At 49.3% G+C, this 283,045-nt stretch overlaps 7 protein-coding genes and 1 long non-coding RNA gene across 27 annotated transcripts in view; 3 read left to right on the forward strand and 5 right to left on the reverse strand.

Moving 5' to 3' along the window:
• The window catches only part of Endou (endonuclease, poly(U) specific), a 14,745-nt gene extending 3,625 nt beyond the window's left edge, over positions 1-11,120 (reverse strand). The window contains exons 1-6 of one of the 2 annotated variants that reach the window (XM_035440846.1): positions 10,678-11,120; positions 10,358-10,480; positions 6,678-6,740; positions 6,068-6,176; positions 5,439-5,610; positions 4,848-5,047 (exon numbers count right to left, since the gene is read on the reverse strand). In XM_035440846.1, coding sequence (XP_035296737.1) covers positions 4,848-5,047; positions 5,439-5,610; positions 6,068-6,176; positions 6,678-6,740; positions 10,358-10,450 — 637 coding nt within the window. In that variant the 5' untranslated portion in view covers positions 10,451-10,480; positions 10,678-11,120. Of the gene's footprint in view, positions 1-4,847; positions 5,048-5,438; positions 5,611-6,067; positions 6,177-6,677; positions 6,741-10,357 lie in introns of both variants that reach the window. The other variant, XM_027396411.2, reaches the window with a different exon arrangement.
• Positions 11,121-25,212: 14,092 nt separating this feature from the next.
• Positions 25,213-56,636, reverse strand: Rapgef3 (Rap guanine nucleotide exchange factor 3). 4 transcript variants are annotated; one of them, XM_027396414.2, is made up of 30 exons: positions 56,504-56,636; positions 51,783-52,075; positions 49,307-49,476; positions 48,668-48,880; positions 44,267-44,320; positions 44,083-44,189; positions 43,777-43,898; positions 43,432-43,600; positions 42,772-42,856; positions 41,761-41,821; positions 41,593-41,669; positions 41,271-41,417; positions 40,851-40,963; positions 40,485-40,573; positions 40,146-40,224; positions 39,784-39,943; positions 39,614-39,696; positions 39,024-39,063; positions 36,651-36,732; positions 36,181-36,327; positions 33,427-33,524; positions 32,922-33,047; positions 32,656-32,837; positions 32,345-32,435; positions 32,183-32,233; positions 31,263-31,350; positions 30,857-30,921; positions 29,632-29,686; positions 29,451-29,522; positions 25,213-28,119 (listed from the first exon to the last, which is right to left on the reverse strand). In XM_027396414.2, exons 3-30 carry the CDS (start codon positions 49,310-49,312, stop codon positions 28,001-28,003), a joined length of 2,781 nt encoding a protein of 926 aa, XP_027252215.1. In that variant the 5' UTR covers positions 49,313-49,476; positions 51,783-52,075; positions 56,504-56,636; the 3' UTR covers positions 25,213-28,000. The 4 variants fall into 4 exon arrangements, with proteins under 4 accessions (XP_027252215.1, XP_035296740.1, XP_035296738.1 ...); XM_035440849.1 differs by having other exon boundaries at positions 51,783-51,942; positions 56,504-56,631; XM_035440847.1 differs by having other exon boundaries at positions 51,783-51,971; positions 56,504-56,608.
• LOC113831142 lies at positions 49,688-53,147 on the forward strand. The gene is made up of 2 exons (XR_003481423.2): positions 49,688-50,459; positions 50,719-53,147. It is a non-coding gene; the product is annotated as an uncharacterized LOC113831142 (long non-coding RNA).
• Positions 56,637-65,425: 8,789 nt separating the features above from the next.
• On the forward strand, positions 65,426-75,266 carry Slc48a1 (solute carrier family 48 member 1). Its single transcript, XM_027396424.2, has 3 exons — positions 65,426-65,672; positions 72,423-72,590; positions 73,185-75,266. Exons 1-3 carry the CDS (start codon positions 65,537-65,539, stop codon positions 73,319-73,321), a joined length of 441 nt encoding a protein of 146 aa, XP_027252225.1. The 5' UTR covers positions 65,426-65,536; the 3' UTR covers positions 73,322-75,266.
• A 66-nt stretch (positions 75,267-75,332) lies between these two features.
• On the reverse strand, positions 75,333-110,196 carry Hdac7 (histone deacetylase 7). 10 transcript variants are annotated; one of them, XM_027396418.2, is made up of 29 exons: positions 110,026-110,185; positions 105,635-105,691; positions 104,836-104,930; positions 104,461-104,573; positions 102,512-102,689; positions 91,615-91,805; positions 91,429-91,519; positions 91,011-91,122; positions 90,387-90,502; positions 89,926-90,051; positions 89,449-89,540; positions 89,149-89,259; positions 88,838-89,018; positions 88,455-88,660; positions 88,065-88,259; positions 86,905-87,106; positions 84,819-84,952; positions 84,559-84,679; positions 84,249-84,298; positions 82,912-83,019; positions 82,125-82,180; positions 81,921-82,008; positions 81,056-81,175; positions 80,772-80,869; positions 79,655-79,773; positions 78,928-79,061; positions 78,612-78,696; positions 76,592-76,727; positions 75,333-76,403 (listed from the first exon to the last, which is right to left on the reverse strand). In XM_027396418.2, exons 6-29 carry the CDS (start codon positions 91,756-91,758, stop codon positions 76,358-76,360), a joined length of 2,871 nt encoding a protein of 956 aa, XP_027252219.1. In that variant the 5' UTR covers positions 91,759-91,805; positions 102,512-102,689; positions 104,461-104,573; positions 104,836-104,930; positions 105,635-105,691; positions 110,026-110,185; the 3' UTR covers positions 75,333-76,357. The 10 variants fall into 10 exon arrangements, with proteins under 10 accessions (XP_027252219.1, XP_027252221.1, XP_027252222.1 ...); XM_027396420.2 differs by lacking the exons at positions 104,461-104,573; positions 104,836-104,930; XM_027396421.2 differs by lacking the exons at positions 104,461-104,573; positions 104,836-104,930; positions 105,635-105,691.
• A 22,554-nt stretch (positions 110,197-132,750) lies between these two features.
• Positions 132,751-186,340, reverse strand: Vdr (vitamin D receptor). The gene is made up of 10 exons (XM_027396425.2): positions 186,260-186,340; positions 167,246-167,322; positions 164,378-164,525; positions 155,133-155,263; positions 147,939-148,123; positions 147,620-147,728; positions 145,163-145,334; positions 137,648-137,799; positions 137,336-137,452; positions 132,751-135,867 (listed from the first exon to the last, which is right to left on the reverse strand). The coding sequence occupies exons 3-10, from the start codon at positions 164,521-164,523 to the stop codon at positions 135,608-135,610; spliced, it is 1,272 nt and encodes a 423-aa protein (XP_027252226.1). The 5' UTR covers positions 164,524-164,525; positions 167,246-167,322; positions 186,260-186,340; the 3' UTR covers positions 132,751-135,607.
• A 46,485-nt stretch (positions 186,341-232,825) lies between these two features.
• Tmem106c (transmembrane protein 106C) lies at positions 232,826-239,171 on the forward strand. 6 transcript variants are annotated; one of them, XM_027396427.2, is made up of 8 exons: positions 232,826-232,951; positions 233,488-233,681; positions 235,416-235,479; positions 236,054-236,213; positions 236,305-236,445; positions 236,859-236,882; positions 237,379-237,432; positions 238,428-239,171. In XM_027396427.2, exons 2-8 carry the CDS (start codon positions 233,498-233,500, stop codon positions 238,569-238,571), a joined length of 771 nt encoding a protein of 256 aa, XP_027252228.1. In that variant the 5' UTR covers positions 232,826-232,951; positions 233,488-233,497; the 3' UTR covers positions 238,572-239,171. The 6 variants fall into 6 exon arrangements, with proteins under 6 accessions (XP_027252228.1, XP_027252227.1, XP_035296744.1 ...); XM_027396426.2 differs by having other exon boundaries at positions 232,834-232,975; XM_027396428.2 differs by having other exon boundaries at positions 232,853-232,959.
• Positions 239,172-244,032: 4,861 nt separating this feature from the next.
• On the reverse strand, positions 244,033-271,964 carry Col2a1 (collagen type II alpha 1 chain). 2 transcript variants are annotated; one of them, XM_027396431.2, is made up of 54 exons: positions 271,880-271,964; positions 268,024-268,227; positions 266,709-266,725; positions 266,314-266,346; positions 266,191-266,223; positions 266,037-266,090; positions 265,807-265,908; positions 264,795-264,872; positions 264,169-264,213; positions 264,013-264,066; positions 263,596-263,649; positions 262,850-262,903; positions 262,507-262,560; positions 262,338-262,391; positions 262,000-262,044; positions 261,352-261,405; positions 259,120-259,164; positions 258,675-258,728; positions 257,248-257,346; positions 256,928-256,972; positions 256,743-256,841; positions 256,555-256,608; positions 256,085-256,192; positions 255,678-255,731; positions 255,497-255,595; positions 255,285-255,338; positions 254,755-254,853; positions 254,317-254,370; positions 253,861-253,914; positions 253,527-253,580; positions 253,247-253,300; positions 252,964-253,008; positions 252,709-252,807; positions 252,364-252,471; positions 252,030-252,083; positions 251,726-251,779; positions 251,327-251,380; positions 250,954-251,007; positions 250,592-250,699; positions 250,200-250,253; positions 249,755-249,808; positions 248,918-249,079; positions 248,644-248,751; positions 248,324-248,431; positions 248,058-248,111; positions 247,825-247,932; positions 247,584-247,637; positions 247,373-247,480; positions 247,075-247,128; positions 246,575-246,682; positions 245,967-246,255; positions 245,429-245,616; positions 244,876-245,118; positions 244,033-244,430 (listed from the first exon to the last, which is right to left on the reverse strand). In XM_027396431.2, the coding sequence occupies exons 1-54, from the start codon at positions 271,962-271,964 to the stop codon at positions 244,284-244,286; spliced, it is 4,461 nt and encodes a 1,486-aa protein (XP_027252232.1). In that variant the 3' UTR covers positions 244,033-244,283. The 2 variants fall into 2 exon arrangements, with proteins under 2 accessions (XP_027252232.1, XP_035296745.1); XM_035440854.1 differs by lacking the exon at positions 268,024-268,227.
• Positions 271,965-283,045: the final 11,081 nt, after the last annotated feature.

Raw genomic sequence — 283,045 nt, forward strand, 5'->3', positions numbered from 1 at the left:
GAGTCTGTCTCTAAAGCTTGCATTTCAGGGAAAGACATGAATAATAAATCAATAAATAATATCTTGGATAAGTACAAAGATTACCACATAAAAACTAGAGGAGGAGGTGGGAGTCAGGAGCACTGCATGTTTTGGGGTTTGAGGCATTGTCGTTTTTAGGCAAGGTCTCACGAAGTAGACCTAGCTGTTCCGGAATTTGATATATAGACCAGACTAGCCTTGAACTCAGAGCTCTGCCTACTTCTGCCTCCCAAGTGCTGGGAATATAGGTGTGTGCCACCACAACTGGCAGAAGTACTTTGCCTTGAATGTGCTTCTCAAAAGCCCGTTGGAAACCTGTTACTTCCTATAATGAAATTAAGGTGTAGGACTTTCACAGGCAATTAGGGAGCTGGGAGTGGTGACACACACCTTTAATCCCAGCACTCAGGAGGCAGAGGCAGGAGGATCTCTGTGAGTTTGAGAGTAGCCATATAGTAGTCTATATAGTGAGTTCCAGTATAGCCAGAGCTATATAAAAAGATCCTGTCTCCAGAAAAAAAAAAAAAGAAGTGATTGAGCTATGAGGTTCTGTCCAATGAGTGAATTAATGCTATTCTGTGGGGTCCTCCCTGAGTGGATTATTTCCTTTAAAGTTTAAAGTTTAAAAAATGAGTTTAGAGCTGGGTGTGATAGTAAAAACCTGGAATCACTTGGAAGTTGCAGGTCACCCTCAGTATAAAATGAGTTCATGGGTTATTCTAAAAATAAACAACAACAAAAATAAATTCAGCTCTCTTTTACCTTTCTCACTCAGTCAATCTCTTCATTCCTGCATGAGATGTCACAGCATGAAGGCCCTCATAAGATGCTGCCCACAGTTTCTAGAACTATGAACCAATATATTTCTATTCATTATAAATTCCCTGGGCTGATATTCTGTTATATCAACATAATATACCCTAAGACATGGGACTAGCAAAGAGGGTCAGAAAGGTCTCCGTGAGAAGGTGGCACCAGACAGGAGTGCTAACACACACCTGTAATCCTAGTACTTAGGAAGTAGAGGCTGAAGGATCATGAGTTCAAGGTCCCAAGGCAAAAACTTGGGTGGGGGGCAGTGACCAGACACCTGAAGGATGAGGACTTCTCTACACAAGAATCTGAAGAGACATTTCCAAAGCACAGTGGTCAGGAGGGAGAAAGTCTGAGAAGGAGGCAACACTGAGAGCCTTCAAGCCATCACAATGAGGTCAGAAGACCGAGGCTCTGTGAGCCTAGATGTGTTTTAGTACTGTCTCAGATGCTTGTGTGGTAACATTCAATCTTCACACAGCTAATGTTACTAATCAACCTGAACTCAAAGATGAGAAAACCGAGTCAGACAAAAGTTACAAAACTCATGCAAGAGGACACACACTGTTAACCACTGCACTTGGGTCTATGCAGCATAGCTCTAAAGATGGATCTGTTACCGCTTGATGGTCTCTTTGTGGTAGACAATGGCCTAGTTTGTTTGTTTGTTATCAACTTCACGCAAGCTATATAGTTAGTTAAGAAGAGGGATTTCAACTGAGAAAATACCTCTGTCAGATTGGCATGCAGGCAAACCTGTGGGACATTTTCTATTTATGTGTTTGTTTTCTGAGACAGGGTTTCTCTGTGAAGCCTTGGCTGTATTGGACCTCACTTTATAGACCAGGTTGGCCTCAAACCCACAGAGATCTGCCTGCCTCTGCCTCCAGAGTGCTGGGATTAAAGCCGTGTGCCACCACCTGGCTGCATTTTCTTAATTGTTGATTGGTGTGGAAAGGTCCAGCCCACTGTGGACAGTGCCACCTCTGGGCAGGTGGCCTGGGGTGTATTTAAAAAGCATTCAGAGCAAGCCAGTAAGCAGTGGTCCTCCATGGCTTTTTTTTAAAAAGCCAAACCCTGCCTTCAGGTTTCTGCCCTGATGTCATTCACTAATGAGTTGTTACTTGAAGTATAATATGAAATAAACCCTTTCCTACCCAAGTTGTTTTTGGTTTTGCTATTCTGTCATGGCAATAGAAACCTAACTAAGACAATGGACATGAAGAGGTTTGGGGGGCGCAGGACAATTATGTGACATGAACTTTGTTTAAAGGGTCACCCTGGTTGTGTGTGTGAAAAGGTTAATGGTGGTCATAAAGACAAAAACAGAGAGAACAGTTTTGAAGCTAATGGTTTATCTATGGTAAGTTTCTGGGAGCTTTCATTAGTAACAACAGAGAAGAAGAGGAAGAAGCAAACAGATCTGGAATATGTTTTGAAAGTGGAAGCGATGGACATTACTGATGGGGAAATGGGGGTGGGAGCAGTGGTGTAAAGAGAAAAATCAAATCTACCTCCTGGGTTGGTTCTGCAAGCTCATGGGAAACTAACTGCCCAGCATACAGAAGCTAAGCTATGTCTAATCTGCACACACACACACATACACACACATAGGCCCACATATACACACACACACAGAGACACTCAAAAACACACATACACAGAGACACACAAAGACACATATACACACATAGATACATACACACATACACATACATACATACATACAGACAGACAGACACACATAAACACAAATACACACAGACACACAAAGACACATATACACACATAGATACATACACATATACACATACATACATACATACATACATACATAGACACACATACAGACAGACAGACACACATAAACACAAATATACACAGACACAGACACACAAGGAGCACACACACACAGAGAAACACACAAAGACACACACACACACACACACACACACACACACACACACACACACACCCCTAACTCCTTAGCTTTTTGCATGAGAACTGGACAAATTGTGGTGATGATTAGGAGATGAGACAACATAGAGAGGTGCAGGTCTGGAAATAGGAGGAACAGTGAGTTCTTTTTACACTGTGTTATGTAAATAACAGATAGCAGAGTGGAGCTGTTGAAAAGGCCACTGGGCCCCAAGGGAAAGGTCAGAGCTGAAGTTTTAAATCAGGGACTTCCAGAATTGTGCGGAGGATCCAAAACAGATACCAGGAATATTCTCTCCTTTCAAGGACTTAAAACAGTGTTGGAAAACAAGTCCAAGTGGACATGAACAGAAGGGTTTCACAGACCAAATAGTTACCCTTATTAGTACTTGCTTGGCTGTCCCCTTTTGATGCTTTGCAAGCATCGATCTTCAAAGACCTTAAGTCACAGAGAAGACCAGGAGAGGTCACAGCAGCACAGCTCAGCTGCTTAGCCTGCCTTGTGTTTCTAAAACCAGATCCCTGCAGCCATGTCATTTATACTGGATAGCAGTTTAGCTACCTCGTGTTCTGGAGTCTAGGAAACCAAACATGAAGTGCTGGCATGTGAGAAGGTCAAAGCAAGCATACTAAGGAGAGCCAGGTTCTCTAACAGAATACTCTTGAGGATCCATGAATCCAAGTTGGCGTCACCTCCCAAAGTTCTCACCTCTAGATATCATTAACACAGGGCTTTAGGGATTACCTTTTTAATGTGTGAAATCTGGGAGATGCCCTTAAACTATAACCTCGGAATCACACCAGTGGTAACAGAATCAGGGGTCAAACCAAGTCTGTCTGGCTGAGCTATTTTGGGCTATATTCTGATGTCTCAAACTCTGAAGAGATTCAGCATGAGCCACTGGGGACTTTATAAATGGAGCAGGCTAGTGGGATCTGGGGTGAAGGAGGGGATGAGTGCTGGGAACCCTGCTCTGGGTACTGGATGGCTGCCGCTGGCTCCTTGCTCACTTAGGTCTTCTAGCCTAGCTAGACCTCTAGCTCTCTTGCTGAAAAAAAACTAATGGTTTAGTCCAGTGGTTCTCATCCTGTGGGTGGCACCTCCTCTGACAAACCTCTATCTCCAAAAATATTTACATTATGGTTCATAATAGTAGCAAAATTACCATAATTCTATGGTTGGGGGGGGTCACCACCACATGAGAAACTATATTAAAGGGTCGCAGCATCAGGAAGGCTGAGAACTACTGGCACGCCTGTGTCTTGTGTGTTTACTACAGAGCAGACACCAGAGGGCATCACAGGATTGCATGACTCTCAGACACTCCCTCCTCTTAACAACAGAGTTAGTAACTCTGTTGTCTAAGGTTGCAGGCCGAAAGTAGCAGGTCTGCCTGGGTGCAGGCCCCCGGGACAGAATGGGAGACCTATACAGATCTGCCCCTGAAACCGAGTCCAGCTTGCCAGAGTTCAGGAAAGGAATCTGGAGGACACTAACAAACAGAACCCAGAGCCAAGAAGTCCTGAAGCCAAAACCTTTTTTGGTCTGATTTGCATGTATCTGTGTCTGGAGTTGGTCCAGCCAGACCACTTCCTAACAGAATGATGCTCCACAAGCCCGTACTGATTCTCTGCTGTCATCTGTGCTGAGTAGGAGGCGTAGAGAACTCCACTTACCCAAATGTACGGCTTCTGACATGACTCCTGGGATCCCTGAGGGGGCTAAAAAGTGCCCAAAGTGGGAATAGAGATGGGGTGTGGGGCTCATTCCCTTCAGAAGGTAGTAAACTCATAAGATAACTGACAGCCAAAAGATGGATGATCTAAGCAAGCAAGCCAGCCAGAAGGTCATTCAGTTCCTGCTAGGGTCTCCAACCTCTGTAGCTTCCTTCTAGCCTCGTCTTTGACCCCTTCTGACTGTTACTGGACTTCATACAGTGTCCCTGCTCCTACCTGCTCTCACACCCACCACCATCACCATCTCCACTGCCACCACCAGAGACCTCAGCAGTGTCTGGCTCTCCTGGAGACACACCTCTTCACACAGCTTTGTGCATTCAGGAAGGCTCACTCACTTTGATGATGGAGAAAGCCATAGAGCTCCTTCATGACAGCTGTCTTCATGACCTCCCTGAGGAAGACAGCCTGCTCCTCCAGCTGTTGGGCACTGAAGTGCTCCCCATGGCCTGTGGCCCGCTGGTAATTATTGAGTAGGTTGATAAAAGCTGCATAGGTAGGCTTGGAGAACAGCTGCTCGTTGACATAAGTGAAGAGCCTGCAGCAAGTGGATGGAGACCCATTAGGAGGCCTGAACATGCAGTAGAAACTCTCCCAGAACCTTCCAGACAGGCCAGGGGCGGCACATAGAGATGGGCTCAGGGTTCAGGAGCAAAGGCAACTTGTGGTGCTTTTGAAAGCCAACTCTGGGGTCTGTCTGCTTCTACCTCCCCTCTTGAAGAACAGCATTATCCTTAGCTTAGGCAGCACAGAAACCTCCTGGCTCTACACATATCGACCCTCAAGGTGATTTCTTTGTTTCTGGGCATTAATTTTGTTCCCCTCTCTCTTGAGCTTGCTTGACTTGAGGAGCAAGATCTGAGGCATCAAAGATGTGAGGATAGTTGAGAAGATAGGATGAAGGGCTGGAAGGAATGAGGGGCACTCACGGCTCTGGGCAGCGATCCACTTGGTTTCCTGTCTCTGATGGGGAGACGCGGTTTTGACTGTTGAGGACAATGTCTTCCTTGCGGGCTTTGTTGTTATCTACCTTGTAGATCATCTCAGAAATACTCTGAAGTTCCTCATTGGTTATGGCATCGCTGCTGTGGGAGAAACCCTCTACGAGGAATTGAGAGAAGGATGGTCTGAGAGCTAGAAGGTGGCAGTGTGCCAACTATCTGAAGATCAATAGCATCTCCCTCTGGGCCCCTTCTGGAAGCTTGCTCCAGTGAGGGGGACCACCACCTGACTCTGTAGTTGGAGGGCAGGACAGAAAAAGACCCTTAAGGTCAGGATGTGTCATTGCCATGGTATGCACAGAAAGCCCACTTCACCCTTTTTCACTAAGAAAGGTCCTAAACTGAGGCAGGCATCAGAAACCCCTGGAAGGTTTAATCAGAGCGGCGACCCCAGTCCAGAGTTTCTGAGCAGTAGGTCTGGGGCACAGCATAGGGCCGATTGCCTCTGCTAAGGATTCTCAGACGCTCCTGATGTTCCTGGTCCAAGGACCACATGGGGAGAACTCTAGAGAGTTACCATGTGTCTGGGGCTATGCTGATGGAGGGAGCAGACTGACCATGATCACCACACAGGCTGTCAAAATCTTCACAGCAGTCCCCAAACTTTCTGCATCGTTCATTGCAGTGGCAAGGGTGGTGCTTGTCGTAGGCTTCCCGGCAGCGGCCCTGGCAGGAGTTTGGTGCAGAGTACAGGTCTAAGAGGACAGAGAAAAGGGTGTGTGTGTGTGTGTGTGTGTGTGTGTGTGTGTGTGTGTGTGTGTGTCCATGTCCCTGGCAACCTCTAGAGGGTGTGCTAGGAGCCTAAGGACCAAACCCTTCTACCCACACCCATAGCTGGGCTCCTTGCTAAAGGTCTCTTGAGATCAGAGCAAACTTAATCCCTTGCGTACTCTACAGTCAGGAAGCCCTCTGTTTTCTGATGTAGGACTCTGCTCTCTGGCCTGTTTTTATAATTTTCCCACTCTAAAAATACAACCTCTTCCACTTTCCTCCTCAGGCCTCAGAAGTTTTCCTGGCCACCCTCCCCCCTGGCTGCTTGGATCACACCAGTGTTTCCCCCTGGGCAGATCCAGCCTCATTCTTCTGGCTTATGCCCAGGTTCTTGCCTCTGTGGTGGCACCCTCTCCCCTTGTCACCCCTGGTGTCCTATGTGGGGTTCAGGCTTACGGTTGACTGGAATCTCTTCCTCTGGACTGTGGAATGCCTTTGGCTCTGGGGGCCCTTCTTCAGCTGTAAGGTAGGAATATAAAGTCACCAACCATCCAAGGATTCCCCCCCCCCCCCGGCTTTGGCTGAGGTTCTGGGTTCCCAGCCTCGAGGCAAGCATGATAATGGAAAGGGTTTATGGACAAACCCCTGACACTGAAGGGCTGGAAATGGGAGGTATTTCCAGGGTCAGATTACTGAAAATTTAGGAAAAACAAAACTATTTCCCCCAGGTGACAAATGTCCTCCCACCTTGGCATTTGGTGCCCACTGTGCTCAGAACAACTAAAAAGAAAAGTCGGTAAAAAGTGGAAGAAGAGGCGGGCGAGCCCCTTCAGCACTGAAAACCAATCTGAGTTACCACATGAGAACAGTGCATTTTAGCATTCTCCAAATGACGAGGCTCTCAGTTCAGAACATCCTGTTCCTATTAAGAGAGTTGGGGGTGGAGGGGGGCACCTCTCCCTGGGGGTGGGCTGGGCAGGTGTTAAGTATTGTTGGAGCACTGTTAAAATCTGTTCGCAATCACTGTTAATGGTAGGGATACGTTCTTCTAGTTCTTACTGTAAATAAGCACTTCTTCGGGTGTTTTTCCTGTAAGCCAGAGGGGGGGATGGGCAGTTTGACTCCCTAACTGGCAGCTAGTGGACTCTCTTGCTGCCTTAGATGCTCAGGTTAAAGGACTGTGCCTGAAGCAGCTAGGCATTCTAGCCCGGCACCAGCTCCAGTGCGTGGAAGAAACTACTTGATGATGGCAGCTGCTTACTCCAGATCCTGAAGCCACGGTCCCAGGCGTGAACATTTCAGAGTTTCCACCACACTTTGTGCCATCACAAGCGTCTGTGAACTCTAGCTGACTCCACCACAATTTCCATCCAAGCCAGAGGCCCAGCATTTCCCCTGCTGGCCTAACCTAGCTTAATTATGGGTCACAGCCTCATAGGGGGTCATGAAGAATTTGCCAACAGTAAGATGTTTCTGAACTGTCCATAGTTGAAAATTAAACCTCAAAATTGAACATGTAATGAATCTGAGGTGTTTCTGGCAGGATTCAGTCATGTGTCATGTGACCTCCCTGCATCTTTGGTTCTGAACATACAACAGGCATTGCACTTGTCATCAAACCACCAAAGGCCAACAATCACTGCTGGAACTGGTCTGCTCTGGTTCAGGATGGCAGTATGTTATGAACTGCAGTGTCCTTTGTTTTAATGTTGTGTGAGACAGGCCCTCAGGTAGCCCAAGATGGCTCTGAACTCACTATGTAGCTGAGGATGGCCTTGAACTCCTAGGCCTCCTGTTTCTACTTCCCAAATGCTAGGGGTTACAGCATGCACCACCATACAGGGCTATCACAGTAAATGTTTGATATGTATACCTGTTTTATATAACTGTGCCCAACATCACACAAAAGTCTCTTAGGCATAAAGGAATCCCAAGCAGAGGAAGGGATGATTGTAAGGCCCTCAAAGGGATGCTGCCATGGCTAGAGTAAATGCCAAGCATTAGCTGCATGGGAGGTTTGCTGTGACTGGAACCAACACCTCTTTTGCTCTAGCTATAACATCAAGCTTCATGAGCTTCAGGGAGACACCCACCCGTCCTGGTGTTGTGACATTAAACCCAATAAAATGTCTCTCCTGAGCATTTTCTTCTCCAAGGAGAGTGGGTTGAGCTGAACCCAAATTAAAAGCCAGCAGCAGCACAACTGGGCTGGAAAAGGAAGCAAGCTGCATCAGTAACAGCAGGAAGACAGGCAAACTGCAGAATCGGTGGGCAGAAGGGACCAATGGGAAATACACCACCCTTGAGACAGGCATTAACTCCTGGAGGGAAGGAAGGGCAGGGCCCATGGTGGATCATGACACACGTGACCACTCCCTCGATTGGACAATTTACATGATTACCTTTCCTGTTGGGTCAAAGAACCATACCTAAGGTCTGTGCACCTCTCACTGGCTAGCCCTGCCATGTGCTCAGAGCCACCGGTCTCAATAAAAATGATCAAAGTTCCAAGCTAGTCCCTGCCCTAAGTCTCGTAAAAGGCCACCAATAGGGCAACAAAGCAACATGGTAGTATCCTTGATCCTCAGAACCCCTCCTACTTTCTAGAGTCTTTCTCACTTTTTAATTTAATAAGTCCACATTAATTCAATTTAACTTAGTAAGTCCACATTTTAATTTAATTTAATAAGTCCACATTAATTTACAATGCTGGCTCAGTATCAGCCTTTCCTTATTCTTCTTAGATGCAAAACAATTAACTAAACAAGGAGTCTATTAAAAAATGATTTTTCAAGGTCTGGAGAGATGGCTCAACAGTTAAGAGCCGTTGCACTTCCAGGGGAAGTTGGGTTCCCAGCATAAGCATCAGGTGGCTTGCAACTGCCATAACTCCAGTTCCAAAGGAGCTAACACTGTCTTCTGGCCTCCTTAACTACACACACACACACACACACACACACACACACACACATGCATACACACAAATAAATAAATATAAATATTTTAAAAATGATTTGTCATGAAGTATTCACTTAGCTGGACCTGGGCATCAGAGTCTGCAATCCAAGCTACTTGGCAGGCTAAAGTAGGAGGATCACAAATTCAAGACCAACTTGCACTCTGTAGTGAGTTCAAAGCTGACCTTGGAAACTTAGTTACATCCTGTCTCAAAATGAACTGTAGAAAATGAACTGAGAATACAGCTCATATATGAGTACCTGCCTCATATATCTGTGACCTGTGGTGCAATCCCTAGTACAGCAGGGGAAATGCATTTAAATCTGTGCTTGTAGAGAAGCAAATGGTCATCTGGGGAAGGGCATGCCTTGTTTCTTTTCTTTTTTTTCTTTGCTTGTTTTGTTTTGTTTTACTGTTATTTTGAGACAGGTTCTTACTATGAAGCCCTGACTGTTCTGGAACTCACTCTGTAGACCAGGCTAGCCTCCAACTAACAGAAATCAGCCTGTCTTTGCCTCCAGAGTGCTGGGATTAAAGGAGTGTGCCACCACATCCTGTATAGGAAGGACAGTTTAAAGCAGTGTCTGCTCAGTTCACTCCCTGGAGAGGCATGGTCTGTGCTATGACAGTCAGTGAGGCCAAACAGTCTCCCCATGTCATTCTGATTGTGAGGATTGCCTGCCATTTGTGTGTGTACTTTGAGAGTGACTCATAGTGAACAATAATATCATATATACTAAAGTGTTTTGAAGATGTATTTGTTTATTATATATACAGTGTTCTGCCTGCATGTATGTCTGATCTCATTATAGATGGTTGTGAGCCACCATGTGGTTGCTGGGAATTGAACTCAAGACCTCTGGAAGAGCAGCCAGTGCTCCTAACCTCTGAGCCATCTCTCTAGTCCTCTTCAAGATATTGCTAATTGTGATTGTTCCCTGAGATCTTCCAGATCAGTAGCATCTGCCCTACTTTATTTTAGGAACTTCCTAGAAAACCCAAGACTAGTGATGACTAAATCCCTGACCCTTGTCTCTGCCTTCCACACTTTCTTCCTGAGTTCCTGGAACCCTCTCCTCAGTGTCCAGCCTTACTCTGGACTTCTGAACATCAGTCCAGACTTGCACACAGCCTGACCTGCTGTGAGTCCCAACCCTTCATCCCACATGGCATCTCACCAGTGCACAGATGTCCATAGTCATCACAGCAGTCGTCATGCTGGGGACACTGACGATCACACTGGCAGACTGCACCACGGTTAAATTTCTCATTACAGCGAGATGCACACGACTCCCGGTTTCCTACGGACAGTCAAGATCACCAGCTCAGTGCTTCAGGAATCCGATGCTTTTCCTAAATTGCCCCTGCAGGTGGTCTCAGGGAGGGACAGCGAAGGCCATTGCTGCCTACAGGACATACATGCTTACAGCCTCCTAGCTCAGTATGGGCCTTTCCTGCTCTTAGCCTGCCTGGCATGACCTAGGCTCAGGACACCAACCTGGGGCTCAGGCTCAGGTGACTGTTGGAGGGACCAGTGACAGAAACAAGCAAAGAAGCAGTATGTGAGAAGTAAGAAGACCGTCACAAACTCCACAGGGATAGCCTGACTTCTGTCCACAGCCACTTCCCAGCCACAGGAGATGGAGCCAGAGCCTCCAGACTGCCAAAAGAAACCTTCATTTGGGGGTGAAAATTTCTCAGATTTTTAACTTCCAACAGGCTGGAGAAAGAGGTCAGTGGCCAGGACAAGGTTCGTTGGACTGTCCTGTAAATGAAGGAGAGCCACTGAGGCAGCAGGGTGCCTCCTGCTGCTCCTCTAAGCTGCCCCTCGCTCTACTCCCACCCCCTTTCTGTTCTTTGTTCTCCTTCCTTCACCCTGTCTTCCGAATCCTATTTCCCCATGTCACATCTTTGCTCCTTCCAGCCTTTGGAATGCATTCTGTGCTTGGGTGGGGAATAAGGCCGATGTGGGTGAGAACTGGGCTTTGGGACAGGATTCTGTTATGCAACCACAGACCACATCCCTTGCTCCAGACAAACCGTTTACAGAAGCAAGCTTTTGGTCACAAGGGGATATGACCAGAGCTTTTGTTTTGTTTTGTTCTGGTTTGGTTTCATTTCGTTTTCCAAGTCAGGGTTTCTCTGTGTAGCCCTGGCTGTCCTGAAACCCACTCTGTAGACCAGGATGACCTCAAACTCAGAGATCTGCCTGCCTCTGCCTCCTGAGTACTGGAATTAAAGGAGTGAGCCACTATGCCTGAAATGACCAGAATTTTTGTAAAGAACAATACAAGTAAGCACACTGCTACTCTAAAAGAGAAACCAGGCCCAAACAGCAAAGGGAGTGCAGGGCAGAAGGTGGGGAGAGGGGTCTTCCTATTCTTGACTTAGGGGAGTTTTCATGGTGGCTCCTGAGGCCTGGGTGTTAAGAACAATGGGTTTAGGGGTCAAGCTGAGGTCTGCACAGAAGTCAGGGTCAGACTCAGAAGCCAGCCAGGCACGTTTGTAATGCCAAGATTTGTGAGACAGGAGCAGGAAGATTGGGTTTTCAAGGCTAGCCTTGGTAACAAAGCAAGTTCAAAGTCAGTCTGGGCTATATCAAATTTGTCTCAAAAGAAGCAAAAACAAAACAGCCAGAAGAAGCCAGGCAGTGGTGACACATGCCTTTATTCCCAACACTCAGGAGGAAGAGGCAGGCAGATAGATAGATCTCTGAGTTCGAGGTCAGCCTGGTCTACAGAATGAATTCCTGGACAGCCAGGGCTATATGGAGAAACCCTGTCTCGAAAAAACAATGAACCAACCAAACAAACAAACAAACAACAACAACAAAACCACCACAAGAGTCAAAACTGCCATGAACATCTGCATTGGGCCAATGAAATATAAACCTAATTTAGACCAGGGCTGGCATTGGCCTTGAATTTAGAGCTATGGTGAGGATCTTGCACTAAATCCATGGATAAAGTAACAATTTTGTATTGCTATTGGGTAAGCAATGGAGTAAGATTAAACTTGATTTAGGGTCAAGCATGTACCAGCTCTAGAAAAGGAGATGTAAACTGAGTTTTGTCTCAGGTTAGACTTGGGGTTGGGATTATGTCGTGCCTAATGAGGGGTACACAGCAGAGTGAAACTGGACTCTGGTACCCAGCTGCCTGAATTGGAATCCTGGCTATGATGTTTCCCAGCTGTGTGATCTTAGACAAGTTATTTCACTTTCTGTGCCTCTGTTCCCTTATCTGTAAAAATAGGAAAAAATAGAGTCTATCTCATAGAATATGCATATGAAGTAAATGAGTTAACCTTGGCAAAGCACATCTTGTGGTGTGTGACACAGAACAGAGGCATTTCAGTCTTTGTTATATAAATAAACAGTGGCCACATTCCATGTCCATACTGTCCAAACTAGCTTCAGCAATCATCCCTGGTTAGGGAACCTGCCCACAAACTACACTGCCTGACTCCCTCCCCAAGTTCAGCTGGGCCATGCTGTGAGCTGGGTTGTTAGCAGGTGTGCGTGTTGGGATGGTTTACCAGCTGATGTCACTGTTATTATGAGTCTATTTGCATTAGAGAGGTGTCAGGTCAAGGTTACTCCAGGTCCTGAGGCCATTGCATATTGTGTGCAGGGTCTCCAACACATCCAAGAAGACAGGGCTTTAGTCCAGGCGATTGTCCTAAAGGACACCAAGTCCAAGACCACTTCTTCATCCAAGCACACAGGGAACCCTTCATGAATCTTAAGTCATCTCTCTTGGCACCTAAATGCTAAGGTCTTAAGAAAAAGCATTCAGGGCAGGAGGAAGGCTGGGTCAGCTGCTTGCCCCACCAGCCTGGCAGAACACTCAGAGTCCAGAGGGAGAGAATGCAAGCAAGTGGGGGACTGCTCTTAATGGGACACCGAGGCAAAGTCCAAGGATGAAATTCCCTCTGTTCTAGGGCTGGCAGGGTTTGAGAAGGACAGAGGAGTGAATAGCTGGCTGTGGAGTTCAGTAGAGCACTCTCACGGGCCCATGCTGTGTGGATTTGTCATCTCTGCCTCAGAGCTTTGTCCCCAGTAAGAACCCCATGCCAACAGGTCGCACATTCCTCTGTGAGTTTGTTTTGCTTCAAGGTAACTTTGGGACATGGGGGTGGCAGGCGCAGGTGGGAATTTTCCCTAGAGAACCTCACTGTGCTATCCTGGGGACACTGGATGACTCTTCATTCTGACTCCAGATCCCCACCCAGTACCTCCCTTTGGCACAAAGTCTTTGTGTAAGCCTCGCTCACCAGTTAGGGCCCGTATCACTACTTCAGCAACCTCTGCCTATCTCTCCTTTCCCTCTGCTTTTCTTCATTTTGCCTTTCCTCTCAGTCTCAGATTTTCCTAACACTCCTCATTCGGACCTCTGATTCCTTCCCCTGTGAAAAGCTAGGTTTCTCTGCATCTTCTCAGAATTTAGCATGCTACAATCTTCACACTCTTTCCCCACTGGTCATCAAGAAAGGTTGGCACCAGACCTGGATGGACACAGGATCCCTATACGTCAGCCCTCAGGCCCTTTGTCAACAGAAGCATCCTCACACATTTGACTCTCAGGGAAACCCAGTCATTATTTCCATGGAAACCTAGTGAACCAAAACCTTCATCTCCAAGACCAGCTTCCTGCCTCTGTTCACTTGAAACAGTCAAGGTCTTGGAAGGCACCTGGCTTATAGACCGTGGCCTATGCCTGGCCATGACTCCTGTATGGCTCATACTTGGGTTTCAAGTCTGAAGGTGCTGGACGCTAGGATATAACTAAAAGGAGTGTTTTTAACAAAACCTCAATTGTTCAATTTTACCAATAAAGACTCAGGAACCAGATGCTGGGGTGAAAACCTGCTAGCTCAGAGAGGTAGAGAAAGTACCCAGTGGACCTTCCTCCTCCATTGGTATCCCAGAAGCCTCCCTTTTCTCCTATACTGTCTCAAACAAGACTCCTCACACTGAACTGGTTCCAGAGTCTTTACTGGTAAAATAGAATGAGGTTTGGTTAAAAACAACACAGGAGCAGAGACTAGCTCCTGCCTTCTGGTATATCTCCACTCTACCCTTACTTCCTATCAGTCTACAGCAGAGGCTAACCAATGCTTTAACCCTTAGTAACCCAGGTCTGCCTATACCTCTGAAACCACTACAGCCATGCCCTCGGGGACCTCCTCAGAGGACCAGATGTCTCCTGTGCAATCAACTCCTGGGGCTGGCATATCCAAGTCCTGTGATCATCCTTCTACACTAGTTAGTCCCACATGCCCTCCTTCATCTCTCCAGTGAGCAGACCTGAGGTAAAGTCCCATGCCTACCCACCCTTCCCTCTTCTCCTCTTCCTCTCCAGACGCAGGCAGAGGGGAGTCTTCAAAGAAGTGTATGCAGTGTGGAGAGTCATGGGAATCTTTTTCCCTCCATGGCTTTTCTGCTTAGGAATCATACTTAGGGTCTCCCCGTACACACCCTGATGGGGAATGACACCAAAAGTCAGCCCCTCCTAGAAATATCCATGCTAAAACTTTGACAAGTTCCAATGGGCTGAGCTGGGTCCTCTTTCTCTAACTAACTTATCTGATCCTTTCAACAGTCCCAGGCAGGAACACCCTGGGAGGGTGGAACTACAGGAACTCTGACTCTCCTGGGGCAGAGGAGGATGCTGCCCACACCCCTCAGCTCAGCCCCCTCCCTTGGCCCTCCTCCCTACCACCCACTAATCACTAATTAACACAGCAGAAGCAGCTCTTTGCACACAGTTACCCAACAGGAAAGTATTCCTTTCCTTTTCCAGCATCCACGTCCTTTCCCGTACTACCTGCGAGTGTGGGACACATCCCTTCTCTCTATTATTTAGCTCCTCTAACCTGGGACAAAATCCATCCCTCTTACAATTTGTGTCGTCCCAAATGGGATAGGGTTCACCTCTAAGTCAGGGACTTTGGTTTCCTCCCAAGCCCACCCACCTCCAAATACCCACCTATCGCCAAGCAGCAGAGGAGAGAGTGACCAAGGGCAACTCAGTGACCTCCTTCCCATTTACACCATGCAGTGGCCCCGGGAAAATAAAACCTTGGCCAAGTGTGGAGTCTGGTTATTCTAGTGATGGTAGAGCTGACCCTGCAAGGCTTCAGCTCTGCAATTCCTCCACATCACCAGCCAACTTCAGACACAGATCCTGAAGTCTCAACCAAGGACAGGTCAAAGAGGTCCACTGGATTAGGACAGTGTTTTTAACCTTTGTCAAGCACCCCAGTTCTCTGTTCTTTAAGCAACCCCTCCTCCCGTCATGCCTCCCAGAGAATGACTTACCAGCCCATGCCAGGCCACAGAGTACGGCCACTATCAGGGAGACACAGGCCTTCATGATGTCAGTTGCAGCAGACTGGCCGCTGGACTTCCTACTACAATCAAGGTGAATGACACAGTACTCAGGTGAGCCTTATTCCCCAAGCAGATCCTTTTAAAGACATCAAGACTTGTGGATCTGGTGTGTCTAGATCCTTCCAGGAAGGAAAGGGGGAGGGAATGGATCACAGATGGATGGGAGGTGAAGAGGAGGCGGGCCCCACAGCTGTTTGAAGCCAGAGAAAAGGTGACTCAGCAGGCAGGTCATGCCAGATGTTTAAAACAGGTAATGCTGGCTATTTGTAGCTAGAAAATAGGCCACATGAGCAGACGCAGCAAGATGGGCCTAGTTTGGCAGGTTCTTTATTCAAGTTCTAGAAAAGGATGTGCTGCTCATCTTCGGATGACCTACAGCCACCTACCTCCAGTCACAGACCTGGCCTGCCAGGGACTGCAAGTTTAGATTCAGATTCGTTGGGATTCGGGGAACTACTGTGGTCATATAGTTCCTCTTCACATTCAGTGTAGAAACCCCTTCCATTATCCCAGTTCTTGTTGGACTTACACATGAATGCCTTCACTGCTGGGGAGGTCAGGGTGCCTCCTCTCTGGGCAGTTCATCTCCTCTCACAGATCTCATTCCGAACCCTTAGGACTCCACAACGTAAGATGTGCTGGTATAGATAAAAGTTGATAAAGGGCATGGCGGTGGGAGAGGTATCAAGTCACTAAGCAAGCTATCACCAACTCGTTCATGGAGAGATGACTAGTCAAAGAACTTAGCTTCTATGCTGGCTAGTTTTTATGTCAACTTGGCACAAGCTGGGGACATCTGGGAAGAAGGAATCTTAATTAAGAAAATGCCACCCTAGGATCAGCCTGTAGGCAAGTCTGTAGGGCATTTTCTTGGTTGATGATTGCTGTGGGAGGGTCCCGCCCACTGTGGGCAGTGCCGTGCTTGGGCAAGTGGTCCTGGGTTGTATAAGAAAGCGGCCTGAAAAAGTCACGGAGAGCAAGCCAGTGATCAGTGTTCCTCCATGGTGTCTGCTTCCGTTTCTGCCTTCAGTTTCCTGCCTCGAGTTTCTGTCCTGACTTCCCTCAAGGATGAATTGTAACCTGAGGATTTTCAGGGGAAATAAACCCCCTCCTCTTCAAGTTGCTTTTGGTTATGGTGTTTTATCATAGCAACAAACCTTAACTAAGACAGATGCCCATATGATCATATACAAGCACACAGAAAAAAGCAGAACGCTTCTCCAACAGGTTTCTCTGTCTGCTGGCCCATCTAGACAGGAATCCTGCTGCTCCTCATCCTTGGTTCCCCTACAGCTAGGTGCTAACATAGGCTTCCACCTTGACAAGTTCTTTCCAGGGAGCCACCATGGAAACTCCAGAACACTGGGACTCAAGTGGGGAAGGAATGTGGGAAGATGAAGGGTGAGGGGGAGAGAATGCCAACAGAGATGCTGCAGTGGAAGACAGAAGAGTGTGGCCTTTGTGGCGGTGTGCATGAGGGGGAAGAGGCTGAGTCTGCTAGGGCCAGTGCCAGGGGCCAGTCAACTGTCAGAGATGTGGGAAGTGTGTTCTGTCAGGTGATTATATATATATATATATATATATATATATATATATATATATATATTGTGCATTGGAGTTTTGCCATGAGTGTTGGGTCCCCTGGAACTGGAGTTACAAAGAGTTGTGAGCTACCATGTGGGTGTTGGGAATTGAACCCAGGTCCTTACCTGCTGAGCCATCTCTCCAGCCACATGTCAGGCAGTATTTATTGAACTGCCATTTTATGCTAAGTGCTATATTGTAACTGCGTTTAGGCCATAAAAAATTCTGTCTCATCCATCCATCCATCCACCCACCTATCCATCCATCCATCCATCCATCCATCCATCTCTGTCTCTCTCTGACTCTGTCTCTCTCTCTGTGTATTCATGTGTATGTTTTCATGTATGAGTACAGGCACATGCGTGCCACAGTACATGTGTGGAGGTCAGAGGACAACCTTGGGAGTTGGTTCTCATCTAAGACAAGATCTCTATGGTTTCCCACTGTGTTCACCAGGATGACCAGCCTATAAGCTTCCAGGGGTTTCCTGTCTGCACCACCTCCCATTATCCCCAGAGGAATTCTGGAACTGCAAATTCAGGCACTACTGTGTTTGGCCTTTACATGCATTCTGGGGCTCCTAAGGTTCTCATGTTTCACAGCAAGCCATCACCCCAATCCATGGGCTCGGGCCTTCCTGAAACTATAGACTTCTGCAGGTATAGATAGAGGACACTTGACCCCAGAAGTAGTTCACTCATCATTGGGCTCATTGAGCTGCCATGGGGAGCCACGACCAGGCAAGACCAGAGGTTTGAGAAGACTGTCCCCAGGAATATAAAAGGGGATATATGCCCCCAGACAGCCTACTCTACCATGTAGGACCTGAGAAACCAAGACCAAACAATGTCAACAGGAAGCAGAGCCTGGAAGAACTTGCATCGGACCAGCTCCAGGAGGTCTGAGTTACATTTCTAAGGGCACCCCAGATTCAGCTTCAAAAGGGACCCGAATACCTAAAGATGCTAGCTGTCTAGGCTGCAGCCAGAGAGTGCTCTGACCCAAGAAGGAAGGCCCAACACAGTCATCCACATCTGATCTCACTATGGCTCTCAACTGCACACATGTGGTTTCTTTCCTACTGCAGTTTGAATGTTACACAGCACACTCGGCTTTCCACTTTCTCCTTTGAAGTTTGGGGGCAGCCGGACTTTGGGCACCACACTTACTGCCTGGGTACACTCATCTCAGAGTCCTGGGCTGTGCATATGGTTCAGCCATCCACACCCACACTGACCTCTGCCTAAAACGGCCTCTGCTCACTGGCTGTCCATCTACCACTCATCCTCCAGTCTCCAGGAACCCTCCTGCCATAGACTCTGTTCCAGATATCATCTCATGCCTTTCACACATCACAATCACCTCTTCCAGGTATCAGTTAACCTCTGCACTACCACTTAACCTTTTACCTATCCAGCTGTTTGTGTAGCTCATCTCTGAAATTCCTTGAGCTGGGGATCCCGTTTCCTTGGCACAGCCATCAATTGTCAATATGTGTCCAGGAATTAACATATGAATACATGAGGGAACTGGAAAGCTTTCCACCTTGTTCCTTGTCACTAAGGACTCGAGGGAAGGCCTTAGCAAGTAGAAGCAGCAGATAGACAGCATGTACTGTGCCATGAAGACTAAAGAGTTTGAGCTGAAACGAACTGGGTAGAAGGGATCCATGCTGAAGTTGTATTTTTATTAAAAAAAAAAAAAAACTGGTTTTAGCCATTGTGTGTACATTGGTGTCTTTGTGTGTGTGTGTGTGTGTGTGTGTGTGTGTAAAACAAAAGGTTCTTTGTCCTGACCCATGACCCTTGAGCCCCAAATGAACATATGGATGCTGTATTAGCTATAAAATTGTTGGTCAGTGACTAGGGCTTCCTATTGGCTAGCTATGTCTTAATTATTAACCCATTTCTGTTAATCTAAGTATTTCCACATGGACTTATCTTACCGAAGAAGGGTCCAGACCTCTAACTCCTTTGGTAGCTCACATGGTGACTCCTCTCTGCCTACCTTTCCCAGAATTCTCCTTGTCTCCTAGTCCCGCCTATCTTCCTGCATCATTGGCTGAACAGTGTTTTATTCATTAACCAATAAGAGAGACATATAGAGAGAAGGACAACTCCCATCATGTGTGTTTTTGACATAGGGTCTCCTGTAGCCCAGGCTGACCTTGAACTCACTACGACCTTGAATTTCTGACCTTCCATCTCTCAAGTGCTGGGATATATATGACAGGTGAGAGCCTCCTGGCATATACATTTGTGGCCATTGGAAATTGTGGATGAAACCTAAACTATGAAGCCACCACACCCAATGGCTGGGTTGTGGTCCTTGGAGGCCACATGGTTTGGAGGTTTGTTTCTGGTGTACTGATGGAGATGTCAGCCTTTGAGAGGTAGAGCATATGGGAGGTCACTGGGACCCAGGATGATGATGTCAGCTGTCAGCAGAAGGGATGAAGGGAGTTCCCAGAGGACCCCCATGGTTAGGTCTCCCTAGGTGGCTATGATGCATGAAGCAAGCCTGGCCTCTCCTCCTTGTCTAGAGCAGGGCTGGTTCTTACAGGCACTTCCATGGGATCCCATGCACTACTGTTCTGGTTCCTATGCACCGCTGGGTCTTCACCAAAAACTGAAATCATGAAACCACTCCATTCTTCACTGCTGGCCTCCAGCCTCTTTAGACATAGCATGCTTAAAATCCCAGCACTCTTTGAGGCTGAGGCAAGAAAATATAAGTATCAAGATAAATGTTTGAGTGGAATGGTGGCAGCACACGCCTTTAATCCCAGCACTCAGGAGGCAGAGAAAGACAGATCTCTGTGAGTTCAAGGCAAGCCTGGTCTACAGAGAGAGTTCCAGGATAGGCTCCAAAGCTACAGAGAAATCTTGTCGCAAAAAAAAAAGATAAATGTTTGATAAAGGATTCATAGGGAAACCTGGTCTCAAAACAACCAAAAAACCACAACAAAAATTTACACTTCTTTTCTTCATAAACTTAACCCATTGTTTGCTAGAGCAACATCAAACTAAAACACACCATTAGTGTATTAGTATTAGTTTTAGCACTACAAGTTGAAGGAGCAGCCAACATAGACAGAACCCAGGACTCTAGCAGCTTCTAAATTCATGACACAACTTCATACTTTTTTGGGTTCCAGAGTAATGACTTGCCCACTTGAAACACTTGCAGAATGGCAGGCAATTGTACCAATGTTTGTTTTCTATGCCTTAACAGTGATGATGGAGTAAAATTACAATTGCAGGTCCTCCACCCTTTGGAAAGCGTCTAGGCTCAGCACACACACAAAGATGTGGATGAGCCTGGCAGACAGAGATAAGGAGCCTCCAGGAGCCAGTAAGGCTGTGAGCAAAGGTGAGACAAAGAGAGAAAGAGACGTGCCCTAGGCTGAGCAGGAGCCAGGTGCTGGCAGGGGGCACCTTACCAGCTTCTTGCCCCAGGTGTGTTGGCACAGTAGAACTGTTCTGGCTTCTTAAAGACAGTGACGGTACACTGGACTAGCAGGTGTGGTTCCTGATCCACACATGAAGATCTACTCTGTCAAAACTAGCATGGTTATTATGCTAGGGAGTCAGGCCATGAGGAATTTCCTTTCTCGTGTATTCATTTGTCCACTCATGCACCTAGCAGATGGTAAGAATGAAGTGTCACTGTGCCAGACACGTCCACATAGCAGATGCAAGGTGAGCTAGTTGGCATCTGACGGATGGCAGACACTGGGATAACTGTATCTGAAGTTCTGATTTGGGCCATCAGGACACAGTAAGAGGACACTGATCCTGCAGCTAGGTCACCTCTGCAATGCCAGCTCTGCCACCTGAGCAACTTTCCTGATCTTCCAGGCCTCAGTTTCCCTTACAGGTACAAAATAAAGGAAGCAAGATCCTGGCAAGGCTGCCATAAGGACAGAGTGAGTTCATACTTGAACCTGTAGAGCAGTGCCTAGTATGTAACAAAACTAGAAAAGTAATACTTAAAGAATAAAGGAGGGCCCGGGGATGTAACTCAGTAGGCACACGAATCCTAAAGCCCATCCTAAGCACTTCATAAACTGAGCATGAGGGGAATCCCCATGAGTCCATCACTCTGGAGAAAGTGGCAGGAGGATCGAAGTTCTAAGTTTTAAAGGAGTGAGAGGGCAACAAGACTGGGTGATTATGATAAAAAATACATTGTATGCATATGAATGAAAATACCATAATGAAACCAATTATTGTGTATAGCTAGTGCATGTTAAGAAACTTGTCAAAAGCCAGGCGTTGGCGCACACCTTTAATCCCAGCACTCGGGAGGCAGGGTTAGGCAGATCTCTGAGAGTTCAAGACCAGCCTGGTCTACAAAAACTAGTTCCAGGACAGCCTCCAAAGCCACAGAGAAACCCTGTGTGGAGTGGGGAGAAAGAAAAGAAACATGTTTAAAACAAAAAGAAAAGAGTGTTTGCTGCTCTTGCAAAGGACCTGGGCTTGGTTCCTGGTACCCACATGGTAGCTCACACCTGCCTGTGACTCACCCCAGTTCCAGGGGATCTGATGCCCTCTTCCGACCTCCATGAGCTCCTCTGGGCACATAAACTCACACAAGTACACATATATACAAATAATAAACACACAAACAAATCAGTGCTTAAAAGATAATTGAAATCAAGCTCAAGGTCGGGCTAGAATACATGAGACCTAGTCTCTAGAGAGAGGGGGTAGATTTAAAATAGAAACATAAGCTGGGCAGTGGTGGCCCATACCTTTAGTCCCAGCACTTGGGAAGCAGAAGCAGGCAGATCTCTATGAGTTCAAGGTCAGCCTGGTCTACAAAGTGAGTTCCAGGATAGCTAGGGCTGCACATAGAAACCCTATCTCAAAAAAAGAAAAAAATAAATAGAGACATCAAGTGTGATATACATTGAAAAAAATAAATGTGAATTTTAAATGTAAAACTGAAGACTCTCCATTTTGGTGTTGGGGTCCAATGACCCTTCAGTGAGTCGCACTGCCTAACTCATTTGGCTAGAGCCTTACTTCTTCTGACTTCTGAGGTGCAGCCTGCAACCTTTGCTTGCTCCCTGGAAGGTTAATGTCCCTAACACTGCTGTAGCTATCTGCAGCTGCTTGGTGTGAAGATGCAGAAGAAAAGGCACGCGAGGAGCCTTTCCATTCACAGGACCTCTGTGCGGGACTCTGGGTGCATCTCAGGTCTTCCTGGCAGTACGGCGAGACTGGCTCTTCCTTGCCTCCGATTCCCACCCTGTGATTCCCCAGAGCCGCTGCAGCCCTCCATCTCTCCAAGCAACACCCTGGGCTTTGCCCTGAGGACTCCTCTACTGCTATTGTCTAGGAGCAATTCTGTTTGTCCCCAAGTGACCACTAGAAATATTCATTAGAATGTTCCTACAATATACATTACATGATAAGGCTTTCTCTAGACTACCTGGATTACAGAGTAGAAAAGCAAGCAGTCACCCACCCACCCACTCACACAGGCAGACTTGGGGACCCACCCACAGATTCAGGCTTTAGGGAAGGGCAATACCTAAGAGGTAGCAAAGGTTGAAGGCTCTTTAAAAACGTATCTTGCAGAAGATGAATAACACTTTGCTTATCAGCTGCATCACTTTTAGGTTACCAGAGCATGTAAGAATGTGAGGGTGATTGTGGGTTTAACGAGAAATCTGGCACTAGGGAAATCTTCAGAGATCCACAAGGATGACCTCAACTAAGAATCTAAGCAATAGTGGAGAGGCTACCTGAAATGCCCTTCCCATATAATGGGATTGATGACTACCTCAAATGCTATTCTAGAGCCTCTACCTAGCAGCTGATGGGAGCAGAAGCAGAGATTCACAGCTAAGCACTAAGCTGAACTCCTGGAATCCAGTTGTAGAGAGGGAGGAGTGATGAGCAAAAGGATCAAGACCATGCTGGGGAAACTCACAGAAACAGCTGACCTCAGCAAGTGGGAGCTCACGGACCCCAGTCTGACAGCTGGGGAACCAGCATAGGACTGAACCAGGCCCCCTGAACATGGGTGTGAGTTTGGGGGTTGGGCAGTCTATGGGGCCTCTGGCAGTGGAACCAATATTTATCTCTAGTGCACAAATGGGTTTGGGGAGCCCATTTCCCATGGAGGGATACTCTCTCAGCCTAGATACATGGGGGAAGGCCTAGACCTGGCCCCAAATGATGTGACAGACGTTGATGATCCCCCATTGGAGGCCTCACCTTCCCTGAGGCCTGGATGGGGGTGAATGGGGGAATGGTGCGGGGAGTGGGAGGGCAGGGGGGAGAGAGAAATGGGATTGGTATGTAAAATAAGATTGTATTTATTCATTTATTTTGGTTTTTTCTAGACAGGCTTTCTCTGTATTGTTTTGGAGCCTGTCCTGGAGCTCGCTCTGTAGACCAGGCTGGCCTCAAACTCACAGAGATCTGCCTGCCTCTGCCTCCCCAGTGCTAGGATTAAAGGCGTGTGCCAACGACACCCGGCTTAAGATTGTTTTTAATTTAAGTAAAAAGTAATTTAAAAGAAAATAAACTGACTTGATCATATTTTTAAAAAAAAATATGAGGCTGGAGAGATGGCTCAGAGGTTAAGAGCACTGGCTGCTCTTCCAGAGGTCCTGAGTTCAATTCCCAGCAACTATATGGTGGTTCACAACCATCTATAATGAGATCGGGTGCCCTCTTCTGGCCTGCAGGTGTACATGCAGACAGAACACCATGTACATAATAAATACAATAAGTCTTGGCTTTAAGAAAAAAAAGAAGAACATGAGGCCGAGCTCTGAGTTCTGAGTGTAAGGTACAGGACCCTTTGTGGGAGCAAAAACTTGGCAGGACTCCCACTTGATGTGCTCATATGCCTTATCTGGGATTATGCACCTTTCTGTACAAGGATACTGTTTTTCACTTGCCAAAGTGCTCTGTATTATGTGGTTGCCATCCTGAGACCCCTTCAACCCATTTCTAACCACTGATCTGAGGACCAACTAGCCAGCCTCCATCTGCACAGCAGCCAGAATCCATAGCTCCCAACACACCCGGCTAAAGTTTTCTTCCCACTTCCAGGGGTCCCAAAGCTCTGCCCTCTGTGTTCCATCCACCCCTTCTGCCCTATCAAGGCTCCAGCTCCTGCAAGGAAGTTCCCTCAAGCCTGGGAAAGAAAATGCCGCTAGAGAAGCTGGGCCTGTGTGGCTTCCCACCATAGTCCTATTTGTCACCAGTATAGGAGGGACACAACCACCTGTCCTGGGCTGCAAGCCCTCCACCCCTCAGGTGCAGCCAAGCCAGGCTAGGGAGGGACTTCAGCTCACGGGGAGGGCCTAGGATCTGAAAGAGGGATCCCTGAATCAATGGTGGGAAAGTAGACAGGCCTGGGTGAGCAGGTCCATGGTCCCAGCAAACACATGAGAAGACCAATTCTTTGTCTATGGGATAGAGCTTTGAAATACATATGTGCTTTCTGGTCTGTGGACATGTGGAAGGGGAAAATTATAAACAGCAAGATCACAGTTGGCTCCAGCCACAAGCGGCAGCGTTCTGTGGGCTGATGGAGGGAGAAGCCCTATGAGTATGCATTTTGATGTGAGAGCAGTTCTGGGCCTCACTCAATTATTCTGGTGGGTGGGGAGAGGTGGATGGGGCAGCCCAGGCTTTTATCACCCTCTAAATTCCTCTTCTGATGTGTTTGGTGGCTTGATCCACGAAGGTAAGGGCAGCTGATCTCACTTGCAGAACGCTCACTCCATGTTTGAAAATCAGATCCCAGCCACAGAGACAGGGACTCTATACCTGGGCTATTCCTACAGAAGAAATGGGATTCAGGGAGGTGACACTGGACACACCAGGGACATGACTGGTACTTATGGAGTTACTTTGCACTGTCACCCTGTCATTAAGCCGTTAGGTGACCTTAGGCAAATCTCTCCATGCCTCAGTTCCTCTGACTATGAAACAAGGTAAAAAAAATAACCTGTAGTTCCTATTCTGTCACCAGGATAAAAATAAGATCGTAGATGTGAAAGTGTGATGAAGAGAGGCCAGAGGCTCTATTCAAATCTCAGACTATTATTATCCTGACAAAATCTCATGAATAACAGCAACATCAGAATGTCTAATTTTTGCTACTTGGGAAGCAGAGTGCAATCCGGTTCAGGGTTGTTGGAGACATAGAGCCAAGAAGACTGTGAAAGCAGGCCTGCTTCCACCCAGCTGAACTCTGAGCTGGTCACGGGTTTGTGCCGATCCTCCTATAAAGGGTGATAAAGCTTGAAGGACAGGGGAGGGTTGGCTCCAACTTCTACCCTTTCACCAGGCACTGCACTGCTAGAGAGGCATAACCTCCCCTGCTGAAGTCCTTGGCTGGCCTAACCTGTGGCTATAGCCTTTAGAGAGACCATAGGGAGATAGGGAGGGTCACAGACATATGCAATGACCATTCCGTGCTGCTTTCTCTCAACAGACAGATAGACAGACAGACAGACAGACAGACAGACAGACAGACACACACACACACACACACACACACACACACACACCCTCTGTTCTACTTCTTTAGGTAACAAGTCTTTTAAAGGCTAGATTTCAGGTCCCCTCCTCCCTTGTTCAGTCTTTCTCAACAAGCCTGTGATCTTCCCCTCCTACTTTGGCCTCAGGAGCCTCCACCACCCACATATACACACAGCCTGGGAAGCTAGAGAGCAGGAGCACCGTCCCCGCCCTCTGCCTGAACATCAGGAGACTGCCATCAGGAGCCTGGACTCTTCCTCAGCCCCTTGTCCCCTAGGCAGTGACCTCCCTCATACATCCACACCCCAGTCTGTGTCCCCTGTGTCTCCAGGGCATTGTTCTCCTGCCAGAATCTTTCCCAACAGGCTCAAAGAGGTCCAGGTAGACAGAGGTAGAGCATCTGGGAAGTTGCAGCTTGTTTAACCTGGAAGACCCACAAGGAGCCCAGAATGTTGGTCAGAAGGTAAGTGTGACCAGGGAAAGAAAGGAAAGCAGGTGAAGGACAAAGCCTGTCTCATCGCTGGGTTGGTTTCACCCTGGAGTCTGCGAAGATGGCAAAGGGCTGAGACTGACTGGCATGGCCTCGACTGAAACAGTGACAATGGGCTTAGAAGACAAGAAAGCTTCAGGGACTCCTGACTCACTGATGCTTGGGCCTGGACTCATGATTGCTCAGCTCTGGACGCTTCCCTCAGATCCTCCCTCCCTGCCCACAGGCAACAGAACTGGTTTGGTCATCCCACCAGTTGATTGCATCCTGAGAGCTGTCTCAGACTCCACTCCAGAAGATGCGGCTTGTCCTCTAGGTCATGGATACAGGACTGTGACAGTCACTCTGAAGGAGGCAAGACCTGCTGCCTTGTTTGTTACCAACAACCCTATATCATACCCACTTTACAGCTGGACAAATGAAGGCAAAGCACACACACTGGTGTGCTCAGGCTCATTAGACCCGAGGTGTAATGTCCATGTGCTGTCTCCTTGCCAACAGCTTGGATCTTTCCTGGGAGCAGCTAACACAGCATCTGTAACCTCAGGCTGAGGAGTCTGGCCGGGGAGTGGGGGTTGGGGTGGTGCACGGAGTATGTCAAGTCTGATCCAGCTGCTGCACCTGCAGGACAAGTACAGGACTGCCCTAGCTGCCTCCCGCTGCCCTGTTGCTGCAGGCACCTCCTCTAGATGCCCGAGAGTGCTGCTGCCCTGGAGTTTACTCAGGGTCATGGTGGAGGCTGTGGGGTTTCTTTCAGGTTGCCAACAAGGAGAGCAGAGAGGGTGGCATCCTGGCATGGAGTTTCCAGGCACAAAACTCTGCCCAGGCAGGTGCTGAAGAGGCAGGGAAAAGAGGTCCTTAACCAACACAGAATATGTGCTGGCGGGGTGGGATGTAAGGGTGGGGAACACTCAACTCATCCCCAAGGATAAATTCATGTTTCCTGGAAATCAGTTATGCTTCGGTTGGTTTCCTCTGCCTGCCTCTTCCCTCACCCTCTTGAGGCCTCTGCTCAGCATACACAACACCCAACGGGATCAAGGGCAGAGAGAGGAAGCAGGGCTGGGAAGGAGACAGTAGAGGACGCTAGCTGCATCTGGACTTTCATTATCTTTTTTTTGCAGAGCTGATGGTCCCCAGAGTGTCCGGGACAGCACTGTAGCCCATCTGGGCAACAGTCAGCTTTCCTGGAGGCCAGCCCGAGGTGCTGGGGCTGCTCTCTGCGCCCAGAGGGACAACCTCCTCTTCCACCGGCCATTCCCTGCCACACACCCAGGCTGTAGAACACACATATCTTTGTTAATTTATGGGAACAATGCAGCGCCACAGGGACCACCACTCTAGGCAACAGCCCTGCCTACACCCAGCTGTTTATCTCAGATATGTGGAGAGAAAAGCAGAACTCCCCATCCTTTCCCAGGCAAGGCCCCACCCTGTGCACACACATCATACAGATGTGAGCTCTCTGACCCCTATGGAAAACAAGCACAGGGCCTGGCGACCACTGAGCGGCACAGCTGCATGCACAGATGGTGCAAAAAGCCTCGTGGGAGAGCTGTCTATCGAGCCTCAGAGTTCTGCACCTCCTAGCTCCTCCTACCCACTCCAGGGCATCAATGTCCCCTCTTCCTTGGCCTTGTGGCCAGCTCAGTTCCACATCAAAGATCTCCTTAGCCGACAGTCATCACAGGGGACAGCTGCCTCTACACTGCCCACTCCAGGGCCTTGAGTCCTCTCCACGGAGAGCCCTGCCCAGCCGTGGCTGGCCTCTGAACCTCTTGGGCCCCACAGGCTCTGGATTTCTCTGAGAGAAGTGCCTGCTCTGCCCAGTCCCTCCTCATGGCTCCAGCTCCCGGGAGAGGCGGGACAGTTCCCGCTGGTTGTCGATGACCTTCAGCTGCTGGACATAGGCCCAGGTGCTAGCTGGACTCCGGGTGCTCAGGGACTGCTCAGAGCCTGGAGGAAAGGAGAGCCATCAGGGGGCACCATCACCACTTCACCAACCCCACCCTTGTCCTCTCCAGGGAGCAGCCCCATCTCTTGGGCCTCCACTCCACACCCTGCATCCTCTTAACACTAGCCCTGCCCCCCCACTAATGTCCTTGCATCTCTCCCCACCAGATTCAGGGGGACAGTGGTTGCAAAGTCTGAAGAAAAATGACCCCCAAGAGCTCACCATACTGCCCCTCCTCTAGTTCAAAAGGAACTGGAGCAGGCTGGATCTAGTGGTGTGTGTTTATAATTCTGGAGCTTCAGAAACCGAGGCAGGAGGATGAGAGTTCCAAGACCCACTTTCAAAATTAAAAATGGCCAAGCATAGTGGTGCACGCCTTTACTCCAGAGCCCAGAAGGCAGAGGCAAGGGGATCTTTATGAGTTTGAAGCCAGCCTAAGCTACATAGCAAGTTCTAGGCCAGCAAAGACTTGGCTCAAAAAAGTCAAACAAATAACCAAAGGCTGGCTCAGGATATGAACTGTTTGTCTTGTAAGCACGAAGACCTGAGGCCAAACCCTAGAACCAGCAAGCACCTATGATTCCCCTGCTGGTGAGGTAGACTCAGGCAGATCTCTGGAGCCAGTCAGCCAGGCTAGACTACTAAGTAAGTTCCAGGCTAGTGAGACAGCCTGCCTCACAAAAAGGAGAGGGTGGGTGCCTGAGGAGCACCACCCAAAGCTGTCCTCTGACCCCTACACAGGTGCATACACATATACAAATGTGTGTGCACCCATCCCTACACACGTGTACATGTGCGTACATACACAAATAAAAATAAAATCTGAAAGAAGTCTATTATAATATGTATGAAGCATGTGGATATAAGATAAGACTATTTAAATAAAATAAAAAAGCACAAAATATGGCCCAGGTTTAGAATCCCCGCCTGGGCTATGAGGTAAAACTGTCTCAAATAACAATCAATCAATCCACAAAATAGTGGCCACTGTGGGAGAGAGAGTAGACAGTAGAGAACCAAGTTATCATTTGTGTTCTACTTGGACTGAGCCAAAGGCTCAGTTTATTATCAGTGTGGATATATCTGTGACCACGGGATGGGCACTGTGCTACAAACCGTATGTCATGACTATCCCTTAACCACATACAACTCATATTAGATAGATACTTAGGCTGGAATTAGCACGAGAGCTCCTCCTCCATCACTAACTTCCTCTTTAATGTGGGCTAGCATTGGCACCTGTCTCACACAAGTGCCAATGGGCTGAACATAAGCACCCAGTTCTGTCCCTGGCTATGCCAACTCCTGCCAGTAGCCCTGTCCCATCACTTACATGTGGAAATCCTTGATGCCTGGCTGTCCTCGTGGATGTGGGATACTCGGCTTCTGAGTGGTGACAGAGGCACTGGGCAGGGTGAAAGGGGCGAGTCAGGGAGAAGGCCATGCTGAGCCTCCCTGGGAGAACTGAGGGACTCTTACCCAGGTATGTGTGTGTGGGGGGGGTCACCTCTTACCAGTGTTGTGACTCCGGCAGTGATGGAGCATTCGCACGGCTCTGGCCATCATTCGCTGTGGGTGACACAAAGACATGAGATCTGGCCTGGGAGCCCACAGCCTGGCCTGCATATGGGAAGCTGGGAATCAAGCCCCCTTTTAAACCATGTTCCTAGGGATCTATAAAAGACAGTTAAGGCTGCTTCAACCCAGCACACCCAGGTGCTCAGTAGGAGCTAGGCAGCAGTGTTGGGAATATTATTTTAAGATGTGTGTTTATGCTGGGGAACATCTAAACAAATGGTGTGAAGATGCGTGACTTTTGTTTACACTGCAATTGTTTAACTCTGCAAAGCTGATTCTTTGCCTGCCTAAAACACCTAATGGTCCTAAGAAAGAGCTGAACCGCCAATAGCAAGACAGAAGCAAGGATAGGCGGGGCTGGCAGGCAGAGAGTGTAAATAGGAGAAACAAGCAGGGAGCAAGAGAACAAGGAGGGGGGTCGGGGGCCAGCTACAGAGTAAAAAGGAAAGTAGATAGTAAGAAAGATAAAATCCCAGAGGGAAAAGTTAGATAGGTTAATTTTTTTTTTTTAAAGCTGGCTAGATATAAGCCAAGCTAAGGTCGGGCACTCATAACTAAGAATAAGCAAGCCTTTGTGTGTGAGTTATTTGGGAGCTGGGTGGTGGGCCCTCAAAAAAGCCAAAAGAGAAATAAAAGCCACAGCACAGCAGCTGGAAGACAGATTAGGGGAGGCTAAGAGATAAAGTAGGGTTAGAAAGGGTTCTTATTGAACAGTGTGATGTTTGAGGCTGTCATCCCAGTAGCTCCAATAGAAGGCAGACCTTCCAGTGCACACTGGAATAACGGAGGAATGATTTAACAAATATTCTGTTCCACTTTTTTGAAACAAGGTCTCTATCTATCTATCTATCTATCTATCTATCTATCCATCTATCTAGATATATACGGGTATATATCTAGATAGATAGATATGGATATATATATATATATATATATATATATATATATATATATTTCCAGGCTGTTCTTAAACTCAGAATCCTCCTGCCTCAGCCTCCTGTATATTGAGGTCACTTGCACACACACCTAGGTTCAGATTCTAGCTGTGACTCCCACCCCTGACCCTTCCCAGGCAACTGTCACACTGCCTCACCCCTGACCCCTCCCCATGTCATACTGTCAACCCACACTGAAGGTGAAGCTCACTTTCCTCGAACTTACCATCTTCTCAAAGTTGATGAGGTTCTCTACGAGCGTGTGGTTTCCCTCGTGGATGAAGGTCATGTCTACAAAGGGATGACTTTGCTTATAGATCCCCAAACTCCTTCCTCTCCTGCATTCCAGGAAAGGTGAGGGGCCAACCACAGGGATCACAGGGCCTGACCCACCCTCAGCCTCTAGCAGCCTCTGAGCCATCGAAACTCCTGACATCTATCTCTTGGACTTCAATCACGGCCCTCAGAGCAGCCCTACTATGTTCCTGTCCTAACTCTTCTTTCGGCTTGTCAACTTCTAATTTAGCTCCGTGCTCCCTGTATGTCAGCCCTTCAGTTGTCATCACCTGAGTGTTGAGGGGACATGAAAATGAGCCCAGGGAGGGAGGCAGAGAGGAGAACACCAGTCCTACCTTTGAGTAGCAGAGGCATAAAAGGGATGACAGGAGGGGAGAGCTTAGTGAGTGCCAATCGATAAACTCGGTGGTTCCATGAGGGGTCCTGTGAGGAGAAAAACCTGCCCTGAGGGAGTCCTGCACTGATGGCACAGACCCATCCTCTCCTGGGTCCCAGGCCATATCAGAGAAACTCCAAGCCAGCCTCCCCTACTACAGGATCTCACTGAGACAGGGTCTGTGGGGCCAAAAGGGGACAAGGACTGGCTTTCTAAGTTCCAAATACCCCCAGGGAATCTCCATGGTGATTAGTCACAGAGGCCTGAAGGTTTCTGGGAACCTCTCTCAGCCTCTGTCTCTCTGGTGGGTGTGCTCCCTGAACCCCTTGGATCCCATGAAGTGACCAGTTCTCTTGAGAACTCCCAAGGCTGAAAAGACCTTGGTGCTCTTCTCTCTAGACTCTACAAAGCCTTCCAAAGTTCCAGGAGGCTCAGCCACTGACTAATTCCTCACTTTTGTCTTACAGGTTCAGCCTGCAAGCCCTTTGAGGATCTTGGAGGGGAAAGTGACACCCTTCTGTATGACACACAGTGGGTCTCCTGCTCACAACCTCAAGGAGCAGAAGACCTCAGTCCTGTCTTTGCTGTCATGCTTGGCCATCAGCTTGAACCCCTGGGCAGAGCAGCTAGAGTCTGGCATCCCCCAACAGCCCCTCACCCACCCCACCCCACCTGCTACAGTCTCACATCTAGGGCGAATGTCCCCTACGTGAATACCAAGGGCACAGTATACCACAAGGCCCCAATCACTATGCCGCATACCCTCAGCCAGCTTCCACAACCACAGGCCAGAGGGATCCAGGCCCTAGGTGGGCACTGAAAACTGTGAAAGGCTAAGAACCGGCATCCAAAGATGGCAGAAATGGGCCAAGCACTTACCAGCAGCCTCTCCAAGGCGGAGTACAGCTTCCGTACTTTATGGGGTAGACGCTGTAAACACGAGACATGTGAGGGGCCATGGCTGGGAAGAGGGAGCCACCCTGGACATCCCCCAGGAGGGCATAGGCCTGGCCTGGGCATCAGACCCTCCTGGAGACCTACCTCCCAGGTGTGGGCCAGGCGGCTGATGGCAGAGTTGCTGAGGCCAAACATGACCGCAAAGAAGGAGTTGAGATTCTTCTGCTCCTTGAGGCTGTGAGCACAAGACCCAGATACCCTCAGAGGAAACAGCCATGAGCCCAGTGCTGCCTTTGCAGGGTGGGTGGGTTAGGAGGCAAAGGCTCTGGGGACCCAGGAACAAAGAGAAGGCATATTGGGCAACACTGGAAAGGGGTTAAGAAGGGGTAGCCACAGGGCTGGCAACACACCCCACTGTTTCCACACACACACCCCATGTCCCCACAGGCACTCACTGGGCTGCCAGCTTGATGAACTTCCGAAGCAGCTGAGCCCTGGGGCCGGGAACTGAGCACAGACAGAGCTCAGTGGCCACCCAGTACTGCAGCTCATTGAAACGGCGCATGAAGCGCTCCAGGTTTGCGGTGGTGACATCCCGCAGGTGCTGGGGGCCCAGGACATAATGGATCAGCTCCACCTGGGTGGGTGGGGCAGAGGCCAGGTCAGCAGGCTAGGCCTGGTGTCTGGTCCAGACCCCCCTCCTCGGCTCTACCTGCTGCACCTGGTGGATCCTGTTGAAGAGGTTCCAGTCGTGGTCTGTCAGCTGGCCTGCCAGGTCCTTGGCACTCACTAGCTCGAGCATGTCAGAAGAACCCAGAGTGGGCCCCAGCTGCTCAGGGTGTGGGGTCTGCAGGGGAAGAGCGCTCAGACACAGGGAGGACCTGGGACCCTGCCTGTGTTCAGAGGGACAGTGGGCAGACAGGGCACGCCAAGTGGAGGGGACTCTTGGGTCTGTGGCGGCTGGAAAATGGGCTCTCCTGAGGGGTCATTGCACTGACCACTCCCTCACACCGGAACTCCAGTTTGAGCCCCTGTGGGTCCGGAATTAGGGTAACCCCTCTTTCCCCTTGGACCCTGTACAGATGCTGAGGCCGTCCCTCCCGCTTCCCTGTGAAGACAGAGCAGCAGCCAGAGCCGAACACCTCCCTCTCTTCCCCATGGCCCTCCCCCAGAACCCACTCTGCCTCCCAGAGCTCTCCAGGCCCTGGCAACCTGCCTGTCCCTACCAGCTCATGCACTTCCTGTGGGTCAACAACAAAGAGCCGCTCGTTGAGCCCCAGGGATGTGGCCACACCACGGGCATCTGGCTGCAGGCCAACAACATCTGCGAAGGCAACAGAGGCAGAGATGAGGAAAGGTGGTTTGGAGGGAGGCCAGAGACCAGCTGGAGGCCCCTGCCTCTCTGAGAGTTTTCGTCTTCTGGCAGTGGCTGAGTAGAGATTCTAAACACACAGGTGCTCATGCCCACTCAGGCAGCACGGAGACTGGTCAATCTTGGATGAGGCCTCAACTTCCAGGACTCTCGGTTTCTTCCTTCATCAACTGAAGACCCTAGGACTCACCCCAACTATTTCCTAGGCCTTTTGTTTTGTTTTGTTTTGTTTTTTTGTTTTGTTTTTCGAAACAGGGTTTCTCTGTGTAGCTTTGGAGCCTATCCTGACACTTGCTCTGGAGACCAAGCTGGCCTCGAACTCACAGAGATCCTCCTGCCTCTGCCTCCCGAGTGCTGGGATTAAAGGCATGCGCCACCAACGCCGGGCTTCCTGGGCCACTTTTAGGAGTGTGGCTGTTGCAAGTAAAAGAAACATATAAAAAGGCCCTCTGACAATTAGGAAACACCCTGTACACCTCTTGTTGTTACATTCATCAGCTGTGAACTGGGCAAGGCTTTGTGTCTTCGAGTCTCCAGGCCCTTGGCCAGTGACTTACAAGACTACCCGTGTGTTGAGACAAGTAGCTCCTCTATTTAATTAATCCATTTTCTCACCTGTTTTGTATTTCTAGTTTGTGTTTCGCTTTATAATCACATGTAGATGATGTGATTTTTATATGTAATTTGTAAGCAAATGTACACTTAGGGGGATTTGTAATAGAGCATTGGTTACTGGCATAGGTGGTATGAAAACAACTGCCAGAACTTTGGTCAGTGGTAACTCACCAGGTAACCATCAGAGGGCAGTGCTTCCCAGAGCTGAGCACACAGGTGTGCTCTGGTTCCTGCTAGCTCCTGAAGCAGGGAGGGGGGCTTTTCCCTTGCCACAGTTCCCTGATAACCCCAGTTCCTTGACTGGGGGAGGGGGGTCTGGCCATGAGGCCCAGGCTACACTTTTCAAGGATAACAATGTTTTTTTAACATACCAAATTCTCCAAAAGCAGATCCCGATAACCTAGATGATAGTCTAGGCAGAGATGATCTAGACTCTGGGTTACATGCCTTAATATGGGTATCTGTAGTCTAACAGCAGGTTCTCATAACAGTACAGGGATAATGCTCACTGAACAGACAAGGAAATGGAGACCCAGAGAGGCCCAGAGTCTCCCAGCTAGGTAGAGCTTAAACTGGAATTCTCACATAGCTCTGGGGGTCCAGTCTATGTTGTCACCATCCCACTGATCTGTCACAGTTTCTGTAGTAATCCAAGCACCTAACACATTGCTACTACAAAATGCTTGCTGTGGGAGCAGAAGAGGAGGCTCAGCAGTTAAACACACTCATTACTCTTCCAGAGGACCTGGGTTCGATTCCTAGCACCACTTGGTGGCTCACAACTATCCATACCTCCATCTTCACAAGATACAACCCCCTCTTCTTATTTTCACAGGGATCAAACACATGTATGGTGGTGCACAGAACAGACATTTAGGCAAAACACCCATACACATAAAATAAAAATAAAATTATAAAAAAGAAACTAGTTTTTAAAATGTTTGCTATGCTGGTTGGTTTGTCAACTTGACACGAGCTAGGATCATCTTGGAATAGGGAACCTCATTTGAGACTATGCCTCTGTCAGAGTAGCCCATAGCAAGTGTATGGGGCATTTTCTTGTTGAATGATTGATCTGGGAGGCCCAGATTATTGTGGGCAGCACTACCCTGGGCTGGTGGTCTTGGGTTGTATAAGAAAGCAGGATGAGCAAGCAATGGGGAGCAAGCCAGTAAGCAGAACTCCTCCATGGCCTCTGCTTTCGTTCCTGCCTTGAGTCTCTTCGCTTCCCTTCACAATGGGCTGATAAGATGTCAGATGACATGTACATTTGCCTCCCCAAAGATCGCACTGTATCACAAAAAACAAACAAACAAACAAACAAAAAACAAAAACAAAACGCAAACTAGGAAATCTGCTGAGTGACTTAGTGACTGAGGACTACCTAAAACCAAAGGCTCGCCACGTGCTCACTAACATCATTAGCTCAGGGAATTCGCCAAATTCTCTTGAACTCCTGTTTCCATGGTTGAAAAAACCGTGCACACCTTTAATCCCAGCACTTGGGAAGCAGAGGCAGGTGGATCTCTGAGTTCAAGGACAGCCTGGTCTACAGAGTAGTTCCAGGACCTCTAGGGATGTTACACAGAGAAACCCTGTCTCAAAAAGACAAAGAAAAAGAGAAAAAAAAAAAAACAGGATAAAATTTCCTCTTGAGAGATTGTGAGTAGGAATAAACGAGTATGTAAGAGTGGCACATATCAGACACCGTTCCAAACACTTTTCTCATTTAGTTCTCACAGATCCTCTAAGAGGCGCAGCAGCATTTCATTAGCTGTGCTTTACAGGTGATGAACCCACAGCTCACACACCCTGCCCCGGGAGCCACAGCCAATGAGAGAACCAGCTGGGTCTTGAGCATTGCTCCTGAAGCAGCCAGAGGAGATATGGTAATCCTACCACAAGTGCAGGGCACCAACATGTAACAGTCTGAATTCAAGCATGTGGGTGTGAATTTCCCAGGGTGGAGTCGGGATCCAGAGACACAACTCACCGCCTGCAGAATTGACCTTTACCAGCACCTGTCCCTTGGTCCAGTGATCCTCATGGGCCAGAGCTGCCATCACCTCTCTCACAGAGGCCGTCACAGGCAGCTGTAGGGTCACCACCGAGTGATCGGGTCTGCAGATGTCGTAGGGAACTGGAGAGGAGGAAGGGCTGAGCTGGACCAGTGGGTGCCTGGTCTCCCCACCCCATGAGAAGCAGGGCCCACAGATCAGCAGCTGGAGGACTCCCATAGGCCAGAAAAGGGGGTTTAAAGAGAAGTCTACTAGGCTGGTGTTGAAACCCAATGGGGAGCCCGGGGCCTAAAGATGGGCACAGGTGGCCCATCTGCTTGGCAGCTATAGCAAAGGCCCTGAGGAACACCACGTCCTCCCCTGGCCCAGAACAACAACAGCCAGAAAGGGAGACAGAGACAACAATGTTGATGTCGGTCCAAGCCTGACTTGCTCAGTCACCCACCTTTGTCCCCAACTCGGATGGCACCAGTGCTGCTTGGGAGGGATTCCTCCTGGCTAGGGAGCCAAACAGGTGCATTTCGGGCCTGAGAGGGAAAAAGGATAGGGCTCCAGAAGCCAGAGACAACATACAGGGAAGGGACATGGAGGGCCTTTGTCACCACCAGCAGGGACCCCGAAGCATCATACTGCCAAGGGGCTCTGCTGGCTGCATGAATCTAAGTCCAGGGAGGGCAGGGAGCCAGGCTTGAGGAGACACAGAGGTCAAATGCAGGCCAGTCATCCGCTGGGGGTAGGGAGGAATGGGGGGAAGGTCAGCCACCTCCATAAAACAGGGCCAGAGCTGTTGTGGGATAAAAATGCCAGGGCCAAGTTTCTTCTTCTCTCCTTCCCTCAGCTTGCAATTGTTACAAAGTGGGCATTGTTCTGGGCACTGAAATATGCACAGTAGTCCTTGGAGGGAAAGTATTTTTAATCCTCACTTTATGGATGTGGTAAGTGAGGCTCAGAGATGTTAAGAAATATGCCAAAGGCCACACAGCAACTGCTACAGGGCTAGAAATTTGCTATGCTCCTCTCTGTGTCCTTGTTCTGCAAGAGCTGTCCTGACAGAGTGGGCTGCCAAGGCCAGATAGCCTTCCTGATGAGCTGTCTTAACCTGAACCCATCTGGCCTTTACACTCTCTCCAAATCTGGCATTTTCTCTCTGCCTCTAAAAGGAGCTTCTCCCCTGCCCCCGCCTTTCCTAGACAGCTTCCTCAGAGTCCCCATGACAAGTGCCCCCTTATCATAGATGATGCTTAAAATGCTACCACCTGCTGGGTTCACCAGGACCCTAACCTTAAACTTACATCCCCATCCCTGATGCATTGCCCCAAACTTTCTGCACCCAGGGGTCCCCTCCTCCTGCCTTCACATCTTTCGTTCTGCAATTCTGGTCTCAGGCCCCTCCCTACTCCCCAGAGCTTGTAGTTTCTTCATTTAAATGTGTCCCCAGTGCCCTCTCTCCCACCCAGGATGGCCTCTTAACTGTTAACAATAGTTCCCTACCTCCAAACTCCCCCTACCCCCCAGGTGCAGCCACTCACTTCCTCTAACCCACCTGAGCAGAGCCACACTGAGCCAGGGACAGAAGTCATGACTGTCTCCTCAACCTCTCAACGGTCCATAGCTGGGACCCTAGGAGGAGACACTCTGGTCCCTGCCAGCCCTCCTGGCCTCCTCTCCTCCTCCCTGGGGCCCTCTTTGTCCTCAGCTCAGCTCCAGCGTCACTTCTCTAAGCCCTCACAGTAAATCAGAAAGTTGGCTTTTCTCCTCTTGCTTTCTCAGGCTCCACTGACTTCACACATCAGGAGACTATTTCACAGCTCTGGGCCCGCGAGTGACTGTGAACCCACAGGCCACACCACCCATCATCTAGCATTGCATCTGACAGGGCTGGTGATCCAGCCATATGCAGTATGTAAAACAAGTAGAGGCCCCTTCATGCTCAACCTGACATCCTGATGGGATGTGACAGACAGGAACATACAACTGGAGTGAGGGGAGGAGCCTGGTCTCAGAAGAGCAGACATGAAGAATAGGAAGGAGCAGGATGAGGGGACCCCTGAGCATAAAAAGTTTGAGGCAACCAGTCAAGGTCTCTTAGCAAACAAAGGAAACAGTTCACAAGGGGAGAGTGCTTTGAAGAAACCAGAGAGGACACCTGGGATGCTCCAGTGGGAAATGGAATGCAACGTTCTTACTCTGTTCAGAACAAGAAGGATCCAGGAAGGTAAAGGGGCAACCAAGGAAAGGTCCATGCAGAAGGCTAAATGCAAAGGTCCGGAGCTGAGGTGAGGCCAGCTTTGACTATATCAGGAAGGAGCTAGTGGGAGCCTCTGGGCAGCAGGGCTGGCTGAAGTCAAGGTACTGACTTTGAGTTCTCTCCTTGTATCATTCCCCACGACCAAGCCATCCTACCTTCTCACCAGTCCTTTCTCCCAATGCTCTTCAACCAAATCTTAGCTTCAGTCATGACTTTGCAGCCCTCCCTAGCCCTAGCTGGGAGTGGGCTGGCCACCTGGACCCCTAGGACAGTCTCATCATACCATCTAAGCTCCTACAATACCACCCACCAGAAACCCTTGGGTCTCAGCGGTGAACCCAGCCACCTGTCTCGCCTCCTAGCTACAATTGCCGGCATGAATTACCACCCAAAGGAATAAAAGCCCCACCCCCAGGGAAGGGATGAAGTTGTCCCCTTAAGCTCGTATCTCTCGAAAAGGACCTCCCTGATGCACCTGTCACAGGTCAAGGACCCTCTGGGTGTGGAAGCAGGAGGAGCAGAGTGAAGAAGCTGGGCCAGGCAGAGGGAGAAATGAGGCAGGGTAGGTACCTTGGTCTGAGGAGATGCATTCCCGCAGCCATTCTCCAACCTGCAGAGAGGAGTGAGAGAGGAGGTGAGAAGGCCCCTGAGGACCCTTGTAGGCAGGATGCCTCCCAGGGTCAGTGTCCACAGCGGTCCCATCCTGCCCTCCCCAGAAGCTCAAAGGGATACCCTGAGGAATGTACACAGGGCAGGGCATGGGGCGAGATGTGCTTAAGACCTGATTGGCTTGTGATTTCTAGGGACCAGGAGGGAGGGGGAGTAAGAGGGAGAGACACAGTAGGAGGGGAAGACACAGGCTCCAGGGATCTGAATGACCTTTCGCCCTTGAACCCAGCTGCCCCCATGATGTCTGGGGGGAAATACGGTAAACTCAAAGGGGTCGATTGGTATCATAGGTCATAGTAACCGGCCAAATGGTGCATTCAACATATAGAATGAGCAGATGAATGACTGCAGCATATGTAGGAATGGGATGGGGGCTGACAAGAACACTTGACATAAGCAGGCAGCCTAGACTGAAGCCCTGGATGAACCAGTGCCAGCCGCTCAACCCGTGCTGCACAAAGAAGACAGATGGACTTCAGTCAGAGGGTCACCTGTGGTGCCGCCGCCTCTCCGGCCACTGTTCCTTCAGCAAGTTGCTAAGTCGGGCATCCCTGCTCACCAGGTCTGAGAGTTTCTGTGAAAGGGTGAGAGTTTGACCCTGGGATGGCTGAGGCTGTATCTTCATGAGCACCCCAGCCAGCCCAGCTGCACTCCCAGGTACCTGGAGGAAGCTGGTGGCCACGGGGTCTGAGTGGAGCATGGGGCCGTACAGGGCCACCCACCGGCTGACTAGCCGCAGAATCTGCTGCCTCTTGTTGCAGATGTAGGTGCTTCGTTCCTGCTCGCTGCCTCCAGCAGGCTCTGCTGGCTCCACATGGAAGGTGGGCACCAGTCAAGGGAACCACACCATGCCACTGAGGCCACCCGTCACACCTGAGCAGAGGATGGGCAGGGCCCGACTGGGCCAGGCATGTGCAGGGCACCAGGGAAGGGTTACAACAGTCACTTGGATAGGGATTCCTTCCCTCGCCTCCGCACACCATCCCATCCCCTACCCACACTACCCTAGGGCTCGAAGGATATTGATGCAGGAGGGCAGTGAAGAGCTGGGTGCTGGGCATGAAGACACTGTGGGTCAGCAGGAAGTCACTGAGGAATGTCTCTGTTGGGCAGGGGCAGGGATGGGAAGGGACTTCAGAAGCCAAGTCACCACACAGCTAGCTATATGAGCAGCTGCAACACATGTCCCCAAGTACAACACAAGCAAGGGAAGCAATGCCCAGCCCCTATGACAGTGTTTTCCACCCAGGCCAAGAGTACTTCCTGCCAACTGCCTGTATGGACCAATCTAGCCTCTGATGAGGTCAGACCGCAATGATCTCCTGATGACTCGGAGAACAAAATAGTGTCTTCTGACTCTACCTGTTGGGTCATGAGCACTGGAATCTGGTCGCATAGCTTCCAACAGGAGTTCTAGGATCTTCTCTGGGGTGCCAGACATTACTGTATACCTAGAGGAAAACCAGTCCATCTATAGTGCGTGCCCTTCCATAATTACTCCTCTCCATCATCAATAATTGATCCCATCATGCTTCCTGATTCACCAGATCTACTCCATCTTGGAGAGGGGTTACTAATACATCACCCCAGTCCCTCAGTGCCTCCTGCCCCCCAGATGGCCAAAAGATAGAAACATGGCATGGGAAAGGAGCTAAGGCAAGAGGGAGAGGAATGTAAATGGGGAGCCGTGGGGGAGCTGTGTAGGGAGAGATATGGTGGGCTTGTTACCTGTTCCTGCCTGGGGTTGGGGGACGGGAAGGGCCGGTACCCTGAGAGCTCCTCTCCAGAACCAACACCACTTTGCCGTGTTCTTCCAGCCTCATGGTTTTTGCTTCCACATCCTGGAAAAAGAGCCACACAGGTGCTCAATGCCTTAGTCTCCTCTCCAGACCTCCAAACCCTGAGCCTAAGGACCCTCAGCAGAACCTCAATGCTTCTCAAGACCCAACTTTATCAGACCTCCAAAGCTTCAGCCCCAAACCCAACCCTCTGCAACCCACCAGTCTCCGGTCTCTCACACCAAACTCAGGGTGTGCATTCCCAGCTAAATCCCAAGTCTGCCTATAAACTCTCTTGGACACCAGCGGCTCTGCCCCACACTGCATCATGTCCTCACCGCACCCCACCATCACCCCCACCCTGTGGCACCTTGATGATTCGGTTGAAGTCCTGCTTGTCCACACGCAAGAAGTGACAGTTATTTTCTCGAAGGATGATAGTGGCTGCCCGAGGTGCATCGTTCACCAGAGCCAGCTGTCCAAAGTCATCTCCCTCATGCAATGTGGTCACCAGCCCCTGAAGCCAGAACTCAGTCACAGTCTACCCCTACCATCAGCCCCTGCTAGGGGACGGACTCAGACACACATAGGATCAGCAGCCTAGGGACTGTCAAAAAGGAGTGTCCATGAGGACACGAAGCAGAGATCATTGACACTCCAGGGGATTGTGGTGGGCTGGAGGGAGAACTTACCTTGCCGTGGGTCACCACGTTGACAGATCCCTTCCAGATAATGTACCACGAGGTGCCCTTGTCCCCCTGGCTAAACACTGACAGAAGCACAGATCAGATTAGTCCTCTCCTGTCACCCACCACTGCCCCCAATGGCTCCTGACCCTGTCTGTGGCCAACCCAACTTACACACAGTCCCTGCCTTGCTGTGTGGTTCAAAGAGCAGAACAGCAGCTAATTCCCGCTTCACCTAGGAGTGGGAAAAGGAAGGTCGATAGTGTCAATCTGGGGGAAAGAGAGACAAGCTGAGAGAGAAGGTAAATCTAAAGACAGAGCACTGGAGGACAGAGCTGTGGCCAGGCTGGCTGTCCCGGCATGTAGTGAAGACAAAGAAAAGGAAGGCCAAGAGAGGTGGGAAAATATTCAGACTGAGGGCTAACGGTAAGAAATTAGGTAGAGAGGGGCTAAGAGATTGCTCAGTGGTTAAGAGCACTTGACTGTTCTTCCAGAGGATCCGGGTTCAATTCCCAGCACCCACTCACATAGCAGCTCCGAGCTGCCTGTAACACCAGCTCCAAGGGATCCAACACCCTCATACAGGCAGGCAAACCAATGTACATGAAATAAAAATCAATAAATCGTTAAAAAAGAAATTAGATAGAGAGACTGGAGAGACATCTCGGTGGTTAAGAGCACTGGCTGCTCTTCCAGAAGACCTGTGTTTAATTCCCAGCATACAGATGGCAGCTCACAACCATCTGTAACCAGTTCCAGGGGATCCAATACCCTTTTCTAGACTCCACAGGTATCAGGCATGCATGTTGTATACAGACATACATGTGAGTAAACCATACATACACTTAAGATAATAATTTTTAAACTTTAATTTAAAAAAAAAGAAAAGAAAAAGAAACCAGGCTGTGTGGAGCATGCCTGTTATCCTAGCACTCCGTGAGTTCCAGGCCAGCCTGGTCTACAAAGCAAGTTCCAGGACAGCCAGAACTGTTACACAGAGAAAGCCTATCTCAGGAGGATGGGGGGGGGGAGAAAGAGAAAAAAGAAATTAGATGGAAATCTTCAAGCCACAGACAAAAGGGAGGAAACTGCTCTCCCCACCCCTACCCCCCATCTGTCAGTAGGAATCTGAGGGCTCCTGGATGAAGAGGTCTAGCTAAATGGCAAGCCTGTGTGTGTACTGACTGAGTTGGAGAGGTGGGCCACCGCCTTGATGTGCAGCAGCTCCTCGAAGATGAGGTCCAATTCTTCGTCTGTCCGCTGACCTGGGCTGCAGGAGCAGAGGACGCCCTGAGAACTGGGAGCCAGAGCAAGAGAGGGAGCCACCCCACCTGCCTGCTGGAGCCTGGGGCCTGGAGCCAGATGGTGGCTCCACAACCATCAGTCAATCCACTGATATCAATAACAGGCTTTGCGGGTGAGCCCTGGGTACCAGGCACTGTGCTAAGCACCTTTTCACGCATTATTTCATTTGGTGCTCACACTATGACATGGGCACTATTATCTTCGCTTGACAGAAGAGGAAGCTGGCTGAAGAGGCCCAAGGTCACCCAGTGAGTAGCTGGTTGGGCTAGAAGTCGAACCCTGACTTGCCTCAGTCCAAAATCCACACCCACTGTTAGTGTGTGTGTGTGGGGGGGTTCTCTGGACCAACAACCTCAGGACTAGGAGAAACAGTCAGAGATGTGGGGGCTGAGGTCACATGGCAAGTCCAAGGCAGCATGAGAGCTGAGTTCAGGCCTCTGCTCCTGCCTAGGTCCTTTTCCCCAAATGAATCTGAGAGCCTTTGAGGTCTAACTGAAGGCCACGTGAGAGTGGGGACAGGGGACAAGGCTCTGTACTTACGGCTTCCGGAGCGCCACAGTGAGTAAGGCATCAGGCCCTCGCTGTGAGAGTAGAGCCATTGCCTCAACAAGCTCCTCTTCAACATCATGAGTTCCCGCAGGCTCTGGCTCTGGTCCAGGGAACCTATAGAATTGGGCATCTCGGTCCTGGAAGGTCCAGTCATGTTTCACTGGGGAGCCAAGGCACAGGCATGGCAGGGAAGAGAAAATTAGGCCAAGTAGTGGACTTCATACTAATACCATCACAATGCTTTAAGCCCCTCTGGAACTCCCAACACAGTCCAGTCCTCAGGTCAGCCCTCCCTACCTCCACCCAGTCCTACTGCCCAATCAGAGCTCAGCTTACCATGGCAAAGGGCACCCTCATCCAGCAGCACCTGGCAGATGCCCACAGCTTGGCTCCGTGAATGGACGCCAAGCCCCAGAGCCAAGATCCCATCCACCAGCTCCCGGCCAGAGCAGCATTGCCTGTGGGAAATGGAAGGAGGCCAGAGAATCAAAGTAGGAGTGAGAGGGATCGGTATCCAAAGTCTCCATCCAGGCCCAAGCCCAGTTCTTCCCTACAAAGCAGGGCTTGGTCCCAGTTCCTAGAAGAGATCAGGAAGGAAAGCCAACAGGGTAACTGTAAAGGACAGCCAGGACCCCCACTCACCGATACAGTCGGAGATGGTATTTTCTGTCTCGGATGAGGGTAGGGTAGGTGGCCAGGAGATGACGATGCAGGAGCTTCCCTGCCTTGAGCACACGCTCCGTGGTGGCCTGGAATGAAGGGGGCAAATTTAGGCCTGAAGCCCCCACAGCAGCCCCCTCCCAGCTCTACTTTCCTCTACTCATACCTGCTCCAGGCTCACAGTGAAGTCCAGAGACTCCTCACTGTTGGTAAGTGGTGTCTGAGGGCAGTACGGAGAGTTTGACAATCAGAGAGAGGCCTTCAAACTCACAGAGTGAGACCCTTCCCTGCCCTACTCACTGTTGCCCTTGCCTGAGTCTTGGTCTCAATGCATCCATCGAGCCCCTATGCCATAAATAAACACTTGTTGCTTACCCAGTGTGCAAGATACTGTTCCCCCATACCGCTGCCCCTCTCAGAAGTTTTGTCCCACACCAGTGTGCTGCAGGTGAGAGTCCCCAAGATCCCAACTTGGCTCACCCAAGGTCCACACATGCTCAGGCTATCAGGCAAACAGTCCCTGTGTATGGTTGGTGGGAGTGGTGCTGGACGAAGTTGGAAGGCACAATACAAGATTCATGAGAGGCCAGGGCATGAACATCTTGGGAGGCCTGAGAACACCAGCTCCCAGCTGGGACTACAGGCTTGACCCCAAGCTCAGGATTGTGCCCAACCACAGAGCCCTCTGTAGGGCTGTGTCTTACTGAAAACACAAACACTGGAACCAGGTACCATAGTAATGGTGTGATCCCCAAACAAAATCTTGATGTATGAAATCTCAAGTGCAAATCAAAGCAACCCATGAACTTTTGGAAGGCCCCCGATACAGATTGCACGTTTAACCATTGTCAGGCATATGGCTGTGCGTATATTAGCTTTCATTATTCAGTAGGGCACAGGTGGGGCTGCAACTGGAAGACTTCTTTCTATGAGATACTGCAAGGCACAGACCCATAAAGGTGGATAAGGCCTTGGCAGCCCATAAGACTGGTTTACCATAGAAACATTGGTTAGCAAGGCTCTTGGTAGCAATGTCGCTGCCACCAGGGACTCCAGGGCACCTGTACCCTGGCATTTCAGCCATGAAGGTTCCTCACAACCCTCTTTTCAGACCATCTGGAAATGAGTTTATGAACATCTCTGGGCAGGCTGCCCTGCTCTCTAAAAGCCCTCCCAAGGCACCCTTTACAGCTCACAGAGCACCTCCACCTCCCTGATAGCACCACAGCCTAGGTGTGGTAGGCAGAGCAGAGACTGTGTCTGTTCCTTGTGACTTACAGAGTAACAAGTACCCCACCTAAGGCAGCCATGCACGCACAGCCAACCATGGGTAAGCTGGAACTCCCACCCAAATGGTCTCCTTACCAGTCTCATTCCACCCACCCTACTTGCCAGCACTCAAGGTCCTGGAAAAGCATTGGGTAAGGAGCTGGCATCCAAGTCCTGTTCCCGAGAGTGGCAGATCTTAGGCAAAGGCATTTTGTCACTATCCCCAGGCAGAGGCCTAAAGGTCTGGCATGGGCGCCTAGCCCAGCGTGAGGCGGAAGTCACTAGGTGTCCCAAGGGTATCCCTGCCCGGGTCATGGGGCCCAGGCCAATGCCAGACACACAGCCCTAGAGACTTAAGGACAGGAAATGAGGAGGAGGAGGAGGAGCCAGGAAGGGAGGAAGGGCAGGAATGCTATCCAGCCAGACCTTGTGTTGGAACAAACAGTGCCCGAGTGCTAATGACTTCTTGTTATTCAAGTCAAAATGCCCGTCACCCTAGTTCCTGCCCCAGCTCCCTTTGGTGCCCACAGTCCAGACTGTAGTGTAGGCTCCATTATTATTGTTAGTGTGTGTGTGTGTGTGTGTGTGTGTGTGTGTGTGTGTGTTTGCACATGTGTGCATGTTCACGTGCACGTGCTCATAAAAGATAGACGAGGGTGTCAGATGCCCTGGAACTGGAGTTACAGTAGCTGTGAGCTGTTGGACATGGTTGCTCGGGACTGAATTCAGGGCCTCTGTGAGATTAGCAAATGCTGTCATTCTCAAAGCCATCTGTTTGGTCTCAGGTTTTTGTAGTTTTGTTTTTTAGAGGCAAGGTCGCTTGCAGCTCAGGCTGAAGTCACTAAGAAGCTGAGGATGACCTTGAACTTCTGATCATCTTGCCTTGCGTCCTCAGTGCTATGATATCAAGAACTGCCACTGCTCAGGGTTCCTGGCATGCTAAGCCAGCACTCTACCCACTAAGCTATATCCCCAGCTCACCCTTCCTGGAATTCTCCTGACCTACGAGGCCACATGACCATGCTGGTCACTTCCTGCCCTGCCCCAGGGGATGGGCACGGGAGTCTGAGAGTGGTAGCTTAAGAAAGCAGCCATAAGGCACTTCAGTTTGCTAAAGAAAGCTGAAGCCCTGAAGAGTCAAAGTCACTGCCTAGGGTCACATAGTTGCTCTGAAAGGGAAGAGTCTAAGTGCCGCCTCCAGGTGAAGCAGATGTTTGTATTATTTCACAGCCAGAAAAAGGTTACATAGCCACCCTAACAGGTGGCAAAACAGCATTCACACCAGAACCTGTCTCACTCCATGGCCCACTCAGGCCCTGTCATCTCTCCTGAGTTCAACCCCTGTACTTCCTCTGGGCAGGTCACAGTCACAAAAGCAGCAGAGGCATTCTGCCCTCAGGAACATTCTAAAGGAAGAGTAAGGGACATGCTTGTTATCACAGCCCTTCCATGCCCCTGCAATGCTCCTGTGGATAGAGACCTTGGGAACAGTCACCGAGAGGACCATTAGTGAGCAGCAGTGGGCACCTGTGTGGCCTCTGGAGCCAGAAGCCTGGGTTCTAATGCTTCTTTCTGATTGACAGCCAGGGTGTGTGATCTTAGGCTGCTTAAGCTCTCTGTGGACCAGCTTCTCTTGTCCTGGTCTCTGATAAACTATGCTTCAGAAGGTTAACCCACCTTCCCCCTGGGCTTTCTAAAGAGATGGGTATAGCCTGAACAACCCAGCCCTGTCTTCCTGGGCTCTGGGCCCAACTTCTTCACCCTATACATACACACACCCTGCTTGAACTTGCTCCCTCTAGGGAACACTTCATGAGCCAAAGGAGCCTGGAGAGAGTCAAGAGGTGTAGCCTCGAAGGGAGCCAGAGAGCTCCTAAACACAGGCACAAGAGACTGAGCCTACCTCACTCACCCCTCAAGGATGAACATGGTAGAGAGCTGGGGGACAGTGGCCTCTAGTCCTAAAAACCTCAGCACTTTAGTCATTAGCCCTCCCCCACTCTCCCCCTTACATGGCAGAGGTGGGCCTTGTTTCTGGACCTTTGACCCCATTTGTATTCCAGCAGCCTCCACTTTTATATGTTCAGACTCCCATGCAAGCTGGTCCTTCCTTTCTGTTGTCTTAGAGGAGCTAGGAGAGTGGCCAGAGACTTCCTCCACCTTTTCCCTGACTTTGGATCACAAGAGATTCCCCAGTGACCTCATTGTCCTGGTAACTGACCTTCTCCCACCTCCTACCTAGCTTCTCCAAGCTGGGAAGGGGACAGGAAATGCACAAATAATTATAGCCTGAAGGGGAAGGCCAGAGGGAAGGTTCCAGCAGCTAGATCCCAGCAGGAATTACCGCAGTGACCCAGAGCCTGAGTGGGGGTGTGGGGTAGAACCAGTCTCCCCCCCATAAGAAAGACCCAGGGAAAGAAGGACAAGTAGGGACTCAACTCCAGTGCAGAAGGTCTCCTCCTCTAGACCCACCTGGAGCTTTCTCAACACAGACCCCTTTATTAGAAATGGAAATAGTGTTCAGACAAGGTAGGAAAAGGAGACAATGGTGATTGTTTTACTCAAAGAGACTTGTTGGTGAGACATGATCCTTTCCAAGTTTGTCATCCACTCCTGCCTTCTCTCCACCCTCCACTCAGTACCCTCTGCCCTATACACACATGTGTGCGTGCACACACGTACGTGGGGGTATACACAGCATACAGACAGGACGGTCAAACCTGGTGGTTGGGAAGAGAGAAGAGTATCCCTGGGGACTGGCTCCTATCTCCCACCCCCAACCCCTGTCCTTCCCACTCCTTTCCTCCAGCAGTCTTCTCTGAAACCTCTTCAGTTCCCCATGGCCAGGTGCCAAGCTTTATCCACACAAATGCCTCACACCCCAGGAGGGAAAAAAAAAGCACCAGAATCAGCCCAGTTCATTGTTCACTAAAGGAGACCGTTGCCACGGTGATGTGTCAGGAACAGTAACCAAGCTAATTTCACCCCCACTTGACCTGGCCCCACATCTCCCACTGCCACACAGAGAGAACTCTCAACACATAAGTCAACGCCTGCCACACAGAGGGGATGGATAAATGATAAAGCCTTAATAGGGAGCAGCCCAGTACACCACGCACACCGGGCACCCTACACACAGACACAGCCTCCAGTTTTGCCATCAGCCACACATACTGCCACCAACCTGTCTGTCTACCCAAATTTACTCTGCACCTCTGAAGCAAGCTTGCTGGCCGACCAGCACAGCAGTCCGGACTCTTCCAGCCCTGGTCCAGCCTGGCAGATGGAGGGTACTCACCCAGCGAAGTCCCTGGATGCAGCTGGGCCGCCTGTGCTCGAACACCAGCTGGTAAGAGCAGCACCGGGGACGGTGCATTCTCTTCAGCACCATGTTGAGCAGCGTGCCCTCCGGAACCACGTCGGGGAGACTTTCCACCTGCGGTGCTCCCACAGCTGGACTTTCCACCACAGCTGGACCCACCTGCCAGTGGTTGTCACCTGGCCAGCCGACCTGTGAGGACAGCCATCAGCTGGAGGAGCTGAACCTCCACACAACCACCCCAGGCTTAGTGTCCTCTGGACTTGGACTGGTCAGGCGGAGGTGCGGCAAGCCTGCCAGGAGCCGGGGGAGGGACAGGAAGACCTGCCCCGGGTCCTGCTGGCTTGGCGCACCTAGGGGTCTCCCAGCTGGCTCACAAAGATGGGGCCCTTCTCAGTCCCTGATGGAATGCTGCCCCGCCTCACTGCCCATGTCCTGCAGGCATGCCCACCTCTCCCGGCTTGAGGCTGTACACACACTAGATCCCCAGAAGCAGCTTTGCCTGAAACTCTCCTCCCCACCACCCTTTCCCACCCAAACTCCCCCACGTGTCGTCTTCCTCTCCCGCCCTTTCCAGCAGCTTTCCTTGGCCCTGACCCTGGCCCCACCTTTACCCACCTTCATGTTTCTTCTCCAGCTCACACAGCGGTGCACTCTCTAGCAAGAGGCTGGAAGATCCCTGGAGCTCTCCAGGGCAGCTCCGCCCGGGAATCCTGAGGGGGGTGTCGGTGCGAGCGACACTCGGGCGGCAGCGAAGGGCCAGTTCCCAACAGGACAGGTTGTCTGGACTAGCAAGATGCAGGGCTAGGCAGAGGGGCTCGTCCTGGGTTCGTAGAGGGCTGGGGGCGTGGGGGAACCCCCACCCCTCCCCAAAGGCTAAGAACTCCGAGCCTCCGCCTCCGTCCCAGATGTAAGCGCCAGCTGGCACAGGGCGTTCAAGCGAAGCTGCAGCTGGCACTGATCCGGGCAGGAGCTGTCACACCCCCTGAGCTGCCCGCCCCTTCCCCTCCCCGGGACAGGCCGAGGGGGCGGGGAACAGGCACCGGCTTTACGGTAGAGGTGGACATAGGGGAAGGGGCAGGACCCACAGCTGATGGAGTCCCTGCCCGGGACTACATCAGTGGGTTCATGCTCCGGACAAGAAGCCCCAGCGGGTAATGCATTAGGGTATATGCCCCAGTCTCAGTCTGGTGCCGGGTAAGGGGCCGCGAAGACTGCACCCGCCGCCACGTGGCCAGGAGGAGAAATGCAAACAAGGAAACTAGGGAAGGGGGAGGGAGTGAGTCATGGCGGCCCCACCCGAGAGGGAAATCCGGGCTGGGGCTGCTTCCTGACCAGGGGCGTCCGGCCTCCCGTTTGGGTTCAGGGTCTCCAGCAACCCGGAGTTGTAACTGGGCAGTCTTCCCATGGGGAATCCCGCTGCCTGGCTTCCCACCTTTGCCCTCCCAATCGCGAGGATTGGGAAGTTAAGGCTGGAGGGCCAGGGACCGCATTCCAGATGGAGAGAGGAACGAGTGGATGCATAGATCGTTCCAGGGCTTGGATTTGTGGCAATTCCGAAGACAGGCTGGACTTTAGAGGGCCACACCTCTCAAGTGCCGCCCCCCCCCCCAGCCCCTGGCCTGCTCCCCTATGTCGGGCTAGGTAAAGGCAGAGGCCCCACACCTCCCTGTGCCTCTTTCCACCGCCACACAGATGCTGGCACTTCATCTCACTCACGCCTGCTTCTGAGTGGACAGAGACTAACCTGGGACGATTTCCGCGGCGCCCGGTAATTGCTCAGGACATTAATGAGGGTTTAGAAAAAGGTACATGTCCTGCCCCTAGCGTTCTAGGACTCTCCCCTTAGCCCTTCTCTTCTCCTTTCCCACTGCCATTAAACCATTTCCACCCAGAATTGGTTTCGTGATGCGAGAATTTTAATCGTCATTAGAAACCTTTTAATGCGTGTGTGTTTCAATAGTTTTTCTCTCCCAGGGGCATATGAGCACGAACGTTTTAACTTCTCAATTTGTGATTCTATCTTGCAGGCGTGAAATAGAAAATCCGTACATTGAACCAGCGTTCCAGCTCATCCATAGTGCTCACCCTTTGAGACACACTAAAGAAGACTTCACTGCTCCTCCTGAGCAAAGAAGGGAACCTGGGAAAAGGAGTCCCGCCCACAACTCAAGTTCCTAAACCTTGGAGAATGGCTTGGAATCTTGACCTAAAAGACAGGAAATGGATAGTCTCGGGTGTGTTTGGAGAAAAGAGTTGGGGGTGCAGTGGTGGCACTTGGAATGCCAGATCTGGCCTAGAAGGTCTTGCAAAAGTTCCCTGAAACTGGCTGTGGAGTAGGACATTCCCTGTTTCCCATTCCTGTTGCCCCACTTAGGGCAGGAGGGAAAGATGCTGAGAGATGAGGTAGGACACCTGCTTGATCAAACCATGTGCCTGGCCCTGTTTCCTGTCCAGTGGCAATCCTATCTAGGTTGTCTGACTCCACTTCACCCCCAGGATGTCCTGCATATGCTCTCTCAGACCCTATCGTCATTCTCTAGCCTGTGATGCCCGGAGAGGTACTAAGATACAAGAAGGGACAGTGTGTGTGTGTGTGTGTGTGTGTGTGTGTGTGTGTGTGTGTGTGTGTGTCAGGGCCAGGCAGGGCACGACAATTCATAATCATTTTCCATCTGACATGATTTAGAAGCACCTAAGAGACAAACCCCTGGGCACCTTTGAAGGTGTTTTCAGAGATAAGACCCACCTTGAATGAGGGCATCAAGGTCCCCACAGAACAGGGTCCCTCGGAGAACAAAAAGGCCAAGTGACCTGGGTGCCACATTCACCCTTCCTGACTGCCAGTACAGTGTGACCAGCTAATACTTCTGTCACCATGCCTCCTCTTTGATGGCCTGGACCTTCCAACTGCGACTAAAACCCTTTCTTTTGTAGCTTTTATTTGTCATGGCAGTGAGAAAAGTAGTTAACACACAGAAAGCACCTGAAGAAAGCCATTCAGATGGCAACAGTGACTGTCCCAAACTTATTGGCCCCATCTTTCCCTCATTCTTTCTGTCCTAGGAGGCTACGATGCTGTTTTTATGCTTACCTAGTCACTGATGACCCGAGCCACGAAAGGATTAGATGTCCCTTCTGAGCAGGAGTCAGATTTCCTGCCACCTGCCAGTGCAGTGAGTTCTCTTGGGATTGACAGATGGGACCTGGCCAGTGTAATTACTGCTCATTCGATGTTCCATTGAGGCTGAGGCCTGGAGGGTCAGGGGACAGGGAAGGATGTCTGAAGAAGACATCCAGGCCAGATGGGTTATCTTGGAGGTGATCATGCCGTGTCCTGTTGCAGCATCTTCCCTCCCCAACTGTCATTACATGCCTGGTAGGTGTCTTCGACAGAGAAATAATAATTGTAGTTAGACTACACTAGCCCTGTTCTTAATACTTCATATACATTCATTCAATTGTCACACCAACCCTGTGAAATGGCATTATCATTATACCATTTTTCAGATGAGGAAACAGGCTCCAAGATGTTAAATAATGTGGTCAAGTTCTTCTAATTGGAGAGTACCAGAGTACTGAGTGGTCTACCCAAAAGGTCACTGGATCAGTACAGTCCTACTTTAGAAATATTGGGAAAGCTCCTACAAAGATAAAAAGCCCACATCAGGAGCCATCTCCCCAGCCCTGGGCATTCTGGCTCTGGTGGTCAGAGAGGACCAGATAGGTGATATGAGAGGCACATCAAAATCCACTTGATACAGACTGTCCCTTCAGTGAGCTTCTGCCAGAATACAAGTCCCCTAGGGCCCTCTCTGTCTCTCAGGTTAAGGGTGGCCTTCCTGGGGACTAGGCATAGAGGTAGGATAGCTGGAGAGAGGGGACTCTGAGAACCAGGCTTTGACTCTGGACAGTGTCTCTTCCAGCTAGGCCCCTTGGCTAACTTTGCACACACTGAGCCCACAGCTTCCTGGATTTCAGCTGGAGCCTTAAAACTCCACGTGTCCAACACTCCCTTCCTGCCTCAGGGGCTCCTCCTCCTGCTTTGCCTCTCAGCTCCTGGAGTCCTGCCACTGTCTAAGCAAGAAACCTGTAAGGTGGCTCCCTTCTACAGCCAATCAGGCACCTAAGTGGCTGGTTCAACCACTGTAGCTGCTACAGTCAGGGGTGGTCTTGTAGCAGTTACTCATCTTAGTGTTAGCTCTCTTGTAAATACCACTTTCTTCTCCTTACAGCTTTGCAAGTGAGGGAACCAGAGCACAGAGAGGTGAAGTAATCTGTCCAAGCTCACACTGATGGCAAATCATAGAGCCATACTTGGGCATGTAATGACAGTCCATGTTCCTATCTATTACTTCAGCCACCTCTCCCATCCCTGATCGCTACCTCTGCCTCGCCTCTGTTCATCCTTTCAGTGTAGTCTCTCAGCATCATTAATAAAAATCTTGAATTCATTTGACATTTACTGCAGTTGCCAGGATCTGTGCTGTAAAACCGGGTAGCAAATGCCACCCCCAAACTCTGGGAACAGGCTGGTGGGGTAGCACAGTTGACAGAGTGCTTGCCCAGCATGCACAGAGCTCTGGAATCCATCCCCAGCACCAAATAAATGAGTTGTGGTACATGCCTATAATCCCAGCACTGGAGAAGGGGAGGCAAAAGAATAAGGGGTCCGAAGTTGTCATCAATTATATAGCAAATTTAAGGCTGGCCTGGACTACAAGGGACCCTGCCTCAGAGAGAGAGAGAGAGAGAGAGAGAGAGAGAGAGAGAGAGAGAGAGAGAGAGAGAACCAACCAAGGCTCAAGGCTTTGGGAGCATAAAGTCCAATGTGGTTATCTGGAGTAAATAGATGCTTAGATTAGGGATGGAGATGAAGTCAAGGGGAACCCTGGAAATCAGAAGCTGCCTGCTGTAGCCCCTCACTCTGCAGATGTGGACCATTGAGAAAAGCTGTTCTATTGGTTTATTTTTGAGGTGTGTCTTTTCCCCATGCTTCCTAATCCCCCCCTCTTGTCCTGTGCTGCTGGCGTCACTCGCAAGATTTAGCCTCATCATTTGAGGGTGGAGAAGTTGTTAATGTTTGGCCTTCAATGAGATGCAGCTTGGAGACTTGACCCTAAATAACGCACTAGAGGAGTTAAGGTCCAATGCCAACTCTCTCCCAGGGTCCCTGGACTTCTGCATCGGCCATAGCTAAGCAATCATGGGGAAAGATTGAGACAAGCACCCAGGCCCCCCTTATCTGGACTCTGCCTCCCGGGTCTGTAAAGTCCTCTAAATCTTTTCCTGGGCTCCTTCTCCCAGTAGTGGTTCCAGTTCAGTTACTCATCTCCTCTCCTGCCCATTCCTGGGGTGGGGGCAGAGGAGGCAGGGAGCTGGAATGTTGATGGGCATGAAGCCAACCCTTCCTAGGACTAACAGGTCAGAACCAGTCACTCATGAGCCACTTTGGACAGGGATGTGAACAGAAGAAATCTGGTCCCTGCATTCCCTAAGTTGGGGAAATGGGCAAGCAGGGATTATGGGCAGGTCTGGGGACTGGCAAGGAGCTTGCTGGGGCATGAGGAGGGACATGCTTCTGACGCTCAAGATCCTGGTGCATGACAGAGGAGCAAGAAAATAATCACTGAAAAGACCTGAGGTGATGACCAAAGGGTGGAGAAGCTGGTGGGAGAAGACAGGCTCATAGAAGGCACAAGGCTAAGTCTAGAGTGCCTGCAGCAGAGAATAGACCACTCACTCAGGAAACTTGTATTACATGAACATGCAGAAGATAGCCACCACTTCTTATTCCTGGCTTCTGCTCAGGGAGGAGGGGAGAAGGAGAAAGGGACACACACACACACACACACACACACACACACACACACACACAAAAAAAAAAAAAAAAAAAAAAAAAAAAAAAAAAGAGAGAGAGAGAACTTTGTATCTGACCTTGAATGGTCAGTGCTCAGAAATGGCTACTCCAGTTGTGGCCACTTTCCCTTAAGCTCAGTTTTCCCTCCTTCTAGTACCTCATGCCTTCCTCAACCAACACCATTCCTATTCTCCCCACAGCTGACCACCTGGCCACCTGCAGACTACCACCTCCTCCCAGGGTCACCCTTCCAGTGTTCCCAAACTTTCTTAACCTGTGGTTCAACTGTTCCCATCCTCACCTATACTGAGCCTTTGGACTCTGCCCAGCTCTCCTTGCTGCCTGCTTTTGGATGCTGGCAGGGTGGTAGTTGCAGAAGCCCAGGAGAGAAGTCCTATTAGATAGGCCTCGTGACATATCCAGGCCTTTGTCACAGGCCTGCCTGCTTGGTTGCTCCAGTTGTCCCCAGAGTATTAGCTAGGGTGGGGGAGGAGGCACAGGGGAGTGAGTACAACTTGGTATTCAAGCCAGGAATAGAATCTCTTTCCAGCATCAGACCTGCCCCAGTCCTGCCCCCAAATCCTGCTCAGGAAATGCTGGGGCCAGAGAGGAAGTTGCACAGTCCAAGACTTCCTGGCACCAGATCTACTGCCCGTTTCCTCCCTTCAGAGGGGCCCTGATCAGAGACCAGGGGAGGCGCAAAGATGGAAGCCACAGTAGGAAGCAAAGAGCCAAAGGGACATCTATAAATCCAACTGAGGGACCTCCATGGACGACTCTGTCTGGAATGGACAGCAGCCTCAGCTATTTAGACTTCCCACCTTAGGACTGAGGAGTGCTTCCTGTTCCCCAGCCTCCTCTTCCTCCAGGTTCTTTACCTTCAGGAGAAGGAGCAGGCCAGCCATATATGTTCCATAAAGACGCATTGTAGGAGTGGCAGAATTCTGGCCTGATCTCCTTGACTGCCCAGGCTCTTCAAGCCTTCATGGAAGTGCCCTCCCAAATGGGCCTGGGAGCCATTACAAAATGCAGCCACTGGCCAGTTGCCTTCCCTTTCAGGTGTCCTACCTGCCTCAGACTATGTACTGGCTGGTTTTATGTGTCAACTTGACACAAGTTAGAGTCATCGGAGAGGAAGGATCCTCAGCTGAGGAAATGCCTCCTTGAGATCCAGCTGTAAGGCATTTTCTCAATTAGTGATCAATGGCGGAGGGTGCAGGCCATGGTAGGTGGTGCCATTCCTGGACTGGTGGCCCTGGGTTCTAGAAGAATGAAGGCTGAGGAAACCAGGGGAAGTAAGCCAGTAAGCAGCACTCCTCCATGGCCTCTGCATCAGCTCCTGCCTCCAGAATCCTGCCCTGTTTGAGTTCCTGTCCTGACTTCCTTCGATGATGAGCAGCAATTTGGAAGTGTAAGCTGAATAAACCCTTTCCTAGAAACCCCAACTAAGACAGGCTTCCCCTGGAGCTCCATATTCCCTGCCCTGTTCCTGGCACTCACCATGTTACACACTATTTCCAGAATCCTCTGGGGAAGAAATCAGTGGTCACTGAGCAGAAAATGGATTATGGGATCCCTCTTACCCATTACACTGGGCTCTGCTTCATTCAGGCTTTGTACCTCGTGTGTGTGTGTGTGTGTGTGTGTGTGTGTGTGTGTGTGTGTGTGTGTTTGTGGGGGTGGCCTGAGGTGAGAGGTGTCAGTGGGGTTCCCTCTTTCCTTCCTCTGGTCCTTTTCACCTCTCTTGTGGCTCCCCCATGAGCCTATCTTTATGCCTTTCCACCCGGCTCATGGGCTAGCAGTACTTCTGCTGCCTCCTCCCAATGCCAGCACATCTTTTTCCCCTGCAGAAAGGGTCATCAAGCATGGCCACTTAGACCTCCCCCAGGTTGCCATACTTGGGTCCCTTCTCTGGAAGAAGCAAGAGATCAACCAATTTCTAGTCCTTTACTCACCACTGCCCTCATGACAGGAGGAGGCCTCCAGGCAATGAAGCCTTCATGTAATGAACCCATCCCAAATTCCAGTCTCAGTATGACTCTTCATCATCCCTTGTCCCAGGCTTTAGTGGCTGCTCTTCCACTTCATAGCTGCAGCCTGACTCTTCCTCCACCCCCTTCAGCCTCCTGGGACTCACCCAAGTGAATCAGCGCCATAGGCCCCAGGCTGTAGTCCTAGTCCGTGTTGAGGCAAACACGGATTTACCTGTCCTCTGCTTCCTATACATCAACACTCCCTGCTCCCAAGGAGCGGGGACGGAGAGATTCAAACAGGTCCTATGGCTGGGGCCTCACATTGCTCTTCCTGGGCTGCTGCAGTGGTAACAACATCAGCCCCTTCCTTCCTTCTAAAACCCTTTTAGATTTTGTCAAAATGACTATGGCTTCTGCCTGGCATCTTTTCACTCATTATCCTGGCCTCTGAAAGAACCTCCAGGACGGTGGTTCTCAAGCTGTGAGTCACAACCCTTTTGGGGATCAAATGACCCTTTCACAGGGGTCACCTAAAGACCCTCAGAAAACATGGATATTTACATTACAATTCATAACAGCAACAAAATTACAGTTATGAAGTAGCAACAAAAATAATTTTATTGTAGGGGGGTTACTACAACATGAGGAACTTATTAAAGGGTTGTAGCATTAGGAAGGGTGAGAACCACTGCTCTGGGCTCTCAGGCAGGCAGAGAAGGGGGGCTCACTGTGAAGAGAGACTTAAAGTAGTTCCATTCTAGCCTTAAGATCCTCGTCTACCAGTCACAAAAAGACAAACATGGTATTACTCACTCATATATGGATTTTAGACACAGAGCAAAGGATTACCAGCCTACAATCCACACCATCAGAGAAGCTAGGAAACAAGGAGGACCCTAATAGAGACATTCATGGTCCCCATGAACAAGGGGAAAGGGATAAGATCTGAGCAAATTGGGAGCGGAATGGGGGGTAAGAGAGGGGAGAGGGAGCTAGCAGAAAGAGAAGGGGAGAAGATGAGGGGAGAGTAGGACATGAGGGAGCAGGAAGGTTGAGTTGGAGGAAAAATAGAGGAGCGCAAGATAAGAGATACCACAACAGAGGGAGCCATTATAGGTTTAAAGAGAAATCTGGCACTAAGGAAATGTCCAGAGATCTACAAGGATGACACAAACTAACAATCTAAGCAATAGTGGAGAGGCTACCTTAAATGCCTTCCCCTATAATGAGATTGATGACTACCTTATATGCCATCCTAGAGCCTTCATCCAGTAGCTGATAGAAGCAGAAGCAAATACCCACAGCTAAATACTGAGCTGAACTCTGGAATCCAGTTGCAGAGAAGGAGGAATGATGAGCAAAGGGGTCAAGACCAGGCTGGTGAAACCCACAGAAACAGCTGACCTGAACAAGGGGGAGCTCATGGACCCCAGACTGATAGCTGGGAAACCAGCATAGGACTGATCCAGACCCCTTGAATGTGGGTGTCAGTGAGGAGGCCTCAGCAGTCTATGGGGTAGTAGATCAGTATTTATCCCTAGTATACAAATGAGCTTTGGGAGCCCATTTCACATAGAGAGATACTCTCTCAGCCTAGACACACAGGGAAGGGCCTAGGCCCTGCTCCAAATGATATGAGAGACTTTGAAGATCCCCATGGAAGGCCTCACCATCCCTGGGGAGCAGAAAGGGGATGGGATAGGAGGTTGGTGGGGGGCAGGGGAGGAGGGGAGGGAAAGGAAACTGGGATTGACATGTAAAACAAGCTTGTTTCTAATTTAAATTTTAAAAAAATCTGGGAAAAGAAAGATCCTGTTCTAGGGGCAGAAGGTCACCCCAGACCTGGGAAACAGCATTTTTTGGGTCAAGAAACCCCCCTGAATCTGGGTCCTTCTTGAAGCCTCAAAAGCTGGGGTTTTCACTAGCTGGGGCCCTCCTTGCAGCCAGCTACCTGCAGCTCCCCTTCTAGGTTGGTTCTTTCTGAAGTTCTCTGGCCCATAGATCTGAACTCAGGACACAGATGGACATGCAGAAGTGAAGAGAGACAGCTGAGCGGTGGTGGCACACACCTTTAATCCCAGTATTTGGGAGGCAGAGGAAGGCAGATCTCTGTGAGTTCGAGGCCAGCCTGGTCTTCAGAGGAGAGTTCCAGAACAGCCAAAACTACACAGAAAAACCCTGTCTCTAGCAAACAAACAAAAACACAAGTAGAGAGACAGAAAGCTAGGTTCCCCTCCCCTGAGTCAGGCACAGCCTTCGGCTGTCATTACCAAGTTTTGAACTCTATCCGGAATAGGGGAGGACAGGGTGATGAGGTAAGCTCTGAGCAGAAGAATCTAAGAAAATTCACAAGCTAAATTTAGGTCTCCAAGGTTTTAGTGAACCTGCATAGCTGAATACGAACGAAGGCTCAAGGCTGGGGAAGGTTGCCCCCTAGAGCCAGGATGGAATAATTCCATATGGACAGCTAAGCTTTCTTTCCCTTAATTCTTGTGGAGTTCCTCCTACCTGGGAAACAGGAGGACTAATCTTTATGGCTGGCTCTAGACCAGTGGTTCTCAAACTTCCTAATGATATGACCCTCTAATAAAGTTCTTCATGTTGTGATGACCCCCAACCATAAAACTATTTCTGTTGCTACTTCATAACTGTAATTTTGCTACTGTTATGAATCATAATGTAAATACCTGTGTTTTCTGATGATATTAAGTGAACCCCGTGCAAAGGTCATTGGAACCCCCAAAAGGGTCGTGACCCACAGGTTGAGAACCACTGCTCTAGACTCTGGGATGTATGTTTTTTTTACTTGTAAAGCAGGAAAAGTCAGCTATCAAAATGGCTTAGAGATTAAAGATACTTGCTGCCATGCCTGATGACCGAAGTTCAACCCCTGGAACCCACATGGTGAAGAGAGAACTAAGTCTGTTCTCACTATCACACACACACACATACACACATACCATTAGACTATATAGAAAGAACTTAATAGAGTGGCAAGTGTTATGGGGGTGTTCTGTTTTAGAGTGGGGGTTCGAAACAGCCTCTCTGAAGAAGGAACACTTGAGCTGAGATGTGAGTGTGTTAATCCCAAAGATGGACAGAGAAAGACTACCAACTCATGATGGCCAATTAATTAAAGCAAGACTTTTTTATTCATGTACAAGGGCTACCTCTCCCTAAGGAAGGGTTGAAGAGGTCCGCATTGGATGTATGGAAGACAAGGCTCAGGTGTAGGGGATTTGGAAGGCAAAATAGGTGGAGTTACAGGAGCCAAACATAAGCATAACAAAACAAGTTAGTCATAATGACCTCCTGGAACAAAGACATGGTTGCAAGATGAGCAAAACTAGGTAGTCATAACAACAGGTAGTCATAGGTGGACAAAACAACCTTTTGAAACAAAGGCAGAGTTGTAAGATGGTTATAAACAACTTTTTGAAGCAAAGACATGGTTGCCATTCCTGGAAAGGGTAGTACAGAACCATTTGTAGTTAAGGTTACACGTGGGGCATAGCCCAATCCTTGAGAAACAGATTTAATCATAAACAGGAATGAACATCGTTTTCCTGTGCCATAAGATAGCTTTTAAGCCTAAAATGGAGGCAGGCTGGTTTTTCGGCATGGTGAAAGACCAATCTTAGAAACATTCAAAGAGCTTTCTGGACACACAGAGCAAAGCTTCATGGCTAGGAACAACCATGATAAGAAACCTCAGTGAGCAAGTGAGGCTGGTAGCAGCTGACAAGGTGTTAATCAGTTTGTTTGTGAGCTAAGGGAAGCTATGCAAGGGTTGGAGCTGGAGTACTGTGTTGTGGTGCTGGGTAGAAACAGGATTTAAAGGAAAATGAGCAAGTTGGATGAGCCAAGAGGCTGTGGTAGGTGTCATGATGGTGGCGCTAGGATACAGACCGAGGACAGGGTAGATTCAACTATATTGCTAAGGTGTTGTATGTGGAGGGGGACGGAAAGGGGAGGGAGGCTCATGAGTAACACCTAAATTTAGGTGTAGAGCCTCAGCAAACAAGGATGTGCCCCCAGGGAACATCAGAGGCTCCTCTGTGAGAATTAAGTGGTGATGAGGAGGAGGCCCTCAGAAGACCGTTAACTCAGTTGTCTGGAAGATAGCTCAGTGGGTGTAGCCCTAGCACTGTGCAGGAAGAAAAATGTCCGGTATGTGCCTGGGGGCTGGGTAAGGAAGGAATTTCTTAGGAGGCAGGATGTCTGCAAAAGGGAGTTACTGACATTGGTGGGAAAGTTCAAAGGTGACTTTAGAGATTTTTGGGGGGAGGTGTCAAGACAAGTGTTCTTTGGATGTCTGAAGTGGAATGATGATAAAGCAACCACCAAATCTCAGCCATGTAACCCAATAAAGATGCACCACACTGGCACTGTAGGTATATATAAATATAAATATGCCTTTACCTGAGCCAGCTACAATGATTACTTTTTAAATTAAATTAAATACATATTTTATTTTATTTTATTTTATTAGACAGTGTCTCTATGTATCCTTGGCTATCTTAGAACCTGTTATGTAGGCCAGGCTGACCTGGAATCCAGAGAGACCTGCCTGTGTCTGCCTCCTGAGTTCTGGGATTAAAAAGTAGGTGATGTGCCCTGCAGAGGCTTACAGGTATTGGTGGTCTCTGCTTTAGACAAGGAGAGTGACTGTCTTATAGGGAACCAGGTTTATCTGTCCTGATTGGGATGGACATCTGCTCTCTGAATGACACAGAAAGGAAGCTGGAGTGTGTGTGTGTGTGTGTGTGTGTGTGTGTGTGTGTGTGTGTCTCACCCGTGCGCTTTGAGGCTCTGCAGGCCTTCCTTCTTTCCTAGTAAAGTTTCTCCAGAGCAGATCTATACTATTACTGTACTATACTATACTATACTATACTATACTATACTATACTTTAGGGTTATTGTTGCTAGGGTGAAACACCATGACTAAAAGTAAGAGTAAGACAGGGAGAAAAGGTTTATTTGGCTTACAATTACACATCACTGTTCATCTCTGAGGAAAAATCAGGACAGGAATTAAAAACAGTACAAGAACCTGGAGGCAGGAGATGATACGGAGGCCATGGAGGAGTCCTGCTTACTGGCTTGCTCATCATGGCTTGCTCAGCCTGCTTCCTTATAGAATCAGGACTGCCAGTCCAGGGATGGTATCATCCACAGCAGGCTGGGTCCCCTCCACCATCAATCACTAATTAAGAAATTGCCCTACAGTCAGATCTTATGGAGACATTTTCTCAACTGTGTTCTCCTCCTTTCAGACAGCTCTAGCTTTTGTCAATATAGAACTAGCCAGCACACCACTAGAAATAGCTGTGCAAGTGTTTCTCCTCTGCAAGGTTTTTGTAATCTAGACGTGACAGTCTCACTTATCTCCTCAAGCCACAGCTCATGTCATGTGACCCTTTTTTAATAGTGACAGCTGTCTCTGCCACAGCATTAGTGACTTCCTGCATTAGTGTGTTGAGCTTCTGAACATGATTGTTTACGACGGGCCTAGAAGGCCCTCTAGAAACATGAGCAACAGGAGTCCTGAGCATTTCAAGCTGCTCTGTCTAAAGATGTGATCCCTTAGCCACATGCAGCTATTTTAATTAAAATTAGACGTAAGTAAAACTCAGTTCAGTGGCAGAACTAGCTGTGTATCACCCACTCAAAGACAACATGTGACTAGGGGCCCCACTGCCCAGCATAGACTTATTTTCTTTGTGGAAGAAAGTTATTTTGGGTAGCTTTGAGTTATTAGGGGACCTGGTTTATAAACTGTGAAGCTAGACCTGTAACTCTCCCAGAGTATCCAGCCTTTTAATAGCTCCTTATTTCCCCACATTTTCATATATACATGTTTCAGTCTAGTCTTCTTCCCTTTGTATAGCCTGGGCCCAGGCCACTGTTACATAATCATCTCTCGTTATTTTCTTACACAATCCCATTCTCTATACAAGCTACTTACTACCCTCCAATTTTCACAGTACACTTGCCCTCCTCCTTTCTGTCCACTGTGAGAATGAATTAACACCTGATCATTTAGTTTAAAATGACTTAACTATCTCAAGAATCGGTTCTTTTTTTCCCTTCTTCTCTGACCAAACCAGCTCTTGCCTGGGCAGCTTTTGGTTGCTACTAATTCCACTTTCTGACTTTTACTGAGAACCCATGGTGTGCCAGGAAGTTGGCCAAGCATGAACAGCTCCTGGGAACTCTTTGAAGTGGGCATGGCGGCTGTCTGTCTCCATTTGACAGCCACAGTGATCATTGTACAGAAGTGGGAAGGACATGTCCCACTGATGTTTCTGCTTCTAGGCTTTCTCGGGCAGTCCCTCTTCACAGTACTACCAGGCCATATTTCTAGAACACAGTTACTCCAGGCCATGGGAAGGGAGGTAGGAAGATACTGAAAAGCCCTACATATTCAGTCTCAAGTTCAAAGTCCACCACTCCCCCCTCAAATCCAACAGTCCAACTATAAAAACAACAACAACAAAAAAACTGCTACCATTTTCAGAACATTCCATTGTGCATGCTTCCCCAGAGGCTGTCTCCATGCATATTGCTTGTAATCCCTAGGATATTGTCTATCCCAGCCAGTCCTGCGGCTATCTATGGCAGTGTTCTGGACCTCTAGGCTCTCTATTCCTCTGAGGGGCTCCATCCCAGCCAGCCCTGTGGCTATCTATGGCAGTGTTCTGGACCTCTAGGCTCTCTCTGTTCCTCTGAGGGGCTAGTACTTCATCTCCACCCACTACCCACAAGAGGGTTGAAATGAACTCATGTGTCAAAATCATTCCTTTTTAAAAATACACTCCGAGCTGAGCCAGGTATGGTGGATCACACTGTAATGCTAGCACTCTGGAGGACAGGCTGGAGGTTTTGACTGAAGCCAGCCTAGGCTACAAAGCAATGTCAAACCCAGCCTCGGCTATATAGTGAGACCTTGTCTCAAAATTCAAAAGGCACCTAAACCAATCAATCAAAACAAGCAAAAACACTTCAACATTCAAATTTGAGCAAGCAAGAATGACACTGGCATTAGTCTGGATATTTTTAAAGATGTCCCCCCTCCCCAGATTATTTTGAAGTTTACACCACTCACTTGACAATTGAGTGTTCCTGCTTGGGCTGCTCGTGTGTAATACATTGCTCTTTAATGCTCACCTCATTCAGATGTTTATTAAGGGGGGTTGGGATGTCTGACACTCCACTTGGTGTTGGTGCCAGTGGAACTGGCACTACTGCTGCTCATGGAGTTGATATTCTAGAAGGGTGAATCAGGCAGAACAACAGCCCTCAAGACGTCGTCCATGTCTGAGTCCCTCCTTGAGTGCCTTCCTGGAGTTTTGCTGAAGCGAGGAAGTTAAGGATCTTGAGATGGAGAGAGTAGTTTAGATTACTATGGTCCTTATGAGAGAAAGGAGGAGGAGATGGTCAGGAGTCTTGGCCTATGTGCACCGCCCCGAAGCTGGCTGGAGTAGCAGGCAAACATCTGCTCCCTGCCGCCTCCCTGGGGAGGCTGTCCTGGAGTCCCCTTGATTTTTGTCCAGTGACACTTCTATTTGGACCCTTGACCTCTGGCTTGTAATATATTTGTGCTGATTTAGACCACTAAATTTGTGGTAATTGTTGCAGTAGTGAAAGGGAATGAGTGCACGGAATTCTTCAGTTACTAACTTTGTAGGGTGTGGGGGTATGGTTGACCCTGCCAGAGGATTCTGGGTCCTGGGGTGCAGAACCCGGCTTCTGCTTTGCTTTTCCCTGCTAGTGGTACACACTTAGGAAGCTGGGCTAGTGGGAACAGTGGCATTCTGCCATAGATGCACTGTAGAGGCTGGGACGAGCTTGCAAGGGGTTAGGGGGTGGAAGGTTGTGAAGATCAAAGGGTAGGTGACAAGTGTATGGCACAACTCTTGGGGGAGGGAACTCACTGGTTAGGAATATGGGCAGAAAGAATTTTTGTTTGTTTCGTTTTTTTGAGACAGGGTTTCTCTATGTAGCCCTTGCTGCCCTAGAACTCATTCTATAGACCAGGCTGGCCTCCAACTCAGAGATCAGCCTGCCTCTCTCTCTTAAGTGCTGGGTTCAAAGGCATGTGCCACCACCACATTGTATTATTTTAGGTTTTCAGTTTTTTATTTTACTTGTTAATTTGGGGGGAGTCAGGGAATCAAACCAGCTGTCCAGGTGTTGCTTTGTTTCCCCCCAAACAGGTCTCCCTATACCATCACCTTGCCTTGGCCACTTCTCAAGTGCCAGGATTATGTGTGTGGGCCATCATACCTAGCCTATGTTTTTTCCTTGTTTGTTTTGGTTTTGTGATGGGGTTTCATGGTCTGGCTCTGGCTGCCCTCAAACTCACAGAGCTCTGCCAGCCTCTGCCTCTATCTTTGCTTTTGTCGGTTTAAAGGTAGGTGCCACTATACCTGGCTAGTTTCTATAGTTGTAATTAGAAATTTTAATCTTAAATTTGAAATGCTGATGAGTTTCCCATTCAAAATTTAATCCCAGAACTCTGGAGGTAGAGGCAGGAGGGGTCTCTATGAGTTCCAAGCCAACCTGGTGAATTCCAAGACAGCCAAGGCTACATAGAGAGACCCTATCTCAAAAAAATTCAAACATTTTAAGATTTAAAAAGAGAAACCCTGTCTCGAAAAAAAAAAAAAGTAACCATTGCAGCTGGCTCAGGGAAAGACTTATTTCCAAGGCAGCCAAGGACCCACTAGGTAGATGGGTTCTGGGGATGAACCCGGGACTCTGCCCTTCCACCAGGGGTCGTCTGCCTTTGCAAAGCCGCGGTGGCAGGGTCAAGCTGGTGTCGCGAGCGGCCTCCGGCCGGGGAGGGCGCTGTGCCGATGGCACCGGGGGCGGGCTGGGGGCGGAGCGCTGGGCGCCGGCGGCTCAGGCTCGGGCTCGGGCTGGGGCTGGGGCTAGGGCTCCAGCTCGGGCCCTGCACCTGTGACTCGGCGGCAGCAACGCTGGTCCTCCGCTGCCCCGCGCGTTGCCCCCATGGCCCCGTCCCGGCGGCAGCTCGGCCTCCGCGCCGCTTACTCTGGCATCAGCTCTGTGGCTGGCTTCTCCATCTTCTTCGTCTGGACCGTGGTCTACCGACAGCCGGGGACTGCGGCAATGGGGGGTCTCGCAGGTATCCCGAGGGGCGCGGGGAGGGCGGGAGTGGGGTGGGGAGGAGCTGTCAGCTGCTGCGCCCGGCGCCTGGGGCGGCGCTGTCCCCGGGGCGGGAGTGTTGTTTACCCCGGAGAGGCCAGTGGCAGCGCAGGCCCGGGTTCCTGGGCATTTCCCGGGCCTCTGGGACCTGATGCCTTCTGAACGTGGCGCGACCTAGGGTGCCGACTGCCGGACTCTGTGGTTTGCACAGATGTCGCGTCCCCGCACCCTGTGGATCAACCCTCCGCCCAGGAGCCACTGCAGCGTCCTCTGCGCGCCCCCTCCCCAGCCACCCTCGCTCCTGCAACATGCACCCTGCTTCTGCCGGATTCCCGCGCCTCTTATAATAAGTGGGGGTTCGCGGGGAAGCCCATCAGCCAGCCCCAGGGGTCCTCAGCGGAGACCAGGACTGTGCTGTGGGACCTAGTGTTAATAGACATTTCCTTTGCATCCGCGTCCATCTGCTGTGGTTCCTCAGTGGGAATTTGCTAATCCTCCAAGGGTAGGGGACAGGAGGCATCAGTGGTGAAGGCCCAGTGCTCAGCAGTGCTCTGTACCTGATGTGCAGTTTGGGTCAAGCCGTTTAATCTCTGTGCCATAGAGCTGGCGTGAAGGCCAAATAATATTATTTGTACTTATTAGCATAATTCGATACTTTCATGCTCCGCTCAGCAATCTACTCCCCTTATCTCACCTAACCCTTATATTACTCCTCGGAAGTAGGAATCATTCTGCCCATTTTATGGTTAGAAAAATAGAGGCTTAGGGTAAAGAATTTGTCCAGGATCACAACAGTCACACAATGGGCTCTAAGATGGCCCAGACTTGAAAGCCTGGCTGAACTGAGTTCTATCCTTAAAAGCCAGCAGGAGAGGTTGGGTTCAAGAGAGTTGTAAAATTCAGATTAGCTTACTACAGGCATTAAAATTCCTACTAAGAAAATTTACCCAATTGTACAATAGCAACATGAAACAATATGTTTGGGGACAAGTATGGGTAAGGACAACATTTTAATATACAATGATTTTATTCCATAACTAAAATCATTGGACAAAAGATCCATAAACGGAATAACTAAAACTAACTAATTCACCCGGGCACAGCGGCAGTACTTCCCTTTAATCCCAGCACTTGGGAAGCCGAGGCAAGCAGATCTCTGAACTTGAAGCCAGCCTGGTCTACATAGTGAGTTTCAGGATAGCCTGGTCTACCGAGCAAGTTCCAGGACAGCCAGTGACACATAGAAACCCTGTGTTAGAAAAACAAAGCAAAACCAAAAACCAAAAACCAACCAACCAAACTAACAACAACAAAAACCAAAACAAAGCAAAATAGACCTCTCATTGCCACTGAATGCACTGAGTGCCATCCTGCAGTGGAGAAGGAACCAAAGATGTTTGTCTTATCAGAGGGTACGCAAAGCTCCTAAACCAAAGCCATGCCAAGCAAGGCACCAGGGTCACCAAGCAGGTTCAGTGTCGTGAACTCAGGCCTGCCACCTGTGGACTCCTGACCTTCTTGGGACAGCCAGCACTGGCAACTGGTTTAGGCACAGAGCCTTTCCCCTGGACTACCCTCCTCCACACTTCCTATTGGCCCTGTTGCTTCTGGGTTTGGAAGGCACTGCCAGGGCCCAGGCTGGATGCTGAGACTTGAGAGACATTCTTTGGTTGCAGGGAAGAGGGAGGGCATTCCTGGGATCCTATGGCTAAGAGTCTGCCCTATGGAAGTAGGGGTGATCTCTACTTAGCTGTGTGAGGCATGGAAATGCCTGCTGGGCTTCAGCTCCCTTTTCTGGAAGGAGTAGGAGGAGATCCCACTTCTCTAGGTCTGCAAGACTGTGTACTGCTGTTCACTCATCCAGGCTTTATGTCTGGCTGTGGATTAAAGAGCAGGGGATGGGACTGGAGATATGGCTTAGCGGTTAAGAGAGCTGACTGCTCTTCCAGAGGACCCAAGTTCAATTTCCATCACCCACACAGCAGCTAACAACTGTCTGTAACTACAAGATCTGATATCACCATACAGACATACAAAAAACACCAATGCAAAAAAGAAAAAAAGAAAAGAAAAGAGCAGGGGAAGGTTCCAGCTCCCACTCCAGGCAGCCACTAGGGCCTCCCTCCCACCTTTTCTATCCTTGACGGCCTTGCTTGGCCTGAGGCAGGCTGGCTGTGGAGCTGCCTTGAGAGACAGGCACTTGGCAGCAATTAGCTGGAGCAGGGACTCATCTCCCAGCTAGTCTGGTCACTGGCAACTGTGGTCATGGAAGAGCCAAAACTGCTTAGTGGTAGTGACTGATGAGCGAAGAGTTGTGAGGCCAAGGTCACACTCTTTCCCTGCCCGGCATGGGTTGCAACAAGGGGTCCATGACCTGACGCCCTTCTTCCTCTTTGGGGGTGAAATGTCAGCAGGCTTCTGACTTGTAAGCACTTCACTACTGACTCGGCATTTTGCTGCCCAGAAATTGCTGAGTCACAGAGGTCCATCCCAGTGGGTTTGTACATGTTGGTCAATTGTGGCTATTGGGGATGCTGGCTTCTGGAACAGAGTATGCATGAACGTTTAGGGTGTGGACACCCTCTTATCCCAGCAGGAATCTGGGAGGAAGTGACTTTGCAAAAAGGCAGTGACCTAAAAAAGTATGGGTTCACCAGAGAGGCCTCATTGGACTCCCCACTCTGGCTCTGCACTGGGAATCCTAGCTAACATGCCTGCTCTGTGTTTAGAAAACCATGGAAAGTAGAGCACTTGCGCCCCCACATCCAAACAGCTCCATACTTTTCACAACTGAGCTTTGATAGAGAGGAACTCTGGCACCCTGAGTCTCCTGTGTCCTCTGAGCTGGGCAACAGGGCTGGTGTGTGTCCTCAGAGTCACATACCAAGTGTCTGTATTTACCCCATCGGTGCCCTTGGGTGCCTCCAAGCCCCTCGTCCAGCCTAGCATCTGGACATGGGTTCCCTAACCAGGCCTATGAACCTAGAGACTAGTCAGGCCTAGCCTTGAAGTGGCAGAGTGGATCAAGGATGAGGTCTAGCTTGGTCCGGTAGCTGGGTGGGGCTGAGGACTTGTCCATACTGCCCCAAGTTTTATATACCAGGCGTCTCAGAGCCATTGCATATCCTGGGAAAGGGTACAATTGCTCCCCTGAGTATAGGAAAGGACTAGAGAGGGACGCTTCCTTCATTACCACTTGTGGAAGGAGCATCTCTCCAAGGAGGCCAGGGTGGAAAGTGGCCTCCAGCCTGAGTGTGTTTCCCTAGCTAGCCTGAGTACTGGTGCTGGGTTCAGGGAAGTGTTTAGCTACAACCGGGAGTACCTCAAGCCACCCTCTGCCTTCCCTTCTTGTTCCCAGCATTTCTGGGCATATGTGGGAGTGAGAGTTTGGGGGAACCCCTGGGTCATGCTGGTGGTCTGAGGTGATACTTCCTAGTTCAGCGTTTTCTAACCTAGACACTGCTGAGTCATAGGAACTGCTTGCTCAGACCTTCTTTTTTCCACTTTAAGCTGGCTTCCAGATCTTCAAGTGGGAAAAGATCTCAGAGCTCAGTTATTGTACCCCGTTTCGTGAGAAAAGGAGGGAGGACAAGTCACTGGGAGAGCCTGGTCTGTCCCCAAAATGTTTGGTGACAAAGGCTTCATCTCTTGGGGCCATTTAAAAAACCGAAAGCAAGTCTTAAGGGTGGAGCTCACTGTGATAAATTGAACACTGTGCACAGGGCCCTGGGTTTAATCCTCAGTGCCTCTCACTAGAGAAGCCAAGGTGAGGAGAACTTCAGGAGGAACGGGGAGACACTCGTGGAGGTTGCTGGGATAAAATCCGGACCACAGAGGGTAGAGCAGAGATTAGTATTCTGGCTACCTCTGGCCGGCTGCAGCTTCCTGCCAAGACAAAGATGGGAGCATGTTTGTTTCCATCTACCCAGAGCCCAGGGGTAATGGGAACCCATTCCAAGAAGGAAGATTGAAAGGCCGGCTAGGGCTGAACTGGAAGAATGGGGGTGGGGGTGGGTGGGTGTCAGACTGGCAGGTGGGGAAAGCAGAGTGAGGTAGGCAGGTAGGTAGGTGGGTTGGTGGGCTCATGCCCACACAGGGAGGAGCCCAGGATACCCTGATTATCCAGATTGGCAGGACCTCAGGGCTCACCCATTTTTATGTTTGGCAGCACAACAGTGCCTGGCCCTAAGTTTCCTGGTTTGCATTATTCCTGTTTTGGTTTTGCCCTGATTGTGACAATTAAGCTGGTCACCATAGCCCCATGATAACTAGAGTCCTATGCTTGCTACCCCCACCCAATGTCTCATAACTTAAAAAGTATAAAACACTTTAGGCATGTCAAGAGGAGAAGCAAGTTAACAGATACTTGTGCTAAGAAATTACCCAGCCTAAGAAATAAAATGCTCTGGGTGGTGGTGGTGGTAGTGCACACCTTTAACTCCAGCACTCGGGAGGCAGAGGCTGGTGGATCTCTGTGAGTTCGATGCCAGCCTGTTCTATAGAGCAAGTTCTAGGACAGGCTCTAAAGCTGCAGAGAAACCTTGTCTCAAAACAAACAAACAAACAAAAAAATGTTTAATGGTTGTCAAAGGGTCCCTTTGCTTCCCTCTGTCCCTGCGACCTCCTTCCCAGCCAGATGTCTGTCCCTCCGAGAGGTCCCAGACTTGCACTATATGCAGCTGATGATTTGAAGGGACTCCCACCTCCTGGATGCTGGCAGCCTGAGCAGCCTGCCTGCGACCCATGGCTGTCCTGAGAGTTTACAGCTGGCCAGCTCTCTTCTCTCATTCTTCCCTTGCCTGGCTTCACAGCCCTGATCTAGGTCCTAGCCAACGGAATTGGTATTTGTCTCATTCTTTAATCCGTACCAGCAGGCACTGCCTGGCACTGGGGGTTGAATTGTGTTCTATTGTACTGACTGAGAGCATCCCAGGAGAAGTGTCCACCAGGTCCAGAGGGCAGACCCAGAAGGGCCTGGGATGGTAGCCTGCCCTTTGCCTTACACTGGAGGGATGGCACGAGGCCTAGCCCAAAGCAAGTAGCCACGTGGGTGCTGGGTGGCCTGCCTTGGGGGCCTCATGACAAAGCTTCCTTTTTATGCAAGACCAGTGTAGAGTTGAGAAGAGCCCTGCTGCCCAAGAATTCAGCTGCAGGCTCCGGGATCCAGAGCAACAGGCAGAGGAGAGTGTTGGAGGGGGCATGCTCCTCTACGTCTGTGGCTTTGGATAGGCATCAGGAAGTCTCATTCAGAGTGAAATACCAAATAAATTCTGTTTAGGTAGATTCTATCTATGGACACGTGCCATATTAGAAACTAAAACTGAGAAACTTTTAAGATTTTATTTATATACATCTAACCTTCTATATACTCCTTTATTTAGGTTTTTAGAGACCCCCTGTGTAGCCCTAGTTTCTCTTTGTAGCCCTGGCTGTCCTGAAACTGATTCTGTAGATAAGACTGGCCTCAAACTCAGATCTGCCTGCCTCTGCCTCCCAAGTGCTGGGGGGATATGCACTACTACTGCCCAGCTAACAGTGTCTTCAAGCTGGCTGTAGTGGTACATGTCAGTAATCCCAGCATTTGGGAGGTTAAGGCAGAAGGATCACAAATTCAATGCTAGCTTGGGTTATGTAGAACTTTGTCTTAGCCTTTTGGTGGCTTATGCCTTTAATACCAGCACTCAGGAGACAGAGGCAGGTGGATCTCAGAGTTTGAGGCCAGCCTAGTCTGCAGAGCAAGTTCCAGGACATCCAAGGCTATCCAAAAAAAAACCTATCTCAAAAAAAAAAACAAAAACAAAAACAAAGAAAAGACAAGAAGAAGAAGAAGAAGAAGAAGAAGAAGAAGAAGAAGAAGAAGAAGAAGAAGAAGAAGAAGAAGAAGAAGAAGAAGAAGACCTTTTCTCTCTCAAAAGTAGAAGAGGAGAAAATAAAGAAAAAGTTGGTGAAAGTAAAAACTACAAAGAATGTCATGGTTTTGTTTTCCACAAATCTCTTTAATGTCTGGCTATTCTTTGAAATTTTTAAATGCTTTTTAGTTTGTTGTCTTTTTGAGGGTCTTTGGGGGGCCCACCACGCAGCTGCCAAGTTAATCACACACACAGTCTTATTATTACTTATGAGTGCCTTAGCTTGACTTGTTTCTAGCCAGCTTTTCTTATCTTTAATTAACTCTTCTACCTTTTCCCTCTGGGCTTTTATCTTTCTTACTTCTGCATATCTTACCTTCCTTCTTACTTTGTGGGTGGCTGGGTAGCTGGCCCTTGAAGTCCTCCTCCCCTTGTTCTCTTGCACCCCCCCCCTCCTCAATTCTCCTTTTATTTATCTCTGCCTGCCAGCCCCATCCATCCTTTCTCCTGCCTTGCTATTGGCTGTTCAGCTCTTTAGTAGATCAGGTGTTTTAAAACAGGCACAGTAACACAACTTTACAGAGTTAAACAAGCGCAGCATAAACAAAAGTCACACACCTTAAAATAATATTCTACCACACTTGGCTTTCTGGAAGGCAGCTAAAGTCCCATGCTTCCATATTCAAGTGGTAACATCACATCCCATTGATGTCACATCATATCATAAGGGCCAGTCTTCTCAGTGCCACTGTGTGAGTAGATATGACCTAGTGGACTTAAGGGCCCTAGTATCAGGGCCACTGGTCTAGAGGCCAAGCAGGAGGGGGCTGCAACATGACAGGCAATTGTCTGGGTCCTGCTGACTGAGTCTGTCCCTGCAGGTGTCCTGGCATTGTGGGTCTTGGTGACTCATGTGATGTACATGCAGGATTACTGGAGGACCTGGCTCAAAGGGCTGCGAGGCTTCTTCTTCGTGGGTGTTCTCTTCTCAGCCGTCTCCATCTCTGCCTTCTGCACCTTCCTGGCATTGGCCATCACCCAGCACCAGAGTGAGGACCATTCAGGGAAAGGAGGCAGGGAGAGGGCTTGAGGGTAGGGAGGAACCTGGGAATATGCCCTGGGACTGTTGTCCAGGTTCTAGAAGTGTTATTCTAGGGACTGAATGGACCACTTGACTTCCCCTGCTGGGGTTCCTTACTGTTAAAGTGGGGAGGATGAAAGACCCCACCTCCTCAGGGCAGGAGGACTCCAGACTGGTGTGAAGTACCAGGGACAAGTTTGACTCCCACCCCAGAGTTGCTGGAGTCCTTTATTCTCTGCCTAGCTCCAGGAAGGCAGCACCCCCTGGTGGCTCTAGTAAGAAGTAGCCAGAGGCCCTTCCCTATCTGATGCAGGTTGGAAGCGGCCTGTGTGTGCCACAAAAGGATGACCTGATGGCCAACTGTGACCTCCTCTCACACCCCAGCTTTATGACTAACATGCAGGGGTGCTCTAAACCTGCACTACACACACCAGTCTTTCGGGAGCATTAGTTCAGAGGCCCGCAGGCTGTAGAGTGGGCAGAAAGGGGGACCTGGACTTGTGGCTGGCTGTGGTGCTATGGGTCATCTCTAAAGTTGTCATCTGGTGTCTCTTCCCTGCAGGTCTCAAAGACCCGACCAGCTACTACCTCTCCTGCGTCTGGAGCTTCATCTCTCTCAAGTGGGCCTTCCTACTCAGCCTCTACGCCCACCGCTACCGGGCTGACTTTGCTGACATCAGCATCCTCAGTGATTTCTGACCCAGGGAATGAGATCACTCCAGCCTGGGGGTCCCTCAGGACCTGTACTCAGCTTCTGAGTCAGCAAGTGAGCCTGCCCCAAACCCTGGGGACTCCAGAACCGTGGCAGAGCATAGGCAGCCGGGTCAGTTTAGTACCCCAGAAAGCCATCTGGTCCCCTTTCTGGGGGAAGACAGAACTGTTGAAGGGGCACTGCCAGCCTGCCCATTAGCCTGGCTAGAGGGCAGCTTAGCTCTTTCCAAATGGATCTATTTTCTTAGCACTCTGAGGAACCTTGTAAGTAGGACCACGATAATGAACTCAAGGTGTCAAGGGTTAGGATTGTGAGGTCTGAACGTAATGGCAGGGTGGGGGACAGGCTTCCTTGCTGCCCCAGACTTCATTGAAGCATGTGTGTGGGAGGCATCTGGAAAGTTTCATCAAGTAAGGAATCTCCACTCAGAGATCTCCAAATCCCACCCCAGCACCTCTGCTCTGTTGTCCTCAAGGGTCAGGTAGTTGACTTCATCAGTTCCTAGGGAAGTGACAATTGGCTCTTTCCTCAAGCTGCAAAACTGAACAGAATCCAGTGTCTCTCCTCCTGTCTTCCCATCCAGAGTTTGTTTCCCATGAGGGTGCTAGAGCCAGCCAACCATTCCTGTGTCACATATGCTCACATGACCACATATTACCAGAGCTGGACTCCTTGGATGAGGCTAGACCTGAGGACCACTGGAAACATACCCCTGCACCTACAAGGGTTTTGGGATAGGGGGCAAGCTGGTGGGGGCTAGAGAGCTCTACAGCTGTAGTCTTGAGTCTCCAGCCTTTCACTTCACCTGTCCCTCACTGCACAAGACCACACCCCAGCCATGAGGACCTTCTCCCTGCACCAGACCCCAACATTGACGTTCATCTTTATCTCCTGGATGGACATGGGCCCAAGGCCTTACCTAAGTAGAGAGGGAGGGCAGGGGCTGCTATATACATCCTTTTATGTTAGGTTGCCGTTTTGCACATCTACTTTTCCACCCAGGTCCTGCCCCTCGCTCTCTGCCTTACCTGTGTCACTGTCACTTTAGCAGAAATACAGCGGCCATTTTTATCAGCCTCAGGGTGTTTCTTGGCGAGGGAGGGGACTTGAGAGGGGACTATAAGAGTGGACAAGGAGGGGGGCTCTACCTATCTGAATATTTCTCTAAGGTTAGCTCTGGGCTAGCGGGCAGCCTGCCCCCTCTTGGCCTGAGGAGACCACTAACTCAGACCTTTGCTCTCCCAGCCCTGCCCTATGAGGCTAAAATCTCCACAGTCCCAGCATCCCCTGCAGATTCCATACCCACCTCCTAGGCTAGGGAAGGGATTTTTTTTTTTCTCCTACCCCAAACAGACTGCTTGGGGCTCCAAGGTATATGGTGACCAGGCTGGGTAGATTTAGAACCAGAAAGACAAAAGCTGACACCCCCTTTGCTTATGCTGGATACTTTTTTCAGGCCTCTTGCCTTGTCCACCCTTTTACTTTATGGTATATGCTTCAAACACCATGGTGCTTTAGAGCAGGTAGGAAGCAGAAACCACGTCCACGTCTAGAGCCTTTTACCAAAAGATACACAAGGCAGCGACTCTACTGACTCCCAGCTAGGACCTAAGCCCAGGTGTGTCTGCTTCATGACCTTTTTGACAAACTGAGTCTGAGAACTGGTCCCCGTATCCCACAGGGCCCAGCCTGTAGGGCTCAGCCCTGGAGCATCTCCTTTTTCGCCTGGGTTGGTAAGCATGTATTTGGGGTGGGTTCTCCCTGCATGCAGTAGCCATGGAAGGGCAAGGGACTAGAGGGTCTGAGTTTGGCCCAAACTTGCCCCCTTTCTTAGCCCATCTCAGGTGCACACCCACCCCACTGATGACATCTAACATCCAGGATGTGTACTCACAAGGACTTTAAAGCAAATAAAACATTTATTGTTCAGGGTTTTTTTTTTCCTTTTTTTTCCTTTTTTACAAAAACATGCATACATACACAAGGTATGGCAGGTCTCGGGGAAGACATGCACACACACACTCTTGCACGCGCACATGCGTACACACACACACACACACACACACACACACACACACACACACACACACACAAATACTCTTTCTTGGCCCCAGGCCTAGACCTCAAAAGCCTTGAAGACTTCTGGGATGGCCTCCCCTCCCCCATATCTGTCTACTCTCCCCTCCTATCCCCCCTCAGTCAAGCTAGTCCTATGTGGGGCAGCAGTCAGAACTGAGGTGGGGGGAACCCCAGAAACAGAAGACAGGCTCATACTGGGAGCAGTGACCAGGCATCCCTGGGATTGTGTTGTGCTTTTAAGGGGAGATGAAGGTTTGGCACCATTGGGTCAGGAAGCACAGGACTCATAGAGAACCTGTCTGCTGCACCAGGGCACTGAGATGGTCCACATAGGGTGGCCTCTGGCAGGACAGTGACCAGATGGGAGGCTTGCTGGTGACAAGTCACAGGGAGAGAGCAGCTCAGAATGGCTCTCAGAGCCCAGTGCTACCAGAAGACAACTGAGGAAGCAGGTGAGAGGAACTCTCCTGTCCTCAGGAATAGGGGACCCCTTGGCTCCTTCTACTCCCCTAGCCCTTCAGAACCTTGGAAGGGCCACCCTGGCTGAGGCCAAGTTCACATTTCTGTATGGAGCCTGGGGCGGTGTGCAAAATCTGGGGTCTTCTGAGTAAAGAATAGTGGTAGTGGTGGGCCCACCTGAACCAGTCCTCCGCTGTGCAGTCCTGAGGGATGGAGGCCACAGGCTAGGGGCCTGGACACCAGAGAGCTGGATCCATTCTGAAAGAGCCTAGCTGGGCCTTAGTGCCCAGCCTGCCTCCTCCCAGGAGCCTTCCTGGTCCCCATCCCAGACCCAGTGGCCTTGTCAAGTTCCCTGGGGTAGCTGTCAGGGTAGGTTGTGCTCTGGACCTGACTGCCTGCCCAGAGGATCTCTGCAGACACAGGAACAGGGCTGACCACAGGTGAAGAGAGCCACGTCTGGAGAGCAGGTGATCTGTTCTGAAGCCCTAGAGATTCATAGGTTCTTCCTCTTCTACCAGCTGCTCTGAGGGCCTGGAGTGGGACAAGGGCAGGATGTTGGAAAGCCAGATGGCTGTGGTCAGGGCCTTAGTGGCATTACCCTCACAGTCCTACTTCAAAGGCCTGACACTATTAATTGTATGAGAGTCTGGGGTCTTCAAGCTGGGATGATCTAAAGGGATTAGAAGGCCATGGGCCTCAGGCTGAGGGTCTTGTGTTACCTGTCTTCAGCCAGGATGCCCACGGAGAGTGATGCCAGTGCAGTCACAGCTTCTACTTCTGCGTCAGCCCCTGGCACTCTGGGCAGCCAGGAGTCTGGACAGGAAGCCAAGCGCTGCATGCAGCCCCAGTATTTCCCTAGGACAAGAAGCTGGGTCAGTTGGGAAAACACAAGCTGTTTGAGCTGTATCCTAGACTGATAACAAAGAATAGTGGACACATCATCAGCGCCCCTTCCTGCCCTCACCTCTCAGCAAAACACCTCACAGCTTACCCCTTCCCTACAGCCCTGGGTAACAGAGCAGATTCAACATGGCTATGAGGACATCTTCACAGATTATCAAGCCCCTTTCCCATCTTCCTTGGCTAAAATTCCACTCTAGAGGGCTGGCAAGGTAGATCAGCAGTTGAAAACACTGATTACTCTTCCAGAGGACCTAGGTTTGATTCTCAGCATCCATGTGGTAGCTCACAACAATCTGAAACTTGGGTTCCAGAGGTTCTGGTGCCCTCTTCTTGCCTGTAAGAGCATTGCATGCACACACATGGTGCATAGCAGTACATGCCGACAAAATACCCATACACATAAAAAATTAACCAGACACACACCTTTTAATCTTAGCACTCAGAAGGCTAAGGAAGTTGGATCACTGAGTTCAAGGGCAGCCTGGTCTACATAATGAGTTCCAGGACAGCCAGGGCTACATAGACCCTGTCTCAAAATAAAAAAAAAAAAAATAATAATAATAATAATAATAATAATAATAATAAATAAATGAATAAATAAATAAACAATGAAAGACCACTCCATAGGTGTGTGGATTCTAAGAGCACCAGGTGGATCCACTTGTCCCTACATCATGTTTATGTCAAGATTCACTCACATGCCCTGCCCCTGTGCCTTGGTTTCCTAGAGCACAGGGTCCCCCTCATGTGGCCTCCATAGTGCTCAGCCTACCCCTAGGAGGCCAGGCACAGTAATAAATTCCTGTCTGAGGTAGGAGGATCACACGCTGGAAGGTAGCCTGGGAAACATAGTGAGACCCTGTATCAAAACTAAACAACCCAAGAGCTAGGCTATAGCTCAGCAATAGAGTGAAAGCCTAGCATGCGCAAGACCCCTGGTTCAATCACTGGTACTGAAAGGGGGGGGAGGTAAGACAGTCATGGTGCAGAGCAGGGGCAAGCATCCCCACAGCTGCTCTGCACAGCCACCTCTGGTCCATGGAACACTCATCATCCTGCTGGTCTGAGACGGTGATGGACACAGACCAGCTCAGAGCAGAACCTGAGCCATGGGAGGTACCATAGGAAGCTGTATCTGTGGTTATGTGTCTGTTTCTCCAACCAAGCCCGGATATGGGGAATCTGCCTTATTCATCTTCGTATTCCAGTAGAGATTCGGGGCCTTCACAGAAAGTGCTCAACAGATAGATACCTAGTTGAAGTGGAATCTTTAGCATGTTTTCCAAATGTGGGCTCTTCTGAGACCCAAGTAGACCTTCCCCACAGCCTCTCCAGTCACTGAGGAGGTAAAACCAAGCCTTCTGTTTTGTTTTTCGAGACAGGGTTTCTCTGTAGCTTTGCAGCCTGTCTTGGAACTTGCTCTGTAGACCAGAATGGCCTCCAACTCACAGAGATCCACCTGCCTCTGCCTCCTGAGTGCTGGGATTTCAGGCATACGCCACCACCACTCAGCTTTAAACCAAGCCTTTTTTTAGCAACCAAGGCCTGAGTGTTGCTGTCAGCCTGGCTCCTGGCCCAAGACTATAGCCAGAGATGGGAGGCCAGTCCCAGTCATAAGGAAGCCACTGTTGTGTCCGTGCTAGGTCCAACTGGAGGGCTAAGAGGTTACCCACTCATGGGGATATGCCCACCATTATTCCTGGAATCCTATTTGGTACTGTCAGTGTGCTTCTGGCCTGGCTGACACTAGATCTCTGAGACCTTTGCCAGTGGGCTGGTGGACTCTGAAGGCTTTCCCAAGTTAGGACCCAGCAAGTATCCAAGGTCAAAACTCACTGTGCACCCTGATCACAGCTTCCAGAGAGCGGATGGCATTGGGGTTGGGTTTCTGTTTCCAGCCTTCTTCTGAAAGGAGATCCACCTACAAAAACATTCTATCAGGGACCCGAGGCTCAGCCTGCACAGACAGACATAAGCTGCTGGCTCTCTGAGATCAGAAGATACTGGCCCTAGACCTGACCTGAGAAGGTTTCCACTATACCATCTTGCTCCACACCACCCCTTCCCCTCTTATCTACCTGCTCTTTGTCTGGGAACTGTGAAAGCCAGGCTCATCTGCCTCATTGAAGTATAGATGGTCTGGGGAGCTTACCTTGTTGCCCAGAAGAGCAGCCACACAGGCCTCAGAGGCATCGCAGATGGCTGTGAGGTCATGGCCACCCTCTAAGGCCAATACCACTGCACCTCCTGCCAAGGTCATCAGTTGCTGTGTCATATACCCAAAACCTAGATGGTTGAGATGAGAGCAAGAGTAGCAGGCTGGAGGAGCGGCAGGACCCATTCCCTACCCATAGTTTCCCTGCTTGCTTCCTCCTTTGTAGACAATGTCTTAAAGATGAGAACCCCATGCAAAATTCATTCATATGCTTCATCCAAAGCTCTGAGAAGTTCTCTACAAGGTCCCATAGCTAGTAGGTGGCAGGGCTGAGGCTTGAACCCCAGTATCACCTCCAGCCCAAGTCTCACTGGGCCACCACCACCAAGCCCTGTGGCATTGTGGATAGCACCAACATTGTGTTCTGAGACTGCAGCTCTTCTAACTTCAGCTGATGGCCCAACCTGGAAGCCTGGCTTCTCCAACTGGGCTTCCATCTGGCAGACCTAAGTCTTCAGAGGCCTGGTCCTGAGAAGTAGCTTGTGCTGTGCTAGGCTGGGAGAACCCAGGGAATTCCAGGGCCTGCAGCCCTACTCCAGACCTTACATGTGGCCCTGGACTGTGGCCGCTGCTTCTTGTCCCTTTCATTTTGGCAATACATTCCTGTCCCCACACAGCCTGGCTCTTATTTCCCACATCTCCCCCACAGCTGGGGCCCCCTTACATTTGGCAGAAACATGGTAGCCACCCAGTGGTGCTGGGTGACCCTCGGCAGCATCAAAACCAGCAGACACCAGGACCAGGTCTGGAGCGAACTCTCGGGCAATGGGCATCACCACTATCCTGAAGTTGCAAGGAGAGGCGTCATCCACCTGGGGCCTAGCACAGCCCATGCTAGCCCCTCCTGGGGGCACCTGTCCTTAGGACACCAAGACAATCTCCTAATGAGATTAGCAGGTGCCCTGATCTCCTTCACTCTGGCTGTGGCTCTGGTACACACCAGCCTCAGAACTCAGCCATACTGAGAATTCAACAAGCAAGGAGCAGAATGATGGCAAAGATGACTATGATAGGATGAAAGAAGTGTGTGTGTGCACGCGTGGTGTGTGACTCACACAGCCAGCTGCACTTAAGCTTGCGCTGGTCACTAAGCCTCAGGGACTAAAAACACTCAGCACTTTGGCTAAAGGTGAGCACACTATGTTTAGAGTTGACCTAGACGCTTTCCACCTGAGAGTGACCAGGCAACTACACCTGAAGTCCTGGGGTGTTAAGCTCCATCCTTCATCTTCTTCCTCTTGCCACCTGTCCTTAATGTCCCTAACCCAATGCTGGTGTCCATTTAGGCATTTAAGCTCAGCACAGACACCAGGAAGTCCCACCAGTAGAATTAATTCTCATGGAGAGAACCTCCAGAAAAGGACCCACGGGTCTAATTGTAGGGTTCCATTTTCCCTAGAAACAAACAGGAACCTGGAGTGAAGGCGACAAGGGCTCCTTATAAGAGCCCAAAGAGTTTTCTAAAGTCACCCCCATCCCTCCATGTGGACAGCATTTCAGGACACCAAGTTTCTACTCTCACCGGAGATCCACAATCTCCATACAGTATTCTTTGACTAGATGCGGCAGTTTTGCCCTACCCAAAGGTCCCCAGGCTGTGCGACTCAAACTTTCTTATTCTTGTGTGTAACCTATCTTCTTATTGGAGTTGGCTTACAATGTCTAATAACCAAGTGTGAACAGATTGACAAGCCAACCAGTCGCTTCCAACCTAGGGTTGTGGCAAAGGGAAGAGAGGCAGTCTTGCTGGACTGGCCTCCTCTAGACCCCAGAGTACTTACCTGAAGGCAGCCAGGTACTCAGGATCCCCCATGGGTGGATCCAAGCCCCCAGCCCAAGCCACATTGACGTTGAAGCCTTCGCCATTGCCAGTCCCCACCTGGAAAACAAGATGTAAGGAAGACATGAGAACAGAATCCCAAGCTCATCCAACTTCTTCACTTCCCAATATGGAAGCCGAGGTTCAGAAATGATGAGCCAGTAGCTCGGGACCACACAAGACAGGGGCAGAGGGCTCAGGAGGAAAATCAATGTGCTGGGAGATGCTGACCCAGCCTGTGGTTACCTCATCCACAGCCCCACTGCCTGGGAAGAAGTTGCCATCATCATGGCGATGCAAGGAGATGTACAGCACGCTGGGGTCCTGGTAGAAAGTTTGCTGTGTGCCATTGCCATGGTGAACATCCTGCACAATACAGTGGGCCGTGGATTAGGGAAGGTCCAGAAGCAGAAAGATGGAGGTAAGGACACACTGGAAGGATTTCAGGGTCGGTAACATTCTGAGTACTGGGACGCTAGGCTGGTGGGGTCAGAAAGCTACAGTTTCTAGGATCACATGATTGCATTGCCCCCAAGCAATCTACTGTCTGGTGGTAATCCCCATCTCCACATGGAAAGACTTCCTGTCTTGAGACACCGTAGTTAGATGCATACACCATAGAGCTAACTGGCCTGGACTCCAATCTTGGCCTCTCATCTCAAGAGGTGAGTGGCAATTCAAGATGGTAATCTCTGTACATACTTTCCTCATCTGTGAGATGGGCTACCATCAGAACCAGACATGAAATTGTCAGCATCTAGATATGACTGAGGATATACTGATGCTATCGATATGACTGTTAAGGTTACTGTGTGGAGGGGAAAGGCCTCGCTTTGCCAAGAAGAAGCCAACAGAGGTTAAAGACAACACCTAAGAATTCCTAGAACTGGAGAATTCCTATCCCTTGTGGAAGCCTATGAACACCAGCAGCTTCCCACAAACCATCCTTTCTGGGCTTCCTGACAGATCTATGATGCAGGTGCTGCATTCTCCCACACTTTGATAAGGGAGAGGCTAATGCCACACTCAGACATGCAGCCACATTTCTGAGGCCAGACTCAGGGTTTTGCCAGGAGACCTGGGTCTGGTGACACTAGGAATCGGGACCTACCCAGTCAACAATGAGGATCTTGCTGGCTTTGCCTTGCTGTTGTAGCTGTCGGCAGGCAATGGCCACAGAGTTGAAGAAGCAAAAGCCCCTAGAAAAAGGAGAGGGTTCTGACAGCCCATTCCTCCACCCCTCTGCCTACAGGAAGGCTCTGAAGGTGGCCCCCACCTCATACCACACAGGCCTGCCGCCTCCCCAACACCTTACATGGCTGTAGAATGATCTGCATGGTGTCCTGGGGGCCGCACCACAGCAAAACCATTCTGAAAAGGGAAGGGCACTTATCACTCCAACAGTCACCTTTCGACCCACATTTGCCTGAGCCTGCTTCTCGTCCCAGCCTCTTTCTCCAAGGAGCAAAAGGCATGAGTTGCCAGTATATCCCACTGAAGTGTCCAGATATTCATACATACCACATTTGCCTCTCACAGCATCTCTAGACCATAAACGTTATCATCCCCAATTTATAGACGAGAAATCAAATCACAGTGAATTAAATAACCCAAGTTATGTGGCTGCAAATGGTAGTGTTGGGATTTTAAAACCAGGGCGCTTGCCAAGTGCTTGCCAAGCCCTTAGGATGGCAAGGGCACAGTGCCTGCCTTGGGCTATGAGCTCTCAAACAATGGGGCTGTGTGCTTCAGACGGATCACCCCAAGGCACCTGTCTTAGAGCAGTGAGCATAACCTCAACCTAGTATGCAGGATACCATCACTAAAAGGAACCCGTTGGCCTATGGGGCTCAAAAATGGCCATGATGCACCTACAGGCACGAAACAGGTCTTAAGTGATCTTAGGTGGTCAGGACTATCTAAGACACCAAGGCCCTAAGCAACATGACCTTAGAGGTCAAGCCTCACCTTGGTTTCAGCCCCGATTTCCCTTCCAAAACCTTGTAGCAATATCCACAAGAAACGAGAGGTCTGAACTTGGGATCTAGACATGCCACCATCACCCCGCCACCTCTGTGGTTTACCAGCCTTTAACTTCCTACCTTTAGTTCTCGGGAAGCTACTTTGAATGCAAGGTCGGTGACACTGCCTGCAGCCCAGCGGGCTGCATTGGAGGAATGCAGCTCGTTCCAGATGGTGTCAGTATCTACCTGTGGGGGCCAGGGTCAGGGACTGCATCACCCTATGCTTTCCACAGGAGGCAGGGCCCCATGAGGCAGTACCCACCCCATGGCCAGGACCCCAGGGGCAGGGAGCTGGGCAGACAAAGCTGCCTCCCCAGTGCCCCACCGCCCAAAGGCAAGGCCTCCTGTGTCCCCCAGTCCCAGCAGGACTTCTTCCCAGCACCAGCTCGTATGTGGCCAGCACTCTGCCTCCCCAGTCAGGGGAGGGGGCATGGCGTTACCTGGGCGGGATTGGGGTTTGGGCCCGGAGGGGTTTTAAGCCCCAGCTGACTCTGCTCAGGCCCTGCAGGACGGTCGGAGCTGGAGGGGCCGTCTGCACCACTGTCTTCCACTCAGAGCCCCTAGCCCAGGCTGGGAGGCCCCCCAAACCCAGTCCCTGGGCCTCAAGGCTAGGGAGGGGCCGGGGGCCATGATGGGGAGATGGGAAGGGCGAGGCGGACCGAGAGAGGCGAGGAAGGCAGAAAGAGTCGCAAGAGGCTGGAGAAAGAGAGAAAGAAAGGACAGAGAGGGAGAGGAGGGAGGGGAAAACAGAAGCAACAATAGTTGGAAAAACCAGAAAGTGGCAAGAAATGGGGAGTTGTGAACAGGGCACTGACTGTCTCCCCAACAGCTCCCCCTCCCCCCCCGGCAGCTCCCACTGCCTCCATCTCATCTCCACACACCTTGCCTGGCACCTTTAGAGGCAGGAAGGGCCATGCCAGCAGTATCAAAGAGACCTCCGACAGGTGAGGGAGAGGCGGGCAAAGCTGGAGGGCTAGAAGGCTATGTCCTGGGTAGGGGCATTCTAAACCTCTAAGTACATGGGAGGTGCCCCACGGCCCCCACACTAGGCAGTCCAAGGTCTGGAGGTCAAGTAGGGTACACCTGGAGTGCCTGAAAGAGGCCCACTCCTGGACAGGCAGAGCTGCTAACTCCTGGGACACAATCTCAAGCCCCAATGTGACCCTGCCTTGGGCCTCACTCAACATCTACCAAACACCTAACTGTGAGGCACTGGGCTGCACACTCGTGGGACACTAATGGGACTGGGATACATCTATCACAAGGAGCTTCCAGCCAGCAGAAGAGCATAACGGGGAAGGCCCTGACAGAACCACAAGTCACAGGTGGCAGAGGGGCGGGAGTGGGCCAAGAGAACCGAAGGGAAGGCTGAAAGTCCTTAGTAATGCCCACTTGAGATCTCTGGGCATACTTACCCCAACCCCACCACAGGGTAGCATCACAAACATCCGCTGTGCCAGGAGTCCTGTGGAGAGAGGCCCGGTCACAAAAGTGAGGAACGCAGAAGCCCTAAGAAGAGTGTATGGAGGGAGAAACAATACAGGGAGATATGGAGATGGGCGGGGTGGAAGTGGGGCTGACGGGACACATGGACAACACCAGGGCAGCAAACTGGCGGGGGATATCCAGGAAGCTGTGCACAAGTGAGGCAAGAGCACAGAGGTGGGTGAGATGGGTGAGCTTAGGGTGATTCGGGGCCAGACATCATATGGGTCCCTCCCCTACCTGTCAGCTTCCCATTATCCAGTTTGAGGCGGCTGAGGGGGTTGGTGCCGTAGAGGAGTACATGCCTTTCAGAGTGGACTGATTGCAGCTCCTCTAGGGAGGCCTTTCGGCCTCGGAGACACTGAGAGAGGGCCCACAGAGCTCCTGAGGTTTGCTCACCCCTGACCTTCTGCTACCACCAGACCACCCATTGTCTCATCCCTTACTGACCCCAAAGCCTCTCGTCCCTTCCCTTGCACAGCCCCACTGCCTTGCCTCACCTCACACCGGCTTCGGAGACCTCGCTCCTGCAGCCGGGACCAGATGCTCTGGATGCGGCCTGCATGCTCGGGGTGCTTGCTGTTGTCTCCACAGGAGCACTGGTGCTTCAGCATCACCGAGTCATAGACCAGCCCTGCAAGAAACAGCCATCCGTCAGGGCTGGAACTCGTAGTGGAGGGGCCTCCACCATGGCTGCAGATGGAGAGCAGCCCATGCCCAGAGAGCTAGGCATATACACATCCCTTGCTGCTACACATGTCTGTGTTCCCTTCCCAGGCCTTCTGTGAAGAGCTAGCCCTGTCTCTCTGTGCACATGCCTAAATGCCTCAGACAACCTGATGTACACACCAGTGCCAGCCTGCCTTGCTCTGCATGACCCTTGATTTCTTGGTATTCGTACTCCCTATAAGGCTCAACCTATCTCCTATGCCCTTTAGAGTTCATGTCCTAAACCCAGAGAGACTTAACACAGGGCATCTCCCTCTCAGTGTCACAAACTCACAGAGGGTTTGTGTCCCAACACAGAGAAGAAAGACAATTGGAGGGAAACCTCAAGACTGGGAGAGAGGATACCCACAATGTTACAGGCCATGTGGTTAGTCTCCCAACTGCACATGGAAAACACTCAGAAAGCTAGTTTACCTTGTAAACATTATGCAAATAACACAAAACTATTTACATAGCATCTACGTTGTACTAGGTATTAAAAGCAAAGTAGAAGTGATTTCAATGTGGAAAGATATGCGTAGGTTACATGCAAATACTATGCTGTTTTACATGAAGAACTTGAGCTTCTGTGGTTTCAGTGTCTTTATAAACTGGGCAGGGGTCCTAGAATCAACTCTCTGAGGGACTGAGGGCTTTCAGCCTAGCCCAAGGGAGGTCTCCAGAAACAGGCCCTGTATATGCACACTGCTAGTGGGAGGGCTGGGGGCTTGCACATCTCAGGGTACCAAGGACTTTCAAAATGCTCACACTCCTTGACCCAGGAATGCTACTCCTTAAGTGTGACCCTAGAGAAATAATCCCAGACAGAAGACAGGACTGAAACATAAGAAAATTAAAGGTCAGGCATCGGTGGCGCATGCCTTTAATCCCAGCACTTGGGAGGCAGAGGTGGGTGGATCTTGTGAGTTCCAGGCCAGCCAGGACTTCATAGTGAGAGTCTATCTCAAAAACTAACAAACAAAAGCAAATTAAAACTAAAGCTGGACTGTGGTGGCGCATGCCTTTGATCACACCACTCAGGAGCCAGAGGAAAGCAGACCTCTGTGAGTTCAAGGCCAGTCTGGTCTACAGAACGTATTCCAGGATAGCCAGGTCTACACAGGGAAACCCAGTCTCAAAAAACAAAACAACAAAAATGAAAAAGCGGCCAGGTGGTGGTGGTGCACGTTTTTCATCCCAGCACTGGGGAGACAGAGGCAGGCGGATCTCTGTGAGTTCGAGACCAGCCTGGTCTACAAGAGCTAGTTCCAGGACAGCCTCCAAAGCCACAGAGAAACCCTGTCTCGAAAAACCAAGAAAAAAAGAAAAGAAAAAAGAAAGAAAAAATTAAAACAAAAAAAATAGAATTAAAATTGAGCTGGGTGTGGTGATTCACACCTGTAATCCCAGTACTTGAATCCCTAGCACCATTAACAAAAATTAAAAAGGACTTAGTCAAGCAGGGTGCAAAATACAGTTGGCATGTTTGTGACATTAGACGGGTATGGAAGCTAACTAAAACCTAGAATGAAATAGAGCAGCACTTAGGACAATAAGGTACTTGGTGACTTTTTATTCTTATATTTCCCTGTATTTCTCAAAATGTTTGGAATACTTTTGAGCTCTTTTTACAAGTACAGCAATGGAAAGTGATGCTTTTGCTTTTGTTTTAAAAGGGCTGGTTATGGTAGAAAGACACTCAAACTCCTGTCCTAGCCCCCGACTGCTGGTTTTGTCGTTTAACCATAAGCTGGTCGCTGTCAACTTAGGTTTCCTGAGTTGTGATGCACTTATGTTTCATGGGCACTGCAGAGCTCACAGGTGTGGACTCGTGCCCCAGCCACTTCCTTCTGCCTCCCTGAGTTCTTCTGGTCTTACCTGTGGCAGGTGTTTCTGAGCTGGTGAGGACTTGGGTCTGACAGGTGGGCTCTGGGCTCAGCAGGGAAACAGGTGCCGCTGGGGAAGACTGAGTTCTGGACAGGGGCCGGTGTCCCACCTGGGCCAGAGGTAGCAGCGCAGAGTCGCCGGAGCTTCCCTGGGAAAGTCGCCCAGCAAGATGCTGCTGCTCCCAGAGTGGCACCTGAAAGAAACATGGCCCTGTACAGTCTCCATCCAGTTTCCCCACCCAAGGACTAGGGGCCCTCCAGATAGACCCCTTTTCCAGAAAAATTCCAGACGTGGGCTCTGGCCTTTCAACTCTCTGTGCTCCCTGAAGACCAGCCCTAATATCACAAAAACTCCTTTTGGCCCTGAGTCTATGCTGACTGAGATCACCTCTCCTACGACTGTGCTACTAACCACAAGGGGACCTGCCTGAGACACTAAATACACGTGAACTGTTTCCTACATTCATAAAGTCTTAAGCCCTCATCTTTGGAGATGGGATCTATGCAGGGGGAATCAAGTCTTCATTGAAGAGTTTGCTGTCCTTGTAAGAAACTTTTAGCAGAGGCCTACAGACCTCTTCCTTCACAGCCCCCAGAACACACATCCCCCACCCACCCAACACACACACCATGATTTCACCTTTTCAGCCTTCAGAGCTTCAAGGTGATCAGTATCTGCCTTTCAAGGCACCTGTGTGTGTATTTCCTGTGCAGTGGTCCTGGCAAATGAACACTGCCTTGACCCCGTGCTATTAATCTAAAGACCAGGGGACTACTGTTGTCCTACTTTTTTGCCCCAGCTATCTTTGGATAAAAAAGACAGCCAGTTGCAGGGAGAAGTGTGACGGGAGGGGCATGTGTGGCTCTGTGAAGAAGCAGGCAACGGAGCTGGGTCTACTTGAGAAAGCAGGCTGCTGCAGTATATGTGCACGTGAACACACTGGAGAGCTGGTGTGCGCACACGCGCGCGCACGCACACACACACACACACACACACACACACACACGCACGCACGCACACACAGTGTGTGCATGATGTATGCATCTGCACCTTGGTGTGCGTCTTAACCACCCTTCCTTTCCCCATCCTATGCCAAGCCCCAAGTCTTCTGACTGAACTTTCTGCAGAGCTCTTGGTGCTGCAGAGCATACCTGTTGGTGCTGCTGCAGAGAAACAGGGCCTCTGCCCTCGGGAGGCCCGTGGCCTGACTCCCTATGTTCCAGGCCATCATTCACCACAGCTCCCACTCCCCCACCATCTGTCTCTAGGTCCTCAGCTGAGGGTATCTGCCGCAGTCGGGGCTTCTCACTCGGCTTGGCGGGCCTCTGGGGAGGGGAGATGGCTGTCTGAGAAGTGGGATAAAGAGGAGGTTGGGAGGCAGGCAATGGGTTGGGTGAGGCCACATCCATCTTGCTAGGTCTCCAGCAGTCACTTCTCTTGTCCTCCAGTTCTTCCTTTCCTCCCCCTAAGTGTCCATCTTCCAACCCACAGGGGTTCAGTTAGACGCCCCCTTAGCATCTCCCCTACCCAGGTCCTCTCACCTTGATGAGCTGGACATGAGGTTTGAGCCGATCCTGGCGATCCTGGCGGGGCTGCAGGGGGCCCAGCAGAGGGGAGGCAGTGGCGCTGGGGGGCAGGGGCTCTGAGCGTGTCCGGTTAAGTGGCCGGTGGAGGCCTGACCCAGAGAGCCGCTCGGTGGTCAGTAAGGGCTGGGCAAAATGGAAGGGCAGGGGCCCAAGTCCAGGCACTGGAAAGAATGGGACGTATATGAGGAAGGGATCTTGGGCATCAGGAAAGAGGTGGGGGCGTGGAGTGGAGGCAGAACTTGGACAGTGAGGGATTAGAAGGTGGGTCTTTCCCAGAGCTTGGCCCCTTGGCAGCATACACAAATCCTGCCCATTCTGGGAGAAGCAGCAAGACTCACCAGTCCATAGTGGGGCATGGGAGACTGAGGGATCCAGCAGGAGAATGGGCTGCAGGCGAGACGGTAAGGTGCCCCCAGCATCTGGCTCCAGACCATGGTGCAGGAAGAGAGGAGCATGAGGGTTCCCCAGAACAGGACCCCGAGGGCCCAAATTCGAATGGGTCCTGCGGTCACCATCGGCCTGAAAGAAAGGTAAGAAGTCAGAGTTGGACAGGCTTCCCAGAGAGGAAGAGAAAGGCAAGGCAATAGGACACAGGCAGGAAAGAGGCTGGAAAAGCGTGGAGTGGGGGCAGGGTGCCCCAGCCACTCACCCTGGCAGGGGCAGGCAGCCCCAGTGTGATTGCGGGCAGCAAGGACATTGTCGGCAAAGCGAACGGGGCCAGAGAAGTCTCCTGCAGCCGCAGCCGCTGGCCCAAAAGCGCCTGCCATGGGGAGCAGGGTGACGGGTCACCAGTCCTGGAACGCTACCCCTGGTATGCCTATCCCCAGAACACCCAACAGGCCCTGCTAGGGACTGCCCAGACCCTGAAGCCTCAGGCCAGGCCAGATGCTGGAAGAAGGCCAAGACTCAGAACTGCCCCCAGGAAAGCCCAGTCCCAGCAAGGCCTTACCTCTGAGCCCAGGGCAGGGTTGGGGCCATGCTCGCTGTCATTGGGGGAGCTGCACCCCGAGGCAGGAGTGCTGCTACTACTGGGGGAGGAATCTAAGGGGAGAGGGAAAAGGAAGGCACAGTCAGGGTCAGGAGTGGTCAACCTTGGGCGGGATTCCCAGTCACAGTTCCTCCCCTTCTGGGGTGTATTTCTGCTTTCTTCCTAGAGGAACAGAAAGCTTCCAGACCGCCACTAGCCTACAGTATCTCTCTTACAGCATCTCTGAACAGTTGCTTTCACGCAGCTCCCATTTCCCCCAGCAAATGTCAACTTAGCAGACCCAATAGGGCTAGTTTTAGCCTCAGCTAGCCCTCTCACAGGCAGGAAATGTACAACACTTAGCAGTCCCACGTGGCAATGTCCATCTGAGTGGAACCTGGCCCAAAGGAACAAAACCAGGAGTAAGGAGGGCAACTCCATGGCCCTGTGGGACCCTACCTCCAAGGGGCTCTGCAGGCCTCCGCCGAAGGCTGGGTGGGGCACTCTCCTTTCTGAGCAGGGGATTCTTGCGCCGTTCCAGGGACTTCTTGGGCTTATAGCGCAGCTTCAGGTTGGGCTCAGACACTGCAGAGGAACAAATGTCACTCCATTGCTATGCCAGCTACCCTACTCTACTCTTGTTTCGTTTTGAGACAGGGTCTCACTTGTAGACCACGATGGCCTTAAACTCACAGACATCCACTTGCCTCTCCCTATTGAGTGCTGGGACTAATGGCATGCAAAACCACGCCGGGCCTCTTCTGTGCCCTCCCAGCTACCTCTATGGGTTGAAGAGAAAAAAAGGCAAAGCCAGAGGAAAGAAACCTAGTGTACCAACTGTCCCAGCCCTCCTTCAACCCCATACTCCTGACCTAAATCCCTTGGCCTACTCTAATCCCTGCAAAGCTCTGCCCGCTCACCTGTTTTACGCAGGGGAAAGTGTTCCGGGGCTTCAGTGGGCAGGCTGGGAACTGGAGGCAGGAAGCTGCTAAGCATGGAGCGGGCAGCACCCTCTGTGTCCAAGGGCTCAAGAGTTCTGTGGGGATGAGCGTCAAGGCTACTTCAGAAGCCTGGAACACCCAAAGGCCTTAAAAATCTCACTCTGCACAGAAGCCTTCCTGGGCCCAGTCACCAGGAGAACAGCCACCAACAGAGCTAGGCAGTGTGGAGCCAGCATGTCCGGAGTCATCTCCAGGTGGCAGTAGTGGGTTACCCGTGCTAACATAAATGTTCTGTTCCAGGTATAAAACCCAGGCCTTGGGAGCTCAGGGCCTCCTGGAAACTCAGTGTCTCCTGTGGTAAGAGCCTTTTCAAGAACCAGGACTTCTGTGCATGCAAAGAGCCCGAGGTGAGATGTGGGGAGAGAACTGAAGGGGAGAGGAGGGCAGCTCCTTGCTGAGGGAGACTTGGGGAACCATGTTGTGGTACAGAGTAAGAAGCAGGTGGTAGGTGTCAGGGAGGAAAGGGGACATGAGCTCACTTACTCACAGGTGAGTATGTAGGGAAGAGAGGGTACAGAAAGGACCTGAGGGATGGTGAGCTACCTGTAAGGAATACTGGGGCTGCTGGGATGGACTGTTCTCTCAAGAGCTGCCTGCTGTTTCTTCAGGATCACCTCAGCCAGCTTCTGCTTGACCACACTGCTGGCTACGGCACCTGCAGCGGCAGAGAAATGAGAAGCCTGGCAATGGGGAGACGGGGAGCCTCTTGGGTACATTCTCTGCCCACTGTCCAGGCCACACATTAGCACACCATGTCTCAGGGACTCCTCAGGCAACAACGGAGCTACGCCTGAGATCCCACCTCTCCTGTGAAGCCTCTAGACACGCCCACCCCCGCTTCTGCTCATAGGCAGAACAGAGGGCATCCCAGTAAATGGTGACCTTCCCACACACCCCTCCCAGACCCATGGTGGAGCCTGAACACCAGGCAGAGAACAGGGGAGACAAGCTTCACTCTTACTTCGCTTGCTCTTGTCTTTATTGAGAAGCTGTCGAAGTTCTTGTTCCTGCTGCGCCCCCTGCAGCTCCGGCACTGGTGGGTCCATTGAGAGCTGTGGACAGAGCCAGCAGCTCAGGGACGGCAGGGGTAAAGGACAGAGTTAAGGTCTGGGGAAGCTGGGATGTGTCTAGGGAGTTCCGTCTTTACCCTCATGGGCTCAGCTGAGCGCTGTTGCTGTTGCAGGCCGGCCAGGAAGAGATGGCGGTGCAATCGCTGGGGGTGCTGCAGGGCTAGCAGCGCAGGCTCCGGTGGGGGCTCCACTGTGGGCCGCTGGCCCACGCGCAGGTCCATGGGCTGGGGCTGAGAGCCTGCTGTGTCTGGCTGGAGGGCAGGGCAGCCTGGGGACACACAGCAGAGTCAGGAACATGGTCACAGACTACTGAACCCTCTGTAAAAACACCCTCAGGGGACCTTTTCCTCACACAAGCTGGGTCTGTGAGCTACAGGTAGGTCCTGGATTCCACTCTACCTGTGAAAGAAGTTCTACAGACTACAGACACGCTCCCTTCCAATTGTTGATGGCTAGAACTGAGTCACGGGGCTGTAAGCATGGCGTCTTCCCCCTGGAATGCTTTTCCACTGGTTTGGAGCTAAGGCTACCGGTTTTCTGAGATGGTAAGGCAGTTCTACTCTGTTTGCCTTTGACCTTCTAGGAATGAGGTCAGTCTGTCTCAGGGTGGAAGAGACCAGGCAGGTAACCAGCCCCCAGTCTTATAGGCCTCACACACCCTCAGCTGCCATTCTCTTATCGCCATGCTCTGTTCCACTCTGGTCCTTGGGATCAAGATATAGTGCCTGAAGTTCACAAGCAGCCCTGGCTGACCACCTAGGGCCTACAGAACCCTGCTTTCAGGGCAGGCTCCTCAGCTCACCAGGCCCATGAGCTTGTGGTGCAGACTCCTGCTTCCCATTCCAGCCAGCTGTGGGCCTGGTCTGGCAAGGACAGCAGGCTCAGCTGCTTCTTCTCCAGTGTCCTCTGCACCCACGCCAGGAGCACCTTGCCAAGACCGTGGGTGCAGAAGCTATTTATAGCTCACCAGCAGACCAGGGACAATGCCAGCATAGCCAGCTGGCCAGGCTGGGCTAAGCAACCCGGGATGCTGAGATGCTAAGAGGTGGGGCTGCTGCTGCAGCTGGGGAAGGGAAGGGTTGAGAGTACAAGAGAGAAGAAACTCCCCACAGGGACCTTCTTCGGGCATCCCCTTACTGAGCAGCCACACTATCCTCGGGGTCTGGCACTGACAGGGAATGGGACAATCTCCAGCAAAACACCAATGGGAGAGTCAGGAAATGAGGCCTGTGGTCTGATGCAACCATAGCAATCATAACTTTAACATCTGTGGTGCATGCATGCAACCAAACCCACTCAGCTCCCAATCCACCTGCCCTGGATGCTAGTTATTGCTATCCTTTATCCCAGACGAACCAAGAAGTCCCAGTGTGAGGGAGACTGCCTAGAGTCACCCAGCAAGGGACAGAAAGAGGACGGAGTCTAGTCCTGTTAAGGCCAATGCTCCGTTTTCTCACCAACACTCAGGAAATCACCTCCCTTGGAAGGGATTCCCTTGGAAGGAGCAAGGGAAGAAGTCACTAAAATGTTGTCACTAAGGGGTGTCATTCCAACATTGACTATGAGATGGGCATGAAGAAGAGTTGAGCCAGGCCTACTACGGCCCTCCAGTCACTTAGCAATTTGAAAGCATGGCTGTGCATCCAGATGCCACCCAAAGTAAACAAATGCCAGGATTTGGTGCCCTCACTCCTGTTCACATGGCTACCCAAGCAATCATTCTGGTTGAGTATGGGCCTCTACTGGCAATGTAGCCCTGACCCACGAGAGGTTTGTCTTCCTAAGTTCTGGTGTAGTGGCTTCCTGAGGTCATTCCCTTGATGGTGCAGGTTGCACTATACCTGAGGCCTGTGGCTTCAGCCACAGCAAACTAGGAGCAGCCACCTATAAGCTGCTACCATCTTTCACTAAGCATTACTATCGCCAGTGCAAAAGGATGCCAGGAACAGAGGACAGCCTCTGTTCAGAACTTTGGGAATGCCTGTTGGGGTGTCTTAGCATTTGGTGGGGGCTAGCCCTATGATGGGTATAGGAGTGGGAAAGTTCTCTGGGAACCCTCCATCAGGCATTTTCCCAAGAACACCCTTCATGTGAACAAAGCCACCAACTCAGGCAGTGCTTTTTATCCCATAATAAACCCAGAACCTTTTTTCCCCTGGTCTTTGGCTCACAATGTCTCCTCACCCCTACATTCTATTTTCCCAAACCTCACCTAACTGCTCAAAGCCCAGCTGAATCTAGGCCAGTGGGCAGCACCTCTTTTTCCTGGACTCCATGCTGGCCACACACAGCATTGTAAGCTGTCCAAGGAAAGGACCATGCCTGGGTTAAGCTCCAAAGGTTGACTTTGGTTTGCCATTGCTTATCATCCCAGGACTTAAGAATAGTGTAATCTGGCATAGGGTAGACACTCAATAAACCCAGAATCACGGGGAAATCTCGGTATTTCTCCACAGTGGCCTAGGATGGTAGTGGTTGACACAGGTGAGGTTCCTCAATGACTTGAAGTGATAGGATAACTCATGAGTCAGGTTTCTCTCGTTTAGCATGGGTCTCATGTTGCTACCACTGGTTTTTCTCTGTTTTTGTACATCCTATCTTCCCAAGCTTTGGGACAGCTGAACTAAGGTCCTCTGGCTCTTCAGTTGTCCATGCCATGTGGAGTCACTACATAACTCGGTAGATCCGGTGAGTCCCCATAGGGAGTCAGGGAAAGGACAGCTTCAGACTTCCATTCTAGACCTAGGCAGCAACAGGAAGTCTACTGTAATCCAGTCTTCCAGGAAGAGTGAGTGACAGCAGAGATGTTCCAGGACAGCAGGGAGCACCCAGAGAAAGCCATCTCACCACTGAGAGACATCGTGCTTCCCTGAAGGGCCCAGAAGAGGACTGAATGACTTGAAAACAAGAACACATCCCTCCTAACCTGGATCCAAAGATGCCTCTCCTGTCCTTATTCTTCTGGAGACCCAACGTTGTCCCTTGCCTAGGACCCCCATCTTCCAACTCTCTGGCCCAGCAACATCCCACCTCTTCAAACCCTCAGTCTCACTTTTCCCAGGTCATTTCCATCCCTCATCATCTCCCACCAACCAGTCTCAGGCCTGACTTTTATGGGTGCCTGGGAGGCAAGGGCAGTGGGTACCCAGACTTACCCCGGGACCCATCTGTAGAAATTAGAGATGAAGGTGTGTCTGGAGTGAGCACTGGAGGAGGGCTACTGTCCCTGGAGAGGGCAAGCTCCCTGCCACTCCAGGCTGGGAGTGGATCTCCAGCTTTTGCAGCCAGCTATTGAGTGACTCAGCTAGCTACTCCGCTGCTTGGGCAAGGTGCACAAGAAGAACTCCAGGAAGCCCCAGCTCACCCAACAATGCCCTCAGCCCTCCCTGATGTGGTCAGATACCATCTTCCCTGGGCAGCCAAAGCACATTCCCAACAGCCTGAGGGGGAAAAGCAGGCTGGGAGGTGCACAGGGCCAGAAGTGGGAGCATGTGGATGGGGAAAGCAGGCCCAGAGAAGCAAAAAGTAAATGTCTGGAACAGGAATGGTCTTCTCATTGGAAAAGGCCTGGGCTGTGGCCACAGGTCAGAAGAGATCTGATAGGAGCTGTAAAGGAGGGGAGATACAATACCCCAAGGGCCCCAGCGTAGGGCCCTCTACTCTAGCTGCCCTGTTCTATGTCTTACCAACTTCACTGTCCAAGAAGAAAGAGCCACTAAGCCTTTTTGAGATAACCTGGGCTAGGAATCTTTTCTTTGGAAATGGCTGCCTCTCCCAGGCTCCTAAGCCTGTTCAGAATCCACAAAACTACAATAGGACCTTGGGTTGGTTGGCAACAGAAAGGCCCAGGCAGACTAGGAGGGGGAAGCAGGTGTAAATTCTCACAACACTTGTCCACAGTGAACACTGAACGCCTGCCCCCGACACACACCAAGGGTCAAGGAAACTGAGGGCTTTCCACAGACAGCATTTAGAGGCTGTGCTTCTCAGACCAGACCTAATGCACAAGGCCACTTCCTGAAGGGAGATGGGTGCTGCTTTCTGGGCCTGTACTTAGCAGGCAGCTTCAGGTGGGAGGGACCCATGCCTAGTACGGACATGCTACCCCACCCATGAATCCAGTCACCTTTGGAGTCTGCCCAAGCCCATGTCGGGACGGGGCTGATCCTATCTGCTCTCCTCACTTCTTCACATGCACTCATAATGTCCCCACACCTTAGCATAGCACTAATTATGGTATCGATGGTGGCACTTATCAGCCATCATCACCTGCAGTATAACACCTTTTAAGGTGCATGAGGCCCTTTGGTACTGATCAGTCACACACAATGATCCTCTCCGGACGCCCTGCCTAAGACATGAATATTACTCAAGGTTTGTGATTCCCCAAGGAACGCCTATCCCAGAGGTTGCCTCCTCTTCCTAGGAATAATCTTCATTCTGGATGTCTTGGGACCCCCTTTCTTCTGGGGGCCCCAGTCCTGAGAGGTTTCTGTACTGACTCTTAGTGTGTTTCATGTATAACAGTTACTTTTGGTTGCCAACCTGACATACCTGGGAAGAGGGCACCTCTACTGAACAATTACCTCTGTCAGACTGGCCCATGGGCATGCCTGTGAGAGTTTTTGTTTTGTTTTGTTTTTATCGATAATTGATGGAGAAGAGCAATGCTGCCATCCCTAGGCAGGTGGCCCTGGTTTGTACAAGGAAGGTAGCTGAAAGAGGTAGAGAGAGCAAGCCGGTAAGCAACATCCTCCATGGTTTCTACTGCAGTCTCTGCCTCCACGTTCCTGCTTGAATTCCCTCCCTGACTTCCCTCAATGATGTGGAGCCAAACAAACCCTTTCCTCCTCCAAGTTGCTTTTGGTCATGGTGTTTACCACAGAAATACACTGTCAGGCCCAGCCAGAGGTCCCTGCATCCTGGGAATTAACTTGCACTCCCCCCCCCCCCCGCCTTTGCCTTCACACTTTCGAGCAGTGAGACCTTCTGTGCCTCGTGCCCCTGGTAACCACAGGTCTGGACACCGTGCGCTCTGTGGAAAGGAGAAGAATTCATAACCTTGGGCCTTGTGGTTTGTTACGATGACTGCAGGGATAGTTTGTGGTGGTGACCTATGACATAAGCTCTATTCAGAAGAGCCACATGGATGTGTGTGCATGCATGCTGGTAAAGAGGTAAAGAGGCTGAATCCAAAAGCACTTTCTAGAAAGAAGCTCTCCATTCCCTAGCTCTCTGCTAAGAGCCACAAAGTTCAAAACACCTGGGGATAGTTCTCTGCACAAAGAGGAAATGCATCTCAAGATGCTGTGATGAAGGCTGAGCTGAGAAGAGAAAGGGGATATCTTATATTACAATTCCAGCCTGAATTTGCCCCACCCCACCCCCCATGACCTCACCACCTTTCTCAAAGGGTGGCTATCATCCATTTAGGGTCAAACCACATGAAAAACAAGGAAAAAACTACCTGAGGGACCAAGAACACTGTCCAGGGCTATCCAACACGGTTCTTGGTTGGGGGGGGGGCTTCAGAGCCTGGCTACTCACCCCCATTTCCACCTTTTTTGGAAGCAACTACAATTAAGCTGAAGCAGTTCACTCGGTGTAGGAAACCTGGACTAACAAGTTTCCCCTGATGCAAAGCATCTACTGTCACTCAGAACCAAAGCATCTACTGTCACTTAGCTATTCTGCTGCTATGGGTCCATCACAACCCTGAGCAATCTCTAGACTAGACAGAACACCATGGGGTTCCACCCTGTCCCCCCACCCCGGATGAGTTGGGTTTCTAGGCCTTACATCACTGTCTCAAGCCCCAGTTTTGACCTCATCGGTCCCACAAGGTGACAAGAATCCTGAGCCCAGGTTACTCCAACTCCCTGGTCCCTGGCTATTAGCTAGAAATGAAGTTCCAGGAAGACCAAGCCTTAGATGCAAGGGGAAGCAGAGACAGTAGGCCAAGGTCCTCGGTTACAGGCTGAGTCCTATACCTCAGGTTGCAGCCTCAGAGTTCTAGCCATGACACAGGAAGAACAAAGCCTGACTCCTTGTGGGGACTGGCAGAGGAGGTAAGAGGGCCTCAAGAGAGTCCAGGAATAACCAAGAAGGCATGCCATGGTTGTCAGGCCTCTAAGACGGCCTTTGAGAGTCATGGGTATATGGCTCTTCTTCCAGGCATCTGACTGAACCTAGGAACTCTCAGGCCAATGCTGTGGTGGCAGAGGGAGGCTGAGAAGGGTGCTGAGAAGGGGTGAGAAGGGCGCTGGCTCACCAGCAGGAGCCCAGACAGACCAGTGTGAGAAGTGATTCCAAACACAGGTACTGACCCTTTCCAGAGGCCACCGAGCTGGGGGCCACCGAGCTCAGGAGACACAGCTATTGAGCTTTCCTGCTTTCCAACAGTTTCAAATAGCCCTCATCTATAATGAGGCTGAGACAGGGGAATCAATACTTTGAGGTTTGACTGGGCTACAGAGTAAGGCTCTCTCTTTCAAAAACAAGCAAGCAAGCAAAGAAACATGAACTACAGCTCAGCCTGACCTCCAATTCTCAATCCTCCAGCCTCAGCTTCCTCAGTAACAAGACCACAGCCATGTAGAAGACTGGAACACGCCTCCATCTTTTGTTAGTTCTTTTTTGACAGGTTTTCAATATGGAGCCCTAGCTGACCTGAAAATGACTATGCAACCCTGGATGGCCTAGAACTAGCTATGTGGCCCACCTCCCAAGTACCAGGATTAGAGTACAGGCTACCACAACTAGCCTTTAGTTGATTTGTTTGTTTTGTTTTTCAGGTCTCTATATAGCCCTGGCTGTCCTGGAACTCTCTCTGTAGACCAGGCTGGCCTCAACTCACAGAAATCCCTCTGCCTCTGCCTCCTAAGTGCTGAGATTAAAGGTGTGCACCACCACTACCACCCGGGCACACACACACTTTTTTAAAAATGTATTATTACTTTATATTATAATCTAAAAAGAGAGAATTTAAAAATGCATAGTATTTACAATTATTTAAAAAACCAAATAGCCTAAAATGTATGACAGAATACAAATTTCTCGCTCACCCTAGACTCCCTAAAATTTTCTTTGAATTGGATCTTTTTTAAACAGTTTTTTGTATCCACCCCAACCTTCCAAAACTTCATGGTCTTGGCTTTGAACTGCTTCTTGCTCAGATTTATCCAGAGCCTAGGGGACAGACAGTGGGCCCTCAAATGAAGTCTATGAGGGGAGTGAGGGTCCCCGGCATTAAGGACCTTGGCTAGGAGACCAGGTGGGGAGAGCTATATACATAACAACATCTGGCAGAGCTTTACCTGCCCCATCTGCAATCAAAAGAGAGGCCAGCTGTGGTCAGCCATATGCCATCACAGCCACCCATTACTCCTCTCTGCTCCAAACCTAGAACAGCCCCCATTCTGGCACTAACAAATTGGTATCTGGTCCCAGTGCACCCTCCCTCCTCAACCACAGGCATTTGCCTTGCACATAGTCTCAGCTCCATCACTTGCTCCTACCCCTCCCAATAGCAGGGGCTTCCCTTTCCCTTCCACCCAAATAGTATTGAGATAGCACTGGTTGCTCCAAGAGCCCTTCATCTGCTAACTTACCCAATGCTAACAAGCTCCATGAGGTCACTGCTTTTACCTCTAGTATATAGATGGGTAGACTGATACCCAGCAGCATTAAATAACCTGAGGTCAGGGGCTGGAGAAGATGGCTCAGGGATTAAGAGCACTTACTGCTCTTGCAGAGGACCAATGTTTGGTTCCCAGCACCCACATGGCAACTCACCACTGTCTGTAACACCAGTTTCAGGGGATCTCAGGCCTCGTCTGACCTCCTTGGGTTCCTGTAGACACACTGTGTACATACATACACTCAGGCACATTTTGCAAGTGCAAAAGACCTAAGGTCACATAGCATGATGACTCTAGAACTAAGACAAGCCTCTCAGCCGGCCAGCCCAGAGCAAATATACGGCAAAGAAAGCTCTTCACCTCCAGAGTGTGCCTGTGGGATACCCATGAATTCAGTCCCAAAGAGTCACTTACAGGAACTGGACTTGATAGAAGCCAAGCAATGACAGGACTGTTGGCCACAGGTTTGGGAGCTCAGAGAGGAACCTACTCCATGTTTCCTACTCAGTGGTACCCTGTTGCATCTCTTCTCCAAAGCAGGGGTTCTCGACCTTCCTAATGCTGTGACCCCTTAATACAATTCTTCATGTTATGGTGACCCCGAACCATAAAATAGTTTCATTGCTACTTCTCAACTGTAAATCTGCTACTGCTATGAATCGTAATGCAAATATCTGTGTTTTCCGATGGTCTTAGGCAACCCCTGTGAAAGAGTCATTCAACGCCCCCAGGGCTCTCGACCTACAGGTTGAGAACGGCTGCTCTAGAGGCTTTCAAGCCCTCCTATAGCCTCTTACAGGAGGCCCCAAAACAAACAGCACAGATTCTTTGTAGACACAGGCTCAGCTGGGAGGTGGGCAACTTGGGATGGGTGCCTACACAGATGGAGGTCTGGGGGCAGCTCCAAGGGGATGGGGAGAGGGAGATGGAAAGCTGGACATCCAGAGATCAGAGGGCTGGAAGTGCAGGCTTCAGGCTGCCTCCGCACCCTGCAGGGAACAGGCCCCCTTCCCCTCCACCTCTGGGTAGCTGGGGCTCTAGGGCAGTTATTTTTAGCTCTTGACACCTGGGTATTTTGCAGCCACAGGATGTCCGGTTTGGAGTCCCTTTCTGGGAATCCCACACGAGGCTGTTGTAAACAGCCCCACACAGTGGTGGCCTGAGCCAGGAGCCAGCCTCTCCCCCCAACCCCCCCCCTTGAGATTAATCAAACAGGAAGTAGATGTAACCATGGCAGTGGCAGCTCAAGCTTCCCAGGAGTGGCAGTGTGCCCCCTGGCTCTCTGTCACCTACCTAGAGCTTCATCCCACCTCTGGTGGCCTCCCACGAATCCAGAGGCAGAGGTCTGGGTCGTTTGTGTGACTGCATGACACTCTTTAAAGCTTTGCTGCTACCTGTTAACTTGGACCACTCCTTAGCCTTTCTGAGCAGGAGCAGGAGCACACACCTCCTCAGGATGGCTCTCCAGGCTTGCCACCACTCCCCATCTCTGGGGCCTGCCTTGCAGCCTGGCCTGCTCTGAAATGCCCTGTCCACCTAGGGAATTCCTGAGCAGACAGGCTGCCCAGTCCAGACTGCCCTGGTATTTCCAGGCACTGAAAGCCCCAGGCAGGTAAGTTCTATATTCCCTCACAACTCCCTTGGTCCAGTAGCCCTAATCTTATTGGAAGTTCACTACAAAGTCTAGTCACTACTTTTTCCTATCACAAGGAAAACATCCTATGCAGGCAAGATTTGAGACTCCATCTGTAATGTGGGGGCTACAAATTTAGGGCTTGTCAGCCTCTGCCTTGTCTCTCTCCTCCCCACCCTCCACCCTCCACCTCCCTACCACTCCCCCACCCCCTAGTGCCCACTTCGCTCAGCAGCCAATTCAAGCCAGCCTTTCTCAACTGCTTGCCCCAACAGGAAGCACAGTCACCACCCCAATGCTGCCTCTGGGGGCGGTGTCTTTTCCCCCTTGAGGGTTGTCATTGGGTTGGGCCTATCTGTGCACCCCACTCCTGCTTGCTCCTAAGTCCTGCCTTTCCTTGCTGCTTGAGTGCCTGAGGAGGGCTTTCTTAGTGCCCTCCACCTGAGCCACCCAAAGGTTTCCCAACCTAGTCCTGCGATGGCAGGGAAAAGGTCCAAGTTACTCAGTACATTATTCTAACCATCGATATGAATAATTTTAACCACTAATATTAATAATGACCAACAGGCATATATCAATGCTGACAATGTATTTCTACCACAGTTGGTAACAGCACCACGGTTAGTGCTCTTACAAAGGAAACTTAGGAAACATGCAAAGGGCAGTGTGGTTTAAGCCACAGAGAGCTTGTCTAACAAGAGCGAGTCCCTGGGCTTATCCCCAGCTTCACAAAAGACAGAAGAGAACGGAGAGCAAAAGAGAGTGGGGGACAGAGAAAAGAATGAAGGGAAGAGGGGAGAAAAGAAACTCGCCTGGGCTTCCAAAACCTATGTTTGTGATCAGCACCCTGGCAAAGATGCCTCCTAATAGGTGGTGAAGAGAGGCCACGAAGGGACACATAGGACAGTGGAGTGACTCCCAGCATTGGCATACTTCCACAAAGCATGAGATGCTCCATCCAAAACATACCAAATAACAAAAACCACCTCTGCCTGAGTCCCTCCCGTGCCTTTGTCTCTAGGAGGCTCGTCTCCACTTCCTTATTCATCTTATATTTCCCCAGTTTCTTGAATGTGCATTTTACCATTTTATTGGCTTCCTGTAAGCTGCCTCCAGCAGGGTATAACTAAACAAGCAGACCTCCCAGGGCTGCCTGGGAGGATCACATGCTGTGAGAATATTCTGGAAATTGTCAAGTCCTGTAGAAAATTCCAGTTGCATAACCAGAGCAAGTCACCCTAAGACTGGTACTCAGAATAAATTCCTTTGGAAGGCTACAGCCTCTCCCTCACTCCCAAGCCTCGCCCCTGAGCAGGCCCTGGGCAGGTGGAAGGGTGGAAACACCCACTAGGGCAGAGAGGAGCACCACATTCAGGACAGTCAAATTAACCCTAGTTTTGGGGAAGGTGGAGGACACTGGTCACAGACCCTGTCCTCCCACTAGCCTGGGGGTGGGCTCATAGTACAAACCAGGCAAATGGGAGGCATCTGGAGTCTGTGAATAGCAACGAGCTATGAATGCTGGCACTCACTGAGATGCCACATTAATATTAATGACAGTAAATACCCCAGACATCCCCAAATCCAGTCATGTCGTAGTATTCTCCTCCTGTTATTTTTGGAAAATGGCAGAAGTCTATCAGGCAGATTCTCTGGGAAATCCCATTCCCTTCTGCAGTCAGGACTGCCCCTGACACTTACCAAAGATCTCTCCAGACCACAACTCCAGCTAGGATGCTTATACAGCCTCAGGGAATTCAGCAGCCAGATGTATTGTATGGTCCTGGGCAACTGGTACAAACAAAGTAACTTCAAGGATAATTTCTAGTCAAATGGGGACTGGATGAGATGATGATGATATACAGGAAAGTAGAGATCGCTGACCGGAAAAAAACAAAAAAACAGCACGCATAGCGCAATCTCATTTTAGCAAAAGAGACAGCTTTCAGGGGTACACGAGAAAGTGGGACGGTATATGCTGGGGGCCCAGGGCCTCCCATGTAGAGCTCTGCAGTATGCACTACTTTCCATTAACATTGCCGCCCTATATTGTCTGTTTCTGCAGAAGTTCCTTTGCAGTAACAATTCATTGTATACACACATATATGTGCACACCCTGGAAGCAAAGTCTACACATGACCAGGAGTCTCCTATAAACTACAGGGCTTTCAAGGACTCCACATATTCTTGGGCCCCATATCCTCAGGGAATCCATGTTATCTACACGCTCTCGGCACCGGCCTCTTGTGAATCATGCTGAGGGCCTAGCCCAAGCTAGGCAAAGTCAGACCTTTCTTAATTGAATGCCTGTCGGCTGAATAATGATATTTCCTGAAAGCAATGCTTCATGTCTCCTCCAGGGCCAGTGCGCTGGGAATACAGCTGTTGTCACTGCCTTGCCCACCCCTCCATTGCTTCACGCTCCTCATAAGGGCTGCCAGGGAGGAGCTAAAAGAAAGGTCACCATCAGCAGATGTTGGCAAGGTACTCCACACAGGAGGCCATTGAGGGACTATCTGCCCAGCATGGCAAGGCAGTCCCTTTGATGAGCCAGCTGGCTATGAAGCCTGGAGTCCCCACTCACCCTTCTTCTCTGGGAAGGGAGCAAAGAGAGAGAAGCAGGGGTCCACCCTGTGACTATTGGCTCTAGACTCCTGCTGTTTCAGGCCCACAAGGGTGGAGGAATCTAGAGCAGAGAATTTGGCCTGGTTTTTCCTGTGAACTGGGGCTGGGCCCTGTTCTGTCATATCTCCAACATTCTCTATTTCTGACCTTCAAAAATATGAACAATAACATCAATAAGGATGAGTATTTAGCATACACTGGTTTCCTACCAGACATGGCATAAGTCACGTACACTATTTCCTTTAATCTCTATAGCAACTCCGTGAGATTGAAATCATAATTATGTTCACATTAGCAATAAAGAAACGGAGTCACAGAGAAGAAGGTACCCTGCACCTTAGCCTGTCACTGGAGTAAGAGAAATTCAGCCCAGACCAACCATTTCTTTCCTCTTGTCCCTAATGGAAGCACTTCTCGCTGGGTTTGCAACTGGCACGGGGTGATGCTTTAAACTCCACCAAGAGTTTACACTCCCAGATGACGACTCCTTCGGAACAGCCAGGAGGAAACAGACTGAAACCTCGGCATCCTCACACAAGCCCCCACAGATACTCCACTAGCCTTCAAACCCAGATCTTGGGTTTCAGTCCTCTCCATTTCACACAACTCTTCTGGCCCAGAGTCTTATCTACTTTGAGCCCTGGGCTCCCTGCACTTTGCAGAGCGGCAGGGTGAGGGTGTTCAGTCTGCTGCCTCACCAGCTCTCCACGGTGACTCACTCCGGACCCAGGGGAAGCACAGCCCCGTTTGCCGCGCCTCCAGCTCCCCGCCTCCACATTCGCTAACCGAAACCCGACTGCTGCTATTTTTAACCCTCCAGCTCCCCCTTGCCTGGGGCTCCCCCTTTACCCCCACCCCCTTGCCCCAACCCGGTGGCACCAGTCTGTCATTCTGAGAGCACTTCTACAATCCGAAGGCCCCGGAGGGCGCAGCGGATGCCCCGGAGGTGCAGGTTTGTGGGGCAAGCAAAACAAGACGGTTACAGCCCCAGTCTCCGAATTCCCCCACCCCGACTCTTTCCGAACCTGCTCCTCCCTGCCATCCAGAGCGCTGCAGAAGGGGAACCGGACTTCTGGGTTGAGGGCTACTGTAGGAAAAAGGAGTGGGCTCCTTGGATTCAGCTCCGCGGGAAGCTAAACTGAAGGCAGGGGGAATGGGAGTTCCTAGTTATTCCCAGCTTTTGAAGCCAGAGTTTCCCATCTCAGCATGGCAATGTGAGGAGAAGGAAAGTGGCCTGGGGATAGGGTAGGGTCACTGAGTCCGATCTGCCTCCTCCACTCCCCCACCCCCAATAGGAGCCTGCAGCTGGGGCACGGAAAGGCTGGAAGGCAGGGGCCAAGGAAGGAAGGCACTTGAGGCGCCTGAAGAGAGGACGAAGCAAAAGGGGGAGGGAAGCAGACCTCTTCTCTTCTAGGCTCCTCCAATCCCTCGGGGCTGCACTTTCTTGTGCCAGCTGCCAGTGGGAAGCTCTGGGTCTTCCAGGGAAAACCCTCTACTGAGGAGAGAGAGAAGAGGTCTGAAGACTGCAGGCCGACAGCAGGAAGGTTATGCCCAAATTGCTGATGTGAAAGTTAAACTCCTGAGAGAGGGGTGTAGGGGCAGGCCTGCACTGCAGGTGGACCCAAGGGGGTACTTCCTTCTGGCGGAAGTAAAGCAGGTGGCTTGAACCAGGCCCCTCTGCCCCTCTGGTCTGAGAGTCATCCAGCTTGGGGAGCAAATGTAAGGGCATAGAAAGAAAACCTCCTATGCTTGGGTCTTCCCCACACACGGCCCCTCCCCTTACCCCCCTCCTCTTATTTCTGGTTCTGTTATCTCCCAGGATCCGGGTCCACGCTGAGCCTTGACCAGCCCCCTCTCCTTGATGACCCTGAACTAGATAAATAAATCCCAGTGGCCATAGAGGCAGCCAGCTACACCCAGAAGGGAGGGGCCTGGCGCAGTGGTTCCCCAGGTTGAGAAGGTAGGAAGGGAATGAGGTAGGAGGGAAGTGGAGCAGGAGGTTCAGGAATGGGCGGTGCTTGGGAGCTCCTAATAGTCTGCCCTGCTCTTAACCTTAACCTGAGCCCTATTTGGCTGCTCCTGCTTCTCTGCCCCTGTCAACTTGGGGAGGGGGGCTGCATGAGAAAAGAAGAATCAGCTGTCTACCAGGCTGGCAGTCCAGTTCCAGCCCTCAGCTAGAGTTCAATCCAGATCCCTCACCTGAGGTCAGGGAGCTTCCAAGCATGGTTTAGCAGGCTCTGTGGATTCAATCCTAGTCTGGGAAAAGAAAGGTGTCAATGTCACTCAGACCTCCTCTGGCCACCCTGTCTAAGGAAGTCCCACCTTGTTGTTTTTTTATTGCTGCACCCAGTTCATTTCCTTCACAGGGCTTATCACCGTGTGTAACTATTCATCTCCTCGTTCCTGCCCATGCTTTCTTGTCCCCCAGTAGAATGGTAGCACCCTGAGCTCAGATGCATACCTCTGTGCTCACTGAACATCTGTGTCCAGTGCATGGCACAGAGCTCTGCAAGTCTGTTAACAAATGGATGAACTGTTGAGTGACCAGTTTGGTACATGAGGTTCCCTGGCTGCCACTGTGATTCTTGAGGGTTTCAGAGTAACAAGAACAAGACCAGAAAGGAAAGGTCAATGCCACTCTGAGGCAGCATCTACACCGGACGGCACTACCTGGTCCCCTTCATCATGCCAGGCATGAATGTACACACAGGTACCCACACTAAGTCGTGGAGCAGTCTTAGGAAACTTGCATTGTGTTTGAGTTCTTTCTCTAAATATCCCGGTGACCTCAGACATGCCACACACCTGCAGGTCTGTCTCCTCCACAGAAATAAATGAAAAGGTTGGCCCAGGTCTGTGCTGGAAGAGTCTAGCTTGGCACCAGAATCACCCACCAAGCAAGTGAAAATGCAGGTTCCTCACCCCATTCCTGCATACCTGGATAGATGGTGGGAATAGGGTCTGAAGATGTTTTTAACTCATTCCTCACATGATCCAGTTAACTGGCATTTAAAGTCTATGGACAGGAAGCTGGACGTGGTGGTGCACACCTTTAATCCCAGCACTTGGGAGGCAGAGGCAGGAGGATCTCTGTGAGTTTGAGGCCAGCTTGGTCTACAGAGTAAGTTCCAGGTCAGCCAGAGCTACACAGAGAAAGCCTGTCTCAAAGAAAGGAGAGAGAGAGAGGAGAGAGAGAGAGAGAGAGAGAGAGAGAGAGAGAGAGAGAGAGAGAGAACCATGGACAGGGCTTTACAGGTTAACATCTGGACACTTATGAAAAAGCAGCTCCTATATAGGTTCACATCCCCTAAAACCAATCCATACTCTATACACCCCACACAGAGCCATAACTTACAAAGGTGCACAAGACACACATCTGTGCCACATGTGTGCCTACCCCCAAACACCCAACAGAGCCAGCACATGGATCACAGATTGCCATGGAACCACCACATCGACATATACTGCCCTGGGCAAACACAGACACCCACCACACACCCAGTGCATACACACATATCACATGGAGACTCACACTAAACAGATGCTATCCTGAATTTATTTTGCCTCTGGGAACAAGTCCAGAACCAAAGGAGCTATGCTCTGCTGATGAAAACATCCCCCCTGCCTCTGCCACCCCCACCCCTTGCCCCAGGCAGCAGGCTGTCTTCCTCCCCCCTCCAATGACTGACTGGAGAAGGGCAATGGAGAGAAAGATCCAGAGGAGAGGAGGCAGAAGCTGAAGTGTTCTCAATCTGCTTGGACGCCTCCTTAAGTCCATCCTACTTCGCTTCCCTTGCCTGCCAGGAGATACTGTAGGACCTCTACTCAGCGCCCCCACACCCCCACACCCAGTCAGTGCTTGGTCAGGCCACTTGTCTGGATTCCCAGGTCCCGGTCCTACAGAGCCAAAAGGATTAGGGAGTAAGCTAGACCCCGGGACTCCCAGTATGTGGGCCACTAAGGAAAGGGCTGTCTGGAGCACCTTCCTGCAGCCCTAAGGCCTAAGGCCCCCATGGAACGTTACCACAGAAACAGGGAAAATATTATAAGGAACACAATACCCGGCAGGGTCACCTGCTGACCATGCTTCCTGCTGTATTACCCACCCCCATCTCATGGCACTCAGAGCCTTCTCCAGCCTCAGCCTGGGCCTCCTAGCCAGACCTCTCCTTCCTGCCTCCCCTGGACTAGGGAAACAGCCTCAAGCAAAAGCTCTGCCCTTCTGTGGTTCCAAACAACACCAGGGATGGCCCGGTGGGCCCCCCACTCCTAGTCCCAACTCCCCCAACACAGGAAATCAAGGCTTCCTGCCCCAGAGGAAGTGCCCCATCTAGTGAACAAATCCAACATACACAAATTCACAGTCCTGGAGCTGGCGCCTCCAGGGGGACATGCCCTCAAGTCTTGCAATACCCTATACTCCTCTGGAGGCTCCAGACCACATCTGACTAAGGAAGATCTTGGGTAAGAACAGGCACTGGCAGGGGCAGAAAGTCTGTCTGGTTGTTGCCATTCCCTGGCTGGGTGACCCTGGGTCTTGTTTTATCTCATGTTTCTCTTAGTCCTTTGCCAGCTTCAAACTACTAGTTGTCAAAGAAAAGTCAGAGCAAAGAAGGTCGAGAAGAGATGATGGGTTTCAACTCTCCGGTACTGGGAAGTGTGCCTACAGCTATAAACAGGTCCTCATTCCCCATCCCATGTCAACCAAGCCACCAAGCACTATAGGTGACATCCATTTTTCCCAAGGCAAGGACATAATACCTCCCCGTCCCTCCCCTCCACCCTACCCCCGTCCACCCATCCCCCTATTCCCTACTGAACACTGACTGGTTATTTGGGGGCAGTCCCTCCGGTTCTGAGCGCTGGGAAGGGGACTTAGGATCCCCCCCCCATAATGTTAATTGTGGGGAAAATGAGCTTAAGTGGGCTGACCAGCTTAGGTGCCAAACCTGCTCTGCCTCAAAATCTCAGCTTATTTCCCTGATATGTAGAGAATACCCATCCAAGGGGCAGAACTGAGCGACAGAGGGTTCAGGCACACAGTTCCCAACCTTTCCAAAGCTGGCTTGGGAGGGGCATCAGAGTACTAAAGGTAGGGAACAAACCCAAGCTCCAGTGGGTGGGTCCAGGACTTGTTCCAATCTCACTTATCTGGGTACCACACAGTGGAACTGCTCTGTGCCTCAGTTTCCCTCAGGAGTGACTGTAAAGAAAACGACTTAGTTGCTGAGGGGAGATGGCAGGTGAACTAGAGAGCAAGGAGGTGAGAGTGAAGGGATGGTTTGCAGCAGATGGAAAAGCGACTGAGAAAGTGTGAAAGGGTTGGCATAGCGAGGAGGCATGTGTATGGCAGCCTACTGGAGTCCTCTTGGGAAGAAAGGGGTCACCTAAGTACAAGTTAGAGGGTAGGAACCAACCAGAGTCATAGTCTCCAATGGTTGGGCAAGGAATTGGAGCAAAGTCCCATAAGCCTATGTAAAATCTGGGGGACTAGCTCCTGATTCCAGATGTTGAGCTCCCATCAGGGCCACTGAGGGCCAATGTCCTATTATCGCCCTAAAAATTGGCAGGCAGAGCTGGGCCTCAAGCAGATGCTGAGTTGGGATGTGGGGAGGGATAGTTAGCAACAAGCCAGCCAACGCCAGATGCAGAAGGCTTTTGGGAATGCTGGACCGCCAGCAAGGACAGTGAAGGGTCACAGTGGCCAGTCCACATCGGCCCCACACTGGCAGCCAGTGGGAAGGAAATGGGACACATTAGGTGACCTGCAGGACCCAGGTTTTCTTCCAACTTACTGGCCGAGAAATTGTGGTAGTGGAAAGACAGCTCAGCTGCCAGATTTGTGAGAACAAGAGTTCTCACACTTGTCAACACTAAGAGACTTGGGGGGCACATATTCAGCTTCCCACCTCCCTATACCGCTCAGTACACAGCCGGCAGCCCCCACTTTCCCACACCTTTAAGGGTCTTGCCCTCACAGTTCAGTTGGGCACAGGTGTCTCTTCACTCCGATGAGTGACCAAGGATAGGGGTTGATGCTCACAGATATCTCCCAGCCCAATACCCTCCAAGGGTCGTTTTCACTGGCCACTGGATCTGAGGAGGGCCCTGTCCGGCTACGCGAGATGGGGGCGCTGATGTCCAGCCCCACAAATCCGGCCCCAGTTCTGCGGGTCCTACCATTTGCCCTCCCGCTTCCAAACCAACCGCCGCGGAGCACCGCCTCCTCCCCGGGCCTCGGCAGCCGTCTGTGCCTCCCGGATCCCCGGGAGGAGGGTGACGGGACGCCCGGCCCATGCACAGGCGGCCCCGGGCCTCCCACTGCCTCCCCGGGGCCTGTCGCTGCCCCGGAGCAGGCGGATGTGGGCACCCCGCAGGAGGCCGGAGTTCTCTGGCCCCGGAACCAGTCCCGGGGCCCCGCAAGCGGGCCAGAACCCCGCCGAGTGGTCGCGATGGAGCGCGCACGGAGGACCCGGCCAGCCGGACCAGCCGGAGACCCAGCCGTAGCCGCTGCCAGAGCTGGGGCGAGCGGCGCAGGGTGCCGCGCGCAGGGCGGGGCGGGCGGGCGGGGGCGGCCGCCCGGTACTCACCCGCGCCGGGGCTGTGCATCCAGGGGCCGGGGCCCTCAGAGCCGGGGGCTCATGGCGGGCGGGGGGCCGGGGCGCCGGCCTCACATCCCCCTGGTCGCCGGAGGCTGCAGAGCGACTGTGAGACGGCGAGAGGAAGGGAGGGGGCCGGGAGGGGGAGGGCCCTGGCAGCCTGGCCGGCCGGGTAGGATGACAATGGAAGGAAATGCTTTATCTGAGTCTGAGAGCGGGCCAAGGGGGAGGGGAGGGAGGGGGGGACGGCGCTCACGGCCCTGGGACACACCACCCCGGCAGGCTTTGCTCAGCGGCACACAGGCTGGCTGCAGACACCGATCGCGGCGGGGCGCGGCACACCGCCCGCGGGAGGCAGCGCCGAACCCGGAACGCGGGACGCTGCCGGACCCGCGCGCGGCCGCCGAGCCCCAGCCGCCGCGCGGCGCTGCGCCCAGCGCACAATTCCCGGAAACCCAGATACCTGAGTGCACGCACCCGTGCATACACAACGTACACGAGCATGCATCCATGTTTACACAGGCCGGGGTGATTTATACTTCGGGGAAGGACGTCTGGGCACACATCTACACACATAAGAGGTTCACGAGGAGAGAGCCACACATAGGGGCGACAGGACACGCTTAAAGTCCCGAGCGAGGAATCCCAGACGACGCCCCCACCCCATTCCACCCCTCACACACACAAGCAGGACTCGCTGGCCTCAGGAAAGCTGCAAGATCTGATTTGAATCACTGCCCAGTCCAACCCGAGTGGCACCCCCCTTCCATGCCTGCTGAGGGGAGCAGAAGGGTCCAGCCTGTTCCTATTAAAAGGAAAAAGGAGGGTGGGGGTGGTGTAGTTTTTGAAAGTTTTCTTTTTTTTCAAAGACATTTCTCAAGGGATTTCCTTCCATCTTCTCTTCTTCCTCTCCTCCATTCCTCTCCCTCCACAATGACCCCCCCTTTGCCCCCTCCCTATGAGTCAAACTTAAGCAATGTGCCCAGTGTCCCCCAGTGCATTACAGTGGATCACAGAAATGTTCCAGTCTGTGAGTCGGAATGCAGACGCCTCCAGCCCTCCCTCAGCTAATAAACTCAGCTGAGTACTGGCTTTGCACCGCAGCCCTCCCTGCCTTTCCCCCAATCTCTTCTTAGACTACTATGGAGGTCAGATTCAAGGGTCAGGGGCTGAGGACCTTCCCACTGGGGCTGCCTGGCTTGGCCTATCAATCCGTTGCCTCCAGCAATCTGTTGCACCAGACAGCTGGCCTTGGGAAAGGTCATCCACCAGGAACGCTGGGCTCCCCTGCATCTGAGGTGCCCAGCCACCGAAAAGCAGCTTCCTTCTGATCACTTTCCACTTACTGAGCCCTAGGAACTCCCAGAATCCTTAGAAACGGAGACAGCACTGGAGCTGCGTTGTCTTGGAAGCCAGAGTCTTGAGTGACCTTGAGGGTCTTTCACTGGGCTGCTGAACAGCCACAGTGACAGATCAGGTCTCACTACCTGTCGCTCCCTGGATGTTCAGCAGCTGACTTTAACCTCTCCACACATGTTAATGTGTACCACAAACTTTTTCTAGCATCCATGGCCTCTTGCAACATGGTACCACACGCATCCCTGCCCAGTGCTTCCTGCCACTTTCCTCGTGGGCAGTTATTATTACTACTTCAGCCAACCCTGTCTGTTAGCTGTTCCCCATCATGTCCTCCTATTTCCTGTGTCCTAGCCTTGGCCTAAGACACTCTCTACAGAGCAAATGTCCTCTGAGCCCTTGAAATCCCTTTACTTCGAAGTACCACCTCCTTTGAAATGTTTTGTGATTACCATAGCCTGAAGGGTTTTCCTATTCCTTGAAGAATTCCACCCCAGCACTGTAGGTTTTTCTCTCCACATTAACCTTCATCCATCTAGTCTACTAGTCTTTTTATTTATTTATTTATTTATTTATTTATTTATTTATTTATTTATTTTGAGATAGGGTTTCTCTGTGTAGCTTTGGAACCTGTCCTGGAACTCGCTCTATAGACCAGGCTGGTCTCAAACTCACAGAGATCCACCTGCCTCTGCCTCTGCCTCTGCCTCTGCCTCTGCCTCTGCCTCTGCCTCTGCCTCTGCCGTCTCTGTCTCTGCCTCTGCCTCCCAAGTGCTGGGATTAAAGACCTGCACCACCAACTCCACCCAGCTGGTCTACATCTTCCTCACAAGCATTCAAGAAAAGATGCCAAGCTTGAAAGCACTTCTTCAGCCATAGCTGTGTTTCTCATAGTGCTTTGCACAGGATTTGAACTCAGCGAATTCTCTGTTGAATTATGTCAGATAATTCCTGGCCTTCAAGGATCATCCTCCAGCTGGACATCTGGAATACACCCTTCAGTCCAATGATTAACCCATATTGGCTCTACAAGATACTCTTGCCCTTCTACTGAGCCCTCTTTCCAAAACAGTGCACTCTCCTTCCTAATCCCTCCTTGAAGCCTGTAGCCCTTCAGAAGACCCACTGGTTACAGAAAACTGCCAGTCTCTCTTCTTACTTCCCTCCTCCTGTACCCTCTCGTTGCCCCCGCCCCACCCTGCCCCCAGTACCTGTCTTCCTTTGCTGTAGCTGTGGCAGTGCTGGATTTGAGCCCTAGTTTGTTGATTTCTATGGGTGCAGCATTCATGTATTTGTTTGCAAGTCTGCCTTTTCTTTGTAACCTAACCGCTGACTTCTGAGTGACTGGGATAGACATGTATGGCCCCCTGTCTATGCTCACTGTGCCTAACCTGTGGCTTTGGCACACACCACAACTCACAACCCCCAAAGTGTAGGAAGAGAAGATGTAGTATGTGTCTGGGATGCTGAACTGGCTCCCTCCTTGTGCTGCCAGATTTACCTATGACTCCAACAGCCCCTGCCCTGCAGTGGATTCCCAAGCCATTTTCTAAGTCCCAGGTTCCCTAGTGGCATATGTTAGCCTCCAGGAACCCCTAGAGATATGATGGAAAAATTCAGGCTACCTCCTTGCTGTGGTGGTTACCATGGAGGTTTCTAAAGAACTCAAGTCTAGACTTCTCACAGCCTGCTCATTTAGACATCTAGTATAAGGGACTGTCCCCACAGGATCTGCCTTGGCTTCTTCAAAGCTCCCTTAGGTCTCTGGACAACACAAAGCCTGCAGATGCCCCTTTCTACTTTCCTGTGACTTTGGACCACATGTCCTCCTCTTTATCCCTTCCCCTTCCTTCTTGTCATGGCAAGCTACCCTTTACTGAGTGTTTACCAAATATCAGCCTTATTCCAGCCTTTGGACAAACATCAGATCACTTTTTTTTTAAAGATGTTTATTTTATCTTATGAATATGAGTGTCTGGTCGCAGACACACACACATGCTACATGTGTTCCCGGTGTCCACAGAGGCCAGTAGATGTTGTTAGCTCTCCTAGAGCCAGGTGGCTTTTTCAGATAACCAGAGTTAATCTACTAATGGTTGTGAGCTGCCATGAGGGTGCTGGGAACCAAACCCAGGTCCTCTGCAAGAACAGCAAGTGCCTTTAACCACTGAGCCATCTCTCCAGCCTCTAGATCTCCTATTCTTCATAATCTTTGTTATGCTCATTAATGGAGTATGGTCCATAAATAAAGAAACCTGACTGAATTTGCTCAACAAGTTACAGGCCATTTGCTCATTCAACAAATGCTGTTGGGAGCCTGCTTAAGTCCAGGATTCAAAGTTACAGAAAAGCTACATGTATAAGTGTCAGGGCACTAGGGACCACACCCATTCCAGCCTTCTCCATATGCTTATTTCAACTAGGAGGCTTCCCCTGGCCTTCACTTAACTCTCATACATGCCTCACAAAGCCAGCCAGAATATACTCATTCCCCAAGGCCCCCAGGAGACCTCAAGGGACAGCATTGCATGGAATTGGGATTGAGCCTAGGATCAAATGCCAACTATTTTTGGGCTTTCAGATTAACAGGGAAAGTTAAGTCCTCAACTCCAAATAAAGGGTTTCCTGAAACTAAAAATAAGAAATAGAAGGAACAGGCAGAGCAATTAAGAAAGACATCTGTGCCAACCTCAGGCCTCCACATGCACCCACACGTGTGTATACCAGCACCTGTACACATATGCACACACACACACATCCGAACACCAAGCACACATACACACACGTGCCCAAAATAAAATACAATGAAGGGGCTGGAGAGAAGGCTCAGGAGTTGAAAATGCTCCCTGTAGAGAGGACTGAGTTCAATTCCCAGAACCCAGGGAGCTCATAACTACTTGTACTTCTAGGTCTAGGGCTTCAGACACCTTCTTTTGGCCTGTGAGGGTATTCTGCACATACACACACACACAAACACACACACACACACACACACACACACACACACACACACACAAATAAATCCTATAGAGAAGAAATAAGGGGAAGAAGGGGGAAGAAAAATGATTTAGGCTTTAATGAGCAGCTTCTGTGTTTCCTGTACTGTTCAGGGTCTTTTCATTTACATCTCACTATTATACCTTTGTTTAGTGAGCAAACTAGAGTTCAGAAAGAGGAAATGATTTTCCTAACCCCACAGAGCCAGCAAGTAGCTTGATCCTAGTATACCTGATTCAGAGCCTGTGTAATTTCTCTAGCAGGCCCAAACAGTAGAGAAGCCACGCCAGGGTCTTAAGCTCCAGCGTAGCCTGGTTACTTGAGGTTTCTGTTGGTCTCTCTATATCACTCCAGAAGACCAGTTCCTGGCCTCACGGAACCCAGACATATGGATTCATCTCTGTCCTCTACTTCCTCAGTCACATTGCACAGGCAGGATCAACAGGCTGTGTGAGTATTCTGGGTAAAGTTGGGGGGTGTGGCTTTGAGGTGCAAGCACGCAGGCAGACCCCACTCTAGGAGTCCAAGGTCTGAGACAAAAAGTGTTACATGTTTCTAGGCTGGAGCTGAGTGGATGGATTAGAAAGACACTACAGCCATGGCTACCAGTCCAGATAACCCCAGCCAGGAAGGATGATGACAGTGAGGAATAGGACAGGCTGAGAACTACCCAAGTCTCTTCCCTCATCCCCTTTACCTCCCTCCAGAGTCAACAAAGGTGATGTGGTTTCTCTTGTGGTCGGTTGCCCTAGACACCTGCAGTTCTGAATGTACATGTGTGTCTGTGTGCCAGCACGAGGTGGGGAGACAGGGAGAAAGCACTGGGACAGGATGGGGAGGGGCAGGAAGCTAGGGACAGGGTCTCTTCAACCCCAAGACGAAGATGAAATGAATGCAACAGTGGCAGAGGTCACCTCTTGATGTCCCCCCCCCCAAAAGAGACCATAAGGAACCAGGCAGTGGTGGCACACACCTTTATTCCCAGCACTCAGGAGACAGAGGCAGGTGGATCTCTGTGAGTTCAAGGCCAGTTTGGTCTACAAATTCAGTTCCAGGACAGACAGAGCTGAGTGTCCCTGTCTCAAAAACCAAAAGAATAAATGAATGAAATTAAAATAAAGAAGAGCGCAAGGGAAGAGCCGGGAGAGAAGCATCAAGGATATTGGACCCTAGGCTGAGGGTAGGGAAACTGAAGTTCTAGGTGAGCTCAGCCATGAACTTTTTTGGGTGCTGCCTACGTCTCAGTTTCCCCACTCTGTAAAACAGCAAAACCTTGGCTACTTACTTCAAACAGCTTGCCAGAAATCACATGAATGATATATGCAAAGGCTCACACCATCATCTTGTAATTGTGTCCTTGGATGGCTTGAACAGTACCGCTGTAAGCTTTAGAGTCTTTGTCACAATAAGGAATGCGCAGTTATAATTGTTTACTATAGTTCCTGGATTAACCACACACACACACACACACACACACACACACACACACACACACACACACTGGAATGTGGAGATAAAGAACATTAAGTATAAAAACAAAAACATCCCTGTGCTCATATTGATCACACTGTGTTGAGGAAACCAAATAAACACAGCACACTTGAAACCCTCTCACAAAGCCCAACTATTTGAAATATCTCTCGGTCTGCATGATCTTGGCTCAGTCACAGCCTCTTTGGCCTCAGTTTCCTCCTCGATCGCATGAGTGGGTTGCTTCGGATCATCGCTTCTTTTCTCAGAATCTAAAGTCATTTTCCAATTCTGTTGTTCCCAAGTGTAAATGAGTACGTGGCAGAAAGGAAAGGCTTGAGGCTGAGCTGAGCTGGGTTGTGACGGAGCCCAGAAGTGTGAATCAGTGCAGGAGAGTGGAGGGGGGTTGGGGGGATGACATTCCAGGTAGGGAGAATGGCATGTGCAAGGGCGAGGCTAGGAGGCTGAGGGGTGGCAAACAGATTAGCAAGGCTCAAGAATGAGGTTGGCAAGAGCTGGAGGGAGCCTGGGGAGGAAGTTGGGAAGGCGCAGTCCCCAGGCTGAGCAGCTAAGCTGGGAAAGTGGGGGAGGAAGGTGGGTGGGGGAAGAGACTCTCTCAGCCCAGAAATTGGTGCCAAAGAGCATCTAGCCAAACTCCAGTTACCCCTGCCAAGAGGACCCACCCACCAGGGAAGGCCCTTCCCACCCCTCCCTACTCTACTCTCTCAGCCCCACCTCCAACTCTGAGGTGAGCCAGGACCCCTGAGGCCAGGGCTGCCTTAACCAAGGAGCAGATGAGGCACCACCCCTTCCTCAAGGCAGTAATGCAGCAATAAAATAATAATCATGTGTAAGAATAATGACAGAATAAATTATCTCCTACCCGCCCTCTGATAAAGTCAGTCCCAGTGCAGCAAAACCTCATAGTGTGACTATTGTGTTTACGAGGACTTGACTCTTTGAGCTACAGGAGATTTATAAGGTCATCTAACTTACAAAGTCCCCTGACTGGACATGACCTTAAAGCCGTGAAATACTCCCATTCCCTGCTGTGTGCTCTGAAACTCTCAGGTCGCTGTAAGGGATGGTTCAGTTTGGGACTCCCTGATCTAATCCGCACCATTCCTTGCAGATGAAGAAACTGAGGCACAGTGGGGGAGAGAGCTTGCCAGGAGTGACATGGTTAACAAGTGATGCGCCAGGCAGAGGACTCCTGCTCCTGCCTTCTAGGTCAGTACTCCTTCCACAGGCCAGCGGCCCAGCCCCAGCCGCCAGTGCCAGCAGTGATTAGGGTCAGCGAGGCAGCCACTGGGCCATACTCTAATCATGAGAAGAAATTCATGTGAGTTGCAAAATGCCTTTCTGCATCCAGTTTGCAATTACTCGCTCCAGTGGGCCCCTACAGGGACACTGTGGTCCACCCACTGGCCCTCTTGACATTGGCCTTGTCCTATCTCCCAGTGTGACCCTCTGTTGCTAGTGGTTGTATTGGCTGGAGAAGGTACCTGTCCTGTACAGATCTCCTCCTTGAGGGTAATGGATTTCAAGGCTCAGAATGTCAGGAGAGAGAAGAGAAGGTCCTGGCCCGGGTCCACTCTCTTTTTCCCCTAGGAGTGTCTTCTAAAATGAATTTGAGTTGTGTTTGTGCATGTCAGTAGAGGCAGCAAAGATGGCATATGTTAAAGTCAGGAGTAAATGGGGTTGATGATGACCAAGCTAGGATGAAAATAAAGCTGTCCATGCTAAGCTCTTATGATACCTCACCCAAGCAGACACTCCCTCACTCTCTTCATCTGCTCACAGGAACACCCTGGTGTAGCTGTGTGGCCCTACTACTCCAGGGTACCACTCCAGGCTCTTCTTCTTGGAGGCAGGATAAGCTGCCATCTGTCATGGAGGAAGCCATCGTCACCTGCAGAGAATGCAGCACAGTCTAGGAAGAGAACCTGCAACTCACAAAAGGATAACCAAGGATGTAGGCTATAGAGGGAGTGGTGACCTGTAGAGACCCCAGAGTTCTCTGTCAGAAAGGGCTCCCCCAGGTTATGAGGCCATTGTGGGCTGGATCAGGGAGCAGATTCTGTTTTCAACTGCCCCTTAGGCGTGGTTATTGGAGGGAGGCTTAACAGTGAATCTAGCAGTTTCTGCCCTGCCAGATCTCCCTCTCCTGCTGGGCCCAGGGGGTCAGGGTAAGAGGGCTGAGAAGCCTGGGTAGAGATGACACCTCTCCCTTCAGGAGCCCTGAAGTCAGGGCTCTAGAGTGTCCCCCCACCCCACCCCCAGTGTTTGAAGACACAGAGGAATAGAAAGACATGTAGGTGTTGCACTGTGGCTAAGAGCAAAGATCTGGAGTCCTGGGCTAGAGCTGGTAAGGCATATTGTTGAACCTGGAGGAGGCTCAGCTCCCTCTCTGCAGACCAGGGCCAGCAGTGCTGCCATATTAGGGCTGCTGGGAGGCTGAGAGATCAGGACATGCAGTGCTTAGCACAGTGCAGGCTGTGCTCTGCTAGGGCTGGAGTGTGGATGCCAGCATCAGGAACAGAAGAGAGCCTCTTGTCTCTTCGTCTCCCTCAGCCTGTGTTTCCCTGCAGATTCAGTCTCAGATGAGTACTGACCTAATTTTTGCAAGTGAATCCAGTTGGGTCTGTAGGGTCTGTGCTCCTAACACCTTGGGGACTACGATGACTGACGACACAGGATAGCCTAGCCAGGCTGGGGAAATAGAAAAAAAAAATGGTACAACATTTCTGACCCTCCTGAGATACTCAAGGATTTTCTTGCTCTTGAGGGGAGCCTGGGCCAGACTCAGGGGACACCATATGAATCGCAGAAGGGGCCTGGCCTCTTCTCCAAAATGTGGCACTGCACATCTGGAGTGATCTGCGCATCTGGCTGCATCCCTGGGGCAATGGCCACAGATGCTGACATTTGAGGGAGGAGAGGACCAGTTCCTCAGTGGGGCCTGGGGGCTATAAATAACCAACTAAGAGGGCCAAGGGAACCAGGTTGACCTTTGGGGGGCAGGAGCCTCAGGCAATGTCCCCCCTCCCCCCTTGGGTCCAGAGCCAGAGTTTTAGCAAAACAGGAAGAGGCAGTGGCAGTTGCTGGGAAAGTAGGAGTGGCTCCCCTTCCCCCACTTGCCTGGGGCCTTAGGATCCCAGCCAGGACCTGGGAAAGGTGGAGTCAGCTAGGCTGGAGGGAGGGGCAGGCAGGGCAGGCAGATGGGCCTATTAGGGTGCCCTCCTGCAGCTCAACTGTGCCAAGGAAAGGGGAGAACTGACAGAGGAGGACAGCATGATGGGGTGTGCCTGTGCTCCTCCCTGCCTCAGGCTCCTCCCTGCCCCCTCCTCTTCCCTTCTATTCCCCATCAGAGGATAAGAAGGTTAGGCTTGGAGCACAAAATGTGCCAAGAAGCAAGTAGTGTATTTGGAGGCTCAGTGTCAAGGTGAGTCCACCTCCATCTCTCATCCCCAGCCAGCCTGCAGGTAGACTGAGACTAGAGAACTCCAGACAAGTGGAAGACACCTCCACCCTTCTGGAGAGGAGGCTGAAGCAGGCCAGGACCTGGTCCAAGAACGGTGGAGAACTGACCTGTGAGCTTTGAGGAGATCAAAAAAGATGGGGAGGTCCTTAGAACTGTACACAGGATAGACCCCCGGAAGCTAAGCTCTACATCAGAAACAAGTCAGGCTTGAAGGCATTTTCCAGCAAATGTGTTGCTCTGCTTTGCCTAGAGGAGGCTGGCCATTGAGGACCTAAGACATCCAGTAGGTGCTTTGCTGGGGGAGGCTGGCCGTTGAGAACATACAGACATCTATTAGGTGCTTTACCTGGCCCCCATCTCCAGGGGGCTTGGTACACATATCCACTGGGTCATCACTAGCTCCTCAGCCTAGTCTGTGTGTTGTGGAATATTTAACTACATAAAGATGTATTACATTTGTTTATATTGCAGAATATTACTTAAACTGTGTGAAGATGTGTTATATTTGTTTCGGCTGCATTTTTTTAAACAATGTAATGATGTGTTACATTTATTTCTGCTGCATTTGTTTAATTATGCAAAGGTGTGTTGCTGTTTTACCTTGCCTGCCTAAGGCATCTGATTGGTTTAGTAAAAAGCTGAACCACCAATAGCAGATAGGCGGGGAGGGATAGGTGGGGCTTCAGGGCAGAGTGAATAAATAGGAGAGAAGATGAATGAAGAAGAAAGAGAGAGAGATGCCCAGGGCCAGGTAGCCAGACAGAAACAGGAGAGGCAGGAAAAGTAGAACATACAGAAAGAAGAGGCAGATAAACAGATTAATTTAAGTTAAAGGGGCTAGCCAGAAACGAGCCTAAGCTAGGCCAAGCATTCAAAATTAGTAAAAAGTCTCCCTGTCAATGATGGTGGCCCCAAAGAAAAGGTCTGGTATATGATGTTTTCCCTGCTGGACAGTCTAGACCAGAACCATTCAGTAGAAGCCCAGTAAGGGTAGCATGTACAACTTCACATCTTCTAGTTGCCATACCAACAAATGCAGAAATAGATGATTAAATAGTATATTTACTTAATATATTGGAAATATCATTTCATATATAATCAAAATGGAAAATTATTGTCTCCTTTTTTCATTCCAAGTCTTTGAAATCCAAGGTATATGTTACACTTCCAGCATATTTCAGTTCTGACTGGCCACTATGGCTGTGGCTCCTGTAGGGACAGCATGTGTTTATGATTTGAGCTTAAGTCCTTCTTAGTAAGAGCCAAGGAGGAAGCCAACAAGGTCAGTATCATGGGTGGGTTTACTTTAGGAAAAAGGCTGCTCATCTGATTTTCAAGCATGTCTCTAGATCTGAAATCAGTTCGTGTGTGTGTGTGTGTGTGTGTGTGTGTGTGTGTGTGTGTGTGTGCCAGGGAAACTGAGTCACACAGCAGCAGGCATTCTCATTCCCTTTCCAGGCCTCTTCCTCTGGGCTGAAGGTTGGTAGGATCTCACTTCCTTTTTAAGAACACTAGCCTGGGGCTGGAGAGATGGCATATTGGTTAAGAGCTCTTGCTGCTTTTCCAGAAGATCCTGGTTCAGTTCTCAGCACCCACATGACAGCTGACAAACACCTATAACTCCAACACCTCTCCTTTTTTTCTTTCTTTTCTTTTTTCAAGACAGGGTTTCTCTATGTTGCCCTGGCTGTCCTATATCTCACTCTGTAGACCAGGCTGGCCTGGAACTCACAGAAATCAGCCTGCTTCTGCCTCCCAAGTACTAAGACCAAAGGCCTGTGCTGCCACTGCCCAGCCCAGTGTCCTCATCAAAACCCCACAGGCAGCAGGCACACATATGTTGTACTGACATATATTCAGGCAAACTAATACAAAAACAATAAACCTTTAATGAAGAATACTAGCCTCTACTTCCTGTTTCCCTTCTCCAAACAACCCAAAACCAAGGATACTCAGGTGGAATCAGGGACTTTGAGGGTAGAGCGACAACATCTGCAGGGAAATGCAGAATCAAGCCAGGGACAGGTTTGAGGTGCTGGGAAGACAAAACCAGAAGACATGGAGGGGACAGTTGTTCTGGACCTCAGAGGAGGGGAGACTAAATAAACCAATGGACTGCAGAGTGGAAGCAGGAGGCTGAGAGGAATGGGCAGAGACTGAAATCAAGCAAGTAGTGCCAGGTCAACATCTGGGGCCAAGCGGGGGTGGGGTGGGGGGATGCACAGGAGAGATTTGCAGTCAATCAACTGACAGCTCTCAAAACCTTTCCCACAGAGAGAGCACACAAATTGATAGGCAGCCCCGAAGCATTAGCAGACTGAAGTTCAAAGCACAGAAAAAGACTCTCCAGGGAAAGAGGAAACACAACGCTAGGGGGATGCTCAGCCTGAAGGCGCTCAAAATCATGCCAATCAAACAAAGAGAAGGCAGGTGCCATTTCAAACACCAGTAAGAATGGTGACAAGTGCGTGCTGTTAGCGGTGGCAGACCGCTTTTGAAGTCAGCCTGGCAGTATAGGGTGAGAGCTACGAGATGTTTTCACCCGTTGTTGAGTTACCCCACCCAGTGTACTCTAAACCAAATATCTATAGTCAAGAGTTAGGCAGGGTGGCAAAATATGTGCACAATGACGTCCCCCTTCAAGCTACTTGTAATATGGAAAATTAAAAATAATTTGAATACCTACAGTTGGAAAATGATGAAGCACAGTATGGTATTTCCACTTAGTAGAAAGTTATAACACTGTTAAAAAGATGTTTCTGACTGTGAGACTGCATCGTGGGAGAAGACAGAGTTGTGCATGCCCTGTGACAGAAACCATATAAAAACATAGGAGCAGAAGGAAGGGATTAAGAGGAAATGTCTACAGCTGGACACTCAGGAGGCTGAGTCAGAATAGTTCCAAGTTCAAGGCCAGCCTTGGCTACATGGAGAGACTCTGGGTGGGGGAAAGGAAGCTGGGCAGTGGTGGCACAGGCCTTTAATCCCAGCACTCACTCGGGAGGCAGAGACAGGTGGATTTCTGTGAGTTTGAGGCCAGCCTGGTCTACAAAGCTACACAGAGAAGCTCTGTCTCGAAAACAAAAAACAAAAAACAAAAAAAAAAACAAAACAAAAAACCCAAATAAATAAATAAAAAAGAAGGAAAGGAAAGAATAAACAAGAGGAAACATGCACACTAGTTAATGGCCTGTGGGGCAGTGTGAGTGTGCATGTTTTTCTTATCAGTTAATAACTGTTAACACTGAAAGGCTGTGGAAGCAGGATGACAGCTCACTGAAGCCTGGATTTGACTATAAGAGGTTATGAATTCATCCATCCAGAAAGTCTGTTTCCATAGCTCAGTCCTCATGTCCTTGAAAGGTGGATATGAGCTTCACATATATATATATATATATATATATATATATATATATATATATTTTAGTTTTTCCAGTCGGGGTTTCTCTGTGTAGCCCTGGCTGTCCTAGAACTCACTCTGTAGACCAAGCTGGCCTCAAATTCACAGAGCTCCACCTGCCTCTGCCTCCTGAGTGCTGAGTGTGAGCCACCACTGCCCAACTGAACTTCACTCTCTTGATGGCAGAAAACTCACAGTAAGGGGAACGGCCCAGGACTCACACAGACACTCTGCCTGGTCCTAGAATGCTCTGACTGTAGGCAGGATTTGGGGCTACATTGTCCCTTCTGGTACTGCTGAGGACAAGACCATGGGCTGGGCTTAGAGGGACAGGACTGCGGAATTTTTAGAGGCCCTGGTGAACGGTCTCCTGCGGGAAGCAGCGCTGGGGGATTCACCAAGGAGCTGGGGGATAGGAGGGCTGCAGTGCTCTGGGGGAAGGGCTGGATGGTTGTGGTTGACCACCTGCTGTTTCACATCACCCTGAAGGTGACAAGAGATGTGTATGAGCCATCACCTCACTGTTCCCCACAGGAACTCTACCTGGGCCCCCACCTACAGACACCATCCGGCCTGAGAAGCCTCGGGTTCCTCCCTGCTCACCCGCCTTCTTACGGCAGATACACCGGGGCCTTGAAATAACACATCTTTATTTTCACCATCATTTCCACATCATTTGCCTATGATTCATTTGTTGTCAAGAGGCATTAAAACCCTCAAACCCCAGCTCCCAGGCACCCACTAGTCCCTGTCTTCTCTTCCTACGTCCCAGCACTATCCTCCCCATAATGCCTTGCAACCGCTAACACACACTATGGAAGCCCCTCTTCCTACAGATAGGGCTTCCACTGGGGGTTGGGACGAGGGGGTTGAGGCCACTCCAGGTTATATTCACCCAGGTTGCTGCCCAAGATTCTGGCCTCAACCCTCGTCTCAGGTAGCTCTGATGGGAAGTTTGGACTACAGATGACCTCATGAATTCAAGAAGCCCTGGGAAAGGGAAGAGGCATCTCATGTAGAATCCCCCTCCTCGTCGTCCCCGCTCCCCCGCACCCCCCCCCGCCCCAGTTCCAGAGGCTGTGTTTTTCTGAGAGTCCCCACCCCCTCACTTTATCTGACTGGTTTTTCTTCATACCTTAAGGCCTGGGCTGGGGTCCCTTCCCCATCATTGTTTCCAACTGGCCCAGAGTGTACATTTCCATCGCCTCTGTGCCACGTGCACACACTGAGGCAGAGCAGGGTTGACTCTCAAACCATCTTATCCCACTAGGGCTTTGAGTCTCCTGGACCTCCTCTAGGGGTGCACCAGAAGCTAGAAGGGGAGGAAGAGGGTGAGGGGTGAGGAGAGGGTGGGAGCAGGTCGGGTGAGGGGAGCTACTGTGGTTGGGTTATCTGATGTGGGAGCCAGGTGTGCAGCTTCAGGGCTCCAGGGTGGGGGAAGAGCAGCCTGAGGCAGGAGACACTGCAGAAGCAGCCAGGCAGAGCTGAAAAGATTTGGGTGAATGAAAGAGAACACATCTCCTGTCAGGAGCCCCGACATCCTGGTCCTTGGTCTCCTAAGCTCTGGGGTATACCCTTCTTCCCCAGCTTCTTCATTCCCAGAGAGACAGTCAGTCTTTTCTCAAAACATGTGGTGGAGGGAGGGGAGGCCATGGGATGTGTGGCAGCGGGGACAGGGTCTATCCTTATCCTGAATCAGAGCAGTTGGAGACAGTTGCTGGTCTGTCATCTCGGTTGGGGGTTATGGGTGGAGAGGGCTTTGCAGGAGGAGATAAGATAATAGTGCCCAGGGCCAGATGGAGTACCATCAACAAGATCCCCACCACCAGGTCCTCCGGCCTCTGCAGGGGCTGCCCTGGCTCAATCCTGATTCTGGGGCACATGGCATGACACTGGGTGTGCCCAGCTTCCAGGCATGGTTGAGTATCCACTTAACCCTTTTAGAGGGTGGACCTTGTGAGTTCCAGCTCCTGCCCTCTCCAGCCCTGGTTTGGGGGAGGAGCTTGTGGAAGGTGGTTGGAAGGAAGATATGACTGGGTAAAGGAGAACATCCCTGAAGGATGAGGAAAACATCACAGCAAAGGCTGACATTTCTCAAGCACTTATTGAGGGATTAGACATGATTCCCAGTGCTCTTTATTTAGTCATCGTGTACCTTTCTTTAGGAAACAATGACACTCTTTACAGGAGAGACGGAGGACATGTCCTGAGCACAGGTGGGACTGGGTCCCATCCTGCCCCTGGATGCTGTTTCTGCTGCCTTAGATGAAGCCCTACCAGGCACAATGCCACAATCCTCCCTTATGTTGTCTTTATAAAGACTCTGTGTTGCCATTCCTAAGAGAAGAAACTGAGGCTCAGACAGCCAAGCCATTTCCCCCAAGGTTACTTGAACAGTACTAAGATGACCACCTCTTTTTATCATCACCATCACCATCACCATCATCATCATTATTTTGTTTTTGTTTTTGTTTTTGTTTGTTTTTTGAGACAGGGTCTCACTGTAGTCTTGGCTGGCCTGGAGCTCGATATGTAGACAGGTTGGCCTGGAACTCACAATGATCCACCTGCTTCTCAAGTGTTGGGATTTATTTGTGTGGGGGTGGAAGAGAATTGGGGGGTAGCAGGCATGCACACTACAATGCAAGTGTGGCAGAGAACAATTTATGAGTCTGTTCTTGCCTTCTACCATATCCCAGGTCCCAGGGACTGGCCTCAGGTCATTAAGCTTGATGGCCATCTCACTGGCCCAAAAAGACCAACCCTTAAATGCCATGCTCTTATTCATTTATTGGCTTTTTGGACCAAGACTGGGGAGACAGGTGGAGAAAGAGGTGATAAGACCACAGAGCTCATCTGCCTGAGTGGCCCTCATGGCCCAGTACCACGTCTACTGTAGTAGCATTTACCAAGTAAAACAACAAACAACCAAATGACCAATGACTGGTAATCTTACAGGGCAAAGGACTGTGCAGGTGTTGCGTATCCGTCTCCTCTAAGATCAAAATACTCCATCCTGAAGGGGAGCTCCTTAAGCAGGGAGGTAAACAACAACAAAAGAGCTTCAGGAAGTCCCTGAAAATTGAGCAGATTCACTAATGCCCCTCCCTGTTGGAGTAACCAGAACCCAGCATCGAGGAGTACTCTCAGACAAGAAAGGCTACCAGGAAGAGGCAGAAAACAGTAGAGCAGCTTGGAAGAGGTTTAGGAAAGCAACGGAGGCACCTGGAAAGGACACTCTCCCACCTATTGAGCTGCCTGCATGCTGCACAGTGTGTTCCAGGTTCCCAGCTTTGTGAGCTGTCACCTATCCCGGGGTGGGTTTGCATGATGCAGCTGTCTTTGAGTTATTTCTGCTCCTGTAAGTAACCCCTCACCCATACTCCTATAAACTAATTCCAATAAAACTCACTGTCTCACCAAGTTGGCCTTTGGTGGTATCTGTACTTTGGTCTGTCATAGGTTCCCTGTCTGGGGAGAGTAGATGTATGTGTTGCATCTCCCAGGAAAAGTTTTGTCATGAAACAGCAAGAGCCACCAATATCCCTTCTGCCACCCCTTTGTTCTCTGCTCCAGCACCTCAAGTCCTTCCTGTAAACACAGCAGAAAGCAAGGAGTCCCTTAGGGTGGGGTTTCTATCAGAGAGGAAGTGGAAGCTGGCTTCCCCCATCTCTTTTTTTATCGTTTCCCCCATCCCCTTTTTATCACCTAGGACTGATTCAGAATCCACTCCCTTGTGCCTCTAGGGCTCCTGGTGAGAAAGGATTCTGCACTGAAGTCAACATGACTTTCTCCTGGTGAGAAAGGATTCTGCACTGAAGTCAGCATGACTGGGTTGGGGGCACACACAAAGGACACCAGCTTCTCATGCCTGGCCAGGTTGCCTTCAGCTCCCAGGCTTTGCCAGGATAGGCTTTCCTGGGGTCCACTATCAGGATCACTTGATCTATGTGGGCTATGTTAGAAGGCAGTGGGAGAAATGGTAGCCAGGTGCCAACCAAGGTGGGGCACTTGCCCTTTCGTCTGCCCAGTTGCCATAGGTGTTCACAGATGGCTGCAAGAACTTTAGTTAAATGGGTTTGGGTGAGGGTGGCAAGGGCCTTTGCAGAGTCCTGGAACTGAGAACCAGTGAAAAAGGAAGAAGGGAGAACTCATTCCTCCTTCAAAGCGAAATAAGAACTGTCAAGTTTGTCACTTCCCTCCAGGGTCTGGACATCTAAAGAGAGCTCTGCCCAGAGCCCCAGGGCTGCCTGGGATTTCCTCCAGCTTCCTTTCATTGGCAGTATAGAACCTAACAGGCTGTGCCTTTCTTTCTGGGCCCAAAGCTCAGAGGAGATTTGCATCTTGGGATTTGATACTTGATTTTCCCCTTCTTGAGTGTCCTACATCCTATAACCCTGGGTCCCGACCCTCAGCTCAGATCTGGTCTAATTTACAGGTGTCTGTATAGACTTCAGCGGAGGGAGTGGCGTGGCGTGGGGTGGTTTGGCCGGAAGAGCATAGGCAAGCTCCCCACATTCCTGCCAAGGAAATAATCTTTCCAAACATTCTTTTTTACCTGAGAATGCACTTCTCCTTACCCACCCCTTCCTCACCAGTTCTGTCTTCAACACTGAACAGAGGAGTCCCCAATTAATGCACAAGGTTGGCCTTCGCTCCATCTCCTTCAATACTGTCCCCAACTAATGCACAAAGGCTGACCTGCAGGAGGGCTGGCCTTGGCTCCATCTCCTTCAACACTGACCTAAGTTTTGGAAGATTCAAGGCCCAGAGAAGTGTCACAAGCATTAGATGGGCTGGAGAGATAGCTTAGTGGTTAAGGACACTTGTTCTTGAAGAGGACCCATGTTTGATTCCCAGGACCCACATGGTGGCTCACATTTGTAACTCCAGTCTCAGGGGATCCAATGCCCTCTTCTGACTTCCTGGGCACCAGGCAAGCACACACTAGGTACACTAGGTACGTACAGACAAAATATGCATACACATAAAAAAATCTGAAAAAAAAGTAGAGACTCCTGGATGACAAAAGGAGGAATCAGAAGATTTAAGCAGCCTAACATGGGATAAATTGTTAGAGAGACATGAATATCTGAATTCTGCGTTCTCAATTGGTATGAATTCCAATCTGGCCAAATAGAGGAGAGCGATACAATGGAGGCTTTACAGATAGGTAGTTGTTATATAGGTTTTGAAGCCACATGGACTTAACTGTTCAACTTCCCAAGTCCAAGGGAAAGATATATATCAGCATAAACATTTCCATTTCATTTTCTTGCAGGGACCCCAGCAAAATGTTGGTTGGTTGTTTTGAGAAAGTTTCTTGATACAAAGCTCCAGTTGGCCTTGGAATCCTCCTGCCCCTGCCTCTGGAGCACTGGAATTACAGACCTATGACACCCTGCTGGCTTTCAGAAGAACTGGTTTCTTGTGAATAGTAGATCTTTCCAAGAGACACAGACACGGGTGGCATGTTGTGTTATACTCATCCATCCACATGTTCAGCTGGATCCACAGGGGCTCTGCTTTGTTCCAGGCTGGTAAACAAGCTTGAAACAGATGCCACACTTTCTGTACAGCACCATAAAAGTGTGATTTTACCCAAATGGGGCCAGCAGGGCAGGAATGGGAGTCCAGGATGAAGAATCTGGGAAAACTACGAAGTCTGAGCTGGAGACTTATAGAGCAAAAGGAACCCCATCTTATTGGGGCACTATAAGGGCAAAGAACAAGGCAGGTTCTACAGGGGGGCAGTGTGCAGAAGGCTAACAGCATGGGCCCCAAAGTGTAGTCTGGGGCCCCTGTGAGTCTTGGAGACCCTGCAAAAGCAAAGGTTTCAACTCTTTTTATAATAACACTATGAAGACACTATTTACCTTTTTTTATTCCTATTCCCAAAGTTACAGTGCCTTCCTTTCCCCAAAGTGGCTTCCATGATGATGTGGCTACCACAGCAGGCTGAATGCCGAAACTGATAAAGAATGTAGCCCAACATTAAAGAGCTTTGAGAAACAGTATCATTGTCTTAAATTAGTGCTGCTCCCAAGAATGACTATTTTAAATAATAATTGCTTAATATTAATGTCTAACAGATTTGTTTTTAGTATATTTAGAAGCTTAATAAATATGTACTTTAAATTTTTCATATCATAAATAGTGCCAGTTTTTTTTTTTTTATTTTTGCGACAGCCTCTCAGATAGCTCAGGTTGGCCTTGAACTCTTGACCATTTTGTTTCCATGTTCTAAGGGCCGGGATCACAGCTATATACCATCACACCTAGCAGCTAGATATAATGTACATAAGTAAAAGTTCCCAGGGTTCCTTGTTTTTAAGAGGCAAGGGGGTCCTGAGAACGTCTGAGAACTTCTGGACTGGCAGGCTCTGAGATGCACATGTGGAGAGCTGGATGGAACCACTGTTGGATACAGCAGTGGCTTAAGTTTCAACATCTGGCGTGGGGACACAAGGACCCTGGAGAGATAGAGGTGGCATTACAGTGCACCCTGGGATATGTGAGTGACAAAGCGGCACGAGCAAAGGTGACAGATCAAATCTGATTCTTGACACTTATGCAGAGCCTCCTGCTCTGAGCTGCCACCATTCACCTCGCTTATGGGTGTAATCCACATATCATGAAGTCGGGAGTTAAGTAGTGCTGGTTTTGGTTTTAGTTTTCCTTAGTTTGTTGGTTTGTGGGGAGGGAGTTGGAAAAGAAAGGATATAACTGAAGAAGTTGGGTACCGCAGTAACCATATTCTTTGAATCCAGATGTAGATTCTGCCCCTCAGCCCCCAAGAATCCGGTTTCAGTTGGGTTCAATTTGGCTCTCCTTAAATGACTCACCTGCCCTCTGGTGGCCAGATGGCCCAATGACACATTCTTTAGGTGATGATTATTAGGGACCATAAGAAACCCCTAGCAAGAGGCTGAGATCTGAAGAAGAGGCTATAGACATCAGTTCTGGGGACAATCAAGTGACCCAGAAAGAATCCGTGGTCAGAGCATGGGAACAATGTCACCTCCTTAGTACACATTTATTTGACCACCCTGCAGCCCAACAATGATGCTGTCAGGCCTTTCTGATTGATGGTTACCTGCAAGATAATGTGATGAATTCTTTACACAGGTTGACGTATAGCAACAGTGACCCATCAAGGTGGCTACTGTCACTGTTGCCATTTTATAGAGGAAGAAACCAAGGCTCAAAAACATCATGTGACAACCTCAGAACGGGGTGTAGTTTCCGCCCTTAACTGTTACTCTCGGTGGCTTACGCTGCTACTGTCTCCAATGGTCTGTTTGTGGGCCTGTACATTCAAACTTTGGAAAGAATACACAGTCGGATTTCTGGACAACCTCAGGTTTCTCACTCTTAGCACAGGTGGGGCTCAGAGGCAACAAGTACAAAGTCTTGACCTTGGGAGGTCCCTGCTTGAGGTGTCCAGTGTACTGGGGTAAGAGGAGGGGAACACCATCAGGTGACTTCAGCAGCAGGACCTCAGGGCTTTGCTGTAGGGTAGTAACTCCCCCTAGTGGTGAGTCTCAAGATAAGTCTCCAGGTGAGGTTTGACTGGGGATGGGGGCTCAAGGAACTGGGTAGAGAGGGGGGTCTCCTTCCCCAGAACCACAAGGAAGCCACTGGAATACTTCTACCTTCTCCCCAAGCCAGAGCAGTCCTCTGAAAAAGTTCCTGCCTGGGCTAGATAGAATGAAAAGAAATATATCTCAAGGTCATGTCAAGGTCACCCTTGATTCTGGGGGATATCCTGCACCTAATGGCTCTCTGAAATAAAAGAAAACCAGGGTGAGGGGAGATGGGAGGAGAAGAGGGGTGTAAAATGAATACATTTAATTAATTTTTAAAAAATAGAAAATTCATCTTCCTCAATAGGAGGCCAGCCAAAGTCCAGCACAGCTCCAGGCTCCCCTTGATTGGCATTAAGACTTTCATTGGAATATTTCTCAGCCCAGCTCTTCTGTCTCACATTATCCCATACAACCTCTCTCCAGTAAAACTCTGGCCCTCAAACTCCATTTTAGAATCTGCTTCCCTTGAACCCCTCACAACACAACCCGGTATATGGCATGTATACGGCGACTCGGAGTGGTTAGTTGTCTGCAGCAGTGAGCCCCGCCACACAGCATCCCCTCTCTCATACTACCAGGGGTTATCATCCAGGCAGAGCTGGTTCTGCCCCTTGGGGACCTGGAAGAACGGTCACCCCTGCACACAAGGCATGCAGTACCTTGGCTCTGCACGCAGGTGCAAAGGTCCCTTTAAGAGATAAGCTTAGCCCACTCCCACTCTCTTTTTTGACATTTCTCTGAGGAGGCAGACAAATCTCTGTCTATCCGTCTCTTTATCTCTCTCTTCCCTTCTCCCCTCCCTTCCCTTCTCCCAATAAAACTTCCTCCCCATGTAAGTTCTGGTGTATTCATCCCTCACCCACCATGGCATCCACCAAGGTTCCTTTTGTACCACATATCACATCACCAGGAGCATTGAGTTTGAAATTAGTCCATGCTATATAGTAAGTCTATGCTATATAGTAAGTCCAGCCTGTGCTGTATGGTAAGACTCTGTCTCCAAAAATAAGGCATTAGGGAAAGCTGCTTGGGGTAGACCACTTCTGTGATAATAAAAATGTTCTGATGCACATGGTCCCTAATGGTAGTTCTGAGGCCACTGAGCACTTGTCCCGTTGAAGAACCGAATGCTTACTTTGGTTTGATTTTTTTCCCCACAGAGTTATGAGAGGTTTTTTATTTTATTTTTTGTAATGCTTAGTAGAAGTGGCTTGTTTTGTTTTGTTTCTTGAGACAGGATCTCTCTATGTAGCTATTGCCATCCTGGAACTCACGTTGTAGGCCAGGCTGGCCTTGAACCCACAGAGATCTGCCTGCCTCTGCCTTCCAAGTGCTGGAATTAAAAATGTACACTACCATGCCCTGTCTTTGGTTTGATTTTGGTGATTTTAAATATAAGTGTGGGACAGTGACAGACGCCTTTAATCCGAGTACTCAGGAGGCAGAGGCAGGTCCATCTCTGAGTACAAGGTCATCCTGATCTACAAAGACAGCTAGGGATACACAGAGAAAACCTGTCTTGAAAAGCCAATAAATACATAAATAAAATAAAAAATTAAGTTGCTCAACAGTGAGGTATAGAACAAAAGCTTGGTGTTTGAACACTCATCACTCTGGTCTGATTCTAATGTTTCCCAGATTGTGTGCTTGCTCTTCTGGATCATCTCTAGGAACACTGGGATTTATGACACTGTTTCTCAGTTCCACAGACAGGCCTGACATAGGTAACTATGGGTTTTCTTTCTCTAAGTTGACTTATTTCTCATGACAAAGCCCTCCAGCCCTCTCTTTAGTTCCTCGACTTTCATCTCATTCCACTGGCACATTTTAGCCTGGGGCTTGAAATCTTTTCAGATGCTTCTGCAAATTAAATTACACCCCAGGTTTCTGTCATTTGCAGTTTTCAGTGCCGAGTCCTTGGTTGGGAATTCTTGTTTTCTATATCTGTCTTACTCCTCTGGGCCCCCAAGGAGTCATAGTTATACAAGCACAGGGGTACTTGTAGCACTCCGAGGCACTGGCCTAACCACTGTCTCCAGCGCAAAGACTACTATTATCAGTAGGTCTTTGGTTTCATTCTCGATGTCCTTTGGTAAGTGCCACACCTGATTGAGGCCAACACATTAGGCCAGGTGCTTCTTGGGGGTAGAGCATTATGATCCCGCACTTCCAGTTTCCCCATCTCTGCATAGAAACTCTCCTTAGGGTGATAAGCAAGACTGCAAACATTTACCACCCCGCTTAACTCTATAGAGGGCAGTAGAACATTGCAATTAACAAAAGGCTTCCAGAGACAGCTGCCCAGGTCTGAACCCCACCTCTCACTCACCACCTGTGTAGCTTTGGGCAACTAATCCCCTCTGCCATGTGGGAACCACAATAGCGCATCTTTCTTAGGGTCCTAATAAATATCAAGCAGGTTGGTTTTCATGAGGCGTTTATTTACAGCGGTACTTGTCACAAAGTAAGTGCTGTGTATGGATGAGCCACTTTTATCACCATCAGCAAAGCATTTTCATTGGTTTATTTGGCAAGCTCTTGGAAAACGTTTTTTTTCCCTCTTTGGAGGTAGGCTCTTTAGATGTCTACCTTCTGCCATGTTTGTCATTTGTCTCAGCCATGACTATTGGCCTGGCTGGGACTCCCCTACTTCCTTCCACTTAGACAGCAGGAGGATTTGCCTAGCTCAGGAAATCTTGCTGATTTTCCATGTTGGTGTCTGTCCATTTCTCCTTCATGTCTAATAAAATACCTCTCAGAAGTGTGAGCTCTTTCAACGCCTACCTTTGCGTGTTCAGAATAAACAAACTAGATGCTCCTAAACCCTACCTGGCCCTGTTTTGTTTTCCTCCCAGTTCCTAGGCTTCCCTTGGGAGGCTCCCTCAGTGGTGGTGGGCCCTTGGGCTGAGTAACTGGCCTTCTCTGGCCCGTTAGTTTCATTGAGAGGGCAGGAAGGGAAGAGGACAGAAAGAGAGGCTTTCCAAAGACTGACAAGACAATAGCAGCACACGGGGCTGAGGTGGAGAATCCAAAAGCCAGGCCTCACTCAGGGAGGCCGGAGTGCCTTCCCTCCTCCTTTGGATGGGTGAGTGGGTTTTTTACTCAGGATAAAAAGAAAGTCCAGATGAAGGTTTGCTCTAAAATCCAGGGCTTCCTCAAATCTTGGGTCAACTACCAGAGCAGTGGTAAACAGGCTTGATATAAAATGGCCCAGGACCATAAGTTCCAAGTTTCTCCAGGCCTGGGGATGTTTCTACTTGTAAGAGCCCCAGTAGACCACGCTCTCCTCTAATAGCAGGTTCTCATCATAAAGGGGTTGCAGTAGCTTAGCAATTTTCAAACTTTCCCTCCCATTGAATAGTGAGCTGGATCAATGTGTTCTGCAGCTAAAATCAAAGGTCTCTCTAGTTTTTTTTGTGGAGTAACAATAATCATCAATGTACAGTATCTTCACACACACACACACACTCATAAATCGCTAATTCAGGTGTTGCCACCTCAGTGTTAGAACACAGTATAGGTGGGGTGTAATCCTGTAAGACAACCATGATCCAATAAATCTTAAATGAAGTCTTCTGACTGCCATTATGCAATACAAGAATGTGGCCCCAGATATTTTCCAATTGAATTCTGGGAAACATAGGGCCAGGTGGGCACTAATGATTCTTTCAATGTTAAATGTTTTCTCCCCCAGGATTTTCAGGGAAATTTTTTTTTAATGTAGATAGAAGGACACATCTGGGGCTCAATTCCCACTGACATTAGCATTCTGCTGGTGCTTTCAATGTGGCTGTGTTCCCCAAATCTAACATTTACCTGAGGGCCTTCTGTGAGTCCCCCTATGAGAACCTCTTCTGTATGGGTCCCACACACTTACAACCCATTATCAGAAAGGGGTGTGCTGGGGGTGAGCAAGATCAGGGTTCCAAACTCCCGGGCTGGGCTGGGCTGCTGCAGAGGAAGAAGTAGAGTTTGAAGATACATACCTAGTCCATCACCTGTTCATTTCATAGATCTACACTGACTATGAAGTGGTGGAATGAGGGAATCAGGAGGGAACTGGCCCCATATCACTGTACCCCACACATTCTGACCACCTCTCCACTTATCCCGAGGTGTGGAGTACTCCTGTCTGGTTTTCTATCTGTAAAGCAGGCTTGGAGGCCCACGTGGGCAGCTCTTGGTTTTCCTCCATCCCCCTCTACCAGATGGACACTGCTGATCCAAATGGGAGTGTTGGGAAAGCTGAAATGACTTTTGGGACATTCTTGGTGACCAGAGGGTGAGGCCCAAGAAAGAGGTGTTTTCCTAGGTAGGTGGTAAGGCACTGGCAGGGTAAGGGGTGAAGACAGGGCTGGGAATTTCCTGAAAGTTGGGGACATTTGGTCCGGGCACATCTGTAGGTGAGAGAAGAGATCCCAGTATCTCCAGGCTGAGGGACCCTGGGCTTGATGACAAGGACAGAGGTGTCTCCATTCATGGTCCTGCTGGGAGTCTGACTTTGTTACTTGGGCTTGTGTTCCATTCCAGGGGCCTTTCCTCGGGTGTTTTTCTAGGTCAGTGGTTCTGGGAATGAAGAAGAAGGCCCATACCACAGGTGCTGGCCTGGGGGTTCCCATAACAAATCCTGAAAGGCTGGAACTACAGTGCTAGGTGAGTACTCGTTGGCTAATGTGATTGTGTGTTTGGTCATCTTGGCAGTGAATGAGTCTGTGAATATAATGGCAGAGGAAGGAGACCCCACAGTGAGCTACTGCCCTGGGATGGAATAGCACACACTGGCGGCAGGATGAGATGGGAGGCAGGGGATTGTGGGTAAGTTGTGTACCCTTTTTGGCAGGGGTAGGGGATTTCCCACCAAGCTCTGGGCAGGTGGGGCCAGAGTCAGGGGAGGTACAGGTAGCTGTCCCTGAGGCATGGGCACATTTCTCCTGCCTGCCTCCCTTGAAACGAGCAGCAGCCCCTAATAGTGGGAACATGCTTAGGCAGGGCTCTGCCTGCAGCCTCTGCCCTCTACCCCCACTTGACTTTCTTTGTCAAATGAATAGCAGTCTCTCATAACTCAAGTCTCAAGGGACAGGGCCAACCTGTGGTCTGCAGGAAAGGGAGACAGGCTGGGCAGGGGAAAGGTTGGGCTAGACAGACACGGGCGATGGCAGAGGAAGGACTGAACTCCAGAAGGGGCAGGAGGCACTGCTGGGCTGCAACCAGCCCAGAGCTTGGGTACAGGGCCCTGGAGGAGCGGCCCCACCCAGGCACCACTGTGGGTCACCCTGGTCAGGAGATCTCATTGCCAAACACCTCTAGCACAAGGGGTGTGAGCTTCATGCTGTTCTCGGGCTGGAAGGAGAGGGAGCGGTACTGTTTAGAGTGTTCCTCGTTGAGGCTTCTCAGGTCAGCCAACTTCTGGATCATCTTGGCATAGAGCTGGTGGCTGCCTGGGGGTGGGTGGCGGCAGCGGATGTAAGTCTGCAGTGTGTTGGATAGACGGTCCTGAATGGCTTCAACCAGCTTGGCATCCTGTACCCCAGGTCGGTCTGTGTCACAGGGGATGGAGGGAGACACAGGGGTGCTCAGATGAATTCCTCAATGCTCAGTTTCGAAATATCCACCCACACAGATACCCATATCAGCATTCCCCCAACGACAACCCACTGCATTTGGGACCAAGTCCTTCCATGAGCGCCTCTGGATCTGTTCCCACCTTGTCACTCCTTCTGCCTCTAGGCTCAGTCTTTGGTATTCTTATCCTCCACAGTGGCCAACCGATCTTCTCTCTGCCTGGGAGTCAGCTCTTGTCTACTTGCCTGACTGACAGATCACTGGGGACCAGACTCAAAGCCCTTCCTGAAGGCTGTCCCCCAATACCCTCCACCTCCCTGCTCCAGGTAACCTCAGGATGTCTCCTGTAGCATCACACCATCTTCATATTCAAAACTCTTATCATATTGCAAATGAGTAGATACTAGCATTTGCTTCCCCTAACCTTCATGAGAGAAAAGTCTATCCTTTTTGCTGAGACTCCCTGCGCCTTGCCCAGTGCCTGGCCATAGTAAGTGCTCAGGAAATCATTATTGAGCATGTGAATGAGTGATACATGCCAGCTGGGCAGCGGGAGGGAAACCTATGTCTATCCCTTGGGCCGTCAGTCTGGGAAGGCATTCCTGGGCACAGGCCAATAGCTTTTCCCCCGAGCCAGGGCTGAATCCTTTGGGCTTTATCACCGATATAACATCTCTATGACCATAAGTTCCTTCTTAGTCTTCTTCCCCCTCGGGTCACAAGCCCACAGCCTCCAAAATCAACCCAGGCAGAAACCATCCATTGCTCCACAAGGGTTTGTGCCCTGTCTCCAAGGAATCTCAGGTGACAGAAAAGTTCATCCCAGTTCACACAAGAACAGAACTTGAGTATTGGCAACACCCAAGGCCTAAATGTGGCCTATGGAACCCTGTTCATCTGGTTCCTCAAAGTCCTATGAATCACCCTGGGCTCCATGGGACAAAGCCACATGTAACACAAAAAATAAGAGATCCAGAGACTGATATTGGGGTTCAAACTTCAAGCTGAAGATTAGAAAAGCAAAGAAGGGGGTCACTAGCTCTTACCACTACTTCAGGCTGAAAGGGCTGATTCTACTGCCTATCCTCAGCGTGGCTGGAGAATCCTAAGACTGAATGTCTTCCTCTCCTCAGTGTGGATGGAGAATAAATGCTGATACTGACTACTGAAGACCCTGCTGCTCCTATCTTTTATACCCCTCTAGTGCTGGGATTAAAGTCATGTGATGCCAGGTGCTGAGATATATCACCACAGCCACATGTGTTGAGGCCCCCTCCACATGCCCTATGGACTATGCAAACCTAGCAAAATGAGCATTTCCTTATTTGCCTTTCTTGTTCACTTCTCCCTCAGACTACCCTGCTGGCTTTGAGCAGGTCTTTATCACTTAACAGTCCCCACCACATCCCAGGTCTCTCTGCTCCTCGCTGCTCGGCTCCATACCTGGGGAGACGATGCAGATGGCCATGAGAAGGACATGTTCCTCCTCATGTAAGTTCAGCTTCTTCAGCCCCACCTGGAACTTTATGAGGGGCTCGATCAGCTCCAGGGTGTGCCCAGCTGTGAAGGAGAACAGCCGGCATGAGAGTAGAAGCACCCACCCTACCTGAATCCATTACTGGGCATTCCCCTAGCCCTTCTCTCCCCATTGCTGCCCAGTCTCCTTCCATGCGCCTGGTCACAACCCCAAGAGTCCAGAGGCTAGAAAGCCAGAGTCTGGGAGCTGGAGGAAACAGATGAGGAGTCCAACTGCACCTTTGGTGACATCAGTGACATCATACTTGTAGTCCTGGCTGCCACAGTCCCAGGACATGTCATCCATGGTGAAAGACTGATTGGAGCGCAACATGATAACCTCAATGGCACTTGACTTGAGCAGTACAATCTGGTCATCAGAGGTGAGATCCCTGGTGGAGAAGGCAGGGAGGGGGAGGTCAGGTAAGCAGTAAAAATCTTCAAGTCACAGGCACTTGTTTAGTGTTTGGACAGGGTTATCCTGAAACGCAAGAAAATGTGTCTGGGGGAGAAGAAACCAAGGCTTTTCCAGGAGTACAGTGACTGATAGCAGAGGCTACTGTGGACAGGAAGAAAGGACATCCAAAGAAAGCTCAACCAGAGTCTACAGGACACCTGTTGGGTCCTTGAGTTCATTCCTGTTTCCACTAGGACTTCTATGGCTCAGAGCTCCATCGTTTTTGTTCTTGGTGCATGTGTATGCGTAAAGACCAGAGGCTGATGTCCAATGTCTTCCGTTGAACGCTGTGTCTGGAGATTGGGTTACTTGCTGAACCCAGAGCTTGCCTTTCAGCTTGACTGCCGGGCTACTGAGCTACAGGGATCTATTTGCCCCTCTACCCTAGCACTGGAGTTACAGATCCATATGGCCTCATCTGGCTTTTACATGTATGTTGGGGATCTGAACTCAGGGCTTCATGCTTGCAAAAGAGGCAACTGAGCTCCTGAGCTGTCTCCACAGCTGTGGTGGTTTGAATGAGACTGGCCCTCGTAGGCTCATGTATTTGAATGCTTAGTTATTAGAGATTGGAGTTGTTTGGGAAAGATTAGAGGGTTTGGCCTTGCTGGAGTAAGTGTGGTCATGTTAGAGGAAGTGTATCACTGGGGGTGGGCTTTGAGGTTTAAAGAGCCCAAATCAGGTTCAGTGGTTCTCTCTCTGCCTGCCACCTGTGGATCAGGATGTAAAGCTCTCAGCTACTGCCATGCCTGCCTGCTTCGCGCCATGATGATCATGGACTAACCCTCTGAAGCTGTAAGCAAGTCCCCAGTTAGATGCAAGCATTGCCTTGGTCAAGGAGTCTCTTCGCAGCCACTAAGACATGGCCCTCTCGACGGTTTGTGCAACAGCCTCCTACTGGAATCTCAGAGTCTCAAGGCTCTCATTCATCTTTCCCATTGCTGCTACAGGGCAATGTCATTCTTGTGCCCAAGATCCTCCCTAGGATCAAACACTCCGAGATCAAGCCCAGACTCCACAATTTGGCTCTGCTTGGACTTTCCAGGCCTCTTTCCCATTGCAAACGCCACCACCCCTCCACTCTTGCAACATGGAGCCGCTCTGCATTCAATTTTGATGCACTCCTACACATCATACCTTTGAGGAGGTACAGTTTCAGCTAGGAACAAATCTTTCTTTTATTTTTTATTACATGAATTTATCTTGTGTGCACATGGAGAGTGTGTGTGTGTGTGTGTGTGTGTGTGTGTGTGTGTGTGTGTGTGTGTGTGTGTGTGTGCATGAGCTACAGTGCATGGGTGGAGGTCAAAGGACAACTTGGGAGAGTCTCTTCTCTCCTTCTACCATGTGGGTCCTATGGATTGAACTTACATTTCTGGTTGACAACAAGAGCATTTGCTTTCTGAACCATCTCACCAGGTTCAGAAACACCTCCCACCCCACCGGCTGTCCTGGAACTCACTCTGTAGACCAGGCTGGCCTCAAACTCACAGAGATCCGCTTGCCTCTGCCTCCCAAGTGCTGGGATTAAAGGCGTGTGCCACTGCCCAGCTCAAAAACATCTTCTAATGTTCCATCACACCTTTCTGGTCTCAAAACCAAGTGTGATCTTCCTCGGAGTCCCTACTCACTCCGAGCAGTCTGGCCAAATCGGTAGAGTTGGTTTTCTCTGTCACCAGTGTATATTGAGGGTGTTCACCTTTTACCCTTCCCTGCCTGTGCTTGCCTCTGCCTCTGTTTTGTGTTCTGGACTCTGGAGTTCTACGTAGCCCAGGCTGGCTGGAGTTTTTTCTGCCTCCTCAGAGCTGGGATTACCACTCCCAGCTCTAAGTTTTGTTTATAAGTTACTTGAGAGCCAACACCATCTCTCAATTGCGTTATTGTTTCCCACAGAATGATCATGGAACCCTGGGCACAAGAGGATCAATAAACAAGTTGGTGTGACAAGAGGCCAATCATTGCAGTCTTCTGAGTCAAGAGCTGGGCTTGTCTGAGCAGCGGCAGGGAGAAGCAGTTGATAGGCCAGCTTGCTTCTGGCTTTCCCTTCTTTCTTTTCCTGACTATCTAGATTCCTCTGTAGGAGACTTCTGTAGACAGGCTAAAATGTTTTCTGAAACACTTTAGTATGTAAGTGCAGGAAATGGACGATACATGGTGGGAAGCGAAAGGCTTCCACGGTTAGGCGGCTAGCCAAGGACCAGGACGGAGAAACTGCACAGGTACTCCACTGGGAAGTTCCCCTGGAGACTGTGTGGCCAGTTCCTCTTCAGCATGCTTGATGAATGGATGTCGCATGGCGGCTGCAGATTTCTCCAAGAGCCAAGTTCACAGCCCCTGGAACCAACTGTGAAACTTAGTTAGCTCCTGCATCAATAGCCACCTCTTCTATTGAGTGATAACCAATAGGACCAGAGAAAACCAATGTTCTAGCGGCACACAGAACCACCAGATGTCTCTAGTAGCTGTGAGACTCCTTACCATAGCTAATTGAATGTTTTTATCTTAAAGTTTTATTTACTGTTATTGTTATTGTGTGTGGTGGTGGTGCATGTGCGCTATGGCATATTCGTGGAGGTCAGGGGACAATTTTGGAAAATCAGTTTTCTCTCTCTTCCTCTCCCATGGATTCTGGGAAATTTGAACTCAGACATCAGACTTGGGTTGGCAGGCACCCTTACCTGCTGAGCCATCTCACCAGTCCTGTATTTTTTTTTTTCAAGACAGGTTTCTTTATAGCTTTGGAGCCTGTCCTGGAACTCGTTTTGTAGACCAGGCTGGCTTTGAACTCACAGAGATCTGCCTGTCTCTGTCTCCCGAGTGCTGGGATTGAAGGTGTGTGCCACCAACGCCCGGCTTTTTTTTTTTTTTTTAAGAGAACTATTGTGTCCTATTATCTTTTTATATGCAATAATAAATTTAACAATATGGCATCTAAATGCTTCTAAGTATAAATACTCAATGCATGTTAAAAAAGAAAAAACTAGCCAGGCATTGGTGGCACACGCCTTTAATCCCAGCACTCGGGAGGCAGAGTCAGGCGGATCTCTGTGAGTTCCAGGCCAGCCTGGTCTACCAAGTGAGTTCCAGGACAGGCTCCAAAATACAGAGAAACCCTGTCTCAAAACAAAAACAAACAAACAAACAAACAAAAAAACAAACAAAAACAAAAAGAAAAACACTAACCAGCTGTAGTGATTCATGCTTATGATAACATTCAGGAGGCTGAAGTAGGGGAGATTATCCTGAGTTTGAGTCCAGCCTGGGCTACACAGTTAAGTTTCAGACCACTCTGAACTTCAAAGTGAGACCTGGTGTCAAAAACAAATGAATGCTAGCACGGATTTCATTTGAGTTTTAGCTCACTCTCATTAGGAATTACAGAAAAAGTATAAAATCATATAAATTTTTTTTAAAACCAGCTTCTTTCTCAGTAAGCAGTGTAATGTTGTATCACAGCACTATACAAGACAGCTTGGTCACTTCTCATTCTTGCTATTCCTTGTGACTGTGAGGAAGGTCTTTGCTCTATTCAGAATAGATGTCTAGAAGTAAGTAGTCAGGCTGGCTGCTATGAAAGGCGGATTTCAATAGGATCGGTGTTTACTATAATCCAGACACACTATTGCTGTGGGGAAACCTATAACGATCCCACATTACACCCACAGGGGGGAAATGCAGGGACTTTCTAAGCATGGTTCCCAGGAAACTGTGAAGGGGTTTGTTCTGCTAAAGCAAGTATCAGCTCAATGCTTGATCAAGTGACATCTCTCCCAGCCTACCACCAGTCACTATTAACATCTGTGACCACTTCAGCACACCTGAGGTGTGCCTTGGAACTAAGGTGCTGTCTGGCTAGCCTTTCCCTGCCTGCCTTCCCACGGTGTGGTACCTCCAGCAGGTTTTCTGCAGAGTTCTTATCTATTGGCAGCCATTGTTTACATGCCTATCTCTTCTATCAGACACAGAGTCCCTGGAGGCCGGAGATGGTGTCCTAATCAACTTCCATCCCTCACAGTTCAGACAAGAAAGCTGCTGGGTGGAAGGGTACATGCTTGTGCAGGAGAGGGTGAGGGAAGCCTCTAGGGCCTGTGACTGGAGGTGTCCCTGGAGATGTAGGTGGCAGCAAGGCTGCCGGTGTTTATAACTCATGAAGCGGAGCTTGAGCAGCTGTGGCCTTGTAGCCTACTTCACTGGGTACAGCAGCCCGGACATGCTCAGCCTGTGTATCCATGGCTGCTCCTGGCCATCTAGAAGCTGCTCTTGACCCTACCTCCTCCATGCACTTTTTTTGCAGCACAAAGAGGTTTGTGGGTGATCTGGAGCAGAGGAGGGAGAGTAGGTAGGAGGAGGGAGCAGAGCCAAGGGCACACTACTGTGCTGTGCACACCCAGAAGAACCCAGGAACTCCTGCCCTGCGTTGGTTCCATGCCCATGCAGGAGTGGCATCCCAGCCCCAGTCCCCTCACCCACACAGACATCTCATCCTGCCTTCTCCACCTGTCTGCCTCGCCTTCGAGCAGCAAGATCAAAGCTGCCAGGGAGGCAACTACTGTTCTCAGAAAAATGTAACCCCTTAGTGTGGCAACCACAGACCCAGGGAGCTGCCGGGCTGGCTCCTGTCCAGGTGCGGCACCCCTCTGTCTGGTCAGGGTACCCACGTTAGTGTACTTCCAGAGCTCTGGCCAAGACCTGGCCCATTCTTCTTGAAAATAATCAGCTGAGATGTCTCAGGTCATGCTGAAGAAAGAGAAGCCAACCCAAGGTTGTTCAGCATCAATGTAGCCTGTTTTGCCCAAGTCCTGGGTGGCTTCCATGTCTGCTCATGTATATTGCACTTTAACCATGACTACAGGACTAGGCTAGTGAACCCTGTGGGGAAATGGGGCTCCAAAGGAAAGGAAGGAGTCGACTGTCTCAGCCTTGGAGAGAGAAACGGAAGACAGAGTAAATAGTAAGAGCTAAATAATAATGAGATATGAGGGTTGGGGGGCAGAAGCTGGGGCACTCGGGAGGAGGCAGTGCTGGGTGGTCGGGATTAGTGATGTTTTTCCAGCCTCTACTTCTTCCAAACACCAAACTTTAGCATATTGGTGGGAGGGGGGTTTCTCAGAAGCTACCTGTCCAACCCTGCCCCCCATCATAGTGAGGAAAGATGCTAATGGAGGAGACTCCTCAGACTCAGGTGGGAGCCAGCTGGACTCCAGTACCTTGGAGTGTTTTGTTTTGTTTCTAGTTGTTTACACAAAATAAAACTTGAGAAGGCACAGAGCTTACAAATAGCAGTGTGCAGCATGATAGAAGGAGGTGGAATTTATACTAAACAAAATGTGTTGCCAGTTCCATGGCTAGGCTCTGAGGGTGAAGCAGGCCTCACTCCACACAGGAGACTCTGTGTGCCCACCTGGCTGACAGAACGGCCCTTGGCCCTATCGCCACAGCTGAATGTGCAGTGAGGTCCAGGGGTGGGCTGGGGGGGCGTGGTCTCAACACTGTCCTGTTTCTCTTCTACATGTTAGTCACATGATTCTATCGAGTTCGTGAGATGTATAAGGCAACACATAGGCTGTCTCCTGGCAGAAACCAACTGGGAGGTGCTGCGTTAGCTCTGTGAACCACCAGTGCTGAGAGGTTTGAGAGGATGGTGTGGTAATTTCAACAATAACTAATTCCTCCTTCACAGTGAAAAGTTGGCAAAACCACGAAAAATGCCTCATGTTAGCATCTATCCAAAGGCGGCCAACGTTAAGTCACCAGCAGCTCCCAGGACTAAGCAGGGAACCCTAGTTCCAGCATATGGAAACAGTTTGGCCTTAGCTATTGCTACCACGGGAAGGGACGATGACAACATTGCTTTGTGTTAACTTGACTTCTTGACCATGTTATAGACAGATTTTATGGAAATGTACCCAGTGAACTTTTGGAAACAATGAAGAGATTGGATGTAGGTCTAATCATATTTCAATATATATATATATATATGTATATATATATATATACATATATATATTGACACTACTGTATTGTTTTAAGAATATTTAGTACTGCATGTATATAAGTAACATACATGCCTGTATATACATATACACATGTGGTGTGTATATGTTCAAATGTGTATAAATATATGTGTAAGCATACATGTGGAGGCCAGAGATTGACCATGGACATCCTCCTTGATCCCTCATCACTTTATATATTGAGGAAAGTTCTTCCTAGGTCCTAGAGCTGGTTGATGTGACTAGTCCAGGTAGCCAACTTGCCCTGGGGATCCCCTCTGCCTCCAAATGCTGGGGTTATAGGACTACCACACTAGTCTGGATTTCTTTTAAACCTTTATTTTTATTTTATATGTATGGGCATTTTGCCTGTGAATATGTCTGCATACAACATGCATGCAGTACTTGTAGAGGCCAGAAGAGAGTATTAGACGCCCTGAATGAAACTGGAGTTACAGACAGTTGTGGGCTACCATGTAAGTGCTGGGAATGGAACTTGGGTCCTATGGAAGAGCAGCCAGTGCTCTTAACTGCTGAGCTAGCTCTCCGCCCTGGCCTGGATTTCTTATGTGGGTACTAAGGATATGAATTCTGGTCTTAACATTTGTACAACTGCTCTTAACCACTGAGCTATCTCTCCAACTCCATATGCAATTATTAAAGCAAATTTAGACATGAGTGAGCAAAATCTGCTTGAACGAGTTTGTAAGGCAAAACACTTCCCCTAGAAGAACTCTTTATCTCCACCTATTTTTGGAAAGAAGGGCTTATGATTAGGAGATGGTATTTTGATACAGATTTGGGTGAGGAATGGACAGGTCATGTATGCCAGGGAAACTGCCCCAGTTTTCTAGGATTCCTGAATTATTTCACAAGTCCAGAAGTCCTATATGCTCTCCTCATTGTCACTTCACCCTGGCCTCAGAATTGGGTGTGCAGGAACCTTGTAGGTTGAATCTAAATGGATGACGTGAGAACTAGTTTCAAGGCAGCAGTGGGAGCCAGCTGCAGGTAGCTAGGGCTCCTTGATCTGGTTCTGATGCCCTAAAAGGATCCTAGCTGGTCATGAAACCTCAGTAGGATGTCATTTCATCACCCAGAAAGTGAGCAGCAGAGCTGCTCTCAGAAGTCTCTCAAAATAATACTGGGCAGCTACATGTGCTAAAGGACAGTCCTGGACTGGCCCAGAGGTCCTGGTGTAAGCCCTCTGGGATGAGCCTGAGGCTGTCATTGGGGGAAGCCAGATATTGTCTAGTACCACATAGGATCCTGACAGTTTCCCAGCACACCACAAGAGCTTCTTACCTGAATCCTGGTATCATCTTGGCAAAGCCGATGACCTTTTGGATGCTATAGCTGACCAGGTCCGCTAAGTGTGGCAACATGGAGAGCTGGGACAGATCCAGGCTCACCAAAGGGTCATCAGAGTCCTCTTCATTCAGATCCAGGTTGGAAAAATTGGATGGTTCCATCATGTCTGGGGAAGATGACGAAAGAGAGGGAACTACTTAGGGACACCCCGGCCAGGCCCTCCTGTGAGGACCTGAGGCAAAGTCACCTCATAGTGACTGCTTTCTCCCAGAGTCCCTCTTCCTACCCAGGCTCCCTCTGGGTCTCTCCCCATCTCTTATTTTAGCTCTTTGAGGCAGTAAATCCAAGAAGCCAGAGATAGTCTGGAAAAAAGTCCTTTTTATCTATAATTTTGCAAAGCATGCAGTCTTCCTAATAACTCAATTAAAACCATGTTTGGGACCCCTCAACCCAGGGGCAAAAGCTGACTTCCTTAACCCATGGGGCAAAAAGCTCACTTCCTACAAGGTAGAGAATATTTACATTTTCCAACTACACACTGAAGACAAATATAAAATGGATGCTGGCATTTGTAAAGACTGAAGCATTGAAGAGAGTCTTACGCAGGTAAAGGTGCTGCAGATGTGTGGCTATGCAGGTCATCTAAAAAACTACTTGAAACCAGGAGTGAAAAGCCTTCAGTTGCTGAGTGTGGTCATGTGCTCCTGTAATACCAGCTCTCAAGAGGTGAAGACAAGAGGATGGAACCCCAGGAGAGAGAGATCTTATCATTATGTGTGTAGTGATCCCACTTCCACGGATTCATTATAAGAAAAAAATTGGATTAAGTATAAATATTTATCAGGAGAAACACTAAAAAAAACTGGGAAGCAATATAGATATCCAACAATAGGGGATTTTGATATTTCTTTTTTTTTTTTAAAATAAAATGAAAAAAGAGAAGGGCCACGAATCATCAGGCTACATAACACAATTCCATTTCTGAAGGGAATCAGAAAGACATATCAAGGGGTTAACAGTAATTTCCTTTGAACATTAGGATCAAAGATTATATTATGCAACAAAATGTATTCACCTACATTTTCTAAATAGCTATGGTGAATGTGTATTACTTCTGTATAACAATTTTTAATTAACATCATTTTACCTTTCTGAGTTTGTAAACATACTATGTGAATACACATTGGTGGGTATAAGGATCTTGGACCAATGAACTTATGAAAAGTTTAAAATTCCCCAGCACCCAGAAGGCAAGTGATCTCCTATGAGTTCCAGGCCAGCCTGGTCTCCAGGACAGCCAATGTTATATAGTAACACCCTATCGCAAAATAAAATAAAGAGGGGCTAGAGAGATGGCTCAGTGGTTAATAGCATTGGCTATCCTTGCAGAGGACCCGGGTTCAATTCCCAGCACCCACATAGCAGCTCACAACTGTCTGTGACTCTAGTTCCAGGGGATCTGGCATCCTCACACCATTGCACATGAAATAAAACTGGTTTTAAAAAAAAGAAAAATTTAAAAATAAACAAATAAAATAAAGAATAATAGAATCACCTAATGGGCATACATGATTACAAAAAGCTGAAGTACTGTTTGTCCATAGCTAGGACAATGACTACATCATCTATGGAAAGCAGAATGAATACTGGCTGGAGGGGGATCCCAGTGAGGGGAGGGAAGGGAGTGCCAGTCACAGCCATGCCCAGCGCTTTTCTTTCGTGTTTGACCACTTCCCTCTCTTCATTTCTGGTAGGTAGGCACTGTCTGCGCAGTTATCTCAGTCCACTTGGCACTAGCACCCAGTTTCAATCCATCCAGAGGTGTGCCAGAGTCCTAAGTGAAGGTCAAGACTGTGGTTACCCAGAATGTGCACACATGTGTGAGGCGGGCAGGGAGAGGGGGGTCCCATCCCCACCTTCTTCCAGGTCCTGAGAGGAGGACACCAGAACTGGTGAGAGATAGAGCAAGAAGGAAGGACGAGGCAGGATGATGAAGATGTACATGTAAGAGAACCCAAAGCAGAAAAGCACAAACTCAGAAGTTGAAGGCGACAGGTTGTCCAAGGCGATGGTGCTCAGTCCCCCCAGTACTCAGGCCATAGGGCCCTTGGCATCATAGGTCATCTTCCCACATCAGTTTCACCTTCCAAAGAGTCCAGGACCAACACCTTGAGCAGTGAGTGACCTCCAGGTCATTCCAGGGAAGAAGTTAAGGACAGAGCTTAGCTCAGAGGCTGAGCCTGGACCCAGAGGGCCCATCTGTGCAGCCAGAAGCCCAGCTTGGTCTCTTCCCAGCACACATCTTTCACAAGCCAGCCCTCTTTCCATGAAAGAAGGGCTGTATCCCACACACCGTATGCAAATAGGAGATTTCTGTCCCTTCCCTATAGCCTAAGAGCGAGTGGAGGTGGACACTTTCCCCCCAGTTTGCTTGGGTGAAGGGCTCCTTACCCAGTGACGTTGTGTACAGATCGGAGCTGGAGGAGGAGGAATCCCCGGAGAAGCTGAGTGTGGGCCCTGCAGGATAGCTCCTTTCACTCCCATCCATACGAACTGGAGGCTGGAAGGCAAAGATGGGTTCTCAGAGGTCCCTATTTGGGGGCTATTCTCCTGCCTCTGAGAACAAAGGTTTCAGGGAAGGTCTGCAAGGGGAACGGCTCACAGGGGACAGCATGGCCTCCATATCTTCCCAGCTCCTCCCTGACCCTCCATCCGGGCTCCCCATGCCTAGGCTATATCTGATTCTCAAGCCCTGGGCCAGCAGACATACCCTGAAATCCCTGAAGTCAGCATAGGTGGGGTCATAGGTCTTGTGGTGGGCATCCAGCAGGATGGCTATAATGCGCTGCTGTTCCTCGGATAGCTTGGGCCTCAGACTGTCCTTCAAGGCTTCTTCCTCCTTTCGCTTCATGATCATCTCCCTCTTACGCTGCACCTCCTCATCTGTTAGGATGACTGTGGGGGCAAGAAAGCAAGTCCTGAGGGATGGCCCCAAATCCCTCCCTCCGGGAGTGCTTCCTCCACAACAAAAGGACTGGCATGGGAGGGGCTAGTCAGTTCCTTACACGGTGGGGGCGGGGTGGAGGGGGGAAGCAGGGCAGAGGGGAGCTCCGTGGGACCTAGCCACCATGTTATGTTAGCTCCCACGCCATGAAATGGAGGAAACTGGGTTTTCTACAGTGAAAAGGCAGGTGTATGAGTGAGAAGTAGAAATTTGTCTGGCAATCGGAAGTCGAGATTCTCAAGGACAAGTTGTGGGACCTGGGGGGGGGGAGGGGGCGGGAAATGGCAGAGTTTCCGGGCTTTTTCTTGCTCATAAAAAGCGAGCAGTTTGAGCCGGGTGTTGGTGGCACACGCCTTTAATCCCAGCACTTGGGAGGCAGAGGCAGGCAGATCTCTGTGAGTTCGAGGCCAGCCTGGTCTACAGAGTGAGTGCCAGGATAGGCTCTAAAGCTACACAGAGAAACTCTGTCTCGAAAAAACAAAAACAAAAAACAAAACAAAAAAAAAGTGATTAGTTTGGAGCATATGGTCTCTTCCAAGGTGTCCTTATTGAAGAGGAGGGGAAGGGAGGAAGAGAAGGAAGACTAAGAGGAAAAACACCCCCAAAGACTACCTGTTTTGAGAACTGGATGTGTGCCTGGCACAAAGCTACATGTTATTCCTGGCCCATACCTCATGGTCCATGACCCTGTGGCCTTCCCTGTGTTAGAAGCTAGGCAATGCTAAGAAGACCCCCTCAAAGCAGCCATTTCCACATTCTCATTTCCTGATGTGGAACTCAGCCGTCTGGCCCACTCTAAACAACACGGAGAGTCTTTGTACCCTGGCTTCTCTGCATAACAGCATCTCTGTCTTTCAGTTTGACTAAGCTTGGAGCTTCTGTTCAAGGAATGTTTTGTGCCCTCTTGGAATCCCTGAAAACTTGAGCCTCATAGCCTGGGTATGGGCAGCACTCCTTCCGGTTGACAGTAGATAACTAGTCATGAGAGATCCTTTGTCACCTGTAGGCTGGTACAGGGGCTTCTGCAGGGGCGCCTGCCACCCTGTGCTGGGGTAGCTGCCTGCACGGACAGGTGGGAGCAGGGATGCCTGGCACAGCAGCCAGGCAAACAGACCGCCTGGCCAGAGCTTGCAGAGCCTGATGTTAGGAGTGGGCACTAGGGCCCTCAGCTTGTAGCAACTTGCTCTGTGCTCAAGCTGCCAGGGCATCTGCCCACAGAAGTGTGGAGTTTCACAAGAGCAGGGGAAGGAACCAGAACCAGAGAGTAAATGGGTTCTGGGCTTCAAGAACCGTCCACTGACCCCAGCCCATCATGGAGGAGGAGGAAGAGAAGGTGGAGGAGAGAAATCAATGGAATCAATGGGGGCTAAAGAAGTACTTATGGTATGCAGGAGTGAAGAGTCAAAGCCACAGGCATTTGAGAAAGTCTTTGAGAAAGTAAGATGGTGCCTTCTTCCCACAACCAAGGTACACAGCCCAAAGAACAGTGCTGGAAGGATGCCACGCCCAGGTGGCTGACTCATCTGCCCAAAGAGATGCCAACCCTCCTCCCACAGAGGGTGTCTGCTCAACCCCTAGGAGGTCAGGTGGGGTTGGGGGAAAAGGTGCCAGGAGCATCCCAAGGAAAGGAAGGGCCGAAGGTCATGGCCTGTGGAACCATGGTCAGGTGTTCAGTCTCTCCTGTCCATGTGGAGGGTGGGTAGAGTGAGAGATGGGAGCTCCAGAGGCAGGGCTCTTCCTGTCCCACTGTGGGCGTCTGCAGGCATGTTGATCAATCAGCCCGGCAGATTTTGGTAGCCCTCCCAGGATTCTGTGATGTTATTCTCCTACTTAGAAACTTCTGCATCTTTCCTGCTTGCCAGGACCAAATTGAAGTCAAGGCCTTTCATAATCTGGTTTAACTCTTTCCAACCTTGTTTCTCAGCATCCTTGGACACAGCTTCTGTTCTAGGCATGTTGGCATTGCTGTTAGTCTATTCTTTCCTAAGTGGCCAGCTTTTTGCCCATTTCCCATGAAGCCTTTCTTGATTGCCCTGATCTGCTCGGGCTCTTGTTCCCACTCCTCCTGCAGGGTTAGTGTTTACCACCCACATTAGCACCCGAGTCTTCCACTCTTTGAGACTCATAGCTGCTACAGACTTTAATAAATGTTGACAGAGAAACTTAAGAAATTCAAGTCTGGGGCTGGAGAAATGGCTCAGTGGTTAAGATCACTGGCTGTTCTTCCAGAGGACCTGGGTTCAATTCCCCTCACCCATATGGCAGCTTATAACTGTCTGTATCTACAGTTCTTGGGGATCTGACACCTTCATGCCAATGCACATAAAATAAAGTTAAATATATTATTTTTTTAAAAAAAGAAATTCAAGGCCTCCTTTCCTAGAACATAGGATGCCTAAGGACGAGGGTTGCAAATCTTGTTTGTGTCCCCTTACAGAGGTTAGTGGGGGGAGGGTCCTGCCATGCAACTTGCCACGTTGTGTGACACCAGCTATCAAGTGTGTCTACCATGTAAGTAATTTTCACGGTCATTGAGAACTGCACTGGGCTGTCTGCACTCTGCAGTGTCAGGAATAGCCCTCATAGCATGCAGGCTCACTGTGTAACCCATCAAAGCTGACCTCTTTAAGTAATTGTGATTGAAACACTTCCAAGACAGACTGATCTGTAAGGGACTACCTGAACAACAGTAAGCTTTTCTCAGATGATGCCTTCAAACTCTGCAGGCTGAGGGATAACTCCAGAGTTGTACACTTTGGGGTCTTTGTGTGATTTGGCACAGCTTCTGTAGACACCTCTGCTAAGTTATGTGTTACATGTTGGCTCTGTTTATTGCCTCTAGAGGTATGGCTTTCTTTCTCTTTTAAATGTACCTTATTTTTTAATTTTAGGAGTGTTTTGCCTGCATCGCGTACCATATGTATGCCTGCTGCCTGTAAAGGCCAGAAGAGGGCATCAGATCACCTGGAACTGGAGTTACAGATGGTTGTGAGCTGCCTTGTGGGTGCTAGAAATCAGACCCAGATCCTCTGGAAGAGCAGTCAGTGCTCTTATCCACTGAGCCACGGTTCCAGCCCCATGTGACGTTTTGTTGTTTTGTTTTGATAGGGTCTCATTATGTATCTCTGGCTATCTTAGAACTTACTACGTGGACCAGGCTGGTCTCAAACTCAGGGATCCATCTGCTTCTGCCTCCCAAGTGTTGGGTAAGTGCCACCACATCAGGCTTTAAGATTACTTTTGATCTTTTGGGACCTAGAATTTCTGGTAATCAAGTTTGGCACCATATGAAGGTAGGAATAACGGTGACTTACTTTTTTTTTTATGTACCAAGCATTGTTATAAGTACCTTTTAGGTCAGGCTGTGGTGGCACATGCCTTTAACCCCAGTGCTCCGGAGTTAGAGGCAGGAGGATCTCTGTGAGTTTGAGGCCAGCCTGGTCTACAAAGCAAGTTCCAGGAAAGCCAGAGCTGTTACACAGAGAAACCCTGTCTCGAAAAACCAAAAATAAAGAGGGCCTTTTGCACATTAGCTCACTATAACAATCCTTTAAGGTAAATATCTTCATAAAAGAAGAAAATGGGGCCCAGAGAGGTTGTGTAGCTTGCTCAGGGTAACACAGCTAGCCATAGTAGAGTCAACATTCAGACTTGGGCAGTCTGGTTCTGGAACTAATGATCATGCCCACAAGTCCATCTCCCTCTGATTATGTCAAGCTGTATGTAACTGCTCAGTGGGAGTCTCTCTCAGACATGAAGTCCTGACACAAACAGTCTTGAGTAAAGCTAAAGAGTGTGAACAACTAAGGGAACAAAGTTTGTCAGTGATTTACTTGAAGAAGACAATAAAGATTCAAAATTAACTTCAGAGACAAGCGGCATGATTTAGTGGGAAAAGCCACAGTCAGTAGAGTGCTTGCTTGCCAAGTCCGGCCACTTGAGCTCAATACTTGGAACCCACCTTGTGGAAGGAGAGAACTGACTCCCACAAGTTGTCCTCTAACCTCTACATGTGTGCTATGACACATGCCCCAGCTTAAATAAGTAAACAAATAATTTAAAGTTCAAAGTTAACCTTTAACACCTTTCTTCCCAACCACTTGCGTTGAACAGCAGCCAGGCCTCTCTGCCTGGGGATGACTAGTGAAATCTGAGACTCTGGTTCCTATCCAGAGCTTCCAGGAAGCAATACTGAATAGGGACCTTGTTCACACCTTCACATACACTGTGTGATCTGTGAAATAGTTAGCTTAAAGGGCTTAGTAACCTCGTGGGAATTTCAAAAATAATTTTCTTGGTGAGTTGATACTTAGATGCTACTACTACTGGCCGGAAGATGCTCTTTTGAAGTGAAGCCAGTGACCTAGTAACAGGGTCCTGGGGAACTCCGCAATGGATGAGACTGAACATCAGTAGTTGGTTTAGGCAAGCCGGTACAGCCTCCACTTCCTTGCAAATCCCTTGGGGGACACGAAATAGCTTTGCATAAGTTATTTGCATGTAAAATGTTTCCTGTCCAACAATGTCTAGACTCGAGTTGGAAAGTGAAGATGTGCAAACGTGAACAGTTTTAAATGTGACTATGTTACTCGTGACCTCAGAACACCAAGAGAGAGGACATAACTTTTCCCCACAAATGAATGACTCAGACAATATCAGAGTTAGGCTAAGCTTACTAATCTCTATAGACTGATGAGAATCTAGAGATAATAGCATGTGGAAAGCTGATATTCATTTAACACGTTTACCGAGCACCTCCTATGTCCCCGGTGCCATGCAAACATAAGGAAACTGGGGAAGAAAGACACACACATGAAAATATTAAAGTTACAACAAGGGGGTGGTTCTGGGCAGGACAGATTTAGCAAGATGCAAGAACTCAACTCCATAGTCAAGACCCTGAAGCAGAGGGCTGAGGCCACCCTGAGTTTGCATAGCAAGACTCTATCTCAAAAGCAAAAAGAATAAGAAACAAACTTCAAATAAGAACTGTCTTGGATTTGAAGACAGAGGAAAGGAGTCTCAAGAGGGACAAAGCTCTCTTTAGTCTATCCCTTGGGGTTCCAGGCAGAGTGTGGGGATGGAACAAGTGCTGACTTGCTGCGAGTGCCTATGGGGTTTCCCTAGATGGAGCCCATAGGCCAGGCCTAGGGCAGAATAGACACATATATCATGTTAGCTCAGAGGCATAACAAGTTAATTTTCTTGACTTTTCTTAGCTGCTAAAAAAAAGTAGTATTCACATGCTTAGGGGTTCTGAGAATTTAAGAGGAAACTATGTGCTCTAGATGCAGTATTTGGCACCCCCAGCAGATTGTCAGCAACCACTGGTTCCTGTCAACTTTTCATAAGCCTCCCCTTCCCCTACTTTCCTATGAAGGACCAGATTCCTGCTCTAGCTGGAAGGAAGACTGAGTAGTTCCTAGTCTCTCCTAGCAGTTTGAAAATAGTGAGATATTTGATTGTCTCTGGACACACAGAGGGTGGGGAGCTAGATGGGTGGGGTGGGTGGTAGTGGTGGGTGGTGGTGGTGGGGAACAGACAGACAAAAGCCATTGTAGGGGGTTGGCTCTGGAGGGTTCTAAGCCAGGGACTTTAAGCCTGGATGTGCAAAGCTGGGTGACCCAAGACAGGAGTTGCATCTCTTGGGAACAAGCTTCCTTCCAGAGCAGTGAGAGCTGGTTCCATTCTTGTTGGTTCCATCCCTCTCTGCTGGGAGCACCAGGATGTAGGCAAGACAAGGCATGTGTGAGATGCCATGGACGACCAAGATGAGATCTAAGATGCTTTGGAGGAGGCCATCCACTTCTGGCTGGCTGGCACCATTGTGTGATAGCATGTATGGGGGGTGTCTTAATTCAGCATTTGGGGGTTGGTTTGCTCCTGTGGGGCTCCTGCGGGTGTCAAGAAAGCGACCTGAATTGAGTTGTAGTCCCAGATCACCACCAGCTTGCTTTTTGGATCTTGGTTCTGATGTTTTGTCCTTTCTGGGTCTGAGAAGATCTTCAAGTGTTAGCAATTGCATCTTAGTGAACCCCAACAATGGAACCCAGAGCCATTCTTGGATGGCAGAAACCTTAGGACACTATGGAAGCTTCTCCAAAGAGGTATCCTGTTCCACAGAGGCAGGGCACTTCTGTGTGCTCACTTGAGCACAAGGCACAGAACAGGCCCCATTAAGAATGTCTGAGAACACCTAGCCAGCCTTGGTTCTCCGCCTCTCACTCTCCAGTATAAACACAGGAGGTGGGGTGGGGCAGTGACTAGGTTGCAGCCATGGCATGTCCAGACCTGCACGTTCCTGTGGTATGAACAGCAACCTAGGTCTGGAAACTCCTTCCAGGGCTGCCAATGTTGCTGGCAGCTGGGATCAGGACTGAGGCGCCTCAGTGAAGGCCCTAGAAGGAGGGCCAAGGTGACTCTTTGCTAGTGCTTTGCGAGACAGCGCATTTTATTTCCCTCTCATCCTGAGTCCTGCTCTATGACTTCCATCTGCTCCTGACATGTCTTCCTAGTTTTTCCTCTCTTCCTCTTTCCTCACATTGCCACAGCCAAAAGGGCTTCACAGGGTGACTGCAGGCCCACAGCTTAGCAAGGCACGGACCCTGTCCTAGAGCCAGGGTTTGGGGTCTGGGTGTAAATGCTGACAGCAGTGTGCAAAGGGAACAAGGGCTTCTGTGGGGACCAGTGCCCGTGCTCCAGCCCATGTGGCCCAGATGAGCCCTTCCCCAGTATCTGCTGAATTCTATGGGTTCTCTCTTTAAACACAGCTCCTTGAAATATCCCAAATTGCAGCCACAACAGCGTTGCTTCACCCATACCCTTTCCCCTGGTCCAGGATCTTTGGGGCTACACAGTAGGTAGAGGCAGACCTCAGTGGAGAAACCTGAATGACAGTGACCACGGCCATTTTGTGACTGCAGGTTAGCCCCCACTCCCACCTGTCTCCTGGGCACTCACATTCCTTCATCATGCCGATGTCCACACAGCGTTTGAGCCGGCAGGCCTGGCAGTGGCGACGGTTGTCCTTGGTGATTCGGCAGTCTCCATTGAAGGGACAGGTGAACAGTGCCTTCCGCTTCATGCTCCGCCTGCCAAGAGGGCACAATTCTGCACTGAGTCATTGGCCTTCTGGACACTTAGCCCAGCCTAAGCACAGCCTTCAGGGACCATAACTATGGAGACCTGGCTACAAGGCCCCTAGATGTCTATTTTTCCATTCCATTGAGCCAGTCTCAGTGACTCTGAGCCCTGCCCCGAGGTAGGTATACTAACTAAAGACTAGCAGTTCACATTCATTGGAATATGGGGATTAAGATAACCACAATCCTCAGCAACCAGACTGACTTGGCCCATGGATGGGGAAAAGACACCAGAGTGAGGCTCCCTAGCCACTACAAATAGTCACAGACTCTTGGGTCCACTCAGAGGACCTTGGTATGACTGCCTCACTTAATAGATGGGGTCCCTGAGGTTAGGAACTATTCAGTAAGAAATTAAGGCTTCAGATCTGAGAGTCGCAGGGGTCCAGGACTCAGCTTCTAGCTCCTTGGATGGCTTTCAATCTTAGAAACTCAAAGTGCTCAATAAAGTTGAGCCCTCAGCCAGACTCAGACTCAGCATAGCTCAAGGCCAGATGGGCCCAGGATGAAGGGCCATCTGTTGGCTTTGAACTTTGGCTTTGGTACCCTCCATTGATGACGTTTCATACTCAAGAGGGCAACACTGGGACTGTAATGACAGTAGGTAGTGCCAGGCTGTTAGGGGTGGTATGGCCCTAAGTTTAGGCCACTCCATCTGTCCTGTGAACATTCAGGAAGAGACTGAGTGGTGAGCCAGTGTCCACCTTTGTGGGGACAAAAAGCTTTCAGCTTTTGCCTTTATACCTCAACTACAGGGAGAGTACTTTCCTACTGGACAGCAAAATACAAAAGCAATTTGGGAGCCATCAGGGTTACCCAGGAATGAGATCATCATAGCCACATTGGTCTATTCTAGGATAGGAGCCATGTGTCCCTCCCTTCCTCCTTCCTCTCCTTCCTGCCTTGGTTGAGGCTTCACCTGTTACCACAAATGCCCACGACTCTCTAAACCTACTCAAAGACCAGATGTTTCTAATTCAGAGCAAATTCTCATTTCCTTTTTGTTCACAACCAGGCATTTAGTTCCAGGTCTTAGTGGGGCCGCTCCCTTCTCCGCCCACCGTCTTGTCTAGCTTAGAAGTCCTTGCTGTGAACCCTCCATGTGGACCATTGCAAATCCTCAACCAGCACCTGGCGGGGCAGAGAGCTCCCCAAACACTAGGCAGAATATCCAGAGCCCTTCAAAGGCCTGCTTGTAATTCCTCAGGCTCTAGGGTCTTTCTGGCCTATGACCTATGACTGAGGGACTGTCTTAGTTCCTTTTCCTGCCACTATGATAGAATAACGTGACAAAAACAATGTCAGAAAGGGTTTGTTTCAGCTCGCAGTTCCAGATTACATTTCATCAGAACAGGGAGCTCCTAGAGGCAGGAAGTTGAAGGAACTGGTCATATCACATCCATCCCTGAGTGCTGTAACAGTTTTCAAAATGCAAGAAGTGGTCTGTAAATTTGTGAAGCTTTTAAATCATAATTATTAAAGTATGGTACCCAGCTCTTCCTGAGCTTCTTTAAATATGTAGCCAGGGAAAAGGAATGGTGTCTGGGAAGACAAACTTTTGACTTCATGCTCTAGGAAGGACAGCAAGCTCACTGGCTGGTCACCACTGGCTGGTCACTGGCTGCCTTATTCTCAGAACCAGGAGCAGGTCTGGAACTGGCCTGTTGGGTCTGTCTTTTTAATATGGATGTTAGCCGGACCATAGGCCCTGCTGGCTTGGAGACCAATTTATTCTGTCCTCCCACACTCTAAGGGCACTTCAACTTGTGTTTGCCATCTAGCGTCTGCCCACAAGGAGTCAGGGCAGCCATACTGCCCAGTCCTGGCCCCGTGCTTTGTCCTAAAGCCCCACACCCTACTCTGCCTTCCTCCCAAAGCTAATTGCCTATGAGTTAGTTTGGTTTTGAGAAACAAGAGCCTTCCCATTCCGAAGGAGCCCAGTGCCTCTCTCTGCTGTTTCTGAGTCTGAACCCTGTCATTCTCTGGCTGACTGGCAATTATATCCCAGTTCAGGAAGGGGACCAGGGGTGGTGCAACTAGGCTAAATATAGAGGCAGTTACTAGAAAGCCAGGGGTTATAGAGGACATTGAGCAGTTCTCATGCCAGAGACCAATTCATCAAAACATGAAAGAGACAAGGAGTTCACAAAACCATCAAGTGCCAGGGGCTAGGGCCTCAGGCTGGCAAGTGGGTGACTTCTGCCAGGAGCATGGTATCAGGTGCTCTCTGAGTTCTGTCTGTGGTGAAGTTTTAGAGATCTCAGTGGCTGGGCAGGACACAGAAACTGCATGGAGTCCTAGATAGGGGAGATCAGTGTGAGATCATGGACATGTTACCTAGGTTGATAGTTGTGATCACTTCATAGTATGGGGTGTGTTGTGAAAAAGAGATAGAGAGATGATAGAGACTGATGATTGAGATAGATAGATGATAGATAGATAACAATCATAGAGACAGACGAAAGAGATAGATGATTGAGATGGATAAGAGATAGATAGATAGATAGATAGACAGATAGACAGACAGATAGCATTGTGTACCTTAAATACAGACCAGTTTTCTTTGTCAAACACAGCCCAGTAAAGCTGGAGCAAAGGTGACGTCTCAATGTCACTTGACAATGACATTTGTAGCAATACCAATGGGTTCTCAGCAGATGCTCTACAAAACTCTAAGGAAGGTTAACACTGGTCGAGACCACAGCACTGCTTTCTGGCGGGCATGGACCCTAAATGCCTAGGCTATGGATTTATCCTGTGGGTAGATCAGGAGTGTGAAAAACCAAGCTGACGTCCATTATAGAGGGTAGGTTCATTACATCCTAGGACTTCCACATGCTATATGACCAGGGAAAGTCAGGGGGAACAGTCAGAAAGTGGAATGGGCTCTCGAAGATAAAGATACAGATGAATGATGGTGGTAGTGTCATCCATTTACATGTGTACTCATGTGCATGCACATACACTGACATGACCACACACACACACACACAGACACACATACACACATACACACACACACACACACACACACACACACACACAGACACACAGACACACACATACACACACATACACACACATACACATTCACACACATACACACACACAGACACACATACACACATACACACACACACACACACACAGACACACACATACACACATATACACACACACACACATTCACACACATACACACACACAGAGACAGACACACAGACACAAATACACACACATACACACACACACACACAGAGAGAGGGGGGGTTCATACAAAGAATTCAAAAGTGAGTAGAAGGAACTGATTGTATTAATCTCTCCCAGGAAGAAATGAGGGCTGGGAAGTGGGTCGAATAGGAGACGACTTGGATTTTGTTTATATATTCCTTTGAACTGTTTGCTTTTTGGGTTGTTTTTGTTGTTGTTTTTTGAGGTTGTTTTGTTTTGTTTTGTTTTGAGACAGGGTCTTAAGTAGCCTAGACTAGCTTCAAACCTGCTTTGTAGCTGAGGTCTGCCTCGAACTTCTGATCTGCCTCCATCTCCCAAGTGCTACAGTGACAAGTGTGTGTCACTACATTCAACAAACTGGTGTTTTAGAAAACACGTTTAGTAATAATTTTAAAAGCATCTATCCAACACAATTATTTAAAACTAAAAATTAAATACTGTCTTTGGTTTGGTTGATCTATTAGGGTTTAATATTAATATATGCAACCTTGGTCAGTTAGTTAACCTCCCATGCCTCAGTTTCCACATCTTAAAAATGGAAGCAACAGGCAGGGTTGTTGTTTAGAGGGAAAGAGAACATGACCAGGTAGAGGGGAAAGAGAGAAGCTGCCAGGGAGAGGCAGTAGGAGGGAATGCTGAGGGAGACTGAAGGCTGTCAATTTCACCTGTTTCCATGAGACCCTGAGGCTCTGGAAGCTGACATCATGCCTCACACTCACTCTTTAGGTGCCCAGCCTAGGATTCAGCAGACACAAGAGGGCCAAAGCATTGCTGCATTGTATGCTGTTGTCCCTGAAGTTCAGAGCTACAGCCATGACAGTCACCATAGACAGTTCCAAGGATCTTTGACTGATGTCTAGAAGGCCTCCAGAGACCATTGGCTCAGCCTTCCTTTTTCATCTGATGTTTAATTCTTTCTATCCTGAGACTTTTCCCCCAGAGGCCCCTCCTAACACATACTCACACACATCCAAGTCAACGCAGTACAGAGAGGAAATGATTATCTGTCCTTAGAAAACGAGACATTTCAAGAGAACAATGTCAGCTGCTATCACCAAGCGCCTGCCACACCAGCATTTCATTTATCTCCAACTCTTATTCTTTTTGAGGGATACATACTACCTTTATTCTACAAGCAATTCCAGGAGGCGTAGTGAAGTCAAACAGCTTGCTTACTGCCCCTTAGTTAATAAGGGTGACAGTATAATCTAGTTAAGATCTATTGGATTTCAAAGCTCCTGGCCTTCTTATACTCTAAGTTCTTCATCATCAATCTATCAACTTTCAGTTCAAAATAGAGCAGCAAATACAAGCCTGCCCAGCATCCCGGAGCAGAAGCAGAGGCTGTCTGAAGGACTCCTCTGGGATGAAAAAGATTGGGTCATTGGCAGTCCCTAGAAGTATGTGTTGGAAGTGTGGGGTAACACCTGGCCACACCATCCTCCAGCTCTGTTTTGCCTGTGCACAGAGAGGAGCCTCAGGGTGTATGCTCAGAGTGAATTTATGCAAATAGCTCAGATTAGAGCACCAATTCTTAAAGATATAAACACAAAACCCAAAATAAAATGAAAACACACACACACACACACACACACACACACACACACACGTCTTTCTTCACAATCCCACTGCCCTTCGCTTCCATGTTCTTGCCTCCAGTCTCTAAGCACATGACTCTTGAGTCATCTATCAACAACCACGGTGATGGCCTTCCTCACCCTGTAGAGGGTAGAGGGACAGCTCCCTTGGACAAAGTTCCTCTCAGCAGCAATGACTGTCTAGTGGGCCATCTACTTGTGTCACAGAGGCCCCGGGAGGTCTTTTCTCCCATCTTTTCTATTCATACGACTTCATTTAAGTACTCTGTGTTTAAATCAGCTGGACATTTCCCCATTTCTCTGCTTCCTTCGCAACAAATTCTTAGAAGAGCTATAAATACCAGAAGAGCCATTTTCCTGAAAGCAGAACATCTCTCTTGTTCCTGGATTCTCACTAGCCTGCCTTTCACTCTCTGTACTCTGGAAGACCCATAATTAACAAGGCCACTGAGGACCTTGGGGCTAGCAAATGAAAACACATTTCTTCATGTTTTTTTTTTTTTTTTCTGTCTTGGAACTGACAGCGCTGGGCTTTACAGTGTCTCAGGGTTCAATCTAAGGCCTCATACAAGATAAGCAAGAAATCTAGTCTTCAAGGTTTTAGTTAACAGATATTAATAGGGTAGGGGAAGGAAAAAAGAGACAAATATATGAATTGTTAATCTAGTTTCTAGGACTCCCTCTTAATTTCCCTATCAACCTCAATCTCTTCATCAGAGGGTCCCTGGGTCATTCTTCTCCATCTTTATGTCTTTCCGTTTATATCAGACCTTAGACAGAGCCATTCATGATCAGAAATTCATCCATACTCATCCATAGATCATTTTATAATATATATATATATATATATATCCTATGAGGTAGCTCTCTATATTGTCTCCTTCTGGCACTTTCTTACTAGTGCTCTGCTTGTTAATACATAGTGGAGATGCTTTGGATATACACACACTCAGCTTTGTAGGCCTTTAGTTTACACTGTAGAGATGGTCTTTTGTGTCCATGTACTTCAGAAGAGCAGGAAGCACATAGAACATGGAATGGTCTATAGGAGGAACTGGCCAGCATTGAACCCTAACTCCTGACTACAGGTCAACTAAACCATGGCCCTTCAAACTTCACCATCACCCTTGGACTTGAGTGAGTCTCAGACTTTCTGGGCTCATCAAAACTATTATCTTTGCAGTTAGAAGCCAAAACAAACACTAATGGTCGAAGAGGACAACCAGTCCCTGAGCTTAGGGAGTAGCCTGTGAGCAAAAGTCTTCCCCATAGCTGCCATGATGGGGCAGAGGAAGCTTCTGAAGAGCTGTAACTTGGTCACATGCATCTCTGTAGTCCCAAGGAGGTGGTGTCTGAGAAGGAGACAGTACCAGCTGCCTCTTGGGGTATAAACAGATATGTGACTATGGAGTACTCAAGCAATTATCTGACCTGGACTGAACTGGAAAAATCCCAAGTGAAATTTGGATGAGCCAAAGAAAGCCAAGAAGGTGGCAGGAGAACCAGCAAAGGAAAAAGGACGTACATGTAGCTGATTCTTGCTACTCCAGGACGTGTGATCTATCTCTGACATCACTGTGAACACTGGAGTCCTGAATGCTGAACTGTCTCCTGGGAGAAATACAGGGTCAAGCTCCTGTGAGCCTTGAGTTACAACATTTTTCATCACATTGATTTATGTGTTTTCTCTCTAAAGTCTTCTTGTTTGAAAGACAGTGTTGGTTTATTAGCAATGAGCCACCAACAAGCTGCATTGCTCACAGAGGGAATTAAGCTTATCACACACATACAGTTTCTCCAGCAGGCACACTATGGCTTCTTGAATTTAACAGTACACAACACTTTAGTACTAAACTTAGGAACCATTTTAAGTAACAAAATCAATGACTATAACTCCAACCCCTGCAAACCCCTCAACAATAACAACAAACGACGCCATAGCAGTAAGTCAGCAGACTGCTAAAAGAACACTATGGGGGCTGGAGAGATGGCTCAGCAGTTAAGAGCATTGGCTGTTCTTCTAGACAACCTGGGTTCAATTCCCAGTGCCCACATGGCAGCTGACAACTGTCTGTAATTCTAGTCTCAGGGGATCCGACACCTTCACTCCAATGCACGTAAAATAAATACGTTAAATAAATGTTTTAAAAAAATCAAGAAGCTTTAAAAAACAAAGAACACTGTGACTAGAGAAGAAGCTAGTGGTTGAGCATTTGCCTAATATGCCCTCCAAGTCTAAGGTTCAGCATCTCCGGGGTGGGGAGATGACAAAACTACAAAGACACTTGTTTAGAGTCAGAGCTTGAGCAAAGGCAGCACAGTGTCCTTGCTCAGCCTTTTCTGAGAGTGTGTGCATCCATCCAGATGACTCACCCAGGCACAGCCCTGCACCATCCATAAATGACAACCAAGGTGTGGCAAGGGGTGGTTCTGGTAAGTTTTAGCAGCTGGGAACAATTTCAAATACGGGGAGGAAGGCAGATAGGGAGGGCAAGGTGATTTGAGGGAGGGCTCCATCAATTAACAAAACAGCTCCAAGAGCTGTTGGAACATTGTGGTTATAGATTGGTGACATACGGTCTTTAGTGAGAGTCCCAACTTTGGCAGCTCTTGGCTTTATGTTCATTCAAATTTGGTGAGTGAGCGAGCAAAAGAAAACATACCAGGAGGGCTACTGGGAAATGGCCACAGAAACTTTTATTAGGGAAGAATTCCACCAAGGGCATCAGCATTGGCCTGTGTGGCCACAAAGTGATGTCACATTGTACTCTATACTTTCCAAATCTCTTTTCTGATATATCATCTCATTAAATCTCAGATTAACACTGCACAGCATCTGGGCCAGATGTCAGCACATGTGTACAGTTGGTTAGCTGGGACACAGGACTGTTCGGGATGATTAAGTGAGGTTGGATTTTAAATTGATGGCATGGACGATACTTTAGTCCATGTACTTCTCATTGGTTTTATATGACAGGGTTGGTCCCATTGTGCACCAAGACTCCCATTTATCTCACTGAAGGTGGCTGCCCCACCTGCCCTGGCAGATGAGTCCAGGTGGCACCTCGGACAAAAGATTTGAGACCTGGAAGGTCCATTCCCAGCAGTGTGGGCTTCATGTAGCCAAGGGGACTGACAGATGGGACTACAAGACTATAGCCAGTGACATTGTTGGTCTGGTTCCCTAGGGCGAAGTTTTCTAGTAAGCCAAGGGAGCAGCCTGCACCAGGCCAAATAGGTAATTAGCACCAAGAGAAACCCTAATGCCTAGAGATCAAAACACAGGCCTGTGGTTCCTGAGTAAGAGAGGCCTCTGCTATGGAGGGAGGAATGTCCCACACTAGGGACCTGCATACAGTTTTGCTGACTCTGTATGCTAGGTGAGCTGTATCCTCTCAGACTGCCAGGCCAACCTTGTAGCCTAGTTCTGAACTCAATTGGCTCCTTCCTTTCCTCCAGTGCCTTGTTCTTCCATCTACACACCTGCAGACACCGGTTCTTTTCCAAAGAGTTACTTAGAGGCTGTTCTCTTTCCAATATATGTGGAATGCTAGTTTTCAAACTTCCTGCTTCCCAAATCCTTTCTCATCACCTACCCCTTTCTAATCTAATCTCTGGTTTTGGGTAAGACCATCCCTGGACCCTCTCAGTATTGTTCCCATGCTGTCTGTGCCTGTAATCTTAGGCTCACACCAGAAAGCTGGAGGAGACACTGGTCCTGACTGACCTAACAGGATTGGTGCAATCCCCTGACGATGACTGGCAGATGCCTCTGGTTCACTTTCATAAAGCGGGCTATGGGTGAAGAGCCTAGCATAGATCAGGTTCAATAACCCTTCATGGGTTCCATCTCTTTTGTTCCATGTAAGAGTGTAGACTGGATGAAGAGGCAAGCAGAAAGGCCAAATTCTGCAGCTTCCCCAAAGACATGCCTGGCTTTTAAATGAGGACCCTGCAATCCTCAGCAAGGAGGAAGTTCACTCTGAAGGGAAGACACGAGGCTCAATACAGCAGGTCAAGGTCTAGTAAAAAGGAAAATCCACCTTAGGAAAGCAATTTCTGAGGGGTCAGAGGATACAGGTGGAGCTGAGAGGGTACAGAGAGAAAAAAAACCATCAAGCCCCTGCTACTTGTAGTAATTGGGAGAGCCACTGCATTCTTCAGAAAGCACAAAGGTCCTCTTGAGGGAAAGGCTTGCTTCTCTCTTTTCCATCCCTCTGGAGAGGAGACTCACCTGAAGAAACCTTTGCAGCCTTCACAGGTCATAGCATTGAAGTGGAAGCCCGTGGCTCGGTCTCCACATACTCCACAGATCCGAGGCACATTCCGGTCAAAGTCACCAGGGTCAGGCAGGGAAGTGCTGGCTGCCATCGCCTCCATCCCTGTAGGAACAGTAGGCAGGCCACAGCCAGGGTGAGAGTCAGTGCCAGAGAGGGCTGGCACCCTTAGCATAGCCAGCGGCCTATGAGAGCTCTTCCTGGACACAGAACAGGAAGTTCCTTGGAGCCTTGGCTGTGTCTTTAAGATCACACTGCATTCAAACCCGACACCTTCCAGCTCTTTACAGGAGTCTCTATACCCCACTTCCTCATCAGAAGAGATGGTCTACTTTTGGGGGTGATCTGAACAAATGTATGCACACCCCCCACAGGCTTTAGCCCAACCGACTTGATCAGGTCAGTGCCACTGTCCAAGAAGAAAATGGGGTGGGGGACAATGGTGTGTACACCCATTGTACACACCATTGCTATTCTAGAGCCTGGGCCATGCACTCACATAGTTCAGGGTCCTAAGTCCTCAGTGGTACCATTTCCATTTTTGTCCCTGATACATTTGGTGTGATTTTGGATATCCTTCTGAGTAGTATGAGTCATTGTCAATTAGCTAATTTTGTTTTCGGAACTGGCTTCTACAAGTAGGCCTTATCATCTAGACACGGATTTCACACTTGAGGAAAAGGGAGAGACAGGGAACAAAGTGTGGTGGTGCTGGCACGCCCTTCTCAAGAAATGGCTGACCTTCTCTTCCATTAGGTAAACTTGGCCATGGGCTTTGCTTGCTGCCTCTAACTGTCGTCAGGCTCAGAGTTGACTCCAGGACACCTCCGGTCTCCCTAAAATGTTCTTGGACCCAACCTCCTAGTTCTTGTGAACCCTCTCAGAGCCATGGCATGTCTGAGTGGCCTCTTTGACCCAAGACAAGTGGGCTACCTGGGTCAGGAGGAGAAGAGCAGAGAGACAGGGATGAGGGGGCATGTACCCGCCTCTGCCTCAGACTCAGGTACAGTGGGTGAGGAGGTGGGTCTGGGCAAACAGAACCTCAAAACTTATTGTCAGATTGGGGGGGGGGTCAGGTTTTCAGACAGAGTTTCTCTGTGTAGCTTTGGCTGTCCTGAAACTCACTCTGTAGACCAGGCTGGCCTGGAACTCACAGAGATCTGCTTGCCTCTGCCTCCCGAGTTCTGGGATTAAAGGTGTCCACCACTATCTCCTGGCCCTCTTTTTAAGTTTTTAAAATTTTATTTATTTATTTATTTATTTATTTATTTATTTATTTATTTAATTTTGCATGTCTCTGTGGGGAGGTTATGCTTGGTGCACACATGCCATGATATACTTGTAGAAGTCAGAGGACAGCTTGAGGGTTTGTCCTCTCTTTCTCCCATGTGAAAATTGCATCAAATCATCAGGCTTGGCAGCTAATGTTTTTATGTGCTGATCCATCCAAACAGCCCCTGAAATGCTTATTAATCTCAAAACAACTAAAAATAAAGGGAAAAGTCCTTCATACCTGGCAATATTTTCTCTATGCAGATGTTTTCAACCTGTTGCCCATGCACCAAAGATAGCTATAAATGTAGCTTAACACAAAATTGTAAGCTTATTTAAAACATTATAAGGGGTGTGTGTGTGTGTGTGTGTGTGTGTGTGTGTGTGTGTGTGTGTGTGTGTGTGTGTTTGATTTTTTGTTTGTTTTTGTTTAACTTAATTGTGCAGCTCTCAAGCATTTGTCGGCTGGTAATGTCATGTTGCAATGTCAAAAGGTTGAACATGTTGTAGGATGCTCCCATGTCCAATGTGACTCCTACAAGTTACTAGAACATAGCAGGCATTCAAGATGTGGGCAAGGATCCCAGGGCCCAATGTCATGACAGGGTATTAGAAGCAGCTGTTTGGGATGCTTCTGTCTTCACCCCAGGTCATCAGAGATGCTGTTGCTGCTCCAAGTTATCATCATGTTGCTACAGAGCTGGGGTCAGTTGGGCTCCCAGCATCATGTGAGTTTGGTGTGAAAAGGAATTCAATGGGAGATGGGGAGGAAGGCTAGTCCAGTTCAGTCCATCAAGATGAGTCTAGCATCACACGACCCCATTGAAGAGGCTGTGATTGATGTAAGCCAGCTGGAGCTGTGGAGACACTGCTTGGCACAATGCAGGTGAGACACTGCCTTCAAATCATCAGGAGGTCTCCTGGCATGGGGCTAGGAACCATTGCTCTAGGCTGAACAGAGAGGCTAGGTCTGGCCTCAAGAGACACAGAGTGAACAGTATCCTTTCAGGATTATGGAGAGAACGACCAGCTTTGTTTGGGGTTATTAGGTGCTGCTAAAATGTCAGCACTTCACAAGAATCCAGATGGAGAGAGAAGGTTCAGGACTCAAGGGCCAGGAAGTGAAAAGTTCCAGGAGACACTGATAGAGAGCAAGGTGGGCAGAAGGGAGAAAGAGAAGACAGGACACACATCTAAGGAAGATTAAAGCACCCTGGAGTACCTCACAGACCGGGAGTACCCCACTGGCCGGGAGCATCCCACCAACTGGGAGCACCCCACTGACTGGGAGTACCCAACTGACCAGGAACACCCCATTGACTGGAAGCAACCCACTGACCAGGAGTACCCCACTGACCGGGAACTCGAGCTCCCATCCTACCCCACATACCAGAGAGTCTAAGCCATGGATTTTGCTGTTCTGGGACTCACACATGCAAAGACTGGGCAATACTCCCGTCCTTCCCCTGCCTTCTTCTTTGCAATGACCCCTCCTTGCCATTCAAACACAGAGAGCAGGCTAAGGAGCTGGTGGCTGCTGAGGACACACCTACCTGAAGGAGCAGGGGGTGAGCAGAATCCAAGGATGCTCTCCTGAGAAGTCTCGCAGATATGTCCGACCAAAAGAACTCTAGAATGAACAAGGGGAGACATTTCTAAAGGATCTTTGATTTCCCAGGCAGTCCTTTAAGAAGACCCATATGTCATACAAGACTTGCTAGGGGAATTAGGTCCTCAGATAAAAACAGGAAAGAAGTGACTTTGGGGGCATGAGGGCTGTTGCTGGCAGGGATGAGGACCTGGGCAGCAGTCAGAATGGCTGTCCCTCAAGACTGAAGGCAAGCAGCATCAAACAGTGAGAAGTGAGGGTCGCAGCTAGAGTACAGTGGGTACAAACAGCTTCCTCCTGCAAGGTCCCCTCTCACTTGGGATCCCCTGTCTGTGGGAGACCTGGTACTCTGCTGACCCTCCTCCAGATTTGGGGGATGTTCTGGGAAATGGAACATAGGACAGCTAGAATACAGCTCAGTGCTGGAGGGGACTGCAGCCTGGAATCCTGACCTCTTGGGTGCCTTCTCGGGCAGGCATCTGTGATCTGTCTGCAGAGTGTGGGAGTAGGTATGAAGGTGCTGTGGGGGTTAAATACAGCAACACACAGCTTTCCAACCGGATGTTTCCTGCCACTTTTAGCTCTTTTCCAGACATGCAAAGCCTGAAGAGGTAGGTCTGACCCAGGGTCTAGACTCTAGGTCTCAGTGGTATGACTGGTTACCAAGGTGGGGCTGGCAAAATTTCACCCTTCCTACACCTGGCCACGAGACAGACAGACAAAGAGACAGGCAGGCAGGCAGGCAGGCAAGGGCACAAGCATACACACCCTGCCTGATACCAATAGGAGGTAAGTGTAGAAATACATAGACATGAGGGTACTGGAACCTGGACCCTGAAAAAAGCCCCTGAGCCAAACCCAAGTGAAGAGGGTTCAGTGCCCCCATTGTTGCTGCTCTTTAGAGATTTCTGTTCCATTGTGGCCTGGCTAAGTAGGGAAGGGAACAGCCCAGGGGGTCTCTAAGACCTGCCTCCAACCCTGGAATTGCCAGCCCCCAAGCCCTTTGTCACACCTTGGGTATCACCAGATCCTTAGGACTAACAAGGGAAAAAACAATAGTCATGGAGCTGAGATGAGGTGGGCTGTGAGTGGTGGGAGGTGTACCTGCTGGGGAAAGACAGGCCACTTGCCTCCAGACAGGTGTTCCCTCTGTTCCCATGGCTCACAGCCCTGCTGACCACACTGACCAACAGTATAAGGGCTTGCTAGGCTTCCTTCCTGCTTCTTAGGAAGGCTGGGATGAGAACAATGGGTAAGAAGGGCCATTGTTGTCCTGTCTTCAACCCCTAAGACTTTCACAGGTCAGAGATCATTTAGGTAGACTGTCACCCTTGACCAAAAAAAAAAAAAAAAAAAAAAAAAAAAAACAAAAAACAAAAAAACAAAAAAACAAAAACAAAAAGCCTGGAGACTAACATGTTCTAGGCCTGCTAAGTGGTACACACTTTGTTCCACTTAATCCTCACAGTGGTCTGTGGGGCAGGGAGCACCCCCATTTTACAGATACCAAAACCAAAGTTCAGAGCATCTTGAGTAACTTGCCAGGCAGTGGGTGGTACCAAGCAAGGGCAAATGAGGGCAAGCTGATTCCAGTGCCCAAGTTGCCTTCTGTAGACTCTTCCCATTCCCTGTGACATCATCAGAGCAGACACCTATTGCTCTGTCCCGGGCTCTGCTCCAGGACCTTCACAGTACTCACTCATTTAAGCCTCACCACACCCTCATTAGTCAGGCATTGTCATTATCCCTGTCTTAGGGATGGGAAAACCGAGGGAAGTTGATTGTGTTTGGAGCTTAAGCTGAATCTCCATTCACCCTGCCACACTCCCTGTGGAGATTTTCTCAGTCATCTCCCCAACCAAAAGCCCAAGATAGCATTCATGTCTACTAAGTCAGGAGGTGATGCAGAAAAACACACAAAAACCCCATGGTCAGAGGGGAAGAATGATGCTGATGCCAGCCCCCACATCCGGGAAATTCTGTGATGCAGTCAGCCACTGGGTGGCCCTTTCAGAATTATGCTGGAGTCAGCTCCTAGGTCCACGAGCAAGTGGATAGGAAAGTGGGTCAAAGACATGGGCTCCAAGTGGGGACCAGTGGAAAAAACACTTCATGTCTCCGCACACCCACCAGCAATCGTGTTCTGAGCAGAGAACATCTTCCACTTTTGCTGGGGCTGTCCCCAGAGCAACCTATTCCTGACCCTGACCTAGCCCTGACCTTGTCTTAGCAAGAAATGAGATCACACAGTTCCTGCCCGACACTAATGTCACAACCATTGCCTCCCCTCCACCCCCACTTGCCCAGTTCAAAACACATGTGCCATGTTCCATCAGCAAAGACCCTGAGCTCAGATTAAGTCGAGGACACAACATACATAGATCCTTCCTTGGGGTCCTGTGGGTGACTGAGCTGCAAGTGTGTGGATGGATGGCCTGGAACTGGAATGAGGCTGGCTACTGAAGTCTTGATGGGATGAGAAAGTCCCATCAAGATGAGGCTGTCACTGAGAATGACCCCTGATCCCTCAGATAAGCCCAACATTCACACCTTAGGTGACACACTCATCTTCTGATGCTAATGACCAGGAAGAACATAGTGCCCTGTGAACGGTATAACCCCATGCACTCCCAAATATTGAATGAGTGCTCAGGAGAGGCACCTTCAGACAGCTTGGGAACCAGTGATCAAAACTTGGCTTTTTAATGGTTGACACTGTCTCAAGGCTCCTGCTCCTTTTAGAAGAATATGAGAAACCAAGTCATTCCCCTCAGAGGCGAGAATTCTTCCTAACATGCACACCCACAGAGAGAGCCTCACATCAGGCTCCTCTGGGGTAAGTAGGCCTATGTGGCTGCAAAAACTGCAGGTGGACTTGTGTGCACAAGCTCATTTCTTCTTTCTTCTTCTTCTTCTTCTTCTTCTTCTTCTTCTTCTTCTTCTTCTTCTTCTTCTTCTTCTTCTTCTTCTTCTTCTTCTTCCTCTTCTTCTTCCTCCTCCTCCTCCTCCTCTTCCTCATCCTCTCCCCCTTCTTCTTCATGTTTGCCATCTTCCTGTGCCCAGGATGAGCTCTGTATGTCCCTTCTAACCTTTCACTTGTCTTTTTATTTGAGCATGTCAAGCATAGTGATATCAGGGCCAGCCACGGTAAATACTTCCTTCTGTCTGCACCATTCGCACTCTATACCCACTTTCTGTGTCTAGAACAATCTCAGCATTATCTCCCAGAAGAAACTGGGGCAGGAGGGGGGTGGTGTGCAGAGTGAAAACGAGGGAGGGAGAAGGTGTACTGCACAAGCAAACGGAATCTAATTACCCCTTGTCTCACTGCCCGCCCTCCACAGCTCAGCGTTGAACGGTGACCCATCACGATCTGACCCAACCATCTTAGTTCTCTTCTAGAATATTCTGATCAGTTTCCTGATAGAGAACCACAGTTCGTGGCAATCCACTCTCTTTGGATGAGCCCCTGCTTAGAAAGTTCATTATGCAAAGAAGCCGTGTAGCTTCCAATTGCCGTGCAGGGCCAGCTCCTTTCAGATGAGCCCAGTAAGCCATTCTCTCAGGGTCTTTTGGAGGGACGGTTTGAAGGGGCCACCACACGGGGTCATTGTGCAAATTAAAAAGATTTTTCTGCCACCAGTCAGCAAACTGTCATAAAGTAAAAGACCTACAGTATTAGGGTATGAATGGAGTAGCAGGAGACGAAAGGAAGGAAACTCGAGATGTATTTCATTTTTAATCAACCCAAGGTGTGCTCGTGATTTGTACAAGGGCAGGAAGGAAGACAGCAAGTGCAGGCTCTGTCTGCCTCCATGGCCTTCCCAAGGGAGGGAGGGATGGTGGAGCCCTGCATGTGGACTGCATGTGCTCCAACCAGGACCGTCTGCTGCCCCCATCCTCAGCACCACAGCACTACACACATGCCATTTATTATGCTTACCAAACCTATTTAGCCTCTAACAGAATGATAGTAAATTCAGTGGCTGATGGTCCCAGCAATTGACAGGAAGGAGTTTACCATTTGGGGTGGTTATTAATCAGCCATTTGGGAGATATACACCCCTAAGAACCTGTAAATGTCATGGACTGGTATCCTATAGCATCACGTGGTAGAGAGTCATGCCATAGAAACTGGGCTACAAATTCCCATTTTTCATGAATCTCTTGACTAACTCTCCTATCGCCTTTGGGTGTACAAGCAGCGTCTTAAAGCTGGGCAAAACTTAGAGTTAGGAGCCCCTAGGCAATGGGGAAGGAGGCACACGGCTTTCTCAGATGGATTTCCACTTCTTATCAGCAACAATTATTCCTGCAAGCTGCTTTTTTTCCAGTGGAAACTCTGCCCTCAGCTTTGTCAACAAGATTTCTGGGCCGATTACTGCTCTCCAGGTAACAGGCAGGAGGCCCCATCATTGCTGGAAAGCGTGGGCAGCCATGGTGGCTGGCAGAGCACATGGGGAGCCAGACCTGTCATGAGACAAAGCCAATCTCTCAGGTTTGACAGCTGAGGAAACTGAGGGTCTCAGAAGGAAAGTGACTTATCTGAGGCTACATAACAAGAAAGTGTGCTTCCTCACCACCACCCTGGCCAAGTCCTAAGAAATCTAATTGCCAACCCAAGCAACTTCCCAATAGTCTATGGGGTAGGGAGAAATGAGCCATAGGATGGCTTTCATTCTTTGAAGGTGGCTGTGGGAAGGCCCCTGCAAAAGCCCTGATAGAATGTTGTGACCATTTAGGGTCAATCCCTCTTGAACAGCAAATACAGAGAAACAGAAGGGTGGCTGAGGTCTACTCTCTTCCTGCATGTCCAGCTCTTGGATTCAGCCTTCATAGCCAATGAGCATGGAGTCAATATAGCTAGAAGGCATTTAGATGAACATGGGGTATACCTGACCTGATCTTTTGAAACTCTAGCTGGGCCTTCCTGGGATATTAGGATGGGCATTGCTCAGGGGTATCAGGTATACATACATAAAAGTTGTGGGGGGAAAGGGGATTATTTGCCCAGTAACTTGGAGACCAAGGAATAAAATTTGGGACAACCCCAAGAATACAGGGAAATTCAGACTCCTGTGATGATCCAACCATGCTATTGCTGAAACAGCTGATAGCTAAATGGAGCTTTGTTTTTGAAAAGCCCCCTGTTTCTTCTTCTAAGACATCCCCAAGCCCAGCTTTGGGTACCCTCACATCTCTCTCTGGGCTGAATCATCCAATGCAGAGGTTCTGGAGGTTGGTTCACTTGAGCTCAGAAAGAAAGCTCGGAGGCCCACCTCTCCCTGCCCTAGCTGACCCTGGTCAGGTTTCTTTTTCTTATTTCCCTCCTGAGACAGATGTCATTCATCTCTCAGTCACTCGGATTCTACCTACATCAGGTGACAGGTCAGCACTCCAGGTCATTTGAGCTCTAAGACACTGGTGGTCCTTGGCATTAGATCTCTTGTTTGCATTCGGCCTCTAAAACCAGCTGGACAACTACCCAGTCACTGTCCCTCAGTGTCCTTTCCTGGTTCCTTGTCCACAGATAGTGACATGGCACTAATTGAATGTTGGGGCTGCTATGATAAGCAAAAGAGACCCCTGAGAAGTTGTCATCACAGAACTATGTATGTCAGATTAGCCATTAGAAGGAAAAGAGTGAAGGTTCTAGACTGGGGAGGGCAGGAAGCCTGTGCTTCATCCTAAACTCTCCATCCCAGATACTGCTCAGGATGTCACACATTGGCAGGGCTGCAAAAATAACTAGTTGATCTATCCATTCACTATGGCTTGCAAAACCCTAGCTTCTCAGAGTGGAGGAAAATGGATCATTTTTACTCTCTCTCCAGGGTAAGCAGAGAAACTGGCCTACGTGTCTAGGCTCCTTCCATAAAGAAGATAGAGCCTGTGGCTTCCCAGTTGCCACTAATTACTAACCCTTGACCTATTATCTAGCACCTGTCCCCTTTTATGCTTCTGTCCTCTCCATAGAGGGACTGAAATCATGGCAATCTCCCAGTTGTCCCCATGTGTTATCAGAACACAGGTGCCTTCACTCTATTCCTGCCCATCACCATGTATAGGAACACAGAAAAAGGCAGGTGTTGGGAGCTGGAGCTGGCCGGTGGCAATGAGAGATGTAGCACCCTGAAACCCTGGCTGCCTCAGTTCCTCCAAGTCCTGTAAGAGGACCTGATCCAGGCTGTGGTGGGACCTTCACGGGCTTTTCCAGCAATTCTGGGTGGGATAGGTTCTGAGGCCTGCACTGGAATCAGTTAAGGGCTCTGGACTTCTCTGAGATAAGCAGGCTTGGCAAGGGCCAGTTTCATGAAGAACCAATTTACCATAAGGTGTCCTCTGTATTTTCTGGCTCCTTAGTGAGGAGAGATGTCCCCATGTGAAGCTTCAAGTCTAGGCCAAGTGGGAGGGTCTCAGCCTTAAAGGGCACCAACAGTCACCCCAAGCAACTCCGGCTGCTTCCCAGATTTTGATTAGAGTGATATCTCCCTAGAATACTTTGCCAGACCTTTGATTTTCTCAGGCTTTTTTTTTCTGAGTGGGGTATCTCTGTGTAGCTTTGGAGCCTTTCCTGGCACTCGCTCTGGAGACCGGGTGGCCTCAAACTCACAGAGATCTGCTTGCCTCTGCCTCCCGAGTGCTGGGATTAAAGGCGTGAACCACCAACGCCTGGCTTGCTCAGGCTTTTGTCATCACTCTGTATATAACTGTGTAGATCTCTCTGGGGGACACATTAGAAGGACAATAGCATTTATTCTGGTCTCACAGTGGTGGACACTGGAGTTAGCTTCTGTTACCTAATGTTTGTATGGAGGACTGAATCTAGAGCCTTGAGCATGCCAAGCAAGCAGTCTACCCCTGAGATATTTCCTCAGCTGCTACCTGACCTTTGGTGGTGACCTCTGCCTAGCTCTAAACACCGACTCCAAGGCACAGCTGGAACTAGAAGCTGGAGGCATATGGAAAGTAAGATGTAGCTCTGGCCTTCTTGAAGCTTACAGTCCACAGGGGATGACAAACAGGACCCCCTGACTCAGTGTGACACATGTTATGGTGCAGGTAAGCACCAGAGAGGACAAAAAACATGTAGGAGAGCCCCTGGGTGCATCCCCATGGGATGTAGATTCCATTAGTCACTGAGTTACAAGGGTGAGACAGAGGAGAGTGTTCTATAATATTTCAGCCCAACTGGAGGCCAACACACACACACACACACACACACACACACACACACACACACACACACACACACAACTTTCACAGAAGATGGAGAGAACAAATGTTTTAACCAGATGGGATGGAAGCCGATGAACAACTCGGCTCTCACATTACCAGTCAATTTTTCTTACATTCATCAAGTTGCCTGCGGTGACAAGATATGGTTTCTGGGCACAGTAAGAGCAGATACCACCCACGTTCCAGATCTCCAAATCTACCTTTGCCTGGCCACTCAGCCTATCTGGCCCTCCTGGCCAACAAGCCACTTTCATGTTGCCAGGTGTCACTTTAAGGAAGGAGACTGGGTGCAAAAATATACAGCACTCACAAACAACTTACATCATGGGCAGAGGTGGTGAGCCCTATCTTTGCCATATGAGACCATATGTTCAAACTCACTGGTGCCCTTACCTAAGCTCTAGTGGACACTAATGCTATTATTAATGTGCAGCTTTCTAGGCGAGGCCAGTGCCCATGGCCCTTCCTGCCCCTGGGAGTAAAGGTGGTGGCCTCTTGCCCACTGTTTCCCCTTCTGTCCCAGGACTCCTGCTGACCTGAAAAACATCTCTGTAGCTGGTTCTTCAAGAGCCCTGGATTGAAGTTTAACAGAGACAAAAATAATTCTCTTGAGTGAGCTATTTTCTTCCTTGCTTTTGGAATAATAGCTCATGGTGACAGGCGGTGGGGGTGGAAGCTGGACATGGGCCACCATCCCCTCAGGTCCTTCCACATACCCACCTCCTACTCCCCCTGGAACCAGGCTTTGAGGAGAGGCACTCAGTCACTACTGTCTATCACCACCTACTGCCACCTGCCACCACCTGTGGTCCCAAGGTGGGAAGTGAAGGTCAGATCTTGTGGGAGCCAGGGTGGTAAGTCTCCAGGCATAGCTCCTGCTCTCTTTGAATGGGAAGAGGAGAAACACTGCTCCTTCACTGAACCTCAAGTTAAACTATACACATCTCACAAGACGGTTGAATCAGCTGAGATAAAACACTTCCAAATGTGTTATAAAAATCATCCCGCTCCATAGAAACGCTAGCTGTTACTTTACTATGATTCTCCCAGGTACTGAAGAGGAGGAATAATACATTCAGGAAGAAGGCAGAAGCTAAGGATAATTAAGGATCTGAGGCACATGACCAGCTCTCTGCTAGCACCTAGAAGCACCAAATCCCACCTGGGAGAACCAAGTGCAGAACAGGGGTTGGGAGTGTAGCTCAGTGGTGGACCACGGAGGCCCAGGTTCAATTCCCAGCATCACTCACAGGCACAGAGGTCTTTCGGAGTGTATGCTGAGCACTGGCTTCGTAACAAAGCTCCACTGTTTTCCCAGTCTTGTTTCATTTTTCCCTATGACCCTTTAGTTAGCTGTTAGCTCCTTGTGGTTTTGTTTGTTTGTTTGAGAGGTGGTCTTATGTAGCTGCTCTCTGCCCCAAAGTCTCTGCACAGCTAAGAATGACCTTGAACTTCTGATCCTCCTGCTTTCATTTCCCAAGTGTTGGGAATACAGGTGTGGGCTACCAAACCCAGTTTATGCCATGTTAGAGAGTCAAACCCAGGGCTTTGTGCCCACTGGGCAAGCACTCTACCTCCTGAACCACAGCCCTAGCCTTGTTAGCTTCTTTCCCTCTAAGGCTCATGGGAGAATCACCAACTAGAGAGACAACATATGGGAGGCTGAAAGAGAGGGAGGGGGAAACTGGAGGGCAGGAGGGACTTCAGGTGTACACTTTCTTTTGGTTTTTGTTGTTGTTTTTGTTTGTTTTTTTGTTTTTCGAGACAGGGATTCTCTGTGTAGCTTTGGAGCCTATCCTGCCACTTGCTCTGGAGACCAGGCTGGCCTCAAACTCACAGAGATCTTCCTGCAGCCACCAGAGTACAAGTCTTAAAAATTCATTATTTGCATTAAAAACAAACAGATTTCATCTGATATAAAGTGCTTGCCATGCCTAAGGACCCAGGTTTGGATCCTTAGCACTCAGCACCCACGTAACAAAGCCAGCATGGTGGGTTGTGCTCATAATCCCAATGCTGGAGAAAAGACAGGAGGATCCCTGGGGCTTTCTGGTCAACCAGCTGGTTTAGTCAAATTGATGAGCTCCAGGTTCAGTAAGAGATAATGTCTCATCAAAAAAGGTGTAGGGAGCAGGCAGTGCTGGCGCACACCTATAATCCCAGCATTCAGGAGGCAGAGCCAGGCAGATCTCTGTGAGTTTAAAGACAGCCTGGTCTACAGGGAGAGTTCCAGGACAGGCAGGGATACAGGGATACCAAACCAACCAAACAAATAAAAGGTGTAAAAGACGATAGAGAAAGATATCTGAGACTGATTCCTGGCCCACACAGGTGCTCACACACAACCCCATCCCTCACCCACAACCCCATTCCTCACACACAACCCCATTCCTCACACACACAACCCCATCTTCACATGCACTGGAGAGAAAGAGAGAGGAGGGGCAGGGAGAGAGAGGGAGGGGGATTTCATTTAAAAAAAAAAAACAAAATATTACCTGTCTAGCATGTTTAGCTTGCTATAAAAACTTAATTGGATCATAAGGCCACACTGGGCTGTAGCTCCAACAGCATTCTTGCTAGCCTGAGGTGGGCCACATCTCTACACATCAGCCCGAAGTCCTCCAAGTCGATCTCATCTCACCCCTCCAGCTTTACTCTCTCTGGCTTTGGCCCCTGTACCAGCCCACAGTGACAGCAGAGTCCTGTGGTCAGAAAGATGCAGCTGGAAGAGGGCCTCTGGAGCCAGCTTACCTGGCCGGGCCCAAGCCCTGGCCCTGCCCTTGTACTTGTTGCACTCACAACCGCCCACACTCTCAATTTCTGTTCCCTTAACTGTGAAATGAAAAAAACAACAGTACACACCTCCTCAGCCTGTGAGGAGGGGTCCATGGGATAATTCGTGTCAACAGCTTAGTCCCGTCTGACACACAGCGCCTGCTCAATCAATTTAGGTGCTGGTGTCCAATGGGGATAATCACTGGGGAGGATTCACCCAAACTTCAGTCTGGCTTTTAAAGACAATTTACTCTTTCAGACACTGCCCCTCGCTGTTCGTTTTTACTCCAGCATTCTCAAATGTATATCTATTCGATAAGTGGCCTCTGAAGCACTCTGATGCATTAGGAACCCGTTGCTGAGCAGGGACTTTTTGGTGATGGGATTCTGTTATTGGGGCTCACAACAGAGTGGGGATAGTGCGTGACTGAACACACAGTCACAGCACTGTCAGGCTCAAGATCTCCTCACCCAGGCTGGCCCTCAACTATTCAGACATTTGGTATTCAAGGGGGTTCCGCTATGGATTTGACTTTTTCTCTCTTCCCAGAATCAGAGCATCTAGGGTCCTTTTTAGAGACACCCAACTTTTAATGATCTCTCCTCACCCACCCCCCCTTTCTCAGGCTGCACAAGGGATTGTAACAAAGGCCTCAGATCTCAAGTGGAGTTCATTAGGATGGAATTTTACCTGAGGCAGCCCCTCCTCCACTTCACATCATGGCACCCAAGATGTACATGTGCTTGCCAAATAGGCTGGGCAGAGGTAACTTCCCATCCCTGGCACAAGGCCGGAAATTCAGAACCATTTGGAACAAAGAACTCTGCCCTGGAGGTGTTTTCCAGAACCTTTCGGCCAGCTTGCAGCTGCCCTGATCACCCTGGCCAGGCCTCACTGGACATCTCGTTTCCAACCCTCATAACGAGAAGGAGAGGGCACACTGAGCTGAATGACCTCTGCTACAGAAGAGAGAGCCACCATGTGACGAGGGCTTGTCCCAGTCCTAGAAAGGCCATAACCGAAGTACTGGTTCTTTCACAGTAACTTAATGACTTTGGGCAGGAGAGCCAACCTCTTAATCCCTTTGAACCTCCATTTCCTCTTCATAAATCAGGGAGAGGCCTAAGTGAGAAAACGTATAAGAAACATTTAATAGAGTGCCTGGAATATGGTAAGTTTTACTAACCTTTGGTTAACATGACTTTCAGCTATTATATAATACGGTAACCTCATAAGGGTCAAAGGTTGCTGTAGGGAGAGACATTGGGTGGAGTTGGGGGTGTGGGCAACATAGGGGGAAGATAGGCAGGGCCTGGCAGCCAAGGTGAGTGAGGCTCAGGGCAGAGGTACTTGTCTTCCCTTGGAGCTGACAGGCACAGACTGGCTGGGGTAATTATAGCATTGATGGCTAGGATGGCCCATGCAACTGCCCAGCCAGCCACATTCTTTAGTCGGGTGGGTGGGTGGGTGGGCAGCTGACTGTTTATGTAGCTACCAGGATGCTGAGCAGTTAGTAAAGGCTTTCCCTAGCATCCCCAGGCAGGCTGAAAGCATTTGGCTTCTCCCCTTCTTCCCTTCTCCCCTTCTCCCATGGCAACTTCTCTGTACCCTCATCTCAGCCCTCCAGCTACTTCCCGATTCACAAACAAGACAAGACAGAAAGCTAAAGAGACAAGGTCAGACTCTGAACAACTGACCAATGAAGAAATCTGTCTTGCCTGGAGCCTTAAGTATCCTTGAAACCCTATAGAAATCCCATCATAGCCCTAGCCTCAGTGCTGTGATTAACTAATGCTCATGGCTCACATGGTCTCTACCCTTTTCTAAAAATGTATGTCCAAGGAGAATATGTACTTCTCCCCAACCACTTGGCAAAAATGCAACCCAAAAGGTGTTAATTGAGCATCTAAACATATATGCTCAGTGCTAACATTGTGCTCTGGGGAGAAGTGAAGAGTTGTGAAATTTTGGCAAGCTTGTAGACGTGAGTCCCTAATCCACTGCTGGAAGAAGGGCCAGAAAGATAAAGCTTCAACCACATCCAGAAGTCAGGCACAGAAGTAACAGAATCAGGGTCCATATGTCCACAGTGCCTCAGACTAGCACATCCACCAGCCAGAAAACAGGTCCCTGGGCATGACAATAACTGCAGTAGCTAAAAGGGGCTGCAGAAACTTGTCTAGCACAACTCTGTCGTTTTAGAGATGAAGTCAATACTGAGTGTTGAAAAACCTGAGGAAGAATGGGATCTTTCAAACATGGAGTTCTGTGTGTACCAGCAATGTCATTCCTAGATGAACTAGGAAGCAAGAATATCACCATTTCATAGGAGTCCCAAACTGGAAACAAGCCAGATGACTTACCACAAGAAGGAAGACATACAACGTGTGGCATTTTCACATTGGAACACTCCACCAGGACCTTAACTAATGTGTGTCAGAGCCTCAGAAATACAGCTTCAGTGAAAGAGCATGTGACAGAGAGTGGTGTGTGAAAACTTCAAGGCCATGTAGCCCAGTTCCATACAGTGTTTTAAAAACACTTAGATAATAACTTGGAAAGAAAAGCAAGGAATAATAAGCCCAAATTTCCCTTGCACTGGAAAATGAGAGGGATGCCAGTAAACAGGGTTAGGCCAAGGGTGATCAAGAGACCATATGGTTTGGAGAGAAGGCACAGTGGGTAAATTGCTTATCCCCCAAAGCATGAGGCCTCAGTTTGATCCTTGAGTGGCAGGGAGTTTGTAATCCCAAACCAGGAGGTGCAAACAGGCAGATCCCCAAGGCTCACTGTCTGCCTCTCTAGCCTAATTGATGCACTCCAGCCAATGAGACAGTGTTCCAGAGGTAAACAGTTAGCTTGTCTTTTGGCCTACATGCCTGCCTACACATAGACACACAGACACACACCCACATGCATGTGCACATGTTAAATTTTTTTTACATTTATTCACTTATTATGTGTTCATGTGTGTGCTCGTGTGTGTGTGCACTCACCACAATACAGATGTGGGTGTCAGGACAATTTGTAGGAATCGGTTCTCCCCTACTACCATGTGGGTTCTGGGGACTGAACTCAGCTTGTCAGTTCTGGCAGTAAGTGCCTTTACCCACTGAGCCTTCTTGTCAGCCCAGACACACATATACTTTAAAAAGTTTAATTAGTTACTATAAATGCTCTTCTCCTAACTTAGGTGGTTAACATGGTTGCGTAACATCTGTAAGAATGTTATATACTCTTGTATGATATGTTAGTTCTCAATTAAAAAAAAAACAAACAAAACAGAAAAACAGCTGAAGAACCCGAATCACACAGAATGCTCCCTCAGAATCACACTCAGCAATGCTCCCACCTTCCTTGTCTAGCTAGCACATGGCAGAATTCTCTTGAAGTCAGTTTACCAAATCTGCATCTAGCCAGGTAATAGGACATCCACTCCTGAGTTCCCACAGAACCTTCCACAACGCCTGGGTTTCTGCGCTATTAATTTGGAAACAATCATGGTCAGCTTTCTATTTGCTGTTACATCCCCAGTGTCTCAGTCCATGTCCGCCAAATGGACTGCAAGAGCCTACTCCGTGACAGGCACTTGACTTTGCGCAGCTAATACTCAACAGTTGTGCATCTACAATCATCCCAATTTACAGATAGGGAAACAGGAATTTGGAGGGATTAAGAAATTTTCCCAAGGGCTGGAGAGATGGCTTGGCCGTTAAAGGCTAGGCTCACAACCAAAATATAAGAAATATGCCCAAGCTTACCAGAGCCAGAAACTCTGACTCTATTTCTTCTGCTCTTCCCAACCTCAAACCCTCTAACCACATGCCAGAGGACATCATAGCATTTTAACACTAGGGGAAGCATGTAAATGAAAAGGTTCAGGAGCTCATCCCAGGGCCTGAATGGAAGCCATCAGAATAGGCTAGAGTCCATTTCTCCAGATAAGAGAGCTGGGGTCAGGAGCCTAAAATGAACAGTCAGGGCAGGGTGGAGGAAGCTGAAGAAGAGCTCAGATGGGCTGGTGGGACAGTGGCCTTGAACCTTCTCACTTAGCATGCCACGGTGATTTGTTTGAAATTTAAAGAGGATTTCTCATTTCATTTTGTCCCAGGCATTCCGAGTCTTGTTGGATTCTGTGTAACTTCTGAATAACCTTGCATTTCTCAGGTTCTCTGATGCCTCTGAAATTGGTGTGTATCTAAGACCACAACAGAGGTGTGGAAGTTTAAAGGAGCCTTTTGAGACACTACCATCCCCAGAGCAATCTTTGGCCAAAGAGAACTTACTCTCAGGTCAGCTTGTTCAAACTAGTTAGTAATCCTAACCCTACAGCTCACAAACATTTATTACGGGCCTATAACATGCCAGCCACAGTGTTAAGTGTCTGTAACTGCCCTGGGAATGTAGAGGTGTAGAACTCCTGGGGTTTCCTGGTGTGGTTTCAGCATCCTACAGACTTAAGTATCAGTCCTGACTCTCCTTTGTATGATGCAGCTTCACCAAACCTCAGTTTTCCCATCTCCAGAGTGGGTACAGGAGTTGTTCCTTCTTCAGAAGGTAGAGTGGTGAGGCCCGGAAACTATTATTAAGGATACAGGACAGCATCTGGTACTGTAGTGCTCAATGTGCCACCGTTCCTGGAGCTATGGCTCCAGTGCCAGCAGGTGGCACACACACTAGACCTGTCACCAGCAAAGGGTTGACAACTTCACAGTGCCTGGAATGTCACACCATGCAGAATACCTCAAAGCTTCGGCTTGGCATCAGAAGGCCGGTGAGAGGTGGTAGCTTCCCAGGAACTGGTACTGAGTCCTGCCCAAACTCCACTTTCCCGCTGGTACAGCTGCTCACACCCTGCCAAGGACCAGGACTCTCCCCTGTGTAGAATGAGGACTTTGTGTGGCATCTGGTTCTGGGAACACTGCTTAGTCTATTCTTTGGCATGAGACCTGCAGGGCAGGTTTGTAGAAGCATGGCACACACTCAGCCTTTCACAGTTCCCTGTTTCTGCCTCTAGCCTCTGCCATTCACCCACTAGCCACCAGCCTGGGGGGAGGTCTTACCCCCATCACCACACACACACATAGCCAGCTGGGGGGAGGTATCACTGTCACCACCCTACACACAAGCAGGTGGGATTTCCAAAGAGGTCCTGCTCACTCTCTTCATTTATGGTAATAGGACAGAATGACTTCCTGCTTGCCAGAGTAGACAGTCACTTCACAGTCATGGAGGCTCCTCCACTCCCCCATGTCCTACGCCCTAATCACTCAGATACTCAGCCTCTGGGAACTCTCCAGAGAGGCTGCTTGGAGTATCTGGACTACAAAGGCCCAGGACTCAAAAGGGAGGGCAGTTTCTCTTCCACATGTCACTACCACAGGATGCTGTCGCTGCCACCAACGCTTATAGTTTAGGTTGAGCAAGAGGTGTCTGTCCCCACCCTCGACCATTTCTCTAACAGCCAGAGATGGGAGACTTGCATCCAAGGGCATCAGTTCCATGCCCTGCTCAGCAGCTGGATCCAGATTCCAAGTGACCTGTGCCCTTTATCTACATGGACAAAGTTTGACTGCCTTTCCCTCCCTGCTTGTGTACTCACTTTAGAGTGGAACCTTTTGCCGGGCATTGGTGGTGCAAGCCTTTAATCCCAGCACTCGGGAGGCAGAGGCAGGCGGATCTCCGTGAGTTCGAGACCAGCCTGGTCTACAAGAGCTAGTTCCAGGACAGCCTCCAAAAGCCACAGAGAAACCCTGTCTTGAAAAACAAAACAAAACAATAAATAAATAAATAGAATGGAACCTCTTTGTGGGATTTGAGTCCCCAGAGGTCTGGGAAGCTGGAAGGACAAATGAAAGAGTCTATAGGAAGCAGGGAAGAGGAAGTGCAAGGCTGAGTCTTGGCTTCATTATACGCCAGTTCCCCTGGGGAAGCTGAAGAGGAGTTCACAGGCCTTGGTGTCCCTGTCTGAGGTAGGGGTGGCACAGGAAAACCCAAAGCCAAGGCCAGCCACAAGTGAAGGATGAAAGAATGTCACTTCTTTCATGGTGGTGGGCTGGGTCTTGGGTCAGGGTGGCCAGGAGCAATACTACCCTTAAGGAAGGGACTGGAATGACCAACTAAGGCTAGCCTGAGAATTATGTGGCTCCACTCTCATCTCACTTAGCCTTACATCTCTCCCACCTGCCTTGTCCCTTAATCACTCTGTGTGACCTCTCCTGGGTTTGGATGAGTAGATTTGCAGCTCTCCTGGGTTTGGGTTTATGTCTCTGCATGGCCACACACAAAACCCCCTTTAACTCATGAGCATCCCAGTTTGGACAGTAAATCACACAGTCACTAAGGAATGTTAAGGACAAATCAGAGAGCAGCAGCTACAAGTGAGGTCCTGCTGGTCTAGAGCAGCTGCCCAGCTGGCTTCAGCCCATCAGAGCCTTCGACTGGACAGCAGTGGAGATGGTGCCAGGGCTGCTGCTCCTCATGGAGCTCTCTTTGGAGGCAGAAGCCTGGCCTGCTGAGATCTGCCTGCTGACATCCCTTGGCAGCCTGGCACTATGCTGGGACACACAGGAGGCTCTTAATCAAATCTGGTTGTGTCCTTATTCCCTCTACCTGCATCCCAAACATCACAGCAGTGACAAGCAGAAGCTGGAGCCCTCTAACCCACCATCCAGCTACACATCAGAATGTGACCCAGGTACCCTGGCCTTGCCATTCTGCATAGACAGCAGCAGCCCAGACGCTGATTGTAGCCAATCCCTAGGATGTAGGGTGAAAAACTGTACAACAGAATTCTCCTGTATTGGGTAACTTCTTGGTCTAGCCCACCAGACCCTAGGCCAGTGGTTCTCAACCTGTGGGTCATGACCTCCACAAGAGGTCGGTCACATATCGGATATTCTGACATCAGATATTTAAACTACAATTCATAACAGTATCACAATTACAGTTATGAAGTAGCAACGAAATGATTTTATGGTTGGGGTCATCGTAATACGAGAAACTGTATTAAAAGGTCGCAGCATTAGGAAGGTTGGGAACCACTATCCTAGGCCTTCCTCTATTGAAGGCCTAAGCTTTGGATACCTGCAATCTGTGCTGAAGGCAGAGGTCCAGGGGGTTTTTGAGGGCTTCCAGAGGGCTCTGTCCCTCAAAGAGATCAGTTCATAGGTAGACAGGGGATGGAGCTGAGAAACGTCATTACAAATAAGCACAACATCCTGAAGCACAGGCATAGGATTGTATCTGGGGAAGTGTGAGGGGTCAGCTGGGCTGCCTGATTCTCTTCCTTTCTCTCCTTTCCCAGTCCCTTCTCCGTCTTGGTCAGGAACCAAGTCACGGCTGCTCAGGAATAGCCAAACCTAAAGCCGGAGCACAGAATGTGATTTCCTACCTCTTTACAGTTTGAGGCAATGTAACTGTGTCAGGCTCCCTGGGTTCCTCTCAAACAAGCTAGAAAAGGCTACTGAGTGGGGGCCCAGGTTACCCATTTCTGCTCAAGGGTCTCTAGTATCTAAAACAAAACCAGCAGAGGATTTCACTCTTACTACCTCCTGTTCTGGCTGCATGCCAGTACTGAAAAGTGTTCCACAGAGATCCACACAGTTCTCTCCAGTGTTAATCTGGGAAAGAAATAGCGATGGTTCCCAAATGTAAAATACCCTTAGCTCACAGAGTTGAGGACCTAGGTCCAGACAACCCCCTCTGCCTCTGAGAATCCACTCTTACTCCCTAGCCTGGGAAAAAACCTTGCTTGCCTTTTCTGCTCCCCAAACTCTCTTCCGATTTCTCCTCTATGCCTGCCTTACTAGGCAAGATGGCTCACTAACACAGTAGAAGTGGATCCAGTAGCTGGTAAGCCTATAATATTGGGATGTACCTCCAATCCCAGAGAACAGTCAAAGTCTCTTCTTGGTCACCTGGAATCAGCCCATGGCCATCAAATAACCATTGATGACACTCCCCCACCCCTGATGTCCATGAAGAAGATGGCCTTCCCCAGGACACTGGGGAAGAGCTGAACTCTGTCCAAGGGAACTTCTGCAATGCTCAGAAAATGCCTGCCCAACTGCTTGCCTGGGCTCTGGCCCCTCTGCTGCTCTGAGCCCAGACAGGAGGCTGACTCACTCACCACAAGGAGGAGCAGGAGGAGGAGGGAGAGGAGGAGGAGCAGGAGGAGGAAGAGGAGTGTGGCCTAGGCTCATAGAAGCAAGGCTCCCCCAGAACAGGCAGGCAGCCTCAGGTGGGTGATAGTGGTCGTGACGACAGTGGATCATGCAGTTCCCTTCCAAATACTCCCTCCGAACCTCACTCACCAAACAGAAACTATTTCTTAAATCCCTTCCTCAGTTTCCACACTGGCCCCTGAGTCCCTCTGGACGTCTGTGGACAGGCTTTTCTGATAAAGAAATCCAGTACACTAGGTCTCAAAGCACCGGCGGTTTTCGAAAGTTAACAAAAGAAAACTCCATTTAAAGGATTCTACTCCACCATCACAGGTGATCACACATGGGCCCAACTGGGTAATAAACAGGCTACTCACACTCCACCCCCAGAGACCTTAGCTACATCCACAGCCAATCACTTGCTTTCTTACTCCTCCATTCCACGCTAGAGCGCAGGTCCGAGGAAGGAAACAAACGCTTGTTGTCCGGTGAGAACTGTCCTAGCGAAGGACTCCTGCGCTGAGCCCCCCAAGCATCCCGGAAGGTGGCTGCCCCCTCTTCAACATCTCACGAACTTCAACTTTCTCAGACCTGGGTGCCCTCTCAGAGTTCCAACCTCATGGCACCACAGTCCGGATCTCAATCGCCAACTTTGCTACCGAAACTTGGTCTCTAGTTCTTGCCCCTGGGCACTAAGACCTCTCGACCCCGGACGCCCGCCCCTGAATCTAATCTCTCACCCTGAACCCGGTTCCCGCTGCTCCCTGATCCTCACCTGGTCCGGCGGGTGGACACGCTGCTTGGCGCTCCCGGCGTTTAGGGCTGGCTCGGCAGCTGCCTTTTGACAAGCAGAGACGGCTCAGCACCTGGCCCCGCCCCGCAAGGCCCCGCCCCCGGACCGCCCTGTTCCCTTAGCCACGCCCACCAGGTCCAGTCCTCTCCTGCCCTGAAACCTTCTTGACTTGGAGTCAACCACTGCACTGTCGCCTAGGAGACCCTGCTTTGTGAAAGGATCCACGACCTCCGGTCACAGCGAGGCGCAGGCTTCTGCCCTACTTGGGGCGGTCTTTCATGATTCCGTTCGTGCAGATCCATGTTTCTGCTTGCGGTGATCCGTGATGTATTCGCCACCTCACCCCCGCCCCGCTGCCGTGGTTCTACCCAGTCTGCTGCAGACGCCTTTGCCAGGTGCGTCACTCGCACCTGAGCTGACCCGGGACCCCGACGCCCGCGGCGCGCTGCGAGGAGCCTTTCTCCGTTCGCCGTTGGGAAATCGCCGGCCAGTTTCTGATGCTGGGCGCAAAGCCGGACTTCACCGGTTAGGACAAGCACAGGGGGACCCAAGTGGACTGGAGACTGGAGTTGTGAGCTCTCTCCTATCCGGCGGCTTAACCACAGCGAGGGGGCACGTTCCTGGCTAACTGCGATCTCATTCCAGCTGGCTTTGCCTCAGCTTCCCGGTTCTCTGCACCCCATCCCCCGATCCTCTCTTGCCATGAAGAACTCAGAGGTTCTAGATTTGGCAAATTTTGCAAGGTTACAGATGTCACACACTATGATTTGCTCCCACCATCACACTTCTAGTATGTCCTTCTCATCCTCCCCCAGTTCCTGGACCTCATCTGGCCCTCCAGACTCTGCTCTCTTTCATAGCTCTGTCCATCCCATCGAACCTTTGCCACCATCTCCAGGCAACAATGAGCCACCATAGAGTGTATTAGTCTGTCATATGGTTTGTTACCTTATAATAAGACACTTTGTATTTATACTGAACAAGAATTTTAGCCACCCAAGCTTTATTCCCAGTAAGTCATTTTATAACAGTGACAAAAGCAAGATTTCTTTCTCCTTGTTCTCCTAGAACCTTTTATTGTCTCCTGACTCCACATTTCCCTGGGTAGGTCCTGGAATAGAGAGAGATTGCTTTCTTACACTACCTTTCCCGGAAGCCTTGAGGGCAGGCAGTGGTCTCTGGTAACTATACTTCAGAGTTAACAGCTTTAAACCCCTCTAGACTGGCTGGGTGGAGGTGGCACACACCTTTAATCCCAGCACTCGGGAGGCAGAGGTAGGTGGATTTCTGTGAGTTCCAGGTCAGCCTGGTCTTTGGGGTAAATTCCAGGACAGCCAGAGTTACACAGAGAAACCCTGTCTTGAAAAACCAAACTCCTCTAGGCTGATCCAGGAACCACACTCCAGAACCTCTGCATATAGAAGGCATGCATTTCCCTTTTCTTTTTTCTAAAGACAACATTTCTTTAATTCTCTGCTGTCTCCAGGATGGATGGTATTGGTCACTTGGTCAGATTGCCTCTGCTCAGTGTTTGTCTCTGACCAGTTTTATCAGGGAATATCTATGCATTTTTCCATACACACAAGACACCACATTAGAGCTCTGTAACTCAGCTGTTTGTATACTAACAAAAGATTCCTGCCAGGTGCATACTCTGCAAAGACTCTAGGCCCAGAAGCGACCTTGTGCATTCCATAAGGCAAAGCCTGGTCTCTGGGCATCTCTACCAGGCCTTGGGTGCCTATCGGAGGCTTGAGCAGGTGTGACCTGTCCTCAGCCTATGAACCCCCTTTTCTGCATCTTGGGCAATATCCCTGAGATTGTCTGTCCCTCTCTGAGCCCCTAGCCAAGACGTTAGAACACAAGTGGATCGCTTTGTCTCTTTGAGGTTCCTATAGACCCTTCCCTTGGGGCAGAGGGTTTCCTGGTGAAAGAGTGCCCCTTGAGCTCTCAGTGGAACCCTGCTCTGTAGCTGTTTGCTTTCTCCCTTTTTAGGCCTCTTTTTCAATCCTTAGTATCTTATTGTTACAGGCATGGGAAGACTGACAGCAAACCTCTCACCCAACAGATGCCAGAAGAAAGATGCCCTGAGAGCCATAGAGCCACAAGATCATGGAAGCAGAAGGGGCCAGACCATCTTTTTCACTTAGTTCCTCTCTTGCAGACATTTTTAAGAAACTAAGTTCTGAAAGGTTAACTCGTCGGTCTTTTAGGATCTAGGACTGTTCTCGTTTATGTTCAGATGGAGGAAGCTATAAGCAAATGAAAACAAGTCAATAGAAAGGGGCCCTGGAGGGCAATACTTTCCTACTTTACTTCTATCCAGTAAAAATGCATATTCACCGTGATCCAGAATACACTGATAAGTTCTCATGGAACAGAGGTGCCCCGAAATAAGCTTGCTCCCTCCCTCCCTCCCTTCCCCCTTCTCTCCTCTCTCCTCTCCCCTCCCTTCTACTCCTCCCTCTCCATATCCTGGCTTCATGGCCTTAAGTCAGGTGTTATCTTACTACTCCCCTCTCTTTTCTGGCTTTGGGTCTTCCAGTCACAGGAAGCCCAGGGCAGCTCCAACATCTTGACTTGCCCATCATAGGACAGTTTTGGAGAGTCATGAGTGAGAGTTGCAGGCTCAGCCTGCTCTAGAAAGAGTTGAGCACTGCCAGGTACTCCAACTTTGCCTACTCCAAATCTTTCTGGCTCCACTTCTCCATTCCCAGCAGCCCAGCTCATGTCTCTATCCGTGGGGTTTGGGGGCAAGTGCTTCTCATTTGCTCCCACATCCTCAAGCCCAAGTTGCCAATGCACTGGCCCGCACACAGTGTCAGTTGGCATGGTGATGAATAGCCTGGGGGGCCAGATAGAGACATGTAGACATCCACCTGCAACTCCAAACAGAGGCAGCCTAGAGCTCTCCCAACTCCCAGGTATTTGCTAGGCTCCCATCCAAACACACAGCAGACAATGATGACTCTTCTCCAACTCCCATATCCAGCCATTACTACCATTGGAGCAAATCAGAGGCTTCGACTCCTTTCCCATCCGGTCCTGTGTGAGGATTTTGCAAGGATCATGAACAGTCTTGCAGGAGATGAAGAAGAATCTCATTTACAATCCACTTGGGAATTTGTAGCTTGTTCCTCTAAGGAAGAGTATCTTGTGGAAGAGCCTAGTGATGGAGAGGTTCTGTGGTTTAGGAATGAGCCACTTGGGCTGGAGAGATGGCTCAGAGGTTTAGAGTACTGACTGATCGTCCAGAGGACTTGAGTTCAATTCCCAGAAACCACATGGTGGCTCACAACCATGTATAATGTGAGCCACTTGGAAGCAGGTGACAGTGGAGTTACTGTCATAGTGCTGCTGGAAAATCCAGGAGGGAAAGCTGGCGCTTTCAAAACCCCCTCTTCTGTAGTAGAGTCTCCAGGGATGGCGGTTGGGCAACCATCTCCCTTCCTTCATACCAGGGAGCAAAAGCCCCAGAACTGAGGTCCTGGGCACGCCTCCGCCTCCGTTGCTTCTCCAGAACAGGAAGGACATTCGTCAGCAGCCCAGGAATGCGTTAAACATCTCTCCCCAGGGATGCAACCGTTGACAGCTTTTCTCTTTTGCCTTTGGCCTTTGTTCTGGGACAAGCACACCACAGATCCTGGCTGCCCCATTCTGTAGCATTTACTCCATTGTTCCCAGCTGTCAAAGACGTCAGTGGGGGTAAAGCTTGTGTTTCTGCTGCCCACCTCCCCTTCCAGCTGGAGTTACTGTGGGCAGGATAGCTGTGGTGTCTCTTGTGTTGTGGGCTGTCGAAATGTCCTACAACCGAGAAGTGATCTCAAGATGCTTCTATTGTGAAAACCTATTGGCAGAGGAAAACTGTTATACCTGAAAGAAAGGAAAGGAAAGGAAAGGAAAGGAAAGGAAAGGAAGGGAAGGGAAGGGAAGGGAAGGGAAGGGAAGGGAGGAGAGGAGAGGAGAGGAGGAGGGGAGGGAAGGGAAGGGAAGGGAAGGGAAGGGAAGGGAAGGGAAGGGAAGGGAAGGGAAAGGAAAGGAAAGGAAAGGAAAGGAAAGGAAAGGAAAGGAAAGGAAAGGAAAGGAAAGGAAAGGAAAGGAAAGGAAAGGAAAGGGCTGGTCCTGGGTTTTAGTATCAGATGAATGAAAAAATAAAAAGGGAAGGGCATGACTGCTCCTAGATATGGTGGAGGAAGAAGATTTGTTACAGATATATGGGAGAACATAACCAGAGACAGACACATCTGGGAGAGTTCAGAGTGGACAAGGCCCTGAACCAAGTGAGGAGAAGGGGAAGGGAGAGGGAAACCAGGTGCATTAGCTAGGAGGGCCAAAAGAGAGTAGATGAAAGAGCCCCGTAACCAAAATGGCTGGATTCTATAGGGAAAGACAGCTACAGCCCAGCCTCTAGGCTGGAGAATTCAGGGTAGAGGGCCGGTGATATGGTGGAAGCTTCACCCCAGGCCCTGGCATCCATATACCCAAAGAATCTGGGATGTTATGTTGGAAGTTCCACCCCTATCTCCCTCCAAACCCTACTGCATCTCAGAAAGCCCTCCAAATGATGACCCCTCCTCCAGAGACGCTCAAAACCACTCCTGCAGGGTATTTAAACTGCCCCCTGGTTTTCCCTTCCTTCATACCCCTCTCTGGGGGGCTGGAAGGCCATTGGGAGTTGTATCCATTAAATGTGGGCTTTTGAAATTTGGCTTGATTTGGTCTGATTTGGATTGCTGCATTGGTGAAGAGGCATGTCAGAGTGTAGAAACTTGTCAGTGGGTATGCCAGCAAGGAGGACCCTATAACAAGGAGAGACTGGGGGACGCAGGGAGAACCTAGCAACCAGGTCCACTTTGATACATTAAATATGGCACCTCATCTGTTTCTTGGGTTTGAGACCTAGCAGGGCCCACATATAGAAATTATCCTAAAACTATTACCAGTAGCTAACTCTAATCATGCTATAACTCTGGGTGGGACTCATCCTCAACTAACAAATATCAGCTTATTTCAAATGGTATACTTATCAGCTATTATTCCAAATTGATACTTGTTGAGACTTTTGTCTTGACTCCCCTGGTATCTATTCTTTGCACTTAGATATTTCACAGAACAGATGTGACTCTTGGATCTTGAATAAGAGGGCCAGAAGATGGTACTGATGTCCCTCTAATATAATCAACATACTAAAACTTGATATCTTTTTTTTTAATTAAAAGAAACTAATGCTGGGCTTGGTGATGCAAACCTGTAACTCCAGGAACTCAGAATGTAGAAGCAGAAGCATTAGGAATTTGAGACCATACTCAGCTACCTAGAGAATTTAGGGCAGCTTGGACTACATGAACCCATCTTAAATCAGTAAGCAAAACTCAAAAACAATCCAAAGAAGAAATCAGAATATTGCCTCCTTGTGTCCAAAGAACACACAGAGCATCGTCTCTTAGTGGCTACTACTTTCGAGAAGACCCAGAAGCCTCCTCACATTAGATGTGCCATTACTCATGTTAGGCATCCTGTCACTCATGTTACATGTGCTGTCATTCATGTTAGATGTGCTGCCAGTGCTTATTCTTAGTGAGCTACCAAACAGGTGCTCACAGGCTGAGCCTGCTCCATTTTTGTCGGTTGTTTGTTTGTTTGCTTGGTTTTTCAAGACAGGTTTCTCTGTGGCTTTGGAGGCTGTCCTGGAACTAGCTCTTGTAGACCAGGCTGGTCTCGAACTCACAGAGATCCAAGTGCTGACATTAAAGGCGTGCACCACCAACGCCCGGCCGGTTGTTTGTTTTTTGTTCTACTCTGCCCCTGTACTCTTCCTGCTGCTATTGGGAGCAATGGCCGCACTAGAAAGGGACCTAGATGGATTGTCTTCAATTTTCCTCCTGTTTAGACATTCTCTGGAAGTTAAAGCTTCTATACGCAGGATGACCTTGCTGGAGTCTTTAGTTTGGGCCATTTTCAGTAGGGTTTGAAATGGTCTTATCATTGGAAAATACAGGAATTTAGATTTGTGATGTCTATAATGCCTAGGGAGGTCCCAGAACACTTCTATAAGGTCCCAGGGATTGAGAGTGTGGGGAGAGTCAAGGAGGCACAGGTTTGGGTGCCATCTCTCTTATTGGCTAAATGACTTGGGGCAATTGCTATCTCTCTCTGAGTGTCTGATTTGCCATCGATAGAATGAGACTAAATCCCAGCCACAGGGCTGCTGATTCCAGGGGGCTGCTGGTGGGCAAGTGAAATATTAACTTAGAAGATACACTGCAGTTGTTAGCAGAGCCGGTTAAAATTGTGATGGTCAGTGGTTTTCCCTCTTGGTTTCTCCTCTTCCCCTGCAACCACCCAGAATGCTTTGCTCAGTTAAACCTGGAATTTTTAAAAAGATTTTGATATTGTCTCTGAAGTTTCAGCTACATATTTCCTTGATCTTTGAGTGTTTGTTTTTAGACAGAATAATCCAGAGTGGTCTGGAACTATGTAGCCCAGACTGACCTCAGACTAAGGTCTTTCACCTTAAACTCTAGAATTGTGTGCTTCCTTGAACAACAACAACAATAAAATTATTATAATAAATAATAATTATTATTATAATTTTGTTTTTAGTATTTTGAGTCAGGGTCTCTCCATGTAGTCTTATCCGTCATGGAAGTTGCTCTGTAGACCAGGCTGGCCTTGAACTCACAGAGATCTGCCTGCCCCTGCCTCCCGGGTGCTGGAATTATTTTTTAATTTAATTTTACTTATTATGATGCTGTCTGCAGTGTGTGAGTGAGAGTGCAGGGAGGTGTGTACCACAGCTCATATGTAGAGGTGATGGGATGATTTGCAGAATGAGTTCTTTCTTCCACCGTAGGCTCTGGGGATCAAACTTGGATCATCAGTCTTGTGAGGCAAGACTATTACCTCCTGATCCATCTCACCATCCCTTTGGTCTTTCTTATCTCATAGATTAGAAAGAAAGGGAGGGAGGAAAGAAAGGAAAGATGACCTGAAGAAGGAACTGGAATGGTTGATCTTACATAATTTAATACACACACACACACACACACACACACACACACACACACACGCACGCACGCACGCACGCACGCACGCACACACACGCACACACACACACACACAGTCTGTTGCTGTATCATCAACAGTGCTACCTCATCTTAAAACAGAGGATATAGTAAAAACTACTTAACAATGCATTGTATTCCCTGGACACAGAGTTTCTAGTTTATTTTTAACTTTTTACCTAATATGCTTTAAAGTGAGGCTAAGTTAGAGATCTTTGGTTTGATGTAGTCAGCTGTGATCAGTGAAGAACCAGTGGACCCCAGATGGAAGGCTGGGTGGGGGAACATTAACCCGAAGAATCCATTACTGATCACCTCCAACAGGTTGCTTCTACCTTGTGACACATGGGGAACCAATCAAGAGAACCAACTAGAGAGAACTGCCCATAGTGCTGCCTGTGTGCATCTTAGGAGGAGTGCAAACTGACCCTCCAAGACACATCCCTTTGAGGGAATTTGTCCCCTGGTTTCAAGAACTAGATGTTATTTGTAGTCTGCTTCTCACAGGTGAAGGGGAAGCTAATGTAGAAGATGAATGTTGAATTGGAGAAAAAAATTTCTGATCCATTAGTGATTATTCTGCTTGCTTTCTGAAAGCAGTTTATGAGTACCCGCCAGGACTTTGTAAGGTGTGTTCTGGATCAGGCAGTGGTGGCACATGGCTTTGATCCAAGCACTCAAGAGGCAGGGGCAGGCCAATCTCTGTGAGTTTGAGGCCAGCCTGGTCTACAAAGCGAGTTCCATGACAGGCTCCAAAGCTACATAGAGAAGCCCTGTTTCAAAAAACCAAAACCAAACAAACAAAAATAAGGCATGTTCTGAGGCTGCCAAGCTCCTGCAGTTAGCATCAAGGCTTAGACTGCCTTCTTCCCAAGAATGGCATTATTCACACAGTGGGAAATCTTCTGTTTGATACTAGGGCTAGTTTGTCAAAGCCTGGACCTATCATAGTGCCGACTGTAAAGCTTCTATTGCCCAGTCCTATGGAAGATATATTGACTCGCTAAGCAGATGTAGGCAGCAAGCTAAGGGACCTGACAGACTCAATAGAATGTGTTGAATGGGCCCAGGCAGCATCTGTGGGTCCCAGTGGAAGGCAGGATGCTCGCATCCATGATGCTACAAACCTGGAAAGACTCTCCATCCAATAACCCTCAGGGACTTAAGATACATGTTCAAAATATTTGGAAGGCTACCTAACAAATTCTCAAAGTACTCCAGAAACATCTGTTTGGGCCTTTAACCCCAGAAAAGACATCGCAGCAGGTCAGAACTATGGTATCCTTAGACTTGGCACCTTGTATGGCATGTGACAACTCAAATGGCTGCATAGGTTCAGCTGGAAGCATGGGGTGTGCCTCACTGGGTCAGAAGCTACAACAGGAGATACCTTGAGAAGGAGGTAGGACAGGCTATTAGGGGCTTCCACAGTATAGGTCCTGGCTATGTATTGGCCTGGATAGCAATTAGTTGCATACGTTGACTTTATGGGAGCTCATCACATCCTTCACTTGACATCTATGGTCTTTCCTCTATGCATGCTGTAGTTCCATAAAAGGCCCATTTAAAACCTAGTTCCTGTGGCATTCTTGAGAGACCTCTCCCCAGTGTTCTTCATCGCTCTCCTTTGCAGATGGCGAACTGATGCCAGAGTGCCCCTGCTCCCAGGCTCAGTATGAAGAGCTGAGCTCCCTCCATAAGCACAACAAGAAGGTAGTGGACGGTGATCTGCACTGGGACCAGGAGTTCCTTTTGGGCAAAGCACCACATCCTTGTGTATGCCAGAGCCTGGTGCAGTGCCAACAGTCTAGAACCACTGGGCCTGATCAGGCTGAACCAGAGGCAACAGAAGGGCTTCCCAGGAGCTGGTGTGGTGGCATCCTGAGGAGCAGGGGAGGAGTCATTTAGTTCTCAGCTGGGCCACTGCCAAGGGCCTTTCTTTAATCCACCCACATTATGAGGACAACTGTCACCTAATTGGGGTTACTGATCTCAGAATAAGGGGTGTCCAGCTTGGCTGGCCTCTGAGTGGAGCTACTAAGAAAGAATGAGGTGAAGAGGCCCAAACCTCCAAGGTCTACATGGGCTACAAAATTCTTATCAGTTCCACCCTCTTCTCCATGTAGACACAACCCTTCACATTTGCTGGCCTACTCGCCTTCCACTCTCAGTTTACCTCATGTTTCTCTCTGTGTTCCTTTTCATCACCAGGCTCCTCTTCAGTCAAATGGTAGCTGAGCCAATAGTCAGCGAGCCTATGAATCAGACCTACCTGGGTAGGAAAATAATATCCCAGTCACCATGTTCTCCTTCCTTTCTCTGCAGAGGGACCTAAGGCACAGGTGGAGAAAGGTGACAGAGCACATTGATACAAGTTGCTCCAATTTCTAGAAGGAAAACATACCCCAGCGGGGTTCTTAAAGAATTGGAATGGAGGGGCCAGGAGACATGCTCAGTGGTTAAGAACACAGGCTGCTCTTTCAGAGGACCTGAGTTCAGTTCCCAGGACCCACATGTAAGCTCATAACTGTCTGTAACTCTAGTTTCACCCAGTTCCAGGGATCTGGAATCCTCTGCTGGCCTCTATGACCACTTCATGTGGTACATTTCCATACATGCAGGCAAAACATTCAAGTAAAAATAAATAAATATTTTAAAAGAGCTGGGATGAAGGTTCTGCACGACCAAGAACAAGGAACTCCAACAACTGAATCCTTCATGTGATTTTTCTTGATGTCAGCAGGAAGTAGAAGTAAATTTCAAAGGGGAAAGTAAAACAAACAAACAAAAACAAAGAGCTCCTGTGCTTTCTGAAGATAATTGAATTAAGGATTTCATCTGTGTTGGGTGCTGAAAGTCATCAGAATCCAGTGTGTCTGTCACCCGAGCCACCACCTTTCCCCTGATTCCTTGGATCTTAGACTTTGGAGTGATCCTGTGTCCTGCAGGTTGCACCCATGCACTCTGGCCCAATAGTAAGGCTCCTTTGGTGTTTACAGCTAGTTTATTTCCTCTTCAAAACTCTTCATGCGAGGGACACAATCCCTGCTTTGTGGTTAGTAACAGTCTCTCCTGTAATCATTTGTTATCTTACTTCATTAGATGATTGATTGACATTTGATGCCCAGCAATTAAGGATTTATTGCCGTGTTTCTTTCTTCCAAACAGCAACCACCCTTAAAGGACAGAGCATCTGTGAGGAAGTGGTGACAAACAATGTGTCAAGGTTGAAAAGATAGTTCGTTTCTAATAGCAGAATGGGTTAGACACCCTGAATGGTCCTCCTGATGGAAATAATAATCTTCTAAAATCCTAAGTGGATCACTAAACTGGCAGGAAGGAGACATCTATGAAGCTCAGAATGAAGTGAGCCCGTGGGCCCAGATGTCTGAGATGCTGAGGCAGGAAGGTAAGAAGGTCAAGAGCAACCCAGGCAACTTAGCAAGAGCCTATCTCAAAACAGATTAAATAAATAAAGTACAAAGAGCTAGGGGTGTAATTCAGTGGTAAACACTTGCCTAGCATGCATGAGGCTGTGGCCTAGATCCTTAGTGCTGTAAAATAAATAGCTAAAATAAATACATTAGAATCATTGAGCTTTCATTTTGATGGCTTCACAGGACCTGGTGATGGGAAACAAAGCTCAAAAACTACCTTGTATAAAGAGGGACCCTCGGGCTGGAGAGATGGCTCAGAGGTTAAGGGCACCGACTGCTCTTCCAGAGGTCCTGAGTTCAATTCCCAGCAACCACATGGTAGCTCACAACCATCTGTTATAAGATCTGGTGCACTCTTCTGGTGTGGAGATATATATGGAAGCAGAATGTTGTATACATAATAAATAAATAAAATCTAAAAAAAATAAAAAAATAAAGAGGGACCCTCAAAGTGTGCCCCACAGCTGTCTATAAGAATGAGCAGTGAGCCTCTACAGAGATGGGGAAACTGGCTTTGCCTGTCCTACATGTTAGGAAATAACAACCCCTTAATTTCATAATCTAAACCCAAATCCAAGTGCTTCTTTGGGTTTGCAATTCAAAAATCATACACTGTCTGGTCCTAAAACCTTCAAGCATTATGTATTTAAAATGATCCTAGAAGCTAGCCCCAGTGGCACAGGTGTGTAACCCAGCTGCTGAAACTGAGGTGGGAGGATCAAAAGCTCAGAGCCAGGCTGGGCTGCAGACTGAGTTCAAGGCGGGTATGGACAGTGGAGTAAGACTCTGCCTCAAAATAAAAAGAAGGCTGGGGATATAGTTAGCCCTAGGTGCAATCCTTATTAGTGCCATCCCCCAAAGGATTAATGAAAGGACTGGTGGCACTCACCTTTTGTCCCAGCACTCAGGCGGCAGAGGCAGGCAGATCTCTGACTTCAAGGTTATCCTGGTCTACAGAGTGAGTTTCAGGGCATCCAGGAAGGCACTGAGAAACCCTGACTTCAAGAAAAAAGAAAGAAAGGAAGGAAGGAAGGAAGGAAGGAAGGAAACAAATTTATACACAGTGATTCTATGTTGTTCCTGGCATTATCTAATAGAACTCGCCTCTGAGGAATCTCAGCCCCATTCCAGCTCTCAAATACTGGGCGCTGGTGAATTCCAAGGTTAGCAGTCACCATTAAAGACAGAAGACCCGCATGGACCCAAACCACAGCAGAAACAGCTCCAACAACTTCAAATATTATAATTTCCAGACATAGTGCAAAGTAAGTTTAATTGCTTTAAAGAAATAAATGAGAAACTTAAAAAAAGCAGGTAAAAATAAAGTATAAATAAGACTTGGGAAAGAACAAAAATAAAGTTTTCTAGAAAGAAAAAAATACTGTGTTGAAACTTCAAGTTTTGGGGGTAGATTAAGTAGCAGTTTGGACATAACTGAAGAAAAAAATGAGTAAATTGGGAGTTGTAGTTCCCCAAATTACCTGAAATATAAAACAGAAAGACACATATTTGGAAACATGAGTTGGATCGTGGTCCGAGATATCTCACTACAGAGACAGCTCAGTGGTTAAGAATGCCTGCAGCTCAATCATGAGGATCATAGTTCAGAGCCAGCTCCCACATCGGGAAGCTCACACCCACGGTAATTCCAAGGGGTCCCACACCCTCTCCTGGTCTCTGTGCGTACATACATTCACTCAGACATAGAAATAAAACAAAATACATTGTAAATAAGTGAAGTTAAAGAAGACAATTAACAAGCAAGTTAAGCCACAAGTACAGAATGTTCCACCCGGTAGTTAAGAGAAAAGGAATTATTTTTTTTGAGCACTGGTAGGATGTTTATGAAAATTGGCCATGTTAGGACACAAGCCTAGTCTTCATATTCAAGGAATTGCTTTCATACTAATTGCATTCTCTGACCACAATCCAACTAACAAGAAGCAAGATCAAGCAGGATAGGATAGGTTTCTCTGCAAACACTAAATGGGTAATTTAAACTGGGCATAGTGGGACATGCTTGTGGCAGCACTCAGGAGACAGGGACAGGAGAGTCAAGGTCAAGGCTTCGAAGACATCTCAGTGAGTACGAGTGCTTGCTGTGCAAGCATCAGGATCTGATTGAAATCTTATCCCCTGGAAGCATCCATAACCCCTAGCACTGTGGGAGGTAGAGGCAGGAGCATCATGGAAGCTTATGGGCTGCTAGCCTAGTTCCAGGTTCAGTGAGAGACAAAAACACTTGGTGCTCTCCTCTGGCATTGACTTAGGCACACAATACACATATTAATATACCCCACCCCCACCCAGAGTTCAAAGTCATCCACAGCTACAGAAGGAGTTGGAGGCTGGCCTTAAGATACAAGAGACTAACTAGCCAGGCATTGGTGGCACACGCCTTTAATCTCAGCACTCGGGAGGCAGAGGCAGAGCTAGTTCCAGGACAGCCTCCAAAGCCACAGAGAAACCCTGTCTTGAAACCACCACCACCCACAAAAAAAATATACAAGAGACTGAGTTGGGGGAAGAATAGAGGAGAGCAAGAAAAAAGACACCATAATAGAGGGAGCCATTGCAGGTTTAAAGAGAAATCTGGTACTAGGAAAATGTTCAGAGAGCTACAAGGATGACCCCAACTAAGAATCTAAGCAATAGTGGAGAGGCTACCTGAAATGCCCTTCCCCTATAATAAGATTGATGACTACCTTATATGCCATCCTAGAGCCTTCATCCAGTAGCTGATGGAAGCAGAAACAGACACTCCTGGAATCCAGTTGCAGAGAGGGAGGAGTGATGAGCAAAAGGGTCAAGACCAGGCTGGAGAAACCCATAGAAACAGCTTAACTGAGCAAGTGGGAGCTCACGGACCCCAGCTGATTGCTGGGAAACCAGCATAGGACCAACCCAGACCCCCTGAACGTGGGTGTCAGGTAGGAGGCCTGGGCAGTCTATGGGGCCTCTGGTAGTGGATCAGTATTTAGCCCTAGTATATGAATGGACTTTGGGCACCCATTCCACATAGAGGGATACTCTCTCAGCCTAGACACACGGGGGGGGGGGGGGGACTAGGTCCTGCTCCAAATGATGTGACAGACTTTGAAGATCCTCATGGAAGGCCTCACCCTCCCTGGGGGTCCGTGGGGGACAGGGGAGGAGGGGAGGGAGAGGGAACTGGGATTGACAAGTAAAACAATTGTTTCTAATTTAAGTAAAAATTTTAAAAAGATACAAGAGACATGTTCACAACATCAGCAACAAGAAAGCAGAAGGGGTGGCTCAGCATCTAAGAAAATGGATTGTTCTTACAGAAGACTTGAGCTTCGTTCTCAGCACCTGCACTTACTCACAGCCTCTGGTGATTCTGCCTTCAGGGGATCTGACACCTCTGGCCCCTGCAGAAACTGCACACATATGCACATACCCAACCCCTTGACCACACATCATATAATTAAAAATAAATCGCAGGAAAAAAAACTAACAATAACAATAACAAAAACCCTAAACTACCTTGGATCATTTGACCTAACCAAAGTTTCTTCTTTGGTTTTATACTTTTGTTCCAGTGTCAGTAGACACCCCTGAGGGCCACCATTGTCTATATGACCCAAGGTTCTGGATTGTTGTGATCTGTATTTTGTCTGCTTTTTGGCAAGAATCAAATACTATTTTATTTTACTTATTTGTTTTTATTTTTGTAAGTGCTCTGCGTGCATGTGTATACAGGTGCAATGCATGTGTGCCGGTGCCCCTGGAAGTCAGAAGAGGTCATCAGATCCCCTGGAACTGGAATGACAGATAGTTTGTGAATAGCCATGTGAGTTCCAGGACCAAACAAACCTGGACCCTCTGTAAGAGCAGCAAGTGCTCTTAACTGCTGAGACATCTCTCCAGTCACCATAAGCCATATTTTAAAACTTCACTATACTTTTTGGTCAAAACAAGTTACATGACTAACTTCTGGCCTTTTTACAGGATAATCCTCTCATTGGCCTAGGAAAGGGGGAGTGTGGAAACAGCCATGAACACTACAGTAGGCAATACCAAAGGTGGAAACAGCCACGAACACAGGCACAACTGTGCAAAAAAAAAAAAAAAAAAAAAAAAAAAGAGTACAAGAGAAGTGCTATACAATGTGAAGTTTTAAAACATGATTTTGAAAAATAAATCATTATGAAAAAGAGAAAATATTTAGAATTAATAAGTACATTATCATACATTGAAACTTGTGAATGCAACTAACATAGTACTTGCATGAAAACATGTAACACTAACAGTTGCTTAGCAGGCACTATGTGGCAGGCATTATTTTATGTACTCTCATGACAACCCATGAAGCCAGTACAAATGCTGTGCAGGTCACTTTTATATCAACTTGACACAAGCTAGAGTTGTTTTGAAGAGGGAACCTCAATTGAAAAAAGTACCCCCCTCCCCTGTGGGCAAGCCTGTAGTGCATTTTCTTGATTGATGATGGTTGGCAGGGACCAGCCCATTTGTGGTTGGTGCCATCCCTGGGCTGGTGGTCCTAAGTTCTATAAGAAATTTGGCTGAGCAAGCCAGGGGAAGCAAGCCAGTAAGCAGTACCCTCCATGGCCTCTGCATCAGCTCCTGCCTCCAGGTTCCTGCCCTGAGTTCCTTTCACAGAAGACTGTGTTTGATGTGTAAGATGAAATAAACTCTTTCCTCCCCAAGTTGCTTTTAGTCACAGTGTTTTATCACAGCAATGGAAACCCTGACCAAGACAAACAGGTAAACTGAATTATAAAGCAGTTGGCTGTAGGAGCTACAGTTGAAAACAGTTGCATTAAAATATTTCTAAATTTCAAAATTAATGGTGAATATTTTGTGTAAAAAGTGCGTGTGGGGTTCACAGACCATAAATTTTTTTAAAAAAAAATTTAAGCTGTGTAACATGGAAATTTAAAAATTGGATCTTGCCGGGCATTGGTGGCGCATGTTTTTAATCCCAACACTCGGGAGGCAGAGGCAGTCGGATCTCTGTGAGTTCGAGACCAGCCTGGTCTATAAGAGCTAGTTCCAGGACAGCCTCCAAAGTCACAGAGAAACCTTGTCTCGAAAAAACCAAAAAAAAAAAGAAAAAAGAAAAAAAAATTGGATATTAAGAAAAATAATATAGGTAAGCCTATGGCAAGATTAATCAGCACAGGAAGAAAGAAGAAACAAGTAATTGTTTAGGGGTTTGAAAGGGTCTGACTAAAGATACTGTTGAAATTAAATGGTTGAAAAACTAGAATAAACAACTTGATGCCAATACATTTTAGAAAAGGGTAAGTTCCTGGGAATGGACTTTGTTAACGCCGACTAAGACAGTAGTCTGTAAGGTCTTGGGTTCACTGGAAAGAGAAACCGAATTGGCTCTTCTACCACTCACTTTCACAAGGACAACCCCAGACCAAACAGCTCAAGAAAAGGTAAAGATAGCAGCTGGATGCTCCAGGGAGCAGAACCCAAGTCAAAGGGTTGGGTGTAGATGACCCACTTAGGAAAGTAAAGTGCTTTACATGGGGACAGGAGGAACCAGGGGAAAAATGGACAAAATAGAGACAACACAGTTGAGGCTGAGCAATCTGGGTAGAGTGTTCCCTCTGAAAGCTGTGTGCCAGGGGATGGGAGAGATATTGTGAACCACATTTCTGTTCCTCATTGGCCAAGAGTTAACCTGTGGGCTATTAACTGTCTTGAATTTCTAGATTTCCAAACCCTTGAGCACCGGCCTTGAAGATGGGGACTGAGAGAAGCAGACATGGGAGCTGAGGAACAAGCCTTCAGGTTACAGTGGAGCAAGGCTGGCCACACAGCCATGGCTCCAGTAAAGAGGAGAGGAGCTCACCCTCCTTGGGAGCACAGGAGGTGACATATACAGCAAGTGACAGCAAATATCCAAGACATCCTTTGCTTTATTTTTAATTAAGAAAAGTCTTAAGCAAAACAATTAGCAAACTAAAGACAGCAGCAAAAAATACTAATGGATTCAAGAGGGGAGATGGCCACATAATTATCTAAACAGGTACCCCTTGTTTTTGCTTTGCTTTTAAGATGGGGTCTCACATACCTGTCCTAGAGCTCTCTATGTAGACCAGGCTGGCCTTGAACTCACAGAGTTCAGCCTGCCTCTGCCTCCTGAGTACTGAGATTACAGATGGTTGCCACAGCTGCTTAACATTTTCGGGGGTTCTAAAACTCCAAACTCAAACCCTCAAGCTTGTGGGCAAGTGCCTAATCTGCTGACACATCTCCCCAGCCAGGTGCCATGAATAGTAAAATAATGCATTTAAGGAAGCTGAGGCAGGAAGATTGAGTTTGAGGACAGACTTAGGTACAGATAGTGAGAGCCATCACAATATATAATAATAACCAGCACACAGTGTGTGGAAAGGAGTAGAAGGTTGTGGAAATGTAGGTCATACTCGTGACCATGAATTATTATTTTCTTCTCTCTCTTACAGTGACTTTGATGGCTGAGTTTGCCATGAAATGAAACTACTTCTTAACTTTCCTAGACTCTGAAGTGGTCCTTTTCCCAAATATCTTAATCTCCTACTTCCCACTACCTTGAACAGGAGGAATGAGATTCCAGAGCTGGAGAGATGGCTCAGCGGTAAAGAGCACTGGCTGCTCCTCCAGAGGTCCTGGGTTCAGTTCCCAGCACCCACATGGTGGCTCACAACCATCTGTAATGAGATCTGCTGCCCTCTTCTGGTATGCATGAAGACAGAGCACCCAGATAAATTAAATACACAAATAAATAAAACTTTAAAGAAAATGAGATTCCAGGAAATTAACCAAAGATTTCCCCCAGAGAGAGGAAGACTTGCCCTTGTCCTGACTGGCTCCTGAGTGGCCAACACATTCTATACCATGTTCTCTACAGTCACTCAGAGTGCCTATTCCTCTGCTAATCTTCAGGCTTTTTCCTGATTTAGGATTTCAATTCCTTTAGGAGGACCCTGCCCATTCACTCATGCAGATAAAGACTAACCATTAGCTGTAGAGCAGTGGCTAAAAATTCTTGCCCTGTATAAACTGAGGATAAGAATGCACCAAGGCATGGTCAGTGGGAAGGTTTTTATTGTAGAGATGAGGGGGAGTACAGCCAGAGGCATCTGGGAGAGTCCAGAGCAGGGAGATAAAGTAGTTGACTGGACACAGACAGCAGACAGAACCTGGCCATGAGAGGAGGGAGGTGGAGAGTGAGAGAGACCAAGAGAGAATACACAGCCAAAATAGCAGGGTTACAAGGAAAATGAGAAGCTTGGGGGCGGGGGAGGTGAAGGAACCAAGTGAGAAGAGGCAGGATGCCAGCACGGACTCTGCAATGTGTAACACGAATTGTGGCAGCCAGCATGCACTTTGCTGAGCTAGTAGCCACCACCATAGTCATTTGTCCCTTCTGCCAGTGACAAGGAAGAAATGGCGCCTTGGGATTTGACACACCCCCCCTTGTCCTTTCAGCTATATAAAAGGATCTTCATTTTATTGACCATTTTATCACTCAATCCCACTGATTTTCAAACTTTCTAGGAAGTAATAAAAAAAAAAACAGTCAAAAGGCAGATGGGCAATAAAATACTTAGAACTTAGAAAAATAATCTACATGAATAACTTTTATAAACTTTGGAAATAACCGTTGACTTCTGGGGCATGTTTTATAATTCAAAATAAAAATCTGTGGCAGGAGGGAAATGCTCTCCTACACGAGGGAAATACTCTCTGTTAGAGTTCCAATCCACTGAACCACCATTGGGATGCAAAGGAAGCCAATAACCTGAGAAAAGGAACACTGAGGACCCCAGGTTTATTACTTATTTTTGTTATTTTATGCATATGAGCATTTTGCCTCCTTGTATGCATGTATACCACATGTTTACCTGGCACCCACAAAGGCTAGAAGAGGGTATTAGATTCCCTGTAACTGGAGTTACATATAGTTGTAAGATGCCATGTGGGTGCTGGGAATCTAACACAGTTTCTCCAGGAGAACAGCCAGTGCTCTTAACCACTGAGCCATCTCTTCAGCCCCAGGGTCTGTGTTTTGCAAACCATGATTCATTGTATTCTGGTAATATGAAACACAGGTTTAGGCAAGTGTCCTACCCCTGAGCTACAGCCTTAACCTTCTTTTTACTTTTTACTTTGAATCTGGGTTCCACTAGATTGATCAGGCTGGCCTTGAACTCACTAGGAAGCCCAGGAAGGTCTTGAACTTAGGACTCTCCTTCCACAGCCTCTGAGTAGCTGGAGTTGTAGGAATGCATAACCAGGTCCAGCTAAGATAGTTTTATGCTGGAGAAAATTCCCATGATCAGTTAAGGCTGGGGAAAGCTGGACAGACATCTTCTTGCACTAGCCAGTGAAGTCTTGAGTGAGCCTGCACCTTCCCCTTTTCAGATTTCACCCCTGCCCTCTCTAGCCTCAGCCGTTTGTCATTTTGCTAATCTCTCAGGTAGGATGCCCTTGACATGTCCTCACATAGCTTTCTTCTCCTTGTCATTCAGGTTTCATATCAAGTGTCTTATTCCAGAGAGGGTCTTTCCAGTCTACTCCATATAAAGTATGTCCCCACCCTCCCACCATATCATTCTCTATGTTTAAATTTTATGTGCTTAGGTTTTTTTTACCTGCAGGTACGTCCATGCACCATGGGTGTGCACTGCCTTCAAATGTCAGAAGAGGACATCAGATCCTTGGAACTGGAGTTACAGATGGTTATGAGCCATCATGTGGGTGGCTGGGAATTAAACCCAGGTCCTCTGGAAGAGCAGCCAGGGCACTTAACCACTGAGCCATCTCTCCAGTCCCACCATATTGTTCTTTTTTTTCAAGACAGGGTTTCTCATGTGTAGCTTTGTAGACCAGGCTGGCCTCGAACTCACAGAGATGTGCCTGCCTCATCCTCCTGAGTGCTGGGATTAAAGGCATGCACCACCACTGCCTGGCTTCATTCTTTACGCCAATCAATCATTTTGCTTGTGAATTATCTGTTCTTCTAATTACAACTGAACACCAGGTATCTATCCTACTCATTGACATCGTTCTTAGGATAGTATGTAAGTGTGTGGTAGGAACTCAATAACCATGCCAGTAAGATAAGCTGCGCTAAACCGAGGACTTTCAGGATCTTTAACGTGTGGATCTGCTAAAACTCCGCCACTGAAAGCAATAATATATAATATTTTCCAAATCCACTGGAAATGTTCCCTGAAGCACCCAGAGGGGAATTTTGTAGTTCTCACACTTCTGGAGCCACTACCTTAGGCTGTACAGCTAAATGAATCTTAGATGTTGTCTGGAACCCAGTGTGGTGAATTGGAGAGTCAGGAGTGTTGGGTGAAGATGGATGACTCACCGCAGGGGGCATGAAAACAATCCCAGGAGTGCACAGTGATAAGTGGATGGAGACCTCTGCCCAAGGTTGTCCCTAATTCAGAAAAGAGTCACTCACAGTGTGTCGCTGAATTCAGATCTTTCTCAGGCCACTTGTTCCACACACTGAACTTAGTCCCTTCTGTCGAGGCTTCCTTATGAACAGAAAAGTTATTGCCATCAACGTGTGTGTGTGTGTGTGTGTGTGTGTGTGTGTGTGTGTGTGTGTGTGTGTGTGTGTATGCGCACGTGTGTACACACACACACACACACACACACACACACACACACACACACTGTATGCAACTTCAATAAATGCTTCAAAGATCACCCTAACAGGTAAATTACAATGTAACTACACAGAACGTTATTTTGTAACTAGCAAAGGTTCCTGTGCCTGGACATTGTGGTTTTCCCCTATCTGAATGACTCAGTAATTGTCATCTTGCTGTATCTACTAAGGGCCAATGTTGGGGCAGGTTGGAAGAGTGTCAAGGGGGTTGTTTTGTCCACTCATTGTCTTCCCAGAGCAGTTAGAAACAGAACTTGGCAGGAGTCTTCTGGAATCTCTGGTGTAGCACGATAAATAAAAGACCCAGAGACAGATATTGGGGTTCAAGCTGAAGATCAGGGAAGCAGAACAACCAAGACATTGGAGAGCTCTTAAATTTAACAGGGCTGGGGCATTTCTATTCTCAACGTGACTGGAGAATGAATGCCTGATACTGAGACCTTGCTCCTGTCTTAGATAACTCTCTAATGCTGGGACTAAAGGCGTGTGATCCTAGGTGCTATCATCTTTGTGTGAGTTGTCTCTTTAGGAAAGGCTCAATCTTGTGTAGATATGGGTGGCCTTGGACTCACAGAGATCTGTCTACCTCTTATCCTGAGTCCTAGGATTAAAGGTATGTAACACCATCTCCTAACCTCTGGCTGCTGGGATTAGAGGTGTGTGCCTGGCTTCTATGGCTTGTGGCAGACTTTGCTTTCTGAATCCTCAGGCAAGCTTTAATAAATCATAAATAATATATCACTACACTCTGGACTGCTTTCATCTAGGCAGAACGGTGAACTGGAAAGGCAGGCAGGCAGGTGGAGGCAGGAAGAGAGGGAGCTGCGGCCCTGGGGGTAGGGGTGAGTGGGGAGGGTGGGAGTGGGGAGGGGAAGGGGAGTTAAAGTAGCTAACTTCTTGGATGAACTGCAAACATGTTCAACAATTTACTTGAAAATAGTTTTTGTAAATGTTCCTAAACTGACTTGATAGTTCATAGGAAAGCGAAATGATCTTTGCAGAAATAAGAGCCCCAATTAAACTGTGTACTAGCTGCAGAAGATTGTGATCGTGCTCAAAATGCAGACACCATAAAAACTGTGTTCTGCAAGGAGGTACAAGAAACTCAACAGCGAGAAGAGTTAGGGGAACCTTGTTGGGATGACAAATGTGTGGAAGAGGACTTTCGCTTTTCATCTCTAGCAAGCAGGGCTGGGGGCCTGAGGTGCTGTGCCATCAGGCTTGGGGCCGCTTGCTTTCCCACAGGTACACAGGTGAGCATGGCTTCCCACTAAAGAAAGTGAAGGCTGAAGTGTACCCATTGCTCAGCCAGGGGATCAAAGCAAACAAACCGCCTGATTTCCTAGAGAGGAATCGATGGGGCTTCCCATGGCACTCTCAAAGCCCGATGCTGCACTGACATCAGCCAGTTCTTATCTAACATGGGAAACATTCCCACACTCTCCAGAATTAAAGCTTGTTGATCTTTCCTTCTGGCACCTGCCCTGTGAGTGAGGGCATGACTACCCATCTTGCACTATTAAGGATGGGTGCCCTGGATGGGTTCTTTCCATGACTAGATCACGTACTTTGCTGGGGACTGAAGTTGTAGGACATAAGCTCTTGCTTCTAGGGTGGTGAATAGGGCTGAGTCAGAAAGTTCCCAATGAACCTTGAAGAAGGAAATACTGAGCAGACTGAGAAAGAGGAAGAGGAGAAGGAAAGGGAGGAAGAGAAGGAGAAAGAGGAGGGAGGGACGAAAGCTCTATAAAAACAGCAAGTATCTTTGTAGAAATGTGATCCTTCATACCAGGCTAAGGCTTTATAGTCAGGCCCGGGAAGGTGTGTCAGTCAGTGAAATGCCTGCTGTGCAAGCATGAGGACTTGAATTCGGATCCCTAGAACCCATGTAAAAATCTGGGTGCAGCAGGGGCATCTGCACCTCCAGCCCTGGAGGGGAGGAGATGGTGGATCCTGGCAGCTCATACAAGTAAGCTCCAGCTCAGGGTCAGGGAGAGACCCTGTCTCAAAAATCAAGATGGAGAGTGAAACTGGAAGACACTAGACATCGACCTCTGGTCTCTATACATATACACACAGGCAAGCATACCCATGCATACATGTGGGAACACACACACAGACACACAGACACACAGACACACAGACACACAGACACACAGACACACAGACACACACACACACACACACACACACGAGCAAAAGTGTGTGTGCACACAGGCACACACACAATACTCTGAGTTCTTCCTCCTCCCTCTGTCCATCCATCCATTTCTTTACTTTTTCTTTTTTCTTTCCTTCCTTCCTTCCTTCCTTCCTTCCTTCCTTCCTTCCTTCCTCTCTCTCTCTCTCTCTCTCTCTCTCTCTCTTTCTTTCTTTCTGTTTTTGGTTGTTTATTGAGTATGTACAACTGTAGACCCAGGGTAAAACACAGTTTATGTCCCAAAAGCTCATTAATACAACAAGACAAACACCTAATAAAGTGTCATCTGAATGTGAAGAGAGCGTTTACAGCTTCGTGAGGGCTTTACAGTGGTGGTACCATCTGGCCAAAGGACCAGAAGGTGTGCTAAGCAAGAGTTCAGAGTGGTCCTCTTAACCTCCACCCTCTGGCACCACCACAATCATCTAATCACATGGGCACTTCCAAAGCACAGCATTTTACCTGGCTAGTGACAGAAGAGTCAGTCAGAGAGACTGGGGACATGAGAAGAGCCCAAATGTGCCATTTCTTGAAGGGGACATGTGGGAAAGAAGGTGACTTATCTTAATACCTGGGGACAGAGAGCTGGAGGCTAGCCAGCAAGGAAGCAGGGACTTCACCTCACCTGAAGTCAGCCCAAGAGAGCAGGAAGGCGGATTATGTCCCTAAGTCTTAAGATAAGAGCCCACCTGGCTAACACATTGATTTTTTTTTTCTTGCCTGGTGAGAACTACACAAAGAACCCAGTGAACCCCCCCCTCCCCAGTCTCCTGAACTCCAGAGGGATGTTGTTTTCTGCCATCTGTGTGGTACACGGGGCAGACAACAGAAGACAAGGCTGGAGGCTTCTCTGCTCAAAAGAACATGAACCTGGTGATACAGAGAACTCACAGACCTTGGGGATGGCAAGTAGTTCAGTACCTTGGGGGTGCCTGAGTGTGAGGGGATTAGCAAAGAAAGTCTACAGCTTTGAGCTTGGAAAAGTCATCATTTTTCATACATGCCAAGGAACTTGGCCTTGATCCTTTGGTTTGTTTTTGAGACACGATCTTCACCCTGCAGTCAAGGATGATCTGGATTTATTTATCTATTTACATTATTATTATTGGATTTTCAAGGTAGGGTTTCTTTGGCTGTCCTGGAACTTGCTTTGCAGATCAGGATGGCCTCGAACTCACTGAGATCCACCTACCACTGCCTTCCAAGTAGTGGGAATAAAGGCATGTGCCACTACCACCTGGCTTGGATATATTTTTTGAGATGGCCTCATTATGTAGGCTTGGCTGGCCTGGACTTAACTATGCAGACCAGGCTGGCCTTGAACTAATAGAAATCCACCTGTCTCTGTCTCTTGAATGCTGGGATTAAGAGCATGAACTTTTGATATCTTGTCTAAGCCTCCTGAGTCCTGGGATCACAGGCATATGCCGCGGTGCCAGCTTTTCATGCTCTTTGTTTCTTTTTCTTTCTTTTTTTTTTTTAGACAGGGTCTCATGTAACTCAGCTTGGCTTTGAATTCATCTGTAACCAGGGACGAATTTGAACTGCTGGTCCTCCTGCCTCCACTTCCCATCCATTGACAAATGTTCATCAAGGATACAGGAATGAAAATGGAGTGTGAGAACAACATGAAGTCCCTACCATCCTGGCCAGCATGGCCTGAGGAGTGAGGGAGGGACAAGCAGCCAGAGCCTCGTGGGTGCTAGAAGCATAGAGAGCATAGAGAGCATCGGGGCTTGTAGCTGCGGCAGTGGAGAATGGCCACAAAGCAGGAGAAGCGAGACATATGTTTGCTTCTGCTCTCAGGTCCCAATTCCAGTGCCTTTGCTCTGAGACCCACTCAAGCTCTCCAGACTGTTAGGAATAAATCGAGAGGGGGACCTTGACGGATTCCATGGCAGGCTAGGCTGACCGAGGCAGAGGGACAAACATGCCAGGCAGACAGCTTAAGTGAGACGTTTTATTAGAAAGGGGGAGGGGGAGAGGCAAAGAGACACAGAGACAGAGAGAGGACAGAAGAGAAAAGGGAGACAGGGAAAGTCCTGTCTGCCCCAGGGGAACAGCAGGAAAGAGAATGGGAAACAGAGAGGGAAAGAGAGCGTAAGTGGGCGGAGGTCTATCTTTTAAAGGGATCCTTTGCACCTGAGTGTTGACTAGTAGTCATGGAACCCTGGGCTGACCAGGGCACTGCCTGAGTGCATTCTGCCTGGTGATGGGGCAGGCCAGCACAATACCTGAAACTTACACAGCCAGCTCAAGCAGCTCCATTCCAGATGGGGGCACCTGCTATAGCTCAACCAGGACAGGGAAAGGTGTGGAGTGGACCTCTGTGAGGTACTAATTAGGATCTCAATAAGCAGTGTTCAAGAGGCAAATTCACTTTGCTGTGATGTAGCAAGACCTGGCCATGTGTGGATTCAACCAGGACTGTGCTGATGCCTGGAACTTTCACTGTGGCTGTTCCCATGTGGGGGAATACCAAAGGAGGGACAATCTGATTAGGGAAAACATTCCTTGACAACAAAGCTCACCTACTGGTCCTCAAGGACCCTCCTTGAGCATTGTCACCTCCTGAGATAGAGGGACTGGGAATGAACTTAGGGCTATCATGTCATTGTGGAAGCTTCTAGCCCAGGAACATCAGGGGCTTCCCAGAGATGAGAGCATGGGTCTACCTCAGCATGATGGGAAACCATTCCTTGAATTGTGGCCACCCAGCCACTTCTGCCAGGGCTGTGAGGCTGGGTTTGGAGGGACAGGGACAGAAAAGAAGACTGCGTAGGGGAAGGATGTGGTTGAGTCTTTCTTTTAGAGAACAGTGTGTTATCTTTTGGGTCAAGAAAATTATAGGGGATTGATAAATTTACTAGGACAGCAAGAATCACATTGATTTTTTTTTTCAGCTTTTAAATAAGGACATTCTTCTCCCAAAATATCCTCCTTAGCCTTAAAGGATCTCAAGAAAGCATGGGGACAACCAGATGCTTAGAAGTGAATTCCAGCAAGAGCTAATAGTTATTGGGACAGATACAGTGACTTCAGTGACAGCACATGAGAACATCTGTCTTCTCTCAGGCTCCAACAGGTAAAGATCTATGTCTCACTGGTAGCCCAAGCCCACAGCCACCCCAGTCCTGAGCCACTAGGATGAGGATTCCCAAGACTGTGGGACTTTAAGACCATATCAGCATTTGGGGACAAGGAGGCACATTAAAGCCCAGGCAAAGGCCAGGGAACACATCCCCTGGCTGAAGGTCAGTCTGTCCTCCCTCCAGATGACTCTGTGTGGCCTGGCCAAAGGCAATTGGCGCTCGCCTTCGACCTCATACCACTGATAAACATAGTTCTTCCCAGAGATCCAACTTGTTTACTTTACCCAGTGGCCTACACCCCCTCTTGACCTAGAGGACCCCCCCAAAGAGATTTGTCCCCAAAATTGCACAGTAAATCTCTCTGGTGTCCTCAGAAAGGAGCAGGCCAAGATGGGTTAGAGACCCAGGTCAGTGTGGCCAGTGTATGACAACGGGGCCGAGGGATGTTGAACTCAACACCCTGAAGACTCTGTTGTTTGCCTGAGCCGGCAGGCTAGATAAACACAGGCACCACAGGGCCAAGCTGTCCAGTCCCCTCCATGACTTCCTAGGGATTTCTGGAACTGGTTAGCCTGGCATGAAGCCTTCAGTGAGACCTTTGTCCCATTTGTGTAGACAGGAGAGGATTGTGAGCACCTAGATGGGTAGCTCCCATTAGGTCCTCCCTGGCATATCCAGAGACACTACAGGCTTGGCCTAGAGTTTGTTAACATCACAGTTAGCAGAGAAACCCACTGTAAGCAAGTAACCTGAATTTAGAGACTGCTACCCAAGGCCCACACTTCCATGCTTGGCCTAAACCCAGCTCCAGGTGTTCCTGGAGCAGACACTGCTGCCCAGAGGCACCAGGTGCAGGAGAACTGTCGGCTTTCAGTTTCCTAAACTCACTGGGGTAGGTTCAGGTCTGTCTCCCACCCCACCCCGGGTGCAATTACACAGCTCACCTGCCATAGTGGTAATCGGCCCAATTACTCTAACTGCTGGTGCTGGCAGGAAGGAACCCACCCACACAGCACTGCTAAGAGACTTTCTTCCATAGATGTTTACCTATACTGAGTGTCACTTCTGCCTGGTGTGCTGGGAGAACTCTGTGCACCCGTTCCTGATGACCCTGCTCAGCACTCCCACTGGAAGAGATAGATAGGACTGTGGAAAGTCGGGCAGAGAGCATTTGTGATCTCCACTAGGCTCCAGTGCAGTCTCAATGCTGTTCTCAAGCACTGAGTGACATGGGTAATGGCAAGATGGCAGTAAAAGGTCTAGACTGTGCTCTGCAGCACCCAGAGGAGATCTGAGGTCCAGTAGAATAAGGGGTCTTGAAATTCAGCCATAGGCTGCCCTGTGCTGAGCACGGGAGTGGGTGGGGAGTGAGAGATGGGGGCAGCTCAGCATTCCTGCTGCTTTGTTCCCAGTGGGGAATGTGCCACATGTAACCAGCCTAGTCCCTCCCAGCCTGATTTTAGTGGGGCAGGCTGTGGGGTCAACTAAAATACAGGATGAGGTCACCTGGAGAGAAGATGTGCCTGGTTCCTGCTTCAGGAGGCTGAGGCAGGAGGGTGTGAGGCCTGTAACACACACACACACACACACACACACACACACACACACACACACACCACTATGAGATTGTAGCTATAATGAAAACTATTTTAAATATATATTTAAAATGTGTTTATATTAAGTATAAATAGTAGTAAATGCTAATGTACATCAATGAATCAGGGAAAGATTATAATAGAGAAACTCCAAAGCTGGTTTTGAAGATAAACTTTAAAAAGCAGCAAGTTTCATTTAGGAAGGAAAAGAAAGGAGGTGGAGGAGACACTCAGCTAAGGAGTGTGTCTTAGTTACAGTTTCTATGCATGAAACACTATGACCACAAAGCAAGTTGGGGAAGGAAGGATTTATTTGACTTATATTTCCACATTGCTGTTCATCACTGAAGGAAGTCAGGACAGGAACTCAAATAGGGCAAGATCCAGGAGGCAGGAGCTGATACAGAGGCCATGGAGGGGAGCTGCTTACTGACTTGCTCTTCATGGCTTGCTCAACCTGTGCTCTCTCTCTCTCTCTCTCACTCTCTCTCTCTCTCTCTGATTTTTCAAGATAGGAACTCACAGCGATCCGCCTGTCTCTGCCTCCCAAGGGCTGGAACTAAAGGCATGCGACACCACCACCGGGCCAGCCTGCTTTCTAAAAGAATCCAGCACCACCCGCCATGGTCTGGGCCCTCTTCCACTGATCACTAATTGAGAGAATACCTTACAGCTGGATCTCATGGAGACATTTCCTCAGCTGAGGCTCCTTCCTCTGATGACTCTTGCTAATGTCAAGTTGACACACAAAACTAGCCAGTACAGAGAACTATCATTGGAGGGGGACACTCAGCCAAGGAGGGCTGCCATTGGATATGGGCTGCCTGTCCTTTTTGCCTCAGGACTCTGTCTTCTCAACCTGGGAGCTTCCAAGTCTGGCAGCCTGGCACACAGCAGATATTCTGTGGGTTTGTCTCACAAAGGCGACAACCCTTCATGAGCAGGCAGTCCATGGCCCTAAGGCTAGAGCACACAAATTGTGTATCGCTGTTACTCGTGTCTGCAAAGGGCCAAAGTTTAAGGACAGTGTTCTCCTTATAGTAAAAATTTTCTTTTACCTGGGTGAGATTTGCCTGAATTAGAGAGAAGAAAGGGGAACTATAGCTGCAGAGGGAGAGTGGCCATTGCCCAGTATGTACACACTTCAGTGTGTACAATATTTAATGTGTGTAGTAAATCCATTTTCCCCCAAGTGTCCCTAGGAATGTCTGATGGGGCTGGAGCTTGTCTTGTGTCTCTACCAGTCACACCAGGGGTCCCACACATGAGTATCACCACTCATGTGATTGTTGTTGTTGAGGACAGGAAACAGATTGCAGATAATGATGGCTGTGCCCAAACTTCTAAGTGACCAATAACGGCAGAGTTGCCTCATTTTCACCTCAGTCTGTGAAAATCAAAGAAGTTGGTTCCAGTCTTCACAAGCACACCCAAGGAGGTCGAGAACAAGCTCCAGAGTCAGCAGAGCTTGAAAAGGCCACCTGAGAATGGAAGTAGCAAGGCATGGGGTTTCAGGACAATGGAATCTTGGACCTCCAAAAATGCTGCCCTTTGGAGATGAGGAGGCCTCAGTAATTGGGGCTCCTATCTTCACTTTGTCCTCTAAGATGAGATTGCTCATGTTCATATAGGGGTTGTCTTCCTAAAATAAAAATTTGCTGAGGGTGGGTTGACTACGTTGAGGGCACTAGGGCATGAGGGCACTGGGTGTCCTAGGACAAAAACAGAGAAGGAAAACTACACATTTCAAGGTTCCACTCTAGGCCAGCCCCGAGCCTGTGGCGAGCAAAAAGGAGAACCCACAGTTGAGAGAGGGAGGAATGTGTCCTGGTGTCCCAGCACAGCTGGGAGCCATGTGGCGTCTCTGGGCCTGGGCCAGGAGCATAGGCAGACTAGCAATCAGAGGGTGGAGCGAGAGACACCAAGCATCTGGCTTCTACAAATAACAGCTTCCCGGAAACTGCATCCCATGAGCATCTCTAGAACAAACTCAAGGATGCCATCACTCCATCAGCCCCACCCATCTGCCAGGTCAGCAGCACCTTTCTCAAGCCTTAAAGGTAAAGCCTGGCAACCCCCAAACAACAGTAACAAACTGTTAAGGCACTTTACAGTTTGTAAAGTTTGTAAAGTATAAGTACAGTTTGTAAATGTATAAGGCACTTTATAGCGTCAGAGCTTTCAGATATGTTGTCTTCCATGACCCTTGTGATAGCCACTGGGAAGTGTGTATTTAAAAACTGTTTCTGTTTTGCAAAAGAATGAAAGGTGACTCAGAAAAGATAAACAGTGGCCCAGACTGGGGACTTCTAGCCCAGACCCACCATGCTTCCAGTCTTTGCTTCTCAAGGTATGGTCCATAGATCAGCAACACTAGCCTGCCCTGGGGGCTTGTGGGAAAGAGTCTTAGACCATGTGAGCCACAATCTGTGTTTTAACAAGATCCAGAGAAGCTGTGATTTCTAAGCATCTTGCAGTTTGAGAAGCAGTATTTGCTTGTATCAGGCCTGTGCTCATTAGACCTACTTCAGTGACATATCCAGGAATCCCAGCATGCTAGAGCTGGAAGGGATCTCCCAAGAGCACCCATTCTACTACATCAAGGCACAAATGAAGCCCGGCAGAAAGAGGCAAATCCCAGTATTTCTTACACTCAAAGGGCCTGCACCGTTGTTGTACTTTATACTTCTATTTTTCTGTGTGGGACTCAGCTTACAAGCAGGTTTTCCTTGGTATTGCAGTTCAGTCTGATAGTAAACATGGTAACACTTTCATATTAATAGAGAACCAAACAATAATAGATGGGACAATAGCCTTTTCCAGCCGGCCTGCCTTTCTGTCTCCTGTATCCGTGGTGAGGTTACATGGAAACCAGCCTGGTATGAGAGATGAACCTGATAATCTGAGGACAGTCACTGAGTTGGTTACAAATATATATGAGATGTAATAATTTGTGGGGAGATAAACTTAATAGTAAGGTATGGAGTGCTATCTAAGAATCTGTAAGGATGTGAACATCATAAAAATGTGCCTATCCAGCACAACTCAGATTTTCAGGTTGATTTTCCAACTATAGATTGCTCAACCAAGCAATTCAAGTTATGATAGATTTCTATTCCTACATTCTGCTTTGGGTGTCTTCATTTACAGAGTTAACTAGACACTTGCCGAATCACTGTCTCATTCATGTTTTGTACAGAGGACATAAATGCTTGTGTGCAAACACATACTTTTCATATACAATATTTAATATGTATAGTAAATCCATTTCCCTGCAGTGTCCCTGGAGTGTCTGGTGGGACTGGAGCTGGGTTTGTGTCTCTAGCAGTTACATCTGGATGAACTTTCTGCCTCCATGAAAACTTCTTTGGTTCAAGCATGCGGTTCATCCATATTCCTTACTAATATCTCTGAAAGCATCATTGACTGCAGCAGATGGATGTCTACTGCCTGTGGACAACGGTAGATCTGGAAGCAAATGAGGGCAACCCCTGGCGGCACAGAACAGCTCAAAATTGTTGGTTACTAGAATCTTTGTCCTTGAAAGAATGAAATCTGTTCTTTCTTTGCATGTTCCTACCAACATTCCCTACCATAGGGTTGTTCTGGGGCTAGCAGAGATTAAGTCATAGGAGATAACTAACTTTGTGTCTAGGGGCTATCGGTCAGTGATGGGATCATGTCCAAAGCCCCAACACTGAACACTCAAGGACAGGGACAAGTATCTTACCAAATCACCCTGTTGTAGGGTATCCAATAAGCCTGCACTGAAATGAGCTACACTTAATAGAAGGCCATGGAGAAGAAGGCGTCTGGCAGCTTTCCCTGTGACCTCACAAGGTTCCCAGCCCCAGCCCCAGGATCAAGCTCTCTGCTCCATACCCGGGTGTTTGGCTCTCAGAGCTTGCTTGTAATGGTTCCTTTTACTGTGAGCAGACACCTGTAAGGAATGGTTAGGGAAGGAAGCATTTATTTTGCCCCACAGTTTGAGGAGAGAGTCCAGTGTTGAGGGGAAGATGAGAAGTGGGATGCATCTGGTCCCTGGTGTCTTCCTCCAATCAGAAAGCAGACACACACACACACACACACACACAGAGAGAGAGAGAGAGAGAGAGAGAGAGAGAGAGAGAGAGAGAGAGAGAGAGATGAATGCTGATGCTAATTTCACTGGTTCCAGGACCTCAGCTCATAGGATGGTACCACTCATAGGCAGGGCAGGACTTCCCCCTCAGTTAAACCCCTCAGGAAGCATCCTCTCAGACATGTGTCTCCCAGGTGATTTTAAATCCAGTCAAATTGACAATGAAGATGAACCATCATGTTTCTCCTCCCTCACTTCTCACAGGCTGGCCACATCCTGAGAGGGCCACATTTAAGCTTGAGTGGAGTGCCAGGGGAGGAGGGACCTCAGGATGGAGGATAGTGCAGTGCAGTGGGACTTTGGTGTGGTTCCTGGGAACAGAATCCAGCACGGGACCGGGGAAAGATGGCTGGGAACAAACAGAAGCAGTCAGGGCACTCTCCTTCATCAGGAAACAAGAGCGAGTGTCTGGGGCAACCGGGCTTGGGCTGGTGCAGGCCTTGGAAGGAGGTGTCTTTCAATACAAAGGGTAGAGCTTGCTGCCTACTGCTAGAGATGGCTGGGAGAAAGCAGGGAAGTGGTGACTCAAAGGCTTTAACCATCTCTTTTGCATGTCCTGCTCACCTTGGACCTGGACTAGGTCCCAGCCTTTGGTCCTGCCCCTCCCCAGACTGAATGGTGGGGAAGTACCAGGAGGGTGTGTGGAGGTGGAACCTGCCTTTGCTCTGGAAATAGAAAACCGACTCTGTAACTGAGTAACTTCTGGAAAAGAGGGCAAGGCACTGGCAGGATTTGCAGTAAGGAAAATAATCTGTCCCGCTTGGGTAGAGAGGTAATCGGATGTGGGGGTGGAGGCCTCGTCCGCAGGGCCAAGCAGAGCACTTCAGTCTTGCCCTTGCACTAGACAAGAGCAATGATTCCTAGTAGGCACTAGTAGGCATTGCCGTGGGGAAGCCAGCACTCAGAACCACAGACCCGGGTATGGAGCAGGGAGCTTGATCCTGGGGCTGGGACTAAGGTCCTTGTAAGGTCACAGAGAAGGCTGCCGGACACCTTCTTCTCCATGGCCTTCTATTAAGTGTAGTTCATTTCAGCAAAGGCTTATTGGATGCCCTACAACAGGGTGATTTGGTAAGGTACAGAGATGAGTGACACTTGTGCCTGTCCTTGAGTGTTAGAGCTCTGGACATGATCCCACCTTAGTAGAAAACCATCAATGACCCCAGGCCAGCAAGGTCCATTTCTTTGCCGGGTGACACATGCCTTTAATCCCAGCACTCAGGAAGCATAGGTAGGCAGATCTCTGTGAGTTTGAGGTCAGCCTGGTCTTCAAAGAGAGTTCCAGAACAGCCTCCAAAGCTACAGAGAAACCATGTCTCAAAAAAACAGAGAGAGAGAGAGAGAGAGAGAGAGAGAGAGAGAGAGAGAGAGAGATCCACTTTTTTGCCTCATAGCTAGTGCTTGCTCCAAACTGCAGCCAAGCCCACAACACACAGCCAGGCAGGTGGCAGAGTGGGGCCAGGTCCCAGCCAGCCTGAGAGAGACAGAGAAGGTGCAGGTGTATGCACCAAGATCCAGAGAGCACTTCCCAACTCCTTAACTCCACTTCCCTTTCCACTCTGACCACACCTGCCAGGCAGTCTCCCTCACTTCCAGCCTGCCCAGCAGGCCCTGGCTACTCTAGCTTCTCTAACTTCTCTCTCCTGAGGTTTGAAGGCTTGAAGCCCACCTACCCCAACACACATACCCCACACTGTACTGTACAATGCATGTCCCTCTGCCCCAGAATGTCAGTTTTAAAAAATATGTCTTATTCTATTTATTATTATTGCATTTAGGCATGACACAGCCGGCATGTGAAGGTCAGAGGACAACTTGCAGGAAGTGACTCTCGGCCTCTACCACGAAGGTTCCTGGAATCAAACTCTGGTTGCCAGCCATGGCAGTAAGCATTTTTAGCCAGTGAGCTCTCTCACTGACCCAAGTTCAGTTTCCTCACAATACTTAGAGTTTGATCCATTGAATGAAATCTACTAGTTGTATGTGTGATGTGTCGGCGTGGGTAGGAATCGAACTAAGGTCTATGCTTGGCAAGTACTCTCTACCACTTAGCCGTATTCTTTTTAACTTTATATTTCAAAACAGAGCCACACTAAGTTACCCTGAATAGCCTTGAACTAGCTGTATGGCTCTGGATGGCCTTGAAGCTCATGGCATTCTTGCCTCAGCCCTCTAAGTAGTTGTACAGATGGCAGGGAACAGGGGCGCTCTATGCGAGCAAGTCTCTCCAGGTCATTCCAAGAGGGTGAGTGGGCTCTGCTCTGGGTTGTTTAAGCCCCAGCTGCCCTTATCCTCCTCTCAGCAGAGCTGTGAGGGAAAGAAGGTACCAGCCTTGGGGAGGGGTGCTAGCCTCCCTTCCTGAACAGGGAAGGAAGGTGAGAGCTACTGACCCAAGAAGTTTCCATGAAAGCGAACCATGAAGGAACAAACAGGTAGGAGTCAGAGGGGGTGAGCACCCTCACAAAGTAGCTTCCTAGCCATAAACTCATAATTGAATCCTGCAGTAAACAGAAGCCAGAACTGCCCAGAGGGAGGAGAAGGGCTGGGAACCTATTGTCACCAGGTGTTAGAGGGATAGGCGGCAGCCCTGGTAACTAGGGGTCAATCCAGGGCAAGAGGAGCCGGCTTGCCTAGCAAGGCCAGCCAGAAGTGTGCCATACCCATCCCTGCTCCCAGTGCCTCTGGCTCAAGTGCAGGCTATTGGTGGGTAAACTGTATGAGTGAGAGAAAAGGGGTCATGCTGGTCCAAGGAAGTACCAAGTTCCTACACCAGCTGCTGACTCAGCCTCCTCCCTCCCTCACCCTTCACTCCTCCCTCCCAAGCTGATGGGAACAAAGATGCCGAGAAAGTTTCCAGTTATAAAAATCGGAGAGGAACAATCAAGAACAAAGATCAAGGCTTCAGATTTTCCATGACATTGGCATAGGGGCGGGGGCACCATGCCTACCTGGCACAGTCCCCAACCCAAGTGCCTTCTGGGAAACAGGAAACTGTCATCTGCGCATGGCAATGCCTGCCTCCCCTGGAAAGGCCTAGGAGGAGGTGTGCGCCCCAGACATCTGAGCAGATTTTCCCAAGTCAGGGTCACTCAGCCCCAATTCCTTCTGTCTCCTTGAAGTCAGGTTCAGGGGCCAGGGAGCCCACCCAGAAGACCCCAACAGGCAGCAGGGTGCAGAGGTCAAGGATCAAGAGGGGAGAAGGTAGGGGAAGGAGGCGTGGACTTTGGGTAGGTGGAGTTGCAAGGGTGTTAAGAGAGGCAGAGCTGGACTCTATAGAGGTCAAAGGGCAGCTAGAACATGGCTGTTTCTGGGGCGGGTTGACACTCTGAAGTCAATCCACTGGTCCTCTCTCAGCCCCCTTTCCTGCCACTCAGCTACTGGGAAGCTAGGGCACCTCCAACACAGGGAGTCATACCCTCCCTGGCAAAAGCACACAGCAGCACATCCATTAATGATACACTTCTGCTGTTCAGAGCAAGACAAACCCTTTTGTCAACAAGGTCTAACCAATAGAAGAACAAACTAAAGGTGTGGTGGCGTACACCTTTAATTGCAGCAGAGGCAGGTGGATCTCTGTGAGTTCAAGGCCACCTTGGTCTGCAGAGTAAGTTCCAGGACAGCCAGGGATACACAGAGAAACACCACCACCCCTCTTACACACACACACACACACACACACACACACACACACACACACACACACCAATAAATAAATAGCCCTAATTCTACCACATTTGGTTATGTGTGCTCAAGCAATATAAATAGCTCTAAATAGCTGAGGGAGAAGTATAGAAAGGTAAACGACAAAGTCTTGTAGCTGAGATGCAGATTTTTATAATTGGATCTTTTATCATAAACCTGTGTCACTTTATAATTTAAAAGAGAGAGAGGTGAGGGGGATAGTTCAGCATCAAGTCTAAGGATAGGGCACACATCAAGTACACCTAACCTGTCATAGAGGGTTCACCTAAGGAATATAGCAAGCACTGGGAACACCTGGCTCGGTGCACACCCACAGTCCTGGTGCTCAGTGCACACCCACAGTCCTGGTGCTCGGTGCACACCCACAGTCCTGGTCACTCAGTGCACACCCACAGTCCTGGTCACTCAGTGCACACCCACAGTCCTGGTGCTCAGGGCACACCCACAGTCCTGGTGCTCAGTGCACACCCACAGTCCTGGTGCTCAGGGCACACCCACAGTCCTGGTGCTCAGAGCACACCCACAGAGCCTGGTCTCTCAGTACACACCCACAGTCCTGGTGCTCAGTGCACACCCACAGTCCTGGGTGCTCAGTGCACACCCACAGAGCCTGGTCACTCAATGCACAACCACAGTCCTGGTCACTCAGTGCACACCCACACTCCTGGACATTCTCTGCTGTGTCAGCCCAGACCCAAAACACTCTCAGGTACCAATCCCATTCCTGATCAACCCCATCTTCTCTTGCTTCGTAGCCTCCATCATATCTTTCTAGGCCTCCACCCTTTCTTCCTAGGTGCTAGTGCAGGAGAGTTGACAGTTTTAGGTAGGCTAAGGGTACCTGTGTCCAGAGCTGGGGCCAGCCCTGGAGTTAACTGTAGACTCTTGTTTGACAGACAAGGCACCTTAGGACACCAGCCAATGCTAACTATGACCTGCTCCTGCCACTTGTTAGTTGGCCTTGGGCTAGTTATTTTAATCTAAACCTCAGTTTCCTCATCTAGAAAATGGGAATAATAAGGCCACTGTGAAACAAAGATGATAATATCTAAGAAACTCTAAATGTTCTGGAAGATAAACAAGGAAATGACAATCTCAAGTCAGAGTGTGTGTTGGGTGGGTGGGAAGAATATATTGAATAAGATCAACAAAGATAAGGACTTCTGGTGTGAGGTAAGAGTTGATCTTGACCTGAGTGGTAAAACATAGGTGTTTCATTTGTGATGCTTTTTAAAAACTGTACATATATGTTTAATGCACACATGTTCTGTTTCACAGTGAAAGTAGAAAACGTACTTTCTTAGGAAATTTCACATGTGAACTATAAGTGCAAAAATAGTATCAGGAAGCACACAGTCCCATGTTTGTCCCCTCTGGGAGCCTCTAGGATGCTTGCTATTTGCCCAGCTTCCCAGGGTGGAGAGCAGCAGGGTTGTGGTCTGGATTACCTGAGCGGCAAGGGTCTGCTAAATAAAGCTGTTTCAGATTCAAAGGTTGTTGTTTTCCTTGCTGGGGCTTACCTAGTGAGGTAGTAGGACCAAAGGGGCACAGATCTCTTGGAAGAGGGACTAAGGAAGGCTGTCAATCTACTCAAGTGAGTGTCACTTTCCCCAGGGCTTTTCCCCAGGGCTTGTCCCCAGGGCAGACTGCTGGGCAAAAGCCCTCTTCCACCCTGATTGACGGGCTGAGGTTGACCTTCTACTGTCCACTGCCCCACATAGACACACTTCTTGTCACACCTGCTAACCACCCCAGGTTCTCTGATGGTATAGCCCCTCCCTGTTCTCAGGACCAGCATTTCTTGCTGCACTGGCCTCCCCCTTTTACTTGCCAGGGGTCCTCAGACAAAGATCCCCAGCTTTTCCAGCCCACTTCTAGACCCAGCCTTCCCAGACTAGGTCCCCCTAGACTGTAAAGAATTCACCATTCACAGCTTCTCAGGGCTTCAAGAGCTTGGTCTGTATAAGGGCCACACCCATTTTGTCCACTCTGGCCCACAGGCTTTCCTCAGCCAAGTGCAGACAGCCCCTAGAAGACTCAAAATGTAGAGGGCAGGCCCTCCTGCCACCCTGGCCCAAGACCCCATGCTGGGCCCCCCACACTGGCACCAAGGAGCCCTCAGGGCTGAGCCCACCCTGCCATCAGAGGCCACAGGAATGTCTGTGTGGGCTAGCCAGAGCCTGCTTGGTGACAGTCCACACGCCCCCCCACCTCATGGCTGACTCCTGTTCTGTCTCTCCCTGTCTCAGCTTCTATTTGACTCTGTGATTTGGTTTTTTTCCCATCCTGGGTTTTCTGTGGGCCTCTGTGTCCACAGTCCATCCCAGCCATCCTCCTTCGGGATGGCCAGGGCTTCTCATCCAGGCTCTTGGCCTGTGTCACTGCCGGCTCAGGAAGTCTGCCCTTGAGAAGTGACTGAGGAGAAGGTTTCCTCAGACAACCCCAAAGTCCAGCACTGCAAAGGAAAGAAAGGTAGAGAGGGAAGAGGAAGAGGATAAACCTGAGGGCAGGAGGACGGAGAACAGGGGAAGCTAAGGGAAGTTTTACATTATTAGGTGTGTGAAAAGACATGGCGGGGGGGGGGGGGGGGAGGTTGCCTGAGGCCTTACAGAATGAGAGTGAAGAAGGAAGTCAAGTTCTGGAGAAAGACAGGGTCCTGGGTAAAATACCTGTGGTTTGAGGCCTCGATTCTGACAATCAGAAGTTCTCCCCAGTGTCTAACCTCAATTTTGTCTACCTTTTCTTGTGTGTTAATCCCTCACACACTCAAAATGCAAGCACTTTGTTTCACAAGCAACACCACAAAGTGCTTGAGGAGCCCAGAGTCTTTCTCCGGGCCTGGGAAGCCCCCAGTGTCCGGTCCATAACTGCCAGAGACCAAGCTGTGGGCAGAGACAGCTCAAGCCATGCCAAGAATCTTCCTTTCACATGTTCATTTATGATTCTCTTCCCACCTCTCCACCCCTTCCTCACCAGTTGCTTAAAATATTTCTCAAACAGAAAAATCTAACCACAGCTGGAAACAAACCCTAAAGTTAGTCTGGAACGTGGGAGCTGCCAAGGAAAGTTGCCTGGCTTGGCTGGCTGCGGGAGGAAGGGCCTCTGCCTTGGAGACAGGCCTCCTGCAGGGCTGTGCAGGCGGTACCCAGGCCAGAGAGGACAAATGATCCATCCCCAATTCTGCAAATAGCCAGCCAGGCCCTGAACCAGACTGTGGAGGACTTTGCTGGCTTAATAAAAGAGTAATGTATGTAACAAGAAGGTTAGGACTTAGTTTCAGACTCTTCACTGACAACATGTATTAGGGAATGTTCACAGCCCAGGAGACCATTATTAAAATAATGGTTCATTTTAATCCCTAGAGTGGCAGAGACAGGCAAATCCTTGGAGCTCACTGGCCAGCCGATCCAGCCAATCAGTGAACTATGGGTTCAATGAAGTCTCTGTCCCTAGAAATAAAATGGAGAATGATAGAGAAGGACACCAACACTGACCTCTGTCATTCACAAGCACATCTACCCATGTGCATGGGCACCAACACACACAACGAAAGAACAAAACCTTGTCTATGGCTGGTTGGAGCCTCAGACCCACTGAAATTGAGGATCAATCACATTGGAAACAAATTTCTTGCTATTATTCACCAAACAATACAATATAACAATAACTTATATTGCACTACATATTATATACAGTCTAGAGACAATTCTAAGCACACAGGATATGCATGAGCTGTATGCAATGAAGATACCATTTCACATAAAGGACGTGAGCATCCTCAGGTTTTGCTGTCTGTAATCCTGACTCCAATTCCTGAGCTTGCTGAGGGCCTACTATATAAGCAGCCAAAGCCTGATACTTCAGAGTGAGATGGTCCCTGGGGGAGGGTCTGTATCAGACTTTTTCTTTTGGGCCATCAACCAGTTCCCAAATCATGACACAGAGACTTTTGAATGCTCAGCCTAGCTTAGGCTCATTTCTGGCCTGCTCTTTTAACTTAAATTAACCTGTTTCTCTTTACCTTTTGCCTCAGGGCTTTTTACCTTCCTTATTTCTGTATATCTGACTTTTACTGTTTCTCTATAGCTGGCTGGCTGGTGTCTGCCTTGGCTTCTTGTGGAACATGTCTCTCAGTCTCTCCTAATTTTCTCATTTTTCCCTTCTCTCCTTAGCCTATATTTCTCCTCCTATTTATTCTCTCTGCCCAAAAGCCCCACCTATCCTTTCTCTTGCCCAGCTATTGACCACTCAGCTCTTTATTAGACCAGTCAGGTGCCCCTGGCAGGAAAGGCGAAACATATGCAACACACCTTTACATAATCAAACAAATGCAGTATAAACAAATGTAACACATCTTTGCCTAGTTAAAATAATATTCCACAACACCGGTCAGTATCTTTCCCTAGGTCCTCGTGAAGAAAATAACAGCTGCATCTGCAGCACAGTGAGCCTTTTGAGCCTCTACCTATAGGTAGATTTAGAGAGATGAAGCAGAGACTGGACACAAAGGGCATCTTCCACTGTATGTCATCCAGAACTAGAAGGGCCATCCCCACAACAGTCCAGAACCCATAATGGATACTGGTCCAAGGAAGATGCTCAGGCAAGTGGAGTCCAGCCATGTCAGCACAGCCCCTGGGATTTGTACCCCCTCTCTCTGGTGTCCTGACCTTTTTTCACCTCCTAAGGACTCAACTTGTCTTCTTTGGATGGTAAACCTCAGGACTTGGTAAAGAGAGTGTCCTGGGACAGGGGGCTAGAGTCTCCCCCTCCTCCTGCCTTCCTCATCTGTCCCCTCCCTTTCCCCCACTGTGACCTTTCTTGGGGCCCCCTGGCACTCCCAGACACATGCCAGTTTATATCTGAAACCTCTGAGAACTCTGGATAGGCAGTGCCCTTTTCCCCACCTGAAAGCTAGCCACAAATGCCCTGCCCGATGGATGCCCAAGACTAGCCCAAAAACTGTGGCAGAACTGTCAGGACACTAGCCAGGCTGGCTTCGTGGGTGCCTCAGATGCAAGCTTCTAAGGACCTGTTGATGGACAATCAGCAGAATGAAAATGGCTGACCTTTATTTCATGTCCTCAGAATGTCAGGCATTGCTTAAAAGTTTTTGTGGATTATTTTATGGTTTCAACAATCCTCCCCAAGAGGATATTAAGTATGGACAGCACTGAGGACAGTGAGGGTCATGCAGCAGTTGACTTGTGGGCCAGCACTCACATTCAGGCCTCCAGGCTCTGGAGCCTGCACTTTTAATGCTGACAGAATTGTTTCTGTTGCCTTTTGAGTGAAGTGCCTGGAGAGCAAGGATGTGTCCTGTTCCTCATTGTGTCCCAGGGCCTGAGCTATGTCTGGGCATGAGTGGTTCTCAGAATGAGAGCCTGGGCTCCCAGGCCCTGACAGGGAAAGTTAGCCTTGACTTGCTCAAGGTAGAAGGTGTTTGTAGTAGGGGTGGATTTACAGAATTGCTGGAGTCCAGGACTCTGTGTAAATAACCTCCTCATGGCTTGTGACATCATGGGTAAAGGAATTTGAGCCCTTTCCCAGCTCTGAATTGACTAGACCCCAGCAGTAGCCTCGGGCTGCAAGAATCTACCTGTTTCAAGGTGGCCTTGCCAACGGCATCAAAATCCCTTCCTGCCCCACTGTGCCAGACAAATGAGGCTAGCCTGTGATCTGCAGCTGCACGTAAGTCTGTGCTGTGTGGGCGTCCTCTCTCTGACTACACTGCTTCCCGAATCTTTCTGTGGAAGGCTACACTGCCAATCCTCTTGAGGGTTTTGTGGGAGAAGAGAGTCTTGGTCTCAGGGTGCAGTCTACTAGCCTCCTTCGCCCCCTGGTGGAAGAAATAAGGAACAACTTGCCCTCTGCCCTGCAGTCTTAAGTCTTATCTTCCAGGACTCCCCTCGGCCCTTCTACCATCTCTTCTTAGCTCGATTCAGTTATTCTTGATTCAATTCTTGTTCAGTGACTTCCAGGAACACAACATGTGATGGGGATACTGTATGTAAGTAAGTGTTACAATGTCCATGTTCCAAGATTCATTCATTCTCTCTCTCTCTCTCTCTCTCTCTCTCTCTCTCTCTCTCTCTCTCTCTGTGTGTGTGTGTGTGTGTGTGTGTCTGACTTATTCATTCTTACTCTTTGCCAGGCTCTTCAGAAGGTTCCAGGGCCATCATCCCTGGCCTCAAAGAGTTCCCAGTCCAACAGGACACAGAGCCTGGCTGACTGACAGGATGACACAGGAGCCAGGGTCCCTAGAGGGACAGGGTTCAACACAGACTGACTAGATGTCACAACAGCAACCCTTGACTGAGCAGTGGCTGGTGGGAGCACAGGGGTGTATGTGTGTTTCTATGTGTGCTCTCTGTGTACATGTGTGCACGTGTGTGCGTGCGTGTGTGTGTGTGTGTGTGTGTGTGTGTGTGTGTGTGTGTGTGTGTGTAAGAAGCAGGAGACACATTTGGACAACACAGGGGCTGTGCTTTGACAGCTGTGTTGGGAATGTTGGGTGTAGAGCAGGGTGACTGGGAGGAAAGACTATTTGGTCCAGAGGCATATGTAGTACAGGCATGTTTAAAAAGCTGCATATAGAGCAGCTGTGGTTGGATTGTGTGATGAGTGGGAAGAGGGCAGAGGGAGAGAGGAAACCATCTCAGGCTGTGTAGGGTTGGGATCTCATCCCGTGGTTGAGAGAAACTACCAAGGTGTTAATACGCAGAAAAAGGAGATGTCCACAGTTCCACTTTACAAAGGGACACCAGACAACCCTGGACAAAGAGGAAGGACTGAAAACATGCTGGAGATGCAGTGGTCCATCTCCCCTGGTCATGTGAGGCTAGGTAAGACTCATCAATCTGAGAGCCATACACACCTCATCTGTCTGATGCGAGAGATGCCATCCAGCCTGTAAAGTTGGGGAGATCCAATGAGATGGCATGTCCAGAGCAGCCGTCTCAGTGCCTGACCCACAGTACTCTGTAAATTACCATATTTCATCAAGTCAGGGAAACAGCCAATAGCAAGAAGGCTAATCACATTTGCCTCAGTGGATGTAAAGGACTAGGTTGCCAGCAGATACTAAGGAAGGAGGAGGTGGGGGACACCTGAGAATCAGACAGGGATGCTGCTTTACAAAATCCCCTTGCAGTTCATCACCACCCTTTATCCTCAGGCACTGCTCTGGCTCCTGTGTGACTCATCACCCTCCTGGGTTTGCCACTGCTGACTCCTTAGTCTGTCCACTTTCTCGGGGTGTATCCATCCATCACTCATTTGCCTGCATGGTCTCAGAAAAGGTTCTTATTTCTTTAAGTCATCTTTCAATGGAGGTGTTTGCAATGTTAAGGGGGAATGTGTTGTATGTCTGAAGTGTCGTTTTCTTCTATTAGACTGAACTGTCTTAGTTAGGGTTTCTATTGCTGTGAAGAGATACCATGACCACAGCAACTTTTATAAAGGAAAACATTTAATTTGGGTATCTTACATTTTCATATCCTGCCACGATCATTGTGGCAGGATATGGCAGCTTGTAGGCAGACAAGGTGCTGGAGAGGTTGCTGAGAGTTCCACGTCTTGTGCAGGCAACAGGAAGCAGTCTGAACCACCGGGCATGGCTTGAGCATAGAAGACTTCAAAGCCTGCCTCCACAATGACGTACTTCCTTCAACAAGGCCATACCTATGTCAACAAAGCCACACCTCCTAATAGTGTTCCTCCCTTTGGGGAACATTTTCTTTCAAACCACTGCACTTCAGCGCTGAGAAGAAAGGCCTGTGGGATGCTGGAAGGAAAGTTGAATGTACCCCAGGCTAAGGGCTCTCTCTGTGGCCTGCCTCCTGGGCTCTAGAAAGCGCATCGCAGAATTTGAGTGACCTCAGGAAAGGAGAGTTGACCTCAAATAATCAAGCAGTTTTAAACTTCAGGCTAGACACTGGGGGTGGGGGTGGGGTGTGACTCTGAATTGGACTTCTAGTTAAATAGGATCTTTTCTGGGTTCCCAAGGTTGGGGAGGAATTTATGATACCCCTTGGATCTAGGATACTCACAGTATACCCCTGAGCTATGTCTGTGACAGCACATGCAAGTGGAGCCTCCTTCCTAGTGCTGCACGCAGTTCTAGTGATGGCTTTCATGTGGCTGAGGAAACTGGCTTGGCAGACTGGCTTGGAGCTTGACTTTGGGGGTCTTGGAAGTGTTATCAGTTCCTTGATAGGACTTTGTTCCTACCACCACAGCTGGGACTGTCAACTTCCCTGTATCTTGGTTTCTTCCCAGCTGCTTCCCATCCTATGTGCTAGGGCAGCAGAAGTCTTCCTTCCTTCCTTCCTTCCTTCCTTCCTTCCTTCCTTCCTTCCTTCCTTCCTTCATCTATCTATCTATCTATCTATCTATCTATCTATTATGTATATAGTGTTCTGACTGCATGTATGTCTGCAGGCCAGAAGAGGGCACCAGATCTCATTATGGATGGTTGTGAGCCACCATGTGTTTGCTGGGAATTGAACTCAGGACCTCTGGAAGAGCAGCCGGTGCTCCTAACCTCTGAGCCATCCTAACCTCTGAGCCATGTCTCTGGTCCCCTGCAGAGTTCAGAGTTCTCAAACACGAAGCATTCTCTCCTTTCTTTGCTTGCTCTCTTTCTCCATTCCTTGCCTTAAAGAACTGCCCTTGGGCCTTCACAATGGAAACACACCAGCTCAAAGATCTCAGGTTCATGTGAGAAACATGACAGCAGGAAAAACTTAAAAAGGATTTATGTGCCCCTTCAGTGTGTGTGTGTGTGTGTGTGTGTGTGTGTGTGTGTGTGTGTGTGTGAGAGAGAGAGAGAGAGAGAGAGAGAGAGAGAGAGAGAGAGAGAGGCTTCAGCAGAGGCTAAAGCTTTGTTCTCCAAGTGTTAACAAGTAGCCAGGTTCTTCTGTACCGTCCACCAACCAACGAGGAAGCAGCGGTCCTGGTGTTTTCTCTTACTGAGTGCTGTAAAATCTTACATAGGTTTCTCATCTATGGATAAACAAAAGGGGCAGAAATACCCTGAAGAGTACTTCTAAGTGAGAGTCCTTAGTTTCCATCAGTCCAGGGAACTTAACAGCTCAGAACTCTGCAGCATCTCACTTGAGTAGTGGGTGTGGGAGAGGGGATTCAGGATGAGCAGAGACCCTCCCCTGCCTCTGGGGCCTCTAGAAAGAGCAGCATTCTCAGGGTCCTACTACCCTCAATCTGTGGGGCTAGGGCCCATAATGGTTGTGGAGAAACTGAGAAGGCTGGGAGCTCAGAGATGCTCGGGTGGCCCCTACTCCACCCTGGCCACCCGGAGAGCCCCAGTGAGCTCATGTCTACAGTAATCCCACTACTCATAAATCAGATGGTGAGACAAATCTGGAAGCTAGACATAGGTGAGAAGCGATGGCTGTCTCCTCAGGAATGTGCTGGCCAATTAAGACTCTCTCAGATGGCTCAAGACGATGCAGGGACTATTCCCTCAGGCCATGCTGGCCAGCCTCCAGGCTGGGTGGTTGTATAAGGACTTACTAAGGGCCCACTTCTTGCTGGGATTCCAGGTAGGAGCTAACATTGACCCAGGTGTGTGGTCTATCTGCCCAAGTCACACTTTTAAGAGCAGACAAAGAACCTCAAGGTTCTGCTGGTGATGCTCCAGGCTCCCTTCTTAGCCTGCTAACCCAAGCCCTGCCTCTTCCCGAAGCAGCCCCAGCCCACAGGGCTCTAGGCTCTTCTTCCTCTTGAGCTGGCAGGGCCAATGCTGTGTCTGCTTCTCCCTGCTCCCACCAGAAGGGCTATACATGGTGTGGACATCAGGTTTATTGTCATGTTAGTACCAGCAAGGTGTCTGGTAGAGGCTACATGTGGGGACACCTTTGTGAGAATGGCCCTCTAAGAGGTAACATTTGATCTCTTGGTTTTCTACAGGTGAATTGCTTACCAGAGGCCTCTTCATGTAGGAAACCTACACTGGGCAGGGCTTTGACAGGTCTCGGTCCCCTTTGTTGAAGGGCAGGGGTTCTAAGAGCTGAAGCTGCAGAGGATAGAAACTATGTGGCCTACACCGTGTGGCTAAGGCAGTCTGCACATGTTAAAACCAAGTCTTTGGGCATGGTGGCACATCCCTTTAATCCCAGCACTCGGGAGGCAGAGGCAGGCAGATTTCTGTGAGTTTGAGGCCAGCCTGGTCTACAGAGCAAGTTCCAGGGAGCCAGGGCTACACAGAGAAACCCTGTCTGGAAAAGCCAAATAACAAAACAAACAAAAACCCACAAACCAAAACCAGCCATCCAAATAAACCAAGACTTTCTTCTTCATTTGCAAAGTTTCGGTATTTGTTAGGATTGTGTCCCACAGTGAAGACATGAAGACTCAGTAGCTGGGTATTCTATCAGGGACTAGACTTCCTTTATTCTACTGTCCAGCATTCCTTATGGCCTCATAGTCACAATATGGCTGCTCTAATTTCTAATGTCAAGCTCAAAGTGCAAGTAGGAAAAGCCAGAGGATCACTTTAGTCTCCATCTCCTTTAAGGATATGTCCTAGAAAAAAAATTCTACACTCTTACCCCTCATTGGCCAAAACAGTATCACATGACTAATTACTGCAAATGGGAGCTGAGCAATATATTTTTAGTTGAGTGTTTATTTCTCCCAACATCATCAGATTATTGAAGTAAGAAACACAAAGAGTTGTGTAAAGACATTTCAGGGAATGACTGAGATCCAAAGGTGGAAGTGGGGTGCTGGCTCTTGGTTTCACAGGAAAGGCTCATACTAATGGTGGCCAGCAGTTAGACAATGTCCAGACAGTTACAAGAACCATCCACATTTCCCGCAGCAACATAAGGAAGTATGGGAGAGAGCCAGTCTCTCTTCGTTCACATGGGTCCCTCATTCGTCCAGTTTTAGGCCGTCAAAATAAATAAATCTTCTCTTTCTTTCTATGTTTTGGTTTAAAACAGAGTCTCGCTTTACTGGCTGACCTCAAACTCTGTAGCCAGGCTAGCCTTGAACTTGTGGTGATCCTGCTGCCTGTATCTCAATCTCTGAGATTGCTGGCATGCACCATCACATGGGGCTCCCGGCCTCATCTTTAGCCCCTTTCACCTGTTTCATTCACTTCAGTTTTAGGTGGGCTCTCTGGGACCCTTTACGTTCATCACACCTTTCTTTGTGGATGGGGGTCTTGAAATAGGATCGTCTTGCAAAACTGAACTTTGGGCTTCATTCCCGTGGCTAGCTAGCAGGACTCTGGCGGAAGCTTCCTCCAGACAGGTCTGGGGCCCCTGTCACAGTAGGTCTCCATAAGCTCTCAGGCATTCAGATCCTATGCCAGGACCAGGACCTGGACCGAGACCTAGGGCAGAATCTGAGTGTTGGGTATCTTTACACTCCGAGTCTCTGTGCTGTGGGAATGGCTTTGGCCACAGGCGCCGCCGTCTTCCTGCATAAAAACGCTCAGATGCGGAAGCTCTAGTGAACCTTTCCTAGCGTTACTGGGGAGCAGAGGTGCATTCCACCTCCTCCCGCCCACCCCCCCCCCACACCCCTCGGCGAGCGTCTCCATTGCTCTCTGCCGCTCTCTACCGGCGGCTAGGTGCACTGCAGCTGTGCGGCGGGAGGGACGCACCAGAGCGCAGGCGCAGGCGCTCGTCCGCCTCCTCCGCTTGCGATTGTGCGCATGCGCACGGGAGAGGCGTGAGGAAGAGCCGCTGGAGCGCGCAGGTGGAGGGAGGAGTGGTCCCGAGAGTAACTGCCGGGAGTGAGTTGGTGCGCCACGCCGCAGGTCCGGGGGCGCCCGCGTCCCCTCTGCCTGGGACACCTGACTGCGCTCAGAACGTGGCTTTTGGCGGGGGCGTGACCTGAGCTCGCCCCCTCAGCTGGGAGTGGAGGAGGAGCGGGATCGCTGAGGCCTTTTACTGATTTGGTGCCTGTTGTTTGTGCCTCCGGGCTGCAGCCTGTTTGCCCTTCAGAGTTTGCAAACAGTAGGGAGGAAGAGGCTAGGCTAGACCACAGGGGGCTGGGCTTTCCCAGGCAGTGAGAGGGGCCTTATCCAGCGAGGGCAGGCCCCATTCCCTAGCTTCCTGGGGGTGGGGGGCGGGGGAGTGGACGACACAGGACGCTGTTGCAAAATGAGGGCCACAGTAGGAATTTTGCCTGTGTTGGGCACACAGGCCCACACTTAGGATAGCAACTTGTCACTTAGTATTTTACATTTCTTGTAGACAAGTTATTTTCCCCCCTATAGTGGCCCTGATATAGACACTAACACTCGCTCATTCCCCCTACCCCATGTAGGAGATGACACATGGGGTCTCAGCATTCCTCCTCTGCCCGCACATTTTGTCAACGGAGGAAGGATGACAACCTGGAGGACTTGGAGGCTGAGAGAGAGCAGGAGGAAGCCATCGCTCAGTTCCCCTATGTGGAATTCACTGGGAGAAATAGTATCACCTGTCACACCTGCCAAGGAGCGGGCTACGTCCCAGCAGGTGAGACCTGTCAGCCGTCATGGAAAGCGCTGGCATCTGCTCCATCTAGCCCTCCCTTTCTAGTCACGGACTGCCCTGAATTGTAGCCAGCTCGGCCTACCTGATAACCTTGATCAGATTCTCTTGATCATATATTTGGAACCTTTCTTCACTTCTATAAGGATTCAGGCATTATGCTGGCCTGCCCCTGTCACCTGGCGGAATGCCCTCAGGCAGTGCTCTGGTCAGCCCAGGGTTCCATGGAGTCTGCACCTCAGGTGCAAAGGACCCATTTAAAAGAAAGACCCCACCCACTTAACGGTTCATCTCTTTCTGCCCTCTCCTCTTTCCCGCTATCCTTTTTTTCCTGCTGTTGCCCTGGGGCAGACCGGACTTTTCCTGTCTCCCTCTTCTCTCCTGTCCCCTCTCTCTGTGTCTCTGTATCTCTTCTTTTCTCTTCCCTTCCCCCTTCCATCTCTGTTCCCAGTTGGCCAACACCCCCCCCCTTCGCTTCCCTTTCCAATAAACTCCATGTGGGTTTGTTGAGTTTTGTGGTTCCTGTTTCATCGCCCGAAACTGCAGCAAGCAACAACTTCTACTCTATTATTCCTTAGTTTCTTTTCGAGTCGCTGTGATAAAAATGCCCTGGTAGAAGCAGTTTAGGGGATAAAGGGTTTTTTTTTCTGCTTCACAGCTCCAGGTCATAGTCCATCACTGGGGGGAAGTCAGGACAGTGGAACTTGAGATTGCCCTGTCACACTGTAGTCATAGGAAGCAGAGAGCAAGGAATGTTTGTACTCGGCTTCCCCCTTTTCATTCAGTAGAAGACTCAGCCTATGAAACGGGTCTTCTGACTTGAGTTAACCCAGTTAAGAAAATCACTTATAGACATGCTTGCTGGCCAGCCTAATCTAATCTAGACAGTGCCCCATTGAGACTTCCCAGGTCCCTAACATTAATTGTTACTACTGTGGAGGCCCCTCTCTGGTTTCAAACATTTATTTTTTCTGCTGTGGGATTTGTTGACAAGGGTGTTTCGCTGCCAGTGACTCAGTATCATGAGGTCAACAGAATACCAGGGGTGGGGAGAGACTGGACAGCCTCAAGAATGGAGACTGGATTATCTCTAGGAGTAGCTGTTACTAAACTGGCCCTGAGGGAAGGGGGTCCCAGAGTTTAGAGCTGTTAAGAACCTTGGAAGCCATGTACTCCAGACTTCCAAATGAAAAGTGAAGAAACAGTGGCTTTAAGAAATTCTGTGGCAGGGCTGGAGAGATGGCTCAGTGGTTAAGAGCACTGCCTGCTCTTCCAAAGGTCCTGAGTTCAATTCCCAGCAACCACGTGGTAGCTCACAACCATCTGTAGTGAAATCTGGTGCCCTCTTCTGGCCTGCAGACATACATGCAGGCAGAACATTGTGTACATAATAAATAATCTTTTAAAAAAGTTCTATGGCTTTGCCAAATACAGTACAGTAAGGCCAGACTACAACTCCAGGTTCTCCAGGTGCCACCGTTCTGACAACACTAATAGAAGTCTTACAATCTGTGCCATTCTCTATAGGTTTATATTTCTTTTTTCCCAGCTTTCTTTTCTTTGTTCTTTCTACATTTACCTGTTTCTTGTTCAGTCAAAAATGTACTCTTTAGAGTCTGGTCCCAGATGAATATTTGCTATGGCAGTTTGCATCGAAGTGTGAACAGAAGGGCTACCAATATGTGGGATTTACACAGTGAGTCTTTGCTGCTTTTCTAGAGCAACTCAATGAGTTGGTGGCTTTGATCCCCCACAGTGACCAGAGGCTGCGACCCCAGAGAACGTGAGTCTGCTCTCATCTGCTAACACCTGTTTCTGACCCTGACTCCTTTTTATGAAGGACTACTAGTTAGTTATTTGAAAAAGATGTCTGCCTTTTTTTTCTTTTTTTTTTTTTTTGGTTTTGGTTTTTGACTTTTGTTTTGTATTTTTAGTAATACTGGGGCATGAATCCAGACTCTCTTACATGCTAGATGAACACTCCTCCCCTGCACTATACTCTAGTCCTTGCTGTTTCCTTTGGTACTTCTGCTTAAGTGAAATGTCACTCTCACTATTACAGTCTGGGAAAAGAAATGTGAAGCCGGAAATATGTTGAGGGTCAAATGGAAGGGTGGAGTGGAAGGAATTGAAGAAGCAGGGTGCCCTGGGAGATGAGCAGATGGTCTAGGAAATAAAGGGATCAGTTTCCCTTCTCAGAGTAAAGAGTGTCCAAATGTTCTCTACCTTCTTGCTTAGTTTGTGGTTCTGGGTTCTTTGTGCTTCGCTTTCACCCCCTCCATTTTGCATTAATTATGACAGTTTAGACTTTGATATCTGACTGCCCAACATTGGTCACCCTGTGCTATCATTTACAGTAAACAGTATGTCCTCCTGTCAGTCCTGCTCTGTCTCCTGGCATCTGGCTTGGTGTTTTTCTTCCTGTTTCCACATTCAGTCCTCGTGGATGATAATGGCATCAAAGTGGTGAAAGTCACATTTAATAAACAGGACTCCCTTGTAATGCTTGATGTCATGGTAAGACTTACGGCCTCACTTCCTGGGTTGTGCACTTGCCAGCCTTGGGACCAGGACACTTAACACCCATTTCCTCCCTTGCCCTTTCCAGGCCACCCTGAAAATCAGGAACTCCAACTTCTATCCTGTGGCAGTGACCAACCTGTTCAGCCAGGTTCAGTACATGAAAGCTGTGGTTGGCACATACATGACCACTAACGTCTCACTCATTCCCCCTCGGAGTGAGCATCTGGTATGTTATTTTTGAAGGGCCTCTGCCTACATACCAAGGAGGGTCGGTGCTGTGGGAACCCTGTAGAATGCCGGAGTTCCTTTCCTTTCCTCTCAATTCTACCCAAGGAAGACCTGGTGGGCTCTGTAATTAGGAGCAATTGGAAACAGACAGAAAACAGCATTTAAGACCTTGAATAGTAAAGTAATTGGTAAGAAAGATAGTTACCAAACCAAGAAGAGGTGGAATTACAGCCTGAAGCCAGAGGCTTCTAAAGGGAAGGAGTCAGAAGTACTTACTCCAGGCTCCCGGGCTCAAGAAGGTGCTTTGTATGTGATGGGAGAATGACCCAGCATCTGTGCATTGAGAGCAGTAATGCTGTTAAGTCAAGCTTGCTTATCACAGGCTAATGCCTGGTCTTGTTTTATTTTCAGGTGAATTTTACGGTGAAGGCTAAGGTGGGAGGACCATCTTCCTACGTGTAGTAAGGACAGAGTTCTCTGTACTGTGCTGTCTGCCTGGAGAGATTCAGAGTCCTCCTCGATTGACTGTGTCCCTAGCTCTGCCTTAAGCCCCAGATTTGGCCTGTGGACTCCTGAGCTTTGGCTTTATGGAGAGTTTTGGGGGAGGAGATATCACTTGATATGTGACTGAAGTGCTGGGATTTCTAAAGAGAACATTAAACTACTTGAAACATTAGCAAACTCTAACATTTAACTATATGATGGCTTTGAAAAACAAGCATGATTTGGAACATTGAGAATGACACTGAGGGTCTCTGAACCAGTGGTCCTTGGCAGTACTTCTGTTCAAAGTGGTGGGTATGGGGAAGAGAAAGTACCCCAAATAGTTTGGCAGTGTAACTCAACACTGTCCTGCCAGTTCTCCTGGGAGATTGTGTTCTTGTTTTACTGTTTTCAACCAAGTGACCGTGTACATATTTGTGGTCCGCAGCTTCATCTGCACGGTACCTGCCATCCTGGTGCACAACATCGTGATCTTCATGAGGTATGTCCTCTGTCCTCTGGCTTTTCACTGAGCCTGGGCCACCTGGGAGCTTCCCACACTCACTAGAGGCGTGTGGCTGAAAGCAGACCCGTCACCTGCCTCGAAGCTCAGACCCAGCAGCCTCTTGGTGTTCTAGAGGTGGAGTCCAGCGCCCCTGCATAGGTTGCCAGGTTCCTGGTGCAATAGTAAAACATCATGTTCTCGGCAGTTAAGAGCTGCTCTTCTAGAGGCTCCAGGTTTGATTCCCAGGGTCCACATGGCGGCTCACAGTTGTCTGTGACTCCAGTTTTGGAGGATCCAATATGTTCTTCTGGTTTCTGTGATTACCACACATATGTGTAATGCACAGACACATGTGTAGGCACAACACCTATACACATAAAATAAGCAGCTTTTAAAAAAGAAATGTTCTGCCTGAAATGGGGTCTACTTTAACTAAACATGTGATCCTGTCAGAAGCCTCGAGAGTAAAGAACAGACCAGCCTTCTCAAGGTGTAAGTACTAAGTATTTCCAGTTTACTCTCCAGTGACAGAGTTCCTAGTCTTGGAACTGTGACTGTTAACTGTAAAGATGACAGACATTTGAAATCTGAGGATTTGAGTGAGACTTTTCAGCTTTGGCACAATTGACATTTGCATCAGGGAGTTCTTGGTCACCAGTGACTACACTGTGGATGCTTAGCAGTGGCATCCCTTGTCTCTACTTGCTGCTGGGAGTGTTTGCCACCCTCTGCCCCACTCAGTTGTAACTAACCCAAAGATATCCAGATGTTGCCAAAAGCTCCCATGAGGTAAAATCATCCCCAGTTAATAACCGCTGACCCAGAACGTCACCTCATGACACAGCATTTTTGGACATAGGTCCACTGGCCTCCTGGTTACATAATCATGAAGATAGGTGCCTGGGACCCAGATGAGTACTAGCCCCTCAGCTTGGAAGAAGAAAGAAGTTTTTCCTGCTTGTTTAGTCTCTTCATGGTCTTCTTTTTGCTAGGACTTCTGTGAAGATTTCATACATTGGCCACATGTCCCAGAGCACCTTGGAGACACAACACTATGTGGATTGTGGGGCGAATTCCACAGCTGTTTAGAGCCTGCCTTTAGTTCTCCACTGGCTGTACCTGTAGAAGGAAGCTAACATCTGCCCCCACAGCCCAGCATCCGTGCTGACCCTGCATGGTATAAGCAGAGGAGGAAGTGGTTCTCTTAACCCACAGAAAGCATCCTTCGCACTTATGGGAAAGCTGTCTTCTCAGCACCTTATGTTTTTCTTGGAACCAGCAAAATCACTGCCCAGTGCCTAGTCTGTGCCTAGCAAATAGTTAGCACTCAATTACAGTTTGAGGAATTGAATTCAGATACTTCGGCTGTTGTTGAGATGAACCAGGGTTCTAGCTTTTCAGACCAGAGTGACATGAAGGGAGGATGCTGGTGATCTGCACCAGAAGGGAGGATCTGCACCAGAGTGCAGATGTGCGGGTGCTGCAGTCATGTGCACAGAAGCACCAGCAAGAGGGGCGTCCAGAGGACCTTCAAGGAGCCCCTCAGTGACTGCATTTGTTTCCATCCCTTCCTAATTCCCAGGGGCTTTGCAGAAAGATTTGTTTTTTCTTTTGCCCTTACAAAGTTATTACATCCCTCCCTCCCCCAGTCTACTGTAGGGCTTGATAAACCTTTGATCCACTGGCTGGACATGGATTGGGGATTTGATAGAAAAATAAACCATGTTTTTGATTGATCTGCACTGTCTCTGATTGCCTGTGTGCCTTTGCAGGCACCCATGAGAGGAACTTGAAAGAGTTGCTTCCTAAGGGGGACACCACAGGGTGTGCTGAGGGAAGAAAAGACAAGGTACCCCAACTGTGTGTCCTGCTTGCCCCAGGAGCAGCCTCATGGTTCCATGTGCAGAGTGGTGGGGTTGCACTTCCAGATCAGAGCACACAGCGCCCTCTGGAGGTTGGAAATGACAGGCAATGATGCCGAGGAATGAAGCGGTTTCTCCAGGGATTACTGATTGCTCAGGCTTAAATATGAAGATCTGGTTGGAGGTTGGAGGTTTCTCCAGCTAGTGCTGAACTCTAATCACCTAGATAGCCAGAGCAGGAAGTGGCTAGGTCCAGAGCTCAGCTGAGGTGGGCTCCTGTCTCCCACTGCACCACAGCAGGTGACGATGGGGCTTAATACTAGGTTTTGCCCCCATTTTCTTGGCTTCATTTTCAGTATTTGCCTAATTACCCTCACCCTTTGAACCTTCAAACTACAATAATTAGTTTGCTGATAATACCCATGATTTAGTTAACAAATGCAGAGCTTAGCACTGTAATTGTGCTGATTAGGTTGCCGGCGTGTCCGAGTAAAAAGCAAGTACATTGTTTTAGAAACTGATGCCCTAAAAAAATGCTCCATGTACAAGAAAATGTCCACACTGTGATTTCTTCAGTTTTTCCATTTCCCTTTCTTGTGTGTGTGTGTGTATGTCTGTCTATCTGTCTGTCTGTCTGTCTGTCTGTACATGTGTGTGGAGGCCAAAGGATGTCAGGTATCTTCCTAGTTGCTTTTTTTATTGCAACAGGATTTCTCACTGAATCATAGTTGTCTAGATTTCCTGGCCAGAAAGCTCCAGGTCTCCACCTGTCTCTACCTAGTGCTGGGTTATAGGTGAACACCACCACACCCAGTTTTTACATGGCTGATGGGGACCTGAACTCAGGTTCTCATGCTTCTATGACAGGCACTTTACCAAGTAAGCCATCTACCCACCCCTTGTTTTGTTGTTTATTTTCTTTTACAAATATAGCCTCTGAAACGTTTTCTATGCAGTTTTGAAAAGGCTATTCACTTTGGTACTTAGTATTGGATCTTTTTTTTTTTGTGACAGTTGCTGCTTTATTACTGTAAAACCCAGTTAATATCAAATAGGAGCAATTGAAGCTTTTAAACTTGCACAGTTGATTGTGGTCTCATAATGCTGCAAACTCTTACATCTACTCATATTATTAGCATCCTAAACTTCACATTGGGATGCCCTGCATGGTTTAGCATACGGTCTGTCAATTGTGTGTGGGGGTGCTCATACATGTGTGTTCATGCATGTGGAGGCCAGAGGTCAACCTCAGGTGTTCCTCAAGTACCACCCTTGTTTTTTTGAGGCATGGTCTCACAGTGTTCATGAAGTGGGACAGGCTGAGTGGCCAGTGGACCCCAGGTCTGCCTGTCTCCTCTAGCACCATTATACCAGGATTTTATCATTTTTTTATTTTATGTACATGAGTATTTTGTCTGTCAACTGTATGCAGTGCCCTGGAGGGTCCCCTATGACTGGCATTATAGATTATCAGCTGCCATGTGGACACTAGGACTTGAATCTACGTGGGTCCTCTGGAAGAGCAGCCAAGTGAGCTATCTCTCCAACCTGGTAAGGTTTTTAAATGTGGGTTCTGAGGGTTGAAGTCGTCACCCTTGTAAGCCAAGCGCCTTACTTCCTGTTGTTCAGCAGCTCAGTCTTCACTGTCTTCTCTCTTGACCTCACACTGCTGATGAAGCCATCTGATTGAGGACCCATGACATACAGAAATCTCCATTTAGTTACCTACCTATATGTTCTCCCAAAGTGTTGAAGGCTGCTGTATGCATGGTTTGCAATTTCTGATACATTTTTTTCCAGCCACTTAATGCTCACCAGGCCCCATTTAGGCTTCAGTTTATCTCCAGGAGTTATTGTGTCACTCTGGTTACTTCATCATAGGACCTTTAAGATCTCGGTCAACTATCCTGGGAATTCCAGCTCAAAGTATGTAACAGATTGTTACAAGAATCTGCCTGTCAACAAGCCACAGATTGTTTCCCCGAGACAGAATAATCTTTCTTTTTCTTTCTAAATGAAATTCATTACTTTGAAGATACTGTGTTCCTTTGGTTATTTAGAGGGGAACCTCTTTCAGGTAGTATCAGGAATTGTCTTTCTGGAAGTGAGCAACCAAGGAACTTGAATGGAGGTTGGACATTTGGTTCCTGCTCCAAAGTCTTTTTTTGTTTGTTTGTTTTTTATCTATGTTTTTTTTTATTAGTTCAAATTAGGAACAAGCTTGTTTCACATGTCAATCCCTTCTTCCTCTCCACACCCACACCCCTCCTAACCGCCCCCCCACCTATCCCCTACATCATCGACCCTCCACTCCCCAGGCAGGGTAGGGCCCTCCACAGGGGCTCTGCAAAGTCCACCACATCTTCCTGGGCTGGGCCTAGGCCCTTCCCCATGTGTCCAGGGCAAGAGTGCATCCCTTCACCTGGGATGGGAAAGTCCCTTCTTACACCAGGGAAAAATACTAATCCACCACCAGGGGCCCCCTAGAGTACAGAGGTCTCCTCATTGATATAATGGTGATGTTCCCAGAGAAAAGCATTGTAAGTTGGGAAAATAACCAGATCAACCCTGGTGATCAGCAGGTCACCATACTCAGCCCTGCTGGCTCAGGAATTTACTCGATGCATTATTCTGTCAGGAGAGACCTCCTGCTCTTCCTGGGGCATCAGGGATCCAGGACTTAATAATCCAAACTGTGTTCACCTTCCACCCTGGACCAGGAGGCCAAGCAGTGCATTGTCACTTGACCTGTGATCCTCACTCTGCTCCCCAGCTAGCCCCTCTTGCTGCTTCTCTCCATTCCCTAAGGAGCAGTTATAAATTATGTGTAGGTTTTCCTGGGAAGGAAGCAGGTAGGCTACAAGGAATGACCCAGGTACTTCATGGCTTCCCACAGAGCTTTAGGCCAGCCATTCAGAGTGGTCACTATAGAGTCCGGAAGTTCTGAGTCTCAACTCAGAGCAGCTCTTCAGCGCCACCTGCTGTCTGAGACAAGTTTCACACCCAGTGGGAGGGCCTCCCCCTTGCCTTCACTAGCTCTCCATTGGTGGGTGTTATTTATTTTTCCCTATGAAGTAGTCTAATTGTGGGGGGTGTGTGTATGGCATTGGGACTCAAACCCACCCAGGGGTTTGCATTCTGCTAGGGAAGCACTCCAACACTGAGCTACACTTCCAGCACTAATTGTGTTTTTAAACATCACATTGCCATTTTGCTTCCTTGATTGCCGTGAGCTAGCCCTGGCACTAGCACTTCATTCAATTAATTTTACATCACAAGTTGAATATTGATGCAAATAATTTTCCCCAAATTCTCTTATTTATTTTCCTTATTTCTCAAAAAAAAAAACCTGCCAACTTCAAACAAAGGGAGCAAGATGGGTAAAGGGGTCAGAGAATAGCATGGCTGTCATGTTTATGAGATGTTTTGACATTTGTTTCACAGAATTCTTCTGTCATGGAATTCATCTCCTGCCCACTTCACACACCATCACCATCATCACCCTTTAGTGGAGAAGGAATGCCACACAGCGCAAGGTGTTGGAAAGCAGAGGATGCCTGGCTATAGGGGAAGGGAGGTTTTCCGTTCCTAGTCTGGAATTCAGAGAAGGTCTAGGGAATGGAGATGGGGCAAGGGGGAATGGGATGGGGCGATGATGACAGAGAACTGTACTTTCCGATGTCCTTGCCCCAGAATCTTACAAGACGATGCAAATCAGCATCCAGATAGCTTGTCTCAGTGGCCCCTGGGGATTAGCTCTCCTGCCCACTGTCCCCCCTTTTCCACCCCACTTTCCATGTCTCCCATCTCTCCCACCCATGCACTCTGAGATCTCCGTGTGCCAATCCTTTTCTCCAGCTTTCTGGAGAGCAGTGCTCCATGTTCATTCTCAAGAACAAGGTCATCCCTCTGGCTCCTCAGTCTTCCCAAACAATGGATCCAAAGTTTGAGTATAGTGTCTCTCAAAGGTGTGTGTGCTGAGGTTTGATGCTCTGAGGTAGTGGAGCTTGAGAAGCAGGACCTAGTGGAGTCCTCAGGTCACTAGGGGGCAGACTCGCAAAGGGCCCCATGAGACCTCAGTTTCTTCCTCTCACTCTGCTTCCTGGCTTGAGGCACGCAATGGCTTTGATTGCGCTCCTGCTATGACACACTGTCTTCACTGAAGGTCCAAATCAGTACGACTACCTAATTTTGTAAACAAACCCAACAAAAGACTCATTTTCTAATCCTACTTCATATTATTTTTATCATTTTGAGCCTCAAGACTGTGAACCAAAGTGAACCTTGCTTTATTTCTTAGGCAACCCATGTCAAGTATTTTGTCTCAGTAGCACAAGGCTAACTGATTCAATTTCGTCTCTGGTCCCAGGTCACCTCTGGATTCTACAAAGTGCCAAAGTTTACAAATGAGGTTGTGTGTGCTTACCAAACCAGGCAGTGTGGCATCACCATCCTGTATTGAAAGGGCAGCAGACAGTTCTGGGACCATATTTGGGTACGCCTCCAGGATCAAGGGTTAATAGAAACCAACAGAACAAAACACAAGTCAATGTGTCCTTTCCAATAATCTTTTGTTTTTTAATATCAATTGATGTTTTTAAAAATACAGAGGTGTTTGACACAGAATAGCACCATTGTGTAGGACACACAGTTCCTGTGCCCAGCACCTGTGGGGGTCTTCTGGCTGGGCTGGGGGCAGTCACTCGGGGGGAGGGGGACGTTTGACTCACACCAGTTAGTTCCCTGCCTCTGCCTTGACCCAAAGGTCTTACAGGAAGACAATAAATAAATAGAACACCGAGATTTTATTTTGCAGTCTGCCAGTTCAGGTCTCTCAGAAAGGGGAAAACAGTCCGGACTGCGAGGGTCAATGAATGGACGTCAGGTCAGGTTAGCCATTCAGTGCAGATCCTAGAGTGACTGGGTTGCAAAGTACTTGGGTCCTTTGGGTTCGCAATGGATTGTGTTGGTTTTGAATTCAGGGTTTTACAAGAAGCAGACAGGCCCTATGTCCACACCAAATTCCTGTTCAGGCCCTCCAATGTCCATGGGTGCAATGTCAATGATGGGAAGGCGTGAGGTCTTCTGTGACCGGTACTCAATGACAGTCTTGCCCCACTTACCGGTGTGTTTCTAGGGAGAAAAGAGGGAGAAGTTATTCAGTAGATGTCTTACAACAAGGGACAGTTGCCCAATGCCCCCAAACCAAGCAACCTCAAAGTGAACTACACTAGGTGGCTCCCTCGGCTTTTTCTTGATGGCCCAAGCCCTCTCCAATTCTTTCCTTGATGGCAGAGACGTCCCCTACCTTCTTGCCCTCCTCCTTCCCCATCTTCACTAAGGGCCTCCCACCTGTGATACCCTCTTCCCTCTGGTACGTAGGCTCATACACTTTTTATGAATACTTGGGCAGGGGTCACTTTGAGCATGCCAGGGTCTTTATTCCCTCTGAACGAAGAAGTGGGCAAGCTGATACAATTAGATACCTCTCCCTCACCTGCCACTCAGCTTGTCTCCTCCCATGTCTCCTTGACCCAAGCCTCTAATGATCCTATCACTCCAGGAACAGGACACTTACCGTGCAGCCATCCTTCAGGGCAGTGTACGTGAACCTGCTGTTGCCCTCAGCCCTCATCTCCACATCATTGGAGCCCTGGATGAGTAAGGCCTTCTTGAGGTTACCAGCTGCTTCGTCCAGGTAGGCAATGCTGTTCTTACAGTGGTAAGTGATGTTCTGGGAACCCTCAGTAGACAGTAGACGCAGGAAAGTCATCTGGACGTTAGCAGTGTTGGGAGCCAGGTGGCCATCGCCATAGCTGAACTGTAGCAGGCAGAGGAGGGGTCAGGGTATGAGACTTGAAGACTGGCATTTGCTGGGATCAGAGGCTCAGGAGAATCCAGTTGTTTGGGGCTCAGAGGATCTGTTAGGTGCTAGGGTGACTTGGAGGACTGTAGGGAGTGGAGCAAACTCAGAGGCCCTCTTCTCTAGCTACAGTGGGGGAAATACTTTTTCCTCTCTCTAAAGCCTGGAGGAACACTGGTGGAGAATGTGGGGAAGGTGCTAACCTATCTGAGGAGAAAGCAGAGCACATGTGAAGGGCCAGCCGGGCCTAGAGCACCCAGGCACTCACGTGGAAGCCGCCGTTCATGGTTTCGCCAAACCAGATGTGCTTCTTCTCCTTGCCCTTGCTGCTCCACCAGTTCTTCTTTGGCACAGTTGCTGGATTAGGGTAGACACAAGTCTCGCCTGTCTCCATGTTGCAGAAAACTTTCATAGCGTCCAAGGTGCAGCCCTGGTTGGGGTCGATCCAGTAGTCTCCTGCGGGAGAAGAGGCAGCATCCGATCAGGCTCACACTCAAACCTCGGCAAAGTGCCTACTGGGAAACTAGGTCAGGGCAGGGTGACGTGTGGTCCAAAGGGGGCCAGACAGAAAGCCTCGGGGATAAAGAAATCTGTGTGGGAGGCCAAGAAACAAGGGCAGAGGCAGTGCTCGTCTGCTGAATCCACCCTGGAGTCACTTCTGTCATGGTCATTCACGGGAACCTTCCAGGTCTGATCCTGCCCCGAACTAAGGTACAGTGGACTGTCTGCCTGGCTACTGAAGGTGGCCATACTGGTGGGCTGACTCCTTTCTCTCTGGGGGAAGGGGGCCTGTCCTCCAGGCTCACCGCTCTTCCACTCTGGGTGGCAGAGTTTCAGGTCTTGGCAGGTGCGAGCAGGATTCTTGCGGGAGCCGTCAGGACTTCGAATGCTCTCAATCTGGTTATTGAGTGACTTCAGTGTGGCATCCACCTCAACGTCATGCTGTCTCAGGGAACTGGCTGCCTCATCGGCCCGCATGTACTGCAGGGGATCAGGGCCCTTCTCTCTCTGGCCTAAGCCAGCAAAGGCTGACATGTCGATGCCAGGACCAGGAGGACCTGGAGGGCCAGGGGGACCAGGATTTCCAGGAGGACCCTGCAGCAGGAAATAGAGATGTCAGCCAGGAACCCTGGGGAAGAGGTCCTCCTATGTACCCACTATTGTGTCCTCTTCCTGGTCCCATGGTGGGGACAAAGGGCAGCAGGGCCAAGAAAACCATGTCAGCTTCCCCTTTCCTCCCTGGCCCTTCTTTTCTATTTCCCACAATCCACCATGAGCCCTGTGACCCTCTTCAGGGCCCTCAGCCTCTTGGATGCCATCACCACTAGCTGCCAGCTGCTGCTTCTGAGGTGTCCTAAACCCCTTTAACATGCTAGCAGTACTTCCAAAGGCAGGGAGGGGTCAGGACACTTACAGCAGGGCCAGTTTCTCCTGAACGTCCACGGGGACCAGGAGGCCCAATGGGGCCAGGGATTCCATTAGAGCCATCTTTGCCAGAGGGACCAACGGGGCCAGGTGGACCCTGCAGGCCAAGAGAGAGGAGATAGTGAGAAAACAGTGTCCATCCCAGGAGCATCCACAGCAATATAGGAGGCCATCATGATGCCATTAGTCATACCCTCTGCCTCTAGTTCTCTGAAATGTTCAGCCACATGCCCTAAATCTATCTCCATGTCTCTCTGACCCTCCTAAGACACTTTTAGAACATCTTTATATCAGGTTTGTCTTCGTCACTGTGACCTCAGGTGCTTAGGTCCATGGTCATAAGTAAGAAAGTCCTACTTTTCTCAGGGTACCTCTGGAGTAAAGACTGCTAAGCCCAGGCTCCCCACAGAAACACTGCCCACCCCCTGGCGAAGGCCTTTGCCCACCCAGCAGAAAGGTCACTCCATCTCCCAGAACCATCTCACTCACTCTAGGGCCAGAGGGACCAGCTGGGCCAGAAGCACCTTGATCTCCAGAAGGACCCTGTGGAAAAGAAGAAAATAGTCAATGTCAACACAGCTGGATATAGAAATCTGTCTCCTTCAAAGTGGAAAGCAAGCATGTGCCCCCACCCACCCCTCTCCTCCTCCCCTTCCACCTGAGAGAGGCTAGGGGCTTCTGAGGAAGACCCCAAGCCTTTTTAGCAGCTAGGGAAGCTCAGTGGACCTGAAAAGTGGGAGGCCATGGGACAGCCCCCTCATGGACAATGATATGCAGTGACACCCACCGGAGGGCCAGGCAGACCCTGCAGTCCAGTGAAGCCTCGGTGTCCCTTCACTCCCCTCTCGCCAGGCTCTCCAGATTCTCCTTTGTCACCTCGGGGGCCTTGAGGGCCCTATGAACAAGAAAAACACCAATTTAGTCAAGTCTGGGCTCATACAGGTCTCATGGGTGTCTCTCCTCTGCAGGGACTTGGTACCAGATGCTCCAGTACTTACTGGGATTCCACGGGCTCCAGCGGGTCCTGAGGGGCCCATGGGTCCTTGTGCACCCTGTGAGGTAAGAGCATGAACAGCGTCAGGGAAAGATCAGGACATGAAAGCTCTTCTCCACACCTGCCTAGGGGTCCAGAGGTCCCTGAACTCGGGCTCCTTCTAGGTGCTCAAAATGGGGGGGGGCAAACATGAAACACACCCCACCACTTGATCACCACAGCACCTCTGAACTCGGAATACTCACAGACTCTCCTCTGTCTCCTTGTTTTCCAGTTGGGCCAGCAGGGCCAGGAGCTCCTGGGGGCCCGGGAGCCCCAGGAGCGCCCAGTGCACCAGTCTCACCGCGATCACCCTATAGGAACAAGGTGACAGGATCAGCAAAGAATTCTCAGAAGAGGCAGAGCGAGGACCTTTACTACTCAGACTGGTGTGTTAGGCCCAGCACCTCAAACCCCACCCCAGACACCTGCCACTCACCTTGACTCCAGCTGCACCATCTCTGCCAGGAGGTCCGTCAGCACCAGGGCTGCCCTGGACAAGGGACACAAGAATTCACTTAGATCTGCTTACTGATTGCTCTTCTCACTCTGGTCTGAAGCCTAGGCCTGTTCACGTCTGTCCAACTAAGGCTTTGGGACTCACACATCCTCTGTGAGCTTCCACCTTCCCCTTTCCTTGTACACTCAGTCCTGGTCTCTGTGTGTCCTTCCCTCCAGACCCTCCCACCAAACTCTTGGGCTCACCTCTCGTCCAGGTTCACCTGCAGGACCTGTCAGGCCAGGAGGCCCCACAGGGCCAGGAGGACCTCTGTCTCCAGATGCACCAGGCGCACCCTGCTTGCCGGGCTCACCCTGAAAGGATATAGACAAGGACCATGAGTGTACATGCTAAGCATCCCTGCCAGGACTCCACCACCCCCTTCAGGGGATTCAGGATGCCTCCAAAGATGCTGAGTTGAAGGAAAACTTAGGGTACCACTGAGGCAAGAACACTTAGTTAAAAACTTTGGGACTGAGCCAGGGCTGGCATAGCAGGGCTGAAAAGAAAAGCATCCTTCACTCACCGATGGGCCGGGAAGGCCAGGGAATCCTCTCTCACCACGCTGTCCAGGTAGACCAACAATGCCCCTTTGACCTGCCAGCCCCTGAGGACCTGGAGGACCATCAGAACCCTAGGAGAAGAAGAAAGAACTGATGCAAGGATGGCCCTGGCCCTGGCCTTGTCACCCATTGAGTGCATTCTGTGCAGCTCCTTTTCCACAGTTCCCACAGCACTGCCCCCTCCTCCCAGTGCTTGGAGGAGCTCAGGACCTCTCATGGGCCTGATAGGGTACTTACAGGGGGACCATCATCTCCAGGTTCTCCTTTCTCGCCAGAAGGTCCTGCAGGGCCTTGAAGTCCAGGGTCACCAGCTCGGCCGGGGGAACCAGTATCTCCTCGAGCACCTTTGGGACCGTCTTTTCCAGAAGGACCAGGAGGACCAGGGGGTCCAGGATTGCCCTAGGGGGAACAAATATGGAAAGTGATAACTTGTCACCCTCCTCATCCAAGCTACTGAAGCCAATGTAGCTTCGGGGTCAAGGCATTCCAAACTGTCCACTTGTGGTCTCCTCTCCCCTGTGAGAGCTTTGGGCAGCCAGCTATGGCTCCATCACCTTGCTCTGCCTTTCCCCACCCATGTGGGATTTCTCCTCCTGGGTCATCTTCATCCTCTATGATGGGTTCCTCCAGAGACAGCTCTGACCTGAGCCTTCTGTTCGCCCAGCACTCCTTCCTCCACACTCAATGTTGGTGAATGGAGTTTTCCCTTATCCCTTCCCTCACCAAAGCCCCCAACTCCCAACTCCCATGGCCTGGGGCTCATGGGCTACTTTACAGAGTGTGGATCCTGGTGCATTGAACATGCTTAGAAAACGTGTTCCAGATGAGGGGCAGCATACCAGCCCTTCCAACATAAGTCTGAGGGTGAGTCTAAGCCAGCCTAGAAGACTGAGTGCCCCCCACCTGCTCCCAGATGCCAATGGCCAGTCAGCTATCCCCCCATTGGTAGGAAATGGAGAAGAGGACTTGGGACTATAGGCTTTTAGCCCCTCTGTTTGGTGAACTGCTCCAGACAGTTCTGACCCTAGCCAAGTCTCCTATGCCAGGAGTAAACAAACCAGGAATGACACGTACATTAGAGCCTGGGGGTCCAACGCGGCCAGCAGCTCCAGGGAATCCAGTGGCTCCCTGTGGGCATGGAGGGGTGGAGAAGCCTCTGAGTACTTCAGGTTCTCAGCAAGGAGGAGAACACGGTAGGTGTGGAGAGTATGTCTCAGAGGTGGGGAGTCAAGGGTCGGGGGCTACAAAGCAAGTGGACAGCTAGAGGGGAAAAGGGGGCTCCACTGCACCTGGCTACATAATCAGGCCTGAGCTGGGGCCATTCAACTTTCAGGGAGCTGAGTGGCAGAGCTGAGGTAACTGTGCAAACAGAGCAGAGGGAGATCCCCTCTGTCCTGCCAGGCGGTAGGGTGGGCTTAGGCTGGGCCTGGCTAGTGCTGGGGAGGGAGGAGACGGAGACTCCTGGAGCTAACCCACTGCAGAAATCATGGGCCAGAACTCTTGCAGGGGATTCACTCACCGGGGGACCTTGGGCGCCTCGGGCTCCCTTAGGACCAGTCACTCCAGTAGGACCCTGGGAAGGAGAGAAGGCAATGAAGTCTGGTAGACCCTTAATACTGGACTCCTGAGGGCCAGGCCGTCAGAGTCCAGCTTCTCGACACTAGGACCCCAATCTACAAAGGCTATCATAGGAAGTTCTGTGTGCCTCACCATTGGGAGACTTCCAGGCCTGCCTGGGCAAGACTCCTACAGAGACAACCCAGGCTTTCAACCCCTTGGAAACCTCTCTCTACTCCCCAAGGGACCAGCTGCTTTGTCTTGGCCACCTGTGGTGGCCCATCTGTGTGCCCCCTACACCGTAACCCCGTCCTGTCCTGGCAGCCTCAGCTTCATTAACTCAGTAATACTCACCTGGGGCCCAGGAGCTCCAGAGGGGCCTTGGGGACCAGGGGCACCAGCATCTCCTTTCTGTCCGGCCTCTCCTTGATCACCCTTGGCGCCAGGCTGCCCATCAGCACCCTGTAATAGGAAGAAGGGATAGATGAAGAGAGGTAGGTTGGCCACCCCAGGTATGCACACACCTACCAGGGGCCTGAAAACTGGGTTTAAGATAGTATCATTATGTTGCCATGGAAATGTGAAAGAAAAAATCCATTTCTCCCTTCATTACCTTCTTGCCCTCCCTTTTTCCCCCACCAGAAGGTACCCTTGAGTTCTAGCTGTGGGGTCAGAGTGCACAGTCAGGTGGCAGTGGGGTACACAGAGGTACTCACAGGAGGTCCAGCAAATCCAGCAGGTCCAGGTGGCCCAGTCTCTCCACGTTCACCCTGTGAGAGGACCAGAAGGTGTCAGGCCCTGTTGCCTGCCTCTCTGCTCTCCTCAGAGTCAGAGGCCACTGCACAGCCCAGCTTCATGTCCAGCTTCCCCCAGAGAGAAGGTGTCTTGAGTGTTCTGAGTCTCAGGGACCCAGAACAGGAAGTCTCTTTCAGCTCAAAGGTCCTGAGAACTGGCTGTGCCTAGACTTCTGTGACATTTCCCTTTTGTCTCGTCTGTCCTTTCACCCCTAGCCTCAAAGCACAGAGTCAGGCTGACTTCCTCACTGCTGGGGCCAGGGAGAGCCCGATTGAGCCCTAGGGACATGCTCACCGGAGCGCCCCGAGCACCAGTACTTCCTGAAGGGCCAGGAGGTCCGACTTCCCCCTAGGAGTTGAGAAGGTAAGGATCAGATTGGGACTCAGGAGCTAAGTGCACAGAGGAAGGGCACTTTGGGTCCCTAGATTCCCCCCCCCCCCACGCACACACATCCAGCTCTCTTCTGGTCTCAGCTGCCCCATCTGTGTCTTCAAGACCCTGGCCAAGGGCACTTTCCCACCAGGCTAGCTGCCCCACCTTAAAGGCCACACAAGTCACATGCCAACAGCACCCCCACCCCCTCGCTTCACTTCATTGAGGAAGGTGATGGCCTACAGGAAGATTTACTCATGTCTGGCAGGAAGTAAATTCTGGAGGAGGTAGACAGAGGGAGGAAGGCCAGCCACAACTCACCTTCTCGCCGTTGGCACCTGCCGGGCCTGGGGGCCCTATGGGCCCAGTCAGACCCTAGAGAGAGAAAGATGGAGGTAAAGGAGGAAAACAGGCCAGTATCACGAGGTTCCTCAAGGATCCTGGGGGCCCCCCACCCAGCAGATGCTCTCAGAGTCCCCCACTCACTGCCTGGCCCCCAGCTCTAAAAGGGAAGTCCCATGGTTTCCTAGCCATACCCCCCTTTTTTTGAGTGCTAGACACCCATGGGAACGCTTGCATCTGTCCCCATGCCAAATCCTAGGTCCCATATCCAGCATTCACTTACTCGTCCGCCATCCTTTCCAGGAGCCCCCTCTGGACCTTTTTCACCAACATCGCCCTGCGGGAGAGAAAGCCAGGTAATTTAGGGGGCCCTTTGGGACTGGCTGCCAGTTCAGACCTGCCTGGCCAAGGTTCTGGAACCCAGCCCTTGCCTAAGATGCATTTTCTGTGGCCTTGGGTCTGGTGACAAAGTAACAAAAAGTGAAAGAACATGGAAATGGATGTCACTGTAGCAGTTTCTCAAAGAATGGCCAGGACCCTCATCTTCAGAAGAACAGGAGTGAGTGTGAGGGGCAGAAGTGTGGGAGTTGTGGCTTTGGGGTAATCCCAGTACTTACTCTGTCTCCCTTGGGCCCAGCAATACCAGCTGCTCCCCTCTCGCCAGGCATTCCCTGGAGACCTGGAGGACCCTGAGCCCCAGGGGGGCCATCTGGGCCAGGTGCACCCTAGAGTGGAAGACAAGGGGAGTTTGTACCTCTCAGGGCCCCACTGTGTGCAGCCCAGGAAACCAGTGTCCCAAACCCCTCTCCCCTTCTTCCTTCTCTTAAGCTCCCTTTCCAGTGCCACCTCCCACCAATCCCTCCTGGCCCTCCTTCTTTCTGTGCCCCTCTCTTCTCTCCCTCTTCTCAGCCAGTCTCCCTAGGGCTGGATAGAAGACCCCTGCAGGACTTGGCCTCACTTACTTTGGGACCATCAGTACCAGGGGTGCCAGGGAGGCCACGGGCACCTTGGAGGCCTTGTGCGCCAGGAGAGCCACGTTCACCTGGGAAACCCCTTTCACCCTGTGGAAGAGACACCAGGCAGCAATCAGGCAACAGTGGTGGGGAAGATGAGGTGGGGTCCCCAAGGCTGGCTGTGGTGCTGGGAGGCATGGGAAAAAGTGAATGGAGCGAAAGCAGGCCCAGGGACACCCTGGCGCTGGGTGGCAGGACACTTACCCTGGGACCCACAAGGCCAGGAGCTCCAGCTTCACCAGGAATACCCTAGAGAACAAAAGTGTGTAAGAGTGAAGGCTGCCTGCTCTGCACTCCAGACCCCAGAACCTGCCTCCCTCAGTGAGTACACCTGCCCTCATGTCCACAGCAGGGCTGAGCTCAGACAGTTGTCAGGAGAGCTGGGAATCAGGTCTGGGACATTCCCAGGCTTTGTGGGGCTCTTCACACACCCTTTCCCTTGTCTTCTAGACATCAGCTAAACAAGTTCAGAGAGCTCCATACTCACCTGGTCACCTTGTTTTCCACCTTCACCTGGGGGACCAGGCGGGCCAGGAAGTCCCTGGAAGCCAAAGTGACATGGATTAGCAGAGAGTTTAGTTTGCTGCCTCAGTCTCCAGGAAGACACAGCACAGGGCAGACCGTAAGGAGAGCAATGAGGGCCAGATAGGGGAAGCCCTGTCCTCTGGATCCTCATGAGAGGAGTGGGCCTGCTACCCATAGTGTGTGCCCAGAGAGCTCTAGGCATGGGGAGGGGATTACATAGAAAGTCTGGTCCAGCCACCTACCTGGAACCCTGATGGCCCAGGAGCACCCTGCTCGCCTCGTTCACCAGCAGGTCCCTGCAGAAGAAAGAAAAGGTAAGCAAAGCCAGGAATTTGGAGAACCTAAGGTCCTCGGATTCAAGAAGCCTCCCTGCACTGACCAGCCAACATGTGGCTGGGCACTTCTCCTCCCTCATCCACCCACACTTGCTTCCTGTAAGCAGGTCCCACTGCCTCCAGCACACCCTCTCTCATCTGGGGATGGTTCAGCCCAGATCCATGTCTGTCATGTCCATTAGGTTAGGTCCTTTGTTTTAGCTCTCACAAAGTCACCCGGAGAAGCTAGGTAGGTACTTACAGCAGGGCCAGGGGGTCCTGCAGCCCCTGTCTCACCATCTTTGCCAGGCAGACCCTACAAGGCAGAGGAAAAGGAGTTATGATGACATATGTCCCATGGTGTCACCTGTGACCAGCAGATGTATTTTGGGGGGAATATGAGGTTTTCAGATCAACAAGGTCCTCAATGGAACTCCATTTTTGCCCCTCCCTGTATTTCCCTGCTGCACCCACCATTTCCCTCAGCTTTTCTCTACATAGACATCTTCCTCTGTACCTGAACCTTGCCTCTGAAACCCCTCAGCAGCCAGTAGATTCTCTGGGTGGATCCCAGAAGGCACAGCCTAGCACATGCTCATCCATAGGAATCAACTCTTGATAACCAAGACTCTGAAGACCATGTTTAGGGGCTCACACCTCCCGTTCCTGATCGGTATTCCACCAACACCAAACCACAGACCATGAAGAGAGCACTTACTCTCAGACCAGGAGCACCAGCCAGTCCCTTCTCACCAGCTTTGCCAGGCTCACCCTGAAGGAAGGGGAGAGAAAATGATAAAGTGGATAGTTGAGGATGGAGTGAAGCATAGAGTAAGCTAAGGAGCCTGGGGTCTGAAACCCCATCCCAGTGTACAACTGAAGGTAACATCAAACATCAGCCCCTCCTCATATTTAGAGGCATCCAGGCCACCAGGCTCTATGGCATAATGTCACAGAGGTGATGTCCTAAGGTTCCAAGGCACTCACATCTCCCCCAGATTGCATGTGTCCATGGTAGGACATAGAAGACAGAGCTGTCCATGACATTGAGAGCCCACTGGTCACCTGCCCTGGGTTAACTCTGTTCAGAAACCAGCTCTTTCTCCAAAGGATATAGAAGACGACACAGGAGATGACAGAGAAAACTGTTACTTACGTTGGCACCTTTGGGGCCAGGGAAACCCATGACACCAGGCTGCCCACGAGCCCCCTGTGGACCAGGAGGTCCAGGACGACCATCTTCACCAGGGGCTCCCTGAAAGACAGGATGCCATTCTCCAAACATAGTCCCTCTGATCATATTTTCCCATCAATAGCTAAGTGTCTGCTGTGTGGCAAGCATGGAACATACAGGTTGACTAACCCCACACACATGGACCCATTTACAGGAAGGTGCTCTCCTGGCTCAGACATCTCCCCTGAACCTCTAATCTTTATCACCACTTCTCCAACAAGATGCTCAAATGCATTGTATGTGCATGTGTGCATGTGTGTGTGTGTGTGTGTGTTTTTAAGAGCTCACAGTACAGGTCACACATGCCCATAAAACCTACCGTCTATCTCTTCTGTCATTCCTAAACTCTACAGAATCCTAGGCTGCATTTACCCAGATTCCCTTCCCATTGTCTCCTGAAGGATACCCCCTTTCTATCCTCCTAGGAACCTTACTCCGGATGATTGACTTACAGAAGGACCAACTTTGCCTTGAGGGCCAGCATCACCAGGACGACCCGTAAGACCCTTTTTTGCAGGAGAGAAAAAAGAGACTCATGTAAGTCAGGGACAGACTCGAAACCCCCCAGTTCTAGCAGCACAGATTAAGAGGATGCAGGTGGGAAGGGTGTGGGGGTCTGTGTAGCAGCCAAAATCAAGGACAGCAGCAGTGCCCCCTTCCTTACCCGGGCTCCAGGAAGGCCAGGTTCTCCAGGACGACCCGGGTCACCATTGGCTCCCTTGGGACCAGCCAGGCCACTAGGCCCTCGCTCTCCAGGGGCACCCTACACCAGAGGAGACAAAGTCATTGGAATGCTTTGTAACCAGGGAAACAGGGAGAGACTAAGCCCCTCTTTCTCCACTCACCTTGGGACCTGCCAGACCATCTTGACCAGGGAAACCACGGTTGCCAGGGGCACCCTAGGGAGAAGTAGGCAAGAGGCAAAGGGTAAGGATGGCTGCTCACCCACATGCCTGGAATGAGACCCACCAGGCTCCAGGGGACTATCCCATCCATCTCCTAACACACTATCTATGGGGCCAGAGCCACAGCCTGCAAGACCCTAACATCTGGAACCTGTTCCCACCTCTTTAGGAAGAAGCTCACTGTTTATGCCACCCTTGGCACAGGGCACAGACAACATAAGGATGTCTGTGCCCCTGTTATTGGAGGGGACAGAGAAGAGAACATTATCCAGAGAACTCACTGGACATGGCCAAATAAAAGAGCCACGGGATCAGACTTGTAAACCCGGGACCTCTTGCTTACTTACTCTTTCTCCAGGGGGACCGATAGGTCCAGCACCGCCAGGCTCCCCTCGAGCGCCTCTTTTACCTTCCTCACCAGCAGGACCAGGGGCACCCTGGGGCCCTGCAGGGCCCTGATGACAAACACAAGAAAAACAGGGTAAGGTTTTCACCTTGGGAATAGCACTGGCCTGGTATGCAGAAGAAGTGGCCTTAGGAATGTTTTGGGGAGGGGAGGGGTGCTTGGGCAAAGAGGGGCCAGATAGGGTCAGCCATGGAAGAACAGCAGCAGCCCAAGAGAAAGAGATGGCTTGAAACTCAAGCTACTCCAACTGGGAGAGGAAGCCATATCGGGGTCTCTCCTACCCTATCTTGCTCCCTTCTCCAGGTACAACAGGAGAGGACCAGGGATAGGGAACAGCTTGGGGCAGGAGTCATAAGCTAGATGTGTGGGGACAGAACTACAGTAAAGACAGACTTGAAGGAAGATACTCACAGTTTCTCCCTTGGGACCTTGTTCACCTTTGAAGCCAGCAATGCCAGGCTCACCCTAAAAGAGAGAAAGAAAAGTGCTCACACTGGGTCCTATCTAAAGAGCTTGCCCACCTACTTTGGTGAGCCAGGACAGGAGGGCACAGAAAAGGGCCATGTGGGTAGGACATGGGGATCATTCCAGGCTCTTACCATCTGACCTTTGGGACCCAGAGGACCCGTTGCACCTTGAGGACCAGGAGGACCACGAGGCCCAGGGAAGCCAGGGGCACCAGCAATTCCAGGAGCGCCCTGTCAGTGTGAGTAGGAGAAATGTTAGCAGAGAGGATGAGGAGGACCTGAGCCGCCCTGAGGACACAGCCCGGGACAGTACTTACAGCGGATCCTTTGGCTCCGGGAATGCCGTCGGTTCCTGGGTTACCCTGGTGAGGAGATGGTATTGCTGTGAAATATACAGCAAAGAACCAACCCAACCATCCTGCCCACCAGGCCCCAACCTAGGGGTCAGGGACAAGTGCTGTCACTTCAGCAACATTCCTGCTGCATCAGGTGGACTATGGGCAGAGGGAGACAGGTCTGGGGGTCAGTGGGAGGTGCCTGGCCAGCAGGAGGGTTTAGTGGTTGGGCCCCAGTGCACTCAGGTTGGGCCCCAACACATGCACTCAGGAGGGCCAAGGCCACAGACGTCAGAACTTACAGAAGCACCTGCGGGCCCAGGGGACCCAGGATTGCCAGGCTCGCCACGAGGACCTTGAGCACCTTCAGGACCACGTGCACCAGTGGGGCCAGCTTCCCCCTGGGAAGAGAGTAGGAGGGTGAAGGGAGGGAGGGGCAGCAGCAGTAGTTCAAAGCCAGCTGTGTGCACTACTCTCGCACATGCTCGTACACCTTCCAGGGAGCAGGCATGAGGTGAGATCCCACTTCTGCCTCCTCTGCTCTGCACCTCTCCTCTCTGCCCTGTCAACCCCACACAACTACCCAGATGCCTCCTGGGTCCCCGCAACAGGCAGCTTGCTGGTCCCGTCAGCCCTGTCAGAGACCCCTGGGTTAGGGAATGTGCCATCTTAGGGCCATGGGATGATGGACAGATGGGCAGCCCCTTTCCTGTCCCCTTTGTGTCTTTTCTTGGATGGAAGAACAGAAGTCAGAGGGCAATTCCCAAGCTCTGGGCCTTCTGTTTCCTCCAGCATCTCAGCTCAGAAGTGACTTCATTTCTGTCTGGCCTGGGTGATCAGAGCTGCTCCAGGCTTCGGCTTGTTGGAAGTGCCAGTAAGCTAGAGCAGAAGCAAGCTGGGGCAGGCTCCCCGACTCTAAGTTAACTGGCAGGCCTCTCCTATATACAAACTGTCTTTTTATTTTCATTTTTTTCCTAAAAGTCACAGCTCGCTGTGATCTGGCTCTCTGGACTGAGCCCCTGGGGAAGGCTACTGGCCTGGAGAGAGGTCAGAACCTCCTCAGGTTTCTTCACACAGCATTCTTGCTTCACTTTGTAATTATTATTTTCTAAAGGTCAGGCCCCCTCACCTTCCGCTGTCCCTCCTCACAATGGGCCTCCTTCACCCGGCTCCCAGAGGCCTCAGACACTGTCTGGTTGCCATGGAAACCCCCAGGAGTGGAAAAGCAACCTGATGCCAGTGACACAGGGAGGCTCCTTATTCATTCCCAGGGACATTCACACTGGAATCCCTCCTGGGCCACGGGGCCTTTCCCTGAACTGGCTGGCCTCCCACTGGCCTCTATTAATCCTTGGAAGAACCATTTTAACAAGGGCCCAAAACCCAAGTGAAGTAGAAACAGGAAGGGGGTAAAGGGCATAGAACTGTCTCCTTGCTTCTGTCCCTCCCCCTTCCCCTCAAGCTCCCTCTGGGTATGTCAGCACACCCCAGGCTTGGTTTTTTTTTTTTTTCCCCTCCCCTCCCCTTCCCAGTCTTCTCCCACAGGTCTCTAGATTTCCCTCTTTCTCTACAAGATGGACCTCCAGCCCCTATCATCTTTGAGAGAGAGACTCTGGAAATACCCAAAGAGGCTAGGAGGCAGAGACTCTTTAATAGGAAGGAGGTATGACAAGGGACCTTAGCAAGGAGGAGAGTGCCTTGACTCTCTGAGATTCTCAGAGATTCTCACCTTGGCACCAGGAGCTCCAGGGAAGCCAGGACCACCTGCAGGACCGACAGGACCCTGGAGAGAAGGGGAGAAGGTGAATGCTGCCAGCCCCCAGAGAGAGAGACCCCATCTCACACGCCTTTCTCATTTTTGATTGATTTTTGCTCTAGCCCCTTGTGGCTAGAAGAACCTATCCAGGCTGCTGTCCCTGGAGAACTGCAGAGAGATGCCTGGCTTTACCTAGTAAGTTTCTGAGTCTACACATCATGAGAAGTCACATGGCTTTGACCTCTCTTCCTAGAAAAGACTGCAGCTGAGGACATAGGCTGCTTGTGGTGTTTCCAATACTCTCAAGGGACAGGCCACCTACTTCTTGATGCCAAGCACAGGAGCAACCCTACAGACCTCAGGTCTGCTCCTTGGGCTGCACAGCTACTGTCACCAGTTAAGGATGAGGGGAACTTACCGGAGGTCCAGCAGGGCCTGGCTGGCCATCGTTGCCTCGGGCACCCTGTGTGTAAGAAAAAAGTCACTGTAAGAGGTGCCCACTGATCCAGCTGTGCCCACTACAGCCAACCCTCACATCAGATGAGGGAACATGGTGTTGGGGTACCCCAGGCTGAGCATAAGCAGGGTGTGTGTCTGCAGCAGGTCAATTCCTATGGGGTATCTATGTGAGTGGATGAACAGAGGGCACCAGGGGGTAATGAAGCTTGGGCAACTTCTCAATCGTCCTGTCACTTCTAAAACTTCAGTTAGGTCCCAAGTATTCCTGACTTTAAGCTTGATGACCATTCAGAAAGCCAGTGAACTGGGCAAAAGGAAGACTGCAGAAGCAAGCGGCAGCCTGCCTGTCTGCCGGAAACCCCTGGCTCAGGCTGAGCCTCCTCTCCATGAACTCTGAGGTAACCTCTGGGCCCTCCCAGACAATTGCTGTTCAGGACAGTAGAAATATTCCCCAGGATGCTTTCTTCTGGCCTAGGAATCTACTCAATGACAAGGACAGGCTACCAGCCCTGACCCACAACCACACCTGAACTCGTATCTCTGAGAGACTTGTCTTTGCCAAGCAATCAAAAATCCTACTCTGCAGGACTTGGGCTTTGAGAGTTCCACTAGTTCTGGATGAAAACCTCAAAGGTTCTCTCTCAAGTGCCTATGGGGCGTTCTACTCTAACTCCAGGACCCATTACATTGGGTATAGCCAGGCCTCTCCAGCAGCTCTTCCTGGCTGAGCCAACTGCTCTGAAAACCCTAGCGTACCTTCCCTCCACAATTAGTCAGCAAGGCCTCAGGAACACCTCTAGGAGGCCTCTGGGAGACTTCAGACAGAGACCAAGCAGAGTGAGGAGGGCCACAAAAAGCCTCAACACAGTGCAGAGAGCAATCTAAGCTGAATCTCATAATCATGCTGCCAGCATGATCACTATGTGGACAAGAACCACCAAAGAGAACCAAGACCTGGACCTGCCATGTCTAGTAAGTAGGAAAGATAATGTGAGAGGCAGCAGGCTGTCTTTACCCCTTCACAAGGGAGCCACTCTAGCCTCATTAGAAGCCCCAAGCCAGACACTCCTCCCACCTCTGCAGAAGCAGAAGCCCCACAGCCTCCCTCCCCTGACACAAAATGACTCTGTCGAGGTCCTTGGGTAGCTCTCATTGACAGCAGTAGTCAAGGCTGCTTGGTTCACAGACCTGCTACTGAGGGAAGTTTCCTCCACCTAGATGCTGGTCTGAAAAGCAGCAGCATACAGCAAGCTGATTTATTTCAGTTGCCCTGCAAGGACCTAGGAGGAGGGGCTTCCAAGCTCGGTTGGCTGGGGAGCAGACCAACAGAAAATCTTTCTTAAACACATCATTCGCCTGACCAAGCACCTACAAGGCCTCTCTATTGCCTGGGGATCCAAGCTAACCGCCTTCATCTGGCACCTATGCCCTCCATTCCTGCCAGACCCCTAGCTCGTGGATTCCCACATTAACTAGAAGCCAGCAGAGTCTGTGTCCTCAGTACCCAGTCTGTTTATTCTTTCTGGGCCTCAATTCCCTCTTCTCTAAAATGAGGCTAACAGATGCCACCTCACAGGATAAGGGGAAGATTAGACAAAGCAAAGCATGCCAGGGTGGAGATCACTGGTGTCATATCACAACACAACCCGTGGCAGCATCAAGCATGGAGGCCTGTGAGCCTCTCTTCCTTTTTTCTAGGGTGCTGTCATCCAAATCAAGAGAAAGGGCAGAGTCGATAGCATGGACAGCTACTACTATCCAAGTCTGTTCCTGAACTCTGCACAAATTAGGAAGAGGTAGAGGCTACTGAAGGGGTGACTTGAAGAGGCCAGACTGCTGAAGAGACCCTTACTCTTATACCCTACTCTCCTATAGCACCCCACTCCTTCTGCTCTGCAGCCCCCACCCCCTAGCTCGGGAGTGGGAAGACTCAGGTTGGAAATTTCTCATATGATGATGCTCCCTTATAGCTCACCAAGTTGGGTTTTCTTTGTTAGGAGTTGAGAAAGGTCTCACTGTATGGCCCACGCTGGCCTTGAACTTGTGATTCTCCTGCCTCAGCTTCTCGGGTACTAGGACCATAGGTCTGTACCTCCTAGCCCAGCTTATCACAGAGTTGTTTAGAGAGATCTACTTGCAAACTGTAAAGTATTGAGCATATGGTGACAACTGGCTTTGAGGGTTTACTCACAGCAGCACCAGCAGGACCAGTCCTTCCTCTCTCACCAGGCAGGCCTCGGGGACCCTGCAACCAACACAGTTCAAGCATAAGTCGGCATAATGGTGGACTGTGTGATGACTTCTACAGGAGGGCCCTCCCCACCCACGGTGGCCAGGAAGCAAAGGACAGCAACCCTGCTCCCAGGGCACAGCGAAGCACAGAGCTTCCTCCAGGCAGACCAATGTGTGTTCCTGTTGCTGCCTGAGGAGCTCATTTCTTACGACAGATGAATGCCACAAAACACTGAAGACAAGCAGATTTTTTAAAAACTGGAAACTTATCTTAAGTGTGTCTAACAGTTCCTGTTTTGAGGAAGTGCAGACAGGTGAAAGTCTGAGCAACCTGTCTACTGCACGTTGGTTTTGCTCATAATCAGAAAACCCTGCAAAGCCAGATATCTGCTCTGCACAAATGTGTGAAGGGATGCTGTAGTTTGCGATGCGGCCCGCTGACAGCTGTTGGGAATACTTTTTTTTTTTTTTTTTAAAGATGTCTCCAGACTATTTCATTTATTTCTACTCCCATCTTTTTTTGAGTTATACATTTCCCCCACCTTCCTTCCCTCCTCCCCTCTCCTCTTCCACTGGCCCCCCTACACCTAGAGGGGTTCATACTCACCATTGGGCCTGGGGAACCATTCTCACCAGGGGAACCGCTCTCACCCTGGGAAAAAAGACATATATGGTCAATGTTCGGAGTCCTAGCTTCCAGAAACTTCCTAGGTAAGTCATTGAAAGATCTGGGTGGTTCAGTGTGGGTTGAGACATGCCAGTTTCAAATCTAGGAGAGACATTCCCCACAAGCTCCAAGGCCTGCTGTTCATCTATCAAGATGTCGACTTTTGGGTATTCCCAACTATGTTCTAACTTCCTAAACCCTTCAGCATCTCCTTGGCCTGACAGGAAGTCTCCTTCAGTCCTTTATCACCAATCCCTGTGTGTTTCCTGGTTCTTTACCTTCACACCTGGAGCACCAGCTTCTCCCTTAGCACCATCGAGGCCTGGGTAACCCTGGGAAATAAGAGAAGCTTCTATTACACATTTGGGAACCCACACATGAATTAATGTGTATACCCCCCAAATTTCTCCTTTGGAGCTTTCCAACACCATTACCCATGATACTTACTCTGTGACCTTTGACACCAGGAAGGCCTGGGGTTCCTGGGAATCCACGAGCACCCTGCAATGCAAAAAGGTGATACTGAGGGGAAAGAAGAAACGGGGCGAAGGCTGCTGTTGGCCGCAGATTCAGCTCACTCAGGCCACCAATGAGAAGCAGGCATCCAGACATCTCCACAGCTCCCTCAGCCAAACCCAGGCCATCACCTTGAGCTCACACAAATATGATCGCCAACTTGAAGGCGGGATATACAAAGGAACCATTAGTACCCAATTTTACAAGCTCAGCTGTATGGTCTAAGGAGGGAGACTGGAAAAGCCTTATGAGACTAGGAAAGGTGGAGCTTTACCTGAGGGCCAGGAAGGCCTCTTTCTCCAGATTTTCCAGGTTTCCCAGCTTCGCCCTGAACAGAAAGAGAGGGGTCTCATTTTTCTCAGCAGTCCCATGAGTGTAACTGGTGTGCTCCATGGCTGTGCTTCTGCCTGCCTGCCTGCCCACCTTGATCACCTGCAGATGCCCCCTCCGTGGATGCTTTTCCTGAGTCACGGCTTATTCTTTGGCATGTTCCTCCATCCTCACTAGGCTCCAACTTCTTCAGCAAGCTTTTGTTCTACTCTCCTCCCCAGAGCTCTGTGGGCTGGCCTGTATGCCCTGACCTCAGAGGCTTCACTGTGTGACGACCGTCATAATAAAAAGCTCGGGGAAGCCAGCTCCTGTCTCTGCTCTTTTTCTGCCTCTGTAGACATCTTGGCTCAGACTGAGCTTTCCTACCTCATTACCAATTGAGATGATGTTGGGGTGTTTGTTGAACGATTCTTTGTTTTTCTGCTCTACAGCTTTGTGCCCTGTGTTTTCCTGTCCCTTCTCTGATTTCTCAATTTCTCTTCCTGAAGTTAATGATGTTTTAATTATTCTCCTCCTCATCGGATCTGAAACAGTCCCCAGAGACCTGGCAAGCTAAATTGCAAGTGGGAGTGTGGGTGGTAGATAGCTGAAATTTAGGACTGGCCAGCTTTGTTCCTTGGGAAACCTCTCTACCCAGAAGCCTAAGCACACACCCTCCCTAGGGTTTGGGGGCTTCTCAGGTCTACTCACATCATCACCAGGTTTTCCAGGAGGGCCTGGAGGACCACGGGGACCCATGGGACCCTACAAAATAGAGAATTTAAGAGATGGTTGGAAGGGAAACATAATGAGCAAAATGCAGGATGGTAGTTTTAGAAGCTAATTATCCTACGAGGAAGAAAGGCAAAATGGTCAGAACAAAATGGTAAAGGAGATCACGGTGGAGGAGGAGATAGCGTGGGCTGGTGACCCCCGGAAGGGGAAGCATCATGATGGGGTTCCAGCCATGCTTGTTTTCTGAAAGAGTGCTCCATAGTTAGGGAGTAATATCTGAATTTCCTATGACCTCCAATTGTGGGAAAGAGCTGGCAGAGCCTGGAAGCAGACAGTATCTTGGGTTGGTGGACTGTCCCCAGAAGCTCCTGGGAGAAGGTATCTTGTACTCACAGAGACACCAGGCTCGCCAGGTTCACCAGGATTGCCTTGAAATCCTTGAGGGCCCTAGAAGGAAAAGTGAGGACACCATGTTAACCCCCAAAACTGTGCTGTCAAAGCTTGATGAGCATCTGCAATGCCACCAAAAGGAAAAGAATGAACACTTACGGGGGCGCCAGCGGGGCCTGGGGGTCCTCGAGGTCCCATGGGGCCCTGCATGGGAACAGAAAAAGGAGAGACTTACTGAGCCTGCAGTTGCAGGGTTGTACCTTCTATTAGCCCACAGCCAGACAAAGGACAAGAAGATACTGTGGGGGCGGGCGCCAAACGGCCTCCAGTGGCTGCTCCCTCTTCTTTCCCACTCCCCCCCACTCAACCATCTATTTTTTATTTATAGTACCATTTGGACCCAGAAGCTGGCCTTGCTTTCTCCTGGATGGCAGCCATGTTTACTAAAGTCTGAATTTCATTTAGCATGTGCCAAGCCAACGCTGCAGGGTGAGATTTCCTGCGGGAAGCCTTATGGATGCAGGAGAACAGTAGCTGCTGTCTGCATTCCTCAGTTCTCATTCCAAGAGCAATAGCAACTGGCCTTCTAATCCATCAGCTACACGCCTCTCTCCATCCTCATTCTTCCTACTCACTCTATAGTTTCATTCAAAACCAGCATCCGTCACCATTAAAAACCAAACTCCTCCGGCTAACTAAATGAGAGCTTTTACATAACCGATGGAGATGAGATGCTCCAAACAATGCCCTCCTCCCATTTGGGCAGCTAAGAACTTCTGTCTTACCATCGGACCTTGCATCACTCCCATCTGGGCACCACCAGCCTTCTCATCAAATCCTCCAGCCATTTGGGCTGCAAAGTTCTGCAAACCAATGAAACAGTGTTAAGAGGCTGAGAGACCCTGGGACATTCCTGCTTTCCAGGGAGCTTTATATGGAGAAAGAATTCTACCTAGTTTCTAGTTATTAGAGATGAGGTGAGTATCAATCAGAATTACCAAGAGACACTGATAAAGTTTTGGGAATGTGTTCTTGCGACAGTGGCAGAATCACTTCCCTGGAGAAATAAGTGCTATTTGCAGAGTCTTAGTCCCTCACACTCTGCTTTGTAAACTTTTATATTCTAAAATGTTACATAAATAAAACATCACTCTTAAAAGGCATTCTTTGTTCTCCAAAATGTTGATGTCTGGAAAAGGCCTGAAATCTGGTCTTGAAATAGTTCAGGAAGGGCTGTAGTAGGCGTCTGTGAGCCCACTCAAATTGGAGAATTTAAAACATAGCAAACCTCCAATTGGCACACATACAAAAGCTGAACAGTCATATAATTTGTTGATTGGTGTGATTCCAAACACGACAGTAGCCACACACCTTCACTCAGTGGGGCTCTTTCATGAGAATGAATAGTTGCTTGGAATGTACTTGGCAAGGACCACAGACAAATGTCTTCCAAGGACAGTGGTCACTACTCTTCCAGAGAAATACAAGTGCCCAGTCATTCTTTTCCCACACCCCTACACCCACCCCCAAGACTTGACCGAATGATGGGGTCCAGAAAGCCAGGTAGCTGAAGGCCTCCTTTACAGAAACCCAAGGAGCAGAAGATCCAGCCTTCAGTCCACAGCCTCAAGCCTCATATGTCAGTCCACTCAATTACAGGCCTGAGGCAAAGCCTATGAACAGGCTGTGTACATAACTGCTGGAAGTCCTGAGGCCAGTCAGGTAACTGAAAGTAGCAATTTAGAAGCCACAATTCTGGAGGGACAGCCTGGAGAAAGGAGAAATAAGGACACTTACTCCAGTAAGGCCAGGGGGACCAGCGGGGCCTGGAGGGCCAGGGGGACCAGGATTTCCAGGGGTACCAGGCTCTCCATCTCGGCCACGAGGTCCAGGTGCACCCTTGCCAGGAAGAAAAAAAGGCTTTAGTGGAGCAATGCATCTGCCCTAGGCAGCTCCCATGAGCCAATCAGGCCTTTAGAGGACCCCGGGAATACAGAAGGCAAGGCTTATCAGTGGAGTCTACACACCTTTTCTCCCTTTTCACCACGATCACCTCTGGGTCCTTGTTCACCAGCAGGTCCCTGAAGATAAGGAGCATGGTGTGATGACAGGAGAACAGAGACCATGATGGCTCAGTTGCAGTAAGGGAAGCACAGAGCAAGGGACCTTTTCCTTTCTTACCTGAGGGCCAGGAGGTCCTTTAGGTCCTTTGATCTGTGTGAGACAGAGCCACAGACCGGTTCGTTAGAGGGCACATTTAGGACAACAGGTGCATGGGTTGCGTTGGGGATAATTTGTACTTACATCCTTGATGTCTCCAGGTTCTCCTTTCTGCCCCTGCAACATGACACATTGACAGGAGTAAGCTGAGAGGAGCCGATAGGCCCCAACACAAAAGCCCCACCCCACCACCCTGTGCTTGTCCTCTAGACTGCCATATTCTGAGGTCTAAAGAAGAGGCATGAACCAGAATAGTATCTCAGTGCTTCTGAAGAAGAACATGGGAAAGCAAAATCTGGGGCCAGTGAAATGGCCCAGTGGATAAAAACTCTATGGCACCAGCCTGATGGCCTATGGTGGAGAGAACCAACTCCTCAGGGTTGCCCTCAGGGTGCCACACATGCACCATAGCACAAAACTCACTCATACATCACATGGGGGAAGGGATATATAATTAAATTAAAAACAGTGTGCCTTACCTTTGGTCCTAGTTGTCCTGTAAGGAAAAACAGAGAAGAACAAGATGAGACAGGGAGCATTTCTTGTCATTCAGACTCTCTTTGGAGAGCCAAACAAAAAAGACCACCAAGGGAGGAAGCAGATTCCTCTGTTGCTCCCCCCATCTTTTTGTGGGGGAAGTGTTAGGATCCCAGAGCCCTTCTGTTGCTGAGGACTCGCAGGGAATGGAGGTGTCTCTAACTTTATTAGTCAAAAAGCATGCATCATGTCCAGGAATGGTAGAGAGCAGGAAAGAGGCAACCAGGGAGGCAAAGCAGGAGAGACCCGGAAGTCAGGCCCCCTTCCCAACCCACGCCCTCCCAAAGAAGAGTTACAAGCTGAGGAAGCCTTACATTAGCATGGAGTCTCCTTGAAGCAAGCACAAAAAAGAGCAGGACACAGAAGTTAATTGCAGCCAGAGCCATCCCAAACTGATAAGTCCCTACCCCATCATAGCCGCAAAGGCCTATGGGTTACCAACACTGCACTGGCATGGACCCCTCAGACAGTGACAGTATCTGAGAGCCTGCACCATAAAAGGCATCAGTGTTGGGGGAGCATTCAGGAAAGGCAACTTCTCGATTCAAGTGTCCTCTCTATGTGAGTAGAAAGGGGACAAAGAGACTTGTATGGGGGTCCTCACCTTCCCCGTAGGGAGATGGGACACTATGTGAGTGCTGGGAAGCAGCATAGTACTTAGAGTTGGCACTGGTTCTAGCTGTGAGATGGTACCTGTCACTGGCATACAGGTATGTGACCACCCTTTCAGAGCCCAGAGACCAGGCACTCCACTCCTTCAGCTTTTCTGCTTCTTAAATGGTGGTCAACACCAAGCGGGGGTCAATGCAAAGAGGGTGTAGCACCATTGTTCTCTACCCCAAAGTGGGGACCTGCTCTGTCCCCCTGCTTCCTGACAGAGGTGTCTCCACATGCATGACCATGTCCTTGAAGGTTTTCTATAGAGAAGACAAGATGTAGGTGACACAGTAGCTAGGCAGAGACTGATTTCCACCTTGTGGCTCTAGTAATTAGCAGGCTTGATGCATGAGGGGAAACTTTAGTGGAACCAGTGTCAGAAACATACTCCTGAGGTATTAGATGAGGGAGGGTCTCTCTGGTGACTTAGTCTCAGTGGGTTTCAACCTGCAATCGAGAAGTGGCCTTGCCCTCCTGCCCCTACTGCTGGGACCAAATGGATAAGCAGCTTCTCAGATCAAAGAGAAGCCCAACATCCATGGAAAGCTATCTGCTGCAAGTAATTTATTTATGTTGGATAAGAAATAAATAAATTACGACCACTGGCAGGGGTGAGGTCAGCTGGGCAGATGGGACAGCACTCTCCGAAGGGGACCTCGGCGTTGAGGCAGTCTTTGTCTTCACAGACTATGTCGTCGCAGAGGATATTCCCAGTGTCACACACACAGATGCGGCAGGATGTGGGCTTCCATACATCCTTATCTTTATATATTTGCCCATCCTGCAAACAGCTGCCAGCATCCTCTGCACCAAGCGGGGGTGGGAGTGGCAGAGCAGGGAGGGGGGAGAGCCAGAGAGAAAGACAAAGAGGTAGCCATCAACTTGACATGATTCAAAGGAATGGGGGAGTCAGACCACACCAGACAGGCCAAGCTTGCAAATTAGCTTTGGAAAACATAACTGATCTTTCGGCATATTTCAGGGTATCTCTTATGTGTCTTGCACTGTGCAAGATGTGTATGTTGAGGGGTGAGAGGGTGGGAATCCTGACCCAGCAAGAAAGGAGGGCTGTTACCCTACTATATTCTCTGTCCAGAAGGGGTGGGGGACTGGAGACAGGGAAGGATAAGTTGGAAGGGGAAAGTGAGTGGTATGAGGTGGTGACACCCTGAGTAGGAACCTAGGGCCATACAGAGAAATGGTGAGACACTCTGCTGAAGACCAAAGACGTCTTTTTTTTTTTTTTTTAATCATCCTCTAGGAAAAATGAGATTCTCTAAATACAGCTGATGGCTAAAATTCAGAGAAAGTGCAGAGAATTCTACCCACAAACATTAGAAGATATAAACAATATATAAATAATAACTTAAAAGGCAAGCTGGGCCCTCCTACAGTGACACTCCTGCCACAAGTCTTGCCTCAGTCTGAAAATGGCAACTCCAATATGGGTGGCAGGAGGTTCTAAACACCCGGCCTTGACTAATATTCACTAGTCTAGACCTGCGTCCTCCAAGAATGCAAAGGAATACCTCAGACTGGACCCTCTCCACCAGTGCCCTGCTGTCTGGAATTCGCCCTGAGAATGAAAACTGTGCTGACAAGAGAGCTTCTCAGAGTGCCAGGGACTCAAGAGCCCGCACCACGTGCTAGGCAGCGCCCAGCGCTGTTTTTCTCATTAAAATCTCAAAAGCAATGGCAAACGCTGAAGATGAATAATAGCGAAGAGCCACAAACCCAAGGAGCTTGGAGAAAAACGGGCCTGCCTTCTGCTCTTCAGGAGAGCGAGAATCCAAAGATTAAAGTCTCTCCCTTTTCTTTTCCACTGGAAGAAACCCATCTAGTCTTTAGTCTAATCAAGGGGATCCCAGGAAAAATGTCGAAGCTGCTGGAATACCCCGCCCCCTTCCCCAGGGGCGCTAAAATAGCTGGAGGTGACGAGAGTGTAGTGTCAGCTAATGATGTCCAGTCCTGACTTAGACAGAGCACTCTATCGCCCAAGAGTGCCTGGAGAAGCCTGAGGAGAGTCGGGGGAGGGTTCATCATGAAAGCTGATCAGGTTCCCCAGGAAGGGAGGGCCAGTGAGGGCCAGGGGCGGGTGGCCGCGCTGGGTGTGAGAGCCGCCCGCTGACTCTTTGTGGCTGGTGCTCCGGACACTGCTCTCCGGCAGGCAGACACCCGGAGAGTAAAAAGTGGGATTAAATGCCTGCCCCCAGAAAGGAGCCAACACCGTAACCAGATCCCCTAGGTGCGGTTGGAGGAAGCCAGCACCACCTTAATTGTGGCACGAAAGGGGCTACAGATAGCATCCTGGCCACACGATCGGGTTCCCCGCATGGCATAAGTGATTCTTTGTGGCCAGCCAATTAAAAAGCTACCTCTTTCGGGGAACTGTTTTGCTTCATCGCTGCTGCACACAGGGGCCAGAGCCCAGGAGGTGGCGGCAGGCGGGCACAGGGGGGCATTGTGGGGTAGGGGAGTACGGAGTGTGTGTGGGGGGGTGTGACCCACCAGGCCTTGCCTCTCATGAATGGGGCTTTTCTCGAGCGCATACAGAGCCCGATTCACAGGTCTCCGCGAGGAACCAGTTTAAATAAATACGGGCAGGGTTTCAGCCCATCTGGAAGCCATCGCTGCCAATCCCCCAACGCAAACACACTTCACAAAGGAGGACTGAGGTCTCTCCCCGCCTCAGCCAGCAGCACTTTTGGAAGCTAGGGCCGAGAAATGCAGATGTGGGTCAAAGTCTCCGCGGGGCCAAGAAGTTTCCCAAACTCGTGGAAAGATGGAGAGGAGGAGCGTAGTGGACTCTAGGTTTTTAACATTGCTGACGTCCATGCTAGCTACGCCTTTCCCCACATCAGGTCCTTGGGTCCTATGGACTCAAGGCTGGAGTGTGTGGGTGTTTGCGTAGATGGGACGACCGTGGGCAAAATCAACTGTGGAGATGCAAAATCTATTTCTACTAGGAGGAGCCTGGAAGGTTTAGATCCCTCCAAAGCTGTGGAATTCCCTCTCTGACAAGAAGGATGAGGTGGAGAGAGCTCTTCGCCACTAACGTGAGAGCCTTTACTATCCGATGGAGAATTAGGGAAATAGTTTAGACACAGCTCACTCCTTTGCTCGCTATAGAGAACACAGTCAAGACCACAACTTTGTAGATGTATGCTTTCAAAGTTAGGACAAAATTATAGTCAGGCCGAGCTCAGACCACGTACAAACTACATTCCCCCAGAGCTCGAGCGCACGACCCCGGCTTAGCTCGCTACCCTGAGCAGCGGGGCTGGAAAGTGTCATCCTGGGCTCCACATTGCTGCGCTCCCACTGCAGCCCTACCCCCGCCGCGCCTGCCGGACTAAGGAGAAGAAAGTCCGCCAGGGCCTGCCGCCTTCCAAAGCATCCTTGGAGACAGCCTGGTTGCAGGAGAAAGCTCACAGTCTCAGAGACAGAGGGTCTTTGGTCCCCACCCACTACACAAACAGTTTCACCTGCGATTGATTTACAGTCTGTAACATAAAAAGACAAGGCTGGAATCCTAGCCGTCGGAAACGTGCCCAAACACGTGGAAGAAAATTCTCTCTACCTAATATACTTTGCAGGCTTCGTTTGTCCTGAATATAATCCCAGACAGTGGATCTTACCCAGGGAGGAGGTGGAAAGGTGCGGGGAACCGCCCTTGGACCAGGGCTACACAGCTGCAACTATAGATAGCCACAAGCAGTTCTTTGGCCTCACCCTCCATCCGCTGCTACAAACACAGTAAAGTAACTCATTGTAGACCCTCAGAAGGGCGGGGGTAAGACAGTGGAGGAGGGTGCTCTTGGGGGGACATTTGGAAAGCTGGTCTGGTTGGAGTGTCAATACTTTTCATTCGTCAAGTTCCTGCAGCCCAAGGGAGGCAAGGAGAGAGAGAGGAGTTTCAGAGAAAGGCCGGCTGACTGCACCTTACCCTGGGCCAGCCTAGAGGGGGAGGGAACTCGAGAGCGGCGCTGAAGTCGCAGAGAACCTCTTTTTCTTTGTGGCCTCAGATTTCAGCCCATCAGTGTCAGAATTAGTCCTTTGTGTCTAGCGCCCCTTTGAGTCCCACGTCCTCTAACCCCAGGACTAGGCTGAGAAGTCAACCCGTAGGCGTCTCTCCATCTCTCTCCTTTTAAGTATGGGGCTTCTTTTGCCGAATTCGAAGCCTCCTGATCAAAGCTGGTAGAAAGGGGCGCGTTCACATCTGTGTTAAACCTGTCACATCCAACACTTTGTAAGTTCATATCCTTGCTTAACACAGGGACCTGTAAATGTCTCCACTCGCAACTCTCACCGAGGGTGCTGCGACAGAGTTTAATCACTCGCGGAATTCGGCTCAGTGGACTCCCGTGCACCTAGATCTCTAACCGGAACTGGGGGGGGGTAGGGGAAAAGAAGGGATGCACGTCAGGGAAACAGGCAGGGGATGTGGGCGACTTACCGTCATCCTGGCCCTGACACCGAAGAACCGCAGCGATGAGCAGTGACAGCAGCACCAGTGACTGGGGAGCCCCGAGGCGGATCATGGCTCACCGTGGGGCCTGGCAGAGCCTGGCCCGGGCGAAGCGCAGCGAGGCGGCAGAGCACGGAGCGGGTCCGGGGTCTCTACCGCGCCCTCATGCAGGAGGCCCTAGGGGCAGGAGGAAGAGGCACGAGACCCGGCAGCCCAGCAGCGCTCTGCGTCTTCTCCCTGCAGAGGCTCCCGTTATATGCGCCCGGTTGCTCCAAAGGCTGGCAAACCTGCCCAAACCGCGGGCCGCCCCCCAGCCCCCCGCGGGGCTGTAACCTGAGACCCCGCCCCCGGAGCCCGCCCAGACCGGACCAAAGCCCACACCTGCCAAGGCCAGACTCCCCTCTCATGAGCCCAGCTTCCCGCCCCCCATGTGCCCAGTGGCCTGATCGGGCGGGGCACCGAGGCGGACTCCAGTCGCCCCCACTTGGGACTGCCGCACAGCCCCCCTCCAACCGCAGGCGGGAAGTGGGGCCTCCGGCCCCTCCCCTCGAAGTTCTGCTGGGGTTAGAGGGGAGGGGGTTGTTTGCAGAGGCATAAGCCTGGAGGTCTAGACCCAGGACAAAAAAGATGAGGGAGGAAGAAGCAACCAAAAGGAACAAGGAAGGTGGAGGTGGGAAATTTAGGGGGCGGGGAGGTGAGTGGAGGACCGAAGTATGAACCCATGGAAGTTGTCCGGAATCCTAAATCTGGGGGACAGTTGTCCAGATCTGCCTTCTAGCCCCTTTGCAGAGTACCTGACTCTGGACTCCCACCTGGAGGGTCCAAACGACAGCCTCCCTCACCCATCCCCCATTCAAGTAGCTATGAAAAAGCCTCCTCTACAACCTAGGTAGACGCTGGGCTGTGCAGATGTCTAGGACAGGGGCTGGCGTATTCCTGCACATAGGGAGACCTGTGTGGAGGGGCGGGGGTGAGACAGGCCAGGGAAGGGACCGAAGGATCCGCAGGGAACTGAGGGAGCCGGGACAAAACTGTGCGTGCAGCCGGATTGGAGACACTGTCTAGTTCGTCTTTTCCTGGCCCAGGTCCAGGGATCCCCAGGGAAGTGGGCACCCTCAGCCTAGATAGAGTAGCGCTGGCCAGGGACTCTTGGCAACTCCAAGGCCCTAGCCAGAGTCTGGAGTCTGCTCCAGCTGGACTCAGTTTTGTGAGGGGCAGGGAAAGCGCCAGAGTTTCCTAGTTGTCCCCCCACCCCTGGGCTCGCAGCCTCCACTCACCTTCCCTGTTCACCCCCACCTTAGCTCAAACTGCCAAGGTCCTAGACTCAGCCCAGGCCTTTTTTCTTTTTGTATAATTTTCATTTTCTCCCTTGTATCCTCTGAGTTTGCTTCATCAAGGAGTGGGGGAGGTCTGTGAGAACACAACTGTACCTAGCACACTTTTCAACACAAAGGAGGAAGTTTTGGAAAGCTCTTGTGGACTAAATTGTTTAGATAACAAACTAGAATTTATTTTGCACGTTGATTTCTTTTTTGTTTGTGTACCGGTTCTCTCCTTCTAACACATGGGTTCTGAGGATGGAAGGTGGCAAGTGCCTTTTTGCCTGAGCAATTTCACCAGTCCCTGCAAAATAGAATTTCACGATACAAGTAGGTAACTATACATAGGTAACTATAAAGCTAGTCATTCAAATAATTGGTCTCAATGCAAGTGATCACAAAATTTAACAGTAAAAGTTTTGAAGAAACTGCTAAAGTAGATGAATAAAATGAAAACCTATATGAAAATGATCTAGTTCAGTGAGCAACAAAAGTGGGATATTTTTGATTTCTCCTTTAACTCTGATTCATTCTGACCAAAGGACAGCATCTACATATAAGAACTCTGGATTGAGTTCTCTGCTTCCTGTAATTAAAAACAGGATTAACAGAGATGGGAACTAATTAAAACAGAATCAATTTAAAGCTTAAACTGGCAAAGTCAGAATAAATGGAAATTATTGAAATTTCACGGCTAACTACGTAATCTCATTATGCAGAGCATAGTGATGGGACCAAAAAGAATGGAAGAGCAAACATCTAAGTAGCCAGAAGTTATGTATCCTTCTTACTGGTCTATTGGTTCATAGTTAACATATTGTTCCAAAGGTAGTGTCACCTCACCAAGTTGATACACACAAATAGAGCAGCTGTTTTGAAACAACACAATGAATATAGCAAGAGAGCTGGGAATGTGGTTCGGTGGTAGAGAGTTTGCCTAGCATACATGAGATCCTAGTTTCTATCCCTAACCCTGGAAGGTGGGAAGGACCTTTGCTGATTTAAAAAAAAAAAAAACAAAAAACAAAAAAAAAAAAAAAGAAAGAAAGAAAAAACCAGCAAATGGAGCTGAGACAAGGTAGAGAAGCAATGTGGAGAATATAAAACATGAATGCTTAGGGTCAGCAGGGAACAGGGTCACTGGTTCTATAACAGGGTCAACAGGTGGCAATGGCTCTAGAGAACATCCTGATGTATAGCTGCCTACATTTTTTTTTTTTTTATGATGGAGACTCATCTTAGAGCCTCATTCCTAATGGCTAGCTTTCATGGTAACAGAAGGTACAATGTAGGCTTCCAAGAAAGAGAGCAGCCAAGAGTCCCACACACAGCTATGATGCCTATGAACACAATGACCAGTATGGTATGATAACCCTACAGGTGCAGATGGCAAGAACACCTTAGCAGTAACCAGCAGTTCTCTAAGTGGACTTAAGACCTTCTTTAAAAGAGGGAAATCATGCCTGGTACTGAAAACTTAGCTAACTACCTGGGGCTAATGAAATCATGGATCTTGGAGGAGAGCCTACAACCACCACTTTACTAAACCAGCATAATTCCTAACTACATTCTAAATATTTGTCCTTATACCCACAGATAAGTGTAGTCCTCACCTCTCATCAAGGAAACTTCTCTTTGCAACAGAGACCATTACGGAAAACCACAATCAATCAAAATGCAAAGTTGTGGAGCCCTGCCCCATTGGATACATCTGCAACACCACTCCCCCACCTAAGGCTCAGGAATTATTGCTGAAGAGGGAGCCTGAAAGATTATAAGAGCTAGAGGAACAGGAAGTTGGCTGTGAAACTGTGTGTCCTGGGAATGTCAGAAAGTCTCACCACCATGACTACCTCAACATGAGCTGAATGAACACAGACAATGCTACCAAGAATGTGGGGGTGGGTGGGTCTGGTGGAGCCCAGGAGACCTCAGCTGCCCTCCAAAAAACAGAACAGTAGGAATCCTGAGAGTGGGAGAAATAATCTTCTCCAGAGAAGAACACACCAAATGGTTATCCAACCAAATGATCAGTTCTGAAAACATAACATGCAAGTAACATTATACAGACCAAGTAAGTTGTAGTTATGTGTTTAGAAATATACATTCCTAATGTATACATACTTTGTTTTTTGAGACAGGGTTTCTCTGTATAGTCCAGGCTGTCTTGGAACTTACTCTGTAGACCAGGCTGGGCTTGAACTCACAGAGATCTGCCTACCTCTGCCTCCTGAGTGCTGGGATTAAAGGTGTGTGCCACCAGTGCCCAGTTTACACACATTTTCTTAATGTGAAAAACTTTTATGCCAACATCAGATAGATGAGGCGATGTCACAAAGAATTTCTGTCTTCCCCACTCGGTAGGAAAAAGGACCTGATTGTCAGAGTGAGGGCTCCTTGTGACATCATCATTTGCTCACACCTTTAAAAGAATACACATAGTAGGCATTAGGAAGTTAGAAGGTAAACAGACACATTTTGTATCTACCCTAAATCAGACAACCCAATGAAATAGATAATTAAGTTGGTGATTTTGTGTTATGTAGACAAAATAAGCAGTTCGCTATTTTTTCCTTCTTTTATGAGGATATTACCTTGGACTTTTCTGTGGTGCTGGGGATTAGATTGAGGGCCTCTCACATACTAGACAAGCTACTCTACCGCTGAGCTATATTCTCAGCCCAAATTTAGACTTAGGTAGACACTACCTTATTGGGAAAGATATTAATAGGAATACTGTAAAGAAAAGATCTCTTTCTCTTCCTCTACCTAAATCCACTTAAAAATAGTGATAAAGTAAGGAAGGATCCACATTCCGAAGAGGTAAGCCCACCCCAAATATGGCAGGCGGTGAATGACATGCCTCACACAGCCTTGGAGGAGGGGTGGACCTGGCTCCCCCTGACACTCAGCCTCTGTTGGTTGGGCTCCTTTCAGGCCTTTCAAGGCGTGTTTATGTTTTCTTTTGGCATTTTTGGGCCAGAGGAACAGGATCCTGACTGTCCAGGAGAGGGCTGTTCCAGATTTATGGCGTACATTCCATTCCATAGGAGCATAAATGTGCTACTATGTGTTCTCAAATGCAAACAGCATTAAGAATCCCACCCAGACTCAAGCCTGTCCCAGTACCACACAAATGCAGTTTAGTGCTTACACTCACCCTCTTCTTCTCCACAAAATAGAGACACAGAGCAAATTTAGATGCTACCTCTGAATCCAAGGGGACACAAGAGAAACACGATGATAAAAATATCGGAAAGAAGCCCCATTTCAAAGGGAGGGAAGAAAAGGAACATTGATGCAAAGGAAGTGAGAAGGGATGAGAAAGGAGGGGAAAGAAAATATTACAAGAAACAAAGACTAAGCAGAAGCTGGTTTCCTGGGAGAAGTGAGTTTGACGATGCCTGGATTTGGAAATGCAGATGTCCAGTAAGAATAAAATCCTGTATGGATGCAAAGGAGGATGGGGTAAGATAGGAGACATGACATGGGATCCAGACAGTATAAACTACAGGAGGCATGGGAATAAGACACAGAAATAAGGGAGAGAATTACAAATAGACATGGGGGTCTCCTTGAAAGGTACTAGTTGCCTATATTACTTTTATTTTATTTTTTTTGGTCTCTTTTGTTTTTGAGACAGGGTTTCTTCATGTAGCCCTAGCTGCCCTGGAACTTGGTCTATAGACCAGGCAGGCCTTGGACTCACAGAGATCTTCCTGCCTCTGCCTCCTGAGTGCTAGGACTAAAGGTGTGTGCCACCACCACCAGGCTGCCTGTATTACATCTATTTTACCCACTTCTACTTATCTCTTGAGAACTAGACCTTTGGATGGAGTTGGGAGAATAAAGATGGGGAAATGAAGATGTCTGATATTTTAGACTTCCTTTTTGAAAAACAAAAACAAAAACAAAAAAGGCCTATTCTTATCCATAAGGATTTCCTGTGCTATTTATTTATTTATTTATTTATTTTAAACAAAACTCTTTCATAACAAACCTTGCACTTTCTTGAAGTTTGTAGCCTTCTGGCTTTAGGAATGTGTGTCTCTCATTTGCCTTCGATGATTCTAGAGGCACTAGGAAAAATGCAAACACCTCAAAGAGGAGACTCCGAGCAGAAACTGCACACGAAGGACCTGGTTCTGCGTCAAATGCAGCTGTTGCCTAGAGACAAAGAGCATCAAGCAACCACATAGCATGGTGGCTCCAGGAGACACCTTTGAAGGGTCAATAACTCGTGAGACAAGACTAAATAGGCATCTACTTCCTGTCTTTCCGGCTCCTTTGAATGCTTCATGCACTTGGGCACTGCAAGCACCGTGGAGTCGTGCCTTAGTTGGCCCTCTCTCCCTCAGGTCAGTTAGTAAAAGGCTTGCCACATAAGTATGAGGACCCAAGTTCAATGCCCAGAACCCATGTAAAACCTGGGTAGGGTGGCAGCAGTGTCTGTAATCCCACACTGAACTTGGTGAGATCCAAGTTCATCCAGCAATCCTATCTCAATGAGATGGAGAGATGGAAGGCTCTTGACATTAGCCTCTGGCCTCTGCACACATACTTACACTCATTGTATGCACATCTGTGCACACATGTGTGTACACACACACACACACACACACACACACACACAAACACACACACACACACACACACACACACACACACACACACACACACACACACACACAAGAAATAAATCCTGGAGGAGCCCTGGCCACAGAGAAGGTGTGCTCAGAATGTTCAGCAGTTACAGATACCTGGGCTCATGTGTCCTAGATGCAGGCTGGCCAGAGGGCAAGTGCAGGAGCTGAGAAGTGGCAGAGAAGAAACCAGTTAGGGAGAGCAACATGACTGGTTCACCTGAAGCTCATGGAGTTTACCCTTGTGGCAGTGTTTGGAAATGACCCCTTAGAACATGGTGAAGGTGTTGCAATTTAAAAAGTGGCATGAGAGAGAAAGACACTATATGACAGAGCTCACATGGATGGATTTTTATTAGGGGAAAGGGAATGGATAAAAGGGGAGGGGAGGTGGAGACCAACTTCTGGAGACATGAGCAGCAGAAGAGAAAAGAGAGCCCAAGTGGGGGGAGACAGAAAGGCAGGCAGAGAAGGAGAGAGAGAGAGAGAGAGAGAAAGAGAGAGAGAGAGAGAGAGAGAGAGAGAGAGGAAAAGAGAGGAAGACAGAAGGTGAACAGAACCCTTTAAAAAGGGAACATAGCCAATGTACACAGGTGGTGCTCTTAGTGACTGCAGCTGAGGACGGATCCTGTCTTACTTACTTACCCAAGGGCAGGCCAGTGCAGATGTCTGAATACTAACAGAGGGTATGGGTTTGCTTTTTCGGGAGTAGGCTATCACAAAGAGAGGATGCCTCTCAGGTTCTCTCTCCCAAACCACCTCTTACCTTCCCCTTTTCTGCTAAGAGTTGCAGACATAGGAAGCCCTTGCTGGTACCAAGCACTCACTTCCCAGTCTCCAGAGCTGTGAGTCAAAACAACTTTTGTTACAACATCCCAGGAATGTTGTTATAGCAACAGAGTGTTGAAAAAAGGCCCATTTCAGAGGTGTGGCTGTGACATCTCTCACGACATTCCCTCCTTTACAAGTAGGCAACAGGTCATCTCTGTGCTCCATTCCTTCAGCAGGAAAGGGGAGAGAGACTGACACAGGATGAGGCCTTGGCTTGTGTATTCCACAGTGTCTTGGAAGAAGGAAGAGGAGACAAGACTCTGTTGCAGTATCCTCCTTCTCACTATGGCCAGCTCCTCACAAATCATGTTCATCCCACTCCAGGGTGGGTAGGCCTTCCAGGAAGTCCCTGAAAAGCTCAGGAGAGCATTAGGTAAGTTTCTAGTGGATTCCATTGCCAAAAACAACATAGAAAGGGAACAGAAAGACACAGTGTCACAAACTCAGGAGGGCACCTTGCCTATTGCTACCCCAGGCACCTATCTGGGGCAGCCAATGTGTCACTGTCCTCTACATTCTCAACTAGACTCCAGCCACACACTCCAGTGCTCACAAACTCCACTGCCCTGACTCCCCCTCTTTGTCTCTCTCACTCTGCCTTCCTTCCTGCCACCCCAACACACTAGGCTTCACTGTACAAGAGTACTAGCTACGTACCAGGCACTTACCAGGAAGTATAGGACACACAGAGTGATCTATTATGAGTGGATCCTTCCCAAAATCCCACTAGCCCTCTAAGGGGAGGGGAGATAATCACACAAGGAGTTGAACTTGGAGGTGACCAAGTTGTAACACACCTTATTATGAGATGGCATGGCATAGTCTGCTCTGCTTCAGAACACCATCAGTGTCATCCCCAGGCAATCTCTCTGCCTCTGGGAGATGAAAGTTCTCTTCCTGATATAGGTTGGGCAGTGACACAGTCTGTTCACATTTATCCCCTGAGGTAACTAATAGTTAAGACCCTCAGAGACTTGCTTCTCTGCATGCTGCCATTTGGGTGTAATATTGGGCTACTAACAAGCCCTCCTCGATGGCTTTTGCTTCCATCTTTTGGGGGACTGGACCTTACCCTGTAGTCTTCATCCAGTTGTATCTGGACTGTGTTCTCATGTGGCTGAGAGTAAAGCACACTGTGTAGTTGTAGTTATGTGTTTAGAAATATATATAACATGCAAGTAAAATTATACAGACGAAGTAATTTGAAATATACATTCCTAATGCATATATACATACTTTGTTTTTTGAGACAGGGTTTCTCTGTATAGTCCAAGCTGTCCTGGAACTCATTCTGTAGACCAGGCTGGCTTTGAACTTACATAGATCCATCTGCCTCTGCCTCCTGAGTGCTGGTACTAAAGGCATGCACCACCACCACCTAGCTCTCTTGTTCTTTTATAACTTAGATTTCTCCTCCTATTTATTCTCTCTGCCTACCAGCTCCACCTCTCCCTCTACTGCCTGGCTATTGGCCATTCAGCTTTTCATTAGACCAACCAGGTGCCTTAGGCAGGCAAGGTGAAACAGCAACACATCTTTTCACAATTAAAGAAATGCAGCATAAACAAATGTAACATACCTTTGCCCAGTTAAAATAATATTCCACAACAAGGCTCCAGCTCTGGCTTCTTTTCCTTTACCTCTATAATCCTAATGGGATCTTCTTGCGCCCTCGGTAACCCCTGGATCAGATACTAAAACGAACCACTGACATTGCTTGGCCAAAGCTGTGATTTTCCTACCTGGTGTGGCTATGACAGGCAGCTCCTTCCATTGGGAGGACTCAGTATCTCTCACATAGGTTCACCTGTTCTTGCATCTGTGGCACTTGTCTGAGAGAGAGCAATGTGCTAGGAGCTAAAGCCAGCCCTCTCTAGGTACCTCCACCGTCCAAGAGAAATGCCTCAAGATATTCAGAAAGTCCCAATTAGCTGCCCCTGTCACCTTGGCCCACCTCCTGGCCTTTAGTGACAGGTAGATGTGTTGGCAGAGGAAACCACTTTCATCCCTGATTGTCATAGCCTGACCTGTGGACCTGCAAGGTATGAGGGAGGCATCTACTTTGCAACCTCACCAGTGGCCTCTGCCAAGCTGACAGTCACTGAGCTGGGTCCATTAGAATTCCATTAGAATGCTAATTGATACTCAAGCAACGACAACTAATTAGCTAGTGTTTCCATGACAGTAGTCTTTAGACAAAACACAAACCTCTAATGGGGCTAGCATTAACTAAGTAACTACTTCAAGTCTAGCCACTTTGTAAGTAGTACAAAACAGTCATTTCAGACTTCCAGCCAACAAGAAAATCCTCCATATACATTCCAAGAGACAACAACTGTGCAGGAGTTAAGAGACAAGGTGCTGGGCTGGCAAGATCTCCATGGGTAAAAGTGCTTGCCACCAAACCTGAGGACTTGAGTTGGATTCCTGGGACCTACATGGTAGAAAAAGGGATTCCTGAAAATGGTCTTCTGGTCTCTACACATGCCCTCAGGACTGTGTGTGCCCTTCTGCATGAATAAGTGCAATTTTAGAAATAGAAGGAAGAGGGGACTCATGGCTCTAAAACATGGTGGCCTTGTAACAAGAAAACTAAAAGACCCAGAGGCAGATATTGGGGTGCAAGCTTTAATCAAAAAAGCAAAGCAGCTGGGCACTAGCTCTTACCACTACTTCAGACTGAAAGGCGATCCTGGCTCCACCAAACCCTCAAACTGAAGCCTCTCCTCAGCATGACTGGAGAATCCTGAGACTTCAATGTCTTCCTATCCTCAATGTGGGTGGAGAATGAACACCTGCTACTGAATGCTGACGACCCTGCTCCTATTTTTTAATACCCCTCTAGTGCTGGGATTAAAGAAAGGCGTGTGATCCCAAGTGCTGAGATCATCTTTGAGTGAACTGTTTCTCTTTAGGACTGGATCAATCTTGTGTAAATCTGGGTAGCCTTAAACTCATAGAAATTCATCTACCTCTTAATCCTGAGTCCTAGGATTAAAGGTGTGTACCACCACCTCCTAGCTTCTGGCTGCTGGGGTTAAAGGTGTGTATCACCACTGCCTGATCTCTATGGCTTGTGGCTGACTTTGCTTTCTGAATCCTCAGTCAAGCTTTAATAAATCATAAATATCACCACATGGCCTGATGGATCCTTCCTGATGACAGAAATCTCTTTGTGCAGTCCAGTAAGATGACTACAGAAGTGTCTTCTTAAGCACCTGTAATGTGGCTAGGACAATGGAGAAAGTGAGTTTTTAAAGTATGCTTAGTGTTGCTCGCTTTTCATCTTAAGTAGCTGTAGGTTGAGAACTACCATACTGAACCATGGAACATGTTCTACTACTCAGTGTGGTTTTCAACAAGGAGTATTGCCTCAGCTGAAGCCCCATTTTGGACCTACAGAATCAGAACCTACATTTAACAACATCCTGTGGGAATTTGTTTGCACATGAAGACTTGAGCATGGTCTAGTGATCCTTGGTATTGCTTACATGCTAGAATCTCTTGAAAGAGATTTGAAAGTCCTAATTTTGTAACTAACACCCATATTCATTTAACCAGAATTTCTTGGATGGGTCCTCCAAGGCACAAGCATTTTGGAAGGGCCTCCAGTGATTACAATATATGTCCAAGGCTGAGAACCAGTGCTCTTCCATGCAGCCAGTTGGGATTGCTCTAATATGTGAGTCTGTGTGAAAGTTAGTGACTCTCCTCCCAGCCTCTGAATTCACTTGTTGGTTCCAGCCAGCTGGGAGGCCAACAGGGCTTATTCATCCTTCTGCAAGTGTAAGAATTGGCTGGGGCCTATGTTTGTTTCCAGAATCTAAGTGAGATGTTCATTAGTTTTTGACAAAACATGTCCAAATACCACACCAGGAAAGGGTACTGAACAAGTCTGAGTGACTGGAGGCTGATTCACTTCCTCCCTCTGGGGCCTGCAGAACCCTGGCATCCCAGAGCAGTCCCCATGAAGAGAGCCATTCTTCCCATGTAGGGTGGAGGGAGGCTGTTGCTTTTTCCAAGGTTGGGAGGGCCTTCCGGGCTGCACCTCAGCAAGTGTCCAAGGGGCACTGGGGCCAGAGGGAAGAGGCGAGTGTTCCTGAAGAGTTGGGATCTCTCATGGTGTTGATCTGAAGCAGGCTTTTGGAGGCCCCATATGCTTTCTAGTGGTGAACGATATTTGCCGAGAGCAGTCTCTGTCTCTGAGGTGATGAAGGCTTGGGAAACTCGAGTCTGAAATAAGCTTTGAGGAAACTGAGTCCCATGAGCGCTAAAGCTGTCCCAAGGGCTAAACTACTAGTGGAGCATCACCTGACAGGTTCACTAAGGAAGAGAATCTTTGACCTAGACGATGCAGACGT

Source organism: Cricetulus griseus, chromosome 2, assembly GCF_003668045.3.
Source record: "Cricetulus griseus strain 17A/GY chromosome 2, alternate assembly CriGri-PICRH-1.0, whole genome shotgun sequence".
NCBI classification, from domain to species: domain Eukaryota; kingdom Metazoa; phylum Chordata; class Mammalia; order Rodentia; family Cricetidae; genus Cricetulus; species Cricetulus griseus.

Coding starts and splice junctions, on each gene's coding strand:
- Tmem106c (XM_027396427.2), top strand. CDS start 233,498: ATGGGGTCTCAGCATTCCTCCTCTGCCCGCACATTTTGTCAACGGAGG. Junction 233,682..235,415: donor AGCGGGCTACGTCCCAGCAG/GTGAGACCTGTC, acceptor CTGCTTTTCTAG/AGCAACTCAATGAGTTGGTG. Junction 235,480..236,053: donor AGGCTGCGACCCCAGAGAAC/GTGAGTCTGCTC, acceptor TATCATTTACAG/TAAACAGTATGTCCTCCTGT.
- Vdr (XM_027396425.2), bottom strand. CDS start 164,523: ATGGAGGCGATGGCAGCCAGCACTTCCCTGCCTGACCCTGGTGACTTT. Junction 147,729..147,938: donor CTGACTTCAGGGATTTCAGG/GTATGTCTGCTG, acceptor TTTGCCTTCCAG/CCTCCAGTTCGTATGGATGG. Junction 135,868..137,335: donor CATCTGCATCGTCTCCCCAG/GTATGGAGCCGA, acceptor CCTGTGACACAG/ACCGACCTGGGGTACAGGAT.
- Hdac7 (XM_027396416.2), bottom strand. Junction 89,260..89,448: donor ACCCTGCCCTGGGCTCAGAG/GTAAGGCCTTGC, acceptor TCCCCATGGCAG/GCGCTTTTGGGCCAGCGGCT. Junction 84,299..84,558: donor GGATAATGGGAAGCTGACAG/GTAGGGGAGGGA, acceptor CTCTCTCCACAG/GACTCCTGGCACAGCGGATG.
- Col2a1 (XM_027396431.2), bottom strand. CDS start 271,964: ATGATCCGCCTCGGGGCTCCCCAGTCACTGGTGCTGCTGTCACTGCTC. Junction 268,228..271,879: donor GTGTCAGGGCCAGGATGACG/GTAAGTCGCCCA, acceptor CGCTTGGTGCAG/AGGATGCTGGCAGCTGTTTG. Junction 248,432..248,643: donor CTGGCCTTCCCGGCCCATCG/GTGAGTGAAGGA, acceptor ATATCCTTTCAG/GGTGAGCCCGGCAAGCAGGG.
- Rapgef3 (XM_027396414.2), bottom strand. Junction 44,190..44,266: donor TCACTGTGAGCCTGGAGCAG/GTATGAGTAGAG, acceptor CCTTCATTCCAG/GCCACCACGGAGCGTGTGCT. Junction 40,964..41,270: donor ACTTCAACCGAATCATCAAG/GTGCCACAGGGT, acceptor CTCTTTTTCCAG/GATGTGGAAGCAAAAACCAT.
- Slc48a1 (XM_027396424.2), top strand. CDS start 65,537: ATGGCCCCGTCCCGGCGGCAGCTCGGCCTCCGCGCCGCTTACTCTGGC. Junction 65,673..72,422: donor GGCAATGGGGGGTCTCGCAG/GTATCCCGAGGG, acceptor CTGTCCCTGCAG/GTGTCCTGGCATTGTGGGTC. Junction 72,591..73,184: donor GGCCATCACCCAGCACCAGA/GTGAGGACCATT, acceptor TCTTCCCTGCAG/GTCTCAAAGACCCGACCAGC.